Genomic DNA, 288,358 nt, shown 5'->3' with positions numbered 1-288,358 from the left:
CATAAAGAAAGTACGTATATCCCTCGATTTTAAACATTAGAAATAATCAGAAATGCATATATCAATGTGATACCATCACATTATCCGGACTTCCATGTACAAAGATGACGCCGCATGTTGTTTAACTTTTAAAGAGTTGCATCAATAATTACCACAAATATCGTCTGATTGTCCGTCTGTACTCCAGGTTTGTCGATACTCAGTTATATGATCTCTCCTTATCATACATGAGTTTATGAGTTGCCCAGGATTGTTTCACGCGCGGCTTTGCTCCGTGAAGTAGCTGACTAAGCGACCGTTCATAATTTATGGCTAGCGGGGTGATGATGATTCTTAAGGAGTTGCATGTACAATGTGACTGACACCGTCCACCACGCCCTAAAATTGAAGTACAAAGTGCCCCTCCCACTTTTCTAAAACTAGTTTTTTCGTGTTTATGTGTACAAAATTGCTCTCCCCCTCTCCCAGTACATGTGAACAAAATGGGTGCCCACCCCACCCCTTACAATCACCATCAAACCTCCTAGCCATGAATAATGAACGGTTCCTAATTTCACACGTGATGTGTTGATAGGTTATTGAAGCGCCAGTAACATGCTTTGCAAGGTTGATACCCTTCAGAATCTGGCCTGAAGATGACGAATTCTGCAATACTCGAAATGGCGCTGAAATCATTCGCAACGTTGACACGCTGTATGATCAGGCTTGAAGATGACGCTTTTCACTGAATTCATTTACCCTCGCACTCAAAATAGATACACGCTACAATCTGAATCTTTACTGGAGAGTTCCATTCGCGTTCTGTATCGTAAACTCGTGAAGATCCGTGTTAGAATTGGCAACCCATGCTTGTCCTAAGAAGCGACTAAGGGAATCTGGTGGTCAGACTCGCAGACTTGGATGACAAATATCATCACATGCCAGTTGTGTTAATCATTAGGATTGGTTTATGAAGACACGATATTTACAGACCGCCGTAAGTAAGTATGGCGGTGTTAAAGACCAACCAAACGAAACCTGTACAGCGGAGTCACTCGCGCACATCGTTTGCCAATCAGGGGCGCTGGGGTAGCCTGGTGGATAACAAGTCAACTCGTCACGTTGAAGACCTGGGTTCGATTCCCCGCATGGTTACGATGTGTGAAGCCCATTTCTGGTGTCCCCAGCAGTGATATTGTTGAAATATTGATCAGTCAGTCGGTTACTTTGCTAAGCTGATACCCTTCAGAATCTGACATACAGATGATGCATTCTTTTTCTGACGTATTCTGGTGTGTTGTCCTGTAGGTAATACTGGATCTGAAGGCCACCGACCAGGACAACGACATGTTGTTGTTTTCTGTTGTTGGGGAACACTCGTACACATTCAAATGCGCAGGGTCGAGCCTCGTTCTGATGAATCCAGTGGATTACGAAGTGCAGTCAATGTACAACGTGCAAATAAGGCAAGCAACCGATTGTCTTGTTATTGTATCTTTTGTTTGTTGCAAATCTAAATGACTTTTCTTGGTGATTTTGTGTTCCAAAAGTTTATATATTTACTAGATAAAATCTATTTAAATTTTTTCCTTGCTGATGTCTATTTCAGAGTGTCTGATGGGTCGTACGCATCGGTCACTCATCTCACTATAATAGTTACTGATGTCAATGACAATGCCCCGGAAGTTGATAGAATTGACCCTATAGAGATACCGGAGAAACTACCAGAAGGCTCTGTCATTGGTGCTATAACATCGGCACGTGATGTGGATACCAATGACAAGATCACGTTCTCTCTAAAAGGTAAACATTGAAATATATACCTTTACCTTGACATAGCCACAGGCAGTATTGTACATATCCGTATTTCTTACAGAGAGAAACAAATGGGTGAGTGTTTTCACGCCACTTTTATCAATACTCCAGCAATATCAAGGCGGCGGACATCACAAGTGGACTTCATACACTGTTCCCATGTGGGGAATCGAACATGAATTTTCGACGTGACGAGTGAACACTTTGATGATTAACTACCCCATCGCCTAGAAAAAAAAAAGAAATCTTATTTGATTTAGTGTTGTTAACCTACCTTTTAGAAAAGGGGGACACGTGACTCCCAGTCGTGCAGAGTTGCGTCCCTTCCTCATATCAGAAACCCATATGTTCATGTGTCCTACTTAACCCCGATTTTCATATTTCGGTCTGTTCCCACCATGCCTGTAGTTGTCAGTTTAACGAAATTGGAAAACATCCGAGACACGGGTCTGTTTTCACAAACCAGTCTTCGATGGCCATAGACCGATATTAAGGAATGGGACTTAAGATGACCTTAAGGCTGAGAACGCTTTGTGAAACTGGGCCCGGCATCACTTGGGGAGTTCCTTTCACAAGGAGAGTGAAGCAGACGACTTTTGGGCAAATTTTAATCTCTCGGTATTAATTAACAACACGTTTTAATAAATGAATTTGGTGTTTCGCTTAAGACTAACCAAACATCTTTCACGTGTAACGGTTAAGAGTACAAAAGTGTGTGTTTATTCTTTCTAGACAGCCCACCATGACAATGGTGAAGACTGTTCAGAGCGACTTAGACCCAACTAATCCATTCGCATCTAAACATAAATTGCGCACTGGGTGTACAGAACCTGTCAAAGTAAAAAGCGGTGAATAAGCTACAGCATAGATGACAGTTTAACCTCGATAAGGTTTGTATTCTCAATTCATTTTGTCCGCAGAAAGTGATTCGTCATACTTTTCTGTCGACCCAAATACTGGCCTACTGTACGTAAGACAGACAGTGGATCTTGAAGCCATGTCAGTAACGTCATACATTGCCAACATGACGCTGATGCTGACAGATTTGGTGGGTCACTCTACGTCCACGTCTATCATCGTCATCGTCAATGACGTCAACGGCAATTCACCGGCTTTCTCAAAATCAACATCAACCACATCGACGTCAGCGAGACCAGCAGTGGAGGTAGGACTACGTTTTTGTTTCTTATTCGCCATAGTCCTGGAATATTGCTGAGCGCGGCGTAAAACTAAACTCACTCAATCTTGTTTCTTATTCTCCATGATCTTGTAAGATAATGGTCGGGCGTTGGGGTTCGCTCATTACCCCGACAGCCCGGTTCGATTCCCACATGGGTGCAGTGGGTGAAGCCCCTTTCTGGGGTCTCCTGGCGAGGCGTAAAACTAAACTCACTCTCAGTGAACCTTTCCACCGAACCATCTACAAAAAGCATATGTTAAAAAGCATCAGTTATGGTGTTGGAACCACCGATTCGTTGTGTAAATCAGTTATATGATCCGCGAAGAAATCAGTACACTGTGCCAATATCAGTGTTCGAAACAATAAATAATTTAAAACGTATCACCATGGGAACTGAATAGATGCGGACCCTCAGTTCAAACTGATGCCATTTTGATAAGATGCGATACTGAACTAAAATTTACGGTGGGCATTTGGCCTCTGTATGAAAGAGTAAGAAGGTTTTATCTACAGAGGCTGGTTCAAACTGGTTGTGACGATTCTATCCGTTGTGAACCGAAACGCGAACCGATATACATAAACATGAGAGGATGATCCCAAACCGGGGTCAGTTCACATGTTAATGATCGACCTTTCCAAAATGTTTTATGTTCGCTCGTTATGATAACGACGGAGGTTCAGATCTCCTGGAATGCAAGATGACACTATGTACAGGAACCGTTGTCATGGTAAAATGTTTGTAGGAATAATGATTGTAGGTTGTAAAACTGTTATCTGTCAGAGTAGTATGCAGTTGCCCGATTTTGTGGATCAAAGCTCATGATGTCAATCACTGGATTGTTTACGATCACCATTATATAGTTTAAATAAAGCTGACTGAATCCTGGAAAGTCAAAAGCATAAATTGTTCATGATAATATGGGTCTAATGTGCTGGGAGATTGTCAACTATAGAACTGTTGGAGTAGCTTAGTGGTTAAAACGTTCACTCGTCATGCCACAGATCCGAGTTTGAATCCCCACACGGGTACAATGTAAGTGAAGCTTATTTCTGGTGTTCTCCGCCGTGATATTGCTGGAATATTGCTAAAAGCGGCCTAAAAATCCCTGTATTTTCCTGCAAGTAGTTCTCTATCAGTATAAGTTGATTTCCTTTTTCTCAGAACAATGAAGTGAAGAAAAATGGAAGTACAACAGGAAAAGGTCGAGGTCGACTAAAGAAAGTAGGTGCAGTTTATAAGCGTTCACAGACACGTTTCTCCGGAGGCTACGTTTCCATGTGTACGTATTGTCTGCTTAACTGCATCATACGTAGTGCGGATTACGTGTGCGCAGTGTCCAATGTGATTAGTTAAATCAAGTCTTTCCTGTACGTGCAATGAAACCCATGAGACAATAGGAAACCTCTTGGAAATCCCTACTTCTTACCTCCCTGTAGCTGCATGATGCGTATTCGGACACTTTTTGAGCGTCAGCAAATTCACGCATTACGCACTTCGTATCACGCATCACGTTTTACGCTAACCGCTACTACTATTTTAGTATAAAATGTTCTCCCCGCATTATGCACTACGCAACACGCACTACGCGCACATGGAAAACCGACTTCAGTCAGTCAACCAAACTGATTATCATACCTTAGGTATGGCTGGGGTTCATTTGATGTCGTGATGCTGGACATTTTATCTTATATATTCTTTATAAATGTTTTTCATATTCTGTACTTGTCCACATAATTAGTTTTGAATATATTCAAGGTTGCAGTTAGTATCCAGGTTTTGAAAACACTTGTATTTTCTGGAGGTGTTGCCGGTTGTGAAACGTGCTCTCGCCTGGATGACTGGAGACAATGGCAGACTACCTCGTGTGACCATTTCCAGGAGAGTTCCACCTGGATCGGTTGTGACCGTCTTGATCGCTAGTCAGCCGTGCTCGGGAACAGATGGCCACGTATCCTACAGAATTCTGTCGGTCAAAGATGGTAGCTGAGTTTTGCCTCTTAAAAATATTGTTTAAATATATTGGTCTTATAGTAATATAAATTTAGGACACCTTGTTTTTTTAAGTGATCACGTTTAATTCATATTTCACATTCTTCGACTAACGTAGGTTTGTGAGTAGCGGCAGTCGTTGATGCACGCTTCTAAAGCGCTGTGATAGTAGGTTCCCAGCAGAGATTGCGGTCGTTTAGGTTGACTTGCCGGCACAAGAACCAAAGTGGAAAGACATCCGAAACACTCCACAGAAATCCATTACATGTGATCCACCAGTGAAGAACTGTCTTCAGCGACCTGCGTCTGTCGCAGTTAGTCTCACTGACTTGGTCGACACGTCATCGTGTCCCAACTGTGTAGGTCAATGTACTTGCTGTTGATCACTAGATTGTCCGGTTTAGATACGACAAACAAACATCCACATAATGATTCTGTTGACTGATGCATTTACATGTTGGTGTTTAATCCGCGATGACCACCTGCAGGACAGAGGTCTGGACCAGGCAATTCCAGTGATTAACATGGTGATCACCGATCTATGTAACTAGGATCCGATGAAGTCCGCGAGCCTGACCACCCGATCAGGTTAGCCATGTCTAACGACAAGCAGGGGTTGCTGAAGACCAGTTTTAACCCGGATCTTTATCTGGGGAATATACTCATGTGTTCATGTTAAAAGTCGCCAACTTTACATGTTACAGAGAATGAACGTCAAGTTTCCGGAGCTTACACCATTGACGCTGAAACTGGGCAAGTCACGACAACTGAATTATTCAACAAACATGCCGCTGTGTACAATTGCCTCCACGTTCGGGCGCTCGACCTGGATCACCCTGGCCGATACATTGACGGCTGGGTCAGTATCGACGTCAGCACCGTCAGTGATGACCTCCGTGACGGCCTGATAGGAGCGGAGTCGTGCAAAACACAGACCGAGCTCCTTCTTCTCCAGAGCATGGTCGGAATTCTGTCCTTCTGTCTTCTTGTATCTAGTTGCGTCATCGTATGCAAGAGGAAGTCACCAGTCAAAGTGTACCCGATAAAGTAAGTCACCGAATTCTCATTCTTTTGTGAAAGTGACGCTGAAGATGTAGGGGGACCAACTGCCTCTGTTGCAGTAACTGTGTGCGCAGAGTTATCCCCCCTTGGTGTCATGGTACCAGGGCTTCACACTTTGTACTCAGGGGAATGGAACGCGGGTCTGTGGCGTGACGAGCGAACGATTTAATCACGGGGCTTCTCGGCAAATTGACTGTGGCAGTTTAGTATCAACGGGAAGAGGTCGAGGTCGGCCAAAGAAAGTAGATGCATTTCACAAGCGTTCACACACGCGTTTCTTAAAAAGCTAAGTTTCCATGTGCACGTACGTATTATCTGCTTAATTGCGTCATACGTAGTGCGTATTACGTGTGCGTAGGGTCCAATGTGATTCGTTAAATCCAGTCTTTCCTGTGCGTGCAATGAAAACCACGTGAATAATTCAGTTGTCGTGACTTTATATGAAAATATAAAAAAGAAAGAAATATAAAAATAGTAGTTTATAAGGATAACAGTGACAGTGTATCAAAGGAATATTTCACAACAATATTCTGTCATTGCCAGTGTATCAAAGGAATATTTCACAACAATATTCTGTCATTGCCAGTGTATCAAAGGAATATTTCACAACAATATTCTGTCATTGCCAGTGTATCAAAGGAATATTTCACAACAATATTCTGTCATTGCCAGTGTATCAAAGGAATATTTCACAACAATATTCTGTCATTGCCAGTGTATCAAAGGAATATTTCACAACAATATTCTGTCATTGCCAGTGTATCAAAGGAATATTTCACAACAATATTCCGTCATAGCCAGACAGTGACACACTGGAAGTTCTCGGTGTTTTGATTTCACATTTAAATAGGTATATGATTCAGTAACAAACAAAAACTTCTTGTTTCTCGTCACGTATTCACTCTTCTACCCAGAGTTCCATGTAGCTAGCCAGCATAGTACCTCTGCCACAGACCATAAACACGAGATAATGTACAAACAGTATATATATACTCTTTCTTTTTGATGAGACTACACATCTAATCAAACATCATTGTTAGGATGGTTTAGTTTCACTGAGAAAATATCCTAAGACGTTTAACACTACATGTATTTCAGTTTGTGATGTGATCCTTTGTCTACAGGGATTGTACGGCTGTCACCGAAGCCTTATGGACGTCCCAGTTCCTTTGATACATAAATACGTATTGTCATAAACATTACTGTCGCAGTTGTAGAAGATTATTTACTTAACAATGTAAAACATTAGGAAGACCGCACAGAGTCATTTGAGTTGGGGAAATATCTACTTATGTATTGTACACGCTTGTTTACAAACAAGAGAAAAGTCCGGTCACGTGATATGCAAATTAGCCTTTCGCTGGGCACAAGTGCACATGTTTGTGCACAAGTAAAGCATCGATCTTAATTAAGTTTCCCCAATACTCCGACGTAACTGACCTCTGTTCTTAACAGATTGTTTCTCATTTCCTAACACGAGGACTTAACACACTCCTATTCTAAAGTAGTGTTCCAGCAAATTAAGGAAATACAGCAAGCATGTCAGTGAAGAAATCGATTAAGCTTCTGATTCCGAGTTCCATTTGATGATTTAACCGTACGTCCGAGTGATGTGTAGGGTCTGTCGGCTGTGAGATACAGGAGACCGTTCTGTTTCGCATTTGTTTCACGGCTATGGTCAACTTTACTGACGATAGGTACGCTTGTGGTTAAATCATTGGCTCGTCACTCCGAAGGCCTGGGTTTGATTCCCCACTTGGGTACAGTGTGTGATGCCCATTTCTGGTGTCCCCTGCAGTGATGGTGCTGTCCAGAATTTTGTTAAAACGGAGTGAAACTAAACTATACTCTCTCACTCCTTTACGTTTATCGCTATTTTGCCTGTTACGCCGATTCCTGATGAAAGCGAGTCTGGTGAATCTTTTCTTCGATTTGTTCTATATTTATCTATATATTGGTTCTCTTTAATACACAATGTTTACATATCCCAAACTTGTTTTTCAGTTTTGAATGCCGAACTTGCACGCGATTTCAGCAGACACCACCATTAGGAACAATGGCGGGGTGTTAGATTTCACCTGTCAAGCGAGGACCGAGCTAACGTGATTTCTCACCTCTATCAGGGCATACATTGAGAACTATCTACCGATTTACAACTACAGAGAAGGGTCATGTGCCCTTGCTTACTTTCGTTAAAGGACTTGTAGCTATTTCACAGAATACCTCTAAGATACCACAAAGATAACCAATAATTAGTCAAAAACTATTAGTTCATACCATTTCAGAATAGTAAATTCTATTTACCTGGACGCACATACACAATCACTTAGTGTGGTTCATAAACGATTAATAGGTTTAGTAATGTAATCGAATTTTAAAATATGTTTTTTGCGCTATGCTGTACAAACACCTAATGCATACTTTATTACTATATGGGCGGTGGGGGTAACCTAGTGGTTAAAGCGTTCGCGAATAGTGCTAACAGCGGCGTAAAGCAAAACTCACTCACTCACTTTATTACCATGTCTAAGGTATATCACTAGTTGAATATCCAAGTAAAGGCATGCCAAGGACTATGAATAAAACTATAAACAGTAAATAACTTATGAATAACGTGCAAGTTATTCCGTTACATTTAATTTGCTAACAAGGCAATATTTTGCGTTCATGTTAGGGTTGAATGATATAGTGATGTACATGATGTATTTTTTGATTTGTTGATAATAGAATGATTGGTTTGCATAGCTGTCTACTTTTCGTATAGTGCTAATAATTCAACGAGCAGTTTGGTATTGTTACTGATATACCCACTCTACTTAATAAAGTGGGGTTTTGTTTCTGATACAGAGTGACCTAAAGAAGGGAACAGTATATACCTATTGCTGAGATCAATTGCCTCGAGCTGCGGGTAGCTGGTAAGAATACACTGTGGATGTTCACGAATGCATGTATGCATGTGCCGGAAATATTCATGATTCGAAATCATAACTTTCTCTGAATAAACTGTCAATTAAAAATAAAAACATATTTGACGCGTTCTACTGACTCCTGTCATACTGACATACCCATCTGTCCGACAACCCCCCATGAAGTAACGTGTACCTGAGATCACGTGACCATCTGGATTCGGAGAGTGCGTACCTGTTTATGAAGTGTAACCTCACGGTCGTCCATTCACAAAGCTTTAACACTCTTGGCACCATTCAGGTATAATCACTACTTAGAACTAGAGATCAGCATTTCGCTGTATGTGTACGGTGATATAAATTGTCCTGTCAACCGATTGAAGCTTGGTAACATTATTATCATTTGTGTATTAGGATCAGCGGAAATGATATACAGCATTTAGACATTTTTAGAAAAATAAAGTTTGCAATATAATTACATTTTTTCCTTCAGTACCAGTTTTGACTCACAAAAACTTGTGATGCATCTGGAATTGCACATTAGAATTTCGACTGAAATTTCAAACGAATATTTTTGTGGCTGTTAGTTTTCCTTTGTTTTTTTATGAAAAAAACTACATTTGTAACATTTTAACAAAAATCTTCGTACCATGGCTTGTTTTGTCAATGATATATTAAACTGACGCTTACCGTAATAAACTGCTTACCATAAAAATGGTACCTTTTTTAAATTTACCTTAATAAAAGTCTTGACTGACCAGTCTGATTTTCAAGGAGGAAAACTGAACATTGTATTTTATCGAGTCACATACTGTATGACATAGAAAGCAATCATTTGTCAATGTTATTAAATACACCGTCCAACCTTCGTCTCTACAATTGTTCAACACATCAAGTTATTATTAACACAACAATACACAGCCTCTGGGTGATTTTACAACCTTCGCGTGACGACTGAATGGAGGAGGCTTGACGACTGGTTAATTGTGGCGTTACTCATAATATTTAACCCTGGTTTGTCTTGTCCAGTTATTTAGAGTCAATATTAAGTCTGAAATATTCAACAGACACACGAAAGTTTGTTCACAACCTTTCAGTCAAATAGCGATATACTAGCTTCAGTTAACATATGGTACATGATTCTGTTTCATCTCTATAATGGCGCTCTTTGAGCAGATATTGAATGCGTTGAATACACTTTATTGAATAATTTCAATACAGATCCGACGCTTAGATGTCGAACGAAATAAAAGTCTTGGACCTTTCAAATGAACACAAGCGCAACAGGCTCTATGTCAAATCTTAATTCACAGATTAATGTTCGTGGAAGAAGTTGTTATCCACAGTAGGCCAGTGATGTACTTTCCAACTTCTAAACTATCACTAAAAGAAGTAATTCGGAGTGAAAGGACAGTATTCTCTACGAAGAGCACAGTGTTTATTCTACCAACAAATAACCCCGGCGCACACTGAGTGAATTATACTGATGGCAATGAATGAGACTTAATGGTCATTGGCAGCGAGGTGTTAAATACCGCCTCATGTCGTCATCACGACTACATCCGCGTTATATTGGACGGTTTCGTAGTTATTGGGTCAATAACTGAGGCAGTAAAATGTCTCTGTAATTGAGACAAGCCTAGTTGTGTGTTCGTTGTTATACATGGTTCAGTGTTTAAGTGGATTAGAGTATATATATATATATATATATATATATATATATATATATATATATATATATATATATATATATATATATATATATATATATATATATATATATATATTGGAGTAGTCGTTAACATTGTTACTGAATTCGATCGGAATTAATAAATATATTTTGACTGATATGATTGTCAGTTGTTTTATTTACCTTCATTTCCGTAAGTCTTATTCATGTTTGTTGCATTCATTATTAAATAACACAATTTATTTATTCATGCAAAATTAAAACCTGTGTATATCGTATAAGTATAACCCCCTCCCCCTCGATTCGTGTTTGTATACCTGGCTTGTTTGTTTGTAAAGCTGTTACGCTGTTGCGCTCACAGTCCAGTGTTCGCGGTGACGCAGAAATCTGCGTTTTTCACGCGAAATATTAACAATGATATGCGTGTTTTGGACGCATAGATTCTGATGTGCTTAAATTCAGAAGCACCTTAAAACAGCAACAAAAAACAAAACAATTTTGAAATGATTCCGGACTGTAATGAAAATTTCACGCGCAAAAGATTTGGACTACATACATATAATTTCATTTCTGCACGCACTCTTACAGAACCTACACTGCGGCCGTACACTAATGAGACAGGCATATTGTTTATGTGAAGCACCCCCACCCAAGAAAACAACCCCAAAACCCGCCCCAAATTAAACAAGAACAAATCCATCCCTACCATCCCTACAAAAACTAACAACATAATCCCCCCATCCCCCCACCCCAACCCCCAAAAGACGAAAAAAGAAGACAATGGAGTATAATGACACGTTCAACCAATCCGCTGCCCAGTCTCTCTACTCGAGCCATACAGTCACCTCTTACGAAACATATAATATTGGGGAACTACTCTCACCCAAGTCCCTACCTAGGTTACTGCAAATTCCTCCCGCCCCGAGTACAAATAATATTCAGAAGATATTTCGGACATATTGAAAATAGTATGTTAATCGTTTTTTCCTGGGTTCTAAATGAAACGGAATACCCACATGTTTATTCAGTATTTCTGAAACATTTCAATAAGTACTTGAAGATACTGCAGTTGTCAGACAAGTGGTCTACACGTGTTGTACACACATCGCCATGACCATCCTATTTAACAAACGATAAATTACGACTGACACATTAAACCCCCAGCCGTGATAACACATCGTTGTAAAGTTGAGCTACCATCTTTGCTGGTTTGACTGGAAAAAGTATCGCCACTTGTCAGGAAGAAATATGAAATGAGTTGTTATTTATGGCTTAATAAGGAAGACATATACTAAATTCATCTTAGTCTAGCTACGTAATCACATTTGCAAACATTTTTAGACATCACATGTCAACTGTTTGTTATGATGATAATGATAATACTAAATATGAACAATAAACACTGCTTCCTTATATTTGACATAGTGTTAAATATGTTTTAATAACTACCCAAGAATTGACCTGTTGGTCTGTGCGGAATTAATACATGACTGAATGAATGATATAAGATGCTTGACTGGCATTTTAGAAGATGCTATTTGATGAACATAGGGTTAACTCGTCTTTTTATTTTTGAGCTTCATGGTTTGTTCTGTTCTTACCATCATCACGTAAAACTGCACAGTAACTGGTCAATGGATACAGACAACAGGTCTAACAGAATACATACTATTATGAATATATAGAATTTCGTACGCTGCACAATTATCGTAATCCAGGAAAATCTCTATGTTCATGATTTTATGAATCAAAACTGTTTCTTTCCTTCATGTTGCCTGGGAAATACGACAAAATTGTTAACACCTCACAATATACATTACATATATTTTACAAAGTATCCAAAGGTAAAAAATAGTAAATAAATATGTGGGGATTCGAACACGGGTGTTCGGTGTGACGGTTCGATGCTTCAGCCACTAGGCGACCTCAGCCCCTATATCACATGTTGCGTTGAGTTTAGTTTTACGCCGCATTTAGCAATATTCCTGCAATATCACGTCGGGGGGATACCAGAAATGGGCATCACACATTGTACCCATGTGGTGAATCGAAATCAGGTCTTCGGCGTGATGAGCGACCGCTTCAACCACTGGGCTGTCTCACTGCCCAATTGTCTGAAGTATTATATAGGGTAGGAGGTGCTCTAGTCTCGGTAACACCAGGTGTCACCACTACTGCTTGAGTGTACTGTATTATGTGTTAGCCCAATACAGTGATGTACATAAAGAATATATTTTTAACATGTAGGCACGTGTCGCATGACACTGTGACACAGCCAGCTGGGCGGGGACTCCCCGTGGTCTAGCACGTTCATGAAATCATGTGACCATCTGTACACAGAGCATGGCTATTTCATAAACGTACCCTGACATACGAAGGCTTTTTTCATACGACATACAAAAATATATCATGACCTTTGTATAAAATGTACCGTTTTACAAATTTGTGTATTCTTCGTATTTGAAGAAAAACCCACACAAGACTAAAGTGCAGCCAGACTATGATTACTCAATGTAAATAACAATATTATCAGCAGCGCCGTTTAACATTGACCAGGGCCCAGATTTTCGAGGCTGTCTTGGCGCTAAGTTAGTCGTAAGTTAATGTTAATGTATGGCACTTACAGCTATCTTAGCGCTAAGAAAGCTTCGAAAAATGTTTTGCAGTATCTAGTTTAGAGCAGTTGACTGTAGTAAGTGGCTACATTTACAAACACTAGCGAGTTTAAACTTTTGATAGATAGTATATTACTTCTTGATGTTTTATAGCCATGCCGGTTGAAGAGGTTTCAGCGACATCCACACGTACATTTTATGTACTGCTTACAATGAATACTGTAAATTGCATACACTGTTCATGTGTTTGTAAACAATTAAAAGACACAAATCAAATTATAAGTGTGAAAGTGATTTTTTTTTTAAAATCTAAAGATGTAAACAAAATGACTAATACATTTTATCTAGTTGTTATACATGAAACACTCTGTCTTATTTATTTTGTTTATTGAAAGGGTTACGTAAAATGTTTTTCCGTTGGGATTTGAATTTATCTTTACAGGTCTTCACTGTGAATATCGCTTCCGCTCGCACAAACACGTACTGTGTTAAATGTTTATGACAGTGGCGACAGATAGGCAATAACGGCCATTATTACCTAGGTGCTAACTACAGCCTCCTGTGCTAACGTTCGGAATATCCACGTTATATTATAGGGGGTACCTGGGCTGTAATGGGGTAATGTGTACTTTTCAAGCATTCAGATATCTTAAATCCCTCAAAAACCCCGTCTTACAATATTTTGAAGGATATGTAAGACAATATTCATTCTTTTACCTCTCTAAAAATATCCCAACCAGCCAGCCCCCACCCCGATATCTATAAATATGTTTTATTGCGTCAGTCTTCAGCATGTTAAAAACATGAATAAAATATTTTACAGCGGTCCAAGAAGAAATTAAATCTACAACAAACTGGTACAACCTTTATCTTTCTTTGCTCCTTGTTTGCACCTATTTTAGAACTCTACTCACGTCAATAAAAAACACATGCAAAAACTATGCATGACATGACTGCTTATATATTGTCAGAGACAGATTATAAGTGAGATTGTTGTCTCTTGTCGGTGATCCATTCATATATTAGTCATCAGTACTCAGCCTAAAATGATGTGCGGAAACTGTTTCGGGGCTAGTTGCTTGTGTTCAAGTGTTATATCGAGCACATTCTTGCAGATATCAATGCATGTTATTATTTGCCATCAAAGTGTTTTGATATACGCACGGTAGTTAGACAACTAGTTCTGTAAAGTATAACTAGAAACTTCATTCACCATTTTAGCTGATGCGCATGACATTCGATTTAATGAAGACACCTGCGAGGTACCGCTAAATTTGTCATACATTATACAAAGCTCTCTGTAATGATATATATTATTAACTGAGAATTCTATAACAGTAAATGGTGACACATTTACTACTTCTTTTAATCTGCTTGTGTTCAATGGCTCACTTTGTCATCCCAGTTCCCCAGACTGATGTTCATGACAATCACTGGACTGTCTGGTCTACATGTAAATACTTACAGAGCGCAAACATGTAGCTGGAATATTGCTGAGAAACAGAAAATAAACAAACAATTATAATGATATACTTTTTGTGTTTTTTTTCGTCTTTGCTGTTTGTGCATATGGAGACGTGGCTATTTAAAAAATAACTTAACGAGTGTGTGAGTGAGTTTAGTTTTCCACCGCGCTCAGCAATATTCCAGCGATATGGTGGCGGTCTATGATAGAATATGTGCCAGATAATCAAGTGATCAAGAGCATAAGGATTGATCTACGCAACTGGGAACCGATGACATTTGTCAACCAAGTCTGCGAGGCTGACCACCCGATCCCTTTAGTAGCCCGGGTTACTGAAGGTCAGTTCTAACCGGACCTTCACGGATGAAATAACATACTGACAGTATGGTAGCTAATACATATAGACTTAAACAATGTATCACCACTTTCACCCATTCGTCGTATTTTCCTCATCTGCATTTTACAACATAAAACATATTTCCAGCCACACATATGTTTGTATTTTGCTATGAAAGTCTTTTGCGCAATGTAATAATTATTTCTCGATTAACAACATATGTCAAAAACTCAGGTCAATAAAGTTAATAATAATTGATTTGAAAAATCACTTACGACAGTTTACTTAATTACGTAACGCTGACCTAAGATCAAAGGACCAGTGCGACATTGTTCCCGGTTACCTTCATGGGGTCATAAAAACAGGAGAAAGATCGTCATCGGGGTTAAGTGATTAGTCCCATGTGCTTCAGTTGCTGAAAATAACAAAATGCACTTTTAATGCTCTCTATCTATTAAATACGTATAAGTTAAGAAAAGATCACTATTGGATTATCATATTTCGAAGAAAATTCCCAGAATGACAAACAACGTTGAAAGTGCAATTAACTAAAGTACACTAACTAAATACATTAACCAAAATGCATTCTAACTATAAAAAGGAACATAATCCCTGTAGCCTATATCGTTGTGTCTAATATATATCAAAATATGTCACTTCATGTCAGGGATATAAATTTATTAGTGTTGTCAAGTCACCTCGTGATCAGTAAATTATGAAGATTATTTAAGACTGACACAAACTAAATATTAAAAGTCCAATTATAACATTAATGAAAATACATTCTACATCAAAGGAAAGTGAGTGAGTTAAAATTTAAAGTCAGATGGGCAATATTTCCTCCACATCGAGACTAAAACAAGTTTTTAACTAAATAACGTAAGTGTTGTCAAGTCACATGCAACGTGGAGAGTTCTCTAGATACATATCGTCTTGCTTTTCAATATGAACTTCCAAGCTTGATGACGGTGCTAGTAGTTGCACCGAAACGTCGCTCATACCAATAGAAAACAAGTTATCTATCCATAGAAGTCTCCCTGATGTTCATCACTCCAGTTTCTAGACGTTGCCAAGTCACTTTTCGATTATTGTGTTACGTTAACTAAATATAGCTGGAATTCTAAAATAAACTGAAATACATTCTAAATTACAGAAACGAATAATACTTCTACGTGGTTTGTATTACGAAATATAATAATATTAATATGTTACGTCACGACATGTCAGGGATATCAATATTGCTGGTGTTGATACATAACAGTTTCGAAGTTTATCACGAGAATGACAAATAATGTTGAAAGTTAAAGAGCTGCTAAAACATAATTTGTTCCCTATAACAAAACTATATAAACCCCACATTCTACATAGTTTTATTAAAAACCTCAACTCCAAGGGTATGAAAAAGTTAAGTCTCTACATGCCGGTGGTGTAAATGCTGCTAATGGTGATGCATTGCCCCAATGACTGCGATACACGGATCCCGTGTGTAACCCAATACCAGCATTGGCACCATCGGCACATGCTGCTGTTGTTAGCACCTCTCTGTTAATAGACACCGTCCCCGACGTCCTCAGATGGGCACTGATTGGTCAGTTGGGTGACCCTAGCCCTCTATAACTGAGCTGGAATGAAAAAAAATATCATTCTGAAGATTTTACCTGACCTGATCATCTGTACTATAAAAAATGAATTCGACTGTATTTAAGAAACAAATCGAGACTGATAATCTCGAGGTCTCTGAAAGTAGCTCAGTACAAGTATCAGGTTTGGATATAATGGAAGAAAAGACAAAACTTCAGATTGAAAATCTGGGCTCAACATCGCAGGAGACTTTAGATGAAGAGAACGACACCGGCTATTTATCTGACTCTTCTGCAGTGGAGGATTTTCCCCGGAGACGTGGTCGGAAACGAAAGGACATGTGTCCGGACGATGCCGAGAAGAAGCGAGTAACGGCGAACTACCAGGAACGACAGCGCATGCTCACTCTCAACCGTGCTCTTGACAGACTCAGGGAATGTCTGCCAGATCAGTTCAAGGTTGGAAACCGGAGGACCTCCAAAATCAGAACACTAAGACTGGCTGCAAGTTACATCAAAAGTCTGGGGGACCTTTTGAAACAGGATTCGATCATTCGTGAGTCGATGCCACCACAGCCGGGATTCGACCCCAGAGTCCCATGTCTGAATGACGTCACCAGACAGGGGGATGGTGGGGAGATCTATACACCCGAGAAGGACATTTCCTTCCCCCAGCAGCAGCAGGATCCGCTGATCCACACAACACCCGACTACAGGTACCCGTTCTATGGATATCATCAGTTTGGTTCCAGTCCTCATTTCAACTACAGCGGTCACACTACGCCATCGCCGCTGCAGCAACATCCGGCGTTCTCACAACTTCCTCTACAGTATCTTCCCATGTATCCCCCACAGTTCTACCCCCCGGGGGTCCACGCCCTCCCACCCGCAGGCATGGCGGAGCCAGTTATTCAGCCCCTACGTTAAAGAGGTGAGTGTATATTGACTACTGGTTAGTTGACACAAAAACTAGCGGGATCAGGTGATCAGGCTGGCAGACTTGTTTGTCATTGCATCTCAGTTGCTTGGATCGTCTTTTTTTTGCTGAGGTATTGCTGGGCGCAGCGTTAACAGAACAAACAAACAAAACCAGTATTAAGGATATGTTTAACTTGCATCTATGTATCTACTGATTCTAATAGAAGTCTGCTCATAATATATGGCTGGGATGTGGTTGGTGTGGTGGTGTGATGATGTTTGGAAGTACCGAGTGAGTGATTCCTCCCTCCCGGAGTTTTTTTCCAAGCTAGATATTCTATGTTCTTACTGTAATGTGTCAAGGCTGTCAGTGGCTTTTATGATAGATACAGGACGTCTATAGGACGCACCTGTAGAAACATGTAGGTTATAGCGCAACGTGTTCCGTGTATCAGTCATAAAGCCTATTCCTTTCTCATCTTACAGGTGCCACTGAAGACAGTGCAAGTTTTCTACCAAGGTGCATCCCGTCTCCAAGGCATATTGTTACTGGTGGTTGATGGATTGACCCGTTGGACGAACACGTTCAACTCCCCCACGGGTGCAATCGTTGGTGTGCCCTCTGTAATATGGACAAGCCAAGATCATCAGAACTGGCCATAGGCAATCCATGCTTGTCGTAAGAGGCGACTAACGGAATCGGTTGGTCAAACTCGCTGACTTGTAATATAGCTGGAATATTGCTGACAATGCAAAACCACTTTCTCTCTGGGAAGACACAACCGATCTTGTAAACATGTACGGTGTACCATTTTCCCTGATGAATCATATATCATGTGTATATATCTGATTGTTTACCCAATACAACAAAATAAAAATATAGAGAAAAAAACTGTTTGTTTTTTATTCTCTTAAAATGGGCCTTGGGACGTCAGTGACATGATCATTGTTTAAGGGACTACATATTGTTAAACATGACAGCTTAACAAAACGATTACAGCTTGGTCAGCTTGACCTGAGCTACTCTGCTGATGCATGACCCGGGAGGTCAAATAACACAAAAGGAAGGTCAAGTTAACCTCATTAAATGGGGGAGCAGAGAATGTTATTGACGTTGCGTTCGTGCAAAGTATGCATACACCGGAAACATCAAACTATGTGTAGCTTCTGTTTTTTAAAGAAAGTTGGACGATTTCTCGACAATGAGGTGTCAAACGACAACCTTTTCTCGGCTGTTCGGACATGTTGACAATCAACTGACAAAGATGCATCCAATACAACAGTAGACCCAATCAGTGGCAAGGCATTAGTATTCACTTCATCAGACCAAGCTGAACAAACTGTAAGCCATATTGTTATTGTTCTTGATTTGCTAAAAGCACGGCAAGTAGTTGATTTGTATTGTAGTATTAACTTACAACGAAGATTAAGTGTTTGTTGTTTAACACCGCACTTGGCTGTATTCCACCTATATAAAATAATAACGCCTGGACCAGACAATCCAGTGATGAACAGCATGAGCCATGACCTAGGCAGGTGGGACGCGAAGACATGTGTCAACAAAGTCAGCGAGTCTGACCACCCGATCCCGTTAGTCGCCTCTTCGGGGGACGAGTGTTAGGCTAGAATAATTACCAAATCTCAGAATGCAATCTTTCATTGCTTTACCTTGATTTTATCACTAGGTTGACAAGCTGTGATAGAACATGATACTATCAAAGTAGCGTTAAATTACCTCTCTCATTGAGAAGATACTGAGGTTGCTGATAGTTGCATATCATGGTGCAGTAAACTTTAGCATGTTTTACAACATACGTTTCAGAAAGGTTTTGTGAACAAATTTATCACGAAAGCCGTCTACGACGGAACGGTAACAATGAACTGGACAGTGACATCACACGGTACATACTTACAGCGTTGTGGCGTCGGCGTCACTTGTGTAATGTCCTGGCGTTTACGAACATTTTTTATTGCATATAACCGGGTGAGGAGATAACGTGTTTGTTTACACTACAACCATTTCCCCCCGCAATATTTGTCAGTTACTGAGTATGGTTCTACGCTGTTTTGAGCAATATTCCAGCAGTATCACATCAGGGACATCGGGATTGGGCGGTACACGTTGCACCCAAGTGTGGAATCGAACTCGGATCCTTTGCGCGACAAACGAGCGCTTGGACAACCAGGCTACCTCACGATCCCGCAATATGTATCAACATTCACTTGATCGCATACAATAAGCACGCTAAATGAGCAACACAAAATTCATATACTATCCCGAGAAAGGTGGGATTTATACAGCAACTATGTTTCAAATGGTGGTAAATCCAGGCAATAACAATCACGCACAAGTTCAATCAGAATGCATTATGTTCACATGAAATGGTAATGCATTTGGACACATACATACGCTAGATTTCTTCAGGAAAGGTGTTTACTGCCGATTCAGCATATAGCTTGTAAACAAGTAACTTTGTTTATATGTAGACATAAAATACAAAACGTCAATATCAGTCAACCATGATTGTCTGTGGTTTCAACGAAAAAGGAAATTAGTGGTGAAGGTTATATAAATGGATCGGTGGCAATCAGAGATGACACCAGGTGTTCGCATGGTAAGCAATGGTAAGAATGTCTACCACTCACACAAGTTTCGGTGTCCATGTTTTGGTGGTTGTAAATGAATGAAAAAATCTTAAAGCATTTCATCGACTGCTATTGTAAACATGATCATCAAAACACAAGCGTTGGGGCAACAACGGTGTACGGGTCCTCACTGCAGTATTGCTGGAATATTGAAAAAAGCAGCGCAAAACTAATTTATTCGCTTAAATGTGATGTGACTGGAATACAGCCAAGGCGGTGTTAAACTCATACTAAACAAAATGGAACTGACTTTTTCACCTGTGGAGGAATTATTACAAGATTTCTACGTCGGTTAATGGAAACACATGATGAAACACTAATTTACTTAGTATAATTATATTAAAACTTGTACATTTATCAAGGTTTAAATTTTAATCCGATGGTCGAGCAGGTGACTTTGAGAATCTGACAGTTTTTAAATGAAAACTTGTAAATTTATCATGGTTTAAATTTTAATCCGATGGTCGAGCAGTTGACCTTGAGAATCTGACAGTCCGTTTTGAAAATAACCCGTCCCTTGCAGTCGGACAGGCAAGTATTTCCAACGCCGCCAAGAGTTTGAGTATTGAGTATTGAGTATTGAGTTCGGTTTTACGTCACATCGGCTTTATTCCAGTCATATAGTGGCGAGGTCAGGTTTGCATCCATTACCATTTTAAGTGCATGGTCCAAAAGAGTTTGGCTTTAAAAACATATTTTTGTGAACAGGTACGTTTTGTTCATGTGGCCTGGGGTACAAGCATCATAATGAACGTCATGTGCACAGGGGATGGGAAATATTCCCCTTCCGATGAGCCAGGAATATGTTTTTCTAATGAATCACAATTTACATAGAAGTTATGATTCATGACACAGACAAATTTAACTCAACCTACTTTATGGACATTCTGTATGGATACGATGTGCATAAAGCTACCATTACAGATGGCAATTCTATGTTAACAGAGGTGGACCAGGTGTACTTGCTGACGATTACGTGTACGGCACACCAATAGCTCTAATGTATAAGTTTAAATACTATCTAAAACATGAGTACTAGTATTTTGTTTTCATCTTAAGTTAATTATAAGTAATTAACACATGCTCTTAAATATATTCTACAACACGAATCCATAAACCAAGTTGAAGTTAGGCAACTTTGAGAGTGATTGAGTTCAGTTTTAAGCCGCTTTGAGCAATATTTCAGCAATATTACGGGTGAGGAAACCAGAAATTGGCTTAACACATTATACCAATATGGTCACCGTCACACAGTGACCTCTAGCCTACCACAAAGACCTGTTGAGAGTCCTTGGATAGGATGACTGTGTTTGACGGCTTGACTCCCGAGAGTTTCTTGACTTCAGTCCTGTCCCATAACGAATCATATAGATGCATGTGGTGTCACCTTAAGTAAGTGAGTTTGTTCAAAATTGCCTCTGTTCACCAAACAGAAAATTGGTCACTGGTGTGATTAGTCATGCGACAGAGCTAAGTGTTTAGTTTTCATCTTGAACAGTTAATAAAATGAACTAGGAGCACTTACATATATTCGACAAAACGAATGACTAAAACAACTAAGTTACTAAGTAAAGTCCATACTGTAACATGAATTTACGAATGTCACGATCACTTTGGGAATCGAGACCCTGGCCTATAGTGAGCAATTGTGACCATAAGAGGGTCAAATTGATCGGTGTCTGGTTCAGTTACGTGAATGACAGTCTGTCATCTTAGCCTTAGGATTTGTTCTTTCTTGATAGGGTTTGTTTCTATTTCACCCTCAAATGATGTCGATGTAGTATTTCGATTATCTCTCTTTGTAAAACATGGAATGGACGTAAGAAATAACTTTTTAAATGGATTGTCACATTTACCTCACTAAGTTCTCCGGATTACCACCAATTATTAAACGAATGTTATATGTTTTTGTGATTTCCACTGAGGCTACAAACTTCGAACACTGTACTTGTGTAAACCTGTATATGGGCCGATGGCCTTTGATACAATAAAACTCACTTGACTTGACCTGACAGTATCAACATCTTTCCTACCCCGGTCTCGCTTGTGAAGAGAATCGTGTTTTGAAGGATGTCTATCTAAATGTATACTGACTACAGCTTGTTCAGCTTGACCTGGTCAGGTGAATACTCCCTGTCACAACTGGTTGGGTCTGTTATTGTGAAGGAGTGCACCTTTGTCAGGTGATTGTCAACATGTCCGAACAGCCGAGGCAAGGTTGATATTGACATGCCAGTGTCGAGAAATCGTCATCAATATCCTAACTATTTATAAATAGAAGATACCGAAGGTCTAGTGTTTCCGGTGTGTACATGCTCCGTAAGACCGCAACATTAATAACTCTCTCTGTTCCCCTGTTTAATGAAGTTATCCTCCCGGAACATGTATATGTAGAGTAGTTCAGGTCAAACTGAACGTTCTGTACGCAGGTTCGCTATATATTTGGACCTATTGTTATTATGGCAGTACAGAAAGCTTTCAGTTAACCCAAACCCCGTGAAGATCCGGGTTAGAATTGGTCTTCAGCAACCCATGCTTGTCGTAAGAGGCGACTAACAGGATCGGGTGGTCAGGCTTGCTGATGTGGTGGATATGATATCCCAATAATGTAGATGGACGCTCCGTGATGATCACTGGCTTGTCTGGTCCAGACTCGACTATTTACCGTAGATACAGTAACACTGTCGGGTGCGTTGTTTGACAACCAGCCAACTAACTACAACTATCTATATAACGAAGCTGCTAATGGCGAACTGACGGATAAAAAGAACTACTTCTTCTCCACGTCATTTAATGTACATGTAAGTCGAATATGTATAATAATTATAGTTATAATGAACTAGTAAACATTGTTGACTGTATTTATGGTTCCAGATAAATACTGTGATTATGAATTACTGGTCACTGTGGGATTGTTGACATAATCACTAAAACACAAACGTTCGCGGTATTTACGGTTCTATTCTAGAGAAGTCCATTTCTGAGTTTCTCCACTGTCATACTGCTACCATATTTCTAAAAGTGGCGTAAATTATTACTCATTCATTCTTCCACATAACGATGCCACGAATGCACACCTGACGCACCTTTGTGGCTATTCTTGTCCATATATGTTATGTTGTTGCCACTGAACTGTATATTATTAAACAAATATGATAATAATTACCGTAAGTGCTCTATATTTATGTATATATCTCATAGATAGAGATTATTATGTTTTCAAAGCGAATTTACTGTATCTCAGCAACTATGCTATAGCCTATATATGCACATAGTGATGGGAACAGGTGGTACCGGATCTGAGGAGGTTCACTTCGTTGTCCCGAGTTGCGTCCTTGAGCATACCAGACACTTGTTATTATAGGTATTAATCCTTATCCGCTCTCATCACGTTGCTAGGTTTGGCAGTACTCTGTCCTTGTTTGTGTTTCTCACACCTGCATCACTCCAGGCGGTTGGGTAGCCTAGTGGTTAAAGCGTTCGCTCGTCACGTCGAAGACTTGGGTTCGATTCTCCTCCTAGGCACAATGTGTGAGGCCAAATTCTGGTGTCTCCAGTTGGGATATTGCTGGAATATTGCTATTAGCGGCGTAAAACCTAAATCACTCACATTGCAGCTACAGCTGTAGCATTATGATGAACATCACGTGTGTTTCCTTCCAGATGAGCCAGAAATATGATTCTTTCTAATAAATTACAATTACGATAATTGTATATTATCATTAATGATATACGGAAATTACATTAAACCCATATAAGTCAATCAGTACACACATCTAAGTGCCAAGTACACTACACTGTCAATCGGAATGACATTACATACTCATGTCAATAATGGTTGTTAATGAAATAGACTCAAATACCTTCCACCACACAAATGCATTTACCTCCTAGTCACGCTGATGTTCCCTGGCGATCCAAGCTAGTGTTAAAAAATAATGAATATTGTTAAAAGTGATGTGAAACTAAACTCAAATCCATGCACTCACTTTAAAACACTTTAGTTCGTTTTCGTTTTAATTTTCAATCACGTTCCTCTCCAAGTGACGGTAATACGAATAAATTACGGATGGAGATAGTTGTAGAAACTTACTGATGCATTCATAGAATTTACGTCACGTTTATGTGGTGAAGTGTGACAAGGGTTTTGTGACTTGTTAGTAAAGCTGAATCCTCTGTAGAGATAACGAGGTCGACACAGACGGATGCAGAACAGGTATCAGGTAAGTGGTTGTCTTTTGACCCACAGCTGGCAGATTTACCTCCTTCAAGACAGTACTTGTGTATAAAACATGTCCACTTAAGCGGTTGTATTTTGTCCCATGGCCTGCAGATTTACAACTTTTAAGACAGTATTTGTGTATCTGACGTTTCCAGTACCTTACTCACGAGGTAACTGATATCTTGTGCTATGGTACCGTTGTGGGAGTGATCAAGTGGGAGAATTTTTTCGCTAGTCGTGGATCAATTCATCTGCAGAAGTAATAAACACTACTGCATTTTCAAAATGTAGAGATAACGAGGTCGACACAGACGGATGCAGAACAGGTATCAGGTAAGTGGTTGTCTTTTGACCCACAGCTGGCAGATTTACCTCCTTCAAGACAGTACTTGTGTATAAAACATGTCCACTTAAGCGGTTGTATTTTGTCCCATGGCCTGCAGATTTACAACTTTTAAGACAGTATTTGTGTATCTGACGTTTCCAGTACCTTACTCACGAGGTAACTGATATCTTGTGCTATGGTACCGTTGTGGGAGTGATCAAGTGGGAGAATTTTTTCGCTAGTCGTGGATCAATTCATCTGCAGAAGTAATAAACACTACTGCATTTTCAAAATTCAAATCGGGTTTTAACATCTTACAAGTCAGCTCTACTATACATACCCTCTAATAGAAAACTCGACATAGTACCTACGCAAATATATCAGTCTTTATCATACGATAAAGTACGCTATTTTTTCATGACTTCAGACTGTATTGACGCCACAATGTCATTGTCCCCTGCCCTGTTCGTAACCAATAACCATGTCAATAAAATTCAGCCCTGAACGAAGGTTGTTAATTTGGGTCACCGACATCGTCGCTTTTCTGTTTTCTGTTTTCGTCGGGTAAGCATCACATTTGGTATCGCAAGCGTCCTAGTACTTGAACGATAATGGTTCAGGGCATAAGCCCAGGCACGTCGATGGAACAGCACCTTAATGATAGGTCACCATTATTGTTCTATTTGTTTTCTGCCTTAGTTTAATCGTGATTAATCGTAGATTTGGCGTCTAAGCCTAACCCCCATGTAAAACACACACACACACACACACACACACACACACACACACACACACACACACACACACACACACACACACACACACACACACTCACACACTCACACACACACTCACACACACACACACACTCCCTCTCTTTCTCTCTCTCTCTCAGTCTCACACACACATATATTCAGATTCATACATTCATATTTCATTTTTTTCAGAAGTGAAAACACCATGCAGATGCTTACAACAAAGGTAAAATATATCACTAAACGTTGATCACAAATCCAGTAAAAATGATCCCATCATTATCCCATTAATTACTCATTAATGAATGTAAAACATGATCTGACGCAGCGTGGAACTTGGCTAAACATAAACTTTATTCTCAAGTAACTGTTTCTGCAACGGTAGGTTACAAAAGCATATATGTATATTACATATTAATATATGTTTCATTTCCATGCCTTAATGATCCTTAGGCTGGGTTCGACCAGGCCCTCGCATCCAGTGCAGGCTTGGTCGTCGTTTTCTTCACGGCTGACTGGAGCGGTCCATGCAGGATGATGAAACCTGAAGCTGAGGTAACTGTTTTCTTTTATCATTGGTGAATGAGTGAATTTGGTTTTACACCGCTTTTAGCAATATTCAAGCAGTATGAAGGCAAGGGACACCAGAAATGGGCTTCATATATTGTACCTTTGTGGGGAATCAAACTCGAGTCTTCGGGGTGACGAGCGAACGCTTTAACCACTAGGCCACCCAGCCTCCCTCTAGGGACAAGTTTTACCTTCTCATTTTGACATTAATTTATCGTTATTAAATTTCATTGTGTTAATTATCATTTTGGGGCTTAACCCGCTTTTCACAATATTCCTTCCATGATATAGGAGAGAACGCTTTAACCTCTACCCCACTAGGCTACCCCACTGCCCGATGTTCTCATAACACGATACCTTGAACAAAATTGACGATATATAGATGCCATGGCTCAACCATATACGATAAAATCATTCATTAATAAATATTACGGCTGATATTTCAGTTGATGGCGACGAAATACTCCAACGTTGCATTCTTCATGGTCAATGTGGACGAAAATTCGGTAAGAAAAATGATATTTCTTGTCATTGTAGTTCAATATTCACTAATATTCTAGATGACAACGCTTAATAAACGACTGAGGGACAGTCAGTCCCGTTGTCGACATCATGATCACCAGTCTATACCGGGATGGACCAAGTCGTGTGGCCTGATTGTCCAAACCGATCTTGCGTAATGCTTTCGACAGAAATGAATTTTCTTTCTGAAGGAAATGCGCCATTGAACTAATTCTGTTACAAGTGTGAATCATATTTAGTACTAGTGTGTATTATTCATATGATGAGTACTGTTTGTACGGTACTGGCTTTGTCTTTGATCATTCCATTGTGTTTGTACGTCAGGACACTGCCGAAAAGTGCAAAATTGAAGGTTTGCCGACGTTCAAGTTTTACAAGAACGGAACAGAAGTAAGTCCAAATGCAATACTTTAGTACTAAATCCTACGAGGCCAACCAAACCTCATTTACAGTATTACTCCGTAACGTGTCACTGGATGCACAGATTGAACAAAGGACATAGTGTATAGGATGACCTCTGTCATAACAATAGTAGATTCATTTAGTAGATTCTGCAATAGTTGATCAGCTATTTCCAAAATGTTTAGAGTGACTAAGTGTAGTTTTACGCCGCACTCAGCAGTATCCCAATTGTGTTGTGGCGGTCTGTAATTACTGGAATCTGGACAAGACAATCCAGTAATCTGCAGCGTGAGCATCCATCTGCGCAATTGTGAACTGATGACCAACCAGTTCAGCCAGCCTGACCACCCGATCCCGTTCTTCGCCTCTTACGACAAGCATAGTCGCCTTTTACGACAAGCATGGGTTACTGAAAATCAGTTGTAATCCTGATCTTTACACATGTTTCGGATCTGTTTTGCAGTATATAACTGCAAAAAATATTCGAATTTATCCTTCGAATTCAAATATTGGGAAAAAGGTGATACGTTAACAGATTACAAATGGCTATCATTAATAATAACCAATTACAATGCCTGTATATATACTTAGTCATTCTAACTCAACCAGGCCGTAATTGCAACAACCATCGTCCAGCCATGTGTTACCAGGTACCTTATCCCAATAATTGTAAATTGCAATATTTGAGAAGGTAGGTCTCATTCAGCCAGATTTTCATTACAATGTAATTCGTCGCAAATCACAGGGATATAATTGACAGTGTAACAGTAACACGGTGTTAAAAATACGAAATAGTGAAATAGTTCAGAAATAAAGTGTGATCAAGGATTTCTTATACTAGGAAAAGTCAAATGTGTAGTCACGTGTTCTGTCAGTGTGTTATTTGACGTCGCACACATCAATACGCTAGCTAAATAGCGGCGGTCTATTAATTATCGAGTTTGGACCAAACAGTCTATTGCTGACCCGACGGAATAGGAATAAGTTGACATGTGTCAACCAAATCAGCGAGTCCGATGCCATCTCTTGTCTTATGAGATGACCATCTTGTATAGAAGACTACAGGTCCGAAAGTTTGCTATAGATGATTATTTTGTTTGTGTTTGAAAAAAAACTATTGAACTGTTAAAACGCAATACAAAAAGTACTCATCCCCACCACAACGCCCACACATATTCAGCGTTACACATACCTGAGCATCAACATTAAAATGTGTTCCCATCTTCACATCTAAGACAATGCACCCACTGACAAGAATTATCCTACCATGACTTTATTAAATACTGGATTGTAATTGGTTAATCAAAGTCATTCAGAGGTATACAATCTCGTATACCTTTTCAACCTTAATAACACTGTTATGGTAGAATGGAGATAAACGTATTATGTTAGAAAATCACAGGTATTTAACGAAATTATAATAGCTCTAACTTTTTTCATTTCATTTAAAACCTCAGGCTACGCGTTCGGTTTAACATCATATTTACAACTATTATAATTTCGTTATATACGTCTTATTTCAACACATTATGTTTTTATCTCCTAAATAATACTATACATTATATTCGTTTTACGGCATGTATTTATGTATCTGTAGGGCATCCATATGTGATGCAATTTCGTAAGCATTAACACGTGTTTGAAATACAATACTTTATTATATGGTAGTGTGATGCGCATCTACATGACTGTTAGTGGTGTTAGAGTGTGTGACCATAGTGCTGGCGAAAGTTGTCAGTTAGGACGATTTATACAATATATTCATCAAGTGTTTTGGCATTATCTCTTTCAGGTAGACTCACTGGTCGGTGCAAGCGGAGCTGGTTTCGAGGACAAGATAACGCACAACCAGTAACTTGTAATTTCGTACAATAAAGCTGTCTTCTGAAAATGATCCAGTTTAGTTGATACCCCAGCGGGTGAATTATGTCGGAAAGATGATGGTTACAGGATGTAGAAATACATGTCCTACTCGTTTCAATTAGATGACGAATGTCTGATATATTAATTCTCTCAACAAGTCAATCATTCATACACACACCCAACTTTGGATTCGGGTTAAAAGTAGTTTTGCTGTTTTTGTTTTTTTTTCATACTGTAACGTGATTCACCTGTGTCATAGATTATTTAATATTAATAGTCGGCATGAGTGTCGCTCATATCAGGCGCATTGCCCTCTCGCGGCGCTAATATCTCCGATCACAAGGAACTATTGTACTTTTCGATACATTTTCAAAGCGTTGAGGCATACAGCACTGCTGCTAGCACATCTCCACGGGTATCCATTTAATTTTAGAGCTGCATGAACTGAGGTTAAGTGGATCTACATGTAAATATATTGTCTTGTGACAGGGACGTAAGCAGACAGGGAGTGGTTTTCTTCTATGTGTGGATGAGTGAGTATGAGAGTGTGTGTATGAACGTGCAGTGCGTGTGTGCGTGTGTATGTGTGCGTGCGCGTGTGTGTGTGTTAGAGAAACGTAGTGTTTAAAGCGTACTCTCGTCGAAGACCTGGGTACGCTTCCACACATGGGTACAATGTCTGAGCTCCATTTTTGTGTCGCCCGCCGTGATATTGCTGGAATATTTGCTAAACTCGGCAAGTCATACTTGCCCACTCTTTTAACAAATACAAGTAAGGTTGACGTTGTCGGCGAAAGAGGTGGATTAACGTTCACGTCGATGCCACCAGACCACGTCTGTTGAATAACTGCAAAGTGAATAGAGACTCATCTGTAAAACATAACACGTGGCCAGTGTCGACGATCACACTTCAGACGTTATATACACCACTGACATGTACTCAACGGCTAATCGCCACATGCTTTAACAACGACCTCGGACAACCGTAGAGTTACGATCGCTTTGTGAAACAGGCCCCAGGGTGCGGGTATACAAAGCGAACGCAGCGTTAAGTTTACCGTTACACCCACGTCTTTACAAAGTCTTAGGGTAGTCTTAGCGCTAAGACTGGTTTGTGCAATGACACCCAACACACTGACTTGTTACTCACCAACATGTCGTTTGCTCATATAGAAACGCCAGTTCATCCTCAAACAGATAGATTAATCGACTTTACTTGAAAATGTCAGCGTCGGGAACGACCATACCTTTCTTGCGTATCTACCCCTACTGCATGCAAAAACTGTGTCAAGTGTTAAGTCTTTCACACATAAACGTTCAACACATGTTATTTTGCAACATTTATATTTCCAAAATTGTTTCATTACTTCGTATAAATATTTATAGTTAACGAATTTATAGGTATATGTACAACTGACGTAACGATCTTGATAGCACAGTCATAGCAATTATAGAAATTTCATCACAGCGTAACGAATTAAAGCATTAGTCAAAGAGGAAATACCGAACTTTGAATGAGAATAAGATCATAAATCAGTCACTAATGATCATTTGTATTTCGATGAAATCATTCCAACTAAAGTTGCTTCCTTCTGTTAAATACACCTGAAAATCCGGGTTAGAATCGTTCCTCATATATTCATATTTCATTTTTTTCAGAAGTGGAAACACCATGCAGATTTTACCTTCTCATATTGACATTAATTCATCGTCATTAAATTATGCTAATTATCATTTTGGGGCTTAACCCGCTTTTAACAATATTGCTTACTTAATACCACAGGGGAACGCGAGAAGTGCCCTCCACATATTTATACCGATGTGGGAATTTGAACCCAGGCCTGACGAAATATTACTTTCGCCTACTCAAGATATCCCGTAGTATGTAGGATTGTTTCGGTGTCTAATAGCCTGGATTTTATTCTTCAAAAAGTGTTTTTCCCCAGAAAATGAACGTTTGAAAGTGATTTCTTGGGTTCCCGGTCTCTATATTTCATAATAATTGTTAAGCTGTATACACTCACTCAGTCACTCATCTTCTCAGAGTGACTTTAATTTTACGCCGCCTTTAGCAATATTTCAGGAATATCAGGACGAGATACCATCTCACTTATACATATTGCTGGTGGAAATGGTTGCACAATTTTTAGAGCATCTCGTCGTGATATTCCTGGAATATTGCTAAAGGCGGAGTAAAATGAGATTATTGCTTGAATACTGCTAAACGATATCACAAAGGGAGGCACCAGAATTGGTTTCACACACTATACCCATGAACCCTGCACTTTGGCGGTACGAGAGAACGCTTTAACCACTAGGCTACCCCGCTGTCCGATGTTCTCATACCAAGATACCTTGATCAAAACTGACGATATATAGATGCCATGTCTACACCATATACGATAAAATCATTCATTAATATATATTGTGACTGATATTTCAGTTGATGGCGACGAAATACTCGAAAGTTTCATTCTACGCGGTCAACGTGGACGAAACTTCGGTAACAAAAAATGATATTTCCTGTCTTTGTCGTTCAATATTTACCAATATTTTAGTTGAATCTGGGCCAGTCAGTCAGAATACCAGCCTATGTAATTCTTACACACGCATGAACCAAGTCGTGTGGCCTGATTGTCCAAACTGATCTTGCGTAATGCTTTCGACAGAAATGCATTTTCTTTCTGAAGGAAATGCGCCATTGAACTAATTCAGTTACAAGTGTGAATCATATTTAGTACTAGTGTGTTAAGTATTATTCATATGGTACCCATGAAGGTCCCGGGGTAGACTAGGCCTTCAGCAACCCATGCTTGGCATAAATCCGACTGTGCTTGTCGTGAGAGGCTTCTAACGGGATCGGGTGGTGAGGCTTGCTGACTTGGTTGACACATATGTCATCGGTTCCCAATTGCGCAGATCGATGTTCATGTTGCTAATCACTGGATTATTTGGTCTGGTTATTTACAGACCGCCGCCACATAGCTGGAATATTGCTGAGTGATGCGTAACACTAAACTCACTCAATCGCTCATTATTCATATGACGAGTACTGTTTGTACGGTACTGGCTTTGTCTTTGATCATTCCATTGTGTTTGTACGTCAGGAAACTGCCGAAGGTTTGCCGACGTTCAAGTTTTACAAGAACGGAACAAAAGTAAGTCCAAATGCAATACTTTAGTACTAAATCCTACGAGGCCAACCAAACCTCATTTACAGTATTACTCCGTAACGTGTCACTGGATGTACAGATTGAACAAAGGACATAGTGTATAGGATGACCCCTGTTACAACAATTGCAGATTCTTTTAGGAGATTCTGCAATAGTTGAACACCTTTTTCGAAAATGTTTAGAGTGAATGAGTGTAGATTTACGCTGTATGCCAGTTGTGTTGTGGCGGTCTGTAATTACTGGAATCTGGACAATACAAACCAGTATTCAGCAGCTTGAGCATTTTCATTCAGCCAGTTTTTCATTACAAAATAATTCGTCGCAAGTCATATGGATGTAACTGTGAGTAAAAAAGCGTTACAGATACACGAAACAGTGAAATAGTTTACGAGTCAAAAGAGTGATCAAGGATTTCTTATACTATTAGAAGTCAATGTGTAGTCACATGTTCTCTTTGTTTGTCGCTCTCATCAGTATTCTCGCTAAATAGCGGCGGTCTATTAATAATCGAGTTTGGACCAAACAGTCTATTGCTGACCCAGTTCGGACACAAGAGGGATACGGTGACATGTGTCAACCAAATCAGCGAGTCTGCAGATGATTATTAGAAACAGGCCATGTTTGTGTTTGAAATCACAAATCCAACACACATTCAGCGTTACACACACCTAAGCATCAACATTAAAATGTATATATATATACTACTAAAAAAGCGAATATAATCTACCAACAAAAAATAATATAACAAAAAAGTATATATATATATACTCTGCCCTCAAGGTCACAAACAGAGCAGGTAACGTCTGTGGTTGAGGGTCACGTTGTCGCACACGACAAATGTTCAACAGGGTTACGATCTGGTGATCGTAAGGGCTCATCAAGAACCTGAACGTTGTTCAGCGCAAAGAAATCCCTGGTTATTCTTGCTGTATGCGGCCGAGCGTTATCATGTTGAACAATGGCGTTTTATTACAGGAAGGACCTGATGATTTCATCACTGTAACGTCGAGCTGTCAAATTGCCCTGGACTTGAATGAGATCTGTCCTGCCACTGTATGAGATGCCAGTCCAAACAATGACACTTGCAGTACCAAATCTGTCCACTTCCTGTACACAATTTGCAGCGTAGCATTCGTTACGACGTCGATATACAAGTGCTCTTCCGGATGTCGCAGCATGACTCATCACTGACGATAACAGTTTGCAATGGCCATGGGAGATGTTGGCGACACCACTGTCTCCGTTGTTGCCCATGTTGACGTGTAAGAACAGGTCCTTGCTAAGGTCTTCGGGAACGAATACAAGTCTCACGTAAGTAGTTCCTCACAGTCTGATCAGAAATTGTTCTGGCACTACCGATGTTGTGGAGGATGCCGAGTTGAAGCTGTTCAGTAAATGTCGAAGCCGAATAAAACTGTCCTGAGCGGGCGTGGTCACACGGGGTCGACCTGACCTGGGGCGATCACGTGTTGACCCTTGCTGCTGGTAGCGATACCAAAGTCTTGGTATGGTACTCTGTGACACATTCAGTTGCCTTGCAATCGCAGACTGAGACTACCCAGTCTCCAAATGACCAATCGGATTGTTGCGCTGAGCCCCAGTAAGCCTAGGCATGACTTTAACACCATGATTTAAGATTGTCAACTGTCGCAAGAGCATTGAAACACCCCGACTATTATTGGAAATGATGCATGGAATGTGAAAAAGGAATTACGATGGGTTACGATGGCATGTATAAACCAAGTCAGTGAACCTGACGCCCCGATCCCGTTAATCGCGTCTTACGACAAGCACGGGTTACTGATTTTAACAGGGATCTTTATGGGCGCTTCTGGATGCTGGCTACATCCTTCCTCACTATACTCGTCCACGCGAATTTTACAGCAACTGTCAACGTTTGGGCTGCGTTTCACTTATAAATCACAACCCCACACCCCCGAACACCTGTGACGGTAATGTTCGACCAATGCTGACCAACCCTGGAAGTGATTATGCACAGTCTCAATACATTTGACAAATAAGCCTGCACGGATGACTGCACTCACAAACAAGTCTAACAGATCCCTTCTAATGTGTATAGAATAGCTGCATGAGTAAATGCCACAGTTCAAATGTTTCAGTTCGTACTGGTCTTCTGTCATTCACTTATGCCAGTGAACTAAAGCCAGTATATGTCAGAGAAAGCTGACGGGGTACAAGAAACACGTCGAACAGGTTGGCAGTGAACGTATATCGGGTAAGTATTATTATTATTATTTGTTTCCTCGTGTCCTCGTTGTCAAGATATCATAAAACGTTGCATAACTAGCCCTTTATTTATCATATTTTTTACCTGGAAAGTTGGATATCACGGATGTAAGGATGATATGTATTGTTTGGTTATACATGTATATATCGAAAAATAACAATCCCTTAAATCTTGTAATCACCCTTTCGAAACATTTTCAGCTTTAGAAAGAATAACAACCCACCAACATTCCAGTGTTCACACAGAAGGGACTCACTAATTGTTTAAGTTAACATCGTATACCTCTGTCATTATTTGTAATGGAGACTACTTCATTAAGGTTTGGTCAAACTGACACGTTCTATTCTCCAAACTGCACCACCATGTGCATCGGTGTAAATGCTTAGATTGAACAAACATATTGATAAAAAATCCATTTTCTTGGGATATTTCTTTGGATCGGTAAATATTCAACGCCATAAAATAACTATTCTCGATAGTTCGATACAGATTCAAATAACAGATAATGAATAATTTATGTGAATGGGTCACTAGCGACGACTGCTGTGTTTACCACTGTACCCCTTGCAACTACTACTGCGACGACTGCTGTGTTTACCACTGTACCCCTTGCAACAACAACTGCGACGACTGCTGTGTTTACCACTGTACCCCTTGCAACTACTACTGCGACGACTGCTGTGTTTACCACTGTATCCCTTGCAACTACTACTGCGACGACTTCTGTGTTTACCACTGTACCCCTTGCAACTACTACTGCGACGACTGCTGTTTTTATCACTGTACCCCTTGCAACTACTACTGCGACGACTTCTGTGTTTACCACTGTATCCCTTGCAACTATTACTGCGACGGCTGCTGTGTTTACCACTGTACCCCTTGCAACTACTACTGCGACGACTTCTGTGTTTACCACTGTATCCCTTGCAACTATTACTGCGACGACTGCTGTTTTTACCACTGTACCCCTTGCAACTACTACTGCGACGGCTGCTGTGTTTACCACTGTACCCCTTGCAACTACTACTGCGACGACTGCTGTGTTTACCACTGTATCCCTTGCAACTACTACTGCGACGACTTCTGTGTTTACCACTGTACCCCTTGCAACTACTACTGCGACGACTGCTGTTTTTATCACTGTACCCCTTGCAACTACTACTGCGACGACTTCTGTGTTTACCACTGTATCCCTTGCAACTATTACTGCGACGACTGCTGTTTTTACCACTGTACCCCTGGCAACTACTACTGCGACGGCTGCTGTGTTTACCACTGTACCCCTTGCAACTACTACTGCGACGACTGCTGTTTTTACCACTGTACCCCTTGCAACTACTACTGCGACGGCTGCTGTGTTTACCACTGTACCCCTTGCAACTACTACTGCGACGACTTCTGTGTTTACCACTGTACCCCTTGCAACTACTACTGCGACGACTGCTGTTTTTACCACTGTACCCCTTGCAACTACTACTGCGACGACTTCTGTGTTTACCACTGTACCCCTTGCAACAACAACTGCGACGACTGCTGTGTTTACCACTGTACCCCTTGCAACTACTACTGCGACGACTGCTGTGTTTACCACTGTACCCCTTGCAACTACTACTGCGACGACTTCTGTGTTTACCACTGTACCCCTTGCAACAACAACTGCGACGACTGCTGTTTTTACCACTGTACCCCTTGCAACTACTACTGCGACGACTGCTGTGTTTACCACTGTACCCCTTGCAACTACTACTGCGACGACTTCTGTGTTTACCACTGTACCCCTTGCAACAACAACTGCGACGACTGCTGTGTTTACCACTGTACCCCTTGCAACTACTACTGCGACGACTGCTGTGTTTACCACTGTACCCCTTGCAACAACAACTGCGACGACTGCTGTGTTTACCACTGTACCCCTTGCAACTACTACTGCGACGACTGCTGTGTTTACCACTGTACCCCTTGCAACAACAACTGCGACGACTGCTGTGTTTACCACTGTACCCCTTGCAACTACTACTGCGACGACTGCTGTGTTTACCACTGTATCCCTTGCAACTACTACTGCGACGACTTCTGTGTTTACCACTGTACCCCTTGCAACTACTACTGCGACGACTGCTGTTTTTATCACTGTACCCCTTGCAACTACTACTGCGACGACTTCTGTGTTTACCACTGTATCCCTTGCAACTATTACTGCGACGACTGCTGTTTTTACCACTGTACCCCTTGCAACTACTACTGCGACGACTGCTGTTTTTACCACTGTACCCCTTGCAACTACTACTGCGACGACTGCTGTGTTTACCACTGTATCCCTTGCAACAACAACTGCGACGGCTGCTGTTTTTACCACTGTACCCCTTGCAACTACTACTGCGACGACTGCTGTTTTTACCACTGTATCCCTTGCAACTACTACTGCGACGACTTCTGTGTTTATCACTGTACCCCTTGCAACTACTACTGCGACGACTGCTGTGTTTATCACTGTACCCCTTGCAACAACAACTGCGACGACTGCTGTGTTTACCACTGTACCCCTTGCAACAACAACTGCGACGACTGCTGTGTTTACCACTGTATCCCTTGCAACTACTACTGCGACGACTGCTGTGTTTACCACTGTATCCCTTGCAACAACAACTGCGACGACTGCTGTGTTTATCACTGTATCCCTTGCAACTACTACTGCGACGACTGCTGTGTTTATCACTGTATCCCTTGCAACAACAACTGCGACGACTGCTGTGTTTACCACTGTACCCCTTGCAACAACAACTGCGACGACTGCTGTGTTTACCACTGTATCCCTTGCAACTACTACTGCGACGACTGCTGTGTTTACCACTGTACCCCTTGCAACAACAACTGCGACGACTGCTGTGTTTATCACTGTATCCCTTGCAACTACTACTGCGACGACTGCTGTGTTTATCACTGTATCCCTTGCAACAACAACTGCGACGACTGCTGTGTTTACCACTGTACCCCTTGCAACAACAACTGCGACGACTGCTGTGTTTATCACTGTATCCCTTGCAACTACTACTGCGACGACTGCTGTGTTTATCACTGTATCCCTTGCAACAACAACTGCGACGACTGCTGTGTTTACCACTGTATCCCTTGCAACTATTACTGCGACGACTGCTGTGTTTACCACTGTACCCCTTGCAACTACTACTGCGACGACTGCTGTGTTTACCACTGTACCCCTGGCAACTACTACTGCGACGACTGCTGTGTTACCACTGTACCCCTTGCAACTATTACTGCGACGACTGCTGTATTTACCACTGTACCCCTTGCAACTACTACTGCGACGACTTCTGTGTTTACCACTGTACCCCTTGCAACTACTACTGCGACGACTGCTGTGTTTATCACTGTATCCCTTGCAACTACTACTGCGACGACTTCTGTGTTTACCACTGTACCCCTTGCAACTACTACTGCGACGACTGCTGTGTTTACCACTGTACCCCTTGCAACAACAACTGCGACGACTGCTGTGTTTACCACTGTACCCCTTGCAACAACAACTGCGACGACTGCTGTATTTACCACTGTACCCCTTGCAACTACTACTGCGACGACTTCTGTGTTTACCACTGTACCCCTTGCAACTACTACTGCGACGACTGCTGTGTTTACCACTGTACCCCTTGCAACAACAACTGCGACGACTGCTGTGTTACCACTGTACCCCTTGCAACTATTACTGCGACGACTGCTGTGTTTATCACTGTATCCCTTGCAACTACTACTGCGACGACTTCTGTGTTTACCACTGTACCCCTTGCAACAACAACTGCGACGACTGCTGTGTTTACCACTGTACCCCTTGCAACAACAACTGCGACGACTGCTGTGTTACCACTGTACCCCTTGCAACTACTACTGCGACGACTTCTGTGTTTACCACTGTACCCCTTGCAACTACTACTGCGACGACTGCTGTGTTTATCACTGTATCCCTTGCAACTACTACTGCGACGACTGCTGTGTTTATCACTGTATCCCTTGCAACTACTACTGCGACGGCTGCTGTGTTTACCACTGTACCCCTTGCAACTATTACTGCGACGACTGCTGTGTTTACCACTGTACCCCTTGCAACTACTACTGCGACGACTGCTGTGTTTACCACTGTACCCCTTGCAACTATTACTGCGATGGCTGCTGTGTTTACCACTGTACCCCTTGCAACTACTACTGCGACGACTGCTGTGTGTATCACTGTATCCCTTGCAACTACTACTGCGACGGCTGCTGTGTTTACCACTGTACCCCTTGCAACTACTACTGCGACGACTTCTGTGTTTACCACTGTACCCCTTGCAACTACTACTGCGACGACTGCTGTATTTACCACTGTACCCCTTGCAACTACTACTGCGACGACTTCTGTGTTTACCACTGTACCCCTTGCAACTACTACTGCGACGACTGCTGTGTTTACCACTGTATCCCTTGCAACAACAACTGCGACGACTGCTGTGTTTACCACTGTACCCCTTGCAACTACTACTGCGACGACTTCTGTGTTTACCACTGTACCCCTTGCAACTACTACTGCGACGACTGCTGTATTTACCACTGTACCCCTTGCAACTACTACTGCGACGACTTCTGTGTTTACCACTGTACCCCTTGCAACTATTACTGCGACGACTGCTGTTTTTACCACTGTACCCCTTGCAACTACTACTGCGACGGCTGCTGTGTTTACCACTGTACCCCTTGCAACTATTACTGCGACGGCTGCTGTGTTTACCACTGTACCCCTTGCAACTACTACTGCGACGGCTGCTGTATTTACCACTGTACCCCTTGCAACTACTACTGCGACGACTGCTGTTTTTACCACTGTACCCCTTGCAACTACTACTGCGACGACTTCTGTGTTTACCACTGTACCCCTTGCAACTACTACCCCTGGCCATTTCATGATCGTTTTTTCAAGTTACAAGCGCAACATACTATCTGTTATCCTTTGCACCAGCCTCTAAATGTTTTTCTGTTTCAGAAAACAAAGAAAGATGAGGATTCTCGAGACGAAGGTAAAACCATCAGTACTCATTTTGTACACACTCAACCACGATCCGTCAAACATGACATGGTTAGATCAAGGCTGTCAACATTATCAATAATTGGATACCAGCCACGTACGCACATATGTATACACGAACGCAGCCAAGCACGCACGCACGCACGCACGCACGCACGCACGCACGCACGCACACACACACCTTGCACCTTCATTTAGACCCGTGAAGATCCCGTTTAGATACCGCTCGTTTGGAACCCATGACTGACTCATATCATTGTATTCTAGTTGCTCATGCTGCTGATCACTGGATTGTCTGGACTCGAATATTCACAGACCATCGTCACATGGCTGGAATATTGCTGCATGTGGCGTATAAACGTCAAACCAACCAATGATTTACTGTCTTGAAATTTTAAAACTTTTACCCCTGTCGTCATGTTACTTCTGCCATGTTTCCCTTCAGTGTATTAATAATCATATCTGTGATTTACAGGACGACTTTGACCAGATCCTGACAGAGAATCCTGGCAAACTGGTCGTTGTGGATTTTTTCGCGACATGGTGCGGTCCGTGTATACACATTGCACCTTTTGTTCAGGTAACGAAATTAATTTATTCTTAACTATTAACGCAGCCAGTATTGTGGTCATTCAGTACAGTTACAACACTCAACGTCGCGTGTAGTTAGATTTGATGACGTGTTAATAAAGTCTCATTATGACAGGTATAAATGGTATGGAATGTCGTCTCTCTCAGCGCTGTTGGTTATTTTTATCATGCGTTACTGTATTGCAAGTCTTGATCTGATCTGTGTTACGCAAGATTTAGGGTTACTATGGTTACCAAGGCCCCAACATCCGGGTGATATAAGTGTGTCTTTATTTAAATCTGTATTTAGACAGGCGTTTAGTGTCTGAATATACCTTAAATTTCTTGAAATTCAAAGGAGCCCAGAGAGCTGGGGCAAACCTTAAGAAATCTAGACTTACTTAATTAGGACTTTAGTATTAAAGAATGGGTGGCAGGGGAAATAATGCAGTTCAGGGACTGTGAGACAGACGACAGTGGAGACAAATAAATGCAACACTGTAAACGTACTGATATGGTGGGTAGCCAAATGGTTAGCGCATCACGCCGAAGGCCCGAGTTCGATTCCCACATGGATATATTTCCGGTGTCCATAGTCGTCATTTTATTAGAATATTGCTTACAACAAAACTCAATGTATGTGCATTGTTGCTAAACCTGATCAGTTGTTGTGAACATCGGCCTTCTCAAAACATCTAAGTCTTAAAATTGTGAATGTTTTAAGCATTCTACAATATGTAATTTTAAGAAGAATTGTGTATCTACTTCAGTCGCTGTCGGAAAAGTACCCCGAAGTTGTGTTCTGCAAAGTGGACGTGGACAGCAATGAGGTAACAGTTATCTCCCTTGGTCTGTCTGTCTGTCACATCACCAGCTTATTATGACGGGACTAATGAGGAGGAAAAAGCTATTGCGTTACCGATAGTCTATTGCAACATACTATTACGACCAACTATTGCAATACTATTGTTCTCCGTGAGTTGTCTCATTTGAGGTAATTTCCCAAATGAATGTACACTTTATATTATGAAACAAAATAAAGCTGAAGTCGTCTCTTTAAATAACTGATAACACATCTGGTAGCCAGATAAAGTTTGTTCAAGAGGTAATAGGGGCGGATAACTGTAAACCAAAGTGAACCAATCTGGTACGTCCTGTCTTTTGCGCTGCGCATTTATCAACGGAAGTCATATACTGAAACTATCAATAGTCACACATACTATCCTTGCATCCATAGTTATTCGTTTCTACCATCGATTAACTGCTACTGGAGACTCAACAGCTGCAATCCTTCCATAGTTCGATGTATCGTTACAACCCTAATCGATACCTTTGACTGCTTTTACTACAATATATTCAGTCATATTCCATTACGTACACCACTGACGCGTGGTCGTTAATATAATTGTCTCCTCTTTTCCAAACTGACCCCCACTAAATTGTTCTTAATCATAGAGTGAACTATGAGCACCGGCACCAGGAATGGAATTATGAAAATGTATACTGAGTATTCGTAAAACGTAGTATTTACACGTGATGTTTTATAACCATTTGATGAAGATTAAACCTTGTGCATTCACAAAAGTTTCTTATGGTCCTGCCAGGAAACGTCTGAAGCTTGTGCTATTGATTGTATGCCGACGTTCAAGTTCTACAAAGATGGAAAAGAGGTATGTCACAAGAACTGTGCATACAACCAAAAGAATGAATTAAAAAAATCAGGACATACAACCAATCAGTTTTGATTCATCATTGTTTTCACAGAATGATGTGCCTTCAAACAAACGTATAATTCTTCTAAAATCGACCTTATTGTATTCGATTCAATATTCTGTGTAGTACGGCTTTTTGTCAATTTGAAACTGATTAAAATTATGACCTCAAGGATTGGCTGTCTAATATCTTATTTAAAGTTTGAGAACTGGAATGTTGTTTATCATCGGTGTCATTAAATCTGGCTGTCACGTGTGATCTATTTCCCGTGTCCAGAGTTTTCATGATGTTCGGAATAAGCCGATGATATAATAAACAAAGTTAAATCTACAAAAACTGATATTATATTGTGGTTGAACGCAGATATACTTCATGACAAAATTATTCATCGTGGCAATCGACCCATTCTTGACCCATGTACTAATCGACCCAAAGGGCCTTGTAGAAAATGCTGCATTTTGTTATCAGAGCAAATATCAAATCACGTAATATAGGCATTATAAGATCACACACATGAACCTGACCTATGGGTTAGAACTGATCTTAGACAACCCACTCTTGTCGTAAGAGGCGACTAACGGGATCGGGTGGTCCGGCCAGTTGACTTCATTGATACCTGCCATCGCATCTCATTTACCCAGATTAGTTCTCATGCTGTTGATCACTGGATTGTCTGGTCAGTTCATTTACGGACCGCGGCCTTATGGCTGAAATATTGCTGAATCGGGCGTCGGACAGCAAACGTAGCATAAACACGTAATCCAGTGCTAATTATTTACTCTGATCCTTCTTCAGGTGGACTCGCTGGAGGGAGCTGACAAGGAGAAACTGGAGAACATGGTAGTCAGCAATAGCTGAAGAGTGATCACGTGTGTGTACGTCTCCATATTAGGAGAATATAGGCAACGGTGCCTTCAGTGGCTGCGAGTAACATATAGAAGATTCTAGATACTAGATATTAGCCATATCATAAGGCGTTTTATTTATGGTAATAAATAATTAATTGCAACTGGTACAGTGTATGTTCTATTGTGTTTGACCATGATGAATGAGGCTGGGCGAATGACCCACACAGCAAGGTAACGTGTTAGGAGCATTTTGCTGCATGTCAGTGCCTGTACCTCTCCAAGCCACATGTTGCTATGTGCTATGTTTGAAGTGGTGAGGTATTCACAAAAGCAAAACTTGGCTTGTTTACCAAACCAGATTCTTTCACTGAATAAAAATATCTTCACACCAACTAGCTGTACATGCGTACTCAAACACCTTTTACCTTTTAGTGGCAATAGGTATTTTTCAAATGTGACTTTCCCGGACGGACACCCATACACGCACACACTCGTAGTATGTATAAATAGACTCCATTTCAAAGGCCAAGGTGCATTTTTTTCTACCGCTGTAAAACACCACCCCAAAAACGTCGTTCTTGCTGAGCTCTTATTCTCTAATTTCACCTTGTTGATCAATGCTATGAAACAACACTATGCTGAGTTGTCGCTCTGAAACATTACCCTTCTGAGCTCTCGCAATGAAACACCATCTCTCTGAGCTCTCGACATAAAACAGAACCATGTGGGCTCACGCTGTGAAACATCTCAGGTATAACCTGACGGCCTATATACAAGCACCATTTTAGGATATATCTTATAACTACATTGAACTGGGTGACATGCACAAAATGTCCCCATCATACACACCGATATGACATGTCACAACGAGAAAGCAATGCCTCTTTAATATCAGTCTGTGAAGAGAAGTGTCCTCATACACAAACACAGAAAGGAAGAACTAACTCCAGACAAGGCAAAATAAATATCCGTATAATCTACACTGACTGCCGGCAAAATATAGTACACATTTGAGACCTGGGTGAGTCGAATCAATTGCTAGTGTTATCAAAGCGTTGAAGTCGCCGACACTGGACACATAAGATATCCGTATAATGTGTAAGCTGGTCACCTTTAGAGCTATCTGTTTCATTTAGCCACCGTCAGACAAGACTGACACGTAGTCTATGACTTTACTGTTGGATATAAACAAACTATTCCTTTAAATTTATAAAGGAGACCTAGAGACAATTGAGAATCAAATCTAGACTTGCTTCAATAATGTCTTTGCAGAAAGGACAAGGAAATTATGCGTTTCAAGGACTGTGAGAAAGTGTACCATCAACCCAAAGGGTGTACTAACTGTATCCTCAACTACAGATATTTGAGGGCGTTGCAGTGAGAGATTTTCTCTGTAGCTGAAGGAGAATGGTAGCATGCATACCATACACACATTCATGTCCATGGTTGAATGTATCGAAGACATTCACTCTGAATAGTCTTCGCACTTGTGTTAGTGTTGCGTTATTGAAGTCAGCTTGTTCATACATAAAACGGACTACCCTTGTATAAGAGACACAAACCAGTTTAGTGAATGAAAGCTCGGAGATTGTGTGGAACCTGTTGGGTTACATGTTAGTACCTGTGATATTAGAAGGACAGCTGTTCTTTCAGCTGTGTGATATGTTTACCTCGTAAAATCGACTCAGGACAACGTTCGGCAACAATGGGGTTTCAGTCAGCATGGGATTAGCGTCTCATGTAAATGCATTCCGATACACTGTGGTATAAACTCACACCTAAACGACCCAACCCGTCAGAACGCGTAAGTGAGGCTATTCTTTTTAATTATTCGTAAACGTTGCGTAAATGTCTGATGAAATTCCAAATTCACCTGTGTTACACTCATGTTAATGCATTTACTTGACTTGACTATATAATCTAGCCTTGATGTAGAACACAGTGTTACAGGCAGACAAGCAGACATTGTAATCCTGTCTGAAGTACGAACAATGTCCATTTAGACTTCAGCACACGAGTGACCATGTAGTCTTAGGTGTCCCAATTATCTGTGTAGGGTCCGACAGGAGGACAATACTCCCATGAGTTCGAGGTATTGAGCTAGAGAAAACCTGGTTATGTTTTTAGGTTGTGAGCACCATGCTCGTGGATTCCACCGGCACCGATGTGGATGTGAGTGAGTGAGTGAGTGAGTGAGTGGGGACTCACTTTAACCATTGGACTACCCCCGCCGCCCCAGCCCCCCTACTAGTCGTATATTTTAGCAAAATGCTTATAACGAGCAACTTATTTATGAATAATGAAAGGACAGCTTTGGTTCTTTTACAACGGGGGCAGGGGGGTAGCCTAGTGGTTAAGGCGTTCGCTCGACACACCGAAGGTCCGCGTTCGATTCCCCACGTGGACACAATGTGTGAAGTCCTTTTCTGGTGTCCCCCGAAGTGACATTGCTGGAATATTGCTAAGAGCGGCGTGAAACTAAACCCACTCACTATTTACATCTGTCTCAAGAGAAGGTAGATTAACCTATTTTCCATATAAGGAGATACAGCTGTTGATTTGTCTAACATGAAATTATGTTTCAGTATTACAGCATATGGGAAGATGAGACATGTCAGAACACGGGTGAGATGTTTAAACATTTTGTTTTGATAATTTTTTTATTTTACTTTATCACATTATTCAGGGATTCTGCAGTCGGTAGGAAAATCTCTGTTGATATACACCATCGATGTCGTTTCCAAAGTCAAGTCAGTGAACCGAGTGATGGAAAGAATGGATCCTGTGCAATGATTTTAACTAGTCGCAAAACAATCATATTACTTGCCGAATCATCGGATATTCCCTTGTAAACTTGTGGCAGCACATACGGTATCAGTGTGATATGTAATTGCCAGACAGCACCTGTAAGGCCCGCGGGTGTATGTGCAACATGCTTCGAAGAGCATAACGAGAAGTACACCTGTCTGTATTTTTCCAGGTAGATTTTGATGAATCTCTGGCAGTCAACCACGGGAAACTGGTAGTTGTGGACTTCTACAGAGATGGGTGCCCCGCTTGTAAAGAAATGACGCCTTTCCTTGAGGTGAGTATAAGATCATCACATTCCTTTTCTACATTTACGAATAACGTCGCCAATGCTTATTAAATGGCCTTCAGTTAAAAAGACTTGTGGTTGAAAAGTAATGAAAAATAATCGAGTCTGGACCAGACTATCCAGTGATCAAATGCAGGAGCATCGATCTGCGCAGTTGGGACTCTATGACTTGTGTGAACCAAGTCAGCAATTGTAACCACCCGATCCCGTCAACCGCCTCTTACGACAATCATAGTCACCTTTTGAGGCAAGCAATGGTAGCTGAAGATCAATTCTACTCCGGATCTTCATGGGTCTATACGTTTGAGAAAGCTACATGACACGGAAACCTTGTTGGGACCTTGTTGCTGGGCATAAGCGCTGGCTACCAGTTAGAGATTAAGGATGCTAAGCTAGTTTTAATTGTTATTTGGCTTCCAGTTCTTATCAAAGGACTTCATGTATCGTGACATCGTGTTCCTGAAGGTAAACGTGGACGTCAACCAGGTAACAGTTATCTCCCTTTATCTCTTTGCTCACTTGATTGAAATGGATCATAATCCATTTTTCCCAGACAAAACAACATAGATACACAGCCACACTCAGGGATAGCACACAGCCACACATCCACATGTAGGGACACACGGACACAGAGGCAAACACACAGGACACACAAAAACACATGCACACACGAAGACTTTTTATTTCATTATATGTGGACGGTAATGACAAACTATCACCAAATTTGCACACACACGTGCATGCACATACACCGACACTGACATATATACAGACGGACGCAAAGACACACACGAAGACACACATGCGTACACAAGTATGTTCGCATTATCACAATGAACGGCTGTCACTGCCGGAACAGGTTACTGAAAAAACTCACTTGAATGGTATTAAGAAAGTAAAACTTGACAACGGTATAAGAATCAATGCCGACACGTCGCATCATATATAAGAAAGAAGTTGTTGTCAATTAAATATCTGATTTCTTATCACTCACCAAATTCTAAAATGTCAAACAGAACAAAAGAAGGGCGCTGATGTAAAATTTATGAACGCGTCCTACCTTCTAATTCACTCCAGCATTTCAGTTTTGCTTGTTGGTTTATTTGAAACATAGAACGTCGTACCAGCTAATTGCGTTATATCCATAGTATCGTAATGTCAGTATAATATCTCTAGTCAATAACAGTGATATTACACTACTCTGTAACAGGAGACGGCTACAGCGTGTAACGTCACCTTTCTACCCACCTTTAAATTCTACAGGAGCAGGAGAGAGGTAGGTTTAGTTCGTCTTACGATATACTTCGGTTATACCGAACTCGAAGGGGAAAACTAATTGCATTTTGTTATAATCATAGTCCGTTACGTATTTCGGACCATAATGCACATGTAGCAAGTGCAAGAAGTTATTCCCTATATTCCCTACGGTAATTGGTATAACTATACTAAAGAGCAAAAGAAACGCAACTATTAATTTTTTTACATAGAAGAAAAAACATAAACACTTACTTTATGATTTTTTCGAAACTTGCGTTTGTTTAGCTGTTCAGTATTTATGGTTAGTTAGTTTAAAATATGAGTTCTATGTAAGCAAGGTTATTTATACAATAACGCTACATAGTATTCCTTATACAATCCTCAGTGTTGCATAAAAGGGTGGTTGGCCAATGTGATCATACTGTGTTGCGATATCGGCTGCGTGTCGCCGTGTCCGACGGTATGGATAATTGATCATGTTTTCAGTCAATGGGCGGGGACCTTCTGAAGATCCGGGTTAGAACTGGTCTTCAGCAACAAATGCTTGTCGTAAGTGGCGACTAGCGGGACCGGCTGGTCAGACTCACTGACTTGGATGACACATGTCATCGTTACAGAATTGCGGGTAAACAATGCAATTAAACATACAAGCAAAAACAAAAAATAAATAAGAAAAACAATAAAAAAAAGCCAAAGAAAGAAAGGAAGACAAGAACACAAGAACAAACCACCGCCACTACCACCACCCAGAAAGCCCCCTAAAATGGCAAATAGTTTATTCCATTGCATTATTTTTTCAGGTTGATCAGATAGAAGGAGCAGACCAATCACAACTTGTAGCAAAGATACAGAAACATATGTGATGCATTCATGAGAAGTTTCAACGTGAACTCCTTTGGTCACTACTGGAAACATCGTGGGATGTCATAAACACACGTAGACAGGGTCAAATACATGTAACTGAAACTCCGGTGTCAGTAGCACCTCGTTGTTGGACCCTATAGATCATTTTTAGCTTCCAAGGGAATCTTCATGCAGGGACATTCAGTGGAGAGTGGCTTTGTTACATTAAAATAAAACTTTAGCAATGAGCTTTATATTTCTAGTTTTGTTTTATACAATGCATTTTTCACATAGAATGTTCATTCCCGGTAGGGATACGATCATCGAATGATGACCCAATTTACAGTATTTGATTACAGTTTTGAGCTTCCTTTGGGGTAGATTTGCATCCAATTACCAATAATTACAAGTTGTTATTTGCAAGAAAATACTATTCGTCCAGATCTTTACTTTGTGTGACCTATAACAAAATCAGGTGTTTGTTATGATAAATGGATCGTGAACCTCTGATCGGTGCATAGATTTAATTCATATGAAAGGAAATTGCTTTGTGCCACTTATTCGAGAGTCACCAAAGGTTTTCATCAGTAAATAGTTTAGATGATTCGATTGGAAAAATATATCTAACGGGTTTTAAGTGTATTTTGACATAGTATATTTTGTGATTCTTTCCGTATTGCAAACATTCATTCAAGCATGTCAGAGGGAAAGAAGAATGGATATTCGAACTATGACGCCAACTACAGCACAACTAAACGGATTTCATCATTTGGATTGGCTTCATTGCACTTCTCTCAATCTAGTCACCCTAGCCTTGTGGTCAATCTAGACTTTTTTAAGAACACGTCCTTTTTTTGTCACGACTGAATCAAACCCTGGTATACACTGGCCAGAACCAGGGACGGTTGACAAGATAAGGACAGCCCCTACTACTTCCTCTAACAAGTAAACTGAAACAATGCCAGCTATAATTTAACTAATTTTAACAATATTTTAATTGTCAATCAAATGTATTGTGCAAGAAGACATTATTTGAGGCAAGAGATAAATGGTAAATATATTCAGAGGATATTTCATGTAACTAGTGCGAGACTGTGTATCTGTCATCGAATGACAGTGTCATGAATATATACTGGACAAAATGAGTTAGGGATATTGGTATTTTTATGACTGATATTTTATCAGTATGTCACTGAATGAATATATCATTATTCATAATTTCAAAATTTACAAATATCCCTAACCATTTTTGTCTAGTATATTACTTGTTTTGGTCATTATATGGTCGAAATACACTAAGGGCCAAAAGAAACCTTTCCCTCCTTCCTTAATTTAATATAACTTTGCTAGTTTTAAGTGATTCATAAAGGTAGGAGGGTAACGTTTCTTTAGGCGTTTAGTGTACTGCGATGTGACCTTAAATCTGAACTCACTCATTCAGGGAAGAGAAACACGTGCTAATTTCACGAGTGGGGTAAAACGTTTCGTCACATTACAAGATGACAGACACACCATATTTCACTAGATATATGAAATAATTTAATTTATACATCGAAAGGATAAAAAATATTGAAAAGTACGTACATTGTAATTATCTTTGTCATCACTAGCATGTTTTCAAATAACACCATTTTGTGAAAGTTGCTAACACCGATAATGATGTCATACGTACGTCAACACATGGACCGGGGCGTCCATCCCAGGTGGGCGGTGACATGTCATCAGTTTGGTGTTACTGTTCACACTTCTGTCTTATTAGTGTCTGACGTCGCCATCTGCCGCTTGCACTACCGTGTTGACAACTGAGACGTGTGTGGCGCTCACACCCAGAAACTAAATCAGTCGGTACAACTATTCAGTCTATAGTCTCATTCAAATATCATTATCCCGTCTACGCCGTCTGAATGTATATGGTAGCAGATATTCAACAAATGTGTTCCTGTGCAGGGAATGGAAATGTAACTTAAAGGGAATTTAATCATTAAAAGGTCAATGACAAAGAACCATCAGCGAAACTGATTTAATTTGACGTAAAAGGCAATATAGTGTAATAATTATATGAATCGATTACTTAATATCTGAGATGATTTTGTGATATTTTTTATAAGTATGTCCATCCATGCTCTCCCACTCTGACAATTTGCATGAGAAGTTCAAGATTGAACAAGAATCTGTAGAAGAGTATAGAATGTACTTGATGATGTATTTAAACAGCCATGTCGGAAATTCGCAACTTTACATTTTTTACCAGGATTGAACCATGTCCACATAAAAGACAACATTGAACCTAGCAGCCTAGTGATTAAAACGTTGGCTCGTTGACCCGGGTTCACATCCTCACATGGGTATAATGTGTGAAGCCCATTTCTGGTGTTCCCGACGTGATGTTGCTGGAATATTGCTAAAAGCGGGGTAAAACCAAACTCAGTCAATCAGTCTTAATGGGAATGCACAGATTCACATGAACACATCCATGAAATTATAAAGGTTCATTTTACAGTTTTATATATCCATTTTACATACACATGCAGTTTTGTGTTTACTGCTTGCGGGATCATAGGGTCTTTCAAAGCGTATTTGTTCGTCAAAGGCAAAGGGTATAAATTTGGAAGCTTTCATACGTTATCAGTTTCTGATGCTGTCTCCCGTCATGCATTGTAAATACGATTTCCTCTTTAACAGGCCCGCAGTGAATGTAGTTACGTCACGTGGTGTCCCCGTGAGTTGTTTACTGCAGTGAGGTTGGTTTATACCTTCTCAGGCTCATTGTCACCTCCGTGATAATTAAAGCCAAATACCCATTAAAGTGGTATCACAGTTTGCACAATGGCTTTTTTCAGTAAGTTCAAATGATTCTTTTTCTATGACTCTCTTCCTTTTTCCTTTCAAAATTCTTCACCACAACAGGTACAAAATACAGGGATACTGCCTTGTAAATGAGCCCAAGTTCCTGAGCTGTATTAATTCCAGTATCCATTAGGCGTTCGCAAAAAAAACGTGAAGCTCATTTCTGGTGTCCCACGTGATATTGCTGGAATAATCCGAAAAACGGCGTAAAAAATCACTCACTCACTGAATGTTGTCCTGTTTCCACCTGAACTTCAAGTACAAGACGGACTCCGTATACGTGTGTAATCACAGCACGCGCTTCCATAAACAAGACTAAAGAATCTTCACGTGAGATGAAGAATAATATTATCCTGTCAACTTTGACACTCAGTAGCATCGCAGACAGACGACATTGATCTGAATTTCTGGCTGATACGTGTGTGAGTGAATTTAGCTTTACGCCGCTCTTATTCCATCAATATCACAGCGGGGTACACCAGAAACAGGCTGCACACATTTTACCCATGTTGGGCATGAAACCCAGATGTTCGGCGTGACGAGCGAAAGCCTTTGTCACTGGGCCACCCTACCACCACTCCCTGATTAAGATAAGTACCATGAAACAGAACAGGCTTGTGTACTGAACGCGTTTCTTTCGTCACACTGACCTTTCATTCAATATTAATCTGTCGTAATGAGTGGAGTATGTTTCGTTAGAACCATTTTAACGTATTACTTGCCCAATTAATGTGAAGTGTCATATCAAGAGAAACAAAATAACTACATGTATATGATATTCCTTCAATGCACTTAAATACGGAGGGTGGGATAGCCAAGCGGTTAAGGCGTCCGCTCCCCTCGGGCTTTATTCCATACATGGGGTTCGTGTTCGTGATATTGCTGGAATACTGGTGAAAGCGGAGTAAAACTAGACTCACTCGAAACGAACTCTCAGAGAGATGCTTTACCATGTATTGTTCCCTTGTATCAAACTCAGAAGTGAAACCACGGTCAACACGTCTATCATTATGTGGGCAATTTGGCAAATTTGGCACAATCAATGTCAAAACATAATATTTTAAACAAAACTTTATGAAACGTTTAGTAACAAAGACATTGCATCTTGAAATTCACTTTAAGTTGATAATGTAAAACGTATTTCATTAAGCACAGACATACTCCTTAGTTACAATATGATGTTACAAATCATTTACACTTGAAGTCATTCAGTCCACGGGATTCCAGTAATATGACGTAAGTTTCTGCTCAGTCAACACTGAAATAAATACAGATACAAAACTGAACATGGCATAGTCAAGACATATACACTGAATGTATCACCACCAGAATCATAAACGAAATTACATTAAATGAGAAAACTGTCAAAAACTAGAAAAATAACGAAGTTAGAGGATGTAACGCCCATCTATATTCAACAGGTGAAATTACACGGCCCAAGTCTGCGATGCGAGTTCAAATTGCAAACAACGCTTTAAACTTTTGTGACCCATTTGAACATTGATCGATCGATGTGACATCGTAAATGACAAAACACATTCTCAAAAGAGCGTAGATACGCTCTGCTAAACTGCAAGAGAACTAACTCTTTTATGACCAGTTACGCTCATGACTTATGCATGTGCAATAAGGTCTCCCCTCTGTCTCTGTCAGATTCTGAAATGACTTGCCTGTGTTGTTTCTCCCATACCGGCAGCCTCAGTTCCAACACTTACGCCTTTAATGACACGACAGCCTCACTAAACTTACATCATTTCTCTATCAAAATCTTTGAAGTGCGGTGGAAATTTAACATATCTCTCTAAACTGTGACAAAACTGAATAATACATTGTTGTTAGTCGGTCTTAATATAAAAACATGTATCCATTTTCGACTTTTGAAAATAAAGCTCAAGCTACAGATCCGCACCAAATAGTGGAGCGAGTGCCTGATTGGATATTATAGATGCACGTTAAACGAGGTGGCAATAATAAAACATGCAATCCAATTAAAGACTCGCTCTGCTACTCCGTGTTGGTTTGTAACCTGAGATTTGCTTACTTCCGGGCATATGTCCTGACTTAGTCCGAGAATGGACGGTAAAACTATTAAAAAGCTTTAAATGGAAATAAAATTAGCAGGTAAGTGATACGCAGGGTAGTTTACAGAGGAAACCGGGTATAAATTGTGCAGTTTTTTTCAACAATCAAAGCTACAGAAGCGTTTGTCAGACCGAAAACGAGCCGAGGCTAGTCGGGCCGCCATTGTTAGTGTCACACCTTTCTATATCTTAAGATATATTTAGGTCATACTTCCCAATATGTACAAGTGTCGAGCGCCTATGGGGCCGAACCATCCGATATAGTATATACCACAGGCTTCCACAACGCTCGCTTGGCACAACCAACCAACCAATTTAAGCACAAACTACGGGGTCCGGTGGAAATTTGTGCATAGTGACACCATCACCCGACCCGACATGTTGGTTTTATTATCCTTGATCTCTGTTGATTGAGGTCTTGTGTCTCCGGACTTGAACTGCGTCTGCAAGTTTTTTTGTGTGTGAAGTAATGCAGGAGATTAGGGACAAAGTGATGAAAGTGGTTCAGATATTGTTGTAAACTCAGTTTAACGTATTTTCGATACGTCTGTCAGGAACCGCTGCCATGTTGGACGTTAAACTGTGGCGCGAGCTCTTCACGTTTCAGTACCTGGTAGATCACAATCACGATATTGAAAGACAAATAGCGCTGACGATAGATGTCGATCTGGTTGACAATGGATAAAAACTAGCTAACAAGACTGTTTCATCAGTACGGCTGTGCTACAAACAAGAGAATACGGTGCCTCTCAAATTGGAGTTGAGATTCACAGAGCTACACATCTGAGAGTGAGTGCACAGACTCTCCTCTATGGGGTGCTCAGACAGAGGTTGCATGCGCGGTGTCCATGTTGTTACGGTTAAAAATTGCCGTGACAAAAGGTGTAAGAAATCCCCTCAGAACCAGCAAAATATAACACTGAGAAGTTTGATATTTTCAGTAATTTGTATTCAGCAAAAACTAAAGCAAGATACGAAAGCTTCACAAGAGAGGTTTCATGTACAATGCAACTGAGTCAAATCTAAAGTAATGGCTCACAAATATAATATCAACCCACCAAAGTCTTGATGTGAGAGTGAGAAAGAGTTTTACTGACTGCAACACAGCGAGCAGTCAGGCAGCGGTTAAGTAGATCAAGCGTTGACGGAGAGGATGGCAGATATGTGCTCCAGTAAATCTACTTATATCCGCATCGACAACACGGCAAGTTAAAACGTTATATATACAGTCATTGATTCCGGAACCTTAGAGCACATACAGCCATCGCCATCAACGTAGTATTCTCAAGGCCAGCCTCGTGTTTACCTCATAACATTATCAAAGGGAGGTAACTCTATTAACCTAACTGCCTGCCGATAAAATACTGATTGCACTGAACATTTATGATACGAAATGTGACCCATAATAACAATGATTCAAAACTTTAAACATCGTGACCCAAATAATAATTATTAATTAATAATACAATCTACAGAAAATACACCCTCATAACAATGTATAATACCACAAACAAGCAGTCATCACGTTACTGGTCACTTTGGAGCCCACTTTTGGTGCAAATCAGTGTTGAGTGGACATTATGAGCGTTTTCCTACCGTTAACGTTGAAAGACACTTTAACATTATTTTCTTATTCTTGGGGAAGTTGGTGTCCCAGTAATGCTGATTGAAGTGGGATAACTGTGACTGGCATTACCTTTACAAGGAATTTACGGAATTGTCTCTGAGAAGTACTTCCGTGACAAGATCCTCTATGCAAACGTCCCGTGTTCACAAGACAATAAACGGATCCTGCTACTACCGCAGCGACTAAATCTATAACTGTAGCTTGCCGGCTGTTTTTACTTCTTAACTGTGTCTACTGCGTTTTTGAGGAAACGTCAATAGTTGTGTATTTAAGATTTATTACTTCGTCAGTCAATGTTTCCACTTTAACTAACGACATCACTAAAATTTAATCCACTCGTGCGTTTCAAATATGTTTTGCGTATCGATGATTTGGATATGACTAGATGCTTGGTTGATGGATGTTGCTTTTCTTATTTTGCTTTGACAAACATTAAGTGTAGGCTATTGATGTATAGACGTCTAAGCAAGAATTGCCCAACCACACCAACGGACGGTGACAATAACACATTGGCGCAATGAAAGGATATTGATGAAATAAAAACAGTACTTTCTCGTTTTCCACGAGTCCCCAAGAAAATATCAGAACACTATTACTATTGACCAGAAATTTGTATTGTTGGTCAAAATTAATGTTTTTTTAAAAAGATTGCTTCGACGAGCAAGTTACAACGCATTACATCGCATTACATCGCCGACCCATCCAGACAGACAATCCCATTTAATCCCCAGGGATACGTGTTCATTCTCGGCTTCTCGGGGATCTGACAAATTTTATGAATTGATGGATTTTGTTGAAAATATACCTCTTCGACAAACATCTCCTCTGTAATGTATAAATACATATACCTAGTTCTAGCATCACAGACAGTTATTAATGCAGTTTTGCATTTACCTCTCTCAATAACCCCGTGAAGGTCCGCGTAAGAACTGGTCTGCAGGAATGTATGTTTGAGACGACTAACGATATCGGGTGCTCGGTTATTTATTTGATGCATGTCATCGTTTCCCAAATGGTGATCATAATGCTAATCATTGGATTGTCTGGTCCAGTCTTGATTACTTCCAGACCTCGGGAAAATTGCTAAAACCAAAAACATAAGAAAACCAAACAGGTTCTTTCACACTGTCGGAACACCATTGGATAAGCGTGGTTTACTATACTATACTTTACTAATACGATTGCAAATGTTCAAGGAAAAGGTGTGTCTGTGAGCGCGTGCGTGCGTGCGTGCGTGCGTGCGTGTGTTTGTTCAGCTGAGTAGGTATCATAACTCACCTCCCTCACAGAACAAGTAAGAGTATACCCTGCTCCAGCAAAAGCCATTGGGCATCATGTCAGCGGAGGACCGACATTGAGAAGTCTCTGGCAACTTCGTATTCATGCCCCCAGGGCGACGGAATAGCTTTGACACGTTAACGTCGGGACTAAACAATTCTGGCCATAGACAGATTTTCCAAAATCAGAGTGAGGAAACAGAGGTACATTCTAAGAAAGCAAAAGATATTCTGAGAAAGAGAATTCGTACAAGACGAGGGTGAGGTCGTTCGCCCAGCTTTTCCTCCGTACAAGCAACACAAGACTATGCCAAAAGAAGAACTCACCCAAGCAAAGCAATTTCGTTCAATTAACTCTCTGGAACTATCGACCTCTTTAGGGCTCCTAATCGACATGTAAGATTCCGTAAAACTGTGTTTCGTATGTTTCCGTTAAATTGAGATATGTTTAATGATGAAATTGGAAAAATGTACCAGAAACCTTAATGCAATAACTGTATGGAGTGTACATGACATGGATCAGTAGGCAGTTTCTATTGGAATTGTAAGTCGATATGCACTTAACATGTTGCGTGCATTATTTCAAAGACGAATTGACTAATGTTCAAGAACTAATGTTTGAGAAAGTTCCATTGGAAACCATCGACTTTTGCATGTGCGGTTGTTCCAGGGACAGACGTTAACGTATGTGCTAGAGATCCTACTGTTACCTACAGTGTCTCTGTGCAGTGATTGTTAACATGATGTCTGAATTGTTTCTGCAGCAGTTGTTATGCCTAATTGTTATTGTTTCAGCAGAAAATCGTCAAGACTTGTATTCTGTTGTACGAGGATATCATTTAACCAATCCACCTATGTGGACCGTGCGCTTCACTGTTGACAAATGGTCTGCAGCGTGGTGCCTCCAGCAGTGCCTGACATCATCCTGCGCAAGTGCTTCGTTCAGTCAGACTGAGGGTATCTGTGAACTACACAGTCTGAAGTTATACGATGCTGATTCAGCATTTCTGGAAAGCGACAATTGGATTTATATGGAACCCAAATCAGGTACGATTTTTCTGCATGTCTGTATGAAGATCCGGGTTAGATTTGGTCTCCACCAAGCCATCATGCTTGTAGCGCTAGGCAACTAACGGGATCAGGTGGTCAGGTTGATACACTTGGTTGACACATCGTATCATTGCCAAGATCGATGTCCATGCTGTTGATCAGTAGATTGTCCGGATAAGACTCGATATATTGCTGAATGCGGCGTTATATAATATTAAACAAAACATTGTTACATCACTTCCCGTGTAAAGGACTCATCTTTACAACGATTCCCAAAATCAGATGTAAAATGTAGAGCTAAAATACGTAAAAAATAATAAATGGAACATTCCAAATTGAAATCCAAAAAGAAACTTCCAAAAAGAGTTAATGTGGTAAAGCTCCAACCTGAAAACCAACCTGGATCACCAACACGTGTTTCGCGCTAGAGACAACAAACCGTAAAAACGTATTCTTCGTTTGCTGGATCGTGGAACCTTTATGTGATGTGTTGTGGAGACACATTTTAAGTCTTCACCGCCATCACATTCACAACTACGCTCCTGACATACAAACAATTTGGACGAATTACTTTTGCCTCATAAGGAACTCATGGCATGAAAAAGGATTTTGTTTTATCGTTTGCATTTTCATACTTTTAAGAAACTTGCCAGTACATACAAAGACGTTTTGTACATACAAAATGTAATACGTTTCCGAAGAAATACGTTAATACGTTAAGAAGCATAGTGGCCATCCCAGATTTAATGTGCTAAGAACATGGTCCATCAAACCAAATTTGTTTGACCCTTAGTGTATATTTCTCTTATTCAAAAACTTGTCACATACTCCTCCCGTTCCCCTGTGTGATTGTCATGAATGAAGACGTTTGAGGGTCTTAACGTGTGGTGCACATGATATATATGAAAAAGAAACTTAACCCAGAGTGTCTTATTTGGCTGCGAAGCAAACTGTTTGTATAAATGTCAATTCGACGTTTGAGGGTCTTAACGTGTGGTGCACATGATATATATGAAAAAGAAACTTAACCCAGAGTGTCTTATTTGGCTGCGAAGCAAACTGTTTGTTTAAATGTCAATTCGACGTTTGAGGGTCTTAACGTGTGGTGCACATGATATATATGAAAAAGAAACTTAACCCAGAGTGTCTTATTTGGTTGCGAAGCAAACTGTTTGTTTAAATGTCAATTCGACGTTTGAGGGTCTTAACGTGTGGTGCACATGATATATATGAAAAAGAAACTTAACCCAGAGTGTCTTATTTGGCTGCGAAGCAAACTGTTTGTATAAATGTCAATTCGACGTTTAAGGGTCTTAACGTATGGTGCACATGAAATATATGAAAAAGAAACTTAACTCAGAGTGTCTTATTTGGTTGCGAAGCAAACTGTTTGTTTAAATGTCAATTCGACGTTTGAGGGTCTTAACGTGTGGTGCACATGATATATATGAAAAAGAAACTTAACTCAGAGTGTCTTATTTGGCTGCGAAGCAAACTGTTTGTTTAAATGTCAATTCGACGTTTGAGGGTCTTAACGTGTGGTGCACATGATATATATGAAAAAGAAACTTAACCCAGAGTGTCTTATTTGGCTGCGAAGCAAACTGTTTGTATAAATGTCAATTCGACGTTTAAGGGTCTTAACGTATGGTGCACATGAAATATATGAAAAAGAAACTTAACTCAGAGTGTCTTATTTGGTTGCGAAGCAAACTGTTTGTTTAAATGTCAATTCGACGTTTGAGGGTCTTAACGTGTGGTGCACATGATATATATGAAAAAGAAACTTAACCCAGAGTGTCTTATTTGGCTGCGAAGCAAACTGTTTGTTTAAATGTCAATTCGACGTTTGAGGGTCTTAACGTGTGGTGCACATGATATATATGAAAAAGAAACTTAACCCAGAGTGTCTTATTTGGCTGCGAAGCAAACTGTTTGTATAAATGTCAATTCGACGTTTAAGGGTCTTAACGTATGGTGCACATGAAATATATGAAAAAGAAACTTAACTCAGAGTGTCTTATTTGGTTGCGAAGCAAACTGTTTGTTTAAATGTCAATTCGACGTTTAAGGGTCTTAACGTATGGTGCACATGAAATATATGAAAAAGAAACTTAAAGGTCACATGCAACGTAAAACACAACTTTGCAGATTCTGGTACCTTCCGGTGGGCACTAACCGAAACAAATCATAAAAAATGCCAATTCAACCTATAAAGTTGAAAAAAACGCGATGAAAAAAGCCCGCGAAATCGGAGTTTAAACGTTTCACTAAATTCCCCCCAGCGCTGGAGGGAAAACTGGTTTCAGCAGCTGTGCTGCGCTGCGTCCATAACACATGCGCAGTGAATAGGTTCGAGGAGCTTCATTGAAACAGTATGCATGCCCAGCGTCTGAGGTCGTGAGCAGTAGTCTAGTCTTGGTTGTGTACACAAACAAGTAAATAATCTACTCGTTACGTAAAACAACTTGTTGATTGTTGTAAGCAGTCTCTGTCACAGAGAAAGCTCAGTGTCTGGTTTATTCACACCTATATGTCTGTCTGCCTGTCTGCTAAAGACAACATGCAATACACAGCTTCAATCATTGACCACGTGCAATTTGAACTTAACACCTATCAGACTATACGACATAAAGAAAATAAGTTGATGTATGACTCGTGCACCCGAGTCCCGTGTGTGCCACATTATGTAATTAGGCACGTGTGATACACATGACATGTTTTTATGTCTGTGGGTTGCAAACAAACTACATTCATTTTTTTCGGATGACTGGATCTGACGGAAACTAGTGCAAACTCTTGTCAGATTCAAGTCCTGCTTTGTACTTGGACGAAAGACAGATTCCAGCCACGCAGTAGTTTACCATCTCTACTGACATGACTTTTTTATTGGATCGAGCGCAAATTCAGAGAACATATATTTTCCAAACCCAACATCTCTATATACATTCTTCATTGATAACGACTTCTTTTAGTGTATATAATTTTGTTTGACAACAGTATGTGAATCCATACTGAAACGACGCATCAAGTACACAAAAAGAAGTTGTTATCCATAAAGAATCTTACTTTCTTCTGACTGACTATACTTCTGAAATGCCCATCAAACAGATCATCTTTCTGTACACACAATGAACCCTAAGCATGTCAGCAAATGAAACAGCCAATCGGAAGCCGCCGTTACACTTGAGTGCACATCCACACGCTATGACTGGGTTCGGTCTCCCACGGGCTTCGTTTCGGGGGAAGTAAGCCCAAATACAAAATATTGCACATTTGAATCGCGATTGTACGCTTATAGTTTTGTTTATTTGTTTTTTAAAAGCATCAATGTATATTATATGTCATGAATAAGTGATAAATGTGTTTTAATTATGTTTGATTTTTTGGTTGCATGTTACCTTTAACTCAGAGTGTCTAATTTGGTTGCGAAGCAAACTGTTTGTTTAAATGTCAATTCGACGTTTAAGGGTCTTAACGTATGGTGCACATGAAATATATGAAAAAGAAACTTAACTCAGAGTGTCTAATTTGGTTGCGAAGCAAACTGTTTGTTTAAATGTCAATTCGACGTTTAAGGGTCTTAACGTATGGTGCACATGAAATATATGAAAAAGAAACTTAACTCAGAGTGTCTTATTTGGCTGCGAAGCAAACTGTTTGTATAAATGTCAATTCGACGTTTAAGGGTCTTAACGTATGGTGCACATGAAATATATGAAAAAGAAACTTAACTCAGAGTGTCTTATTTGGTTGCGAAGCAAACTGTTTGTTTAAATGTCAATTCGACGTTTAAGGGTCTTAACGTATGGTGCACATGAAATATATGAAAAAGAAACTTAACTCAGAGTGTCTAATTTGGTTGCAAATAAAACTGTTTAAATGTCAATTCGACAGGTGTTGGGTTAAAGACAGATACCGCCAGGCGTTGGGTAGCCTAGTGGTTAAAGTGTTTCACGCCAAAGACCCTGGTTTGATTTCCAACGTATCTACACTGCGTAAAGCCATAGCTGGTATTAAAAGCATCACTGAAATATTACTAAATGCAGCGTAAATCCATAGTCAGTGACTCTCCTCTTCACTCCGGGGATATCTCGTATGGAAACCAGGTTTGGATGATAAATGTTTTCAGGAATACTCAAGTATTACGCACGTTGAATACAAGGCTTTCACTACATGGATATTCCATGATGCTTCATGGTGTTACAGATGTGTTGACCTGGGATGGCTGGACAGTGGTGTTTCGGGCCCAGAAACACACGGGGACATCCATCTATTCAGCATGGCTGAACGACAGCATCTACCACGACCACCCACTTCTGCCACCTCGACTGCAACCTGGGTGTTTCTCGCTCAACACATCACGTACATGTGGGGACCACTTCAGAAGCAAGATTATGTCTACATGGGAGACGGCTGGTATACAACTGGTACGTACACCACTATTACCAAAACGATGGAGTACAGACGAACTGAGTCATCCAACACCATTATGACGATCTTATTCAATTGTTTTAATACATCTGGCATGTTTTCGTGTATCGTTTCATTTTTTTCTGAAAAAAAACGTTTGCAAACACACATTGGGATACGTTTGAACGCAATACACGTTACCGCCATATGGATAACGTCTTAATGACGGTTGTTGTCCACATGTATCGAACTGAACTGCTGAAAACGCCCATGCGTTTTAATTATTGAAGAATGTATTTGTAGTTGATCATGACACACGACTCAATCTTTTTATACGTTTGAAAATATCTCGGAATATTCAACACCCATTCGTTTTTGTAATCTCTTACGTTCACCATATCTCTTTCACATATTACTCACATCTAGACACACACTGTGAGTTTTAATGGTGTTAGCGTTGAGACTACGGTCGTGGAAGAATCAAGAGTGATTGCTTGAAGGCGCGCTTTTGTGTTGTCATCTCAGAACGTTGTCATACATAAGGACTTCTCTTTTAGGTGAAAGTGTTACTGATGAAGAACAGTCAGGTTCGAAATGAAATTATCTTTGATGGAACCGGCACTACCAAGATGTCCTGGTTTACGCCAACTAGGGTGATTAATTCAACATGGACTGATCTTACAACATCAGCCTTCAATGTATTCAGAATCAGCGGGTATGTGTCTAATATTACATACGAACAAGGTTTGGAAAGGAAATGAAGGGAATCGTAAATAAAATTCAAAACTTATTTTGAATAAAGGATTAGATTAATTTTTTTATAATATTCATACTTTGAAATTCAGTTAAAATTTCGATGAATGATACTGCAAAAGCAAACCGTTCATTATACAAAAGGAGCAGAACCAATCTTCCCGGTCCTTAAATGCCCCTACGTTTTTCTTAAAAATATTTCTTGCCCGGAGAGATTTAGGGTTTGAGAATACATTACGACTCCAGGAAAGCGGTTATTGCAATAAATGTAATGTAGTGGTACTGCCAGCAAAGTGCAAATTGAAACTGATCTCCCGCAACCTATGCATACAGTAAGAGGCTACTAACAGGATCGGGTGGCTGACTTGGTTGATATACGCCAACGTATCCCAGTTGCGTACAGCACTTCGGACTCGACAAACATCGAAGGTATATCAACCCATGTCAGTTTCGTGACCTGTGATCAACCTATATTGTATAAACAACTCATTTTCGTCTCATCATCTATTGTCCAAACATCTCATGTATTATATAACCCCAAATTACTTCTAATGTATCATTTGCGTGATGACATTAGAATGTCTGTGGAAACGTGGCCTATACAGAAAAAGAGGTGTAACCATAAGGTCCACATCCTTCATCTACCCAACTCCTAGAATGCCAATCAAAGAATCTCGTGCTATTGACCACTGGATTGGCTGGTCGCGACTCGAATATTTACAGACTGCTGCCATATAGATGGGATATTACTGAGTGTGGCGGTAAACAACATCCACGCAAATAGTACCTGAGGAACATGGTTTCTTTCAGAGAGCCGAACACACGTCGCTTCCAGGTGAGCCACTCATACGCTGGGTGTCATATCGATGTTTTCTGGATGGTTGTCGTCGACGGGAATGATAACACTAACATATGCTTCTGGGATAACCCGCCAGTCACACCCAAGCTGCTCTATACCATTAACAATCAGAAGGCGGCCATAGGGACGTTGACAGGTAAGTCATGAATACAGGTGTCTTGCCAGTACGTATGAGTGTAAGCTTAGTTTTCGCCAAATTATTTAGCAATATGCTATCGGCTTCACACATTGTATCCATGTGGGGAATCGAACCCGGGCCTTTGGCGTGATGAGCGAATGCTTAAACCACTTGACTACCTTTCCGAGCAAACAGTACGAGTGTACACCCATATCACCTGAATACGTACATGGTTGATTCTTTAATAAAGTAGCACATTGTGAATGTCTCACTGCCTGAAATATAGCCAGCACTTGAACCTTTCTAAACTTTGCCCAGTAGTGTTGACAGCAAGACAAATGTTCAGTACCTTTGCAACAATCTTGACGGTATTTTAAAATAAACAATCCCACTATCAATATTAGCCCATTCATTTCATGTGTAACGTTTCTTGTCGAATGATTTGAAGCATGGCTATTGAAGAGGAAACACTTAACAGATTTGCTTCTCAATGGTTCATAGACATTTTCATTGCAATTTTTAGTCAAAGCTAGGTGAATGTGACCTTGTGAAGTTCTGGCTGATGCCTGCAGCAGCTGTGCAAACACCTGGTACGGTGGTGTTTTAAATTATAAAATTATAACAATCCAAACAAACTAATTGAAATTTCACACATCAATATCACCCATGCTATGTGGTGACAATAGAGTTATCATACATGTTTTAGAATCAATGTGCTATGGCAACCTGTATATATCAGGTTTTCCTCTAAATGTTGCTTTCGAATTTTATGGACATCAAGATACCAAATATACAAGAGACTGGTCCGAAGTACGAGATACGTCTAGTAAGAAGCGATATATGTGGGTTGGCTGTCAGGTTCGGGGACTTCGTTGATTGGGCATCGTACTGTGACGGATCTGGTCCCTGAATGTGGCTGTAACCTCCCCGTCACTCGGGTGTTAACATATTGCTGTCATGGAAACAACCGCTAGCTGTCATCACTTTCAGTGATCCGTTCATATAATTTCGTCACGACCCTTTACATCCGATGGAATCTATGTCAACATGTATTCGAGAGTTTAACAGCACGAAGACAAAAATACACGGTTCTGTCTGAGACTGATAGGAATTATTTTGTTTGCATATATGTACGTCAGTTTACATAGAATTAAACTATCACATGTTCAATACAAATTTGTATTGTACAGCCCATGCTGAATTTGATAGCTCCCTGTGTTACACTGCTGTAAAATGTTCCTTTTAAGCATTCAACGTCAGCTGAAGCTCTTAACCATAGCATTTCTTACACTCGCCAGCGGCTGTGTCCAAATAGTGCTATTAGTTTTAACTTTCCAGGCTAGTTGTAATTCTAATTGTGAGATTCTGGTGGTGTTACTGTAGTTTGTCGACAGTTTTTTTGTAATATACATATATTTCTTTTTATGTCAAGAATGTTCTCGTCACGATATGGCTGCAATATTGCCGATGTTAAATATTAACTCACTGACTGTTAACCATGACGTTGGCTTCTTTTCAGATTTCGAGTATGGAGACGTCATGGCGATTGTTGTTAAACTGGGCAACTAAGGTCAAGAAACCATTTCCACCAAATTGCCTTGTTCTAAATCTCCTGCCCCTTACTGTATGAAGAATGGGAAGCCAACTACTGGTTTGGCACAATGCCCTTACGCAGTTTCATTGTAACTAAGAGATGAAGTCAGACATGTTGTTAACTACCGTCGTCGTCATTTTGTGTGGTCATGGCGTCACGATGTCACGGACACAGTGACAGTTTCGCTTGAATTCACTGAATCGTTGTAATGTACCTAATTTTCATTTGTATACTATATGCTACGATACTTTTTCCATGCATATGCCAAACGTATTATGCCTTAGCACGCAACGAATAAACGAATTGATATGTCACAGTTTGCGAAAACTGAGAAAATGGTCCACAGTACAAAACTACTGATTTTTCTTACATACATTTCAAACAAGCAGTGACTCTTTCGTTTGACTTCTTCTACATACTTGTTATATGATAAACGTTTTTCCTCAAACGTAATAATCGCTTAACGTAATAAACAACAAGTTGTAATCCATAAAGTTGCATGCTTCATGTTTTTATTTTGGATTGCTGCATTGCGGGACACGGCCGCCCTTCACAGTGAATACTGCCTTGTTATACTTCGTGGTGTAAACACTTTTGAACAGCCTCAAAATACCGGAAATGCGCGTAGTACTTGCCGCCACCTTTCGACGAAAGGGGGATAACTGACGATTGTTTCCCCATGGATATCCCTGGGCTTGAGATCAGTCTAAATCAGCTCCATTACTTACGGTATAATCAAGGGTGGATCTCTGACCTTTAAAACCCGGAAAAAAATGCACCCATGGCACAACACATCAACGCATAGTTTGAGCGTTCTACCTTCAATGCAAGAAAATAACATCTTCAAACATTGACAATAACTGATTCTAAAATTCACGTTAGTTTTTACACAGGGCAAAATGTTTGACTTTCGTGTACAATTCCCATTTAACGAAATTGCAATTCTGTTTCTGAACAATGTATAGTTGAGCGTGGGTAAGCGTAACAGTCTCTCACAGACGAAATCGCTCAGTGTGTAGCAATGAAACCTGCGCACAATCAGAGCAGTTATCAGACTCTGTTATTTACACACCGGCGCTCTGCAGTCAGAGTATTGATAAGTACTACATTTATATCAATACCTAATAGCTAAATGATGCAGGAAAACATGATCTGACCAACATCGAAGATGATTGGTTCGAGATGAACACTAAATGATGAAGCGTACGTACAATCTTTTTGCGTCTTGGATATGTTCATTTCGAGTAAGAATGATTTTAAGCCGCCTTTAGCAATATTCCATCAATTGTCTTAAAGTTTACAACATATATTTTACTGAATTTCATGAAATTGTAAAAGCAATTAGTAAGTATGTCAAAGCTACAGGGACTAAAAAAGCCTCAAATGTGATGTTAGGTAACCATATAAACATTAATATGAATCATCTTTGTTCTTGTACAAATCGATCAAGAGCTATTACTTTAAAATCACTGAAGGTGCAAAAAAATGAAAATTGTCGAAAAATGGTCGAAAAAAAGATAAAACTTTGATTATTAACTGGAGCGATATCTTCATAAAACCTTCTAAGACTAGCCCTGATCCCCAATCAGATGGATGCAATATAGGGTGCTTCTTAGAATATTTCCGGTAAATACATACTTGATTAAAACGAATATTATTGATTATAACCTCTGGATATTATGTAGGAGTGAGTCTGAATCTATGCGGCACCTTTTCTGGAACCGTAGAACAAGTAAACTTTTTGAGGAAAAGCTGTCTAAATGGATTGAAAATAAACTGCTCAAACACAGGTATTGTTAATTTCCAGATTGATCTGATCCTTTTTGGTTGTACATCCACTTTCCAACAAACTGATGGGATTTTTCATCTGATTTTGCCACTTGCCAAGTATCACATCTGTAACTGCAAGCTGCAAAAGAAATCCCCACCCCCCCCCCATTTCAAGAAAGAATTACTATTTGATAGCAAAGCTCGACATTGTAAATGATATGCGTAATGATTTTAAATGGATATGGGCCATGTATCGAAACTTAATTAATGAAGACAAATGATCTATTTAGTAATTGGTAATATGTTTTGGTGTGAATTTCAGAATGATTGAACTGTTAATATTAATTAAGTTATTTTATGCACTTATTCGTTAAATTCTTTTTTGTCTATATGTTTTATGTTTATTTTCACTTAAGTATTTATTTATTTACTCATTTTACTTGATCATTTTTTCTTGTTCTTTTTAAAAAACAAACGAAAAAATCACGTTACTATGGTTACCTTGCAGTTGTCAGTGAGCATAGCAGGCTTAGTGGGTGGTTATTTACTTTGTCCACTGTGAAGAATGAAGACACATAGTAAAACTGTCCAGTGTACTGCTAATTCATATTGTTCTCTCTGTAAGGGGAACCATTTGGCAGCGCAGTTGGAAGGAATCTCAGTGTCTGTGTTTAAGGCGACTGTTATAAAATTCTTAGGTCACACTTGGAGTGTAACTGACGAAGTGAATACAGGTTGACATCTACTTATTTTCTGTACTTTAAACACCATGCTGTTTCACATAGGTAGTTAGACCGTGTCCACTGAATGCCACGTGAGCATTCCATGTGTTTGTGTTGCAGGATGATCTAATGATTATATACAACATTGTACAGAGGGCAGAGGCTCCTGTGACATTCAACAGGACATAAGAATATTGCCTGAACAAAGTCTCTTCGGTAATGGTGACATGTAGCCGATGATCTAATGATTATATACACCACTGTACAAAGGTCAGAGGCTCCTGTCACATTCACCAGGACACAAGAAGATTGTCTAGACAAAGTCTCTTTAGTAATGGTGACATGTAGCCGATGATCTAATGATTATATACAACATTGTACAAAGGGCAGAGGCTCCTGTCACATTCAACAGGACACAAGAAGATTGTCTAGACAAAGTCTCTTTAGTAATGGTGACATGTAGCCGATGATCTAATGATTATATACACCACTGTACAAAGGTCAGAGGCTCCTGTCACATTCACCAGGACACAAGAAGATTGTCTAGACAAAGTCTCTTTAGTAATGGTGACATGTAGCCGATGATCTAATGATTATATACAACATTGTACAAAAGGCAGAGGCTCCTGTCACATTCAACAGGACACAAGAAGATTGCCTGGACAAAGTCTCTTTAGTAATGGTGACATGTAGCCGATAAATGTCATTTTACTGCAGGACATCTGACCATCCTCGTAGGACCACGACCAATGCCATCGTACACATCTGTGTGATCCTGGGTAATTTGTTTTTGTATTCAATAACAGATAAATAAGAAAATACCCCCCCCTAAAAACCAAAACGCACGCATGCACGTACGCACCGCATTCAAAAACAAAAACCGGCTGGTGACATCAGAGCACCAGAGGTGGTGGGCTTTACGCACCAACCTCGGGTATTTCGTTATTATTATTAATCCCGTGAGCAAAAGGACCACCCCTACTTACAATAAACACACTGCATCAATTAACATATAACAGTTTGATTACAGCATTATAATTCTTCTACTTTTACAGTGTTTTAGTTCCAGACACATATTCCCGAGTGTTAACTTTGTTTTCGGCTTTATCCACACAGGATAGATGATGGTCACGAGCATTACATATTGCTGGGTATCTTGCTCTCTAGGGCCACTTTGTCAGCACCCTCCAGCGAGTCGACCTGCAAGAAGATCAGATGGTGTGTCGTGAGTGAGTGAGTGAGTGAGTGAGTTCAGTTTTACGCCGCACTCAGCAATATTCCAGCTATATGGCGGCGGTCTGTAAATAATCGAGTCTGGACCAGACAATCCAGTGATCAGCAACATGAGCATCGATCTGCGCAATTGGGAACCGATGACATGTGTCAACCAAGTCAGCGAGCCTGACCACCCGATCCCGTTAGTCGCCTCTTACGACAAGCTGAGTCGCCCTTTATGGCAATCATGGGTTGCTGAAGGCCTATTCTACCCCGGGACCTTCACGGGTCGTGTCGTGAGTGAGTGAGTGAGTGAGTGAGTGAGTGAGTGAGTGAGTGAGTGAGTGAGTGAGTGAGTGAGTGAGTGAGTGAGTGAGTGAGTGAGTGAGTGAGTGAGTGAGTGAGTGAGTGAGTGAGTGAGTGTGTTTCACAAACACTCTTAGCAGTCTTATAGCAACACCAGAGCAGGTTACGTCAGACTTCCACAGTGTACTCATGTGGGGAATCGAACCCGTCCAGGGGCGTGTTGAACGAACGCTTTAACCAATGGACTACCCAACCGCACAACGTGTCACGTTCAAAATCCAAATTTGTTGTCTCACCGAAACATCTATTCAGACAATGACCTACTTGTCAGCAGATCCGAATTTTCTCGAGTGAAAGTGAAAATGGACATCACAAACAACTGAATTCCAATTCAATGTTTCATAAGAAAATGGTATTTACAACTGAATTTTAATTTTAAACTTTAATAACATCGTAATTCTATATTATATTGCGAGGTGGAAGCAAAATAACTTCAAGACGTCACAGACTGTCCCTGTTTGATGAGGTCGTAAAATGATTACAATGCACTGGTTCACTGGTTATGTGTTTTTTGCGCTTTTCTCAGTGTAGTTCTGTAACGCACAATAAGATTGATATACTATCAATTCCGTACCAGACCGCCAAGCTTTTCTAAGGTCAGAGCCTTTGAGATTTCCAGGTGTCCGTTTTCAGAGCGCGCTGTACGTTTGCAAGGATGATGAGGAGCGTAGTGTTGCAATGTACAAGCGCTTAGATGTATCAAATCATACTGGACTGGTTATTGCACTAGGTCGCGCAATAGGACGGAACCCAGTCAACAGGAAACGAGACTGTTGTGTAATCCATGTTTTGACTTGAGCGTCCCTTCGTCGTGCCTGGTTTGATTCCCGTCATGGTTACAATGTATAAAGCCCATTTCCCTCGCCCTGACATTGCTGGAAATTGTGGAGTAATGCTAAAAGCAGCACAAACCCCTCTCACTCTAAACTAGAAATACGTTGCTTTAAATGTCACTGAGATTGTCCGGTCGAAACTCGATTATTTGCAGACCGTGGCCATAAGCTGCAATATTGGTGAATGCGGCGTCAAGCAACAAACAAACTACATATCTATCGAGTAGAACAATATTTAACAGAAAGTATTGCTAACATTTTCAACATGTCCATTAGACATTTGATAAATTATAGTTTTTGAGACCAAATAAGTTTATGCACCACTGACAAAATGAATACTAAATTAGGATTCATTAATTTTTGTCTTTTTTGCATGATACCTCAATAATTTCTATTAAGAGACAGGAAAGGAAAGAGAGTCAGAAAAGATGATATGTTGTTTATGTTTGGGATGTTTTTGAATATATTTAAGAGCTGTTAATATAGCGTTTGCTTCCTCTGTACAAATAGAACTGCTATCAGGTAATCTAGAAGAGATTGTTCTGGATCCATTGACCGTGACACAAGGTACTGTGCCACGGTCCTTGGACCCATCTGTAATTAAGGATTTGTAATTGCTATATTTGCTTTTTAATTGGTGATAGTCTTGCTTATATTGTAAGTCATTAGTTTCTGATTTTTTAAATGTAGTTAATGTTAGATCGACCTGTGGTCTAACCAGTTGCCAATGAGGTGAAGAAAGAAAACGGAAAGGAGCTATTTGTTCCAGCACAATGCCTTCAGCAGTAATAAACGGCTTAATGCTGAGTCCAAGAGGCGGAACAAGGGAAGACTTCTTGTTGCAAAAGTCCCCATAGAGGCGATTGAAGACACAGTTATATGCAGGGTTTGACTCATTGGAAAACAGTTTTGTGATGTACTGTAGGGCTAATTTTATACGGCGTTGGTCAAGAGATGGTTCATCGGCCTCGACGAAGAGACTGTCAATAGGTGAAGTTCTAAAGGAACCAAGACAAAGTCTTAAACCTTGGTGGTGGACAGAATCAAGAAGTTTAAGGTTGTTTTTTGCAGACTCCACCATATACGATGGAGACATAATCCAGTTTAGAACGGACTAATGATCGATAAAGGTGTAAGAGGGTAGCCTGATCCCCTCCCCACTTTGAGTTGGAAACAAACTTTCAACAAATCTAGTGCCTTCAGGCATTTGGCTTTAAGAGAGTTAATATGCGGCATAAAAGTTAAATGGGAGTCAAAGATTAGACCCAAGAACTTGCCCTCCTTTACAACTTTGATGGGAGTGCCATTTAAAGATAGTTCTGGGTCCTTATGAGGCTTATTTTTTCTACAAAAATGTATGCAATTAGTTTTGGATTTAGAGAATTTGAAACCGTTTTCAAGACACCATTTATTTATTTTGTTTAAACACAGCTGCAGTTGTCGTTCCATAGCATGCATATTTCTACCACAAGAAATATTAAAATCATCCGCAATTAATGATCCATCAATTGAATCCTTAAAGACCTTGGATAAACTGTTGATGTTAATAGTAAATAAAGTGACAGACAAAGTACTACCTTGAGGGACATCCTGATTCTGATGGTGAGACCGGGTTGAACCCACTCGGACTTGAAATTGCCGGTCTTTTAAAGACTGTGATATAAAAAGAGGCATACGGCCTCTCAAACCAAATCATGTAAATCCTATAGAATACCATGCTTCCAGATAGTATCATAAGCTTTCTCAAGATCAAAGAAAATTGATACAGCATGTTGTTTATTCACTATAGCATTTTTAACAAAGGATTCTAACCGTACCAAATGGTCAAAGGTACTACGATTTTTCCTGAAACCGCATTGAATATTTGTGATAAGGTTATTGGTTTCAAGATACCAAACTAATCTATTATTCACCATGCGTTCTATGGTTTTACAGACGCAGCTAGTTAGAGATATCGGCCTGTAATTTGACGGATCTGTATGATCCCTGCCAGTTTTAGGTACTGGTATTACAATGACATTACGCCATGAAGGAGGAAATTCTCCAGATGTCCATATTTGATCAAAGATATCTAAAAGTGTCATCAAGCAAGGTTCAGGTAAGTGTTTCAGTAGCTGGTAATGTATATTATCATCACCAGTTGCAGTGTCATGAGCGTGCTCAAGAGCAGTATGCAGCTAATGTAATGAAAAAACTTCATTATAAGCTTCACCATTATTTGAGTCGAAATTAAGTTTTGCCTTTTCCTGTTGTTTTTGATATCGCTGAAACTCAGGGACATAATTTGCCGATGAAAACGTTTGGCGAGAGTTTCGCCAATTTTATTGGCAATCTCAGATTGTCTGTAAGTACATTATCACCCTCCTTAAGAAGGTGAACAGCAGATTTGGAATCTTTGCCCTTAATTTTTTGAACCATGTTCCATTCCTTGGACATTGGCGTACGTGACTTAATCTTGAAGACATAGTTCCTCCAAGATTGTCGTTTATTTTGTTTGAAGGTACGACGTGCATTTGCATTGAGCATTTTAAAATTCTTCAAGTTGTGGACAGTCGGGTGATGGCGGAAATATTTCTCTGTCTTTTTCTAGCCTGCCTACAATCCGAGTTAAACCATGGTTTTCTTATATGTGGCTTGCCAGAGGACATTGGAATACATTCATCAGCCATTTCATTCAAAACATCAGCGAATATCTGAATGGGGTCTGCAACACCAATAACAATTCAGGTTTTAGTTTGCTTGTGCATAAATTTTCAAACATCAACCAGTTTGCTTTTGTGAAGTTCCGCCTTGTACATGGCGGAATATCAGATGGATTTATTGCTGAAAGTATAGTTGGGAAATGGTTACTTCCACAAAGATCATTGTGGACAGACCATTCAATGTCGTTTAGAAGGTTCGCATCAGTTAGAGACAAATCAAGAGAAGAGTTGGTGCCAGTAGCAGGATGCAAATAAGTATGGGAATCATCATTAAATGTACACAAGTCGTTATTAGTGATGAACTCCAGAAGTTTACCTTTAGTATTAGTATTTCTACCTCCCCAGAGTGGATTGTGTCCGTTCAAAGCCCCCATGATAATACATGGTTTGGGAAGGTGATCATAAAGATTTTGAATATCAGCTTGCTGGAGACCTGCAGATGGTGGAATATAAAGTGAACAGAGAGTGAAAGCAACGTCAAGTGTAAGTAGCACAGCAACAGCTTGGAGATTAGTCTTAAGCACAACAGGGCTGTGGGTAACATCTTGCTTCACAAGAATTGAAGATCCTCCAGTGACCCTATCACCCGGAGGAGAAAAAGAATGGTATGCTTGGAACTGGCGAAAAGCTGTAGTATCGTTCTGCTTTAAATAAGTCCCTTGCAGGCAGGAAGCTGACGGTTTAAAATCTTGGACCAATAATTGTAATTCATTAAAGTTGGTCCGCAGTCCTCGACTATTCCACTGTATAAGATTATTCAAAAATATTATTATTTGGGTGGATTGATTGGGAATCTACCCCGCACTCTCCTTGAGGGCGAAACACTGTGTGCCCTCGGTTGGATGTTTTCCATAACATCCATTTGTTCAAGTGATCCAAACTTATTGAAAAGTTGGATTTGGTTATTTGACCCCATTTGAAATTCTCGAATTTTGCTGTCCTTTTGATGATTCTGATCTTGGTTTAGGCTTTGATTGTTTAACATTATGCTGAGTTTGAGATTTATGTCCTTTTGAACGATCTTGAGACAGAGATGACGACTTTGAGCTTGAGAGTGATGTTGTGTGACTGAAAGTGATTTAGTAGTTTGTGCTGCCTGTTCACGAGTATAAATCCGAGGGGCTTCTGTGCTGACCCATGTGAGATCTGTTTGGCAGTCTATAGATTCAGTTGTTACTTTAGGTGCTGGTTTCAAAGCTGCACTTACAACGGATGCATAGGAATCTGTACCTTCATTAGACTGGACACGTTTCCTAGCTTCAGAGAAGCTGATGTTTCTGGAAAATTTGATCTTATTGATTTCCATGTGTTGTTTCCAGATGGGACAGTCTTTAGCAAAGGATGAGTGACTTCTAAACATTTCTTGATATCACTATCACAGTCGTCAGTAGTGTGAGACTGCTGACTGCAGTGTGCACATGTAACAGGTCTTGTACAGGAATTGACACCATAGCCATACTTTTGACATATAAAACATCGTAAGGGATTTGGAATGAAAATATCAACACTGATATTACAGTAGCCGGCTTTAATTGATCTGGGGGCAGTTGGTGCTGCAAAGGAAAAGAGATATGTGTTAGTGAGTTGAGTTTGAGATTTTTTCCTGGCTGAGAATCTTTTCACGAATAGCTCACCTTGGTCTCGCATTTCAAAAGCTATTTCACTTTCAGTCATGTCTGCAAACAACTGATCTCTATCTTCTATTCCTTTGCTGGTATTGAGAGTTCTGTCTTCAGTGAATGAATCTGGAACACCGACATGCGATGTGATTGACGGAAGGTTAACAGATTGCTGTTTTTACTGTATTCAATCAACAAAGAGCCTGATCTCAATCTTTTGATGTTTTCAACCTCGCCAGCTATGTCATGAACGCCCTTTGATATTGCAAATAGGTTCAGTTTAAGAGGTGTCTTGTCACTAGCCTCTACAACAAGAAAACGTGGCCAATATTCCGTTTGTTTTGACGTTTGTGGTTCATCATCATTATCAAGTGGACGTTTGGTCTTTTTTGAAGGGGTTTCGTATTCCATGTTCAGAATATATTGGTTCGTCATCCGAACTCCCCACCCGCCACCGAGTATCACAAGGACAATGCTAGAAACAAGCGGATCTCCATTTTGCAGTACCAAGGATACCCGGATGATATACTCAGCAGAAAAAGTAAAAGATAACTATTACACCAGATTGGCCTATGAGCCACCGCCTCCTGGGCATAAGACTCTAAACAAAAATATTTACGAATTAGAGGAGTTGAAATAGAACTAAAAAAACCGCCAAGACTTAAAAATGTTACCATATATTACTCACAATGTTGTGTAAGGGTACATAGTTTTACCACAGGGCTTGGCGTGACCAGCCGATTCTACCAGCCGTCTAGGTGAAGTAAGGGCCAAAGTGACGTGTTAGGCAGATGGAACACGGTTGCTGGTTCCTACTGCCCCCAACCACCAGACTACCGTCCTCCACCGACACGGGACGCAACCCACAGCAAACAGGTTGCCCAATTCGGTCATTCCTCGCGACCAGCAATGTGTTGTTATGGAGCTAGTTGACCCGGGTCCACACAGGGCTTTGAACGGCTCTCAGCGTTACCCAGCACCCGCCACGAAGAGGTGGCCGTTCACGGGTGCCAGAATTCAAAAAGTGACACGATACTGATTTATCATAATGTATACACTTGCAGTTGAACACCCCCCCCCCCCCCCCCCCGCTCCAAATAATTATGAAGATAGGCATGCCTGTATTTATTTTTAATGCAAACGAGATTCCGAAGATTGATAATGGTCCTGACTCCATAAAACAGGTTGTCCAATGATATAACATCGCATTAGTTTGTTTTACACTTGTCACGGGACAAAACCTTCAACAACGGCGTAACTGGACATGCATTCTGCCAGAGGCTGTTCAAATATCTCATTACTGTTGTCTGATTGAATGATGATACGCATGATTATCACTTCCGTAACTGATTTATTATCCTGCTTTTATTGACGATGGATCAATAGAGACTTGATACACGTGGTAATTACACTAGATCAGATAATTACAGACATCAAATACAAACACAAAGCTCATGTAAATTGCATTGAAAGATCACATTTCAAATCAACATTCGACAACACAAACGTTCAACAGCTTGAACAAAATTTGTATGGTTCATGTGTAATTTATATGTTATTAGTCGATGCAAGAGTTATCACTTCATATTCAGTTATGTAGCATTATCAACTTTAGAATTATGAAAAATCAATAGTGAATGCTTTGTATGTCATCGTCATTTCGCATCTTGTTTTATATCTATTAGGTAGTATTTGCATTTAGAAGATGGTTTTGTAACCTTGTCACCGTTAATTCAAACAGTGTGCAAAAAAACCACTATTTTAGTTCTGATGGCGAGTAACTAACACATACCTCCTGCAACAACATGTCATACTCCCCTTTCTCGCAGACATGTGTTCATTTACCTGTATAATCCCATGACATTGCTCGCACTCAGCAATATTCCAGCTATATGGCGGCGGTCTGTGAATAATCGAGTCTGGACTAGACAATCCAGTGATCAACAGCATGAGCATCGATCTGCGCAATTGGGAATCGATGACATGTGTCAACCAAGTCAGCGAGCCTGACCACCTGATCTCGTTAGTCGCCTCTTACGACAAGCATAGTCGCCTTTTCTGGCAAGCATGGGTTGCTGAAGGCCCATTCTACCTGGGACCTTCACGGATCTCATACTTGGTGAAGTGGGAAAAATTCCATATTGGTGACAACAGTTAATGGAGGTTTATAATTCTGTGCCAATGTATCCTTTTACAAAAAGATATGTATTGTGAATAACAGATCGTTTTATCGATAGGTGTGGAAATTAATTGCTGCTTTCTAAGGCTATGCATATTTTCTTTGTTTGTCATCTGAAAATTGGTGCTGGTGAGGGGCGTGCGTTCGAAAAGAACAAAAATAGAAAGAAGTTAAGTGTGCCATCTTCTCTTCAAGATAGTAAGAGAAAATGATCCTACACAGACCATGAAAAAAAGCTTTGGTATTGTTAGAACAACTTTTGTTTTATCAATATTAGTTTACATATCATTTGATCTAGGGACGCTACATGGTTTCCTGAGAGAATGCATGTGTTTACTCTTAATAATTATTATATACGTAGTAGAGTGAGTGAGTTGAGTTTTACGCCGCTGCTGGGATTGGGATTTTATATTCACTTATATATATATCAAGGATTAGATTTAATGATTTCTCCCTTAGATATATTTAGTAATGAGCGCTCCCTTGCTTGGCGCCATATTGTTCCTTTCCCAGAGATACATGCTAGGGGACACACTCCTCAGGTATTTGTTCAGCTGTAGAATCTGAATGTGAAAGTTATTATTGCTGTCACCGAGTAGCGTTTTCATTATTTTGCATTTAAATGTGAGTGCAGAGTATACAAATGGCAAATACAGAGAGTTGTTGTATCATTATGAGAGGTTATTGTTTCACTTTCAGAACTCCACGATCCATGTTTCCTTGTGTTGGTAATAAATGGTGTTGGAAGACCCCCCACAATCTTTGACATGTGAACCAGGAGCTTTCAACAATATTCCAGCTCTATGGCGGCGGTCTGTAAATAATGGAGTCTGGACCAGACAATCCAGTGACCAACCAGATGAGCATCGATCTGCACAACTGGGAAATGATGACGTGTCAACAAAGTCAGTGAGTCTGACCACCTGATCCCGTTAGTGGCTTCTTACGACAAGCATGTTCGCCTTTAATAGCAAGCATGGATTGCTGAAGGCCTATTCTACCCCGGGACCTTCACGGGTGACTTTTAATAGAGCCTCTTTAATATCACAGTGGATCGGAATATAAGAACAAAGACATCCACCTTGTTTATTATTAGAGAGATTTATCGTTAAGTGATTCACTGAGTGAGTGACTTTGTGTTATACCGCACTCAACAATGGTCCAGCTATTTGGCGGCGGCCTCTAAGTAATCGAATCTTGACCAGAATATCCAGTGATCAACAGCATGAGCATGGATCATCACAACTGGGATACCGGACCACCTGATCCCGTTAATCACCTCTTTCGACAAGCATTGATTATTGAAAATCAAGTCTACCCCAGCTGATCAAGGGGAGATTCTTGCAAGATTCTTTAAGGTGACTTTAAAGATGTATTTTCCGATTTGCCTGACATTGTTGCTGTAGGCGAAATTTTGTAAAGTAATAAAACACAATGTATCTTGCGTGGCAAGGAAAATGTCCCGTTGTCGCATTGTGGCAAAGTTGCGTTTGTATAATAATTCAATACGTTATGAAACATATTATATTAAATATTTACCAAAGCGCGACATTTCATAAAAGTGTCCAAGTTTTAGTTCCACATTATTTCGTGAATTGCATTAAGAGGTGTACTTCTGGCGATTTGTGACTTTCAGCGATAAACCTCATACCGTCTCTCGGCTATTCCACAGGATCTATTCCTCTCCATATCACACTGATGTTGAAAAATGCGATCATGCTGTGAAGGTAATGATATATTTTACATGAACGATGGGTGGACTGATTTCACATCGTTGTTGTAGTTACATCAAGGTGTACCAGCTTAATAATGCAAGGTTTTCTGCAGGAAAACACGAACTGGTGGAGACTGAAGATGATCGGTACAACGAGATGAACAAAGATGCACGAAAACATGAACTGGCGGAGATCTAAGATGACTGATACAAGGAGCCTAACAATGATCCAAGAAAACACGAACTGGCGGAGATAGGAGATAATTGATACAACGAGACGTACAATGATACAAGAAAACATGAACTGGAGATCTAAGATGACTGTTACAACGAGACGTACAATGATACAAGAAAACACGAACTGGTGGAGACTCTATATGATTGATAGAAGGAGACGCACAATGATACAGGGAAACACGAACTGGTGGAGACTCTATATGATTGATACGAGACGTACAATGATACAGGGAAACACGAACTGACGGAGATCTATGATGACTGATACAACGAAACGTACAACGATACAGGGAAACACGAACTGGTGGAGACTCTATATGATTGATACAACGAGACGTACAATGATACTGGGAAACACGAACTGGCGGAGATCTAAGATGACTGATACAAGGAGCCTAACAATGATCCAAGAAAACACGAACTGGCGGAGATAGGAGATGATTGATACAACGAGACGTACAATGATACAGGGAAACACGAACTGGTGGAGACTGCACATGATTGATACATCGAGACGTACAATGATACAGGGAAACACGAACTGGTGGAGACTGCACATGATTGATACATCGAGACGTACAATGATACAGGGAAACACGAACTGGTGGAGACTCTATATGATTGATACAAGGAGACGTACAATGATACAGGAAAACACGAACTGGTGGAGACTCTATATGATTGATACATCGAGACGTACAATGATACAGGGAAACACGAACTGGTGGAGACTCTATATGATTGATACATCGAGACGTACAATGATACAGGGAAACACGAACTGGTGGAGACTGCATATGATTGATACATCGAGACGTACAATGATACAGGAAACACGAACTGGTGGAGACTCTATATGATTGATAGATCGAGACGTACAATGATACAGGGAAACACGAACTGGTGGAGACTCTATATGATTGATACAAGGAGACGTACAATGTTACAGGAAAACACGAACTGGTGGCGACTCTATATGACTGATACATCGAGACGCACAATGATACAGGGAAACACGAACTGGTGGAGACTCTATATGATTGATACATCGAGACGTACAATGATACAGGGAAACACGAACTGGTGGAGACTGCATATGATTGATACATCGAGACGTACAATGATACAGGGAAACACGAACTGGTGGAGACTCTATATGATTGATACATCGAGACGTACAATGATACAGGGAAACACGAACTGGTGGAGACTGCACATGATTGATACATCGAGACGTACAATGATACAGGGAAACACAAACTGGTGGAGACTCTATATGATTGATACAAGGAGACGTACAATGATACAGGGAAACACGAACTGGTGGAGACTCTATATGATTGATACAAAGAGACGTACAATGATACTGGGAAACACGAACTGGCGGAGATCTATGATGACTGATACAACGAGACGTACAACGATACAGGGAAACACGAACTGGTGGAGACTCTATATGATTGATACAACGAGACGTACAATGATACTGGGAAACACGAACTGGCGGAGATCTAAGATGATTGATACAACGAGACGTACAATGTAACAAGAAAACATGAACTGGCGGAGATAGGAGATGATTGATACAACGAGACGTACAATGATACAGGGAAACACGAACTGGTGGAGACTGCACATGATTGATACATCGAGACGTACAATGATACAGGGAAACACGAACTGGTGGAGACTGCACATGATTGATACATCGAGACGTACAATGATACAGGGAAACACGAACTGGTGGAGACTCTATATGATTGATACAAGGAGACGTACAATGTTACAGGAAAACACGAGCTGGTGGTGACTCTATATGATTGATGCATCGAGACGTACAATGATACAGGGAAACACGAACTGGTGGAGACTGCATATGATTGATACAAGGAGACGTACAATGATACAGGAAAACACGAACTGGTGGAGACTCTATATGATTGATACATCGAGACGTACAATGATACAGGGAAACACGAACTGGTGGAGACTGCATATGATTGATACATTGAGACGTACAATGATACAGGAAACACGAACTGGTGGAGACTCTATATGATTGATAGATCGAGACGTACAATGATACAGGGAAACACGAACTGGTGGAGACTCTATATGATTGATACAAGGAGACGTACAATGATACAGGGAAACACGAACTGGTGGCGACTGCATATGATTGATACATCGAGACGTACAACGATACAGGGAAACACGAACTGGTGGAGACTCTATATGACTGATACAACGAGACGTACAATGATACAGGGAAACACGAACTGGTGGAGACTCTATATGATTGATACATCGAGACGTACAATGATACAGGGAAACACGAACTGGTGGAGACTCTATATGATTGATACAAGGAGACGTACAATGATACAGGGAAACACGAACTGGTGGAGACTGCATATGATTGATACAACGAGATGTACAATGATGCTAGAAAACATGAACTGACAGATCGAATATGATTGATGCAACGAGGGGAACGGCACATAGCGTCAGGTTCGTTCTGCGTCCCGCTGACGAGGCTCATTGCGAGTTCGTTTTTACTTTTGCGCCGCCTTTACCAATATCGCCGCAGTATCACAATGGCTTCACACATTGTACCCACGTGTGGAATAGAGTCCGAGTTTTCATTCGGCTTGACGGGCGACACCTCTATCCACAAGACAGACCCCGCGCAAGTGATTTTCTTCAGACATGGCACTTGGACAAGTAATTTTGTTTCTTTAGACATAGCACTTGGGCGTCTGAGACGATCGCTATGTCACTTATTATATGAGATAAATGTCGAACGAACGGACAAAGTGACTCCAGACACGCGTTCAGTACTTAAGCCAGTTCTGTTTCATAATACTTATCTTCATCAGGGTAAAGGGCGGTAGGGTAGACCATAGATGAATTTTTCGGTACGTCACGCTCGATTGCACATTTGTTCAATGTCTGAAACCTGTCTCAGGTTTCCCTAAGCTCACTCACTCACTCGTGAGGAACAAGTATCATTGTCGCCTGTGTCTGTGATGCTATAGTCGATGTCAGTATGACAATATCTTTTGTAATCCTCCATGAAGATTGTTTATTCGTGCTTATTGAAGTGTGGATAGTTCGATGGATCCTTACAATAGTAATTTATAAAGGTGGGCCGATTCCTCCTGCGCAGGCAAACCCAGCGGAAAAAAAGCAACATTCAGACCCACCACGGATCTATTTAACAATACTGACATGTCATTACTCATTTCCTCAAGAAATAATAACATGTAGCTAGTGTTAAATCACATTAGGTTTCGTTCATAACGGGCAGCATTACAATGGAACAGTGTTCTGGCCTTGATTTGTTAACAAGACAACACAATATAGCTTCGGAAGCCTGGTCTCCTTCACAAACCGTAGACATATTATTCCTTAATCCTGTTGTGATGAAGAGTTTTGAAAGGAAACGAAAGAAAAATCATCAATAACAATAATCAATTGAACTTAACAAGAAATAAGCTAGCACCAAGAAGACATTATATGTATTACTTGATATTTGCCTTTAATCATCACAGAGTCTGAGAGGGTATAAACCAATTTGCTGCAGTAAATAATTCACGGGGACACATTCTGTGCGGGTGTGTTAAACGAGAATGTGTTTCATATGCATGACTGGAAATAGCAGTATAAAAGGTGTCATGTTTATACTCTTTCCTCACCAAAAACGCTCCTATCAAATTATATGATGTTGCAAGAATAAATACAAGTTAACAGAACTGCATGTGTATATTTGTCGGCTCAGTGGATATGTAACACTATAAAATAAAGGATGTATTCATGAAAGGTTATGTCTAAATTTTGCAGTTTCCTATTAAGAAATATCCAAGTTCAAGTTGAATATATTGGATTGTGTTTACAAAATCACGTTTCGTCAAGGCCGCACATGGCGTTTATTTCTCACTCACTTGCAACAAATACGTCATTGAGTTCTTCATACAAAGAAAAATATATAACAAATAGTGCTTTGGTCACCCAAACCACGTGTCTATATAATATCAAACGAAATATGTGAAAATGAATACGGTGCTCGTAAATATCCGCTTGTTTGAAATGTTAAGTAAGAGACACTCAAAATTTTACAATATGTATGGAAAGAATATTACAACAAGAAATAGCACATTATAGATACAATCCAAGGATTTGAAAAAAAATCATACAAAATGTTGCATGACTTACGTAGAACGGCAACGATATATTTCAATATTTCATGAAATAACAAAACCAAAGCATAGATACAATAGAATGATTTATAAAAATCATACATTTTCCGTGACTGACGCAGAACGGCAACGATAATGATTCAAATTTGATATTTCAGTTAAAACGAAAACAAGAAAACCAAATAAGACTGATTCTGATTACTTACGTCACATTGAAAGGGCAAGAGTACTGATCCTGAGTATCGATGTCAGCGAACCCGTTATTTTGTAACAAGCAAGTCCGACACTGTACGTCAACGCTGATGTAGGTATTTGGTAATATTTTCAAGATGAATGTCAGATGAATAGGAAAGAACACAACAATCCGATTTTGTCGCTTACTGTTTCAATATTATGATGTATATGTTGCGTATCTTTCAAGTTATGTCATGACAAACATTTAACGCATTACTTATGTGCTGTTCTAACATAAGGTTAGTCAGTTTATATATTAAGGAAAGAAATAAGGGATTACTAGAAAGTTTTTCTTTATTTTATCCCAAGATTTCTGCACAAATTTTGTATCGCGTAGCTTGTTAAGAAACCTGGAAAAAAGTAACACTTTTGCTTTCACGTGATCCTCTATTTTTCCCCCATTATATTTACGAAAGTAATATATTGTAATGACAGAATATTAGTCTGTTAACTTTTTCAAAAGTTGTACAAAAACAAACCATAACATATCTTCCTTTGTACAAACTGTACAGATTTATACACAGGTTCATAAAGAAGGATATTTTCACCTTTCATTGTACAATTATGTAAGGAAATAGGCACATACTAATGCACAGGAAAAGGTTCTATCCCGACAAAATAATCACGTGTGTAATAATCCTTGGATGTTTTGACCCTGGAAGATTCCGGGGTGGAATAGGCCCTCAGTAACCCGTGCTTGCCATAAAAGGCTACTGTGCTTGTCGTAAGAGGTCACTAACGGGATCGGGTGGTCAGACTCGCTGACTTGGTTGACACGTCATCGGTTCCCAGTTGCGCAGATCGATGCTCATGCTGTTGATCACTGGATTGTCTGGTCCAGACTTGATTATTTACAGACCGCCGCCATATAGCTCGAATATTGCTGAGTGCGGCGTAAAACTAAATTGACTCACGCACTTTTTATGTTTTAGGTAGGCTGAAGCCAAACAGGTGTGTCCCAATAAGGTAAGAATATTTAATTGTCTTTCAACTGATGTTCTGTCGAAATTCAGACCGGCGAACTAAGATTCTGTATACCTTGAACAAATATTAGAGGAAATATATACCAATCAAAATACCAGTGTTGTTTTCCCCTATGTTGCAAAAGCATGACGTCCACAAAAATCTTGACCTTTTCAGTAATTTCATTACATTTGAATTTATGTATGTTATTCTGTTACTGATGCTGGATAATTAGTAAAAAAAAAACGCATCCACACAGACAGTGTGGATACGTGGAGAACAAATTTACATATGGGATGGAGACATCCACTCCGCTATCACGTGATTTGACATGTATGATTTGAACATTTCTTGTAAATTATGATACTACCAAAACGTTTCCGATTATAATGTATATCTGTACACTGAAATGGTTTCGTTCATCTTGAACGAAACTCTCACATATAAACTGTGCTTATCCACATTCTGTCCAAGTGGTAACAATGTCCCCTCATGTTTATACCAGTGAGTGAGATTTGTTTTACGTCGCACCCAACAATATACCAGCTATATGGCGACGGTCTGTATATAAACCAGCTTGGACCCGAAAATTCAGTGATCAACAGCATGAACATGCTCAGTTGGGAACCGATGACGTGAGCCTGACCACCCGAAACCGTAGTCACCTCTTACGACAGGCATTGGCTACTCAAGGCCAATATTCTAACCTGGACCTTCACGGGTATTACGTTACACCATTGTATGATGTGTTACGTCATAAAGGTACATCAATTTTCGTTATTTAAGACAAGCCATGCTGTATATTGAATGTATAACGTTATACATACGCTCACAAATTCATTGGCAATACTCCCATGTCGTTGAGGTATCAGGCAGAATATTGTTCGTTAACACTTTTCGTAATGATAACAAATAAAAGTATTGTGGCACAAGTGCCTTTATCGCTGCACTATAAAAAGGTTGAGCAATTTACTGATTTTAGGGGTTAACAAAATATGGGAAATCACTTAGCATTGTCCACCTTTCAAATATCCTAAGTAGGTGTTTGAGTGATTTTAATGTCACATCGGCAATATTTCAGCCTTATCATGATCAAAACTAGTTCGAAATTCATAATATATACATGTAATATAGAAAAAACCCTGTCAACGAAATACAGTAAAATTACTAGAATATCACAAAATGAGTTAAAACTAGCAAGCAGATATCTTCAAGAGTGAAAAAACTATTTTCGGGTGATACAATGTGAAAAAGGGCTATTCATCGCCAACAGTTGAAGGTAGATTACCCTAATTACTTGTACTTGAGTTTATACAATCAGACAGAAATTTACCATCCTATATATTTGATTAATTTTATAGCCGTAGCTTTATCCAAGCCGCGCCAGCGCAATTCTCGTTCAACATTCACTTTTCAGATCTTACAGTAAAAGAACTGATCATGCAGGTGGTAAAGGCATCGATTACTTGACGTAGAATAAGGCAACTGATGGAAATGGAGTTTCTTGACCTTAGTTGCCCAGTTTAACAAGAATCGCCATGACGTCTCCATACTCGAAATCTGAAAAGAAAGAAGTGTTATGGATAACCTCTGCAGCTGACGTTGAATAGTTAACAGACCATACACGTGTACTGACCATGTGATAGTTTAATTGCATCAGTCCCAGTTGCAACAGTGTATTTTTATCTTCGTACTGTTAAACTGGAATACATATCAACACAGATGCCATTGGACCTAAATGGTCAAGCCGTGATGAAATTATATGATTATATGAACAGATCCATGGAACTGATGGAAGGTGTGTGGTGGGGGTGGGTTGAAATGGTGAATGGAGGGCAGAGCCTAGTTGTTAAAGTGTTACTAAACTCAATGTCACAGTGCACCTGTAGTCATCAATGTTTACCTGTCAACGTCCCTATGGTCGCCTTCCGACTAAGGATGCTGTACAGAAACTTGGGTGTGACTGGCGGGTTATCAAAGAAACATGGGTGACTGTGATCATTTCCGTCCACGATCAACATCCACATGACGTCAGAGGGACACCCACTGTAAAGGTGGCTGATCTGGAAACGACGTGTTTTTGGATGTCTGTGAAAACATTATGTTCATAATAAGGTACAGTTTGTTGTTGTTTAACGACTCACTATACCAGTTACATGGTGGCAGCTGTGAATAATCGAGTCTGGACCAGACAATACAGTAATCAACAACTAGAACATCGAGTTTCGCAAGTGGGATACGATAAGTTGCGACTCATGACCATTTCTTGTTCATGTGCACACCATTTAAAGTAGGTTCAGTGGCGGATAAAGCGTTGTGAGAAAGGTGTGTGTGTGTGTGTGTGTGTGTGTGTGTGTGTGTGTGTGTGTGTGTGCGTGCGTGCGTGCGTGCGTGCGTGCGTGCGTGCGTGCGTGCGTGCGTGCGTGCGTGCGTGCGTGCGTGCGTGCGTGCGTGCGTGCGTGCGTGCGTGGTGCACACTTAATTTTCACCCGAATTTCTATTGTCATTTAACAAAATTTCAGGACAAAAAGGGTAGGGGTTGCGAACCCCTGCACACACCCCTCTGGATCAGCATATGATGTTCAAGATACCGTTCATCGATAACGTTAAGGGAGCTCTCGCTATATATTTCTAAATGGCCCTTAATCTTTTATGTATGCTTACCCCTTGATACTGAAAAAATTTGAAGATGATGTCTTAAGATCCATCCATGTTGAATAAATCACCCGTGTTGGCGTAAACCAGGACATTTTGGTACTACCGGTTCCATCAAAGATAATTTCATGTCGAACTTGACTGTTCTTCATCAGCAGAACTTTCACCTGAAATATATGTAATTTGTATCTGATAACGTTACAGGATAAAATTTCGTATCACGAACGGATTTGATGATTTGGTCTGTGACAGTGATTATACCATTGGCATGGAAGTACTCATACTAAAGTTTGTCTTGTTTGGTCAAGGATCTTCAATTGTAAAAGTGCCCTCACAAAACTGTTATTTTGCTATGGTGTTGACGTATACCTAATATATACGAAAACATTTCAAGTGGGCTCGCCCACTTACACACCAAAACATGCCAGATGTATTCATAACCACTGAATAAGATGGGTATCATCATGTTGGATGACTAAGTTCGACTGTACTCTATCGTTTTGGTAATAGTGGCGTACGTACCAGCTTTATACCAGCCGTCTCCCATGTAGACATAATTTTGCTTCTGAAGTGATCCCCGCATGGACGCAATGTGTTGGGCGAGAAGCAGCCAGGTTGCAGTCGAGGTGGCAGAAGTGGGTGGTCGTGGTAGAGGCTATCGTTCAACCATGCTGAATAGATGGATGTCCCCGTGTCTCTCTGGGCCCGAAACACCACTGTCCAGCCATCCCATGTCAACACATCTGTTGGATCATTTAAAATTAAACACCGTGAAACAAAACAGGACATGCTGTTTTAAAGGCACCTGGTGGCTTCCATGTCCCTTCTGTATCAGCGAAAATGGCAGTCACACCTATTAATATATAGTCACTGTATCAGTTTCATCGTTAGACCATTTCTCTCACTGAGCATGTCTCGTCACCAAGCATGCGTTCATTATGTCTTTACAGGACTCTCGATGCACCAAACTAAACAAAAAGCATAGTTTACACTAAATGAGTGACTTACATTTTACATGATCGCTTTTAGCATTATTCCAGCAATTTCACGGCGAATACCAGAAATGGACTTCGCACAATGTACCCATGTGGGGAGTCGAACCTGTGTCTTCGGCGTTACCTACGAAGCTATCCCATCTCCCGACATTGTTAAGAACATGAAGGACTATACCAAGTACTTCATACAATAAAAAGGAAAATTATAAAATACATGATGATGTATTGAATGAAACACTGAAGAACAGTATCCAGTCTAAGACCTTGTTTGTTTAGGAAAATAGTTAATCTAATGTTATCTCGGGAAATTAAGTCACGTTAGGTCATACCTGATCTGGGTTCCACATATAGCCAGTCATCACTTTCAACAAACGTTGAATCACGATCGTACAACTTAAGACTGTGGAGTTCGCAAATACCCAGAGTTTGACTGAACGAAGCACTTGAGCAGGATGAAGTCAGGCAGTGCTTGAGACACCATGCTGTGGACCTTTTTGCTGGTTTGTAGTCCACAGTCCACATTGGTGGGTTTGTCAAACGATATCCACGTACAACTGAATAAAACTCTTGTCGATTTTCAGCTGATACTATAACCATAAGGCATAACAACTGCTGCAGAAATGATTCAGTCATAATGTTACCAATGTCAGTACGATATTGTCGGTAACTGTGGGATCACTAGCAGATTAATATCCGTTCCTGAAACCATTAGCACATACAAAAGTCGATGGCTTCCAATGGATCCTTCTCTTACAACATCCTAAAAGTCCCCCTCAACTGGTCTTTGAGAGAATGCATACAACATGTTAAGCGCATGTCGACATGAAATCCCAGTAGAAACTGCATATTGATCCATGTCATGTACGCCCCCAGCACTGCTTAGATTATGGTTTCTCATATTGTTTTGCACTTATACTGTATACGCTATATCGAAAACATCTTTATAATATGTTACATGTCCATTAACTGTCATTTTGAGCGCTTAGAAGTCCTAACGAGATCGACTAATAGACCAACACAGTCCTCGACGATAAGTCCCGACCACTTAGTGTTTGATGTTAGAGGAGACAACCACCGACTTATCACAATAGCGTCACCTCCGGCTAAACTTACGTGATTGCGAATGTCGTTATTGAATTCTACTTGGGGTACTTTGGTAAAATTATGCGTATTGTACGTTAAATATATGTTAGATGACAGATTGTATTGGACAAGTGAAAATGAATTACTGTACATGTCCGATTAAAACTCGTCTCTGCCAGCTGCTTAGAGTGTGAAGCGTATTTTCTTTCCAACGAAATAATCCACAAGTATCTGGCAATTAACGTCCAACTAAGATATTACTAAATAGGGTCAATGAATTAAATTGTTTTGTTTTCTCAAAAAATACTAATGTAAAAATATCAATCACAGCATAACCTATTAGATCCTATTTAGGAATCTGGAAAAGGTGACGGGGCTTGTGTATAATCCACGCATGTATCTTGACATACCCAGAAGTAATAATTCAGCAACTAATATGCAGCAATTCTCGGGTATTCAAGTTGCTTCAACATTTGGTAAAAGTCATAAAAATGTAGGAAAACACACATGAAAATGTCCTGAAGCTATCATTTCCTACAAACCGGTGTGCAGTTGAATATTACAATCATTTTCCAAATAATCATCAACAAACCTTAACAATTTGTCCAAAACATCTTAATAATCTCTTTGGCTCTTCACGCGTTGGTAACCCACTTAGAAGCTGATGATTTCGAGGAAGCATTACACAAAATCTGGGTTAAATATATTTTCAATATTTTCTTCTTTCCAGCTATATGAATACGCAACTGAGAAAGATGTGACGATAAATTTTAACTCACTCACTCAACTAAAAACTTAGTAAACAATTCTGTTCCAAGATTGAATAATGCCTGGCCAGGATGTGGCCAAGACGTAGCCTTTGTTTTTTTCAAATTCTCTGGATGTTAAAGTACCTTTACTAGAGTTGATACTAGTAACTACTTTCACAATAATCCTATTAGTAAATATATTGTTTGAAAAAAAGCTCTAAAGATATCTGAAAGCAGAACTCACCAAGCACTTGAAACAGCCGAACGGGTTTAACCAGTCCGACAAAAACTGCTGTGTGAGTTTGGCGGACTTACAAAATTAGCCAGTCACTGACACTGAGCCCACAAGTAACGAGAGCATACAACACAGATATTTGACCTGCAGTATCTACGCTTAGGACGTTTCTGATGACATGGTTACCATTAGCCAATACTTCCGCAAGCTCATGTCCTTGAAGATTGAGAAAAAACGCTCTTTTCTCTTTACTCGCAGTTGACCGTGTTCTAGCGTGCTCCATGTGCACACCCGGAAGCGATCGAAATCGTTCGGGTTACCCTACAAACCTTTACGAGGTTGAAGTTCAAACCGTTATGCGCGAATGTGCACTTTCGCGATTTGGAAAGCTGTGATCTGATGGGCCAATCTCAAAGGCTGCCTGACGCGACCTCCTACTAGGGTTTGTTAGACACACTAGAGGAGTGTAATGAATAATAATACTGTGACCACGTTTACTTAGACTGGACTTCAGTGAGAATTACAATAATGTCAAGTATGCTCTGGAAATATTTTGATAAATCTGTGGAAGAGAAACTGTAACCAGTGTTTCAGCCTGGCAAGTGCCATTCCCACTCACAAATATGCAGTGGCACTTTTTTCAATGTTAGAGCGTCCACTGACGCAAAATTGAATTTGATCCAAAATTGAAACAAATCCTGACTGAGGCACTGCCTCAGACTGAAACTGTAGAAGTCTAGACTGGCCAGCACTAACACGGGGTGTATTGGATGTATTTATTTCAAAGCATTTTGTTTGTTTGTGAGGGTTGAGAAAACTGATTCTCTTGTGGATAAAGGAACCTTTACCCACTCGAACTGGCCGTCATATTCTGTGTCAAACATCTGAGAGTGGTCAGTTTCAATTTTCTTATGGCACAAGAATTCGCAAGCAAAGGTCGTTGATCATCAGAGGTTGATAGATACAAGGCCATAGAATTCAGGGATTTTGTACAGTAACTTCATATTGGGGCAGTAGCACTCGAGAGGAAATTATCTGATGAGATGTTCTCTCATTTTTTCATGCTTCATTCTGAAGTTTTCTTACTACTTTTAAGTATTATCTTATTTCTTATCTTATCTAGTTCAGAGCGATATTTTCCTTGTGTGGAAGAATTGATCATCATGTTTATGCATCCTTTTGGCTGTCTTACGGAAATACACAAATATGTTCATGCTCTCACCCATTGAATCAGTGATGTCTGGTGATTTGGTCCAATCCAGTGCATTTCAAGCTTTCCTTTTGATCAAAACACCCTCAAAACCATTTGCAGGTTTTCAAGAGGCTGCTTCGAAACCCAGGCTGTCTTCATGAACTGGTATTTCGGAGATCGACAGACAGAAGAAATAGTTTTTCGGTCCAAACCATCTTTCAGAGGATTAAGAAGCATTTAAGGAGTCCTCTGCAAACAAATGTTCCATTCTGTACACAGTTTTAAGAACTTTATTTAAAGGATGCTGTTACTTCTATGAGACTCCTTGTGAAGAATGCTGTCGTCAATAGTACTGTGCAGCAGTTGGCTGCGAAGGAAGCGTTCTCCGACCACCCCATCCTCGATATCTCCAGGGTATACGTTCCGATAAGTCTCCGCTTTACCCTGGACGCATCTACGACTCTGCCCGATAAATTTATTACCTCCCTTTGCTGACTCCGCCTTCTCACAGTAGCCAGTCAGCTAGGCCACCGTTATAACTGAGCTTGCCAGTGTCAACAAAGGTAGCGGTCGCAACTGATAAATTTATCTAGGGAAAATACGGTAGTTAAAGACGATCACCGTGGACGCAGACTTTGCACGAGAAGTTGTGCTTGTTTAGTCACGTGACAGAAGGTTACAAGGTGGGACGAAGACATTGTTTCGTCACTCGAGGTCTACGCGTTGCTCAGGCGAGTAGCTTTGCCTTGGTTTCTGTCCTATTGTCCCTCATGGATCAACAAGACTCCTCTACTCCGGACGTCTCTCAGGAGTCGAGACAGTCCAGTTCCGAACCTTTTGAGTCCTTTCAGCTGTTTAAGGACTATATGGACAACAAACTGAGGACATTGAAGAGAGACATTGTCGACGAGTCCGAGGAAAGGTCACTCAGCGTTTTAAAAAAGGTGAGAAAATTTGATACACCCACCTTCAAATACGAAGGGAATGAAATTCAATTTAAGTTCAACACTGACATTTCAGATAGACTAGATTCGGTCAAAAGACATTGTAACAGGAGAGATTTCTCCGAATGTCTGGAGCTTATAGACAGTATCCAATGTTCGATTAAGAAGAGGAAAAAGTTCATCAGATTAGCAGACCGTTCTCCGTCCGGATGGGGATTGATATCAGAGTTAGAAGGGGATGACATTGCTTCTAATTCAGAGGAGGAGAGAAGGTTTGAAAAGGCAGAAACCAAGGCACTTCGCAAGCGTCAACGACGTGAATTCGGCAGGCCCCGAGCCAGAGGAACTCAAGGATCCGTAAACCCATGTCCTTATCCTCAACCAACTTTGCCACCAACAACTCAGCCTCCCAATCAGCTTTTTCGACAGTACTCCGGGCGTCCTTACCCAGTTTCCAGGCCATGTTTCTTCTGCGGGGAGGTCGGACACTGGAGAGCCACGTGCCCTGCAGCAGCAGCTCTGCGCCGGTCAGCCCAGCAGAACTCAAGGGAGGGAAGTTCCCCAACAGGACACAAGAAGTACAGCGAGAGGCACAGTCTTGGAGAAAACTAATGTTGAGAGTTCATCGAAAACCCTGGCTCCCAGGAATTTACCATATAGTTCACCTATTGAGTTAGAAGGTATAGATCGTGAAGATAATGCCTTGTATCAATCTGATGGTTTCGAGTTTGAGTCTAGTTCTTGCGCTATAGTAAAAGGTAGTCTAAAGAAACACATTCCTTTCTGGAGAAAAATTTCTGCTTCTGATTACATTTTGCAAGTTATAGAACATGGTTATGTTATTCCATTTTTTTAAACTCCCCCTTCCTCGTATAGTCGTAACAATTGCTCTGCTTTTAAACACAGTGTGTTTGTGACTGAAGCAATTCAACAACTCCTGAGTAATAAGTGTATTGTGCAAGTTCAACAAAAACCTCATGTTATAAGTCCACTGTCAGTGTCTGTTAAAAAATCTGGCAAGAAAAGGTTAATTTTAGACCTGAGGTTAGTAAATCGTTACGTTTGGAAGGAGAAAATTGTTCTCGAAGGCCATAGTGTTGCTTTGAACTATGTTCATATTGGAGGATGTATGTTCAAGTTTGACTTAAAGTCAGGCTATCATCACATCGATATTCATGAAGATCAGCATAAGTTTTTAGGTTTTTCGTGGACAGACAGTGGTCGTACCAAGTATTATTGTTTTACTGTTCTCCCTTTTGGTTTAACTTCTGCACCATATATTTTCACCAAATGTCTTAGACCTCTTGTGAAGTATTGGCGACAGAATTCCATTGATATCGTTGTATATCTGGACGATGGGTTTGGTCTGGCGCAGACTCTAGACTTATGCAGAAAACATTCTTCTTTCGTTAGATGTACGTTGGCTGAGGCACGTTTTGTCTGTAATGATCAGAAATCCGTCTGGGAACCTTCAAGACAAACAGAATGGCTTGGCTTTAACTGGGATCTTGACAAGGGTATCATTTCCATTCCTTACAGGAAACTTAAGGATATAAACCAAAGTTTTTCAAAGTTCATGTCCCTCCTACCCAATTTTACACCAAGAGACGTTGCCAGACTGACCGGTAAAGTCATTTCCCTTATGCCAGTATTTGGAGACGTATGTAGGCTATTAACTAGGCAGATGTACCTGCAGATGCAGGGTCATGCTCACTGGGATAAAGTTGTAACGTCTTATGACAATCCTGGCTTTGTTTCAGAGCTAGTATTTTGGAGAGACAATGTTTTGAATTTTAATAGTAGAAGTTTACAGCAAGAGTTTTCTCCCCTTATTAGTGTGTTTTCAGATGCAAGTTCGGTTGGTTGTGCAGCATTTATCCAGGGTACCGATTACATTTTTTACCATACATGGAATAGTTCCGAGAAAACATTCAGCTCAACTTGGAGGGAATTAAAGGCTGTTGAATTGGCATTGTTTTCTTTTAGACACTTTCTACCACACAAGTCGGTCAAGTGGTTTTCAGACAATAAAGCATGTTGTCACATCGCTACTTGTGGTAGTTTTTCCACTGTACTACAGACTTTAGCCCTGTCAATCTTTAGATGTGTAAGGTCAGATAACATCAGTCTACAGTTCTGTTGGATTCCCAGGTCACAGAACGATAAAGCAGACAGTTTGAGTAAATTCCGAGATTATGATGATTGGACCATATCGGATCGTGTTTTTCAATTGTTAAATAACAGGTGGGGCCCTCACTCTGTGGACAGGTTTGCGAGCCATATCAATGCTAAACTAAACAGGTGTAACTCCAGATTTTGGACTCCGGGTTCGGAGGCGGTCGATTCGTTTACTCAGGATTGATCCAGAGATAATAACTGGGTAGTTCCACCAGTATCTTTAGTGACGAAGGCCATAAAGTATGCCTTGAACAATAAGGCTCCAGCTACACTGGTAATTCCCTACTGGCCATCGGCATCGTATTGGTCAACGTTGTTTGAAAATGGTGCATTTCGCTCCTTTGTAAAGGACTTTATTCAGTTAAGCGGCAGTACTTCCTTTCAGGAGGGCAGCAGAAAGTCAATTTTTGATAATTTTCAAGGTTATGCATTAGCCATTAGGATATAGATTGGTGCTTATGTCAATGGACATTTTCAGAGCTGTTTACCGCTGGCGTGTGGAGTGAGAGAAACAATCTACAGGACGAGAGACTACTGACTTTAGCTGACAAGTTACCCGATATAGTGTTGAAATCAAGGGCACCAGCTACTACAAGCAAGTATAGTAGAGCATATAAGAACTGGAGAGAATGGGCCTCTAGTTTTGATATTAGTTTTCTTCCAGCGTCATCTTTTCATGTTTCGTTGTATCTAGTTTCCCTGATTCAAAGCGGTAAGCATAGTTGTAGTATAACAGAAGCAATTTATGGTATTTCATGGGCACATAGAATCTCAGGACTCCCTGATCCTTGCGCAGATAACCTGGTTATTAATGTTAAAGAATCAGCAATGAGAACCTGTGTAAAACCTGTGATTAAGAAAGATCCAACCACACCTGATATGTTGTTAAAGTTGGCAAATACCTTTGGCGGAAGCAACGCTACTTTGCTAGATTTAAGATTCTTATCAATGTCTTTGGTCTCATATGCAGGATTTTTCAGATTTTCTGAAGTAGTGAATATTAAAAGAAATGATATTACCTTTGAAAAAGGCTACATAAGCATTTTTCTCAGAACAAGTAAAACTGAAGTTTACAGAGACGGTAGAACTGTTTTGATTTCTGTTACTAGTTCTCCGACATGTCCAGTTACAATGTTAAAGAGGTACCTTGAGGCAGCAGATCTTGTAGAGTCTTCCGAAGATTACATATTTAGACATATTTAGACAACTGTGTTATTGTAAACGTAAATCAAAATACAAATTGAAAGGAAAATCTCCGCTCTCCTACACTAGAGCTAGAGAAATATTCCTGGAAAAATTAAAGTTCATCGGTGAAGATACTTCCAAACTCGGACTACACAGTTTTTGCTGAGGGGGAGCCAGTGCTGCGGCTAACGCCGGTGTACCAAACAGACTATTTAAAAGACACGGCCGCTGGGCTTCGGAGACAGCTAAAGACGGTTATGTGAAAGACGATATAAATTCATTACTCCTAGTGTCAGCGAATTTGGGAATTTGAATGTTTTTGGTTGCGGCATTTGTTGGAAGTAAAGTTGGTTTGCATCAACAGGCCCGTTCTTTTATATCGAGGCGCGGTAGACAGCACCCTGTATTACGAGTATGTTGTACTTGGTAAATAATTTATGTTCGTTTGAGCGAAGAGAATTAGAACATAAATAAATTTATCTAGGGTTAATACGGTAGTTAAAGCCGATCACCGTGGACGCAGACTTTGCACGAGAAGTTGTGCTTGTTTAGTCACGTGACAGAAGGTTACAAGGTGGGACGAAGACATTGTTTCGTCACTCGAGGTCTACGCGTTGCTCAGGCGAGTAGCTTTGCCTTGGTTTTCGTTTTTATTGAGGGAAAAGGCCACTGGGCTGTGTTGCAAATGTAGGCCACTGGGCTGTGTTAAGCCACTGGGCTGTTGCAAATGTAGGCCAGTGGGCCGTGTTAAGCCACTGGGTCGTATTATACATTTACGACTATGGACAGTGTGTATGAAGTATGGTGCTGTTTCATTGAGGTTGAGGAGCAGAGGTTAAAAGAAGGAAATGCCGTATATACACAGGGACTGCTGACAGACATACAGTCAAGGACCCAATAGCGATGAATCTTATGGAGCGGAACGATCACTGTTATAAGTTAAGTATGCTTCATGTTCAGGCAGGCAATTCTTGTGTAGGCTCGAACGTGTCGTAACGTTTGTCGGTACTTGCAAAAGTTTAAGGTGTTGGTTGTTTATTTTACCGAATACTTAGTAAATCAGAGGTTTATTTTTATTTTTTCACTTGGATATGTCTGTCATCTTTAAAGCTAATGTCGTTATCGATGAAGTTTCAAGTATAATTGGTGCACCTTATTTCAGAAGCAGTTCAGATTTGGGTTGATTCATCTTGGATGTGAAGAAGGCCGTGCTTTAAGCTGATACGTATACCAGATGGATATGATAATGCTTCTTCGCTATTCTCAAGGACTGTATCATAACGTGCGTTCATCTTCAGCAGATTCCAGGATATATATTGTGTGGAGACCTGGCTTTACAGCTGTTGTTTTGTTTACTACTGAAGGCTATCCAGTTGGATCGCATATGGAGGATGCATGCAGACTTTCGCGTTTGTCGTATGCCGTCGTCTCCGATACGGTTTGATGTGCTTTTACATTGTAAATTTTGAAATAAACCTACTCGCTCTCGAGGCGCGGTAGACAGCACCCTGTATTACGAGTATGTTGTACTTGGTAAATAATTTATGTTCGTTTGAGCGAAGCGAATTAGAACTTAACACAGGTTTGCTCGCAGTGCTTCCCAGATTTTAGGGAAATCATACAAACAAATTGACAGGTCCGAAACTTTAAAACAACATATGCAAGAAAGCCTTATAGCTCTTCCAGAGAACCTCTGCATGGTTTCTGTTGACAAGTATAATCGGTTAGATAATTCAAAAAACGAAAGTGAGTTGTGATTGGTTCGCTCAACTTCCCAGCGTAGACACCTGACTGGATCAAAAGACAGTCAAGGTAGGTAATAGATTTATCGGGCAGAGCCGTAGATGCGTCCAGGGTATAGTGGAGACTTATCGGAACGTATACCCTGGAGACATCGAGGATGCGACCACCCGTGCAGTTCTTTACTCTAAATGTTGCTTTCGTAAAGAAACTGATAGCAGGTAGTGTTTCTGCTGGAACCTCTGATATTTTATCCAAAGTAATGCTTTTGCTAAACAGTGACGGCCTCATTACATTTCCGTTACTCCGTACCTCTTAGGAGGTATTCAGAAAACAGATCAGTTGACCTGACTTCTTTTACCTTAAGCTTGCTTTCTGGATATGAATAAATTAGGTTTTTAGTTGTTGTTTTTAATATTTTCAAAACTTGCACTATGTTGCACTGTCAACACATCTGCTGCATCATATCAATTCTCACTGACCATTCTGACAGCAGACAACTCTTATCAGCAGACTAAGAATGTTTGTTGGATTGATGGTGGTTTTATAAAATATATTTTTATTCATTAATATAAATTCTTCCTGCTTGAATGTAGTAGGCAAAACTAAATAGTCCATCAAACCAAGTGGCATATTTCACAAAAAACAAAAAACAAAAAACCCCACATCAATTCCGATTCACTTGTTCATCTGTCCATCCGGCCAAGTTGATAATACATGTGCTGAAAATGATATAACCTACCTATGTACCCCCATAACATCTTGGCTGATCAAATATGTATTGAAGTGGTGCCTTTTGCTTTTTGCATTAATATTTTCCTGATTTCATTGGAAGTGATTTGGAATTAGTTAAACTTAAAGTAACCATCAGATGAATTATTTCATATTAGTTGGGGTGTTTGTCATTTTCTGATGACTTGTTAAACGTGCTTGTTGGAACGGATAGGAGGAATTTTGAACCCTGGGAAAGAACCAAACTAGTTTATGAACTAGTCATACATGTAGTTTGCTACTCCATACATTTAATTTGTGGAAAATGACTTGCTGCTGTTAGTGGCAAGTGTCGGTTTGATTGGGGTGCGTTGGATTTGGAAGAATTAAGAAAACAAATTACCCTACCATTATAAATGACACCACAACGACGCAGCATGCATTGGTTGAGGTCTCGTACAACATGACATTCTACCTACCAACTGGTACTTGGCGGACCAAACGTTCTGTTGGTGGCCGCCAAGTAAAAACGATATTTTGGAGAAGACGGCGGACATATCACATCCGCATTTTGAAAGAAGTTGTAAGTGCAACTTAATTTAAATTGAATGTATGATTGTCATATTAATAAGTTGTTCACTGGTCCCCCGGACCCCACTGATTGATAATCTCACAATGTTTGTTTATGTTCCCCGAGCCCGAGCGGAATATAAACAAACATCGAGGGTGAATCAATCCATGGTTTTATCTGACTGAACACCACAGTGTTAATTTATGTTTGTTTAAGAACGGGACGTCGGGTACAATTCTTGTGTAGCCACTGCTAGATTTTGCAGACAAGACGAAAAGCAGATTTAGAGTAATCTACATTCCATCAGTTTGCATTCGCTAAACATGGGTAATTGATTCAATGTTATTCGAGATAAATATTTAGCACCATGATTAAATTAGTCACTATTTAAAACAGGCATGGTTTATTTTTACTTTGAAAAGGGAACCTGCTGCTTGTTTGAAATGACTGGTGCTCCCCAGAGGGGGAACATGCTGCTTGTTTTAATTGACTGGTGCGGGAGCTCTTCATCGGGTAAGTGCAGTGATGTGGTACACTTTTCAGATTCTTACGAAAAAGCGAGAAAGAAATTAGAAAAATCAATTAGATTAGATCTGGAGACTACCGATGACGTCACTGTGCTGAATTTGTTATTCAGCAATATGAAGGCTTATCTTCCACCCTTGAATCGGATCATGATATGTCATGAACGATTGTGGTGCAGCCATAGCCTGAAATTCATGAGACATGGTCATGCTCTAATCAATACATCCGCGATATATCCACGGTATACGTTCCGATATGTCTCCACTCTACCATGGATCTGCGGGCCAGACCGATAATTTTATTACCTCCCTTAGCTGACTCCGCATTCTCACAGTAGCCAATTAGCTAAGTCGCCGTTACAACCAACCAACCGACGGTTTGGTCGCAGTGCGACTCAGATTTTGAGGAAATCATACAAATTGATAGGCCTGAACCTTTAAAAGATATATGCCAGAACTCCTTCTACCACTTGCAGAGAACCTCTAGATGGTTTCTTTTGCCAGGTTTCATGGGTTAGATGATGTAAACATCGAAAGTGAGTTGTGATTGCTTCGCTCAACTTCCCAGCGTAGGCACCTGATTGGATAAAATCCAACCAAGGGAGGTAATGAATTTATCGGGCTGAACCGTAGATGCATCCAGGGTATAGTGGATACATCAGAACGTATACCCTGGAGATAAGGAGGATGTTATCTATATTACGTATCTAATAATACTGCAATCTGATTTCTGTGTTGCACATCTGCGGGTACGAGTTTTTCCAACGTTCGGCAGTACTCCAGTCCTACTGGAAACATTTTTTTAAACACATTTGAAAATGATCTCTAATGATTGTCCTAAATATACATTTTGAAACACAGTAATTATATGGCAGTTGATTCGTTTACAAAGTTATTTTGTATTTCTTCTTTCGCGATCATATTCTGGAACATGGTTGCTGACGTCAGGCGAAAAAATGCGATCTCAGTGGGGAGGTTGCAACACACGTTTAGGCTTTGACTGAAACGTTATGTGTTTGTGTCTGTGAAAATAATGTGTATCAAATAATGAACGTCATACGTGTATATTGGGATGTCATGGGAGGAGTGATACAACTCGTTCTCCGAACTTTGTTTCTCTCCCACCATCATTACTCGTTCAGCCCTTAAGATCCAAATGGACGAGTGTAATGTTCTTTTGTGTATCATTCCTATTGCTTTCATTCTCAGTTCTTTGAATTGGCAAAATGTTTTCATGCTCATTTGGGTTCCCCAGATGACATTTTACCGTCTTTATGCCCTGATCTTTCAAATAATATTGTACAAGTTACAGCAGAGTCACAGAAATGTCACATCCAGAACCCCTCGTTGGTTGTAGTTTTGCTACACTGCCAGAAAGTGTCAAAAACGTTGATTGGCAATTACATTAATTCCAATTTACAGTCATGTATGGTTTGTTTGCCCTAAGGTATATTTGCTCTCTGCTTTTGTTTCAGACAAACGTGATAAGCAGTCAACGTACAACTACGAACTATATAAACACGTTGTAACAATTAAGCATAAATGTATAAAAGCTTCAGGGTGAGAATAAAAGCACACAACCCATAGAACGTATTTGTTTTTAACGAAAGCAAATAGTTACAGGCGATCATTAAATGGCATATTGTTCGTTAATGAGCGTTTTACATAGTTCATTTGTAGCTCTCTACCTCATTAAGCGGGAGAGTCATCATCGCGTCTTAAAAAAATATATTAAGTAGTTCAATCAGTGTATCGTACTGATTAATGCATCATGAAGGTTCCCTTAAGTCTTTGTCCTTGTCGTGAATAATGTATGAAAGTGCAGACAGGAACTTATAAGGTGTTAGTTATATGTCCGAAACATCAGTTTTATCAATGACAGACATTTTGGCACGTTAGAGGTTTCTCTAAATTTCAGAGCGGCATGTGATGTGTGACACATTTTATAAAATAGAGTGGTAACTTGTTGGCTGCTGTGATCTATTTGCAATATTTCTGCAATATATGAGTGGGCGCAAGAGGGCTTATGAGTAATTGTATTGGGCATTCCGGCAATTATAATCTTGTTTACAACCGTCTGCAAAATTTCTCTTTTGGTATATGTTTTTATACATTAATTATTGTTTTTTCTCCATTCTTTTGGATTGGCAAAAATGTTTACACGCTCGTATGGGTTCCAAAGATGACGTCGTCATTACCATTATGATTACCATTGTGCTCTGACTGTTCACAATAATACTGCACACGAGTTACAGGTGCATAAAAACTCTACGGGTAAAGTCATTTTGCACCCAGTGCCGTGACCAGAATGGTGGCACCCAGAAACACGTGGGTTGTATGTAGACGGTTAAAACCAGTTAGAAACGTTGATGTTAATTATATCATTTTAAATTTATAGTTTTGTATTTTTTCTTTTCCCTAAGAGATATTTGCTCTCTACTTTTGCTTATGGTACACAGGAATTTACGACTGTACACTATATAAAATCTTATTAATTATTATTGATAATTAGACATAAGTACATAAAACTTCAGCTCGTGGTCTATGAACATATTTGTTTCTTACGACAGCAAATAGTTTTTACATAGTTCCCTCTGTGTTCTTCAAGCTGAGACAGCCGGAGAATCACCACTGCGTTTTACAAATATTGGCAGCAGTCAATTAGATGTGGAATTATCAATACATACTTCTCAATCCCATTCAGTCCTCGCCCCTGTCGTGAACAGTATGTGAAAGCTAAGGAACAATTCACCCATCCCAATAGCAGTATAAGATTATACAAGGTCATATGCTGAAGCTAAATTATTAAGGTGTTAGTTATAAGTCTTAACTAAATGGTGGATTAAGAAACGTAACTGTTCACCAATCACTCAACTAGAAAGTATTTAGTTCAAGAACTCACTTATGGTAACATACCCCCAACTGAAATTATGCAACTATCAGGGCACGGGCACTTCGAGTACAACTTGTTTTCATAGGTGATTCTGTCAAAATCGCTTGTTGTCATAATGGTAATCTCATTAATCGTTCTTGTAGTTCTGTTACAAGCAGTGTCATGCAGTGTCTTTTCGTCGTGATTCAAAGACACGAGTAGGAGGTATTTTTGCACTCTTAACTTGATGTATACAAACTGTAATCTGATTGGTTCTCAAACTGACTTTAGACCGACGCGAACATCCGCCAGTCAGAGTATATATATGCTATTTAGGGTTGCTTTCACCGATTTGCAAAATCTTAACCACTTTCTACTGTTAGTAATATGTGTATTTGATCGATGGAACATAACAATTTGCAAAATCCTTCTGGACATTTATCATTTACTACAACTAGTAAATACTTTTGATTTTTTAACCCGATGAAGAGAAATCTAAATAGCATCTTCTTTCTTGGAAACAAGGTAGATGTGGAACCATTCGATTTAATAGCAGGATTCCGCAACGTTCACTTCGCACTTATAGAAACCAAAGCACGAGCTGAGGGGTCTGGTGGAAATATGTGTATGGTGACACCATCAACCGACATCTGGGAGCATTTGATAGCAACATCACTGCTCGGCATGTCTTTTTTGACGTCGGGAAAAAATCAGATTATTGAAGAACTTGCTACACATTTTACATCTAGCTAACTCTGAAAATCCTTCCTCACACGCACTCACTGAAGAGCTCTGCGTACAAGGTCAGGTAACCTGTCTGTGGTTATGATGACGTGCGAGAGGGAAGCAGACGACTCTTTGGCAACTTTTAATTGCTCTTTGATATGTAATGGTTGAAAGAGAAAAAAATGTTGTGAGTTTATTTGTTTTTAACGGGGTGTAATTAATTAATTGTAAATTGCTTCTGATGGTTATCAAGTAAAACGAAGTCCAAAGAAAGTAACTCGTAACCACGTTTCTAATTTAAATTAAAGTAAAAAAACGAGTTCGTTTTAGATTCAGCCCATGCCTATTCGTTGTTGTTTGCGACTAGAGGTGCGGGTCGTATTTGAAAACATTTGGGTTTCTTCTCGCATTAGTTCTTACGAGAGCGTAATATTGTTTAGAAGATGATGTGCTGTCAGTATGAAAGCACGTTTAATGTCAAGCTGTCAGTGATACTAGACCGTGATAATGCCACAGCAATCTGTTTCAAGTTTCTTTGGTGGCGGAAAAATAAAGAAAAAGAATATTAGAAGAGAAAACGGACAAAACCTGACCCTGTAAAACGACAAAGAAAAAATATTTCACTATTACACGGAAAACTCTTTACCCGTGAGTTCATGATTAGGATAAAAAACATCATTAGGTGTGAAAGTTGTTCCGAAATTTCTAGACATTTGTGCCCAAAACAGGAAACGTGCTTTTTGACATTGGGGTACAACAATTTTAGATTAGATTATTTAGATGCACATCTGGAATGTGTTTAATGTGAAAAAGCGGCCGTAAAGTCGCAAAAGAATGCTGGCAGTCCTTCAAGTGAATCCAGTGAAAGTAGTAGTAAATAAGTGAAACTGCTGCAAAAATTAAACTAACTGAACGCTCTTGACACATTCACCTACAGAAGACCTGACAGGTTGTTTGTTACAGCAGAGTGCATGTATGGGGATTCCCTTAAAATCTTCAAATAGTTGGCAAGTATTCGAAACAAATCATAACAAGTTTAAATTGCGGCAAGAAATGATTTCAGTTTTTAACCCGTGTATTTTATGGTCCCAAAACGTATGGAATGATAATTCAGCACCTTAGCCTACAGTACGTAGCTCTTTTGTGGCATGGAAGTACACTTTGATCCAGTGCTAGAGTCAAAGATAGCCATTACCGCACACACGTTTAGGTTTTTTGTCGTAAAAAACAAGTTGAAGTACCCCTATTTAACATTACATATCCATTATTACTATATTCCACAATGCAGAACGAAGTAGTAACCGTCATACTCATTTGACTATTGACCAATATAACACGTGTTCATAAATCTTCATCAGAAGTAAGAGGCGGACAGTTCAAGAAATTAGGGAATGTACTGAAACATACCCCGCCATGGTCTGGGGACACTGACGTCAATGGTCTTGCTAGTATTCCTCAACCACTTCCTGTACCTGTCTAGAAGCCTATTCAGCTCAGAAACACCACAGAGATGTTGTTGAAGCTACTGTCACAGGCATGAAAAAATTAAGTCACAAAGAGATTCATTCTCTTCCCACAGAGGTTACTTGTCATATACTCCTACGAACCTCTGTTCTAATACGGCCATATTTCGCGGTTCTCATAAAATCCCCTAGTGGCAAAAAATGGCAGCAGATTCATCTCCCTTTTTTTCTGTCCAATCAGAACATGTATTACATCGACCTAGATTCAACTTGTCAAATGCAAGCAAAGTGGAGAAACAAATACGACATGACTGAGTTCTGTCTAGATGAAACATTTGAGTATCGCGCTCGGGAAGAGGTTCTAGTTTTCACGATGCATCCGGAAATTACCGAGATCTTGCGAACGATCACTTTTGAAACAAGGTCGTTGATTGCACAACTAAATCTGATTGCCCCCAATAACGAGTCTTGAACACTCGCACCATGAAAGGGTCGTATTAGAACAGAGGTTAGGTAGGAAGATATGACAAGTAACCCGCGTGAGAAGAGAATGCTAGAGATTATCACACGAACGATTTTTTGGGGTAGGTAAATAGCTAGCATTAGGAATAAACACTATTACCCAAAATACACTCGTGCGATAATACATGCCGTTCTTCTTTTCTGTTACCACTAAATGACTTGCAGCATTTTGTAGCTAGTACGTTTAAAACAATTAGTACTTTTGTGTATAAATGTCTCTTGATGCCTTGCTTCGTTCTCTTACCGGGAGAACATCTAATGTGACACAGTTAACTGCAGTTCCGGGTGAAGAACGAATCAACCGCTACGTTGTACCTCAGGTACATTACTCCAAAGCGTAAGGTAGAATATCCTACACCTGACCGCAGTCGGAGCCCTGGTTTTCTTTCTTACGATATGGGAGGACATGTTCGGGTTGGGCACAATGTTATATGATTGTCCATTACTTTTTAGTGTATACTTCCAGGGATTACGTTCCACAATGTCCACACCATGTATACGGTTTCCAGATACCCTTAGCTATTCAAATTGACATAATTCATACTATCAGGTTCAGTTGTTTCAACAGTTATGGGGAGTGACTAAAAGCTAATCTTCTAAGCCTTTAACACCTTGTGTGTGAAAAGCCTTTATCTACAAATATGGCCAGACTGATAGCCTCTGGTGTTCTCTGCTTTGGCCACTGGAAAGCAGTTTACGTGAGTGAGTGAGAGTGAGTTACAGACGAGGACATTTAACATTGAAAAGAAATATATGTCTACTATAAAAACGTGTCGACGAAGGACAGTAAAACAACTAGAATATCACAATTATCATTAAAACTAGTGTGGAAAGTTAAAATCAACATCACTACTTGGACAAAACAATGCAAATACAGGCTATATAAGGTCGCCAACAACCGAAGGTAGATCACCATACTGGGGACCATGGGGACTTACCGTACCTTTGCCACCTGCATGGACCCTAGCTGGATTTACATCATCCCTTCAGCCGCTGGAGAGTATATGGAATGCTAGCCAAAATTAAAATAACGAGAATTCTAGGATTAAATACCTGGTAGTCTTAAATTTACATAAAATGTTTTGTGACTTACGTACCCTCTCAGGAGGACAAATTTTTACAATACTTCAATCCCCTTTGAGGGTACAGCCACTAACAATTCTAGTTACTAATCTAAACTACCAATCATTAACATACATCTGTCTACAGAATCATATTGTTCAATATTCAACCATGAAATCAATTTCATTTTAAAATCAATGATTAAATGAGAACTAACAGTGGTAAAAAGATCCTTGACAGTTTACACATTGAAATATTTATCCCTTGTGAAAAAGAATTCAACAGTCAAGCAGGATATGCTTGACCGTGACTCTCTCATTACAGCGGATACAAGACAGAGGATACTCACCTTTTAAGAGGTATGTACGTGTATATCCTTTGTGGCCAATACGGCATCGTCTCGTGATGACCTCTTTAAATCTGGACTGACAACCCAAATAGGTATAACCAGTGTAGGGTTTTATTTCATGTAGTTTATTTATGCCTATTTTAGGAGTCCCACTTCTGCATCAGACCACGGGTGTAAGCTTTAATGCTAGCTTTGTAGTCAGAGTAAGGAATGAGAAGTGGTGTCACAGATTTGTTGAGAGCTGCCTTTGCAGCAAGATCGGCCATTGTATACCTAGAAATGCAAACGTGGCTGGGTAACCAACAGAGGACAATGTCATATATTAGCCAGTAACAAGATGATTGTACAATTCAAATATAATTTCTATTAAAACTGGATGTTTGCAAGAAAGGTGTTCTTGTCCTGAAGACAAGAGAGACTGAATAGAATATGTACTGGTTATGTTCAGGGTGTCTTTGAATATATTTAAGAGCCGTTTATATAGCGTTTGCTTCCGCTATAAAAATAGAGCTGCTATCCAGTAGTGTAGAAGATAGTATTCTGGATCCAATGAGAGTGGCACAAGCTACTGCGCCACCGTCCTTTTACCCGTCTGTAAATAAGGATTTGTAATTGTTACATTTGTTCTTAATTAATGATATTCTTGTTTATATTGTAAGGATAATTTTATACGGCGTTGGGTAAGAGACAGCCTCAACGTTGATACTGACAATATGCCAAGTTCTGAAGGACCCAAGACAACGTCAGATCTTGGTGATGGACAGAATTTAATAGTTTCAGGTCGCTTTTGCAGGCTCCACCACATACGATGGAACCATGGTCAAGTTTTGAGCGGAGGATTTATCTATACAAGTGGAGGAGGGTAGCTTGATCCCTCCCCACTTTGAATTAGAAACGAATTTTAACAAATCCAACGCCTTCAGACATTTCGTTTTAAGGGATTGATATGGGGGAGAAAAATTAAATGCGACTCGAAAATTAGACCCAAGAACTTTGCCCCTTTAACGACTTTGATGGGAGTGCCATCTAAAAACAATTCTGGGTCTTCATGCGGTTTGTATTTTCTACAAAAATGTATGTTTTCGACTTAGAAAATTTTAAGCCGTTTTCAAGACACCATTTATTTTATTTTGTTTAAGCATAATGGCAGTTGCCGTTCAATAGTATGCATATTTTTACCTCGACAAGAAATGTTAAAATCATCCACAAAAAGTGATCCATTGAGTGAATCATTTAAAACCTTGGATAAACTGTTCATCTTGATACTAAAATGTATTACAGACAAAATACTGCCTTGTGGAACACCACGATCCTGATTATAATGGTCAGACAGGGTTGAACCCACTCGCACGTGAAATTGCCTGTCCTCTAAAAACTGTGATATAAAAAGAGGTAAACGACCCTTTAAACCGAAGTCATGTAAATCCTTCAAAATGCCATGTTTCCAGGTGGTATCGTATGCTTTCTCGAGATCAAAGAAAATCGATATTGCATGTTGTTTATTTACTAGCGCATTTTCAACAAAGGATTCTAGTCGTACCAAGTGATCAATGGTACTGCGGGTTTTTCTGAAACCACATTGAATATTTGTGATAAGGTTATTGGTTTCAAGATACCAAACTAATCTATTATTCATCTTACGTTCCATGGTTTTTCAGACACAGCTAGTGAGAGATATCGGTCTACATGTAATTCGACGGATCTGTATGATCCCTACCAGGCTTTGGTATTTGGACTACAGTGGCATTACGCCATGAAGGAGGAAATTTTCCAGAGGTCCAAATTTTATCGAACACCTAAAATTGTCATCAGACATGGTTCAGGCAAGTGTTTCAGTACCTGATAATGAATATTGTCATCACCAGTTGCATTGTCGTGAGCTGTATATAACTCGTGTAATGAAAAGACTTCGTTATATAATAATCTTCATTACTGGAATCAAAATTAAGTTTTTTCTTTTTCTCTTGTTTCTGATATTTCTGAAAGTCTGGGACATAATTCGCTGATGAAGAATTTTGGACAAGATTTTCGCCAATATTATTTGCAATTTGAGTTTTGTAAGCTAGCAAATTATCTCCATCTTTAAGATGGTGAACAGCCGATTTTGAACCTTTGCCTTTTTTTCTCTGAACCATGTTTCACACCTTGGACATAGGCATGCGTGAGACGTTTGGAGACATAGTTCCTCCAAGAAAGCCGTTTAGTTTGTTTGAAGATACGACGTGCTCTCGGATTTCGTATTTTTAAATTTATTGAAGTTGGAAATAATTTTCTGCTTTTTTCCTCGCTTGTTTGGCTCGTCTACAGTCTGTATTGAACCATGGTTTTCGGACATGTGGAGTCGTAGAGGACTTAGGTATATACTCATCAGCAATTTCATTTCAATTTCAAATGTCAGAAAATGTCTGAATGGAATCAGGTACATCATTGAAACATTCAGGTCGTAGTTACACATAGGTTGATACAAGGACCAATCATATCTTACAAATGTTGGAGAATCAGAGTTGTTTCTGAAAGTATTGTTGGGAAGTGGTCACTTCCGCAAAGGTCACTGTGAACTTTCCATTCAAATTCATTAAATAGGTTAGAATCTGAAACCGACACATCTAAAGAAGAATATGTGCCAGTGGCGGGATGCAGGCGCGTGCTTGAATCGTCATTAAATATGCACAGATCGTTCTTAGAGATAAACTCCTCAAGTATTTTATCTTTACCATTGATGTGTGTATCTCCCCAGAGTGGGTTGTGGCTGTTTAAGTCACCCACGATAACACAGGGCTTCGGTAGTTGATCATAGAGAGACTGAAGATCAGTCTGCTGAAGTGCTGACGAAAGTGGAATACACAGATAGCATAACGCAACACCAAGAGTAAGTCATACTGCTACAGCTTGAAGATTAGTTTTGAGTGTAACAGGGCTGCGTATAATATCCTGTCGCACAACGATAGAAGATCCTCCAGTGACCCGATCACTGAACAGAAGAACAGTGATAACCTTTGAATTGCCCTAATGTAACACTGCTTGAGATACGTTTCCTGCAAACACAATACTGATGGTGTTAAATCCTGGACAAATAGCTGTACCTCATTGAAGGTAGCCCGTAAACCTCTACAGTTGCACTGTGCAGAGTGTTTGGAATAAACTGTCTTTTTGGTCCGTCAATGGGGGATATACCCCTCACCGAGGGCGACAAGCTATGTGAGCTAGGATGGAAGTTTTCTGACACTTCCAAGGCCTCAAGCGATCCGTATTTATTGAATAGTTTTACAGGATTATCTGAACCCTTCGGGGGTCTGCCACTCTGTTTATGAAGATTGTGTGTTCTTGAGTCAGTTTTACTTTGCACAATATTCTTTGAGTTTGTTTTTGATCGTGATTTATGATTAGACTGAGAAAGAGATTGTTCTCCAGATACAGACGAAGTCTGACTACAGGACCGTGATAGCAACTGAGTGTTGCCAGAAGATGTCAAGGTTTGAGTAGACCGATCGGGTGCAACAAACTGAGCATTATTTGTTTTAACCCTCGTCAAATGTGTCTGGCAATGTATCGACGAGGTAGTTACTTTTGAGATATATTCAGGAGTTCTGACAACTGATGCAAATGATTCCGTATGTGCTGCAGATGACACAAGTGTGTCAGAAAAGCTGATGTTGTGGGTGAATTTCATTTTATTGATTTCCATTTGTTTTTTTCCCAGATTGGACACTCTTTGGAGAAAGACGAATGATTTCCCGAACAATTTGTACACTTTCTATGGTCATTGTTACAGTCTTCTGTGACATGTGTATTCTCACTACAGCGGGCACATGTTATGGGCTTGGTACAAGTGTTAGCCTGATGCCCATACTTTGACATCTAACCTCTAAGTCTTAGTTTGTCCCGCGGTGGGCGCCTGTGTTACAGACAACGCTGTGACCTCGCGCTATGACGAGTAACTCGAGAGAAGTTGGCGTCCTTTCTCCCGCTTGCTGGTGGACAGACAGTGTCGCTGCATTGAAAACCAGCAGACGACAGGACATGCTGGCACGAAATTTTTGAAAGGTGAGATGATATTTCATTACGAAATTACTGTTTTGAAACTCTACTGACACGCAATAATTTTCATGATCATCTTGTCAGCTATTACCCCGAAAACACGTTACACCATGGTGTGTATAGCAAACTGAGGTTCAAGTCCTGTATCGTTCACTTTAGCGATTCCTCGATGAGGTCATACCATTGTTGCACTGACGTAATATTGTTCAAGTTGCGTCTTCCTTTATGTGATAATTCACAATGATGAGAAAAGTGACATCTCGCTGTAGTGATGAGCACTATTCATAGCAATGATAAAGAACCACACCACTTCCCTGAATTGTTTCTTCATCCTTGACAAGATGCTCATCAGGAGAAAGTGACATATCTAGGTGACGATGACACTTTAATGATTTCAGGAGACCTCTATCATTCCTCTTTCATTTTGAATAGACAATTTGGGACCAGGGATGATGTCACTGATGACTACTGATGTGCTGTGGAACAACTATCAGCAAACTAGCCCCGACAAGTCTCAAGTCTCCTCTCCTGCTAGCCCCGACGCAACACCCCACAATGAGTTGCCTCCTGATCTTCAAGACTTGTATGAGCTACTACCGATGCTGCCACCAGAGATGCCGCCGACTGTCCCCACTACTGATGCAAAGCAGACAACAGCAGTTCCAGGGGGCACTTCCGACACGCCTGCTCATTCAGAAGAGATGACGACGGATCCCATGATGACATCCATGACGGCTCCCGAGATCAGAGATGACTTCTGAGATGGCTCCAGAGATGATGCCTCTCGAGGACTATCCAGACATTCCCATGTTTAACGATGAAAATCATTTTCATCCCGGGCAAATGGACTTCTACGTTGTTCGACTTGTAATCCCCACGATCATTTGAACTGGTGGTGATCTGTTGTTGTTGTTGTGGTTCACAGATTGTTGTTCAAATAAAATTCAGTGTGAATGGTTTGAATGTGTTGTATATCTTCAAGGTGCATCGATCCTTGAGGTCATTTCTGGTGTCACCTGCAGGGCGATAAGACGTATGTCAGGGACACTGTCAGATACCATGTCTGGGACTATGTCAGGGACCATGTCAGGGACACAGTCAGGGGCCGAGGGCCTGGTGGATGCCATGGTCATCCCACTCACGTTACGTCATCCTTTTGCCATGTTGATTGCAGGCCTAACAGGGTCCGGTAAAACGTCGTTCGTCAAAACGTTGATGAAACACGTGTTTCAACCAGGGATTTTCGATCTGCCCCCTCAGGGGATCGTTTGGGTGTACAGTGAATGGCAACCCATGCATGAGGATTTGGAAGTGTTGACATCGAGGTTAGGCCTTCCCCTGACCTTTGTGCAAACCATGAACGAAGCCAACACGCAGTTACCTGCAGCAGGGTCTGGTGGTGGTGGGGGTGGTGGTGGTTTGCCTGCACCCCACTGGTTGATCATTGACGATTTGCTGGGCGACCATAGCAAAGAGGAAGAGGCAGAAGTGTTGCGATGGTTCACCAAGAGAAGTCACCATCGTAACACGTCCGTGTTGTACCTGACGCAAAACCTTTTTGCCTCGACACCTCATCATCACACCAATAGTTTAAATGCTCACTACCTAGTGCTGTTTAAAAACCCGAGGGATGCCTCTCAAATGGATCACTTGGCTCGACAAATCTTTCCAGGACAGACGGCTTTCCTTCGAGGAACTTACGAGGATGCCACCTTGGCTCCTTATTCCTATCTGTTTCTGGACTTGAAACCGACCACGGCCAAAGAGCATCGTGTGCGTACCCATCTCTTTCGCAACCCCACCACCCTTTACGTTCCCAAGTGATAAATAGCGGTGACCATCTGCTCTTACCTTCAGTCGCCCCTGACGTGCCATGGGAGACAGACGAAAACAGGCCCAGGTCCGCAAACGTGTTGTTGTTGTCCCAGGCTTGTTTAAACCCGCTTGTAAAAAAACTCTCCTGTTATGAAAGTGGTCTACTTTTGGGAAATCGTGTGTAACCCATCACCCGTAAGAGCTATCCCGCATCAGACTGAAGAAATCACCTTGAAAAAGAGCCTTACATGGTTTTCATCAAAAGAGGCGTGTATAAACTCACTTCGTCAAGCTTGGCGAATCGGGGTCAATCTACCTGATTCATACGGTGGACCCACGTGCTATATTTACAAAAAGGTTCGCTACACACCATGAGGGAGTGTATTGAAAACAACACGGATCTTCTCCACATACTGAGTGAGTCTATGTCTTTACAACGTAAAACATTACTGTCTCATCTGACCAAACCCCAGTTTATGGCGATCATCACGTTGTTGCATTACATCATCATCGGTTTTATTCCCGTGACAGATCACGAGAAAAAGATCTTGTTCCTGTACAGGAAGATCATTCGCGTACCGAACAGAAGACGAGGAAGATACAGAGCTAAAAAGCAGTTGCTGGTTACTTTTCACTATATGTTTCCAACTTGTGTACAAGCACTGGATCGATATTTGTATCAATCGGACCAGGACGAAACCCATGAGTCTGTTATCTCACACTGAGGAACCAGCCGTGAAGCTTGGCACGTCCATCCACAATAACATTACCTCGCCGCATGTCGACCATCTGGGAGGAGGGGCAACAAAAAAAAGATGACCCACGCCTACACAGCCATGATGTTTTATATCTACTGTTACGTCACATCCAGTTGAACGAGCTATGGCAATATCTCAATGGACAAAAAAGAGCGTCCCTCTGTGTCCCTCAAGTGCCTCTCAAGTGTCCCCATGTTTCCTTGAAGTGTCCCTCTGTGTATCTCGAGTGTCCCTCTGTGTATCTCGAGTGTCATTCGACTGTCCCTTTGTGTCCCTCAAGTGTCCCTATGTGTATCGTGAGTGTCCTTTAAGGGTCCTTCAAGTGTCCCTCAAGTGCATCTCAAGTGTCCCATGTGTCCATCAAGTGTGTCTCCCTCAAGTGTCCCTCTGTGTATCTTGAGTGTGCCTTGAGTGTCCTTCAAGTGTCCCTCAAGTGCCTCTCAAGTCTCCCATGTGTCCATCAAATGTGGGTCCCGCAAGTGTCCCTCAAGTGTCTCTCTGTGTATCTCAAGTGTCCCTTGAGAGTCCCTCGAACGCCCTCTGTGTCCCTCGACTATAAAAGTGTGCCTCTAAGCAGTGTTGTCAGTTGAGCGAGAACCACTGATGTGTCAAAACATGGGTCACGTCAAGAGAGATTGCCCTGTGCCTGGTTGTACTGCAAAGCAACTTTCAAAACGGTCTAATCATTTATCACAAGTACACAAGATGAATTCTGATGGAAAGAGAAGATGGTTGAAATTGAAGAACAGAATGAGTGAAGTCAAACCTACTATTCTCAAGTCGGGTCTATTACATCTTCTGCCCTCTTCTCCTGACCCTGCTCCTTCAACGTTGAAGCATGCTCGGAAGATGGTGATGGTCCCAGAAGAGGTATGGCACAGTCTGCAAGACGAAAAACGACGTCATTTGCTCAAGTCCAACCTGTTGGAACAGAAACGGTTACACACGCTTCGTGATTAGGGACAGAGAGCAGCAGTATAACACCCTGTTGCAACAAAGCAGCAGCAGCAACAACAGCACGAAGCACCAGCAACACACAACCATTGAACGGAACCCCTGCTGACACCAGCAGGGAGGAAGGAACAACACCCATCGGGAAAGGGACTCCCCTCCTAGCTCCCCATAAGTACGGTTTACTTATGGAGTCACACTCTTGCCTGTGTAGAGGTCGCCTAGAAGTCTTAGGTCTACAAGTCTTAAGACTACGAGAACTGTCATCCTAAGCATGGAGAGCGCGAAGCCGGTTCCAGAGTCACTGACTCATGATGTTCTTTGATTTTTTTCTGTTTCAGAACACTCGTCCTCCTCCTCTGACCTCATTCTGAATGAAGTGGTGCAAACGATTCCTAAAACGCTACAAGGCAAGGCCAAACAGTTGATGGCACGGATACAAGCCCATGCTGACTTGAGTTGGAATGAAAACGGTCAATTCGTGGTGGAAGGGGAACCCATGCCTGGGACTCACATGGTGGATCTCATCAATGATCTGGTGCGACAACGTACCAACGCAGATCCTCCACGGGGTTGGAACGTTCTGGCTCAGTATCTCGCTTCCAGCAACGTCCCTCATGAACTGATTGGCAACCCTCTCCGTTGATCCTGGATGATGAAAACGAAAGGGGTCACGCAGCAACAGCAACAGCACGCGCCTCCCACACCCGTGAAACGCCAGGCAGAAGGGACCTCCTTCTTTTTGACACCACCCCAATCCAACGTGGAATCCAAGAAGAAGAAGAAGAAGAAAGAAGCTGCAACGCCGCTCAAGGCAGACTCCCTCTTCCCCTCTGAACCGAGTTCGTCAATGGATTCACTTTTAATCATAAAAGAGAGCAGAGGGTGACATCAACAACAGTGTTAGCGTGAGAATTCCAAAGAGAAACAACAACAACAGCAGCAAGTCCTCCTCCTCCTCTTTATCGCCTGCCTGGGCAAGATGGCTTCACCATACCTATTACGATCCCATATATCCGGCAGGCTGTGGAGGGTGGCGTGGTTTGTGGCAAGCAGCAACAGGATGTCAAGGGTGGTTCAAGATCCACATGAGGCGTTCAGCACCCTTCATCCTCAAGATAGTGAGAAAATAAGCTCTCATAACAGGTGTCAAGATGCTGCCAGCTTTGGTACATGATATCAGTTCTGGGCATCAGAGTGTGGGGACAGTTCATGGATAACCTTGCAAAAGATAACATCCCAGGATTACCAGTGTGCAAAAGAAAATGAAAACAGACAGGTGGATTCACCTAGAAACTTAAAGTTTTATTTTGAGCCGCAATTTGCCTTCAGGTCGTCAGACAGTGCAGACGTAAATGCATCAACATGAGTGTCTTAGACGTCCCTGATACGGAATGGGTGCCTCAAAAGACCAGGACAAGATATATCCCCATGGACACAACCTTGGGATATTCCCTCTCCACGATGATGACCCTGGATACACTTTGGAGAGTACTACTCATCCTGAGTATGCTCTGTTTCACCAACGGGCGAGGTCGCTTCGAACATGGTCTAAACAGATGGCACAGACGCCTTATGACATGGCTGACTAGTTCTATTGTGGACGATGTGATAGTGTGATCTGGTATCGCTGTGGCCTGAAACTTAGACAATGTGAAGCCATGGACCAGCCCTGACGAGAAGACTTGAAGCATGCCAACGTCCCCTGTGAACACTTGTGTGTATTTTGTCCTGAGGGGACGTACAGAAGTACAGACGACTTGTAGTTGTTGGGGATCCCTATTCATGCAGCAGAAAGGGTCATCCAGATGGAAAAGGGGATTCTCTTTCCTGTCCTCCCTCATGTGGTGACCTCGGTCCAAGAAGGCAAGTGGATTCAATACAGTCCTTTTGCACCACCGTCGGTGGTGGGCCTCCTACAATCTAACATTGCTACCCTGTCAACCCCCACAATGATTTGAATCGGTGTCATCTCCTCTGCATCATTTACAATATTTATGTATTTATCTGTTTATGTATTTTTGTCAAATGAAATAAAACATTAAGAAATGGCAACCTAACGTTGCTGTTTGCATTGGGTCGCATTGGGTATTGGTCCGGAAAAGATTTGTTGAGTTTTTGTGAGGACAGGTGCGCTAAACACTGACAGACGTGCATGGTTATCTTTGTTTTTCACAGGGTACTTGCTACCATGGGTCAACAAATATGGAGATGTGAGCTAGAATTTGTCTTCAGTAACCCATGCATGTCGTAAGAGGCGACTAACGGGACCAGGCACACTGGCGTGATTGACAAATGCCATCTTATGCCAGATGTGTAGATTGAAGCTCATGCTGTTGATCACTGGAATGCCTTGTCCAGATTCATTTATGTACAGGCCACCACCATATGGTTGGTATATAAGTGAGTACGGTGTGAAACCTAACTCACGCACCTCTCTCACACGGCTGGTGTTTGTGCCCTTCAGCATTGCAGAGCCAATAGATACACTGAATGCAATATTATAGCTCCGTTATTTCACCATCGGCGTAGACAGGAAGACCTACGACATCTTAGGTTACGGGTCCCCTCTAATTTAACATTGCTCACCCTGCCAATGGTTACACTGGTTTGAGCTTCACAGATGAAGCTGGAAAAAATGGATGACTTCCATGCTATGACCCACAATGTAAACGCAGAGCTCCTACGTTAAATGCTTGACTGTGCCGTTCCCGGAAAACAGCCAGTTCTAGGAATTCCACATGAAGTGTGAAGTCATCGATGACGTCACAGTTATGCAATGTCTAACGTAAACAAAACAGTGGTAGTCATTTGCAGTGAACCGTCACCTTGTAAGAGGACGGTCTTACGCCTGCTCTTTACAGTTAAATCTCGGGACCACCTTAGCGATAGTTACAATCATGACACAGTATTATGAAAGCCTGTAAACAATTCTCCAGAAACAAATGGGCCAAGGGTATAGTGGCGAGGAAACTCAGTGAATGAAAACAACGTGTGTGAGTACCGTTACTGGGACACTGTGTTGCAAACTTTACATCATTCAGTAGTAGAGACAATGAATTCACAGCGTTGGTAAGATGATTACGTGAAGATCTTGTCACTGATCACTTGAAGGCTCGCATCAAGAGGTTAGAAACGACTGAACCCACACTCACCCTCACCTCCCTCGGGAGCAGACACGCTTGCATCATTGCTAACAGAAACACGCCGATCACGTCACCACCGCCGACGACAACACCACCAACAACAACATCAACAACAACAACAACAGGAGCGACTGAAACGACATCGGATTCCATCCGAAAGTTAGCAGAAAAATGGCGATTCATCATGTGCCCTACCTGTCTGAAAGCCCATCCATCCGACCGATTCGATGTCGTCCCCACAGCCAAGTTTTACGTATGCCTCTATTGTGGTGGGGGTGTCCCCAAAGGAACGCAATCCCTCCACCATGACATTTGTCCCGGCAAATATGTTTTCCGAGGACTCAAACTCGTCTTCCGATGCTGACTTTGAGGCATCCACACCTCACGGCCCTTTTCAGGGCCACCCACATGCTCACTAAAGAATGCTTTCTCGATGCATCACATCACATCGCCGTCGTTCCACTCTTCCCACCTCCCTCTCCCCCTTCCCTTCCCTTCCCTCGTCCCGTCCCGTCCCATCTGCCGCCATCTTGAAACACGCTTCCTCTCGCGAGATCGCACACAAACCACCGTTGCTAAGGACCACGTCACACCTCGTACACACCAACGGATGACGTCACACCCCGTACACACCAACTGATGACGTAATCCTAGAACAATCGAATGACGTCACAATGGGGTCACGTGACCGGAAGTGGCGTAGAACAATCGAAAGACCCCAGGGTGACCCTGTACACTACTCATGTAGTTTCATTCATATTAAAATGTCTGTTGTAATCTACTAGGTCAGTGAATTACTCAGCGCCATGAAGATGGTCCTAGGTACTCATTCTTCGGATCTTCATGCTGCGCTTGTCCTCTTGTCCATGTTATCGTCCTGGCATGTCTTTTGCAGAGCCACGTGTCACTAAATTTCAGTGAATCTCTTTTGATCCCTATTTCATCCATAAGGATTAGCCCCTTCTCTCTAAGTAATTAACCACATGCTTCTCAGCTTGCTGCATTTTGAACCAGATCATGATGGCTTCTTAGAGCTGAGGCTCCTGTGCTTTCTGACTAGGATAGCACATCAGTCGCACTTGCCATCACTATTCACCATCTGCTTTTTTCCTGTCAATGTTCAACTCTCAATTATTAAAAAAAACTACTTTCAATTAGTAAATGAGTTCTGTTCCAGCTGTATGGCGGTGGTGTGTAAATAATGACGTCTGGACCAGATACTCCTGTGATCAACGAGCATCGATCTGTGCAGTTGGAACTGATGACATGTGATAACGTCAGCGAGCCTGAACACATCCCGTTAGTCGCCTCTTACAAGAACCATTGGTGCCTTAAGGGTACGTTGCTGAAGACCTATTCAACCCTGGATCTTCACGGGTCTGTTTCTGATGGAATAAGCAGAAACTGTAAGTTCAAGTAAACGTTCAGTACACCAATAAGTCATCAGCTGTTGCACAACTGCTCTGTCCACAGATCACTTTCCACGTTCACATACAATTGTAACTGAACCTCAAACTCATCATGAAACTGTGAAGATACCTTCGAACAAAGTGGAAATGAAGACAAGGTCCCTCAACAGATCGAGGTGTATTTGCCATTACAAGTCCACCTAGAGGTTCACAACAAATATATACCGCAAGATATTTAAGGTAAAGTCATCATAGGCATCTTCCTCTTGTTCACGCTCTCCATTTGAGCCTCTTAAGTGGCTCACATCATGCTATGCAATCTTCTCCGTGAAAGACACAATTTTTTTTAATGGAGGGTCAGGCTCCTGTGACAACGTGCCGTTCAGAACACGCCATCACTATTTCCCATCACTATCCGTGTGCTGAATATATGAATCTTCTACTGTAAATTGTGGATAAACAAATCAAAAAGTAGCATTCAGGAACCTCTTGTCCATTAGTTTATCTATCAAGTCAGGGTTGTATTGTGCATTTGGTCATCATCTCGTCCCAATTCTGGCAGTGTAACAGACCGTACGGGCCGACTTCATTTGAATTGTACCGGATGAAGGCCGGATGTTCGGATGCCTGGGTAACTCCCAAAATTAAACCAAAGTAACTTGACCATTCAACATCGTAGGCCGAAAAATAGGTCAAGACATCACCAGTCCTCAGACATCATAGGCCGAAAAAAATGGTCAGGCAGTAATCGCACCAAATTATAAGTTTAGTAACCTAACTAACATACGATTCATTTTATTGAATCTCTCACTATTCAGAATGCCTGTCAACACTTATTACATATTTCAAATGGCCATATATTATCATCAGGATTAGAACTATACACTGTTTTCGCAATGTTACTGAAAAAATATATTATCGCACAAATGCTTCTGCAACCGGTTCACATCTGACCTCTCGGTGAGCAAATATTTAGATGATGATGGGTCCAGCATGGCTGCGCAGTTGCTTCTGCCACTTTCATTGTAATCAACACAATAGCATCTCAATTGCCCCAAAATAGTTCTATTTTTACGGCAGATACTAAAGTTACGTTGCTCTTAAATGCATTAATAACCACGATAAATATAAACAACACACAATCTTTTCCGATTCTCTCTCATGCTTTCAGGCCATTTACAAACTTTCTTGTAAACATCCACTTTTAATAGAAGTTACTGAATTGTATAATGATCTTGCTACTGGCCACTGCGACATCGTCATGTTTCGGTTACCAGCCACGTTGGCATTTCTGGGAACACAATGGCCGATTTTGCTGCAATGGCAGTACAAAACAAATCTGTGACACCACTTCTTATTCCATGCTCTGATTACAAAGCTAGCAAGTGAACTTGATCCGTGATCTAATGCAGAAGACGTGGAACATTCAAGTAGGTATCAATAAATTACATGCAACCAAACACTATATCGGTTACACCTACCTGAGTTGTTGGTCCAGATTTGAGGAGGTCATCATGCGACGATGACGATGTCTTATTGGCTCTACTAGATATACTCACGAATCTTTATGGAAAGGTGAAGATCTCCATTTTGTACAGCTTGTTATGAAAGAATCATGGACTGTGTTGAATCAGGGAGACTATCTATATAGAGAAAAGAAATTCCTCGAAAAGCCTCTAAACGTATGCCTCGGGCCGTTACGTAATCAGTGTAGCCAATATGGCGACAGCTTAATATTTAAGATTGGGCCCGGTTTATTGTCAACAGCTGATTAAATTCTCTGAGTGTTGTGACAACTGAAATCCTACATGTAGAAGATAAGTTAACTATTTTGTCACATCAGTTTAAGTAAAGTAATTGGTGTTAGAATTAGTATTTGGACAGTAGATTTGTAGTAATGTTTGAAGTCGGTATGTTACAGCTCACTGGCTTCTATTCTCGAGGGTTATGGTTCCATATTTTCTTCCTTTCTTGTTGATCTTATTATTTGACAAAACTGGAAAGGTGTTTACAACGCTTTGTGACAGTTTTACACTTTCTGGTTTTGAGGGATGTGTGACGGTGTCAGTCCCAAAGTAGATTTTTTTATTACACGTTCTCTCGATACTTTTGCGTTCTTCAACATGTTTTGGCAGGGAAGGCCGCGGTGTATCATTCAATCTTTCATTCATTCACATATGTACCTCTTTCTTTTACCCTTTTTCTTTATTTCATTCATTCACATATAATTCTTGCTCTAAATTCTTACTATAATCCATTCATTCATTGTTAAATTAAGACTGATACAGAGAACTGACTGAAGTTCTGTTAAACACAGAAGTTGCACTGGAAACGAGCCAGGTCACTGTGTGCGTAGATCTTAACGAGGCACACGTTAATTAGTACAAATGGTAAAGAAAGCCAGCGAGTGACCTATCCCTGTTGTAGATTATCACTGTTTGAACATTTCATTACAAGGGATAGATTTTTTATATAGCGAGCTTTGGAGGATCTGACAAGCCGTAACAGTTCTCATTTAATTAGTGCATTTTAAATGAAGTAGATTTGTCAACTGATTTGTAAATAGCTAAAATAGTTTGTGATTGGAAATGTGAACTTGTAACTACGATAATTAGTAATTACTTTAATTAGCTATCAGGTGTAAATCCAACTAGGCTCCATGCGGGTAGCAGATGTACTGTAAGTCCCCATGGCTCCAAGTATGGTGATCTGTCTTCTCTAATTACACTGTTTTAGTTTCACATGATAGTTTTAAGTTCGTATCTGTGATAATCTAGTATTTATACTATCCTTTGATGACAGGATTTGACGTTCTTAATTCATATTTTTTAATACTGATATAAATTAAATTGTTCTCGTCAAGGTATGGTTGCAGTTTTGCAATTTTGGGACGCTAAATATTAACTCCCTCACTCAACAGAACATTGCTGACCATGGCAAGGAGGTCTCCATGCCACTTCTGTATTTGTGGGGAAAGGCAAATATCAATCCTGGCCCTAGTAATACTAAAACGAAAGGCAACAGTGAAACACATTTAACAATCTGAGGATAGACTGTCTGAGAACATGAAGTTCTTAGCAAGTTGTTCTACAAGCTCACTCTGATGCTCTGAATTATTTTGAGGATTTTGTGTATTGCCTACATGCTTTGTGGTCCTACGTTGTAATATAGGTGCCCTTCTCTTCCCCCTTTTCGACCGTAGGTAGCTTACTTTGGCACATTAGCCAGTTTTACATTTTATCCAAACTTTTTCGAAATGGTTCACACACCCCTTTCACTTTGCTTGCTCCCGTATTGCTTCTGGTGTCTCTTTTGTTGTATATCTCGACATCGCCTCCATGTTCTCATGGTTGCTTATTCCGAGCTGTGGTCAGCTCTTGTCCACAGGCGGAGGATGTTATAAAGTCAAAATTGCATCCATGAGAAATAGTGTAGGACAGATCATTGACATTGGATAGTGCTATTTCTAGAGATAAGATTAATATCCAATCGTCGGGAAAGGAGAATATGTCAGTAGTTGAATAAAATAGATTTATCAAGGAAGATTCACTAATGGGAGTTAATGGAATTTTCCCGATCACGAGGCATACGTGAGACCATGGAATGATGTAACTTTTAACAAATCAGAGGGATTGAATAGGGTCATGTGACAAGGTTGGAGCAGGTTCGAGCACCTTAAAAAGATCCCGTCAGCACCAAAAGTAGCGCGGGCGCATATTACAGATTTAACTTGCTCCATCCTGTCCAGGTCACGATACTGTGTAATGAAGAAAAGGATCGAGTAAACCTATGTGAGTATAGAACCTTGTTTTGAGTGATTCCTGGTATGACAGAGAACCAGTACATGAATGCTATGTGTTAGTTGGGAGTTCCGGTCGTCAGACCACTCATTCCTAGATGTAGCAGCCCGGACGGACCAAGCGAGTATGCAACCAGAGCTTACATCACCCCCGACAAGTCAGAACGGCCATCGTAACAAGTAACTGGTAATAGGGTTACTTACACCCAAATCACCAGTTACGACAATACAAACAGAACAACTTTCATGCTGATTAGTCAGTCAGAAGAGATTTGTGAGACGCTTCGCTATATATCAACGAGTATTTCTCTATGACAGTAAGTTCAGTCTAAAGCAAAGCGTGCAGGTACGACACTTACATAGTATTGTTCTCCGTAGGAATCGAAAAAATATATATAGACGGGAAACTTCTCAACGAAAAAACAGCGACTTCCATACACCACATGAAATCTGTCAAACCCACGCGTATTTGTGTTTAAGATCAACAAGGAAAGCACATTGATTTATTACTGGTGCAGTATTATTACATGTAGAGAATCATGTGAATCAGAATAAGTGTAGAAATGTCTTTTAACGCTTAAAATATAGAATTTGCAAAAGTGACGTCCAGGAACTTTGTACACATGCTCATGACGTCATCATCACAATATGGCCGCCTCCATGGATAACATAACCGAAGCAATAGCTCTGACAAAACGGCTGAGATTAATTGTAGATGTATTCTCAAAAGGGGTTAAGAAGTGTCGCTAAAATATTGTCCTTAGAGGTTACACATGTCCCAAAACTTTGAAGTACATTTAAACATAGTAGATGTTTTAACCGTATCATTTCTGTGATATTAAATTTTGTCTTAACTTTGCTATAAGCTGCCAGCGGCTGATGGTATTTTATATATCCTGCTAGGGTCCATGCAGGTGCCAAAGACAATGTAAGTCCCCATGCATGGTCCCTAGTTTGGTGATCTACCATCAGTTTCTTACGATCTACGATCCCGTTCTTATTGTCCTAATTTGAACTCTAATTTTCGAGGTAGATGCTACCATTAATTCTTGATACTGGGATATGCAGCTTTGATTTACTGCGCTTCGTTGAAAGTCTTTTTATGATTTACCTGTAACTACACTGAATTACTTATTTGAGTCATGACATGCATATGGTTGAAGTCCCTTGTGTGGTGATCTACATTCAGTTGTTGGCGATCTATAGCCCGTGTTTTATATTGTATTGTCTTCTTTAATTACAACGTTTTAGTTTTTCATGCTAGTTGTATGTTTACATCTGTGATAATTCTAGTGTTTCTACTGTCCATCGTTGTAGACGATTTGGGGAATAAAACGATTTCTAAAAACGATTAGAAGCGTTTGTCTTCCACCTACTCTTTACTTTCTATTCCATCTCCGTCGCCGACTTCCGTCTCCTGTGACACCTGCTGTGTTACTTCTGGTTATTGCGAGTCAGTAACTAAATCATTCTAAGGCATATTATCAGTTTTGTAAATGTAAATATCTAAATAGGTAAGTATGGTTAACTTCTGTTACCTATGAGCTAAAGAGAATATTGAGGACTTACGTAAATGTGATCGTTATAACCTTAGATGTTTTGTAAAGTTTATCGCTATAAGAAAGTACTTTGTGGCCGAGATCACACGAAACATGATTCTCTACATGGTCTCAGCATGCCGTATTAGGTAGATTTTGCAAATCCTCATACATTGGAAGCTGTCTAAACCAGCCCTCATCGGGACTGAAGAAATAGTCCTGTTTAGATAGCGTGCCGGTAGAGCTGATGACAAATGTACAAGCCACGGATGGGACTGGGATTTAATGTCAGTGTTGACAACTTGCTGATTCCACAAATGCTGGTTTTATGAGCTTCCACTGTATTTTTCACGTGTCTCTTTACAGCGAATAAGGTACAACGCGTTGTGGAGCTTCACTTTGGCTTATCAGACGAACCGCATACCCCGTCTTCTGTCGTGCATTCAAAGATTCAGTCCTTGTATGGTATAAATTTTATCGATATTCTTCATTAGTGTCTTTATTGTCGAGACTATTTACCCATTAATTTTTATCATCATCATCATTTTTTACCGCTTTAGACCATCGGTCCATACCAACAACTTACATAGGATAATATGTGTACATAACAGTGCACAGGCAATAAGAGTCATTTTTACACGACCCGTGAAGATCCGGGGTAGAATAGGTCTTCAGCAACATTCTTGGCACAAAAGGCGACCGTGCTTGTCGTAAGAGGCGACTAACGGGATCGGGTGGTAAGGTTCGCGGACTTGGTTGACACATGTCATCGGGTTCCATTTGTGCAGATCGATGATGATCACTGGATTGTTTGGTCCAGACTCGATTATATACAGACCGCCACCGTAAGGCTGCATATTGATGAGTGCTGCGTAAAACTGAATTTACTCACACATTTTTACACGATGTTCTAAGCATAAGTGCATGATAAATATACCGAGCAGTGCCCTGTATATCATCATTCATTAAAAGAATGAAACTATAAAACAATGTTTTTAAAGAACTTTTGGGAATATAATTAATGCCTTTCAAAAGAACATGAAATTCACCCATTCCTTAAAAAACTTTACAAATTTATTTTGTACAGATATCTAATGCCCTTCCCTTTTCAGTTTCTTAAATAAACGCCAGTATACGCATTAATTTTGGAATTTTCACAGTTTTGAAAGTACGGAAGGTAGAACATTTCAGTCCTGCATACCAGCTGCAGACTGAGTCTGTTATTCCTTTGTGAAAATTGCTAACCCTTATTCAGTTAGAAGCGATTAGAACACAAAACATTTCTTACAGCGTTTAGCCAGTTTGTTTTCACGGATTCATCATAGAGAAGAAGCATATTGAAGTATTTTAAACATAACATCATTCGGGCGTTGTTGTTAATTTTGACAGATATTTAATGAATCTCATTAACGTATAAGTATCTGTAGAGTAACGGCTGATTTCACGAGGAACGACAAGAATATACTCTCTTACTCGCTTGAGTTTCTTACAAGCAAAAATATGGATTCTTTCAGTGTTGTCAAACGCCATATGACCCACGATTTTACACCCATCATTTACTTTAGGCGACATCTTGGTGTATAAAAATTGAAAAAACACATCTGTGTTAATACCATCTTTATCTTTGACAGCTTGTAATATACATTGTACTCGTTAATGATATTTGTCATCCAAAGCCCAAAGTTGAGTAGTTGGTTTCCGTGACAACTGGGACGTAAAAAAATACACAAAAGAATTTTTCATGTTCTACAATTTATAACTGAATACCTTTGTGAAGCCGGTTTTTCTTTCTTTTTTTAAAGAGCAAACTGGTCTATATACAACGAACTTATCAAGAAAGTAGGGCTGGGGCGGGAAACCGTCGATGCACATGTTAAAATTAGGGCCTTCTGCATTGTGATTGTGTTTGTGTGAGTGTTTCGCATGGACGTCAAACTGCATGACATCGTCTCCTCTGGGATCATTAGGTCACTTAACCATGAACGTTCCACACTCATGAGCGCTAACTTTTATGAGATTTCCAGTTTTCGAAACAATGTTTCTTTTGATGTTCAGTCTGCAGTATCTTTTGAGGATTATCCCTTCCTAAAGCCAGCTTGTCATTGTACTACTTTCTCATAGGCATTAACTCACAGAGTGAGTCTTTCACACATACTTCAAGTGAAGAATTTTCCAAGCATACCAATAAGGGATATCCGCGGGTACTTATTCATTATCAGGTACAACTTCACTTGGTAAATGTTTCGTCGAGAGCCGTATTTGAATCTGGGTAGAATGGATTACTTAATTAGGCGAACCTGGATTTGTGTCCACATCTCAAGTTATCGCAAGCAACGTAAATGTCAGTATAGCAGGTGACATATACCACCCCGTGTCCAGTTAAGGAGTGAGTGAGTGAGTGAGTGAGTGAGTTTGGTTTTACGCCGCTTTTAGCAATATTCCAGCGATATCACGGCGGGGGACACAAGAAAATGGGCCTCACACATTGTACCCATGTGGGGAATCGAACCCGGGTCTTCGGCGTGACGAGTGAACGCTTTAACCACTAGGCTACCCCACCGCCCCTGTCCAGTTAAGGAGGTTTCTGTGGGTGTCCCTTCTCACTATGGGAAAACATGTTCCACTTCTCGCTCTTCATGGTTCAATAGATATAGTTATGGCGCTTCCACGGCGATAGACACCCTTATCAACAATAGGGCGTTAGTTTTCATACACAGTTACTCCTCTCTGCTTTCAGTTACACCGTTAAAAAAGAAAGCGATTTTGTGCGATTGAAACCACGTGATCAACCTTTGACCAATCACTTAAGTCCAGGAAATAGTACCTTTGTTCGAGTAAAGAGGAGTGTACAAGAGTCATACAGGGTGTGGATTTCACGCTGGTTTTAGAAATACCCAAGAAATAGGATGGAAGAACTCGTGAATATCCGGGTTAGAATTGATCTTCAGTAACTCATGAATGCTTGCCGTAAGAGGCAACTACCGGGATCGAGTTAGTGACTTGGTTAACACACGTCATCGTGACCCAAATGCCTAGATCGATGCTTATGATGTTGATCACCGGATTGTCTGGTCCGGACTCCATGCTGCAGTATTGGTATGTGCGGCGTAAAACTGAACTCACTATAACGGTAGAGGACACCAGCATTGGGTTTCGCACCCTGTATCAATGGTATCGAACCCGGGTCTTCTGCGTGACTTGCAAATGCTTTAACCACAAGGCTACCCCATTGCCCCCACAAAAGACACATACAGAAGTAAGTCAGTTGGTCACTTGCACAAGCAAAGAAATATACGATACAAGTCGAAACAAGAAGCAGTTCTGGTCACTGATGGTTCTAATTTTTGCGAAGCAGTGGCGGTAGCCTAGTGGTTGAGGTGTTGCCTGTCACACCAAAGATTCCCCACATGGGTACATTATGTGAAGCCCATTTCTAGTGTCACTCGACGTGATATTGCTGGAATACTGCTCCATGCAAGGTGCAACTAAACTCATTCACTCTAATTTTGGAAAAGGGGATCTCCATGGGTTGATGCGGTTCATTGGCGTTGTGACCGACCCTGTCGCGGACTTGTAGTTCTTCATTCAGTAATAAGCAAGAAGTAACTGAAAAGGACTTTTTGTGGTCTTAGTTGCCCGTTTTTACAAGGATCACCATGGCATGTCCGTACTCGAAATCTGAAAAGAAGCAAGGGGGGATGTTAACGGTTTACGTTTAGGGAAAAAAACGGTGATCTGTGATCTAACTAAATGACCAAGACACATGTGACATTGCGTGTTTAGGAGCGCTGGATGGTTTAAGGATAGATATTCTTTGATCATATTTCAATGGAAGTCATGAGTAAGGGGTTTTGTCACAAGGAAAAAGAATAGGAACTCCATGGGTGTCAATGCAGCTCAAATCAAATGTTTTGTACAGGACGACATTGCCATAGTTACGGTACCAATGAACACCTTTAGAATTGTAAACCAATAGTGAGTGTTTTCTGCAATTTGATTGGTTACTTACCCTTGTCGAATAGTATGCGACATCCCTGAAGATGATGGCCTAATAACCGCACATGAATACACTGCCACTAGCACTAATATGGTACTACTTTCGCTGCATGAATTTGCATAATGGAAGCTAATTTGTGTGGTCCTGATTTTTTCATTGGTTCCTTTGATGACATTTTTGGAGATGATGAATGTTTGGAGGAGTTGATGAATGATGAAAGTAAGTACTTCATTTGTTTACCTAACAGAAACCTTATGTGTTTTTTTCAAAGTAATGATTGAAGTGACATAAAATCTCAGTCGAGCAAACACATGTATTCGAAAAATTACATTGAAGGACAGTGTTGATATGATAAATTCTAGTAATTGACTAATAAATAAAGCTCGAAAGTTCTTACAATTTCTAGAGACAATATATTTCACTTGCGAATAGGTTTCGACTTTCTGCAAGAACCTGAATCCAATCAGGTTTAGAACTCAGCTGACGCTGTCAGAATATCTCATCCGGCTTCGAAAAGGGAGCGTCCATCAGTATCGGCTGTCCAGAGTGGCACCAGCTGTTGCTTTGCAACGGTCAGCAAATCATTGATGGGTCTTTATCAAAAGCAACAAGCAGAAAGACAGTCCGGGGAGTTAACCTTCTTCGTGGTGCGTTCTTTCCACACTTTATGAACAAACAGGAAGAAATTGACAGGAGTTATCTCCCCTGAGTAGACTTGCGAAACGTCATTCACAAGATCTTTGCACCGATCATAAACAAATGAAGCATACACATGAACATTTTGCAAAGACGGAAACACATGCGAATTGACATACATTTTTAACGATACTGTACAAAACTCTACTGTAGCATGGATAAAAATCTACAGTATCTATTATTTTCCAACAAATTTATTACCTCGTATTCTTACCTTCTCTTTATTCACAGTGGCTCCAAGAGAACGTGTGTCCTTCCGATTTTGAGAATTTTGATGCTCAAGCACTGAACACCTAGCTTTGTTCATTCTACACTGAAGTGAGGAATGGTCATGGCGAACTCTATTCGAAGTCTGCCTTCGTCAGCTTGCGAGCGGCCATCAATCGCCATCTGCGGTCTCCACCATTTCAACGTGATATCAATATTATGAATGACAGAGAATCCCACGGTCAGAACAATGAAAAAAGAGGGCCTAGATAAAACGAAACATCACGCCTCAATCCCCGCGACCGAGCTGGCGATGATTCAAGAAAATTTTGAATTGTCTTCACCTGTCGGCCTATTAAACAAAGTATGGTTTGACATAGCTCTTGGATTCAGTGAAAACCAGCCATCACTTTGTTCATCATCTTTTAAGGTCTCCATTGATGAAGATGGTTGTGAATATATTGAAATGTCACACTCGGAACTCACAAAAAATCACCGTGGCAATTTGACCGATTCCACTGAGCCAAATAAAATGATGTATGCCACTGGTGACGCACACTGTCCGGTTTCATCCTTTAAATTGTACAAATCCCACATGAATCCAAAAAATGAATCATTCTCTCAGCATCCTATATCAGTCATTGATGTCCGCGATTCTCTTTGGTACACATCACGGTGCGTTGGCACTCATTCGCTATCACAAATGATGAAATACATATCCAAAAATGCTAAGCTGCCACACACATACACGAACCACTGCCTTCGCGCAACAGCCGTCACTCTGCTGTCCCATGCCGGAATTGAAAACACAGAATTTGCAAAACACTGAACATAACAATGATCAAAGTTTAAAGTCACATTGCAGCGAATCAAGTAGTGTACAGAAGAGGTCTTTACTCAGCCATTTTGCAGGGGTATGATCGCGAAAACAAGCAAACAAATGCCTCTGCGTCGATTCTCGTGCCGTTGCCACTGTTTTAATATCTAGGCCCTCTACACACTTGCAAAGTTCTTCAATCGTGTCCGTAATGGGAATGTTTCAGAGCATACACAATTCCACCATAAATGTCAATTTCGTTAATCAAAATTAGGCGTAACACGATGACACCCATGCGGTGATTCGTGATTGGACCAGTCCACGCCGAGTTACACGGGGTGGACAGGGTAGCAAAAATGGATTTCTATCACCGTTATTGTACTTCCAGGGTATATTGGCAGTAATTGAGATTGGCATAAATACATGTAATATGTAATTCTTGAAGTTCAATTAAAAATTTGACTGAAAAATTTTGTTTCGTGTATTTTTTTAAAAAAGTTATTTATTTCGAGCATGACGTAACCTATCTGCCCCATTGGACAATAACATAACCCTTCTTGTGTCGTTTGTTGTCGCTGGCAGCAAAGATCACGAGACGTTAACCGCATTGCGACACACGATCACGCTATATTCAAAGAGTTACAATAAATTGGTTTATAATATCGATACACTGTGGTGTGTTCAGTTTCCGGGATTCCTTGGAATTCAACATAGGCAAATTTCAACGTTTAAAACCGACGGCGTTCACTATTTATCTACTAATTCAGTGCCACAATTTCCCGTGAGGACGTTCTCCGCCGTAGGACACGTCGGTGAAACAGGCAACCAGTTTGTGAGAACCCGTCGGGCGCGAACCCACGACCTTTGGATTGCCCGACAGCTAACCGACTGAGCTACTTCCACCTTATTGGACAACGTGGAAATTAAGCTAGTCATTCCTGTGACGTCACGGAAATTAACGGAAAGAGTCGAATTGGTTGCGGACAATTACGAAAGTTACGGGTTGACTTTGTACCTCGTGCTTTCAATCTACTGACGGTTGCCGAATGCTACCGATATCATTTGGCACGATCGTCCTATTCCGTAATCTACAAGATACGATGTTGTGTTGAATGAGCCCATATGCTTCGAACTGAAGACTGTTGTTGACGTCAGGCGTCAGACGTTGATTTCACGGTGCATGCATGATTGACGTGCTTGTATAAAAATCATTGTGTGCTTTCGTGACAGAAAAGTGTTGTAGGGAACACTGTAGGGATAATGTGAATCGCGCTAAGGAATGAGTGAGACATGGGCACGACGTCACGAGGGTGAGATAGGCTTCGAAGCATAACTGAAAATATGTAGATCTAGAGGTGAAAGTTGCTGGAGGCCGATTTCCATCAGCCCAAAATTTCTGCATTAAACATATTTAACATTTGACGATTTCGGTCTCCCGTGTTTGTGAACACAGAATTAAAAATGGAAAGGGAAAACAATTGGTACTCATACATCTACCTACTATATTGGTTTGGGTCCTTACCCAAACCCGAAACCTAACCCTTGGAATAATTCTAATAAATAGAATACGTTCACCGAACCGTCACGAAAATGGCTGACATATCTAGTGTAATGCATTCTTTCCGCTTCGAACAATAACTACAAATAAACTCCATTTCCTTGTAATAGTGCAAATTACTGAATGAGAAAGATATTATTAGTTTACAGTTATAATTCATTCAATAATAAAATATGGCAAAATGTGACCAATGTAAGTCATTCTTACTAAAATTAAAAAATACAAAATATGTAAATACACAACATATAACACCTCTTAATACAAAGAAATATGATCATATTAGTCATACAAAAAAGAAAAAATAGAAAAAAAATATATTTAAAACTGGTGCTTGCGAAATATTGTGTATCCGCCGGTGAACTACTGCTGGAAACTCGCAACATCGTTGGGTTTCTGTAATGACATGGCTGGTAGAGCTGAAACATCAGTGAGCGGAGCTTATACGCACTCGCTGAGCTTGACGACCTTGTTGCTATGTCCGTGTCATAGGGCATTGTTTCAAGAACTTGTTTTTGAACAAAATCACCTGCAATTACGTAAAATAGTATTTTGACGTGTCTTTAAAGTTTGTGGTGCGGTATTCTAAAGGAGGGCCCAAGATGTTTCAGGAAAACATACAACATATGGGATCAAGTATTGTTCTGTATTGTCTGTCTTATACCAGGTCATTGGTCTAAACGATTCATTTGGACACACTTACAGTCAAATACAAATCCAAGAGTAACAACTGTTCATACACAGGATTACATTTCCCCAGTAAAGAACGGGTTCTTGCACTTGTTGGGGTGGTCTTGAATACTCGCACCACGAAAGGGTCGTATTAGAACAGAGGTTACGTAGGAAGATGTGACAAGTAACCACTGTGGGAAGAGAATGACGTCTCGTATAATTCGTGTGTAATGAGACCTCTTGTAGTATTCTCAACTTATTATCAAATATCACTTAGGAGATAAACATCATGTGTTGGCCAATTTCCGGGTGTTATTGAGTATTTGAAGCACGGGAATGCATTTGGAACCGACGGCGTCAGCACATGATGTTTATCGACATTATAAACACAAAAGTAAACCAAAGGGGTTTTAGTGTCTGCACTCGTTTACATCGAATACGTACACAGCAGTGAAGTGTCATCAGCTGGCCGTTTCAGCTGGTTCTCATGGTAGCATCTGGAGTTGCTCATTTGTGACGTCATTCTAACTTTACGTCACAATATGATTTGAATGACGTCACCACTGTTGATGACACAACAAAACAATTGTTTACGTGTCAATACGCAGTGAATAGTCTTTCAGTTTCCGGGAATCTAATACCATTTAATCATGTTTTTCAACCAATCAGATTACAGAACACAGTAACTTTTGGTTTACAATGTTTAATAAATCTGTTTCTGTGATTCCGAACTTATGAGGTCATAGTGGGTCTTGACGTCATAAACGGAATACTAAACTCGCTTCCATGAAATAAGATCTCTGTAAAACTCGCTAAAGATGTAGTAAACTGATTTACACGTTTAATAAAAATGGTATGACAACTGCATTGTAGCATGTGTAGTCATTTTCAGAACAGAAGTGAAGTAAGAGATAGCTTCTGATTGATCAGTAAAACTATGATATTCCTGTTGACTACCAAAGCAAGGCTAGTGCAGTGTTCTGCTTCAGGAACCGGTAATGAAGCATACGACCTTATGAATAACAACTTCTTGTTTTTTGCATAGAACGGCATTTACTATAAGAATCTACACGAAAACGTCGCTCTGCGCAATAAACACCAAGCTGTTATCCATGAAGTCGTATGCTTTGTTACTGGCCCTCCAAGTTGTAGAAAGCCTGCCCAACAATCAAAGAGCCCGTTCATGAAAACGCTGTCCATTCAGGTGACTTGTGTGTCTGTGCATATCATTTTGACACAAATATGTTACAAAAGTTCAAACATAGAACATGAAAATTCGTCCTACAAGTGAATAGTTCAGCCAGTGATTGCATCAAGCAGTGTATGACTTCTTTATTCCGCACATGTACTACAAGCAGGGTACCACTACACAGAAATTACAAAAACGAGTGGGTGTTGACTGTAAAACAAGATATTTTTAAATGTTTTGATAATTGTTTTGTTATCAAAATCTTTAAAGATATCACGGTAAAATATATTCAACAGTCATCATCCATCTTGTGATGAATATAGTACACACTGGAAGGGAAACAGTGTGGTCCATGAGGAGACGGAAGGGAGATAACTCTATCATGACGACTATAGATGTCCATAACTAATTATTATTATTATTATTATTAAAAAAAACCAAACAAACCAAAAAAAAAAACTGCTTGCAAGTGGAGTCGTAAGGTCAAGTATTGAGCTGGAAAGTTCGGCATCATGACGTCACTGTCGTACCAAATTTGGTAACAGAACAATCGTCGAATTACACCATATCTGTTGCCAGGAACCAGAATAATAATAAAGGATAATCAGAACACGTGTTAAATAAATATGATAAACACAATGCATTAAAAATATACAATACAGCTATGAAATACCTGCAAGATTTCCTGTGGCTGTCTTCGTATTTTTCAGGGTGTAGAAGAATTTTGGTGCGATTGCTGGGTGGTCCCAGTCACATGGATGACTGACGTCATCCTCATCTATGACTACCATCCACAGAATATCGTCACAGTAACGGTAAGCGTTGCAGATCATGAAGCGACGATTATTTGGGTGTCTGTAAAGAACCGATTGTTCTGAGTGAGTGAGTGAGTGAGTGAGTGAGTGAGTGAGTAAGGGTTTACGCCGCTTTTACCAGTATTCCAACAATCGGGGAGCCAGCGCTTCAACTACTAGGCTACACACCACCCCCGATTCTTCTAACAATATAGTACTTTTCAGTAATGACGAACAATGACAAAGGAGTCATTTCTACAATCATTTAGGGAATTAACTGTGGGGAAGTAGCAAAGATTGTTTCATTCAGATATCCAACGGTCTACAATTGCTCGAAATTCTTACAAAACCATGAATTGTTTACGTGACAACTTTATGGATTTTGTTTAACGTAGTTGAAATGACCTGCACCCAATCCATTCTCTTGAATATATATGTTTAAATCAAATGGATCTGTGTGTGTTCAAGTGGTTGGGTAGCATAGTGGTTACAACGTTTACTCGTCACGCGAAAAGACCACGGTTCGATTACTCCGTGATATTGCTGGAATTGCTTCACTCATATTAGCACGCCTTGTGGATCCGTGATAACTGAAAACAACTGAAAGCGACAAATATTAGTTTTCATGCCTATGAGGAATCTACGCGGGAAGTCGCCTAGGCACATCTGACAAAGTCATGGGCATGTGTCTTGGATTCACTGTAAAGTAGAGACGATACCAGGTGTTGAAGAGAAAGCTGATTTTCCCCTGTCCCAACAGTGGCACTAATGCGTCGAAATGTGGGTTTTAATCATATATACTTCCCATCAAAAGTTTAGACGCTCTAGTCCAAATGTAGCCACTTGCTTGAGGCAAATGGTCTAAACTGAATTTTGCATATTATTCCACACTATTTACAAGTGACTGTTTAAACATGAACTCGTGTATTGTAAAACAAATTCGTAACGTTGAACAGATTGTTGTCATGAGATCAATAACTGATAAAATCAGTGAAAAGTGGTCCATTATTACCAAAACTTTACACCCAAACGACACTATTCACATTGACTATATTTGCACGTGCACAATAGTTGCACCCATTCTTTTCATCAAAGTTATGCATGACCCTCGTGCAATTCATCTGCAGACGTTTTGCAGTTACACCCCACAAAATGACTGTATTACCCAAATTTATTAACGTGAGTAAATATACGTGTCATCCGGCGGCCATATTAACGTTTGAAATTTACGTATCACCTGTCAGATTTACACACATTTAAAGCGGTGTTAAAATAAACGAACACTCTGCTCTGCATTTGCATGTATTTCACAGATACATGTATGTAAATCTGACGATAGGTTTATGTGTTTTCCAGCATGTGTAACATATGTAAATGCCGTGGTTGTAGGACATACCTTTGAAATCTCGTATGGTTAGGTTTGTCATGCGTTTAGTACACTCGTAAATAGTTGTTAATGGGTAGATATAGTGTTACAAGAATGACACTACTTTAACATGTATTTCAATCGTTCTGTAATATAACTGTCGCACCCGCTTCTTTAGCGCGTCCGACCATACCATAATGCACTGAGATCATGAGAAACACATGGCGAAATGACACCTATGAGTGAACACCACTAGCAACTTGCGTGTCTTTCTTGACAAACACATGATGGGTGTTTGGGCCAAAGAGATATGTATGGTAGAGAGTGTGTGCTGGTACGTTAGAGAGAGAGGAGAGTGTGTGTGGGGGTGAGTGGGGCATGCCTAGGGTGGGGTGGTGTTTGGGTACTGATAAGCCTTTCTCATCAGTAGGTAATATCGTTTATATTTTTTTTATTTCAATAAAACACAGACAGATGTGTACACACAGACATAAACCGGAAGGTGCCTAATTTTAGTGCACACTTGTATGAGTTATACGACTAATGATATTCATGATCTATACTTTCAAAAAGGATGATGAGAATGTATTAATGCTTCGCGGCGTAAATTACTGTTGTAAATGTGTAAACCTGCACATACTTGGTATGATTTCTTTTTGTTTCGGAATGCAGGCATCATCTCACCCACACGGACGTTTTCTCGAATTTTAGTTACCCGACAAAACAAACTATGCACACACCTATTTTGATTCCACCTCTTATTGAAAGCTAACTACCTGACAGCAAATCGGTTGCTCAAGCGTTTTAATTTTTGCTTTTTGCTGTCTGATTTGTTATAAATTTTATGATTATGTTACTCATTTTGGCATTCCGATATGATGGAATATAATGTGTACTTATTAATCTATCAGAGTACCGAAAGTTATTATCTAGGTGCATTACTGTTAAATGTACCTCCGTTCAGAATTTCATGGAAAGAGAAACTGCAAATTGCTAATTAAATGGAAAACTAAACTGGGTAAAGATTGGAAACAATTATAACTTATAGAACTGTTTCAAAGCATCACTGTGCAGAACATGTCCCTATCAATACAATGAAGGATAAATGGTGACAAAACTGGGTTCAGTCCTAAATGTGTAATAAATGTACCAATGTATATTTCTTTCAGAGTATCAAAGAATGATGGGGTGTGCTCGTGGTTAAAGAGTTCGGTTGCAGGCTAAATGCCGATGTTTTATTCTCGACATGGACACAATAACACTGACCCTCAGTGTCTTTACAATATGTTATTTTCATAAAGGGTCAAGAACTTAATTTCATTTGAGAAAAGACCAAGTAATATGGAAGAATCACAGACTAACAACATCAATATCGAGACTACAGGTGCAGGAATCATCTTTAATCACATTCCACAAATTTCAAATAAAAGGTTTATATATGGCAAGCATGTTTATTGGTATCTTTCCAAGCTGTCCTCTCTCAGCGCCGTGTAACCAGAATGCTGAGGTCACGAAAGAGGGTAGCCAAATTCAGCCGTTCCATTTCTGTACAGTATTTCCTTCTAGACATATATAGAAATTGATTTTACGGGTGTTGAAAGAGTCGGGGGAAACACGTGCAAAGTATCTGAGTCAGTTGTGCTTCAAAACATCATGAGTACATTTAACAATCACTTATCATTAAGTGCAGTATTGGTTGCCATGGTTGCAGTATGAAGTATTGGTTGCCATGTGTCTTGAAATAAATCAGTGAAATACAAATATTGACCAAATAGAATTTTTAAGGAGCACAGTATTTTCTCTACTGCCTAACCCTGTATCCAATGCTCAAGCCTTAACTGAAGCAATCCTAGATGTCCTCATTTTTAGCATCTCTCTGGTCTGACTGGGGTTCCTTTTCGATTTACATGTACATGGGTTAGTTTGCTACTTACGAAATAATATATATATTGACAGACTAAGCATTAGTCTGGGGCGTCTAGTGCAATTCTCGTGCATCTGCAGGAGATTGTCCTCGTTGTTCATGAAGAGACATGGACGCCAGGTATCATCACTATTTGATCATGATTCACAAACGCATGTTCATGATAGCGTTGGAATCGTGCCACGGATTAGCAGATATTCATTATGAAAACAGGTTTTCATGCAGGTGGCTAGTAACTCGGTTTTACAAAGGCCTTTCGGTTCGATCACGATACGTTTCGTTTTACAGCTTCTATTAACATGCGTGCTCAGGTCAACACAGATTTAAACTCTAATCGCAGATTTAAGAATGAGACTATACCCATTATGCCAAATTGCCGTTACCATGACAACCCTATTTTACCTTATGCCAGAGAGTAATAAATACGATGCTAGGTATGGCAGTACTACCGCAGATGATAGTGTATGTCGTAAATTTAATAAGTTGCTTCAACGCTATCACTAATCACTGGGGTCTGTTTGCACAGAGTTACAATCAGTCTTAGGCCCCTACAATCAACTTTACAATCACCATACAATTGCCCTTGCACAAAGAGGATCTTAAGACAGCATGGATTTAAGATCGCGATCATAACTAAGATCGAACTCTTCAATGTTGGAGGTTTAAATTTCTCCTGTCTACAGTTGTTTGCAAGTGCGCATAGCATGCTGAGCAAATAAAAGTGGAACTAGTTACTGCACGCAACACATCTCCCTCAATCGCACCTTGCATGAAAAAAACCCCCAAAGAATACAAAACCCACAAATCTTTGAAGGCAGTGATAACGTTGAAGAAGGAAATGATAACATGGAAGGCAACATATATAATCACTTGTACCTCGTGGATTATTCTCTATTTGTTTTACATTCTAATTTGATTTATGAACTAAGAATGTGATACTGCAACCACAGACACATCTGTTACGGTTAATAATGTACTGTGACAACAATGTAAGAAATCCCCTTGTGAACCAGCAAAACAAAACAAAGACAAGAGGAAAATATTCAGATATTATTATTATGCAACGAGAGCAAGGTCAATATAACAATGCAGATTTCAGGTACAGTTCAAGAGAGACAAAATCTAAGTCAATGGGTCACAAAATACAATATAGCAAACTCACCAAAATCTTGGTGTGAGAGAGAATCAACTATGGCAGAATGTCAACACAGCGATCGGTGCGACAGCAGATAATGTAGGTCAGGCGTTGACGGGTTTTGAGGATTAAGCGTGGCAGTGATGTAACTATGAATGAGCGTGAGTGTCGCCCTCAACACGGCAACCAGCCTTTATATATATTTACTAAGTCATTTCCCGAAAGTTCGGGCACAAACCAACATCGTCAACACTGTAAAATGCCCTCGAATAAGTCTCCCGGAAGTAGACACATAGAAAACTAGGAGCAGATAAATTCCGGAAAATCAGAATGCTAAAAGTGTTGACCAGCTATTAAAACGAAATGTGATCCATTAGATTTAATATTCAAAACACTAAATGTTGTGACCCAATAAGAATTATTACTTAATTAATATAAAAAAATATACAGAAACTACATACAATCATAGCAATAATAACATAATAACATGACATGTAATAATAAACGTCTTGTAAATTACAATGACAAAATGCAGTTATATACATACAGCATCATCAAGTCATCATACATTTATACCTTGGAAAGTGCGTCAGCACAGACATTGTCTTTGCCTTTAATGTGTTTGATCACAAGATTGAACCCTTGCAAGGTCAAACTCCACCTCATAAGTCTTTGATTCTTCTTCTTCATTTTGTGAAGAAAAGTCAAGGGATTGTGATCAGTAAAAACTTCAATTGGCAAAAGGGTGGTACCAAGTTACATTTAAAAATGATTAAAGCTAACAAAAGACCTAAAGTCGCTTTCTCAGTGGTAGAATAATTTCTTTGGTGCTTGTCAAATTTCTTTGAAAAACAACAATCATCCTTTTGAATCAGGATAGCACCTGCACCAACATCACTTGCATCAATTTGCAACTTAATTGCTTTCTCAAAATTTGGTGCCTGCAATACTGGAGAATTCATGAGTATGGCTTTGACTTTTTCAAGTGCAGTCTGACAACTGCTATCCCACTGAAATTTTACCGTTTTCCCCAAAAGGTTGGTAAGTGGAGATACAACATCTGAGAAGCTTTCACAAAACTTTCTGTAATAGCCAGTCATGCCCAAGAATCTCATGAGTTCTCTTTTAGATTGAGGTACTGGAAAATGTACAATTGCTTCATGAACTGGTTGTACCTGGCCGTGCCCTACAACATGCCATAAAAATTCCACTTGTGTCTTCCCAAATGCACACTTGGCGAGATTCACAATTAACTTCGCCTCAGACAGTCTTTCGAAGAAAGCACGAGTCCTTTTAAGATGGTCATCCCACTCCACGTCGTAATTGATGACATCATCCATGCAAGCCTCGACACGATCAAGGCCTGATGTGACATTGTTGACAGTCTCTGGAAAGTCGCTGGAGCGTTCTTCAGACCAAACGGCATCACCTTGTACTGATACACTCCATCTGGCATAGCGAATGCTGATACTTTCTTTGCACGGTCTGTAAGTGGAATCTGCCAGAAGCCCTCCAGTAAGTCAAACATACTTATGTACTTAGCTTGACCAATGCGATCAATGCAATCGTCCACTCTCGGAATAGGATACAAATCAGTTCGTGAGAGTGCATTGATAGCTTCCATGTCAGCACAACCACCTCCACTCTTTGGCACAAGAACACATGGTGAACTCTATGGACTGTCACTGGTTTCAATAATGTCATTGTCCACCACGTATTTCACCTCCTTCCATAGAATTTCACGTTTCACTGGATTCATCCGATAAGGGTGTTGTTTTACAGGCACAGCATCACCTACATCTATATCATGGCTAATAACATTTCGACCAGGCACATCAGGAAATATAGTCTGGTTCATAATTATTGAGAATTTTTCTTCTTACTTTGAGCTATCCTAACACCTCAACTGATTCACTGATACTTAAAACTAAGTAATGGTATAAGGGAGGTAACTCATCTTGGCCTACTGAGTATGGTATAATTAGAGTTACCTCCCCTGAATTTGTAGCAGACGTCATTTTCCTCAGCACTGTCAACAATGTCTGCTGAAGATAAAAGAAGGTTGATTTTTGAGTTGTGTAATCAAGGAATTGATGATGTAAATACATTGGCAGAGAGAACAGGAACTCCTCTTTCTACTGTGTATAGGATTAGGAGGAATTTTAAAGAGGGAAAGGATTTTGGGCACCAGAAAGGAGCAGGGAGTCCCAGAAAATTGGACTTCTCAGATCGCGTCCGGCTGGGAATTTTAGCGTCTAAAAAGCAAAGGACAAGCATCTCCAACATCAGGTATGAATTGATAGAAAGGGGATCAACCGTTGTATCAAAATCTACAGTTAGAAGAAATTTGATTGATCTTGGATGGGAGAAAGAGACTGGAATTCCTTCTCCTCTCATGAAACAAGAACATAAAGACAGGCGTGTTGAGTGGTGTTTGGCACATGAAAACTTTGACTGGGAAAATGTGATTTTTACTGATGAAAGCTCAATATAGGTATATCCCAATAATGTGAAAATATGGACAAAGTCTGCGTCAGCACCGTTGTATCGACGACCTAAATACAGCCCAAAGTTTCATGTATTGGGAGGGATATCCTTATTAGGAGCGACCCCTCTGTGTGTGTTTGAGGGAAATCTGACAAGTCAACGCTACACTAACATATTAGATAATTTTCTCCTTCCAAGTGCACATGTGTTTTATGGAAATGACTGGATTTTGCAGATCCTAAACACACCGCAAAACATGCCAAGCAGTGGTTTCAGGAGAAAAATGTGACTGCATTACCATTTCCTGCATATAGTCCTGACTTAAATCCCATTGAGAACATTTGGGGGATGATGAAGGAATGTGCGAATCAAAAGGGGTTGACAAAAATTGAAGACATGAAGAGAGAAGTGGTCCGATACTGGGACAGCATAACTCACGAGACACTAACCTCTCTGATAGGAAGTATGCCTACCCGTCTTAGACTGTGCCGTGAAGCTCAAGGAGACTTGATAAAATATTAAATTGTTACCTACACAACATGAAAAGGTCAGTTCACTTTCACAATACATTCAATTTTATCTGATTTGTTCTCGTTTAATAATATGAAATGCTTTAGCTATTCTCAATAATTTTGAACCATACTGTAAGTGAGAGAACTCTCATAAATCATAAGACATAAAATTGGACCCCTGATCAGACTGAACAACATCTGGGAAACCAACTAAGGTGAAAACTTGATCAAAGCACAGGAGACAATCACAGGAGCAACAATCCTACGAAGCAGAATTGCTTCAGGAAATCTGGTAGAGGCACACATGATTGTGGGCAAATACTGATTACCAGACTTAGTCTTAGGTAGTGGACCAACACAATCAATAATAACTCTACTGAAAGGTTCCTCAAAAGCCAGCATAGGTTTCAAGGGAGTGGAAGGAATTTTCTGATTTGGTTTCCCAACAATTTGGCATGCATGACAGCTCGTACAAAATTCAGCCACATCTTGTCTCAGACTGGGCCAAAAGAAATGTGCCAAAATTTTCTCACAAGCTTTGTTTACACCCAAATGACCTGCCATGGGACTTCCATGTGCCAATGAAAGTACACATTTTCGAAATAATTTCGGTACCACAATTTGATGGTGCAATTTCCATTCATCCTCCGGAGGAACATCCGGCGACCTATATTTCCTCATCCTTGTAGTAATAAACTGGAACCTTGCTAGCCTCCTCAAAAGAAACAGCCTTACTAGCCAACTTCTGCACTTCAACATCCTCACCCTGTGCACTAATAAGCTGCTCTCTGGAAAGAAATGTTCACCACCTGAAAAACTATCTGACTTATGAAGAAGTCCTGAAGAGATACTACTCTCTGAAGACAAGTCTTCTGTCTCCATTTCACATAAAGAATGATCCATAAAAGTACCTGACAAATCATAAATGGTATCATTCTGCAAAGAAGCCATGGAAGAAATGCCTTTCGACATTGAACGAGTCACTGCACAAGAGGGAAAACTACCCGGAAATTCAGTACTAACTGAACTCTCCGGCAAAACAGTGACAATTGGATCAGCACCAACTTGACCCCCAATAAGATCATTACCGATCAACAAATCGACACCCGGAACTGGGAGAGAGTCAAGAACACCAACTTTCACCTCACCTGAAATCAGATCTGAGGTCCAATTCACAAAATGGAGAGGAGCAGAAGAATTGCCACCTATACCCTGAAGCAAAACATCTGTGTTTGCTGAGGACTCATCAGAAAAAGGCAAAATATCCTTCAAAATCAGAAATTGAAGAGCTCCAGTATCCCCAAAGATAATATCGGGCCGTGGGGTAGAATTATCTCCCATAAGTGACACAGAACCCTTAAACACAAAGGGCAAAAACTCCTTCTGAACTACAGAATCTGGAGACTTACTCTCACAGACAGACTTACACACTTACAGTGGTTCACAAAATAGAATATGGCAAACTCACCAAAATCTTGCAGTGAGAGAGAATCAACTATAGCAGAACGATATTTCTGACGTTAAATCGGTGTTGCATTCTCCGTGTTATTGAAGTGTCGAGGCGAATCATACAGTTTTATGCAATATATAAACAATCCCCAAACGTAAAGCTAATTATCTGAGGGAAACTGACACCAGCTTGAACGTCATTTTGCTACTGACAACAAGGATCATAGATCATTACAACTGGTTCCGACCAATTGTAAGTTTTGATTGTGATTTAAAATGATCTTAGCCTACAATCGCTTGGTGCAAGTGCATGGTGATTGTAGCCGAAGCCTAAATCGCGGTATTAAGTATTTACAATAATTGTAGCTCTAAGATCGTTTCATGTAAGTGGGCGTGGGTATCTGTACAATTATATGTGTGATGGTGGAGAACTTGCGTCGCTACTATTGTCATTAATCTGTGACCAGTTGTTCAAAACTCGTTTATCTTTAAACCAGCCGTTAAGTACATGCAACTGACTGTTAACTAATATAAGATGGTTACCTTGTTCAAATCTGTGTTAACTTCTAACAGGTTGTTAACGTGACGTTAATTTAACAAACCTAAGGACTGCCGCTAACCTTTCAACAGTGAGTTTAATTTGTAAATGGCGTTCATGGCAAATGCTGCTTTCATGATGCCAGCCTGCAAAGAAAGGATTGGATGTATCGTGGATTGGACTTCCATATTGGGAATTGTTCTGACGAAACTGTACCTGCGCACATCATAGGAACTAAAATACAAATCGTGCTCAAGTACATGATGCCTACGTTTCATCTTTTAAACATGCGTAAAGGTTTATATATCGCTTACTTCATTAAATGTGTCAATTTCAGAAAACATTATTCAAACAAACGCAAGGAAAAAAACGTACACCCTATACTCATGTTTGATGTGATAGTCAATAAGGCCAAATGTAGAAAATAAAATTAGTGTCATGAAACAATACGTATACATTATGATACTGAAAGTGTAACCGGGGGATATGGGGATTATTCTACCAACCTTCACCAAGAAGTTACCAAATATGTACAAAAATATTAACGTATGACATCCCCACCGTTGACCGATTTCTTAAAAAAAATGGCGACTTACATGGTTTGTGCAAGGACCCAGTCCAAACAAACTTACTCTCAGTACTATTCGTTACACTCATCTAGACTACAGTACTAAGAGAAGTGTAACAAATAGTACTGAGACCAAGTTTACTTAGACTATCGAGAACCTTCTCTTGATTCAGGGAACGTTTGTACAAAAATATAAGATGTAAGTAATCAGACTCATTCTGATTATCTGTGTATTTTAATATGTTGTTTTTTATCTTTTTCATGGTAAGAAATAGAAGAAGCCAGGAATGGCTATCATTACTGTTGATTTTGCGCCAGTCATGGCGTCACGTTGCACAGAAACTTGAGTTTCGTGTAGACGAAATCTCATTCCCGTATTGTGTCTATTTTGAACTTCCTTTTTCTTGCTACGTTGCTCTTTCCGTGCAAATGGGTGTCTGATAATTTGAGAAAATGCTACACAGTGTAAAGTCTGAACTTTTGTCTACATTTCAAACAAGTGATGTCTTTCGAGCTCAGCATTCGTAACCACCCTACTATTTTTCGTTTAAGTTTATCTAGACACTTGTTGCCAAGACCAGTTGTATTTAGATTCTAAATTGCATGAGGAACTCAGTACTGTATTTGTAGCCGCGGTATATAGTTAATAATAGATGTAACAAACGTCTCAATACCGGCGTTCGCGAAGCGTGATTTTGTAATCACTATCCAATATGGCGGACAATGCACTTGGGCGTTCGTGTCAGTGTGCATTTATGAAAACACCTTAACATGATTCTAAGTTACGGGCAACGGTTCAGAATGAATAGTGATTTTATGAAAAACTGATATCAGTGATAATTCTTTGAAAGTCAGTACTTTGAGTAGTTATCAGATTTTGGTTTCATATGTCCGTCTGACTTCCCTTCCCATAGGGGGATTTTAATATTATTATAGTTTTACTAATCATTTCAGCAATAGGCCTTGATTTCTTTATCATCCTCCGAATTTCTTTTATTGAAGCAAATCATCTTTTAGAAAATGCTATATAAAGTGACGAAAACTTTATTAGCATAAACATTATTCTCGCGTCTGATGTGTAGGAAAATAAACAAAATATCATGTATTATGTATCTTTTCCTGATGTGAGTAATATGCAGTCCTACGTCGTAGTCAGTTTGAATGAATATTATATTTGAATATTGAAACCTTTTTGTCACAACGTATATTACACTATAACGTCATATTACACTATAATGTCATATTACACTGTAATGTTTGGAGTTTTTTAACTTATTTTATAACACTGTCTGAATGATACTGTTATCCACTGATAGCATCATATAAAGAACACAATGGTTCAATAGAATTTCTCTACCGAATCGTTGCACCGTTCCATAATACACATATGAAATAAAATAATAAGAACTATCTATACATTTTCAGTGTGTACTGAACTAAACGGAGGTTTCATCTCATCACAGCCAATCTGTAGCGCAAACGGGGTTGCGCAGCGTGGAGAATTTATGGCCAGTCTTCTTATATGTGAGCGTAGCTTGGTAAGGTACTTCCCTCGCTTCGGTTAAAAAAATAGCTTTCATGTCAAAACAAAATATCGCCACCATCAACGGTACACTCCCATTTCCTCATTTGGTTGTGCTCTTAGATTTCCAACCCCATGTTTAATAATTACTCACGTGAATATATTTTATTCATAATTTTAAGCACCACTCGTGGTGTATCAGACCGTTCTTCGAGTCCATTACCCCTGCCAGCTTCCGGTTCGATGCAGTGAAGGAAGAGAAGGGTATTATACCATATGGAATACCTACAACGTCAACTCCCCTGCTTCATTCGCGCACTACGCCAGCAGTGGTTTTATTGTAGTATAAAAGTTACGAAAATTCTAACAATAACAACGACAGTTAAGACAAAAACTCCAACAGTCAAACTCCAACATGTTCATTATAAAATGAGGCAATGTGGTATTTCTCTTTAATTTCTGCTTTTTCCTTCACTCCGTTGAACCGGCAGGGGTAATGGAGACGAAGAACGATCTGAATACCACGAGTGGCGCTTACAATGTTGAATAAAACATATTTCACGTAAATAATTACTAAATATGGGCTTGGAAATCTGGGAGCACAACGAAGTGAGGAAGTGGGAGTGTACCTTTGATGGTGGCGATATTTTATTTTGACATGTGTAGTATCTTCATGGGATCTCTTGTCCGCACTGAAGGGACACACACGATGACATGCGAGCAGTTCACCCGCTTTATTCTGACGTAGGGCACAAGTTACGTTATACACATAACGTGATCTCAGATGCTAGATACTACCATCCTCCCACAGTTAGTACAGAAAATACCTATTATTTTCAAATATTATAGTTGAAAATATTAAAATCTAGCACCAGGCAAATATGTGATGAATGTGATACAACAAATAAATAACCCATTAAACATACCTCACATTCTTAATTACATAAGGCACTATAATGATAAAATATCATAACGATTCAATATAAAATATTCAGATGTTCATTTCTTTACACAGTCTTTCAAATATGCAGGAGCACGACGTGTCCTTTGAGATCTTAAAGAAGCAGTATCTGACTTTGTAGCAGATCTGCTCAGTTAATTTTCCTCTTAAGGTTCGGTCACATTAGTACCGAGGATCTACAGCTAAATCAGCACACAAGTTACCTTGCTGAACAGTAATTTTCTCTGTAGGTACTAAAGTTACTTGTACTTCTTACTCAGTTCTGTTAAATACCAAGTTTCTCGGAATCATATCTTCAAGAATCACTTTATCAAAGGTCACTGAATCCTCACATGGAGCATGTCTAAGTGATTAAGCATTTCTTACACTGAAAACACCCGTATCACAGTTCACAACCTGGAACGTATAACGTTGTTTGTTGTTGACGATCACATGTTTTACAGGTTTGTACGTTGGAGCTAACTTACCACGTACACTTCATCATACTACAACACTAAACATATGGTGTTTCACACCGTTCTTCACATCTGCGTATGTCTTGATCTTCTCGGCATAACAGAGTTTTCTTGATAACAATGGATCAGGTTTTTTTATGAGTACAGCACTGAATATTTAGTTTTAATGCTTATATGAACCAATGACATGGCTGGAGTTTCACCAGTAGCTCGATGAGGAGAAGCTCTATCAGTTGATAGAGACCGGAATGCTTTAGTCATGAATCTATGGAAGCTTTCAATCTTTCCGTTGCTCTTGGGAAAATATGGCGAGGAAGGGATAAGTTCAATCCCTGCCATTGTGTGAAACAACACTATTTGGGAAACCATGTTCAGAACATATTATTTCCAGAACTTCAATGGTAGCACTTGATGTGATGTCTTTAATTACCACAGCAAAAGGATATGGAGAAAAGTAGCCTATTAACGTGAACATGTAGGTCCGATTCAATAGGTCCAGGGATGTCTATACCGATTATTGACCAAGGTCTCGGCGCTGGATATACAGGTTATAATGGAGTGTCTTTTCTTGAAGGTTGATTAAGAACACAGGATGCACATTTGTTAACAAGTTGTTCGACATCAAAATCCATATTTGGCCAATAGGATCTTGTATGAAGGAATTGTTAGTGCGTACTATGCCTTGATGTGACTCATGAGCTATACTCAAAACTCTCGACCTTAGTTATCGAGGAATCACTATTCGCTCTCCTCTCAAAAGAATCGAGTTATATATTGAGAGTTCGTTCTTAAACTTCAGATACACCACCGACACATGCCCCCGGTCATCTGTCTTTACAGCACTTAATACTTTCACAATTTCTCCATCGTTTGATGCGTCAACCACGGACCTGATATTTTAACCAGCTCATTGTCACATTCGATGATAAAGATTTTCTTGAGAAAATGTCTACAATATTAGATTTGCCAGATATGTATCCCTGTAAGTTACAAGTGAATATTTGAATTCTAGGTGGTAACTGAACTCTTTTCTCCTGAGTAAGCATGTGAACTAACGGGAGGCGGTCTGTCAAAGGACGCCTAGCAAACTACCATCATCTTGCTCTTAAAGGAAAACTGAACCCAAATCAAGACCTAGCATCATAAACCAGAATCATTGGAACATCAACATCATAGAAAGCTAAACATGTGGCTTTACTAATGGCCTTCTTCTGTATCAAAATCTCTCCCATTGACGTTCACAGAAGTACTCAGATCTGAATCAAAATAATGGACAAATTCTGCATCTTCTGAAAAAGAATCAGACTCAGAAGATATCTCATCAATCAACACTGCATGCAATTTCTGATTATCATTTTATTGCTGGATGTTCATAAGTCGCTCAAAGGTCACCTGACGCGACCTCCCATAATGTTTTGTTAGACTCAGTAGTGGAGTATAACGAAAAGTACTGAGACTGAGCTTACTTAGAATATAAAATGTGTAAAATGAAATTACATGAAACAAGTAATTAACAAGATGGAAACATATGATCCTCTTGCTTGAGGACAGGTAACATGAACATGTATGAACCGTTTATATACATCTCCCTGAAATCCAGCATTATACATAAATATCTACGGTATGTAAACCTTTGCAAATTTAAAACTTTACATGTGTTTCTACACATAAATAAATTCACGTTTCCATCCCGAGTACTCTTTGAACAAAATCGGAAATTTCAGCACTCATTGAAATTCTAAGGAATGTATTGGAAATATTGTATGATCATGTATTGACCGCGGTATCTGTTTTGCAATTCAAGTTTGGAAATACTTGACAATCCAGTCAGGGTATACATGAACGAGGTGATTGTGCATGTGAAAATGTAGGATGAGCATATGTTTCAAATGTTAGATTTGTATGAAGTATATGCCCAAAGTTAGAAGATATCTGCAAACGTAACCCCGTTATACGTAAACACGCCATATTATATTTCCTGCTGTATTTACGTTTATTCCAATGGTGTACTATCCAGCTTTTGGTCCCGGGTTAGTGGAGAAATCAATCTTCAATGTAACCATATAGATATATATATAACATAGAGTGAGTATTTGAAGTGAGTCTAAACTTTTGATGGTTTTAATGAGCTGTATATTTCATGGTTTGCGATCAGATCATAAAACATAAGAAACTACATTCCCAGATCTAGGAGGTTTTGACTTGGCTAAACGGAACATGTTTTGGTATGAAATGGTTACCACATTTGTGATACATGTCCATGGACTTGAGGTCATGTGATGTACACCGTTCATGTTCCAAAAAAACATTGTACTTCCGAGTTAGCAAAACGCCAAGCAGATTCCAAGTCTTTGATAACCCACATTTCATACACTCCAGTTGTTCAACAACAGATGCAACACCAGATGTGTTTTTAGGATATCACTATGCTTAAATACGAAAATAGACACACCGTGGAGCAATGTATTGTTGTGGCAGAAGTCTGAAGTGTACACACAAAACTTAGTATTACCTCAAATAGCGATTTAAATTCATAGAACAACTATGTTTTCTTTGTATGATTATCTTGATATGTCGGGTGCCATTTCATTGCCATTGATATTAGTTATTTATTTACTACGATCAAATTCAAGCTTCGTGTCTAAAGTGTGCACCCGCCTGTAAGCAAATATCTAGTTAGATTCAATAAACCGTATTTGCAGATCTATAATTTGGAAAATCAATTGGTTTCATTTTGAGAAGCAAATATGGGACCACCTCAATTGACAAAAGCTGAATTTGAAGGTGATGGTATGTGGATAGCTGGCATGTTATTGAATGCTACTGAAAGAGGTGTTGGTTGTCATCTATTGACCATCAGCCAACTGGCCATGACCGTCAATGTTCAGGTCGACCACAAGAGACAAATTTCTTCTTAGAATGCAGCCCTGTTCAGAATCATAAGATTTCACCTGTCCATCTTAAGTGGCGAGATGAAAATAAAATGGCTTCCACATAGAGAAGTGTGCAACAAAACGGTCCTTAAAACGTCAGCTATAACGCGTGTTTTGACATCGCCAGAGCACAAAGCAAAACGACTATATTGGTGTCAAGTTCGACTTCACTTGAAATTGACGTCATGGAGAAGGCCCACCGCCCGGTTATATTGATACTCACGGGATTCCTTGAGACCATAGTCAATAGCACTGCAAAATGAATAATTTCTCTGCCATGTTTCCCTCTCTATCGACTATGCTTGTAATGCTTGCCACAAAATCGACTATGCTTGTCGTAAGAGGCGACTAACGGGATCGGGTGGTCAGGCTGGTTGACTTGGTTGACACATGTCATCGGTTCCCAATTGTGCAGGTCGATGCTCGTGTTGTTGATCACTGGATTGTCTGGTCCAGACTCGATTATTTACGGACCGCCGCCATATAGCTGGAATATTGTTGAGTGCGGCGTAAAACTAAACTCACTTACACTTAATGAATAAAATGAATACTTACCCTTTGATACTGAAACGATTGAATGTTGACGTGTTCAGGTCCGTCCATGTTGAATTAACCACTCTTGTTTCCGTAAGCCAGGACATTTTTGTAGTACCAGTCCCATCAAAAATAATTTCCTTCCGAACGCGACTGTTCTTCATTAGTAGAACTTTCACCTGACAAAAGTTATTGTTTCTCACAATATCGTAGATTAAAATGTGAATACATATGCACGAATTCATGCACGGACACACGCTAAGGATTCGCCGACCCTAGATGTGAAGAGAGTGAAACAAATCGTCTTTACATTTCTGCAATTTTATGCTGCCGACCTGATAAAAAAAAGTAATTTCGAAAAGCAAATTGTACCTTTCACATATTCCCTTAAACCAATTGATATTTTACCAAAGAAAATCGCACATATCGCCAGAACTCCACGACATACTCATTTGTGTAAATAACATCTCTGTATTTCCACCTTCCGACCTGATTTTTTTCAGCTGAAGAAGAGACTAACAGATTAAGTTATTTGGTCTGTGACTGTACCATTGGCAAAGGTGTTTCTCAGACTAATGCTTGTCCCGTTTGATCTAGAATCAATTTCAATTCAATTTTAAAACTGCCTTGACCAAACTGATATTTTGCTATGGCACGTATACCTAATGCATATAATAAGATGGATAACATTAACATGTGAATGACCAGCTATGAAATATCGATATCGGTTTTCGTTATTGATCTCCACACACGAATAGATACCAGATGTATTTCTAACATCTGAGTAAGACCGTCATTATGATGTTGGATGACTAAGTTCGCCTGTACTTTGGTAATAGTGGCGTACATACCAGCTTTATACCGGCCGTCTCCCATGTAGACATAATCTTGCTTCTGAAGTGATCCCAGCATGGACGCAATGTGTTGGGCGAGAAACAGCCAGGTTGCAGTCGAAGTGGCAGAAGTGGGTGGTCGTGGTAGAGTCTGTCGTTCTTCCATGCTGAGTAGCTGGATGTCCCTGTGTGTCTCTGGGCCCGAAACACCACTGTCCAGCCGTCCCAGGTCAACACATCTGTGAAGTCGTAAGAAAATAATCTTGTGTAAGGTGAAATCTTTAAATGCCTTATATTCAGGGCTGTATTGGTTCCAGGGAAGAACGTGTCCCGGATCTACCATGTATGTCGAAAGAAAAAGATACCATGGGGGAGGTTGTGTTACATATCTTTGCTCAAAACGTCAAGTCCGATCGAAAAGCAATGCTCCTTCATATGCCGTTGTTGAGAGGAAGGAAGCGGAGTTAAAGATGGAGATGGGAAGAAGGCACTAGGAAAATTATCAAGGCCCTCACGGGTGACTGTTAAGTCATAAGTTGGGAATTTCGGAACTACACTGCGCATGGCAAAGTTTTCAGGCCCTCGATAAACATATTGCTGAAATTAGGCCGATGTGTCAATAAACCTTAACTCATTCGCCCACACATCAAGACTTTCCGTTCATTTGGTCTTGTGAGAACACCCTTGTCTTGGAAACAAACAGTTTGTAATATGCGAAAACAGTTATCAGCAGCAGCAATGGGCAACGATGCATATAACAGAGCAATCACATTTCTGTTGAAAAGATTCCTATCCGCTGAGAAGCAGAAGCCTAAAGAGCCATTTTTTTTCACCTTGGCATATATGTTCTGGCATTTTAAGTAATTTGACAGTAATATAAACTTGCGGAAGTAATACAAACCAACAAGAGACTTTCATGGTACAAAGTGAAGTGGCTAAACATTTTAGTCTCCATAGAAGCACGATCTCATCAATATGGAGACGTTTCCATCATAATGGTAGCACGAGACAGTTGACTCAGACCGGTCGACTACATTCGGCTGACCGATCTAAGGAATTCCGGACTGCCAATTTGACTCCTCGGAACATTCCAAGTCTACTAACTAAAACCAAATCTAGCCACACACATTCTGGTTAACTTATGGAATATGGTTAATGTGATTAAAAGAAACAGAAATCAGTGGGGAACCTAATTTAATTAAGTTACTGAAACCCACTGAAAGTAGAGGATAGCGGAAACCCATTGGAACCTCTTTGGAATCTGGTTAACAGAAACCCAACGGAAACTTATTGGAACCTGGGTAATGGAAACCAACTGGAGCCTTACAGGAATCTGGGCAACGGAAACTCACTGGAGCCCCTACTATAATCTGGGTAACGAAACCTCACTGGAGCCTTTCCGGATTGTGGGTTTCATTTTCTGGAAACTTTATGGAAATGTAACTGAAACATAAGTTTTCATTTTGTTTCAGTTAGGTTTCTGGTGTACGAAAACGAAGTTATTTTTGCTGTGGTCCAATCAGTTCCAGGACTGTACAGAACCGAATGAGAGAGCACATCATCCGGCCCCGACTGCTAGTTGTGCCCAAACTTCACCGACAAGTACGTCTTGTTTGCTGCAGACAGCCATCTAAGGAACAGGCGACAAGATTGGGATGGTCTTTTCTTAACCCCCAAGTCGAAATTTGATTAAGACAGCCGAGATGGCATGACAAGTGTATGCTGACCCGTGCATTGACCCGAAACGTTGATAGCTTGGTGCCGACGGCGTTATAGTATGGGTATCCATCACATTTCATGGTTGGACACTTGTAATTGACAATGGCAGTCTGACAGGTCTTCGAAACAGAGCCCCGTTTCACAAAGCTCTCGTAACTTTTCTCGTAGCATTCGTACCTCCAGTAACCGTTCATTCGAAAACAACGTAACCTCAGGCGCCAGCGAGATAATGCCCATCCACACGAAGTGACATTTCTTGAAAAAGGAGAACATGCCAGTACTTCTCTGGTCAGCTCTTTCTTCGGATCTGCTCCCTATATTATTTAGCACACTTGGGATGAAATAGAGACGTAAGATGAATTGGAAGAAAACTCTCCAAGATTTCTTCAATCGAGTTGTCTGTGCGTTGTCGTTGTCAAGAACAAATGGTGACGTAATACTGAGCAGAAATAAAAGAGCCGGAAGGACGGACTGAAATCAAATTGCGAATGACTTCAAAAAAAACGTTTTGAGTGTTCAGTCATAGATGAGACTAATTCAACAATGAATGCCAATATGCTATCGTAATTAAATTCTCTCAAAGACGGAGGACCCTAAATGACACAAACACAAAGTGGTGTGTCCTGTCGGTTGCCATGTTTTTCCATGCTGCCATATACCGGATCCTACTGGCTAAATCGGTTTTCAGAAATCGGGAGAAATAAAATTTGTCATGAAATGAATTTATTTAGCGTCTTGTATTTCAGAAATACCTTTTCATTGTGATATGTATCTGGAATACTGCCGTGAGTGGCTTAAAACTCAACTCACTCACTCATATTACGTCTTGTACCTAAAAAGGGAGTATGGTTTTATGCCGCTTTTTACAAATGTCCCGACGAGGAACCACAAATGGGTTTCACTCATTGTACACATGTGCGAAATCGGAATCACATGGAACCACACAATCAGACATAATTAAGACACATTTATCACTTATTCATGACACATGATATATTGCTGCTTGTGAAAAAAACCAAATAAACAAAATTATAAGCGTACAATCGCGATTTAAAATTGCAATATTTTGTACTTGGGCTTACTTAATTGCCTGGAAACGAAGCCCTCGGGAGATCGAACCCAGTCATAGCAGTAGCTTCTGCACTCAAGTGTAACGACGGCTTCCGATTGGCTTGTTCATTTGCTGATACGCTGAGGGCTCATTGTGTGTACAGAAAGATGATCTGTTTGATGGGCACAAGAAAGTAAGATTCTTTATGAATAATAACTTCTTTTTTGTACTTGATGCGTCATTTCAGTATGAATCCATACACCAAAATCATATACACTAAAAGAAGTTGTTATTCATGAAGAATGTATATAGCGGTGTTGGGTTTTTGTAAACAGATGTTCTCTGAATGTGCGCTCGATCCAATTAAAAATCATTTCAGTAGAGATGGCAAACTACTGCGTGGTTGGAAACCGTCATTCGTCCAAATACAAAGCAGGACTTGAAACTGACAAGAGTTTACACCAGTTTCCGTCAGATCCAGTCATCCGAGAAAAATAGATGTAGTTTGTTTGCAACCGACAGACATAAAAACATGTCATGTGTACAAGTATCACACCTGTCTAATTACATAATGTGACAAAGACAGTACACGGGTGCAAGAGTCATAAATCAATTTATTTTCTTTATGTCGCATAGATTGATAGGTGTTAAGTTCAAATTGCATGTGGTCAATGATTGAAGCTGTGTACAGCATGTTGTCTTCAGCTTACAGGCAGGCAGACATTGAGCTTTCTCTGTGACAGAGACTGCTTACCACAATCAGCAAGTTTTTGTTACGTAACGAGTAGATTATTTACTTGTTTGTGTACACGACCAAGATTAGACTACTGCTCACGACCTCATACTCCGGGCACGCATACTGTTCTGAATCTCCGCGAACCTATCCACTGCGCATGCGTTATGTACATTCATCCCACCATGAAATCACAGTTGCCGCTCGGGGAAACCTCGATTTCGACATGCATCTGCCATAGTTTTGGGCTTAGGGTAACATAATAACAGACGTTTGATGTATTTCGGGGCTAGCAGGCCTAGAGTATAGTGTAAGATGTAATTTAAGAGCGCTATAATGTTACACAATACACAATACCATTGGAAATGTGGTTAAAGCAACACGTTCTATTTGGGACCATACCCTCCCAGCAAAGTACAGACTCCCGAACACCTTGAGTAACTGGACCCGCGGGATAGTGGTCTGGTGCGTTCATTTAGCAGTGAAATAATAATAATCATGTTTTGAATTTGTAAATGTTTACTTTGTACTCTATTTAGTATGACCCCTTAAGGTCCCGGGGTAGAATAGGATCGTCAGCAACCTGGCCTATGCTTGCCATAAAAGGCGAATATGCTCGTCGTAAGATCGCGATCGTCGGGATCGGGTGGTCAGGCTGACTGACTTGGTTGACTTGTGATCGATGCTCATGTTATTGATCACTGAATTGTCTGGTCCACACTCGGTTATTTACAGACCGTCGCCATATAGCTGGGATATGTGCTGAGTGCGGTGTAAAACTCAACTCACTCTCTCGCTCTGTTTAGTATACCTCCTTTAAGCATTGAAGGTGTTTGTGCTCTTTGAATCAGTGTGAAGTCACATTGCGAAAGATACCTTCTCGATGCAATATTGATGAAAATCGATGACATATCGGAGACAATTCAATCATTAGCTTACTTTGCTTGCTTCCAACACAGTAACTCTGTCACAAATTAACATACAGTGAAGTGTTGTCAGGTTCCTTCAAATGACTTTCTTCCGATGTTACTCACAGACAAACATACTACACAATTCTACCAATGATTATGATGAAATACATGGCATCACACAATGTCAAAAACGATGTTGTACTATAGAATGGTTGTATGGCGTCTCGTACATACTCTGAATCGCCATGGATAGCCAGCTATGCTGTCCTTTTGGTGTGTAAGATTCCTTCCTCACTGTCGAGAGTGGTGGTAAAAGTGTTCGATTTTCCACAATGTGTGAATCTCATGTCTTGTGACCCATGCTCAGTTATTGCTGAAATATTGCTTAAACAGGTAAACCAATACTCACGAATAGAAACGACAAACCCCTTTCCACAGTCAGATGACATCGGTGCCAAAAGCAGAAAGTACTGCAAAATGTAATATGGTGACTATTGTGCAGGTATGTGTTTCAACAGCATTACAGCTGCATGATGTTTTAACAATGACCCTGAACCAGACAATCCAGTGGTTGTCACAATGCGATGCGATGACATAGCGTCTGTTTATGAATAACTAACAGTGAATCACTAACTGGAATGGTGATTCGTAAAGGCGAGCCTATTCTGCCTCACCTCATGACACCCGTCATAAACAAATGGTAAGTCTAGTAATTAGTTCGCGTGACATATTTGGGGATCATATGCTACTAGTATAAGTCAAAATAGCGAATTGGCATTTTTTTTTTGTCGCTGATACGTCAGATTTGGAAATTTCTCCACATGTCTACCATAATCCTTCTTGAAGGTTTTACCGAGGCCATGCATGGTATAGACGTGATCAAACAACATCTGAACAAAGGTTACCGTGGCATCTCATTTTGAAACCCTGATAAAAAGATGACGCTTGATTGTACCTCAAAAGTTGTGAAATATGAACACATAAGGAATATTGCTCAAAGGGAACTTGACCATTGGAAAGTTAAAATCATCCCTTTTGAAAAACAGTCTAGTGGAGAGTTTGACTTATCTTACTGTCGCTGTCGTGGTTAGATATAATATCATTTTATACAGCTGTAAATCAAAGTAAAACAAATCTGAATCTGATTTCATTATTTGCACAGTTGTATGTGAACAAGAGCAACGCCTTACCACGTGAAATGCAAAACCGCTTTTGGTTGGGTGCGATGTAATCTGAACGTACGGTGATAGTTATCACGAACCAACCAATTATCAGGAAGCAAGATATTATTATTATTCATAAAAATGGGTTGGGCAGCAAGCTTTAAGGCTGATATTAACACCGCTCCCATACATTTAATACAAAACCAAATAAGGTAAATCATTTGGACTGTTATTGCTTTCCGTATCAGTAACTGCACATAATATTTGGAATGTATTATTGAAAATCTTGCGGATGGGCTGGCTATTATCCTCCTGGCATATTCATTCCAAGATAATAATTTTAAATTATTCATCACGTATAAAGAGACTCCTTCATCTGTAAGCAACGGTACTGTAGAAGCAAATGGGTTAGATAACGGAGAGCCGTGACATCAACCCATTATGACGTAACACTAAAATTGAAGAAAGAGAAGTAGCCCAGTAAGCAGAATACAAATTAGAGATACATCTGATATAATCATCATCATCATCATCATCATCATCATCATCCTGCAGGACAATTTTCTCAGCCCACACACCACCATAAGAACGCCCGATCACAACGGTGACTTAACACAGTATATTGCCAGCACAAACAGAGGTACGGCACCGTATTCCACCTTAAATCATTCTCGCATCGACCAGGAGTGAGAGCTTGTATTCATGCCCCTGTTTTGCATGCACGATATTGATAAGATTTGTAACAATCATGCCCCATATACTCTTTATTTTATCAAATACTGTTGTGGGCATACGGTAGCCTAGTGGTAAAAGCGTTCATTCTTCACGCCGAAAACCCGGGATCGATTCCATACGTGGGTACAATGTGTGACGCCCATTGTATTATCGCAAAAGGCGGCGTAAACAAAGGTCAAGCTGGTTTTGGCAACTACGTACAACCATCCTTTGTCAAGTCTGTTCTCCCAGTGATTGTTTTATCTTTAAGTTTTGGATTTTGTCTTATGAAATATAATAACCGCTTGATTTCACCCTAGTTGTCGCCCACGTTGTGGTCATTTTAGATCTGAGAGCGACATGTATCGCTTTATACTGATTAATACTATTCACTATGTCAGAGTCTTAACCGTAAGTGAAAGTGATAATGAAATAAATGATGTTGAATGATCGAGTTGAAAGAGTACTCTTATGGCGGAAGATAAAAAGGGAAGTTCTACTAACTGAGCTTTCAATGTTCATGTATGCAATTCAAGAAAAATGACATTCGATCTCAGCTACATTAATGTCATCGTGCCTGCAAACAAGAGACCGGCTATTCCAGCTCTATTGTGTTGGAAGCTGACGTATTTCCCCCAACGATCCTTTGTACTTGTGCCAGTGATCCGTCATCTCTTTTATATCAATATTCTACTCGCTCTCTAACTAAAGTAAAATGAAAGTGAACACTTATTTTGAGAGAGAGAGGTATGAGGCAGATGAGCGTAAACAACAGCCACAATGCATGAGCCCTGACACCTAATGGACACGGAGAATCCATTGTCAACTAATCCTAGATGTTCACGTCATTCAAAACGAAACCAGATGAAGTTCGTTTGCGTAGACAAGCTGATGTTCAACAGGACGCCTCATTAGATATCTGATGTCAGGGCGTCTGCTATTGCCCATGATGATATTGCCTTCGTATATTTCCAGAGGAACTCACTTGATGTTATGTTAAGGATTTTAGTAGAAAGTGGTCAAGTACCACAAATCTTCTAACTGTCGCTGTGGTTCGATGTTTTCTTTTAAAGTGTTCAGCTGTTAAGGAGTTTATGTTCATCTTAAACTGTTCCTATTTGATATTTCTGCTTTCAAAGAAAGAAAACAGTTACAATGAAATGTTGAACTTATCTGCCGTGTTGACCTTCATCTTTCCATTTTTTTACCTACATCAAATGGACATATTTTCTTCCCGTCAAATGTTTCATTTGAATTTAATTTTGCATTAATATTTGAATAAATGAAAACAAAACTGTTCTTCAGAGTTTGGTTTTTGTGTGCGTATGATTCAAACACAATAAGTCATGAAATTGGAGGTGATAAAAGTATTCCCTAACTAAGGTTATTTTGCCTTGTAATTTTTATGTGACTTAGGTGATTTTGCTTTGTACCACGCATAGAAATTATCATTTTCTTCACTTGCTGTTACATTTTGGGGATAAACAGATGGTCAGATACCAAAACTGCCTTTGCTTCAAGCATGGCTTAGGTTTAATAATGAATTTTGTAGAAAAACTGCAAGAGATTAGAAAACCCTACAACTGTACACGTGGTACCATGATCAGGCTGTTCCAGCGTTACAGGCAGACTGGTAGCACCCACGACAGGCCACAGACAGACCACATGTGACGACGCCACAGGAAGACCGCCATCTGCGTATTCTTCATCTGCGGAAACATGGGGTTAGGTCATGTCATTAGTCGACATACCATGCTACGACGTCCAAGTGCAGCAGGTATTAGAGTTCGACGTCCTGGATTGGCATTGACGTACGAAATCGTACATCGACATCGTACGAAACTGGCAGCGAGTGGTTTTTATTCGATTCGCCGTGTTCCTTAATGATAGGCGGGTGCGAGTATACCATCGCAGAGAAGAAACACAAACGCCGAACTGCGTCCAAGAAGTGCATCGTTTTGGAGGAGGCGGTGTGATGGTGTTGGATGTGATGGTGTGGGGTGGAGTGGAGTGGGGTGGGGAGGGGAGGAATGTGTGGGAATCAACGTACACAATTGGTCGTAATACGTGGAAACGTGAACGCTAAGAGATACAGAGATGACATTCTGCAGACCAGAGACTGAGACATTCCATGTTTGACCATTGCTGTATCTCTGAACAATGCTATTCCTACTCGTCTGTCCATTACATGACACGTTCTCTTAATGGGTTTCTCATAGACCCTGTTGGTGCATTGTCTCAAATGCTGGCTTCAATAAATATACTATAACTTTAAAACATATCATATGTTTTGCTTTGATTTTATCAATCTGTATTAACAATGTTCACTTTCTTTTGCCCGTCAGTTTAGCTGTAAATATATTTGTAATGTACTTCTTGTACTGCTTTTCGACTAGATGTTATGAGTGAGTGCGTATGCCAACAATATGGCGGCGTTTTGTAAATATATGAGTCAGGACCAGGCATTCCAATGGTCAATAACATGAGCATCGATCACCGCAATTGGGATACGATCACGTGTGTCAACCAAGTCAACAAGCCTGAGCACACGATCCCGTTTGTCGCCCCTTACGACAAGCATGGGTTACCAAAGATCAGTTCTAACTGTGATCTTCACTTACTGTCTCGTATAGATTGTGAAGAAACCGGCAAGAAAATATGGGAACACTTGTGCTTTCATGTGATCCCTTATTTTGTTTTCCCTCGGTATATCAAACACATTCCGAAGTGGTGATCATGAAGTCTGGTACGTACAGATATTTGTCGATGTTAATTTACTCCATTTCCATGGAAACAATTTGAACTTATTAAGGTATCTTTATAGAAGAACTGTGAGACACACGTATGTGTATTGACCAAGGGCTGCAGTGGTGTTGTTTGTTGTTTAGGAATGTTAGGAAGGTGACTTTGTTTCCTGTTTCCATAGAAACTAGTTCGACTTTGCTCTGTTCATAAAAGAGCACTTTAACATGTCAACTACTAAAACTAACAGGTATTCTTTCATGAAATTGTTCGCCCACAAATACCAGGTTGTCAAATGATGCCTTTTGCGACACGAGTTGTCAAAAAATCTTCAGATCTCTGAAGAATGTTGAGATGTCTTCCACTGCTATTAAATGAAGTATTAACTTATTCATCACATTAGATGGAATAATTGTTCTTGAATTCTTTTGCTCATAACAAATATTACTTCAGTCGTTTTAAGGATGAAACTTAATTCATAGAGTACTACAATGCATCTGATTGATTGCTCCCTAGAATTCCACCTTCATTATTAAATTTTGAAAATGTTAGCTGAACGCTGTTTTGAGTTGTACAATAACTATGGTGTGTCCTACACCATGTAGGTCTTGGAGAACACACTGAATGAAATGGAAGACTAGTACATAATTAAAATAAACAGCAATTTGGTTTGCCTTTTCCCTTGTAGTACTGAGAAATACTCTTCCCTGACATTCAATAGTCGGCACATTGCTGCTTTGAAACTCTGAGTGAGTGAATGAGTTTTACGCCGCACTCATTCATATTCCAGCACTCTGTAAATAATCGAGCCTGGACCAGGCAATCCAGTGATTAACAGCATGAGCATCGATCAGTGCAGTAATCAACATAAAGAAACATTGGATTGTTGCAACACCATTCAGAACTGATGTTGCAAGACGATCGTTGCAACGTTAGTCGTAAGTGAAATTGCAAGACGAATCTTGCTCTTGCTGAGCGAGGCCTTACTTTATCATGATGGAATATGGCACCCTGACCCTGAGTTTGCAAGAAAGGCGAGACAACTGGCTGCAACACGTGCTAAATGTAGCGGTGTGCCCTCAGGTGGCCATTTATCAGCACCAATGGAGTTTGTACTTCACTACAGATCCCATCCCCCATCGCACCCTACCACCACCGTAAGGTTGAACTTCCAGGACGTCGGTAGACATGCATTCTGCACTCATTACAGTATAGGCTGGAGCGACTTCATCGTCTGTGAGTAGAACTCGTTGCCAATTTCGTACTTGTCACCTGTAAACGTGCCGTGCCTACTGCAGACAGTCGACTTCGCCGATGTTGAGGGGTCGAGGCCATGCAACAGAAGGACTGGCAGGCCCGAAAGGCCCGAAATCCTGCTGCACGCAATCATCTCAACACTGCAGTCGACTGATACCATGACCCGGTGCCGTTTCCGCTGTCGACGTTGCTGTTACCAGACAGTTGCGCAGCTGAATCGTAGCGGTCTTCATCCGGTGTTGTGACACGTGGTCTTCAACTCCTGGTTCTGTCTTGGGTACAACCAGTCTGCCTGTAAAGCCTGGACACTGTCAGTAGTGTGCACCAGAACGTTCGGGCAATATGAGACTTGGTATTCTAATGGCTCTCTCTTTCTTCCTAGGTCAAATGTGGCATACTTGTTTTGTTTTTTCACTGCAGCATTCGACTACCCCTTTTAAAACCACATTTCTGCACGTGCATTCCATGGAAGATACGTTTTGAACGTATCCAGCCATGTCTATTATCGCTCAGATTTGGTTATCTCAAAAACGTTCAATTCATAACAATTTGAAAATGTTCTTTCTTTTGCCCGCTAGCTTACATTATTTCAATCACTGTAATCTGCTGTGTCCGTCCGTATAATCTTTGTTGGGTGATATTTCTAAAAAAAACTATAAAGGCAAACTTTTGGAATCATGAAGACGGGTTACATCCATAAAATATGCGTTTGTCCATAGACGCAAGAATATACTACTGAGACAATTCCCGAACCACCTTTGCGGGAAATGATATTTAGAATCGCATTTATAGCTGGCTTTATTTGAAATATTCCTAAGGGGCACCAGAGAGAGTCGTCGCTTTCCACAAATGTTGAATCACCATCGTATAACTTCAGACTGTGGAGTTCACAAATACCGTCGGTTTGTCTGAACGAAGCACTTGCGCAGGATAAAGAAAGACAGTGCTGGAGACACCATGCTTTGGACCGTTTTGTTGGTTTGTAACCCACAGTCAACATTAGTGTTTGTCAACCAATATCCACGTACAACTGTATACGACTCTTGACTAATTTCTGCTGATGCCATAGTCATTAGGTATAACAACTGCTGCAAAATAGATTCAGATATCATTTTAACAATTCCCGTGTCCCGTCGGATACTTGTGGTAACAGCAGGATTTCAGTCAGACAGGCAAATAGCAAGTGGGGTTCCTGAAATATGCAAAAGCATCATTGCCCCGTTAGCTCAAGTGTCCGTCGTAAGACTGAATACACTGTGTTGGTTACAGAAAGTGCATGTGGGTGTATTGATTCGTGAAATGCACACATCTAGGTTCAGGTTTTACTGGGGCCTCTAGAGTTCCAACATTGTACACACTTGTCACTTAATACGCTGAACACCGCTCATTGTAGAATCAATAGACATTGGTTAATAGAGTATGTGAAGCTAATCCAGTTGTCCAAACTATTCACTATGGAGTGTCCAACAATATCGGTGACTTCCTGAAATTCATATGACGTTACCAATCGCTGTTCTATGACATCTTTCTTCAGCCACAATTATGTGATTCTCAGTTTCAATCATACGTGCAGGAGTTTCCTATTCATCTGAAAGTGATTATAATATTTTGTTCAAAAGAATATTGACATCAGTGGCAAATGGTGGAGAAAGTAACGCCCATAGGAAACTTGGCAACTAAAATGGTATTTTTGAAAGACAGGTGTTTTTACCTTAACATAACCAATCCAAATCTAGTTCTCCAATCCCTGCTGAATACGAATCTTCTTAATGGCTCCAGTTGCTTTTATATGACACATGGTTCATGGTGCTAGGAGACACTGGATCTGTCACTATCTGAGCACGTGCCTCATTGTCAATATCTGGAATCTGTCACTTGCCAGTATGTCGTACAATGGCAATGGCTACTGAAACAGAATCGGATCCCTGTATTTACAATTTCAGATCCTTCACATTTAAGTTGCTTTGAATATACACTAATATGATCATTGTAGGAGTGATCACTCTCCAACGATATTGCACGCAATGAAGAAATCATGGTTCCCAGATGGAAGTTCAAGAAGTTCAGTGGACTATACTCCATGTTCAAAGGATCTTATTCACTTTGCCATAAGCACCATTCTTTAATCGTCTACAGTTCCCCATGTTGGTAAACCATGCTTATTGACAATCTTAAAATGTTAAAATGATGTTATTGGTTTTAACTTTGCATGCTAGTTTTAATTTTAACTGTGACAGTCTAGTTGTTTTAGTGTGCTTTGACGATAGGTTTATTACATTTACATAGTCTTTATAAACGTCAAATTTGTTCCCGTCAGGATGTGTGTGAAACATTGCCGATGTGACGTTAAATGTTCACGCACTCACTCACTCATTGCACAATAGGACATAGTGTGTGAATTACTTTCATAGGGACGTCGTTCTGGCATGCCGATAGCTTCTACTCACACGTTTCGTCATTCATTTGTTTACTTATTTTAACAATATTTAATCTTCACATCCATTCATTTAGCATCTCCCCGTGAAGGTCCGGGGTAAAATAGGCCGTCAGCAACCCACATAAAGCGACTATGCTTGTTTAAAGCGACTTACGGGATCGGGTGGTCAGGCTCGCTGACTTGACCGACACATGTCATCGGTTCCTAGTTTCGCAGATCGATGCTCATGCTGTTGATCACTGGATTGTCTTGTCCAGACTCTATTATTTACAGACCGCCGTTATATAGCTGGAATACTGCTGAGTGCAGCGTAAAACTAAACACACTCACTCGCTCTAAAACAAAACAGTAAAAAACCCAAACCCCATTGCCTGTGGAATGTTATTTTGTATCATGACTGTTTTGATTTTTGTTGGATGTTTAGCCCTGCACTAAATAATCAAGGAAGAAAGTGGTGGCTGTTTGTAAACAACATCTCCACACTAGGGATCATCATCATCGTCATCATCATCATCATCATCATCATCATCATCATCATCATCATCATGTATCATCATCATTTTTACCGCTTTAGACCATCGGTCGATAACTTACATAGGGATAATACGTGTACATAACAGTGCACAGGCAATACGAGTAATTTTTACACGACCCGTGAAGATCCGGGGTAGAATAGGTCTTCAGCAACCCATGCTTGGCACAAAAGGCGACCGTGCTTTTCGTAAGAAGCGACTAACGGGATCGGGTAGTCAGGTTCGCTGACTTGGTTGACACATGTCATCGGGTTCCATTTGTGCAGATCAATGCTCATGCTGATCACTGTGTTGTCTGGTCCAGACTCGATTATATACAGACCGCCGCCATAAAGCTGCATATTGTTGAGTGCGGCGTAAAACTAAATTCACCTACTCAGTTTTACACGATGTTCTAAGCATAAATGCATGATAAATATACCGAGCAGTGCTCTCTATATATCATCGTTCTAAACGGTCATTAACAGAATGAAACTATAAAATAATGTTTTTAAAGAACTTTTGGGGATATGATTAATGGGATGCCTCACGAAAGAGCATGAAATTCATCCATTTCTTTACAAAACTTTACATATTTATTCTGTACAGATATATAATGCCCTTCCCTTTTCAATTTCTTAAATATACGCCAGTATACGCATTAATTTTGGAATTTTCACAGCTGTTAAAGATCTTTCTGTTTCAAAAATTGTTTTGAAAGTATGAAAGGTAGAACATCCCAAAACTGCATACCAGACTGAGTCTGTTATTCCTTTGTGAAAATTGCGGCACCCTTATTCAGTTAGAAGCGATTAGAACATAAAACATTTCTTACAGCGTTTAGCCAGTTTGTTTTCACGGATTCATCATAGAGAAGAAGCATATTGAAGTTTAAAGATCACATGCAACCAAGAAATCAAACATAATTGAAATACAATTATCAGTTATTCATGAGATATAATATAAATTCCTGCTTGTAGAGAAATAAATAAACAAAATTATATGGGTACAATCGCGATTCAAAAGTGCAATATTTTGTACTTGGGCTTACTTCCCTCGAAACAAGCCTTCGGGAGACCGAACCCAGTCATAGCGGGTGGGGGTGCACTCAAGTGTAACGACGGCTTCCGATTGGCGTACAGAAAAATGATCTGTTTGATGAGCATTTTAGAAGTATGGCGAGTCACAAGAAAGTAGCATTCTTTATGGATAACAACTTCTTCTATTGTACTTGCTGCGTCGTTCTGCATGGATTCATATATTGTTGTCAGACAAACTCATATGCACTAGAAGAAGTTGTTATCCATAAAGAATGTATATAGAGATGTTGGGTTTTGTAGAATCTGATACAGAATTTCCGTTCGATTCAATCAAAAATCATTTCTGTAAAGATGGTGAAGTATTGCGCGACTGGAAACTGTCGTTCGTCCAAGTACAAAGCAGGACTTGAAACTGACAAGAGTTTGTACCAGTTTCCGTCAGATCCAGTCATCCGAGAATAATAGATGTACACGTAGTTTGTTTGCAACCCACAAACATTAAAAAACATGTCATGTGTACAAGTATCACACCTGCCTAATTACATAATGTCGCAGAGACAGGACTCGTGTGCACAAGTCATAAATCAATTTATTTTGTTTATAGCGTATAGCCTGATAGGTGTTAAGTTCAAATTGCGTGTGGTCAATGATTGAAGCTGTGTATTGCTTAATGTCGTTAGCAGAAAGGCAGGCAGACATATAGGTGTCAATAAACCTGACTTTCTCTGTGGCAGAGGCTGCTTACCACAATCAACAAGTTTTCTTTGTGTAACGAGTAGATTATTTACTTGTTTGTGTACACGACCTCATACTCCGGGCAGGCATACTGTTTCAATCTCCGCGAACCCATTCACTGCGCATGCGTTATAGGCGCAGCGCAGCACTGCTGTTGAAACCAGTTTTTCCCCCAGCGCTTGGGGAAATTTAGTGAATCGTTTGAACTCCGATTTCGCGGGGGTTTTTTTCATCGTGTTTTTTTCAACTTTGTAGGTTGAATTGGCATTTTTGATGATTTGTTTCTGCAAGTGCATACCGAAAGGTATCAGAATCTGCAAAGTTGTATTTTACGTTGCATGTGACCTTTAACGTATGAAAATGTGTAGAGTAACGGCTACTTCCAGGAAGAACGACAGGAATTAACTGTCTTGCTCTCTTGAGTTTCTTGTAAGCCAAAATATGGATTCTTTCAGTGTTGTCAAACTTAATATGACCCAAGATTTTACACTCATTACATAATGTAGGCGACATCTTGGTGTATAAAATTTGAAAAATACATCTGTGTTAAAACCATCTTTATATTTGACAGCTTGTAATATACACTGCACTCGTTAATGCTTTTTGTCATCCAAAGCTCGAAGTTGAGTAGTTGGTTTCCGTGACAACTGGGACGTAAGAATGACGCCAATGAATTTATATTGTTTTACAATTTATAACTGAATATCTTTATTGTTATCTTTGTAGCCTGTTGATCTCTTTTTTTAAACTGGTTTATATACAACGAACTTATAAACAAATTGGGCTGGGACGGGATACGCGGGACGGTTGGGTAATTAGTCTCAATACCCGGACCTGTCACCATTTCGTGACTAATAGTTTAAATAATTGAATATGTTATTCCTTCATGATTTAAAGGTTTACTGTTCTTGAACACTTATATAATTAGACATGATTACAGTCATCTGTTTTGAATATAATACATGGTTAAGATATTGAAAAACTCGGAATCTTAGCAGCCGAGCTGAAGAATTGACATTGAATTGCAATGAGTTCAAATTGATCACTGTCCTTCAAATGGAGATACCCCTAAACGCCAAAAGTAGCGCAGATACCTTGAGCTTCCACATAAGTCGTGTAACGCCATCTCATTGATTCCATTAGAGCCTGAAAGAATACATGTGGCTAGTGGTTCCACTCAAAGACCAATCTTTGTTTTACTGTGCAAGTGGGTGTCTACCTGCAGCAATCGGTTCCTACGTTCGATGTCGTCCCAGAATAAGTTCATTGTGAGCCATATCCCGGGAAAGAGACGGCCATGGAAGAACGTTAATGTTGTTCTTACCCAGATAGTCCATCGACACCCTTGCTTTGTGAGCGCTGTAAACATCGCTTGGCGTTGTTAACGTGTCAAGACTGGCCCCACATATGGCCATTGGCAGCGAATTCCAGCAGCACGAAGACGAAGCATATTCGCATCACTGCACACAGCTCCACTTTTCCCATGAACTAAGGTTGCTGTTACTGTTCCTGCTTGAGTTTGAGTTGGGTTCCTTAGGTGAGTGACTCGGATAAACCGCTCGTGTCCGACCATCAGCAAGGTCATGTACTGGTGGTGAAATGACAACCCAATTGTCAAGCTACAGCGGTTGCACAGATTGCTATATACGTGAAACGTTCCAGCGGTCATTCCCGCCTGCTTAGTCATCGCGTATGTGCCGTGTACACCTGCAGGTGCAAGTGGGCTGTTTTTTGTTACAAACCTTTGTAAAGGATACCTTAGAGTTAAATGGATGCTGTGCACCCAGAACCGTCGATGCACATGTTAAAATTAGGGCCTTCTGCACTGTGATTGTGTTTGTGTGAGTGTTTTGCATGGGCGTCAAACTGCATGACATCGTCTCCTCTGGGATCATTAGGTCACTTAACCATGAACGTTCCACACTCATGAGCCCTTACGTTTATGAGATTTCCAGTTTTCGAAACTATGTTTCTTTTGCTGTTCAATCTGCAGTATCTTTTGAGTATTATCCGTCCCTAAAGCCAGCTTGTCATTGTACTACTTTCTCATAGGCATTAACTCACAGAGTGAGTCTTTCACACATACTTCAGGTGACGAATTTTCCAAGCATACCAATAAGGGATATCCGCGGGTACTTATTCATTATCAGGTAGCACTTCACTTGGTGTATTTTTCATCGAGAGCCGTATTTGAATCTGGGTAGAATGTATTAATTTTTTAGGCGGACCTGGATTTGTGTCCACATCTCCAGTTATCGCAAGCAACGTAAACGTCAGTATAGCGAGTGACATATACCACCCAGTGTCCAGTTAACGAGGTTTCTGTGGGTGTTCCTTCTCACTATAGGAGAACATGTTCCACTTCTCGCGTTCCATGGTTCAGTATATCTAGTTATGGCGCTTCCATGGCGATAGACACCCTTATCAACAATAGGGAGTTAGTTTTCATACAAAGTTACTTTTCTCTCATTTCAGTTTCACCGTTAAAAACGAAAACGATTTCGTACGTGCCGCCATTGTTGAAACCACGTTACCAATCAGGAAATAGTACCTTCGTTCGAGGAAAGAGGAGTGTACAAGAGCCATAGAGCATGTTGATTTTACGCTGGTTTTAGAAATACCCTAGCAATATGATGGCAGAACCCGTGAATTAGAATTCCGGGTTAGAATTGATCTTCAGTAACTCATGAATGACGTAAGAGGCAACTACCGGGATCGAGTTGGTGACTTGGTTAACACACGTTCTCGTGTCCCAAATGCTTAGATCGATGCTCATGATGTTAATCACTGGATTGTCTGGTCCGGACTCCATGCTGCAGTATTGGTATGTGCGGTGTAAAACTGCACTCACTCACTATAGCTGTAGATGACACCAGCATTGGGTTTCGCACCTTGTATCAATGGTATCGAACCCAGGTCTTCTGCGTGACTTGCAAATGCTTCAACCACAAGGCTACCCCATCGCCCCTACAAAACACATACAGAAGTCAGTCAGTTGTTCACTTGCACAAGAAAAGAAATATACGATACAAGTCGAAACAAGAAGCAGTTTTGGTCACCGATGGTTCTAATTTTGGCGAAGCAGTGGTGGTAGCCTAGTGGCTGAGGTGTTGCCTGCCACATCAAAGATCCTGGTTGATTCCCCACATGGGTACATTATGTGAAGCCCATTTCTAGTGTCACTCGACGTGATATTGGAATACTGCTCCATGCAGAGTACAACTAAAGTCATTCACTCTAATTTTGGAAAAGGGGATCTCCATGGGTTGATGCGGTTCATTGTTACGTTTTTTAAGGCGCTGTGATAGACCCAATCGCGGACATGTAGTTCTTCATTCAGTAGAAGGAAAGGAGTAATTGAAAAGGACTTTTCATGGTCTTAGTTGCCCGTTTCTACTAGAATCGCCATGGCATCTCCGTACTCGAAATCTGAAAAGAAGCAAGGGTGGATGTTAACGGTTTACGTTTTGGGAAAAAACGTGATCTGTGCTCTAACTACATGTCCAAGACACGTGTGACATTGCGTGTTTACGGGCGTTGGATGGTTTAAGGGATATTCTTCGATCATATTTCAATGGAAGTCATATGATTAACGGGTTTTGTCACAAGTAAAAAGAATAGGAACTCCATGGGTGTCAATGCAGCTCAAACCAAATGTTTGTACAGGACTACATTGCCATAGGGACGGTACTTATGAACGCCTTTAGAATTGTAAACCAATAGTGAGTGTGTCCTGCAGTCTGATTGGTTATTTACCCTTGTCGAATAGTATTCGACATCCCTGAAGATGATGGCCTAATAACCGCACATGAATACACTGGCACTAATATGGCACTACTTTCGCTGCATGCATTTGCATAATGGAAGCTAATTTGTGTGGTCCTGATTTTTTTTTGGTTCCTTTGATGACATTTGTGGAGATGATGAATGTTTGGAGGAGTTCATGAATGATGAAAGTAAGCATTTCATTTGTTTACCTAACAGAAAGCTTATATGCTTTTTTAAAGTAATGACTGAAGTGACATAAAATCTAAGTCGAGCAAACACATTTATTCCAAAAATTACATACAAAGGACAGTTTTGATATGATAAATTCGACTAATTCACCAATAAATAAAGCTCAAAAGTTCTTACAATTTTTAGAGACAATATATTTCACTTGCGAATAGGTTTCGACGTTCTCTAAGAACCTGAATCCAATCAGGTTGGCAACTCGGCTAACGCTGTCAGAATATCTCATCCGTCTTCGACAAGGGAGCGTCCATCAGTACCGGCTGTCCAGAGTGACACCAGCTGTTGCTTTGCAGCGGTCAACAAATCATGATGGGTCTTTATCAAAAGCAACAAGCAGAGAGACAGTCTGGGGAGTTAAACTTCTTCGTGGTGCGTCCTTTTCACACTGTATAAACAAACAGGAAGAAATTGACAGGAGTTATCTCCCTGAGTACACTTGCGAAATGTCATTCACAAAATCTTTTTACCCATCATAAATAAATGAAGCATACACATAAACATTTTGCAAAGATCGAAAAACATGCGAATTGACATACATTTTAACGATACTGTACAAAACTCTACGGTAACATGGATAATAATCTACAGTATCTATTTTCCAACATATTTATTACCTCGTATTCTTACCTTCTCGTTATTCACAGTGGCTCGAAGAGAGAGGGTGTCCTTCCGACTTTGAGAATTTTAATGCTCAAGCACTGAATGCCTAGCTTCGTTCATTGTACGAGTGAGGAATGGTCATGGCGAACTCTATTCGAAGTCTACCTTCGTCTTGCGTCTTCACTTGCGAGCGACCATCAATCGCCATCTGCGTTCTTTTCCATTTGAACGTGATATCAATATTGTGAATGACAGAGAACTCCACAGTGCAAACAATGTCTGTGGTCAGAACAATGAAGAAAGAGGGCCTAGATAAAACGAACCATCACGCTTCAATCCCCGCGACCGAGCTGGCGATGATTCGAGAAAGTTTTGACTTGAGTTCACCTGCGGTCTATTACAGAAAGTATGGTTTGACATAACTCTTGTATTCGCCCGTCGGTGCCATGGAAACCAGACATCACTCTATTCATCATCTTATCAGGTCACCATTGATAAAGATGGTTGTGAATATATTGACATGTCACACTCCGAACTCACAAAAATTCACCTTGGCAATTTGACCGATTCCATTGAGCCAAAGAAAAGGATTTATGCCACTGGTGACGCACACTGTCCGGCTTCATCTTTTAATTTGTACAAATCCCACATGAATCCAAAAAGTGAATCGTTCTTTCAGCATCCTCTATTAGTCCAGTTATCCTGGTAAGATTCTGACCCAACCCACCACAAATTGCAACAGAAATGATTTCAACTGTTTTAAGAACCGGAACCTATCCTTATAACATATAAAAAGTCTAGGAAAATCTCAGTAGTGGAACAAGGTCAAATTCGATCCTCAAGGTCATAGGGGTCATCTTCGCTTTGGAAATCTTTGACGGCAATGCAAACGATTTTGGATTCTACTCAATTGTGTCGTGTTATATATCAAATGAAAGCTCTCATTACACGCTTTTACAAAATATGGTTTAATAGGGATTAGATTTGTCACTTTTGCTTTGTTTTCCTCCGAAACAATTCCGAAAATATGAAGTCGTTTGCCGGCATCCACTTGGACATAACTGCTATGATTATGAAAACAAAATTATCATTGTTCCCTTATTTGACAAGTTTTACATGATGAAATATTGTGATAAATCTGTATCTATTAATAGACATTCCAAATAACGATGAAATATAATAAAGAATGAGAATGTTATGTCAACACCTTTCAATCAGATACAATGATGAAAAACAAGTAATTCTGTCAATTATAAAAAATAATTGTCTACTACTCAACTCCATAAATGGTATTTCATTATGAATTCCTTAGCTAATCTTCTTAGACTGACATATATATATTCTTTATTACAGAAGTGTAGGCCATCGGCCCATAACTACAAAAGTTGCATGGTGTATGACAAAACATGGTGTATACAGTATAGATCGATAGTTTTAACATCTTAGATGCATTGCGTGATAAATAAAGCTAGCTAAATTATTTATAAGATTACAGTCTAATGATGACATAAGGAGTTTGAATTTTGCTTTACATGGATTGATGCAAAAGGCTTTAGGTAAATGGTTCAAGCTGATACTATTGGTGGACTACAGAAACGCATCAATGTTTTAGAAACGTTTTGTATAGAATACGGTCTTGAAGTCAATTTGGATAAGACAAAAGTTGTCGTGTTTCAGAAAGGTGGTATTTTATCAAGACGAGAAAGTTGGTTTTATAATGGTAGGAAGTTGGAAGCTGTAATTTCATATAAGTATCTTGGTATAACCTTCACAAGGGGCTTGTCTTGGTCTAGTCATTGTTCCAATGCAGCCTTGCAAGGCAAAAAGGCCTTATTTGGTGTCCTTAAAACAATAAGTAAACTAAGCAATATATCTCTTGAGTTATACTTTAAGATATTTGATAGGAAAATAGCTCCTATTCTGTTGTATGGTGCCGAGGTTTGGGGATTCTATCAGAATGACTGTATAGAATCTGTACACACATTGGCTTGCAAACGATTTTTAGGCGTTAAGATCTCTACAACTAATAATATAGCTCGTGGTGAATGTGGGCGGTTTCCCCTATATATTTTAGCATATAAACGGGTTATAAAGTATTGGCTAAAACTATTAGGCATGTCTGAATCTCGTCATCCCAAAAAATGTTATCATATGATGCTAATGGCTTTAGATCATAATAGAGTTAATTGGGCGTCGAAGTGTAGAGATCTGCTTTACAGCTTGGGTTTTGGCTTTGTTTGGGAGCAGCAAACTGTTACTTCCCCTACCTCATTCTTAACTGAATTTGAGAATCGTCTTAAATGTATTCATGAACAGAACTGGTTCAGCTCACTTCAAAATGGCAGTAAATCTACGTTTTATTCTTATTTTAAAACATCACTGTCTAGAGAGCCATATTTAAATGTGATTAGCATTAAAAAGTTTAGAGTAGCACTCGCGCAGTTTAGGTGCTTTTCACACCAGTTACGTATTGAAACTGGAAGATATTATAAAATAGATAGAAATGACAGGCTATGTTTACAATGCGAGGAAGGTTATATAGACTGACATGGCAATGTCCTTTTCAGGTTTACTTTACAACAGCTTTCTGCATTATTCATCGCTGAGGTCGAGCCTTTGAGCATTCAGACATGCACAGTCACAACACACACTCACAAGTGAGTGCATCTCAACCCATGCTTCTTACATGTGCATTGAGAATTGCACATATTTGTTTTACAGCTACATCTGATCACTGGCAACAGTTCCTTTGGAGCTGGGTGCAGATATGTTTGCAAGGGTAGGATCATCTTGCCATCTCTCTTCCACCCCCAATCTGTCAATTTCAGTGGATGGGGGTTTCCTTTCCACTCTTGAATCTGAAAGTAAACCCGGAGGCTGTGATACTTGACTACTGCTGAGGCTGGAGGAAGATTCTGGGGATGAACATGCATCTGGCTTGAGGCCACCTTCTCACAAAAACGTCTGTGTCTGAGTAAGTCCAGACTTTCACCTGATCGCCATTCAGGCGACAAACCATGGCCTTCTCTCCAGCTTCAATGATCTGTTCTGTTATGGATTCAATGGGCTGGTTGAATATTTTCCCACAATCTCTGAAACATACATCTTCCTGAAACTGATGGTAACTGCGTGTCCAATTCCATGGATTCTTGATGTTGTATCACAGCCTGAGACAGCATGTATGAACAACAAGTTCTGACAAGCGTCTTCTCCTAGCTTCTTCTTGTTTTTGTTGATTTTCCAAAATGGAATTCTTTTCAAAGAACTTTTCTTGGGGGTTGACTGCAAGAAAATATCACACGATTCCAGATTTGCATGATAGCACAGGAGGACTAGTAGATCCGTGTTGTCCCCTATGACAGCTGTTGGTGACTAGCATGCGAGTGAAACTGCTGTTCGAACTATTACAACATCAGCATCACCAGCTGCTTGAACTGTGTCACATCCTTCAGCTTGTAAATAGGAACACAGCATCGTGATGAACTGTTCTTTGTTTCTTTGAATATTAGCGAGGACTGATAGTTTCTTTGAGTGTAAGATCATACTATCATCAAAGTAGTGGTAACTGTTGATCCAATAACATTGTAGACGTGAGAGTAATAGTTTTTCAAATAGTTTTCCCATACAGGAGGTAAGGGTGATACCTCTGTAGTTTTTGGGGTCGCATTTTGAACCTTTTTCTTTATAAAGTGGAACAATCATACCCAATCTAAGGATACTGGGAAAGTAGACAGCTTTCATAATTGCGTTACATAAGACGCAAAGCTTTTCGACCAGCGCGTCACCTCCATAGATAAGGTGTTCATTGTTTACATGATCTGATCCGGGGGATTTGTTACGATTTAGGTTTTAGATTGACCAGATGTTGTTTCAACTCTGAAGACTGGATATCGGCATATAGTACAGCGTCAGCATGAGTAGAATCATTAGGATGTGAAATTATATCTGCTAGTTTGTTATCTACAGATGCTTTAAATTCATCATCAAACGTTTCGGCATGGTGCGCTAAGGCAAGGTTAGCATAGTAAGCACCCCACAGGTTACAAATGGCCTCTGGTGTGTCCGCTTGGGTATTGTTAAACACTAATTGGTCAACCGTTGACGGCGGGCGTCTAAGTTTACGCACAGATTTAAAGAAGGTATTAATATCAGTTTCCGATGTAATTTTGAGTTCACGAGATACTTCTTTGCGTTGTTTTCGCTTTGCCTGTCGATGCAAACGACGGAAATCGCGCTTTGCACGTTTGTATTCTCGATATGAATATGAATTGTCTCCCTTTGGTTTGTCATCTGCTAGCCAGGTCCGACGTGAGGCTCGCATTTTATAGTGAGCATCACCTAGGCCATTACTCGTCCAATATGGCTTTAGATAGGGTCTAAATGTTCCAGAGGGAATACACTTAGAGCTAGCACTAGTAAGGGCACTACTGATCTGTTCATTATAGAGCTCAATGTCAGCAGGTTGAGCTTCATTGCATGACATGCATATGTCAGAGAGAAGTCTCCCTGTTTCTTCTGTGTAAGCATTTAATTCAGTGGCTTTGTGCCATTTCGGAATACATGTTTTGGACGTAGGAATTACAGATTTAGGTTGAACTGTAACATTTACGAAACAAGGAAGGTGGTCAGAGATCGTGTAGTCACACTAATCGAGCACACAACACTGAAGTATGTTGCTTACCGCATGAGAGGGCATAAGGATATAGTCAATTAGAGACTTGTGCAAGTTGTCCTTACTTCTCCATGTATAGTCCGGGCCATACGTGCGAGAGGCATGTAACACGTGTACAAGATTTCTACAGGTAATAAGCTTTTCGAGTGCCTTTTCACGTGGGAAGAAAACAGTTTTACACAGATCTGAGTTCAGATCTCCTAATACATAAGTATCTCCTTCTTGACAAAGCATATCATAGGCATCCATTACCTCATCTAAAGCATCAAGATATGTCGAATGTAACACATTAGTAGATGGAAGCCTACAACAGATTGCATACACATTTGCATATCCGTTGCACATAAGCTTAGCACTTACCAGGTACTCAGACGTTTGTAGTGGATAAGCTTTCCATCGCGATTGGGAATGACATAATAGGGCTAGACACCCGGATCCCCTGCAGGAGATACTCGTATTACACACACACGTTACAACGTTGTAATCATGAATGTCGGTCAGTTTGTGAACATTATTTGGATTTAACCAATGTTCCTGGATGCATAGTACATCTACATTAACAGGAACGGTATTAGATATTACATCAGGCGTGCTGCTAGACACACCACGTACATTCCAGGTAAGTAAAATTAGAGTCATGAGTAATAATGTTGCACACATGGAGAGATTTGGAATTTTGCCGTTATTCATGGACATTTAGTACTGTTCATCTTGTCGGTATCCAGTACCGTTGAAATGTTCATTTTGATTTTCGTTCGTATTCCTTTGGCGATGCTGAGGTACATAATCCCTGCAACGAATGTCACGTGGCCAAAAGTTACTGTCATTTGCAATGTTGTCGTAGTCATCTGCAGACAAGTTAACCTGTACTGTGCAAGTTTTTGTGCCAACATAATACAGTTTCTCGCGCAGAAGACGTACATAGGTAGTGCGCACACGTCGTTGATGGGTGTAGTCAAAGATTGGTGGGCATGGTGGGCGAGCTGGCTAAGGCGCCAGGCTAGTGATCCAGCGAGGTTGAGGTTTCGGGATCGAGCCCACCTGTGACCGGGTGTAAAAACCTTGGAGTCAACTTTGTGTGCAGACTCTTTCAGTGTTGTCACAACCCCTAGTGTACAGTACGCAACCCTGTGCACTTAAAAGAACCCACGAATCCGTTGGCATATGACCAGATGGTGGCCACATGAACACGTGCATACACCTAGTTGCGGGTACAGCAACGTGCAGTAAACTTGGACAAAGTGTTGTGACTATGTGTCCCAGTCCACCCGGCTGTCAAATGGGTACCTCGTTAGGATGAGAGAGCCACAATAAACTCGGTGCGCCTAGTGGCAGCAAGAGTTGTATACTCCCCAGGGAGTTGAGATTGAAATACGATGTGCTGTTGAGATTGACATCCGGTGATCGAGGGAAAATACCTAATGTAGCGCCTTGAGCATGCTTTATGTGTGGAATTCAGCGCATTATAAATACACATATTATTATTATTTATTATTAGCTGCTTGACCTGGTCAAACGGTTTATCTGTGTTGATACTGTATAACACAATTCGCTTTGTCTTCACTCCGGACACTCCCTCCAGTGCTGGATACGATTTTGCAAGTGATTGAATATTGTGGATCTCAGGATGTGTTTTTTCCTTTATTGCTGCTGTAGCTGGAGCAGTACAAAGCTTTTTACGTAATGGTTTCTGTGGCTGTGACTCACTGCTATCCGTTCCACAGAAGACTAGGTCATGGGAGTTTTTCGTATAAATGTCCCACAACATATCTGTATTTGTCAGATCTATTACACGCTTTGTGCTTGCTTTATGTCCTGAATTATCACATCTGGGTGAGGAACTGCATGCGTCAGGTGGAGACTGTGAGTTCTGTTTATCTGCAGATAGACCCATCTTTGTCTTATTTGCCTGGATGCTGAGTTCCTTAAGAGCTGGAGAATGTTCATTATGAATACATGCGTCTGTCTGTGTGTGAGGCGACTTCATAGGAGCTTTTGTGTGGGCAGTTTTCACCTTGTTCGCTTCAGCAATTATAGTTTTTAGTCTATTGTCTATTTGATAGTTCAGCCGCAGTAATTGGTCCTCTAGTTCATTAACCCTGTCTGTGAGTGTTTTATTCTCTTGGTTGCCCAGTTTTAATTCTGCTCCCAGTTGTGTACGTCTGCCTTCTGAATCCTCTAGCCTTTGTGTTAGGTCTTGTATTTGCTTGTTTTTCTCTTCTATGATTTTACTTTTACGCGAGAGTTCATTATTTAACTTCTTTTCAATATCAGCAAATCTCTGAGACATGACGTCATTATTTTGTGATGTACATTGCTTAAGTTGGAGCACATGGTTCAATAGTAGGCTGAGTTTATCATTCTCACCTATGTGTTTGTCGATGTTGGTTCCGATGTCCTTCTGTCTGCTCTGTGTGTCTTCTTCTTGTTCCACTTCATTGCTTGTAATGGAGAGGTATCTGGTGTTAGCACGACTGAACACCTTTGTTTGTAGAACATTCGCAGTTAATCCTCCTTCAGTAAAGTGGAATAAATGTAACACGTCATGGGCATATTTATCCAACTGTCCGACAGTAGCTCCGTCTGTCTGTCTTCTTTTGATAAGATGACCATCTGGAAAGTTAGCACAAGTGTCCTTTCCATAGTTGCACAGACTTTCTCTGATGTTGTTAATTTGTGTGGGCTTGTCATAGATATCAAGAAGGCTGTCAACAAACGACAGTTTGCCTTTGTGCCCAAGCTTGTTTTTTAATTCCAGGTATATATCCCGGTCTTGTAAGTCACTTGGTTGAGTTGCATACACCTCGTCGTCGTCTATTGTTGACTGGTTTAGGGGTAAGCACTCCTGGCTTGGCTCTGAATTTGAGCTCATTGTTCAATATATGTGTGGGCTTGCTTACTGACCAGCAGGCCAACTTCTTGTGTATGTATTCTTGTGAATATATTGTGCAATTTACACAAATATGTCCACAAATATCACATTTTCACAGTATCACATTTGGCAGAGACAGGACTCGTGTGCACAAGTCATAAATCAATTTATTTTGTTTATGGCGTATAGCCTGATAGGTGTTAAGTTCAAATTGCGTGTGGTCAATGATTGAAGCTGTGTATTGCTTATTTTCGTTAGCAGAAAAGCAGGCAGACATATAGGTGTCAATAAACCAGACTTTCTCTGTGGAAGAGGCTGCTTACCACAATCAACAAGTTTTTTATGTAACGAGTAGATTATTTACTTGTTTGTGTACACAACTAAGACTAGACTACTGCTCACGACCTCATACTCCGGGCAGGCATACCGTTTCAAGCTCCGCGAAACAGTTATGGGCGCAGCGCAGCACAGCTGTTGAAACCAGTTTTTTCCCCAGCGCTTGGGGAAATTTAGTGAATCGTTTGAACTCCGATTTCGCGGGGGTTTTTTCATCGCGTTTTTTCAACTTTGTAGGTTGAATTGGCATTTTAGATGATTTGTTTCGGCAAGTGCATAGCAAAAGGTTATCAGAATCTGCAAAGTTGTATTTTACGTTGCATGTGACCTTTAACGTATGAGAATGTGTAGAGTAACGGCTACTTTCAGGAAGAACGACAGCAATTAACTGTCTTGCTCTCTTGAGTTTCTTGTAAGCCAAAATATGGATTCTTTCAGTGTTGTCAAACTTAATATGACCCAAGATTTTACACCCATTACATAATGTAGGCGACATCTTGGTGTATAAAATTTGAAAAATACATTTGTGTTAAAACCATCTTTATATTTGACAGCTTGTGATATACATTGCACTCGTTAATGCTTTTGTCATCCAAAGCCCGAAGTTGAGTAGTTGGTTTCCTTGACAACTGGGACGCCAAAGAATTTATATTGTTTTACAATTTATAACTGAATATCTTTGTTGTTCTCTTTGTAGTCTGTTGATCTCTTTTTTTAAACTGGTTTATATACAACGAACATATAAACAAAATGGGCTGGGGCGGGATACGCATGACGGTTGGGTAATGAGTCTCAATACCCGGACCCGTCACCATTTTGTGACTAATAGTTTAAATAATTGAATATGTTATTCCTTCATGATTTAAAGGTTTATTGTTTTTGAACACTTAGACATGATTACAGTCATCTGTTTTGAATATAATACATGGTTAAGATATTGAAAAACTCGGAATCTTAGCAGCCGAGCTGAAGAATTGACATTGAATTGCAATGAGTTCAAACTGATCACTGTCCTTCAAATGGAGATACTCCCAAACGCCAAAAGTAGCGCAGATACCTTGAGCTTCCACATAAGTCGTGTAACGCTATCTCATTGATTCCATTAGAGCCTGAAAGAATACATGTGGCTAGTGGTTTCACTCAAAGACCAATCTTTGTTTTACTGTGCAAGTGAGTGTCTACCTGCAGCAATCGGTTCCTACGTCCGATGTCGTCCCAGAATAAGTTCATTGTGAGCTATATCCCGGGAGATAAAGAATTTATGTTGTTTTACAATTTATAACTGAATATCTTTGTTGTTCTCTTTGTAGTCTGTTGTTCTCTTTTTTAAACTGGTTTATATACAACGAACATATAAAGAAAATGGGCTGGGGCGGGATACGCGGGACGGTTGGGTAATGAGTCTCAATACCCGGACCCGTCACCATTTTGTGACTAATTGTTTAAATAATTGAATATGTTATTCCTTCATGATTTCAAGGTTTATTGTTCCTGAGCACTTATATAATTAGACATGATTACAATCATCTGTTTTGAATATAATACATGGTTAAAGTATTTAGCATCCGAGCTGAAGAATTGACATTGAATTGCAATGAGTTTGATCACTGTCCTTCAAATGGAGATATCCCCAAACGCTAGAAGTAGCGCAGATACCTTGAGCTTCCACACAAGTCGTGTAACGCCATCTCATTGATTCCATTAGAGCCTGAAAGAATGCATGTGGCTAGTGGTTCGACTCAAAGACCAATCTTTTTTTAACTGTGCACGTGACCTGCAGCAATCGGTTCCTACGTCCGATTTCGCCCCAGAATAAGTTCATTGTGAGCTATATCCCGGGAAAGAGACGGCCATGGATGAACGTTAATGTTGTTCTTACCCAGATTGTCCATCGACACGCTTGCTTTGTGAACGCTGTAACCATCGCTTGGTGTTGTTAACGTGTCAAGATTGGCGCCACATATGGCCATTGGCAGCGAATTCCAGCAGCACGAAGATGAAGCATATTTGCATCACTGGACACAGCTCCACTTTTCCCATGAACTAAGGTTGCTGTTACTGTTCCTGCTTGAGTTGGGTTCCTTAGGTGAGTGACCCGGATAAACCGCTCGTGTCCAACCATCAACAACTCTGATGACGTTGACAAAGTCATGTACTGGTGGTGAAATGACAACCCAATTGCCAGGCTACAGCGGTTGCACAGATTGCTATATACGTGAAACGTTCCAGCGGTCATTCCCGCCTGCTTAGTCATTAGTCTAAACATCGCGTATGTGCCGTGTACACCTGCAGGTGCAAGTGGGCTGTTTTTGTCACAAACCTTTGTAAAGGATACCTTAGAGTTAAATGGATGCTGTGCACGCAGAACCGTCGATGCACATGTTAAAATTAGGGCCTTCTGCACTGTGATTGTGTTTGTGTGAGTGTTTCGCATGGGCGTCAAACTGCATGACATGGGATCATTAGGTCACTTAACCACGAACGTTCCATACTCATGAGCCCTTACGTTTATGAGATTTCCAGTTTTCGAAACTATGTTTCTTTTGCTGTTCAGTCTGCAGTATCTTTTGAGTATTATCCGTCCCTAAAGCCAGCTTGTCATTGTACTACTTTCTCATAGGCATTAACTCACAGAGTGAGTCTTTCACACATACTTCAAGTGAAGAATTTTCCAGACATACCAATAAAGGATATCCGCGGGTACTTATTCATTATCAGGTACAACTTCACTTGGTAAATTTTTTGTCGAGAGCCGTATTTGAATCTGGGAAGAATGTATTAATTTTTTAGGCGGACCTGGATTTGTGTCCACATCTCCAGTTATCGCAAGCAACGTAAACGTCAGTATAGCGAGTGACATACCACCCAGTGTCCAGTTAACGAGGTTTCTGTGGGTGTCCCTTCTCACTATAGGAGAACATGTTCCACTTTTCGCGTTCCGTGGTTCAGTATATCTAGTTATGGCGCTTCCATGGCGATAGACACCCTTATCAACAATAGGGAGTTAGTTTTCGTACAAGGTACTTTTCTCTCAGTTTCACCGTTAAAAAAGAAAACGATTTCGTACGTGCCGCCATTGTTGAAACCACGTTACCAATCAGGAAATAGTACCTTTGTTCGAGGAAAGAGGAGTGTACAAGAGCCTTAGAGCGTGTGGGTTTTACGCTGGTTTTAGAAATACTCCAGCAATATGATGACAGAACCCGTGAATTAGAATTCCGGGTTAGAATTGATCTTCAGTAACTCATGAATGCCGTAAGAGGCAACTACCGGGATCGAGTTGGTGACTTGGTTAACACACGTCCTCGTGTCCCTTAGATCGATGCTCATGATGTTAATCACTGGATTGTGTGGTCCGGACTCCATGCTGCAGTATTGGTATGTGCGGTGTAAAACTGCACTCACTCACTATAGCTGTAGATGACACCAGCATTGGGTTTCGCACCTTGTATCAATGGTATCGAACCCAGGTCTTCTGCGTGACTTGCAAATGCTTTAACCACAAGGCTACCCCATCGCCCCTACAAAACACATACAGAAGTCAGTCAGTTGTTCACTTGCACAAGAAAAGAAATATACGATACAAATCGAAACAAATTGAAACAAACAGATTTGGTCACTGATGGTTCTAATTTTGGCGACGCAGTGGTGGTATCCTAGTGGTTGAGGTGTTGCCTGTCACACCAAAGATCCTGGTTTGATTCCCCACATGGGTACATTATGTGAAGCCCATTTCTAGTGTCACTCGACGTGATATTGCTGGAATACTGCTCCATGCAGGGTACAAGTAAACTCGTTCATTTTAACTTTGAAAAAGAGGATCTCTATGGGTTGATGCGGTTCATTGTTAAGTTTTTTAAGGCGCTGTAGTTCTTCATTCAGTAGTAGGAAAAGAGTAACTGAAAAGGACTTTTTTGATGGTCTTAGTTGCCCGTTTTTACAAGAATCGCCATGGCATCTCCGTACTCGAAATCTGAAAAGAAGCAAGGGTGGATGTTAACGGTTTACGTTTTGGGAAAAAAACGTGATCTGTGATCTAACTAAATGTCCAAGACACGTGTGACAGTGCGTGTTTAGGGGCGTTGGGTGGTTAAAGGATATTCTTCGATCATATATCAATGGAAGTCATATGATTAACGGGTTTTGTCACAAGTAAAAAGAATAGGAACTCCATAGATGTCAGTGCAGCTCAAACCAACTGTTTTGTACACAGCTACTTTGCCACAGTGACGGTACTTATGAACGCCTTTAGAATTGTAAACCAATAGTGAGTGTTTCCTGCAATCTGATTGGTTATTTACCCTTGTCGAATAGTATTCGACATCCCGAATATGATGGCCTAATAACCCCACATGAATACACTGGCACTAGTATGGCACTACTTTCGCTGCATGAATGTGCATAATGGGAGCTAATTTGTGTGATCCTGATTTTTTGTTGGTTCCTGTGATGACATTTTTGGAGATGATGAATGTTTGGAGGAGTTCATGAATGATGAAAGTAAGCATTTCATTTGTTTACCTAACAGAAAGCTTATATGCTTTTTTAAAGTAATGACTGAAGTGACATAAAATCTAAGTCGAGCAAACACATTTATTCCAAAAATTACATACAAAGGACAGTGTTGATATGATAAATTCAAGTAACTGACCAATAAGTAAAGTTAAAAAGTTCTTACAATTTTTAGAGACAATATATTTCACTTGCGAATAGGTTTCGACTTTCTGCAAGAACCTGAATCCAGGTCTGACGCTGTCAGAATATCTCATCCGTCTTCGACAAGGGAGCGTCCATCAGTATCGGCTGTCCAGAGTGGCACCAGCTGTCGCTTTGCAACGGTCAACAAATCATTGATGGGTCTTTATCAAAAGCAACAAACAGATAGACTTGTGGGTGTTAAACTTCTTCGTGGTGCGTCCTTTCCACACTTTACAAACAAACAGGAAGAAATTGACAGGAGTTATCTCCCCTAAATAGCCTTGCGAAATGTCATTCACAAAATCTTTTTACCCATCATAAATAAATGAAGCATACACATAAGCATTTTGCAAAGATCGAAAAACATGCGAATTGACATACATTTTAACGATACTGTACAAAACTCTACTGTAGCATGGATAAAAATATACCGTATCTATTTTCCAACATATTTATTACCTCGTATTCGTACCTTCTCGTTATTCGGGGCGGTGGGGTAGCCTAGTGGTTAAAGCGTTCGCTCGTCACGCCGATGACCCGGGTTCGATTCCCCACATGGGTACAATGTGTGAAGCCCATTTTCTGGTGTCCCCCGCCGTGATATTGCTGGAATATTGCTAAAAGCGGCGTAAAACTAAACTCACTCACTCACCTTCTCTTTATTCACAGTGGATCGAAGAGAGAAGGTGTCCTTCCGATTTTAAGAATTTTGATGCTCAAGCACTGAATACCTAGCTTCGTTCATTCTACGCTGAAGTGAGGAATGGTCATGGCGAACTCTATCCGAAGTCTACCTTTGTCAGCTTGCGAGTGGCTATCAATCGCCATCTGCAGTCTTCTCAATTTGAACATGATATCAATATTATGAACGACAGAGAACTCCACAGTGCAAACAATGTCTATGGTCAGAACAATGAAAAAAGAGGGCCTAGATAAAACGAAACATCACGCCTCAATCCCCGCGACAGAGCTGGCGATGATTCGAGAAAGTTTTGACTTGTGTTCACCTGTCGGCCTATTACACAAAGTATGTTCTGATATACCTCTTGGATTCGCCCGTCGGGGCAATCAAAACCAGACATCACTTCGTTCATCATCTTATCAGGTCACCATTGATGAAGATGGTTGTGAATATATTGAAATGTCACACTCCGAACTCACAAAAATTCACCTTGGCAATTTGACCGATTCCAATGAGCCAAAGAAAAGGATCTATGCCACTGGTGACGCACACTGTCCGGTTTCATCCTTTAAATTGTACAAATCCCACATGAATCCAAAAAATGAATCGTTCTTTCAGCATACTCTATTAGTCCAGTCATCTTGGTAAGATTCTGACCCAACCCATCACAAATTGCAACAGAAATGATTTCAACCGTTTTGAGACTCGGATAAATATCAGTAGTGGAACAAGGTCAAATTCGATCCTCAAGGTCATAGGGGTCATCTTCGCTTTGGAAATCTTTGATGGCAATGCAAACGTTTTTGGATTCTACTCAATATTAATTGTGTCATGTTATATATCAAATGAAATCTCTCATTACACGCTTTTACAAAATATGGTGTAATAGGGATTAGATTTGTCACTTTTGCTTTGTTTTCCTCCGAAACAATTCCGAAAACATGAAGGTCGTTTGCCGGCATCCACTTGGACATAACTGCTATGATTATGAAAACAAAATTATCATTGTTCCCTTATTTGACAAGTTTTACATGATGAAATATTGTGGTAAATCTGTATCTATCAATAGACATTCCAAATAACGATGAAATAGAATAAAGAATGAGAATGTTATGTCAACACCTTTCAATCAGATACAATGATGAAAACCAAGTAATTCTGTCAATTATAATAGAATTGTCTACTACTCAACTCCATAAATGGTATTTCATTATGAATTCCTTAGCTAATCTTCTTTGACTGACATGGCAATGTCCTTTTCAGGGTTACTTTACAACAGCTTTCTGCATCATTCATCGCTGAGGTCGAGCCTTTGAGCATTCAGACATGCACAGTCACAACACACACTACACAAGTGAGTGCATCTCAATCCATGCTTCTTACATGTGCATCGAGAATTGCACATATTTGTTTTACACCTACATCTGATCACTGTTCCTTTGGAGCTGGGTGCAGATCTGCTTGCAAGGGAAGGATCCTCTTGCCATCTCTCTTCCACCCCCAATCTGTCAAATTCAATGGATGAGCCTTTCCTTCCCACTCTTGAATCTGAAAGGTTGTGATACTTGACTGCTGCTGAGGTTGGAGGAAGATTCTGGGGATGAAAATGCATCTGGCTTGAGGCCACCTTCTCACAAAAACGTCAGTGTCTGAGTAAGTCCAGACTTTCACCTGATCGCCATTCAGGCGACAAACCATGGCCTTCTCTCCAGCTTCAATGATCTGTTCTGTTATGGATTCAATGGGCTGGTTGAATATTTTCCCACAATCTCTGAAACATACATCTTCCTGAAACTGATGGCAACTGCTTTTCCAATTCCATGGATTCTTGATGTTGTATCACAGCCTAAGACAGCATGTACTTCAACAAGTTCTGACAAGCGTCTTCTCCTAGCTTCTTCGTTTTTGTTGATTTTCCAAAATGGAATTCTTTTCAAAGAACTTTTCTTGGGGGTTGACTGCAAGAAAATATCACACGATTCCAGATTTGCATGATAGCACAGGAGGACTAGTAGATCCATGTTGTCCCCTATGACAGCTGTTGGTGACTAGCATGCGAGAGAAACTGCTGTTCGAACTATTACAACATCAGCATCACCAGCTGCTTGAACTGTGTCACATCCTTCAGCTTGTAAATAGGAACACAGCATCGTGATGAACTGTTCTTTGTTTCTTTGAATATTAGCGAGGAATGATTCTTTCTTTGACTGTAAGATCATATCACCAAATTTAACTGTTGGTCCAATAAGTCCACCAGTCCGTCTCATATGTGTCGTATACTTTGTCGATGAAGTTGAGTATCCATCGAACACAACGGTAGCTCCACCATAGTGTCTTTTGACATATGTGCAGTACATGGTGCACAAGTCAGCATAAAATACTCCACGTGGCCAAGGTAGCGTATGAAGCGAAGCGCTTCCATCTAGAACATACACAGCATCAGAAGCAGGATCAGAGGAAACACCATTATCCCCATTAACGATCGGATCTGCGTATAACATGATGACCTGAGTTGAAGAGTTCAAAGGTTTTGGGATGTGTTTCTTGCAGGGAAGTCATCATTTGAAAGTGCAATCGAACTGATTTTGTGTACAAGTTCTGACCAGTTGCTGCAAAGAATGGCAACATGTCAGAAATAGACTTTAGGTGCATCTTCCAGTTTCCTAATCTTTCAGCTTTAATTAAATTCCTCAAGATATCCACCATGCTCATGTACTGTATCCAAAGTTTTACTGTCCTGATTTTGCTTAATTCATCTCTTTCTTGGTTTACCCGATGGTGAATGCTTTCTAATGTGTTTGAAGAAGATACCTCACCAACAGTCAAGGATTCACTCATCAGCTCATCGTACAGCTCATATTGAGATCCTCATTATCAGTATCAGGAAGGGGAATGGAAAGATCAGCTTCATCACAAGGCTTACAAAAGCTAGGAAGGCTCATGTTAAACGTTCTTGGTACCAACAGTCCTTTGAGAGCTGTATCTACAAGACAGTGAGCTCGAATAGCTCTGGCAACAGCTTTCCCCGAGAGAATTTGACTAACTGTGTTACTGGCATATATCACTTCCAAAAGTTCAAACAGACCCGACCCAGACATGATGTTTCCAATGCATTTCCCAAAAATTATATGTGTGTGAAGTCCTCCAAGCCTCAGGATGATGCTCTTCAAATCACTTGATGAAGGTTCATTGGAATTGAATTGAAGCTTTCCAACATAGTGGTTGATCAAAAGTGACGATTGGTGTGACATTGTTTTTCATGGCTTGTGTCTTGATGAACACTAGTGTAGTGTATATACAGGACAAGTCACTTGGGTTCATGTCAATCATTGGTAGATACACAACTGATGATTATCCTGGATGATGTCCATGGCGGATTGCCTGCATCATGCCTGACCAATTTGGCCGAGTAGGATGGAGCAGTCAAACACTCTTCCAAAGAATGCCAATCCTTGAAGTTGGATCATTCCCATCTATTAGTCTCATCGGAAGGTACCTGAGGCTCTGAAATCCAGTAGACGGAGATTGGTAGAAGTGCATGTTAATTCTCCCTATTGCTACAATATCATCTGCTGTGACATCTCTTCTTGGCAAAGGCCTGGGTTTTCTGTTTTCTGTGGCGATGGTACCCATTCCATGAAAAGTGTTGAATCCATCTAAAGTCCTTACATTGTGATCCACATTGTCAGCCATGTATTGCAGTGAAGACTCAGATGTAAGTTGTGGAATATGCGACCCTTGTTCAAAGGCAGCACTGTATTTATACTTCTTGACTTCAGTGAAAGAGCAGCAGAAACCCAAGTCATGCAGTTCGTCAATGAGGGATCTTGAGGCAAATCTGTGATAGCGATATATTCCAAGCCCAAGCTGAAGTGGTGCCCTAACGAGTTTTGGTGTGGTAGCTTGACCAATGAATGCAATTTTGAGATCTGAATTCTTCTCAGAGAAAAATGGTTGTACACATACCTTGAGGGACTCAAATGTTCATCCACATTGGCAAGTTCACCAGATGATGGGTAGAAATGTTGAGGGAGAGTCATTGATTTGATATCACTTGCGATTAGTTTTGATGCTGTTTCAATAAGTCCCAGCTTTGCTTTTTCTGGATCTTGGATCTTTGGCATGCTATAATACTCATGCAATATACTGGATGCAGTCTTTCCGAAGGTAAAAGGCCGGGCAGGACACCTTAGGAATGGCCAGTGAGTCCTAACTTGATACACAGAAGGGAGCAAGCTACGAAGACATATTTTATATTATTGGAAAGATCTTGAGGAGATGAACACGAAAAGTTCATGTGCCAGTGTGTTTACGTGTTAATAAGCTCACAAAGTGGCTCTGAAAATGCATTTCTGCAGATATTTCTGGTAGAATTTTTTTTCTTGCAGAAATTTCTGGCGAAATATTTTTTCCTGCAGAAACTTCTGGCAGAAGTTTTTTTTATTTCACTACCAGAACTATCTTAATTTAACAAAATTAGAGAGTATAAGTAATGATACTGCTGCGTGAGTGGTAGTTTCATGTTTAGTCCTAGCAATAAGCACTTAGCGTGATCAACTGAGCTGATATTTTTGTTTCGCTACCAGAATGATCTTAGTTGAATAAGATTAATCACCATCGTTACATAATTTAATATAGACTTTTTTTGAATGATGTCGTTTTCCCCTGTTTAAAGCCTGTTAGTACCAGACAACCAAGTATTTTACAGTGTGAATTCGATCGTATTTCATTATAGCTTTTAAAAGGCTTATGCATTATTCCCATCCGTTTCATTATAACACAGTTGTAACGTCTTGGTGGATTCACGTCGTGAAAGATTAATTTAACAGTATTGGGGCGCATTTTCTAATCCCAATAAGCCTACATTGTTTTTGTACGCGATATAAGTTGAAGGCGAATAGAGACACGAAATCGGACATAACTTGAATTCATCAACATGCCCGCAAAGACCAGCGTACCAGATGAGATGATAAACAATACCTATGCGACAATGCATGAGTGTTCAAAGTGACAATACCCGCGAAAATGTAATTGCCTCGTTGGAACAATCGAGAGATCTATCTTTCCAATGATATAAAATATGTCTTTGAAGCTTGCTCCTTTCTGTGTGTCAGGTTAAGACTCGCTGGCCATTCCTAAGTTGTCCCGCACGGCCTTGTAACAATGTTGGGTTTGCCATTAACTTCTGATATCAACTGTATCACCAAATTGCGCCTGTAATTGCTGTTTCATGAATGCAAAACCATACGCATCACAATCACTTCCGGCAAGTCTGCCTTCCATCATAGATATGAGATCTGCTCATTGTCTTCAAGATATTTTATGACATAATGGAAAGCATCTGCTTTCCTTGAATCAGTGTGTCTGCCCAGTTTTGACTTATTCGGAAACTCATCGTCATGAGGATGACATGATTGTGGAATATTCTTGTTTGTTCTGAAGTCGACACTGCAGGTTTGATGGTAGACGCCATCAGCAGCATTCAAGTCCTGTACATACTCCAGTCTTGCTTTTACCTTGGTGGACCAACTGTCATTTCCGATGTCGCTTATTTTTTGATGTTACTCTGGAAAGTTTGTGTCCGAACTTGGAATACATCATGCCCCCTCTTTTTATCTGAGTTTTTTTCTGATTTGCCACAAAATATACAGTCAGTTCTAAATGAAAAAGATTTTTCCTGTGACCTCAACTCTTGGTTTTCGGTAGGAATTGTCTCTGTATTTCGGCTCGCAATGATATCATTTGGATTTATATATTTTCTTCTGCACTTGACATGGACAGATTGTCCTGGTTTCACAACTACAGTATCAGCACGTTGGGAACTTGCTCTGTTAATGCCATCAGTCCCCTTTTTCCTCAACACCACTGACGCCTCGCCATTATCCAGATGATGTCCACAAAAAACACATTCCATTAAACCTGACTCATAGACACTGAAATACATGAAAAAATGTCTTTTGGATGATTATTTTTAAACAAGTACGAAATCAATTCCCGGAACTTTGATATTTTTCACCAGCAAAATTGAAAACATTTTAAAGATTGATAAACATTCAGTACAACTTTTGTTTGGGGGCTAATCATTTTGGTCCATAATTCAAAAACAATATTGTATCGTCATTGTAATGGGTTATGTTTGGGAAATTAATTCAGCTTCTAAATCAGGTTTAAAAGGTTTTCAATGAAATTATGACTTCATAAAAAGATATATAAATCGTTTGAGTTATTGTTAAATGCTGTTCAGTAAGAGTAGTCGTTGGGAAAGTATTATATCAATCAAGAAGTTTGCAAGGAGGGACTTTCAAACACTATATGCTTCAAAGTACAATTACTTATAGAAGAGAGCTTCCAGACCATTTCTATGACACCATGATGATACCTGAACATTATATCAAGAATGATGTGAGGAAAACATACCTTATTTCCATGAGAATGTTGACTTCACAAAAATTACGTCATAGCAGTGACCTTGTTTCGATGCCATGAGTGCACTTCCTGTACTACTAGGAGGACAGCAAATGTTAGACAATTAAAAATTGAAGGACATCAGCTGATATTTTAAAATATTTCTCTTTATTTTGGAAGACATTAAAGAACATTTTTTTTAAAAAAAATAAAACATTGTTTTGGCAGATATTTTACACATAATCATAACAATTATATTTAAATTGTTGCCGGCAAACGATCTTCATATTTTTCGGAATTGTTTCGGAGGAAAACAAAGCACAAATGACAAATCTAATCCCTATTAAACCATATATTTTTTAAAAGCGTGTAATTAGAGCTTTCATTTGATATGTAACATGACACAATTGAGTAGAATCCAAAAACGTTTGCATTGCCATCAAAGATTTCCAAAGCGAAGATGACCCCGATGACCTTGAGGATCGAATTTGACCTTTTTCCACCACTGAGATTTTCTTAAACCTTTTATATGTTTTAAAGGATAGGTTCTGGGTCTTAAAACTGTTGAAGTCATTTCTGTTGCAATTTGTGGTGGGTATTCTCAAAACTGACTGGACTATATCAGTCACTGATGTCCGCGATTCTGTTTGGTACACATCACGGTGCGTGGGCAAAATTTCGCTATCACAAATGATGAAAAACATCCAAAATGCTAAGCTGCCACACACATACACGAACCACTGCCTTCGCGCAACAGCCGTCACTCTGCTGTCCCATGCCGGAATTGAAATAACAGAATTTGCAAAATCACTGGACATAAGTTGAAACAATGATCAAAGTTTTCAAGTCACATTGCAGCGAATCAAGTAGTGTACAGAAGAGGTCATACTCAGCCATTTTGCAGGGGTATGATCGCGAAAACAAGCAAACAAATGCCTCTGCGTCGATTCTCGTGTCGTTGCCACTCTTTCAATATCTAGGCCCTCTACAAACTTGCAAAGTTTTCAATCGTGTCCGTAATAGGAATGTTTCAGAGCATGCACAATTCCACCTTAAATGTCAGTTTCGTTAATCAGAATTATTCGTAACTTGACATGATGACACCCATGCGGGGATTCGTGTCCACGCAGATTTACACGGGGTGGACAGGGTAGCCAAAAATGGATTTCTTTCATTGTTATTGTACTTCCAGGGGATATTGGCAGTAATTGAGATTGACATAAATACATGTAATATGTTAATCATCAAATTCAATGAAAAATAGGACTGAAAACTTTGTTTTGTGTATTTTTTAAAGTTATTTATTTCGAGCATGACGTAACCTATTTGCCCCATTGGATAATAACATAACCCCTCTTGTGTCGTTTATTGTCGCTGGGGTGACAGCGAAGATCACGAGACGTTAACCTCATTGCGACACACGATCACGCTATATTCAAAGAGTTACAATAAATTGGTTTATAATATCGATAAATATTGTGGTTTGTTCAGTTTCCGGGATTCATTGGAATTCAACGTAGGCAAATTTCAACGTTTAAATGCGACGGCGTTCACTATTTATCTACTGATTCAGTACCAGGACGTTCTCAGCCGTACGTCAAGTGTCAGTGAGACAGGCAACCAGTTTGTGAGAACCCGTCGGACCTTTGGGCCGCGACTTTTGGATTGTTAGCACGACAGCTAACCGACTGAGCTACTTCCACCTTGTTAACGTTGGACAATGTGCAAATTCAGCTAGTCGTTCCTGTGGCGTCACGGAAATCAACGGAAAGAGTCGAATTGGTTGCGGACAATTACGAAGGTTACGGGTAGACTTTGTACCTCGTGCTTTCAATCTACCGACGGTTGCCGAATGGTCCCGATATCATTTGGCACGATCGTCCTATTCCGAAATCTACAAGATATCATGTTGTGTGGAATGAGCCGATACGGTTTGAATAAACTCCATTTCCTTGTAATGGTGCAAATTACTGAATGACAAAGATAATATTAGTTTACAGTTATAATTCATTTGATCCAAATAGTTATGTTCCAAATAGTTATGTTTGAAACCGAACTATAAAACATATTTAGATCATTTAAGTTGACCAAAACTGCGAATAATAAAATATGGAAAATGTGACCAGTGTAAGTCATTCTTACTAAATTTATAAAATACAAAATATGTAAATACACAAAATATAACACCTCTTAATACAAAGAAATAAGAACATATTAGTAAAAAAATAAAAATAAAAATTAAAAAATATTTAAAACTGGTGCTTGCGAAAAATTGCGTATCCGCCGGTGAACTACTATTGGAAACTCGCAGCATCGTTGGGTTTCTGTAATGACATGACTGGTAGAGATGAAACATCAGTGAGCGGAGCTTATACACACTCGCTGAGCTTGACGACCTTGTTGCTATGTCCGCGTCATAGGGCATTGTTTCAAGAACGTGTTTTTGAACAAAATCACCTGCAATTACGTAAAATAGTATTTTGACGTGTCTTTAAAGTTTGTGGTGCTGTATTCTAAAGGAAGGCCCAAGATGTTTCAGGAAAACATACAACGTATGGGATCAAGTATTGCCGATAAAATCATGTATTGTTCTCTATTGTCTGTCTTATACCAGTCATTGGTCGAAACGATTCTTTTGGACAGTTACGGCCAAATACAAATCCAATAGTAACAACTGTCTATATACAGGATCACAATTCCCCAGTAAAGAACGGGTTCTTGCACTTCTTGGGATGGCTTACATCTGTCATCGCCAATTCACACTTTTTAGAGGGGTATTCAAGGTGAGCTGATCGTGCTAAAAGACAGTGAGTGAACGCGTAGAGGATGAGTAAGTGAGTGAAGAGGCATTATAATAGTAAATTCTGAATTTGCGACAAAAGGACAAGAGGGAAAAGTTTGACCACTATGCCAGAGAGCGTAGGGTAACAGGTAAATATGTTCTTATGTTCTTTTAACGAATAAGTTGTTCGAGCTGTCGTTGATGTTACGTTCTTGTCGACAGTTGAAGAAGTTTTGCCAGTTGGAAACAAACACAACAAATTCACCAAAACGTCCATTTGTTTGTTGGTAGCCGCTCATGATGCAGGGTGTGAAACATCCTTTTCCTGGACCCGTGAAGAGCCGGGTTAGAACTGATCTTCAGTCTTTGGCGTAAGAGGTGACTAACGAGATCGGGTGGTCAGGCTCGCTGGCTTGGTTGACACATATCATCAGTTCCCAGATGTAGTGAACGGATTTACACGTTTAGTAAAAATGGTATGACAACTGCATTGTAGCATGTGTAGTCATTTTCAGAACCGAAGTGAAGTAAGAGATAGCTTCTGATTGATCAGTAAAACTATGACATTTCTGTTGACTACAAAAGCAAGGCTAGTGCAGTGTTCTGCTTCAGGAACCGGTAATGAAGCATACGACCTTATGAATAACAACTTCTTGTTTTTTGCATAGAACGGCATTTACTATAAGAATCTACACGAAAACGTCGCTCTGCGCAATAAACACCAAGCTGTTATCCATGAAGTCGTATGCTTTGTTACTGGCCCACCAAGTTGTAGAAAGCCTGCCCAACAATCAAAGAGTCCGTTCATGAAAACGCCGTTCATTCAAGTGACTTGTGTGTTTGTGCATATCATTTTGACACAAATATGTTACAAAAGTTCAAACATAGAACATGAAAGTTAGTCCTACAAGTGAACAGTACAGCCAGTGATTGCATCAAAAAGTTAGTCCTACAAGTGAACAGTACAGCCAGTGATTGCATCAAGCAGTGTATGACTTCTTTATTCCACACATGTACTACAAGCAGGGTACCACAGTGACTACATTACAAAACGGTGTCACAAAGGACAAGATCAGGTTTGTTGACTGGAATTCGTCTCAGGCTGTATATTGGCCTATTCCAGAGAAGCTTAAAAGCATCATTTTCCAGGACGCCCTGGACATGTTCAGGGTCGTACCATGGATGGACCACGGAGTCAAAGCCACAGGCATGGCGGGGACGATAATGAAAGCAGCGAGCCATGCCATTATGTCTTTTAAGATATGCTGTTTGTGCCAAGGAAGGGCATCCACTGACAAGGTGTTGGACAGTCTCTGTAAAGTCATTGCAAAGACGACAATTCATATTGATATTTTCTTTAAGAATAACATTCTGGCGATTGCGAGTGGGAAGTGACTGGTCCTGAGCAGCAAAATGGAATCCCTCAGTTTCACATTTGAGACCAGCCGACTTCATCCAGGCGAAGGAGTCGGTTGGATAGCTGTTCTGTTCCACACACTGCATGTACACACGATGCAATGGCTTCTCAGACAGCTTCTCCACAAAGGACCGACTCTGGGCAGACTCGGTGAAGGACTTCACTTGGTTTACTCTCATCGCTGTACCGTCCAGCAACAGATCACCATGAGCAAGATCAACTTCTAATTTCAGATTGTGTCCAAGAACCTTGGCACGCTTAAAATAGCTGTGGAATTCCTTGCTTTCATCGTGAGTCTTGACGCGTATCACCAGAGGATCATCCGAGGATCATCCGATAAATAAATATGTGCAAAAGTGCACAATAGAATTCTGTCATGAAGAGCTTTCACATTAATCAAACCCCGACCTCCAGAATTGATTGGCATGTATAAACGATTAAGGTGGTGGTGTGGTAACGAGGGTGGTGTGCTCTGTTATCAGACATGATCCCTCTGGTCAGGCGGTCAAGACCCTGGATGTCTTCTTTTGTCCAATCAACTATTCCAAAGGAATAGGAGAGGACTGGTACAGCAAAAGTATTGGTGGCTTTGACCTTGTTTCGAGCATTTAGCTCTGATCTCCAGATTTTCTTTAAACGAGATTTATACTCGGCCCGAAGTTGATCTTGAATCTGGGCATTCTGGAGCTTGTCTCGAACTTGCATTCCAAGATAGGTGTAGGCCTGATCTTCCACAAGATGCTCAATAACTCCTCCCCCTTGTAACTTGACCGATCCATAATTAGTTACCTTGCCACGTTTCAAATGAAAAGTATTACATTTGTCGAGTCCAAATGTCATGCCAATATCATTAGAGAAGGCCTCGACAAGGAGAACCTGTTCTTTCAAATTGGTCTCTCCTTTGGCAATGAGCTCGATGTCATCCATGTAGAAGAGATAAGTAAGAGGTGTTGGGGATCTGTGCTGAGGAGGTCCGGGATGGTACCCTTCCGCCCTGTTGAGCAGAAAACTCAAAGGATTTAGAGACAGACAAAAAAGCAAAGGACTAAAGGAGTCCCCCTGGAAAATTCCCCTTACTATTATTATTATTTTTTTTAAAAACAAAACAAAAACAAACCGCTTGCAAGTGGAGTGGAAAGGTCAAGTATTGAGCTGGAAAGTTCGGCATCATGACGTCACTGCCGTTGATTGCCCATATCTGTTGCCAGGAACCACAATTATTTGATAATCAGATCACGTGTTAAGTAAATATGATAAATACAATGCATTAAAATATACAATGCAGCTATGAAATACCTGTGAGATCTCCTGCGGCTCTCTTCGTATTTTTCCGGGTGTAGAGGAATTTTGGTGCGTTTGCTGGGTGGTCCCAGTCACATGGATGACTGACGTCATCCTCATCTATGACTATCATCCACAGAACATCGTTGGGGCAGCCATAGTAACTGTTGCTGATCATGAAGCGACGATTATTTGGGTGTCTGTAAAGAACCGATTGTTCTGAGTGAGTGAGTGAGTGAGTGAGTGAGTGAGTGAGTAAGGTTTTACGCCGCTTTTACCAATATTCCAACAATAGGGGACACCTGAAAATGGGCATCACATGTATTACCCATGTTGGGATTTGAACACAGGGCTTCGACATGACGAGCCAGTGCTTTAACCACAAGGCTACACACCACCTCCGATTCTTCTGACAATATAGTTCTTTTCAGTAATGACGTACAATAAGGAATCATTTCTACAATCGTTTAGGGGATTTACCATGGGGAAGTAGCAAAAGGTTGTTTCGTTGAGGTATCCAACGGTCTACAATCGCTCCAAATTCTTACAAAACCATGAATAGTTTACGTGATAACTTTATGGGTTTGTTTCACTTAGTTGAAATGACCTGCACCCAATCCATTCTCTTGAATATATATGCTTAAATCAAATGGATCGGTGTGTGTTCAAGTGGTTGGGTAGCCCAGAGGTTAAAACGTTTACTCGTCACGCGAAAAGACCACGGTTCGATTACGCCGGGATATTGCTGGAATTGCTTAAATCGGTGTAAATCATATTAGCTCTCTCATATCAGCACGTTCCCCTGTCCCAACAGTGGCACTAATGCGTCGAAAACTAAATTGGGTGGTAAGGATTGGAAACAATTATAATTTATAGAACTGTTTTAACGCATCACTGTGCAGAGCATGTCACTATCAATAAAATGAAGGATAAAAGGTACGAAACTGGGTTCAGTCCTGAACGTGTAATAAATGTACCAATGTATATTTCTTTCAGAGTATCAAAGAATGATGGGGTGTGCTCGTGGTTAAAGAGTTCGGTTGGCAGATGAAATGCCGATGTTTGATTCACAACATGGGCACAATAACACTGACCCTCAGTGTCTTGATAATATGTTATTTTCATAAAAGGCCAAGAACTTAATTTCATTTGAGAAAAGACCAAGTAATGTGGAAGAATCACAGACTAACAACATCAATATCGAGACTACAGGTGCAGGAATCATCTTTAATCACATTCCACAAATATCAGATAAAGGTTTATATGGCAAGCATATTTATTGGTATCTTGCCAAGCTCTGTCCTCTCTCAACGCCGTGTAACAAGAATGCTGCGTTCACGACCACGGGTAGCCAAATTCAGCCATTCCATTTCTGTACAGTATTTTCTTATAGACATATATAGAAATTGATTTTACGGGTGTTGAAAGAGTCGGGGGAAACACGTGCAAATTATCTGAGTCAGTTGTGCTTCAAAACATCATGTGTTCATTTAACAATCACTTATCACTAAGTGCAATCAAAACGTCACAAAAAGGCCATAATTTCCAGACAGTATAACATCACCTTTGGTCGGAGTTCCAAATGTTTGACACCAAAAGCCTGTCAGCTTAAATCCTCGTGTTTTACCATGATGCCTTAATCATAGTCACAATGAAGTATAGGTTGCCATGTGTCTTGAAGTATGATTAAGTCAGTGAAATACAAATATTTACCGAATAGAATTTTTATGGAGCCTTTCTTCAATCAGTGACTAAACGCAGAGACCATGTGGCCAGACGTGCTTTGATTACAGACTTCATGTAGGCCATCAAAGATATTTCTTGGTAGAGGACCGTTAGTCTCATTAGCTTATTGCCTCACCACTTGCGTTGTTACTGGAGATTTGGTAACATCACTATTTGATCATAATTCACAAAAGCATGTTCACGATAGGGTTGGAATCGTGCCACGGATTAACAGATATTCATCATGGAAACAGGTTTTCATGCAGCTGACTAGTAACTCGGGTTTACAAAGGCCTTTAGGTTCGGTCACAATACTTTTCTTTTACAGCTTCTTTTAACATGCATACTCAGGTCAACGCAGATTTAAACTCTAATCGCAGATTTAAGAATAAGACAATACCCATTATGCCAAATTGTCGTTACCATGACAACCCTATTTCACCTTATGGCAGAGAGTAATAAATATGATGCTAGGTATGGCAGATGATAGTGTATGTCCTAAATATTAATAAGTTGCTTCAAAGCTATCACTAATCACGGGGCCTGCCTGCACAGAGCAATCTTAGCTCCAATCAGTCTTAGGCCCCTACTATCAACTTTACAATGACCATGCAATTGCCTAATCCACTTGCACGTAGACGATCTTAAGACAGCATGGATTTAAGATCGCGATCGCAACTAAGATCGAACTCTTCAACGCTGGAAGTTTAAATTTCTTAACCTCGACTCCTGCCTACAGTTGTTTGCAAGTGCGCATAGCATGCTGCGCAAATAAAACATGGAACTAGTTACTGCACGCAACACACCTCCCTCAATCGCATCTTTCATGAGAAAATCCGCAAAGATTACAAAACCCGCAAAGATTACAAAACCCGCAAATCTTTGAAGGCAATGATAACGCTGAAGAAGGAAATAATAACCTGGAAGGTAACATATATAATCACTCGTACCTCGAGGGTTATTCTTTAATTTTTCCTGATTCTGTAACCACAGAAACATCATGTTTTAAGAAAATATTGAAATACAAGCAAATACATTAGCAAATCTTGGTCTTGAGTTATTGACCTAATGATCATGAAAATTAGAAGATAACATATAAACAAAATTTCCTATGATGAAACACCTCAATGTACCATGATTTGTTAATGGCTGTCAATGGAACATAGTTTGGCATCTGGTCGGTATTATTTAGAGTACAATCCCAAATATATCCCACAAGCATTAGATTTGTAAAGATATGAAAAGGTGACATGACTGTGGGAGTGTTGTGAAAAAGGCATGGCAGGAAAATATGAAAACAATATTATTCAGTGTGTGTGGTATGTGTTGTTAAATACTTATCCACAGTGTGTTTATTTCTTTACGCTATTTTGTCTATATTTTTTTCTTATTGTGAAGAACACTTTTTATGCAAATTTCACATGCTTCAGCAAGTGCATTTTCCTGTTTGAAGAATACTTGTTTTATATTTAAATGCATAGATTAAAACTCTTGTCTTTCGTCAGATTTAGTTTTGGATTTTAGAATAAGAGAGAAACATAACTTTGTACTTCATCCAACTGTAGATTATTTTAATGATAAACTAAGAGAAAATGATAAACTAAGACACGACACGAACATGACCGAAAAGAAATATATGTGGAAATCTGCGATGTCACAACATAAAATACACTGCATTTGGGCATGGCAGATTTTACGGCAACGGCATAACATGCAAAGGGAAAACCCTCACATCTTGCGTAAAACCTAAGATTAGCTGCCTTTGAGTTATTGAAAAGCTCATGGCCATTGATAATCGCATGCAGACACCTTTTGTTACTATCGTTTCCTTGATTATCAAAAAGGTATGGTGTTCATACTTTTTCCAACACTGAATGGGGTGACAATTGTACTTTATGATATCGACTCGATAATGATTTTGTTCACTATCGCAGATAACTATATTTCTGACGTTAAATCGATGTTGCATTCTCCATGTTGTTGAAGTGTCGAGGCGAATCATACAGTTTTATGCAAGATAAAAGCAATCCCCAAACATAAAGCTAATTATTTGCGTGAAACTGACAGCAACTTGAACGTCATTTTGCTACTGACAACAATGATCTTACAATGGTTCCGACCAATTGTAAGTTTTGATTGTAACTTACAATGATCTTAGCCTACAATCGCATGGTGCATGTACATGGCGATTGTAGCCGAAGCCTAAAATCGCGATCTTAAGGATTTACAATATTTGTAGCTCTAAGATCGTTTTGTGCAAGTGGACGTTGGTATCTATACAATTATATGTGTGATGGTGGAGAACTTGCGTCGCTACCTTTGTCATTAATCTGTGACCGGTTGTTCAAAACTCGTTTATCTTTAAACCAGCAGTTAAATACATGCAACTGACTGTTAACTAATATAAGATGGTTACCTTGTTCAAATCTGTGTTAACTTCTAACAGGTTGTTAACGTGACGTTAATTTAACAAACCTAAGGACTGCCGCTAACCTTTCAACAGTGACGTTAATTTGTAAATGGCGTGCATGGCAAACGCTGCTTTCATGATGCCAGCCTGCAAAGAAAGGATTGGGTGTATCGTGGGTTGGACTTCCATACTGGGAATTGTACTGACGAAACTGTATCTGCGCACATCATAGGAACTAAAATACAAATCGTGCTCAAGTACATGATGCCTACGTTTCATCTTTTAAACATGCGTAAAGGTTTATATATCGCTTACTTCATCAAATGTTTCAGTTTCGTCAGAAAACATTAGTCAAACAAACACAAAGAAAAACAACGTACACCCTATACCCTATGATGTGATAGTCAATAAGGCCAAATGTAGAAAATATAATTAGTGTCATGAAAAAATACGAATACATTATGAGTTTACTGAGACTATAGAAAACCTTATCTTGATTCAGGGAACGTGTGTACATAAATGCGAGATGTAAGTAACCGGACTCATTCTAACTGTGTATTTTAATGTGTTTTTATCTTTTTCATTGTAAGAAATAGAAGAAGCCAGGATGCCGATCATTACAGTTGATTTTGCAGAATTAATAGTGATTTTATGAAAAATTGATATCAGTGATAATTCTTTGAAAGTCAGTACTTTGAGTAGTTATCAAATTTTGGTTTCATATGTCCGTCTGGCTTCCTTTCCCATAGGGGGATTTTAATTATAGTTTTACTAATCATTTCAGCAATCGGCCTTAATTTCTTTATCATCCTCCGAATTTCTTTTATTGAAGCAAATAAAATTTTAGAAAATGCTATATAAATTGACGAAAACTTTATTAGCATAAACATTATTCTCGCATCTGATGTGTAGGAAAATAAACAAAATATCATGTATGTACATCTTTTCCTGATGTGAGTAATATGCAGTCCTACGTCGTAGTCGGTTTGAATAAATGTTATATTTGAATATCGAAACCTTTTTGTCACAACGAATATTACACTATAATGTCACTTTACACTATAATGTTTTGAGTTCTTAATTTATTTTATAACACTGTCTGACTGATAATGTTATCCGCTGAGAGCATCATATAAAGAACACAATGGTACAATAGAAGTTCTCTGCCGAATCGCTGCACCGTTCCACAATACACTTATGAAATATAATAATAATAACTATCTATGCATTTTCAGTAACCACTTGTGAACTTAACTAAACGGAGATTCATCTCATCACAGTCAACCTGTAGCGCAAACGGTGTTGCGCAGCGTAGAGAATATGGCCAGTCTTCTTATATGTGAGCGAAGGTTGGTAACGTACTTCCCTCGCTTCGGTTAAGAAAACAGCTTTCATGTCAAAACAAAATATCGCCACCATCAACGGTGTACCCCAGTTTCCTCAATTGGTTGTGCTCTTAGATTTCCAACCCCATGTTTAATAATTACTCACGTGAAATATGTTTTATTCATACTTTTAAGCGCCACTCGTGTTATATCAGACCGTTCTTCGAGTCCATTACCGCTGCCAGCTTCCGGTTTGATGCAGTGAAGGAAGAAAAGGGTATTATTCCATATGGAATACCTACAAAGTCAACTCCCCTGCTTCATTCGCGCACTACGCCAGAAGTGGTTTTATTGTAGTATAAGTTACGAAAATTCTAACAATAACAACGACAGTTAAGATAAAAACTCCAACAGTCAAACTCCAACATGTTCATTATAAAATGAGGCAATGTGGTATTTCTTTTTAATTTCTGCTTTTTCCTTCGCTCCGTTGAACCGGAAGCCGGCAGGGGTAATGGAGACGAAGAACGATCTGAATACGACGAGTGGCGCTTACAATGTTGAATAAAACATATTTCACGTAAATAATAACTAAATATGGGTTTGAAAATCTGGGAGCACAACGAAGTGAGGAAGTGGGAGTGTACCTTTGATGGTGGTGATATTTTATTTTGACATGTGTAGTATCTTCATGGGATCTGTTGTCCGCACTGAAGGGACACACACAATGACATGGGTGTAGTTCCTATCACCCGCTTTATTCTGACGTAGGGCACAAGTTACTTTATACACATAACGTGATCTCAGATGCTAGGTACTACCATCCTCCCACAGTTAGTACAGAAAATACCTATTATTTTCAAATATTATATTTGAAAACATTAAAATCTACCACCATTCAAACATGTGATGAATGTGATACAACAAATAAATAACCCATCAAACATATCCCACATTCATAATCACATAAGGCACTATAATGATAAAATATCAGAACGACTAAATATAAAATATTCAGATGTTCATTTCTTTACACAGTCTTTCAATTATGCAGGAGCACGACGTGTCCTTTGAGATTTGAGATCTTCTTAAAGAAGCAGTATGTGACGGTGTAGCAGACCTACTCAGTTAATTTTCCTCTTAAGGTTCGGTCACATTAGTACTGAAGATATACAGCTAAATCAGCACACAAGTTACCTTGCTGAACAGTAATTTTCTCTGTAGGTACTGAAGTTACTTGTACTTGTTACTCAGTTCTGTTAAATACCAAGTTTCATGGAATCATATCTTCAAGAATCTCACTAGCAAAGGTCACTGAATCCTCACATGGAGGATGTCTAAGTGATTTAGCATTTCTTACACTGAAAACACCTGTATCATAGTTCACAACCTGGAACGTATAACGTTGTTTGTTGTTGACGATAACATGTTTCACAGGTTTGTACGTTGGAGCTAACTTACCACGTACACTACATCACACTACAACACTAAACATATGTTTCACACCGTTCTTCACATCTGCGTATGCCATGATCTTTTCTGCACAACAGAGTTTTCTTTTATGAGTACAGCATTGAATATTTAGTTTTAATGTTCCTATGAAACAATGACATGGCTGGAGTTTCACCAGAAGCTCGATGAGGAGAAGCTCTATCAGTTGATAGAGAACGGAATGCTTTCTGCAGGAATCTATGGAAGCTTTCAATCTTTCCGTTGCTTTTGGGAAAATATGGCGAGGAAGGGATACGTTCAATCCCTGCCATTGTCAAATATTTCACAAACAGTGAACTCACAAATTGGCGATCATTGTCTGAAACTACACTTTTGGGAAACCATGTTCAGAACATATTATTTCCAGAACTTCAATTGTAGCGCTAGATGTGATGTCTTTAATTACCACAGCAAAAGGATATGGAGAAAAGTAGCCTATTAACGTGAACATGTAGGCCGATTCAATAGGTCCACGGATGTCTATACCGATTATTGACCAAGGTCTCGGCGCTGGATATACAGGTTATTATGGAGTATCATTTCTTAAAGTTTGATTAAGAACGCAGGTTGCACATTTGTTAACAAATTGTTCTACATCAAAATCCATATTTGGCCAATAGAATTGTTTAGTGCGCACTATGCCTTGATGTCACTCATGAGCTATACTCAAAATTCTCGATCTTACTAATAATGATCGAGGAATCACTATTCTCTCTCTTCTCAAAAGAATCGAGTCATATATTAAGAGTTCGTTCTTGAACTTCAGATACACCACCGACACATGCCCCCGGTCATCTGTCTTTACAGCACTTAATACTTTCACAATTTCTCCATCGTTTGATGTGTTAACCACGGACCTGATATAATAATCAGGCCCATTGTCACATTAGATGATAAAGATTTTCTGGAGAAAATGTCTGCAATATAAGATTTGGTAGCTATGTCTTTACTTTGGAAATATATCCCTGTAAGTTCCAAGTGAATCTTTGAATTCTAGGAGGTAACTGGACTCTTTTCTCCTGAGTAAACATGTGAACTAACAGGCGGCGGTTTGTCGAAGAACGCCTAGCAAACTACCATCATCTTGCTCTTAAAGGAACACTGAATACAAACCAATACGTAGCATCATGAACAAGAATCACTGGAACATCAACATCATAGAAAGCTAAACATGAGGCTTTACTAATGGCCTTCTTCAAAGATCCAAATGCCCACTGAAAAACTTTCCATTTCACTCCAGTTCTCATTAGAAGGCGTATTGGTTCACACAGATCTGCAAAACCAGGAATACACTTCATCAAGTAATTGCACACTCCTAAAAATAAACGTAACGAAACATTTTCTGAAGGATTACCAGTTAACAGCTGATACCTTCTTAGGATTAGGTCTAACGCCGTTAGCAGAGACTACATGTCCCAGTAGCTCCATCTTAGTCACACCAAGTTTACACGTGTCCTTGTTGAGCTTTAAATTGTTCTCTCTACATCTCTTAATTAAAAATCTTCCTAAGCAAAATTTGAAGTTCTTTAAGAGAATCAGCATACTTTTTCCAGACCTGAAATATCATGGAAAACGTAGTTCATAACCTTTTGATATACATATACTTCAGAACTTGAATTCAACCCAAAAGGAAGTATTTTGAGTCTAAAGATACCTCTGTGTGTAAGAAATCTCTAGAATCCTCTGTCTATAAAATTTGCCCTGTTTACAATCAGGTTTGGCAAAACAGCTTGCTGACCTCATAGCATAGAGTGAATCATCTACAGAAGGAACAGAAAACCTCTCACGAACAACACCTCGTTGACCTTAATCACAACAAACTCTAATCTCAGAAGTATTTGTTTTCGGAACACAATGTATGTTTGAAACTCAAGGTGTAGCATGATGTCCTTCTTCAATGATATCATCGTCAATCATCCTATCTTATTCAGAATTGACTGCTTTCACCAAAGAATAGTGTAACCGGTGGCACTGATTCATTAACCTAGATCGTATGACTAAAATCTTTAATTTGACCCAAGCCATCAAATACATCTGAAAATTCATCAAAAAGATAATCTAGATTTGTTGAAGAACTGACCGTGTTTATGTTGATCTGAAGCAAAGAGAACTCCAGACTAGACTATAATTATGAACCTGAATCTAAATCTCTCCCATTAACATTCACAGAAGTACTCAGATCTGAATCAAAATAATAGACAAACTCTGCATCTTATGAAAAAGAATCTGACTCAAAAGATATCTCATCAAACAACACTGCATGCAATTTCTGATTATCATTTTGTTGCTGGACGTTCATGGGTCGCTCAAAGGTCACCTGACGCGACCTCCCACAAGGTTTTGTTAGACTCAGTATTGGAGTATAACGAAACGTTCTAAGACAGAATCTACTTAGACTGTAAAATGTGTAAAAATGAAATTACATGAACCAAGTAATATGGTGGAAACATATGATCATCTTGCTTGAGCACAGGTAACATGAACATATATGAACCGTTCATATACACCCCCGTGAAATCAAGCAATATACATAAACATCTAAGGTATGCAAAACTTTGCACATTTGAAACTTTACATGTGTTTCTACACATAAGTAGATTCACGTTTCCATCCCGAGTACACTTTGAACGAAATCGGAAAATTCAGCACCCATTGAAATTCAAAGGACTGCATTGGAAATATTGTATGATCATGTATTGACAGGGGTATCTGTTTTGCAGTTCAAGTTTGGAAATACTCGACAATCCAGTCAGGGTATACATGAACGAGGTGATTGTGCATGTGAAAATGTACGGTGAGCATATGTTTCAAATCTTAGATTTGTATGAAGTATATGCCCAAAACTGGGAAATACCTGCAAAGGTAACCCCGCTATAAGTAAACACGTGATAGCGTGTATTTCCTGCTGTATTTACGTTTATTTCAATGGTGTGCTATCCGGCTTTTGGTGCCGTGTTAGTGGAGAAATCAATCTTCAATGTAACCATATAGATGTACATAACATAGAGTGAGTGTTTGAAGTGAGTCTAAACTTTTGAAAGTTTTAATGAGCTGTATATTTCATGGTTTTCGATCAGATCATAAAACATAAGAAACTACATTACCAGATCTAGGAGGTTTTGACTTGGCCAAACGGAACAGGTTTTGGTATGAAATGGTTACCCCATTTGTGATACATGTCCATGGACTTGAAGTCATGTGATGTACACCGTTCATGTTCCAACAAAACATTGTACTTCCGTGTTAGCAAGAAGCCAAGCAGATTCCAAGTCTTTGATAACCCACATTTCATACACTCCTGTTGTTCAACAACAGATGCAACACCAGATATGTTTTTAGGATATCACTAAGCTTAAAAACGAAAATAGACGCACCGTGGAGCAATGTATTGTTGTGGCAGCAGTCTGAAGTGTACACACAAAACTTAGTATTACCTCAAATAGCGATTTAGATTCATAGGACAGATATGTTTCTTTGTATGGTTGTTTTGATATTTCGGGTGCCATTTCATTGCCATTGATATTAGTAATGTATTTACTACGATCAAAGGCAAGCTTCGTGTCTCAAGTGTGCACCCGCCTGTAAGCAAATATCTAGTTAGATTTAATAAACTGTATTTGCAGATCTATAACTTGGAAAATCAATTCGTTTCATTTTGAGAAGTAAATATGGGACCACCTCAATTGACAAAGCTGAATTTCACGGTGCTGGTATGTGGATAGCTGGTATGTTATTGAGTGCTACTGAAAGAGGTGTTGGTTGTCATCTATCGACCGTCAGCCGACTGACCATGACCGTCAATGTTCAGGTCGACCACAAGAGACAAATCTTAGAATGCAGCCCTGCTCAGAATCACAAGACTTCACCTGTCCATGTTAAGTGGCGAGATGAAAAATATGACTTCCACATAGATCGGCTGTCAGCTATAACGCGTGTTTTGTTATCGCCAGAGCACAAAGCAAAACGGCTATGTTGGTGTCAAGTTCGACTTCACTTGAAGTTGACGTCATGAAGAAGGCCCACCGTCCGGTTATATTGATACTCACGGGATTCCTTGAGACCATAGTCAATAGCACTGCAAAATGAATAATTTCTCTGCCATGTTCCCTCTCTGAACAATCTACAGTTTTCTGTGCCTGTTGCCTTCAGAGTTGCCCGTTAATTATTCCTTGAAGGTAATGTTATCAAATTCTGGGATATCTCCTTAGAGGATCTCAAATGGTTCTTAATGAATAAGACCCGTGAAGGTCCCGGGGTGGAACAGGCCTTCAGCAACCAATGCTTGCCATGAAATCGACTATGCTTGTAATGCTTGCCATGAAATCGACTATGCTTGTCGTAAGATTCGACTAACGGGATCGGGTGGTCAGGCTGGTTGACTTGGTTGACACATGTCATCGGTTCCCAATTGTGCAGGTCGATGCTCGTGTTGTTGATCACTGGATTGTCTGGTCCAGACTCGATTATTTACGGACCGCCGCCATATATAGCTGGAATATTGTTGAGTGCGGCGTAAAACTAAACTCACTTACACTTAATGAATAAAATGAATACTTACCCTTTGATACTGAAACGATTGAATGTTGACGTGTTCAGGTCCGTCCATGTTGAATTAACCACTCTTGTTTCCGTAAACCAGGACATTTTTGTAGTACCAGTCCCATCAAAAATAATTTCCTTCCGAACGCGACTGTTCTTCATAAGTAGAACTTTCACCTGACAAAAGTTATTGTTTCTCACTATATCGTAGATTAAAATTTGCATGCATATGCACGCATTCATGCACTGACACACGCTAAGGATTCGCCGACCCTAAATGTAAAGAGAGTGAAAAAAATCGTTTTCACATTTCTGCAATTACATGCTGCCGACCTGATTAAAACAAAGAACATAAAAAAGTAATTTCGAAAAGCAAATTGTACCTTTCACATATTCCCTTAAACCAATTAATATTTTACCAAAGAAAATCGCACATATCGCCAGAACTCCACGACATACTCATTTGTGTAAATAATATCTCTGTATTTCCACCTTCCGACCTGATTTTTTTCAACTGAAGAAGAGACTAACAGATTAAGTTATTTGGTCTGTGACTGTACCATTGGCAAAGGTGTTTCTCAGACTAATGCTTGTCTTGTTTGATCTAGAATCTTCAATTTTAAAAGTGCCTTGACCAAACTGATATTTTGCTATGGCATATATACCTAATGCATATAATAAGATGGATAACATTAACATGTGAATGACAAGCTATGAAATATCGATATCGGTTTTCGTTATTGATCTCCACCACCTCCACACACGAAAACATGCCAGATGTATTTCTAACAACTTAGTAAGACCGTCATTATGATGTTGGATGACTAAGTTCGCCTGTACTTTGGTAATAGTGGCGTACATACCAGCTTTATACCGGCCGCCTCCCATGTAGACATAATCTTGCTTCTGAAGTGATCCCCGCATGGACGCAATGTGTTGGGCGAGAAACAGGCAGGTTGCAGTCGTGGTGGCAGAAGTGGGTGGTCGTGGTAGATGCTGTCGTTCTTCCATGCTAAGTAGCTGGGTGTCCATGTGTGTTTCTGGGCCCGAAACACCACTGTCCATTCGTCCCAGGTCAACACATCTGTGAAGTCGTAAGCAAAATAATCTTGTGTAAGATTAAATCGCTAAATGCCTCATATTCAGGGCAATTGGTTCCAGGGAAGAACATGTCCCGGGTACACCATATGTGTTGAAAGAGGAAGATACTACTGAGGATGGGGGAGGTTTATTACATATCTTTGCTCAAAACGTCAAGTCCGGTCGAAAAGCAATGCTCCTTCATTAACCGTTGTTGAGAGGAAGGAAGCGGAGTTAAAGATGGAGATGAGAAGAAGGCACTGTGAAAATTATCAAGGTCGGGAAGACCCTCACGGGTGACTGTTAAGTCATAAGTTGGGAATTTCGGAACTACACTGCTCATGGCAAAGTTTTCAGGCCCTCGATAAACATATTGCTGAAATTTGGCCGATGTGACCATAAACCTTAACTCATTCGCCCATACGTCAAGACTTTCCGTTCATTTAGTCTTGTGAGAACGCACTTAGTTATCAGCAGCAGCAATGGGCAACGATGCATATAACAGAGCAATCACATTTCTGTTGAAAAGATTCTTATCCGCTGAGAAGCAGAAGCCTAAACAGCCATCTTTATCGACCTTGGCATATATGTGCTGGCATTTTAAGTAATTTGACAGTATTATAAACTAGCGGAAGTAGTACAAACCAACAAGAGACGTTTATGGTACAAAGGGAAGTGGATAAACATTTTAGTCTCCATAGAAGCACGATCTCATCTCTATGGAGATGTTTCCATCATAATGGAAGCACGAGACAGTTGACTCAGACCGGTCGACTACATTCGGCTGACCGATCTAAGGAATTCCGGACCGCCAATTTGACTCCTCGGAACATTCCAGGTCTACTAACTAAAACCAAATATAGCCACACAGATTCTGATTAACTTATGGAATATGGTTAATGTGATTAAAAGAAAAAGAAATCAGTGGGAACCTCATTTAATTAAGTAACTGAAACTCACTGAAAGTAGAGGATAGCGGAAACCCATTGAAACCTGTTTGGAATCTGGGTAACAGAAACCCAACGGAAACTTATTGGAACTTGGGTTATGGAAACCAACTGGAGCCTTAAAGGAATCTGGGCAACGGAAACTCACTGGAGCTCCTACTGGAATCTGGGTAACGGAAACTCACTGGGGCCCCTACGGAAACTCATTGGAGCCTTTCCGGATTGTGGGCAAGTTGTGAGTTTTCATTTTCTGGAAACTTGAAGGAAATGTACAGAAACGATCCGGAAACCAAACTGAAACATAAGTTTTCAGTTTGTTTCAGTTAGGTTTCCAGTGTCCGAAAACGAAGTTATTTGTGCTGTGGTCCAACCAGTTCCAGGACTGTACAGAACCGAATGAGAGAGCACATCATCCGACCCCGACGGCCAATGTGCCCAAACTTCACCGACAAGTACGTCTTGTTTGCTGCAGACAGCCATCTAAGGAACAGGCGACAAGATTGGGATGGTCTTTTGTTAACTCCCGAGTCGAAATTTGATTTAGACAACCGAGATGGCCTGACAAGTGTATGCTGACCCGTGCTTTGTTCAACGTCGATAGTTTGATGCCGACGGCGTTATGGTATGGGTATCCATCACATTTCATGGTTTGGACACTTGTAATTGACAACGGCAGTCTGACACGTCTTCGAAACAGGGCCCCGTTTCACAAAGCTTTTCTCGTAGCATTCGTACGTCCAGTAACCGTTCATTCAAAAACCGAGACGTAACCTCAGGCGCCAGCGAGATAATGCCCGTCCACACGAGGTGACATTTCTTGAAAAAGCTGAACATGCGAGCACTTCTCTAATCAGATCTTTCTTCGGACCTACTCCCTATATTATTTAGCACACTTGGAATGAAATAGAGACGAAAGATTAATTGGAACAAAATTCTCCAAGATTTCTTCAATCGTGTTGTCTGTGCGTCGTCGTTGTCAAGAGCAAATGGTGACGTAATACTGAGCAGAAATAAAAGACCCGGAAGGACGGACTGAAATGAAATTGCGAATGGCTTCAAAAAAAAAAAAAAAACAGTGTTCAGTCATAGATGAGACTAATTCAAGAATGAATGCCAATATGTTATCGTAATTAAATTCTCTCAAAGACAGAGGAACAAATGTCACGAACACAAAATGGTGTGTCCTGTCGGTTGCCATGTTTTTCCATGTTGACATATTCCGGTTCCTACTGGCTAAATCGTTTTTTTTCAAAAATCGGGAGAAATGAAATTTGTCATGAGATGAATTCATTTCTCGTCTTGTGTATTAAAAATATTTTTCTTTTCATTGTGATATATAACTGGAATACCGCCGAGTGTGGCTTAAAACTGAACTCACTCACTCATATTACGTCTTGTACCTAAAAAGTGAGTATGGTTTTATGCCACTTTTTACAAATGTCCCGACGATGAACCACAAATGGGTTTCACTCATTGTACCCATGTGCGGAATCGAAATCACATGCAGCCAAAAATCAAACATTGTTTAGACACATTTATCACTTCAAGTCTTTGAATGTCATTTAGAAGTGAAAATACATAAGAATGAAGATTTTTATGGATATCTTCTTTAAGAAAGAAGAAGTTGATATCCATAAAAATCTTCATTCTTACATTTATCACTTATTCATGACATATAACATTCATTGCTGCTTGTAAAAAAACCAAACAAACAAAATTATAGCGTACAATCGCGATTTAAAATTGCAATATTTTGTACTTGGGCTCACATAATTGTCCTGAAACGTAGCCCTCGGGAGACCGAACCCAGTCATAGCAGGTGGGTCTGCACTGAAGTGTAACGACGGCTTCCGATTGGCTGGTTCATTTGCTGATACGCTAGGGGCTCACTGTGTGTGCAGGAAGATGATCTGTTTGATGGGCATTTTAGAAGTATGGCGAGTCACAAGAAAGTAAGATTCGTTTTTCGTACTTGATGCGTCGTTTCAGTATGAATCCATGTACTGTTGTCAAACAAAATCATATACACCAAAAGAAGTTGTTATCCATGAAGAATGTACATAGCGGTGTTGGGTTTTGTAAATATATGTTCACTGAATTTGCGTTCGATCCAATCAAAAATCATCTCAGTAGACATGGTAAACAACTGCGTTGCTGGAAACTTCATTCGTCCAAGTACAAAGCAGGACTTGAAACTGACAGGAGTTTGCACCAGTTTCCAGTCAGATCCAGTCATCCGAGAAAAAGAGATGTAGTTTGTTAGCAACCCACAGACATAAAGACATGTCATGTGCAGGTATTTGTTTCAACAGCATTACAGCTGTATGGTTGTTTTTTTAAACACGTGTACAATGCGGTTGTCAAAATGCGATGCGATGACACAGCATCTGTTTATGAATAACTAACAGTGAATCACTAACTGGAATGGTGATTCGAAAAGGCGAGCGTATTCTGCCTCACCACATGACACCCGTCATAAACAAATGGTAAGTCTAGTAATTTGTTCGCGTGACATAATTGGGGATCATATGGTACTAGTATAAGTCAAAATAGCGAATTGCATTTTTTTTGTCGCTGATACGTCAAATTTGGAAATTTCTCCACATGTCTACCATAATCCTTCTTGAAGGTTTTACCGAGGCCATGCATAGTATAGACTTGCTCAAACAACATCTGAACAAAAGTAGCATAACGCTCGTTTTGAAACCTTTCTAAAAAGATAACGCTCGATTGTACCTCAAAAGTTGTGAAATATGAACACATAAGGAATATTGCTCAAAGGGAACTTGACAATTGGAAAGTTAAAATTGTGAAATGTGAACACGAAAGGAATATTGCTCAAAGGGAGCATGACCACTGGAAAGTTAAAATAATCCCATTTGAAAAACAGTCTAGTGGAGAGTTTGACTCATCTTACTGTCTCTGTTTAGATATAATATCTTTTTATACAACTGTAAATCTAACTTATACACGCTCAACGTTATCTGCGAATCTGATTTCATTATTTGCACAGTTGTATGTTAACAACAGCAACGCCTTACCACGTGAAATGCCAAACTGCTTTTGTTTGGGTGCGATGTAATCTTAGCATACGGTGATAGTTATCACGAACCAACCAATCATCGGGAAGCAAACATTATAATGTGACAAGTAAATGATTTGGTTTGAAGATATTATTATTCATAAAAAATGGGTTGGGCAACAAGCTTTACAGCCTAGATTAACACCGCTCCCATACATTTAATACAAAATTAAACAAAGTAAATCATTTCTTCTGTTATTGCTTTCCGTATCAGTAACTGCAGATAATATTTTGAATGTATTATTGAAAATCTTGCAGAATGAGCTTGCTATTATCATCCTGGCATATTCCTTCCAAGGTAATAATTTTTAATTATTCATCACGTATAAAGAAACCCCTTCATCTATAAGCAATGGTACTGTAGAAACGAATGGGTTAGATATCATCATCATCCTGCAGCACAATTTTCATAACACCACCATAAGAACGCCCGATTACAACGGTGACTTAACACAGTATATTGCCCGCACAAGTACAGGTATGGCACCGTATTCCACCCATTCTCGGATCGTCCAGGAGTGAGAGCTTGTATTCATGCCCCTGTTTCGCAAGCACGATATTGATAAAATTTGTAACAATCATGCCCCCTGTACTCTTTATTTTATCAAATACTGTTGGGGGCATATGGTAGCCAGTGGCAAAAGCGTTCATTCTTCACGCCGAAAACCAGGGATCGATTCCATACGTGGGTACAATGTGTGACGCCCATTGTATTATCACAGAAAGGTAACACTCGATTTGGCAACTACAACTATTCTTTGTCAAGTCTGTTCTCCCAGTGATTGGTTTATCTTTAAGTTTTGGATTTTGTCTCGTGAAATGTAATAACCGCTTGATTTCATCCTAGTTGTCGCCCACGTTGTGATCATTTTAGATCTGAGAGCGACATGTATCACTTTATACTGATAATACCTCAATTCACTATGTCAGGGTCTTATCCGTTAGTGAAAGTGATAATGAAATAAAAGATGTTGAATGATCGAGTTGAAACAGTAATCGTATGGCAGAAGATAAAATGGGAAGTTCTACTAACTGAGCTTTCAATGCTCATGTATGCAATTCAAGAAAAATGACATTCGATCTCAGCTTAATGGACACATAGAATCCATTGTGCAACTAATCGTACAAGGGGATGTCAATAAGTTTTGAGCCTTGGGCATTTTTCATACCCAGGTGTCACAGTCTATGGTACGATATTGAACCTTGGGGTGCTAATGTGATATATAAGTTTTGGTATCCTACTCTCCGAAGTTATTGAACAGCTCACATTGACAGAAAGAGACCCCTCTCACGGCATTGAAAATGAATAAAATTGAGTATAGAGCAGTAATTAAGATTTTAGTTCTTGAAAGAAAGGCTCTCAGCAGTTTATGGGAAGTCTTCCCCTTCATCTGCTACCATCAAACGATGGGTCAATGAATTTAAGCATGGTAGAGAGAGAGTCTTGCAGATGACCCCCGTCCAGGTCGTCGAATCACACTCCACGAGTTAGAGGAGACCACAGGCATTTCACACGGATCCATCGAGACCATTCTTCATGAACGTCTCGTCATCTCTAAGGTGTGCGCAAGATGGGTGCCAAGAATGCTTATAGATGAAATGAAGCAAACAAGGGTCACCATAAGCAACTCCATGCTAACCAGATACAACAAGAATCCAGAAGATTTTCACTTTAGGCTAGTAACCTGTGATGAAACCTGGATCCACCACTATGATCCTGAGAGCAAACAAGAATCCATGGAATGGAAACATGTCACTTCTCCCAGGACAAAAAGTTCAAAGCCTCCAGCTCAGTGCAGAAGGCAATGGCGACAGTCTTGTGGGATAGCAAAGGCGTCATCCACATAGATTACTTACCAAAAGGAAGAGCAATGAATGGGGAATATTACGCTAACTTGTTGAGGCAAGTGCGACAAGGAGACGCGCCGGGGCAAGATCAGACGTGGTATTTTTCTACATCAAGTCAATGCTCCAGTACACACCTCTCGCGTTGCAGCCGCTGCTGTCCAGGAATGCGGGTACGAAATCTTGCCGCATCCCCAGGTCTGCAGACCTGGCACCAAGTGATTACCATCTGTTCCCAAATCTCAAGAAACACTTGCGTGGTCGTAGATTTCAGGATGATAATGAGCTTATTGCTGCTACTGAGGCTTGGTTTGAGGACCAAAATGGCGCCTTCTACAGAGCTGGCATCACAAAGGGACTATGTGGAAAAATAAATGTGGTTCATAGCAACATTTTGTGTTTTTCTATCAAGGCTCAAACCTTATTGACATCCTCTCGTAGATGTTCACGTATTTCAAAACGAAACAAGATGAAGTTCGTTTGTGTAGACAAGCTGATGTTCAACAGGACATCTCATTACATATCTGATGTCAGGGCGTCTGCTATTGCCCATGATGATATTGCCTTCGTATATTTTCAAAGGAACTGAAATGATGTTATGTTAAGGACTTTAGCAGAAAGTGGTTAAGAACCACAAATCTTCTAACTGTTGCTGTGGTTTGATATTTTCCTTTAAAACCTTCAACCGTTGAAGAGTTAATGTTCATGTTAAGCTGTTCACATTTGATATTTCTGCTTTCAATAAAGAAAACTGTTACGGTTATGTGAAATGTTGAACTTATCTGCCGTGTTGACCTTCTTCTTTCCATTCTGTATCTACATCAAATGGACATATTTTCTTCCCGTTGAAAGATGTTTCATTTGAATTTCATTTTAATATTTGAATACATGGGAACAAAACTGTTTTTAAGAGTCTGGGTCTTTATTGTGTGTGTGCGAGCTGAGCATAATGATTCAAACACAATAAGTCATGTAATTTGAGGTGATAAAAGTATTCCTTAACTAAGGTTATTTTGCCTTGTAATATTTATGTGACTTAGGTGATTTTGCTTTGTACAGCGCATAGAAAATAATCATTTTCTTCGTTTGCTGTTACATTTTGGGGATAGGCAGATGGTCAGATACCAAAACTGCCTTTGCTTCAAGCATGGCTTAGGTTTAATAATGAATTTTTTAGAAAAAACAGCAAGAGATTAAAAAACCCTGCAACTGTACACGTGGTACCATCATCAGGCTGTTCCGGCGTTACAGGCAGTCTGGCAGAACCCAAGACAGGAAAAAGACAGACCACATGTGACGACGCCACAGGAAGACCGCCATCTGCGTATTTTTCATCTGCACAGCCGGGTCATCACGACAACGGAAACGGCGGCAATGGCTCTTGGTCATGTCATTAGTCGACGTACCATGCTACGACGTCTATGTGCAGTAGGTATTAGAGTTCGACGTCCTGGATTGGCATTGACTCAGGAATATCGTCGTCGTGGGTTACAGTGGGCAAGGACTGTACGTCGGTGGCTGGTACGAAAGTGGCAGCGATTTTTTTTACAGACGAAAGTTGATTGATTCACCATGTTCTATAGTGATGGCCGGATGCGAGCATACCGTCACAGAGGACAAAGACAATCGCCAAACTGCGTCCAAGAATTGCATCCTTTTGGAGGAGGCAATGATCCTGACGGTTTGCGTTTTTCGTTTCAACTCCTCACTGCGGAGGTTTTCCCATTTCGCTTTTCCTTTCTCTGGACGACATGATCAGACTTCCGTTGTAACAAATGTTGACATGATGTTTGAGAGAGAGAGAGAGAGAGAGAGAGAGAGAGAGAGAGAGAGAGAGAGAGAGAGAGAGAGAGAGAGAGAGAGAGAGAGAGAGAGAGAGAGAGAGAGAGAGAGAGAGAGAGAGTCTTTACTTGAATTTCAATTTGCATTAATATTTGAATAAATGGGATCAAAGCTGTTCTTAAGGTGTGTGTGTGTTTGTGTGTGAGTGAGAGAGAGAGAGAGAGAGAGAGAGTTGGACATTCTGATTCAAACACAATAAGTCCTGAAATTTGAGGTGGTGAAAGTATCAAAACCTGTCAATGGTAATGAACGTTACAGTCAGGCTGACTACGTGCGACGACCCCACAAGAAGACGGAAACGGCGGCAACGACTCTAGGACATGTCATTAGTCTACGACCTCTAAGCGCAGCAGGTATCACAGCTCGACGTCCTGTGCGTGGAATGACATTGAATATCGTCGTCATACTTTACAGTGGGCAAGGACTGAACGTCGCTGGCTGGTACCAAATTGGCAGCGAGTGGTTTTTATTCGATTCACCATGTTCCATAATGATAGCCGGGTGCGAGTATACCGTCGCAGAGGAGAAACACTAGCGCCGAACTGCGTCCAAGAGGGGCATCCTTTAAGGGGAGGCGGTGTGATGGTGTGGGGTGGGTTGGGGTGGGGTGGAATGTGTGGGAATCAACGTACACGATTGGTCGTAATACGTGGAAACGTGAACGCTAAGAGATACACAGATGACATTCTGCAGACCAGAGACTGATACATTCCATGTTTGACCATTGCTGTATCTCTGAACAATGCTATTCCTACCCGTCTGTCCATTACAGGACACGTGCTCTTCATCTGTAATGTGTTTCTCATAGACACTAGTACTGTTGGTGCATTGTCTCAAATGCTGGCTTCATTAAATATAAATTATATAACTTAAAAACAAATTATATGTTTTGCTTTGATTTTATATATCATTATTAACGACGTTCACTTTCTTTTGCCCATCAGTTTAGCTGTAAATAAATTTGTAATGTACTTCTTGTACTGCTTTTCGACTAGATTTTATGAGTGAGTAAATATGCCAACAATATGGCGACGTTCTGTAAATATATGAGTCAGGACCAGGCAATCCAATGGTCAACAACATGAACACTGATCAACGCAATTGGGATACGATGACGTGTGTCAACCAAGTCAGCAAGCCTGACCACCCGATCCCGTTTGTCGCCTCTTACGACAAGCATGGGTTACCAAAGATCAATTCTAACCCTGATCTTCACGGGTCTAGATTTTACACCAGTTATGCAGACAATTTATTAAATTTTCTCTTTTCACGATACGGCGGAAATACTGATAATGTGACGTTAAATTATAGCTCACTCACACTACGAAGCCGACCCTAAATCACGAGTCCACTCAAAAGCGGCCATGTTCGGTTCCTTTGAAATCCTGAAGGCTCTATGTCGATTTAACAGTATATATCGGGACAGTCTCTCGATTCGGGAGAGACTGTGTCCCTTTACTTTTTTCCAGGTTTCTTCACAAGTTTTGTCTCGTACAGATTGTGATGAAACCGGCAAGAGAAAAAGGGAACACTTATGCTTTCATGTGATCCCTTATTTTGTTTTCCCTCGGTATATCAAACAGATTCCAAAGTGGTGATCATGAAGTTTGCTACGTAGAGATATTTGTCGATCTTAATTTACTCCATTTCCATGGAAACAATTTGAACTTATGAAGGTATCTTTATAGAAGAACTATGACACACGTGTATGTGTATTGACCAAGGGCTGCAGTGGTGTTGTTTGTTGTTTAGGAATGTTAGGAAGATGAATTTGTTTCCTGTTTCCATGGAAACTAGTTCGACTTTGCTCTGTACATAGAAGAGCGCTTTAACATGCCAACTATCTAAAACTAACCGGTATTCTTTCATGAAATTGTGCGCGCACAAATACCGGGTTGTCAAATGATGCCTTTTGCGACAGGGGTTGTCAAAAAATCTTCAGAGCTCTGAAGAATGTTGAGATGTCTTCCACTGGTATTAAATGAAGTATTAACTTATTCATCACATTAACTGGAATTGAATTATTTTGCTCATAACAAATATTAATTACCTAAGTCGTTTTAAGGATGAAACTTAATTCAGAGGAATGCTCAAAATAATGATTTTCAAGATGCACATAATCGGTCCATAGAGTACTACAATGCATCTGATTGATTACTTCCTAGAATCCCACCTTCATTATTAAATTTTGAAAATGTAAGATGAACGCTGTTTTGAGTTGTAGAATAACTATGGCAAGTCCTACACCGTGTAGGCCTTGGAGAACACCCTGAGTGAAATGGAAGACTAGTACATCAATAATATAAACAGCAATTTGGTTTGCCTTTTCCCCTGTATCACTGAGAAATACTCATCCCTGATATTCAATAGTCGGCCCATTGCTGCTTTGAAAATTGAAGACGGGCTCTATTTAAAGGGGAACTGATTTGTTAATTCGGTTCGTCAGTAGTCACTGCCTTGACATGTGAATGTATCGGATACTGACGTATCGTCACTCATTCACACTACCAGTCAGTGACTTGCAGGTTTAGTGATACAATAATACCATTAAAATGTTGGTTATATTCCATTTTGCGAGCATACTACTAGCCTGTGCCAATGCATGTGAGAAAAAGTAATATATATCCATACAGATGAAACGTTTCGATCAAAAGTCAGCTAGAGATAGATATACGAGGGGATGAGCCTTGAGCATTTTTCATACCCAGGTGTCACAGTCTATGGTACAACATTGAACCTTGGGGTGTCGCTGATGTGATATATAAATTTTGGTATCCTACTCTCCGAAGTTCACATTGACAGAAAGAGACCCCCCTCCCCCCATCACGGCATTGAAAATGAATAAAACTGAGTATAGAGAAGTAATTAAGTGTTTAGTTCTTGAAGGAAACTCGGCAAAGAACATTGAAGAAAGGCTCTCAGCAGTTTGTGGGAAGTCTTCCCCTTCATCTGCTACCATCAAACGATGGGTCAATGAATTTAAGCATGGTAGAGAGAGTCTTGAAGATGACCCCCGTCCAGGTCGCCCAACAACAAGCACTAGTCAGGAAAACATTGACAGAGTGCATAGACTTGTGCTGGAAAATAGTTGAATCACACTCCACGAGTTAGAGGGGACCACAGGCATTTCACACGGATCCATCGAGACAATTCTTCACGAACATCTCGTCATGTCTAAGGTGTGCGCAAGATGGGTGCCAAGAATGCTTATAGATGAAATGAAGCAAACAAGGGTCACCATAAGCAACTCCATGCTAACCAGATACAACAAGAATCCAGAAGATTTTCACTTTAGGCTAGTAACCTGTGATGAAACCTGGATCCACCACTATGATCCTGAGAGCAAACAAGAATCCATGGAATGGAAACATGTCACTTCTCCCAAGACAAAAAGTTCAAAGCCTCCAGCTCAGTGCAGAAGGCAATGGCGACAGTCTTGTGGGATAGCAAAGGCGTCATCCACATAGATTACTTACCAAAAGGAAGAGCAATGAATGGGGACTATTACGCTAACTTGTTGAGGCAAGTGCGACCGTGAGTGAGTGAGTGAGTTTAGTTTTACGTCGCACTTAGCAATATTCCAGCTATATGGCGACGGTCTGTAAATAATCGAGTCTGGACCAGACAATCCAGTGATCAACAACATGAGCATCGATCTGCGCAATTGGGAACCGATGACATGTGTCAACCAAGTCAGCTAGTCTGACCACCAGATCCCGTTAGTCGCCTCTTACGACAAGCTTAGTCACCTTTTATGGCAAGCATGGGTTGCTGAAGGCCGATTCTACCCCGGGACCTTCACGGGTCAAGTGCGACCGTCAATCAAGAAGAATGCGGGTACGAAGTCTTGCCGCATCCCCCCTACTCTCCAGACCTGGCACCAAGTGATTACCATCTGTTCCCAAATCTCAAGAAACACTTGCGTGGTCGTAGATTTCAGGATGATAATGAGCTTATTGCTGCTACTGAGGCTTGGTTTGAGGACCAAAATGGCGCCTTCTACGGAGATGCCGTCAGCGTCTGGCAGAAAAGATGGAACAAGTGTCTTGACTCACAAGGGGACTATGTGGAAAAATAAATGTGGTTCATACCAACATTTTGTGTTTTTCTATGCAAGGCTCAAAACTTATTGACATCCCCTCGTATTTAGACCTTGAAGTCATAAACTGCTCTTGTTAAGGACCATGACTCCAAATTATTTGTTGAAACTGCCAAAGACGTTATTGCCTGCAGGCCTGTTAAATGAACAAAAAAAAGTTGTCCAGTGCCATCTCTGCAAACCATCAGCGTGAGTCCAGCAAAACGTCGAAAAGAGTATATCTGACCAATACTGTTAAGTCAAAGTCGCACAAACCCGTCTCCTCTGCACCCAATCACCTGTGTGTCGGTGGTAGGCTAAGCTATGCCTTGCTCATGTCAACGACGTTGGGAACGTGACGTTGTGTCCACCCAGTTTCAAGCGTGCCCATATGCCTTCGTTCTCCTTCCCCGAACGTCTGTGAGGACATTCATTCAGTTGCCAGTTCATTCGGTCCTGACTAGCACATGATATGGACTCTGATAGTAGTAGGCACCGAAGCCACATGGCAATTCGGTGACAGAGCATGTGTTTATGAATCCCTATGAAATTGTGGTGACTCCAGGTGTTCGGGAAAAGGTGAGCGGAACCTGCACCAACCGTGGCACCTGCCATAATCAAATGCAAAGCCTGGTCAACTATCCACCTGACAATTCGGGAACATATGATACAAGTCAAAATAGAGTACCGCATAGGACATTATGTCACTGTTTTATCAATATGGAAACATCCTCCACATGGCTAGCACATCCCTTTTGAAAACATCACTGAGACTTTGAATGTTAGAATTAATTGTTATGCCAGTCATCCACGAGTACATGAAGTGGTGACGTCTCGTTACAATCAGGAACACCTGAGGAACGCCAATGAGACGCTACGCGGCCGGGGAAACTGATTCAGGCGTCTGGTGTCAGTTCTGTGTGGTCTCCTGTTCACCCCTTGGTCGACATCAAAGACATTTACAACAGGACTTTATGTTAACCATTCAAACTCTTCTATGCATCTGCATCGTCAAACAAACGCTTGAAGTGCTAAGGGGAGAAGTGGTTTCAGTGGTTCTGGTCTAAGTCAGTGAATGAGTTTAGTTTTACGCCGCACTCAGTCATATTCCAGCACCCAGTCTGTAAATAATCGAGTCTGGACCAGGCACTCCAGTGATCAACAGCATGAGCATCGATCTGTGCAACATAAAGAAACATTGGATTGTTGCAACACCATTCAGAACTGATGTTGCAAGACGATCTTTGCAACATTAGTCGTAACTAATATTGCAAGACGAATCTTGCTCTTGCTGAGCGAGGCCTTACTTTATCATGCTGGAATATGACACCCTGATCCTGAGTTTGCAAAACGTGTTAAATGTAGCGGTGTGCCCTCAGATGGCCATTTATCAGCACCAGTGGAGTTTGTACTTCACTACAGATCCCATCCCCCATCGCACCCTACCACCACCGTAAGGTTGAACTTCCAGGACGTCGGTACACATGCATTCTGCACTCATTCTACAGTATAGGCTGGAGCGACTTCATCGTCTGTGAGTAGAACTCGTTGCCAATTCCGTACTTGCCACCTGTAAACGTGCCGTGCCCACTGCAGGCAGTCGACTTCGCCGATGCTGAGGGGTCAAGGCCATGCAACAGAAGGGCCGGCAGCCCCGAAAGGCCCGAAATCCTGCTGCACGTAATCATCTCAACACTGCAGTCGACTGATACCATGACCTGGTGCCGTTCCCGCTGTCACTAGACGGTTGCGTAGGTGAGTCGTAGCTGTCTTCTTCCGGCGTTGTGACAAGTGGTCTTCAACTCCTGGTTCTGTCTTGGGTCCAACTAGTCTGCCTGTAAAGCCTGGACACTGTCAGTAGTGTGCAGCAGAACGTTCGGGCAAAATGAGACTGGGTATTCCAATGGCTGTCTCTTTCTTCCGTGGTCAAATGTGGCATACTTATGTGTTTTTACTTGTTGTGATACTGCAGCATTCGGCTACCCACTTTAAACCACATTTCTGCACGTGCATTCCATGGAAGATATGTGTGGAACGTATCCAGCCATGTCTATTATCACTCACATTTGGTTATCTCAAAAACGTTCAATTCATAACAATTTGAAAAAGTTCTGCTTTCTTTTGCCCGCTAGCTTACATTTTTTCAATCACTGCAATCCGATGTGTCCGTCCGTATAATCTTTGTTGGGTGATATTTCTATAAAAAAAAAATATAAGGGCAAACTTTTGGAAACATGAAGACGGGTTACATCCATGAAATATGCGTTTGTCCATAGACGCAAGAATATACTGAGGGGGAAATGATATTTAGAATCGCATTTATAGCTGGCTTTATTTGAAATATTCCTCAGGGGATATTTGCTCATATAGTATACTGACGAAAACTCAACAAGCCGTACCTGACCTGGGCTCCATATAAATCCAGTCGTCGCTTTCCACAAATCTTGAATCACCATCGTATAACTTCAGACTGTGGAGTTCACAAATACCGTCGGTTTGTCTGAACGAAGCACTTGCGCAGGATAAAGCCAGACAGTGCTGGAGACACCATGCTTTGAACCTTCTTGTTGGTTTGTAATCCACAGTGCACATTGGTGTGTTTGTCAAACGATATCCATGTACAACTGTATACAATTCTTGACTAATTTCTGCTGATGCCATAGCCATTAGGCATAACAAGTGCTGCAAAATAGATTCAGATGTCATTTTAACACTTCCTGAACAATGTCCCGTGGGATACTTGTGGTAACAGCAGGATTTCAGTCAGACAGGCAAATAGCAAGTGGGGTTCCTGAAATATGCAAAAGCATCATTGCCCCGTTAGCTCAAGTGTCCGTCGTAAGACTGAATACATCGTCTTGGTTACACAAAGAGCATGTGAGTGTATTGATTCGTGACATGCACACATCTAGGTTCAGGTTTTACTGGGGTCTCTAGATTTCCAACATTGTACACACTTGTCACTTAATACACTGAACACCGCTCATTGTAGAATCAATAGACATTTGTTGATAGAAAATATGTGGCTAAACCTGTTGTCCAAACTATTCACTACGGAGTGACAAGCAATTTCGGTGAGTTCCTGAAATTCATATGACGTTACCAATCGCTGTTCTATGACATCTTTCTTCAGCCACAATTATGTGATTCTGAGTTTCAATCATATGTGCAGGAGTTTCATATTCATCTCAATGTGATTATAATATTTTGTTCCAAAGAATATTGACAACAGTGGCAAATGGCGGAGATATAAACTAGCGCCTATAGGAAACTTGGCAACTAAAATGGTATTTTTGAAAGACATCATTTTTTTTACCTTAACGTAACCAAACCAGATCTACTTCCCAATCCCTGCAGAATATGAATCTTCTTAATGGCGCCAGTTGTTGTTTTTTTATGTGACACATGGTTCATGGTGCTGGGAGACACTGGGTCTGCCACTATCTGAGCACGTGCCACGTTGTCCCTTTGCTCAGTGAGACATGGTATTGTCATTATCTGGAATCTGTCACTTGCAAATATGTCGTACAATGGCATCGATCTTATACTGTGTGCAATCTGATTGATATGGCTCCCCTGGCAAAACATCAAGCGGGATGTCCAAAATCTTTCGACAAAACACACTTCATAGTCCAGTGGAACTCAAAACTGATATCTGCAGAGCGACTACCTTTACATACGTTACAGTTATAACATGACCATTATGTATATAACATGACCATTATGTATACACCATCAAGTCTCCGCAACTTGTGACGTTACGGAACGCATTGTATCGGCTTCTAAGGCTCTTGATAATTATATCCGATTTGAATGGACAAAGGCCACTTTGGGGCAGCTCAGATTTGAACGAAAGAGGTAAAATAAAGGAATAGTGTTTCGTCAACAACAATTTCTACGTTTTATTGATGATTGTAGTATATATCTGCATCCGGCTACTGAGACATATTCGAATCCTTGTATTTACAGTTGCAGATCCTTCACTTTAAGTTGCTTTGAATATACACTAATATGATCATTGTAGGAGTGATCACTCTCCAACGATATTGCACGTAATGAAGAAATCATGGTTCCTAGATGGAAGTTCAAGAAGTTCAATGGACTAGACTCCAGAGCATAACCACTGAATACGATCAGAATGTAGATGAGCCCTTGCAATAATGTTCAAAGGATCTTATTCACATAGCCATAAGTACCATTCTTTAATCGTCTACAGTTCCCCATGTTGGTAAACCATGCTTATTGACAATCTTCAAATGTTAAAATGATGTTATTGGAACTTTGCATGCTAGTTTTAATTTTAACTCTGACAGTCTAGTTGTTTTAGTGTGCTTTGACGATAGGTTTATTACATTTACATAGTCTTTATAAACAACAACAACAAAAACAAAAAACAACAAAAACCAAACAAACAAAAACCCAAACAAAACAAACAAACAAAAAGACAAAACAAAAAGCAAACAAAAACACACCAAAAAACCCCAAAACAACAAAAACAAAACAAACAAACAAACAAACCGAAAACAACCAAAACAAAACTGTGAAAAAAAACAAACCCCATAGCCTTTGGGATGTTATTTTGTATCATGACTGTTTTGGTTTTTGTTGTATGTTTAGCCCTGCACTAAATCAAGGAAATCATTTTTGCCGCTTTAGACCATCGGCCCATAAAAACAACTTACATATGGATAGTACGTGTACATAACAGTGCACAGGCAATAGGAATACATTTTTACACGACCCGTGAAGATCCGGGTAGAATAGGTTTTCAGCAACCCATGCTTGGCACAAAAGACGACCGTGCTTGTCGTAAGAGGCGACTACCGGGATCGGGTGGTCAGGTTCGCTGACTTGGTTGACACATGTCATCGGTTCCCATTTGCGCAGATCGATGCTCATGTTGTTGATCACTGGATTGTCTGGTCCAGACTCGACTATTTACAGATCGCCGCCATATAGCTGGAATATTGCTGAGTGCGGCGTAAAACTAAACTCACTCACTCACCCAGGCTCGATTATATACAGACCGCCGCCATAAAGCTGCATATTGTTGAGTGCTGCGTAAACCTAAATTCACCTACTCAGTTTTACACGATGTTCTAAGCATAAATGCATGATAAATACACCGAGCAGTGCTCTGTATATCATCCTTCTTAGCGGTCATTAACAGAATGGAACTATAAAACAATGTTTTAAAGAACTTTTGGGGATATATTTAATGCCTTTCGAAAGAGCATGAAATTCATCCACTTGTTTTAACAAAACTTTACATATTTATTCTGTACAGATATCTAATGCCCTTCCCTTTTCAATTTCTTAAATATACGCCAGTATACGCATTAATTTGAACAGCTGTTAAAGATCTTTCTGTTTCAAAAATTGTTTTGAAAGTGCGAAAGGTAGAACATTCCAGTCCTGCATACCAGACTGAATCTCTTATTCCTTTGTGAAAATTGCCACACCCATATTCAGTTAGAAGCGATTAGAACATAAAACATTTCTTACAGCGTTTAGCCAGTTTGTTTTCACGGATTCATCATAGAGAAGAAGCATATTGAAGTATTTTAAACATAATTTCATTCGGGCATTGTTGTTAATTTTGACCGATATTTAATAAATCTCATTAATGTATGAGTATGTGTAGAGTAACGGCTGCTTTCACGAGGAACGAGAGGAATTAACTGTCTTGCTCACTTGCGTCTCTTGCAAGCCAAAATATGGATGCTTTCAGTGTTGCCAAATTTAATATGACCCAAGATTTTACACCCATCACTTAATATAGGCTACATCTTAGTATATAAAGATTGAAAAATACATATGTATTAAAACCATCTTTATATGTGACAGCTTGTAATAAACATTGCACTCGTTAATGGTTTTTGTCAACCAAAGCCCGAAGTTGAGTATTTGGAAGTGACGCATGTGGCTAGTGGTTCCACTCAAAGACCAATCTTTGTTTTACTGTGCAAGTGACTGTCTACCTGCAGCAATCGGTTCCTACGTTCGATGTCGTCCCAGAAAAGTTCATTGTGAGCTATATCCCGGGAAAGAGACGGCCATGGAAGAACGTTAATGTTGTTCTTACCCAGATAGTCCATCGACACCCTTGCTTTGTGAGCGCTGTAAACATCGCTTGGCGTTGTTAACGTGTCAACACTGGCCCCACATATGGCAGCGAATTCCGGCAGCTCGAAAACGAAGTCTATTCGCATCACTGGACACAGCTCCACTTTTCCCATGAACTAAGGTTGTTGTTACTGTTCCTGCTTGAGTTGGATTCCTTAAGTGAGTGACCCGGATAAACCACTCGTGTCCGACCATCAGCAACTCTGATGACGTTGACAAAGTCATTTACTGGTGGTGAAATGACAACCCAATTGCCAAGCTACAGCGGTTGCACAGCTTGCTATATACGTGAAACGTTCCATCGGTCATTCACGTCTGCTTAGTCATTAGTCTAAACATCGCGTGTGTGCCGTGTACACCTCCTTGTGCATCTGGGCTGGTTTTTGTCACAGACGTTTGTAAAGGATACCTTAGAGTTAAATGGATGCTGTGCACCCAGAACCATCGATGCACGTGTTAAAATTAGGGTCTTCTGCACTGTGATTGTGTTTCTGTGTGTTTCGCATGGACGTCAAACTGCATGACATCATCTCCTCTTGGATCATTAGGTCACTTTACCATGAACGTTCCATATTCATAAGCGCTAACTTTTATGAGATTTCCAGTTTTAGAAACTATGTTTCTTTTACTTTTCAGTCTGCAGTATCTTTTGATGATTATCCCTTCCTAAAGCCAGCTTGTGATTGTACTACTTTCTCATAGGCATTAACTCACAGAGTGAGTCTTTCACACATACTTCAAGTGAAGAATTTTCCAAGCATACCAATAAGGGATATCCGCGGGTACTTATTCATTATCAGGTACAACTTTACTTGGTATATTTTTCGTCGAGAGCCGTATTTGAATCTGGGTAGAATCTATTACCTTTTTAGGCGGGCCTGGATTTGTGTTCACATCTCAAGTTATCGCAAGCAACGTAAACGTCAGTATAGCGAGTGACATATACCACCCAGTGTGGGAGTCCCTTCTCATTATAGGAGAACATGTTCCACTTCTCGCTCTCCATGGTTCAATATATTTAGTTATGGCGCTTACATGGCGATAGACACCCTTATCAACAAATGGAAGTTAGTTTTCGTACAAAGCTACTTTTCTCTCATTTCAGTATCACCGTTAAAAAAGAAAGAGATTTCGTACGTGCCGCCATCGTTGAAACCACGTGATGAACAGTTGACCAATCAGGAAATAGTACCTTTGTTCGAGGAAAGAGGAGTGTACAAGAGCCATGCAGCGTGTGGATTTTACTCTGGTTTTAGAAACACCCCAGTAATGTGATGACAGAACCCGAGAACATCCGGGTTAGAATTGCTCTTCAGTAACTCGTGAATGCTTGCCGTAAGAGACGACCAACGGGATCGAGTTGTCACGCTCGCTGACTTGGTTAATATATGTCATCGTCTCCCAAATGCCTAGATCGATGCTCATGATGTTAATCACTGGATTGTCTGGTCTGGACTCCATGCTGCAGTATTGGTATGTGCGGTGTAAAACTGCACTCACTCACTATATCGGTAGATGACAACAGCATTGGGTTTCGCACCTTGTATCGATGGTATCGAACCCAGGTCTTCTGCGTGACTTGCAAATGCTTTAACCACAAGTCTACCCCATCGCCCCTACAAAACACATAGAGAAGTAAGTCATTTGTTCACTTGCACAAGCAAAGGAACATACGATACAAGTCGAAAGAAGAAGCAGTTCTGGTCACTGGTGGTTCAAATTTGGGCGGAACTGTGGTGGTAGCCTAGTGGTTGACTGAGGTGTTGCCTGTGACACCAAAGATCCTGGTTCGATTCCCCACATAGGTACAATATGTGAAGCCCGTTTCTAGTGTCACTCGACATGATATTGTTGGAATACTGCTCCATGCAGGGTACAACTAAACTCGTTCACTCTAACTTTGACCATACAGGATCTCTATGGGTTAATGCGGTTTTAAAGCGTTGTGACAGACCCAGTCGCGGACTTGTAGTTCTTTATTCTTTAAACAAGAATTAACTGAAAAGGACTTTTCGTGGTCTTAGTTGCCCGTTTTTACAAGAATCGCCATGACATCTCCGTACTCGAAATCTGAAAAAAGCAAGGGCGGATGTTAACGATTTACGTTTTGGGAAAAAACGTTAAAGGATAGTTAAAAGATATTCTTCGATCATATTTCAGTGGAAGTCATGTGATTAACGGGTTTTGTCACAGGTAAAAAGAATAGGAACTCCATGGGTGTCAATGTAGCTCAACCCAAATGTTTTGTACACGGATACATTGCCATAGCGACGGTACCTTTTAATCGTTCTAACAAGATGATTCAGGAAAAATACAAATGTATGGGATCAAGTATTGTCAATACAATCAAGTATTCCTAGGTATTGTCTGTGTTATACCAGGTTATTGGTCTAAACGATTCTTTTGGACACAGTAACGGTCAAATACAAATCCAAGAGTAAAACTGTCCCAGTAAAGAACAGGTTCTTGTACGTTCTTGTCGACATTTGAAGAAGTTTTCCCAGTTGGAAAAAAAATCACCAACAAATTCACCAAAACGTCCATTTGTTTGTTGATAGCCGCTCGTGATAAAGGGTGTGAAACATCCTTTTCCTGGACCCTTGAAGATCCGGGTTAGAACTGATCTTCAGTGCTTGTCGTAAGAGGTGACCAACTGGATCGGGTGGTCAGGCTCGCTGGCTTGGTTGACACATGTCATCGGTTCCCAAATGCGCAGATCGATACTCATGCTGTTGATTGTCTCAGTTTGGATCTACCCAATCGGGACATGAAACCATATCGCTTGGTCAGATATCATACGGAGGAGATTCGTTTCGTATAATTCGGGTGTAATGAGACAGCGTGTAATATTACTATTATCACTGTTTAATAAATCTATTCGAACTTATGAGGTCATAGTGGTTCATGACGTCATAAACAGAATATTAAGCTCGTTTCCATGAAAAACGATCTCTGTAAAACTCGCGAAAGATGTAGTAAACTGACTTAAACGTTCAATAAAAATGGTATGACAACTGCATTGCAGCATGTGTGCAGTCATTTTCAGAACCGACGTGAAGTAAGAGATAGCTTCTGATTGATCAGTATGATATTCTTGTTGACTACCAAAGCAAGGCTAGTGCAGTGTTCTGCTTCGGGAACAGGTAATGAAGAATACGACTTTTTTTTTTTGTGCATAGAACTGCATTTAGTATTGGCCTGATAACGGTGCAAGAATGTACACCAATAGTCGCTCTGCGCAATAAACACCAAGATGTTAATATCCATGAAGTCGATTGAAGTCGTATGCTATATTACTGGCCCACCAAGTTGTAAAATGCCTGTCAAACAATCATGAAGCCCGTTCATGAAAACGCTGTTCATTCAGATGACTTGTGTGTGACTGTGATTTTGACACAAATATGTTACAAAAGTTCAAACATAAAGAAATGGAGATTTGTCCTCTAACTGAATAGTTCAGCCCATGATTGCATCAAACAATGTATGACTTCATTCCGCACATGTACTGCAAGCAGGGTACCACTACATATAAATTTCAAAACGAATTTGTGTTGACTGTGAAAAAATATTCCAAAGATATAATTTTAAACGTTTTGATATATATGATTTATATTTTGTTATCAAAACCTTTAAACATATCACGTTAAAATATAGTCAATAGTCATCATCCATCTTGTGATGTGTTTCGTACACACTGGAAGGAAAACAGTGTGGTCCATGCGAAGACGGAAGGGAGATAACTCTATCATAACGACTACAGATTAACGTAACAAATTAAACCAATTAAAGGTATGCAACTGAAAAATTATACTAATTACTAGGGCGATGAAATTTTATAATCCACAAACCTAATATTTTGAGGCTGTTTTTAAAACATTTTTGGTCAAAAACTGCTTGCAAGTGGAGTCATAATGTCAAGCATTGAGCTTGAAAGTTCGGCATCATGACGTCACTATCGTTGAATAACCAAGTTTGGTAACATAATAATCGTCGAATTACACCATATCTGTTGCCAATAACCAGCATTATTTCACATTCAGAACACGTGTGTAATAAATATGTTAAATACAATGCATTAAAATATACAATACAGCTATGAAATACCTGCGAGATTTCCTGTGACTGTCTTCGTATTTTTCAGAGTGTAGAGGAATTTTGGTGCGGTTGCTGGGTGGTCCCATTTACATGCATGATTGACGTCATCCCCATCTATGACCATCATCCACATTATATCGTTGGGGCAGCCATTGTAACTGTTGCTGATCATGAAGCGACGATTATATGGGTGTCTGTAAAGAACCGATTGTTCTGAGTGAGTGAGTGAGTAAGAAAGGTTTTACGCCGCTTTTACCAATGTTCCAACAATCGGGGACACCAGAAATAGGCATCACGTATAATATCCATGCTGGGATTCGAACACGGGGCTTCGGCGTGACGAGTCATCGCTTTAACCCCTATGCCACCCACCGCCCCTATTCTTCTGTCGATATAGCACTTTTCAGTAATGTCGAGCAATGATGAAGGAGTCATCTCTACAATCATTTAGGGAATTAACCGTTGGAAAGTAGCAATGATTGTTTCATTGAGGTATCCAATGGTCTGTATACAACTGCTCCAAATTCTTAAATCAACAACAAAAAACATGAATATTTTGCGTAACAACTTTGCGGATATGTTTCGCTTAGTTGGAATGTTTAAATCAAATGGATCGGTGTGTGTTCAAGTGGCTGGGTAGCCTAGTGGTTAAAACGTTTACTCGTCACGCGAAAAGACCACGGTTCGATTACGCCGGTATATTGCTGGAATTGCTTACAGCAGCGTAAAAACATATTCGCTTACTCATATTTAGTACGTCTTGTGGATCCGTGATAACTGAAAACAACTGAAACCTGAAAGCGGCAAATGTTTGTTTTCATATCCATGAGAAATCTGCACGGGACGTGTGCACTTCTCACAATGTCGTGGGCATGTGTCCTGGATTCACTGTAAAGTAGAGACGATACTAGGCGTTGAAGAGAAAGATGATTTCCCCTGTCCCAACAGTGGCACTAATGCGTCGAAATGTGGGTTTTAATCATACATACTTCCCATCAAAAGTTTAGACGGTCTAGTGCAAATGTAGCCACTTACTTGAGGCAAATGGTCTAAACTGAATTTTGCAAAATATTCCACACTATTTAAAGGTATTGTTTAGACATGAACTGATGTATTGTAAAACAAATTCGTAACGTTGAACAGATTATTTTCCTGAGTTCAGTAAATGACAAAAGCAGTGAAAATTGGCGAATTCCTACCAAAACTTTACACCAAGAAGCCACTGTACACACTGACAATGTTTGCACATGCACAATATTTGCACATGCTTTTCATCAATGTAATGCATGATCCTCGTGCAATTCATCTGCATGAGTTTTGCAGTTACACCACACAAAATGACTGTATTACCCAAATTTATTAACGTGAGTAAATATACGTGTCATCCGGCGGCCATATGAACGTTTGAAATTTACTTATTATTTGACTGTCAGATTTACACACATTTAAAGCGGTGTTAAAATAAACGAGCACTCTGCTCTGCATTTACATATAATTCTCACATACATGTATGTAAATCTGGCCATAATTTTTATGTGTTTTCCATCATGTGTAACATAAGTAAAAGCAGTGATTGTAGGACATACATTTAATACCTTTGAAATCTCGAATGACCAGGGTTAGGTTTATCATGTGTTTAGTGAGTGAGTGAGTGAGTTTAGTTTTACGCTCCACTCAGGAGTATTCCAGCTATATGGCGGCGGTCTGTAAATAATCGAGTCTGCACCAGACACATATGTTTAGTTCAGTCGTAAATGGTTGGTAATGGCTAAATAGGGTGTTACAGGTTTGACACTAGTTTAAGATGTATTTCAATGGTCCTGTAAAATGACTGTCACATCGGGTTCGTTAGTGCGTCCGACCATACCATAATGTACTGAGATCATGAGAAACACATGGCGAAGTGACACCCATGAGTGAGCACCACTATCAACGTGCGTGCCTTTTTTGACATATGCTTCTTCTACACATGCTGTCTGTTTAAGAGGTTCACATAATGGGTGTATGAGCAAAGCGATATGTGTTGTAGAGAGTGTGTGCTGGCGCGTTAGAGGGAGAGGGTGTGGGATGGGGCAGGCCTAGGATGATGTGGTGGCGGTGTGTTGGTGTACAGGGATTTGTATTGCTGAAAATAATACGTCCTGGGGCCAACAAGTGTACACTGATATCCATACACATGTAACGCGCACAAAGTTGTCCAGCACCCCTCACTCGATTATGGGCGAATTCTGGGTGGGAAATTGCGGAATATACAGCCGTAATTCTTACTGAAATAAAGCCAGATAAATTCCCATTCGAATAAATCCAAAATTATCAAAATCTGCCAAAACCTGTCTACGAAAATCATCACCTCTCGGAGAAGAAATACTACGCATTTCAATTAAAACGACGAAAAAAGATAACCTTCACGTAATCACTTGATATTCCGCTTTCGTTCTACAACCTCTCAAATGAAATAGGTTATTCTTTTACCTGCATTACACGACTTTATTGGGAAATTAGCGGTATCGAGTGATCGAGTCCATCATGTTTGTCCTTCGCCCTCAATAGTCTCACACCAACGACGAGCTGCTCTCCGATTGGTCAAAAATAAAACACTAGTATTATTTTCATTTCGTGGCGTGATATATGGTGTTCATGCGAGCCTTATGAGGGTGAAGAACAAACATGGTGGACCAACGACGAGCTGCTATCTGATTGGTCAAAAATAAAACACCAGTATCATTTCTATTTCGTGGCGTGACACATCGTGTTGTTGTTATCGTAGGGCTAATTATTTGCGTGAAACCAGGCAGACTATATAGAGAGGGAGAAGAAACTCCCCGAAAAGTCCTTGAACGTATATCTCGGGTCGTTACGTAACCAGTGCAGCCAATATGGAGGCAGCGTAGTATTTAAGATTGAGCCCGGTTTATTTTCAGCAGCTGATTATATTCGCTGAGTGTAGTGACAACTGAGAACCTACATGTAGAAGATAGGTTAACTATTTTGTTTCTTCAGTTTAAGTCAAGTACTTCGTATTAGTGTCCGCGTGAGGACAGTAGATTTGCAGTAAAGTTTCAAGTCGGTATGTTATAGCTCACTGGCTTCTATTCTCGATTCACCGCGAAGACAGACTAAATTGTGCCGATAAAAACTTCTTTTAACATTCGTTTAATTTTTGAAAGGGAAACATACCTTTAGTTGAAAGGTATTTCCAAGTAATAGTAATAGTTTTATGACTTTTAAAAAATGTTAGGGTGTAATTGAGGTGTGTGAAAAATACGACATATCGCTGATCTGTTCTGATCCGTCATTGAAATGCTACTTGTCTGATTATTTTTCGTTATTTCCTCAAGAACATCTTTCACATACACCTTTAATTCATATGAGGGGACTATGCTATCAGGTGAAATGTGTTTGCAAGTAATAGTGATAGTTTCATAATCTGAAAAAGAATGTTAGGTTGTGTTTCGGGTGAGTATAAAATGTGATAAATCGCTGATCTGATCCGTCATTGAACATGTTGAAATACTACTCGCCGTTGTTTGAGAGTTTCTAGTTATTACTTCAAAACATCTTTCACATACACCTTTAATTCTTATGAGGGGGATGTATTTTCAGATGAAATGTGTTTGCAAGTAATAGTGATAGTTTCATAATCTAACACAAAATGTTAGGGTGTATTTGAGGAGTGTGAAAAATATGACATATCGCCGATCTGATTTGATCTGATCCGCCATTGATGCTTGTGATGCTTGACGGTTATAGTTCCGTAACTTCTTTCAACGGTACACTCCCATTCCATGTGGAATACCTACAGAGTTACCTCCCCTACTTCATTCGCCCACTACGCCATAAATTGACGAAAACTTTATTAGCATAAACATTGCTCTCGCATCTGATGTGTAGGAAAATAAACAAAATATGATGTATTATGTATCTTTTTCTGTTGTGAGTGATGTGCAGGCCTACTTCGTAGTCACCTTGATTAAATGTCATATCTGAATATCAAAACCTTTTTGTCACAATGAATATTACACTATAATGTCATATTACACTATAATGAGTTTTTAACTTATTTTACAACAATATCTGAATGATAATGTTATCCACTGATAGCTTTGTATGAAGAATACAATGGTAGCATGGCATTTCTCTGCCGAATCGCAGCACCGTTCCATAATACACTTCTGAAATATATTACGACATTGAGGGAAAGGAACTACCTATGCATTTTCAGTAAGCACTTGTGAACTGAACTAAATGCAGGTTCATCTCATCACAGGCGATCTGTAGCGCTAGTGGGGTTGCGCAGCTTAGAGAATATGATCAGTCTTCTTATATGCGAGTGAAGGTTGGCAACGTACTTCCCTCGCTTCGGTTCGAAAAATAGTTTTCATGTCAAAATATACTCTCGCCACCATCAACGGTACACTCCCATTCCATATGGAATACCTACAGAGTTACCCGCCCCCCCCCCCCCCCCTACTTCATTGCCCACTACGCCATAAGTGTTTTCTTGTAGAATAAAAGTTCCGAAAATCCTAACAATAACGACGACAGTTAAGACAAATAAACACCAACAGGTTCATGATAAAATGAGGCAATATGGTATTTCTGTTTAAAGGGGCACTGATGCGGAGCAAATAATGTTTCTCGCCAACGGTCTAATTACGAAACCAAACTGCAAATTGGTCAGCGCCCGCTCCCTCGACCGTGACGGACAATGGGACTGGGCTCCTGTCCATATTAGCAGAATTTCTTCACCTAAACAGTCAGGATGCCGGATGTCCATCATATGCCATTATTTAAATATATCCATGGTATAATTCCTTGTGTGATCGTACCAAAATATCCCAGCAGTGTAGTTTTTTTCGGATGCTTGGATGGTACAGTGACTGATCCAATTTGATCCTATTTCTGTGTTTTGAACATCTGTATTTAATAATGTTATGTGAAAATATGATGTCCACAGACACGTAGCAAGCCATTTGTTTCAGTCCGAAAGATTGCAAAGCTTTACATTTTGATAGTTTTGAGTGTTGGTTCAGCTGTGATAACAAATACCATACGTAAATTTTGGTAGCTATGGCAGCTACCCTGGTTTATTATTTATGATAATAAAAACACACAGTTGATTTATTTGAATTCGTACACTAAAAACGATGACTTTGCATTTGATAGAGAAATCTGAAAATTTTCTTATGTAAAAAAAAAACGTATTACACCTATTTACCCAAGTACACAGCAAATACCTGTATGTATTCCTTATGTAACGAAGTTCCGTTGGTATCCTCAAAACAGTTTCGGCCTATAAGTGTTTTCAGGCTGCATGCGACACAGAGATTACATCTCCCTTGCTGTAACTCGCGTTTGGTGGTGTAAACCTACATGTGTTATAGTCATCATTCTCTGGATGATCAGTTAATGAATTCATAACAGGTATAATTAGTAGTGACACCATTTAGGTTACTCAACAAAGGTTCCCATTTAGCATTTCTCCTGTCTGGAGTAAATAATCAACATTCTAAATTAAGATCTGTAATGGCAAATGTATTGTGTGGTATGTAATATGTGCATGTAAGTGATGCAAGAGGGTTTATCAGCAGCTGAGTAACAAAAACATCGATCAAAGGTTTAACTGATAACACATTGATTGATTAATTACTTTTATCTTCTAGCGGATTTGTCAAAAGGCAGTGTGTGTTGTTGTACTAATCTATACTGACTACACCCTGTCGTAAAGTGTGAGTGTAAAATCAACATCCTCGCTTCAAAGAATTAACCACCCTTGAGTTGATTGATTCATCGCTCATTATTGGTTAACTAAATTACTTAGAATGGCGGACATCATACAATTAGTTGCCAGGTGTGCTATCTTGGGTGGCCAATACGAGGTTTATCAGGTTTTCACCAATGTGAAAGACGTGAGACAATGTGTTAGTTTTTCGCAAATTAGACTGTTGTAAGAAACACGATACAGAGCAGGATTATTTACCAGCTGCAGATGAATTATAGAATATCGTTCTTTTATGTGGATATTGATGGATACATTCCTGAACAAGGTATTAGCCTGACGTTGTTGCTATAAAATTAGTCTGTTTTACATTCATTATTTGCATTTGTTTTAATTTATTTGTTGTAACATACAGCAGAATCTATATGACAGAAAACACATACTAGATCACGTATGTGTGTGACATAGGATCCACATTGGCAATCTATACAATGTATAAATGTTGCTGAAATTTACTGTAAGTACAAGCAGACCGTGTGTTCTTTTATTAATTTTCAAAATCATAAAAATAACAATAAACTAATTAGGGTTATGAGACAAAATATAGAGACGTACAGTGGCTTTGTTATTTTTCCATCCTAATAGTTTTTTTACCATTTCTACCACTGGCAGATGATTAACCTTCAAAGGGTTTAATTTGTTTTCATACTACATTTGTAATGAAGTAAAAATGACTTCACCTTAGTTGATCTGTCTATAATGAAACTCTCAATTGCGCAACAGAGGTCACGAACCAGTCACGAATTCTGGGATATCATCCGGGTACTCACGGGAGAAAAACAATAACAAAAGTTTACACCAGTCCACGGATATTGCTCCGCATCAGTGCCCCTTTAATTTCTTCTTCTTCTTGATCCTTCGCTCCGTTGAGAAGGAAGCTGGAAAGGGTAATGGAGGCGAACAACGATCGACATTGGCGCTTGCAATGTTGAATAAAACATATTTCACGCAGAAAATTATTAAATATGGGGATAGAAATCCGAGGGCACAGCTAAGTGAAGACATGGGAGTGTGCCTTTCACGGTGGCGATATTTTATTGTGACATGGGCAGTGTCTTCATGGGATCTCTTGACTGCACTCTTAGGACACACCCGACCACATGCGAGTAGTTCCAATCACCCACTTTATTCTGAGGTAGTACACAAGATATGTTATACACATAAAGTGATCTCAGATGCTATAGGCTGTACAACTATTTCAGAATACTACAGTCCTCCCACAGTTCCTGAAAAAACTGCCTATTATTTTCAAATATTATATTTGAAAATGCTTTAATTTACCACCAGTCAAACATGTAGCGAATGTGATACAACAAATAAATATCCCACCAAACATATCCCACTTCTATAATTACGTACGTCTATAATGATAAAATATCATAATAACTTAATAACTTAAAATATTCAAATTTTCATTTCTTTACACAATCTTTCAAATATGCAGGAGCATGACGTTTCCTTTCAGATCTTCTTAAACAAGCAGTATCTGCGGACTGTGTAGCAGACCTACTCAGTTGATTTTCTTCTTCAGGTTAGGTCATATTAGTACGAACATCTACAGCTTAATCAGCACACAAGTTATCTTGTTAAACATTAATGTTCCCTGTAGGTACTGAAGTTGCATGTACTTGTGACTTCTGTCAAATATCACGTTTCTCTGAATCACATGTTCTAGAATCTCATTATCAAAGGTCACTGAATCCTTACATGGAACGTGTAAGTAATTTAACATTTCTTACACTGAAAACACCTGGAACGTATCACGTTGTTTCTTCTTGATGATCACATGTTTTACAGGTTTGTATGTTGGAGCTAACGTACCAGGTACAAAATTAGCAATGTACACTACATCACCAACACTAAACATATAATGTTTCACAATGTTCTGTACTTCACATCTGTGTATGCCTTGATCTTCTCTGCATAACAGAGGTTTTTTTATAATAATGGATCTGGCTTTGATGAGTACTGCATTGGATATTTAGTTCTAATGTTCCTATGAAGTAATGACATGGCTGGAGTTTCACCAATAGCTCGATGAGGAGTACCTCTATACATTTGTAGAATTCTAGGGTAGTTGTCCTTTCCACTCATTCCCATCAGTTGATGCAGAACGGAATGCTTTCTCCAAGAATCTATGGAAGCGTTCGATCTTTCCGTTGCTCTTGGGAAAATATGGCGAGGAAGGGATAAGTTCAATCCCTGCCACTGTCAAATATTTCACAAACAGTGAAGTCACAAATTGGCGACTATTTTCTGAAACTATACTGTCTGGGTAACCATGTTCAGAGAATATTCTTTCCAGAACGTCAAACTCTTCCAAAAAAGAAAGTGTGCATGCTAAAAAAATAACACTTAAAATATATGTATCATTTCATTTCATGGAAATATCATTAAATCACGGATCAGTCAATTTGTGATCAACACGAGAAAGTTCATTACGCTACGAGGAATACTCTTGGTGCCATTGAGAGTCAAAGACACTAGGGGTCAAACACAAAAGTCACACACTCAATATCTGATATGGCCTCCGTCTGCATAGACTACTGCTGTGCATCTACGCCTCATGGAGGCGAACAGGTTAGCATGGAAGTGTTGTGGGATGTTGTTCCATATTCGGATAGACTGTCTTTGGAGTTCCATAAGCGTTGACGGTGCATAGGGCAGCCGATGTTTCATTTCGTCCCATACGTGCTCAATAGGCGATATATCGGGCGAATTTGCGGGTCAGGGAAGAACATCCACTTGTTGCTGCAGATACTGTTGAGCAACACGAGCTGCGTGGGGTTGGGCGTTGTCCTGCTGTAGAATGACGGCGGGGCCGTGACGTTGCAAAAACGGGACAACAACAGATGCATCACGATATCTGGCTGCAAATAGGTTGCCATCAATAATGACCAGCTCAGTTCTGTTACGGGCAGTGATGCCAAACCACACAATGAGAGATCCTCCCCATAACGGTTTCGCTCCACGACACATGGATCTGCGTAGCGTTCGTTTCGACGTCTGTACGCTCTCTGTCGGCCATCTGATGATGAGAGATGGAAACGACATTCATCTGCGAATAAAACACGTTGCCACCAGTGTAAGGGATGCCTGAGATGTTGTCTACACCACTGCAGACGAGCACGACGATGACGTAACGTCAACATCGGACGTATTGCAGGTCTCCGAGGACGTAAGCCGTATTCTCTCAGCCGGTTGATTACTGTTTGAGGATGTATCCGTCTCAGGTTAGGGATGTTCCTGGCTGTGGTCGTTGCCGGAGATGGGTGACGCGGATATACCGGTCTTGTGCAGGGGTGGTAACTCGGGGTCTCCCGGAGCGGGGTCGGTCTCGAACGTCAGCATGATGTGCATGTCGATGGACCAGTCTGTCTACAGTGTTACGGTGGCAGCTGTGATGCTGGGCAACCTCTCTGTGTGTTCTGCCAGCTCTAATCATACCCAGCCCAAAGAGACGTTGATCTATTGTCAATCTTGGCATGCTAAAGTGGAGTCGTTTTAACAGCAACGCAAGTTTCAATGTGAACGATAGGAAGACCTTACTTTTGTGTTTAAATACTCAAGGTTTGGCACTGCTGCATATATTTTCACAGTCTCCACGTGCAAACATGCCTTTTCACAAACGTGCAGCACGTCATTTAACGTTAGCGCAATTTTAACGGGGAAAACCGTTTTTGTGTTCAATATAACTTATTCATGAACAGGTTAACATTTTTCACACATAGGAAATTGGGTTGTTTTGAGTTTGGTCAATTTCTTCAATGCACAGTTTCTTTTTTGGGTGAGTATATATTGAGAGTTCGTTCCTGAACTTCAGATACGCCACCGACACATGACCCCAGTCATCTGTCTTTACAGCACTTAATACTTTCACAATTTCTCCATTTTTATGAACATTTTCTGATTGCAAATCTAGTGTAATAGAATTAATATCTAGCACACATGCGCCAACCGCAAACCTGATATAATATTCAAAAACACGGTCACATTAGATGATAAAGATTGTCTGCAGAAAAAGTCTGCAATATTAGATTCGCCAGCCATGTGTCTAATTTGGAAATGCTATCTCCTTAACGTCGAATCGAATCTTTGAATTCTAGGAGGTTACTGAACTGTTTTCTCTTGAGTATGCATTTGAATTAACGGACGGAGGTCAATTTGTAAAACAAACTCTCTTCCCCAAAGATACTTGTGGAAATGTTCCACAGACCAGATACATCCTAAAGATTCTCGTTCAACTTGTGAATACCTACGCTCATTTTCGTAAAAGAACGACTAGCGAACGCAATGGGTTGGAAACTGCCCTCATGTTGCTTTTGAAGTAAGACTGAACCCAAACCAACTGGACTAGCATCACAAACCAGAATAGTTGGAGCATCAACATCATAGAAAGCTAAACATGTGGCTTTACTAACAGCCTTCTTCAAAGATACAAACATCATTCCATCTCTATTTCACTCCAGTTCTAGTGAGAAGAAGTAATCGTTCACACAGATCTGCAAAACCAGGAATAAACTTCATGTGGTAATTGCACACTCCTCAAAATGAATGAAAGTCTGAAACATTTTCTGAAGGATTAGCTAGTTCAACAGCTGATACCTTCTTAGGATTAGGTCTAACACCATCAGCAGAGACCACATGTCTTAGTACCTCTATCTCTGCCATACCACGTTTACACTTGTCCTTGTTGAGCATTAACTTGTACTCTCTACATCTTTTAAACACTTTCCTGAGCAGAATTTCAAGTTCTCGAAGAGAATCTTCATACAAATCAAGTCATCAATATATTTTCCAGACCTGAAATATGGAAAACAACATGGCAGTTGTTCGTGAGAGGTTTCCTATCCTTAAGCTTACTGTAGACCATACACTCTATGCACAAATGAACATGTATGAACAGAATACATACACATGCCCCTGAACTCCAGCATATAACTAAGCTTAAAAACAAAAATGCCCACACGGTGGAGTAATATATTGTTGTGGCAGAGTCTGAAGTATAGAGACAAAACATTGTAATACCGCCAAAAGCCATAATATTCAGAGCACAACCATGTTTCTTTGTATGACTGTTTCGATACTTCGGTTATACATTTACTACTATCAACGGCAAGCTTCGTGTGCAGTGTGTGCACCAGCCTTTAAGCAAATACCCATTTGGATTCAATAAACTGTATTTATAGATCTATAACTTGAAAAATCAATTGATTTCATTGTTGAGAAGCAAATATGGGACCACCTCAATTGACAAAAGCTGAATTTCAAGTTGCTGGTATGTGGATAGCTGGTATGTTATTGAGTGCTACTGAAAGAGGTGTTGGTTGTCATCTATCGACCGTCAGCCGACTGACCATGATATTCAATGTTCAAGTCGACCAAAGGGTCAAATCTTAGAATGCAGCCCTGCTCAGAATCACAAGACTTCACCTGTCCATGTTAAGTGGCAGATCTGAAATAGTTCTTAATGAATGAACTGAATACTTACCCTTCGATACTGAAATAATTGTATGTAGACGTCTTTAGGTCCGTCCATGTTGAATATACCACTCTTGTTTCCGTAAACCAGGACATTTTTGTAGTACCGGTCCCATCAAAAACACTTTCCCTCCGAACGCGACTGTTCTTCATTAGTAGAACTTTCACCTGACAAAAGTTATTGTTTCTGATAACATTATAGATTAACATTTGTATGTATATTCAAGCACGAACACAGACTAAGGATCCGCCGACTTTATTGTGAAGAGAGTGAAAAAAAATCGTTTTTACATTTTTGCAGTTATATGCTGCCGACCTGATAAAAAATAAAGAGCATGAAAAGAGTAATTAAGAAAAACAAATTTTACCCTTCACGTGTTCCCCTAAACTAGTTAATATTTTACCAAAGAAAATAACACATATCGCCTGGACTCGTAACACCACGATATACTCATGTGTCCAAATAACATCTCTATATTTCCACCTTCCATCCTGATTTTTTTCAACTGAAGAAGAGACTCTATATTTCCGCGTTCCATCCTAATGTTTTTGTTTCAACTGAAAAAACGGACTAATAGATTTAATTCTTTGGTCTATGAGTGTACCGTTGGCAAGGGCGTTACTCAAACTAATGCTTGTGTTGTTTGATCTAGAATCTTCAATTTTATAACTGCCTTGACCAAACTGATATTTTGCTATGGCACGTATAGCTAATGCATATAATAAGATGGATAGCATTAACATTTGAATGAAATGAAATATCGATATCGTTTTTAGTATGTTGGTCTCGCCCACTTACACACGAAAACATGTCAGATGTATTCATAACCACTGAATAAGATCGGTGTCATCATGTTGGATGACTAAGTTCGACTGTACTTTATCGTTCTTTGTAACTGTAGTGTACGTACCAGTTGTATACCAGCCGTCTCCCATGTAGACATAATCTTGCTTCTGAAGTGATCACCACATGGACGTGATGTGTTTGGCGAGAAACAGCCAGGTTGCAGTCGAGGTGGCAGAAGTGGGTGGTCGTGGTAGATGCTGTCGTTCATCCATGCTAAGTAACTGGATGTCCCTGTGTGTTTCTGGGCTCGAAACACCACTGTCCAGCCGTCCCAGGTCAACACATCTGTGAAGTCGTTAGCAAAATAATCTTGTGTAAGATCAAATCTCTAAATGCCTCATATTCAGGGCAGTTGGTTCCAGGGAAGAACATGTCCCGGGTATACCATGCATGTTGAAAGAGGAAGATACTACTGAGGATGGGGGAGGTTTATTACATATCTTTGCTCAAAACGTCAAGTCCGATCGGTATGTAACGAATGTGAAAATTAACAAAACGTGCTGATTACAGTTGATTAAAAAACGAAACCAGGCCACACATTTCAGAAGGCAGCAAAGTGACAATGCAGTCTTTGCGGGTGACATGAACAAAACTTGCCACAAGGCAGCCATCAAGTAACTCTAGGCTAATATTTACAGTCATGCAAGCAGACGAAGCGTCTACTGGACTATGCTCCTTCATGTGCTGATGGTGAGAGGAAGGAAGCAGAGTTAAAGAAGGATAGAAGGCACCAGAAAAAAATGTTCAAGGTCGGGAAGATCCTCACGGGTGACTGTTAAGTCAAAAGTTGGGAATTTCGGAACTACACTGCACATGGCAAAGTTTTCAGGCCCTCGATAAACATATTGCTGAAATTTGGCCGATGTGAGTATTCACCTTAATTCATTCGCTCATACGTTAAGCCTTTCCGTTCATTATGTCTTGTGAGAACGCACTTGTCTTGGAAGCAAACCCTAAGAAAACTTTTGCAACTACAGTTGCCAGCAGCACCAATGGACAACGATGCATATAATACAGCAATCACATTTCTGTTGAAAAGATTCCTATCCGCTAAGAAGCAGAAGGCTAAAGAGCCACCTTGTAATGATGATTGTCAAAACCCCTTAGGCTAAGACTTATCGACCTCGTCATATATATGTTCTGGCATTTTAAGTCATTTGCCAGTAATATAAACTAGCGGAAGTAATATAAACCAGCAAGAGACTTTCATGGTACAAAATGAAGTGGCCAAACATTTTAGTCTCCATAGAAATACGATCTCATCTCTATGGAGATGTTTCCGTCATAATGGAAGCACGAGACAGTTGACTCAGCCCGGTCCACTACATTCGGTTCACCGATCTAAGGAATCGATTCTTCACTGCCAATTTGACTGCTCGAAACATTCCTGATCTACTAACTAAAACCAAATATAGCCCCACAGATTCTGATTTACTGAAACTTATGGAATATGATTAATGTGAATGAAATAAACGGAAATCAGTGGGGAATCTAATTTAATAAAGTAACTGAAACCCACTGAAAGTAGATGATAGCGGAAACCCAATGGAACCTCTTTGGAATCTGGGTAACTGAAACTCGACGGAAATTTATTTGAATCTGGGTAATGGAACTGGAGCCTTACAGGAATCCTGGTAACGGGAACCCACTCGAGCCTTACAGGAATCTGGGTAACGGAAATGCACTGGAGCCTTACGTGAATCTGGGTAACGGAAACTCACTGGAGCCTTACAGGAATCTGGGTGACGGAAACCCACTGGAGCCCCTACTGGAATCTGGGAAACAGAAACCCACTGGAGCTCTTACTGGAATCAGGATAACTGAAACTCACTGGAGCCCCTACTATAATCTAGGTAACGGAAACTCACTTGAGCCTTACCGGATTGTGGGTAACTTGTGAGGTTCCATTTTCCGGAAACTTGAAGGAAATGTACAGAAACTATCCGGAAACCTAACTGAAACATAGGTTTTCATTTTGTTTCAGTTAGGTTTCCAGTGTCCGGAAACAAAGTTATTTTTGCTGTGGTCCAATCAGTTCCAGGACTGTACAGAACCGAATGAGAGAGCACATCATCCGGCCCCGACGGCCAATTGTGCCCAAACGTCACCTACGAGTATGTCTTGTTTGCTGCAGACAGCCATCTAAGGAACAGGCGACAAGATTGGGATGGTCTTTTGTTAACATCCGAGTCGAAATTTGATTTAGACAGCCGAGATGGCATGACAAGTGTATGCTGACCCGTGCATCGTTCAACGTCGAACACTTGTAATTGACAATGGCAGTCTGACAGGTCTTCGAAACAGTGGTCCGTTTCACAGAGCTCTCGTAACATTCGTACCTCCAGTAACCGTTCACAGCAAAAATAACCTGGTTTCCGCAGTGCGGAAACCTGATGGAAAGTGGACTGAAACTTAAGTTTCCACCAAGAATCCAGTGAGTTTCCGTTCTTTTACACTGAGTTTCCGCAATGACGGAAACTGTCAATTACCCACTTTCTAAGGGTTTCCGCACGGTATCCGTTACCCATGCTCCAACAAGTTTCCGTTGAGTTTCAGTTAAGTTAGAGATCCATCAGGTTTCCGCAGGGTTTCAGTCACCAGGACTCCATCAGGTTTCCGCAGAGTTTCAGTTACCAAGACTCCATCAGGTTTCCGCAGAGTTTCTGTTGCCAGAATACTTTCCACAGCATTTCATTTACTCGGGTTCACAGGAGTCATTCAATGTGTGTCATTGCATATAACATTCTTGTTACTCCTGGTTGGGAAAGACAATATAAGGAGTTTGTGTACAATCATCACGTATACATAAAGAAAAACAAAAGATACAATAAGATTCACTGTTTTATTTTCAGACAAATATGGATCAAACACATATCTAATAAATAATAAAAAGATATAGCACTAGATAACAGATCAATATTTGTCACTTATGACAAAAATATTTCTAAAAACATGCTATAACAGTTGCATCCCTTGACTCCCCCTGCACCTCCTCACGCTGACACAGAAAAACACACCCCAGTCAGTCAATGCTAAACATATAATAACACACACCATGCAATACAATACAACAATGAAATAAAATGCAATAAAGAACTTAGGTTACATTGAAAGTACAAAAAATGTATTTAAAGTAAATAAAGGTCTCTTGGAAAATAGATAAAAATTAAGATTGAATAAAATTGTATTAATTGAAATACAATCAGAATATCAAAACTATTAAAGTTTTACATTGAGAATAATTCAAATTTAATTGATCACAGATAAAATTACGTTCATGTGATCGATTAGCTATTTACTAGCCCACTTGGGCATCCTTGAGCGGATATCTCTGTCATTGTGGTTGGATGCCGCATCCTGGTCTTCATGTTGGCCTTAGCTTTGGTGGTGGCGTTGAAAATCGTGGCTGAGTCCAGTGCAGACATCTTGAGTTTAGATTCCCAGGTAAAGGGGTAAGAGAGCAATGAATTGGCATCTTCTTCATCACTCACAACTGGTGAAGTCATTTCCAAGGTAAGTATAGTTGAAACCCTTTCCTTTCGTCGATCTGGCCAGTCAATAGTTTTCAGGCTTTTCATGCGCAGTGCAATTTTCTGAAAAATAAACAAAAATCAATCAACAGATAAACCATAATGCCAAGATGGATTGCAAATTATTAAAAAGGAAGTGTCATGAAAAATTATTTACTTCATTAATCACCCCAACACAAGTTAAGCAGTTCATCACATTTAATGACCTAACCTATTTTCTTATGGACACACAATCTGTTGCTCTGAAGTGACATGAAGTCACTGAAGTGTAATAACATGTTTATATATCACCATTAACTGACTTGATTCTTATGTTATGATTTATGAAATTATGATCTGAATCATGTGTTACATATCTTAAGAATGTAAAAAGCAATAATCCATAAACATTTTAAATGTATATTTCCGGAACTTAGAATCTGTCACACATTGTAATGAGAAGAATTGTTACATGTTATTATTCGAATAGATATACTTACGGATTTCATTCTTTTTGTTTTTTTTGCTGCTGTTCTGTGTGACACTTTCTTTCCGGTTTCTTGTCTACTGAGATCATCACGCCTGTTCCGCCACACTCTACAAAGCGCTTCTGAAAATAAATGTTTAAAGTACTATACAGCATGTTTCACACGTTTTAGTTCATCTGTTAGGCAAAGGTATTTATATATGCCATGCTGGCTTGGTTACTGAAGTTAACATCCATAAATCTGTCTTTACACTATTATTTAAATCATTAACTATTTATAATGACAGGCAGGTGAGTGAAAATTACCTTCACAAGATCCTATTGACCATCCTTGGTCGTGATATAGTCACTTGTTTCTTTGACTACTATATTCATAGAGTCCTCGTCATCGGCTTTACTGAAATAAAAACAAAATGTCATTTTTCTTGCACTTCATTCAATCATGCATTCAACACAATGTCTATTAAAATTAACGATCGTCAGTGAAAATTATACAACCAAGTAAACTGCAGATTTATATCTTTGAATACATATATTGTTCTGAAAGTTTACCATTTTGTAGTTAAATGATTTAAAATAACTTCCAAAAGGCTAACCATCCTTTGTGTTATTTCGTGCAAATTCTATGTACATCCTGTTTGCCAAAGTTATGCAACCGGTAAGTGAACAACTGACATAAAGATCATGATAAAAGAAGTTTAGTTATATCACATGACATAACCTTGCAGCAATTAAGCATTGTAAAATCAAGGGGTCAGTTTGATGGCAATTTCACACAGGTGTAATGTTAAACTGATTTAGTTTACCGGCTATTCAAATCCATTTGCAAATGATACTTTCATGTATTTTTCATTTTGAGAAAACGTACGTAGGGAAGTGAATTAATGAAATATTCAAAGTGAAATTACCTAGTAACATGAGCACATACCTTCGATAGACAAGGGTGATCCTCCAGGAGCAGTCGTGTCCAGATTTTTCTCACAACAGCCTAAAAGATTAAATCAAATACGTTAAATATAACAGGTATATATATATATGATTATGCTCAACACGTATGTATTAAATTATTGAAAAATTACATGAAATTTTAAATGTATCCTACGCAGAGCTAACAGTTTCTTATATGAATTTAGTGTTTGCCTCAAATAGTTCAGAAACACATCTGACCCCTCTGAGCGAATTTGGGGGTAAACAATTTCATTTCACTAATGATCCAGGATTCCATTTAATAAATTACACCGAAATGTTGCCATTGTAAAAGCCCATCATTTTTATCATTCTTTAAAATATATCTGAATTGGTGAAATACATCTTGCAATACCCAGTAAACCCATGAGTGAACCACTACATATGGCGGATCTTTTTGATGTAGATCGTAATTCATTCCCCCCCCCCACACACACACACCTTTTGTACAAGTGTTAACCGAGTTGCAACGCTAAAATTTGCAAACTATTAACAGGAGCACTAAAATCAAAAGTCTGCCCCTTTAAACTTAAATAAATCTTGTGGTTAGTACTAAGATAGTTACTTACAAATACAAGCTTGGTGTATTCTATACCATGTCGATCTATTGAAATGGAATATAAACAAACTTATTTTTCAGGCCTATTTTACTTAGATTTAACGATAACATTTAAAAATAATACGAGCGAAAATATACATTCGCGGGATAAACTTTATAATCTATCCGGATTTCTGTCATTAACGCAATATTTCTTTAAACGTTATTTACAATAAAATACCCTCGGTCTTACCTGACACATCCGAGGTACTCCGAGTTGCTCGCATCCGTTCTCTGCTTTCTTCTCCAAGTCGCGAATTCTTTCGTCGAGTGCTTTTGGGGAAAGTGAGGTGGCCATGGCAAAGTTTACACGACGCAGCCATCTTATGCTTAAAGTTTTGAAAAATAATTGCTAGGAAAACAAATTTGTTCCTACCCGCCAAACAAGATGGCGTCTCGCTAACACTCACGGGAAATAGACAGTTTTGTCATTGTGTTTTTTTAAAATAAATCTAATGTGACCATTTGACAGTAGATTTCCTCGTTCTACAACAAAAGAGGAAGGTACACCCTGTTGTGAGTTGTTTTGTTAACAATTAGATAGTCTCGCGTGGACGTGATCCTGTCCCATTCGTTTATTTGTTTACATTGCCGACATCAAAGGGGCGTGTGAAAAGTGGAATTCAGCGGATTGAATGTAAGTACTCAAAGTGACAACAGTGAGCAGTTATGGTTTTAGCAGTCTTTTCATCGCATTAGCGTCACTGATTGCTTTTTCTCAGTGTCAAGCATCAATATGTAGACCTTGTGATTATTAACAGTGATTAATTGTGAAAACATGTTCACCTTACTTTAACATGCCCGAGCGTCATGAGTCCTACTGATTTAGCACTCATGGGAAACTTTATTGTGGCAAATAAGTTATTTTCTAAAATCCTGTCAGGAGAAGGTAGTATCCGGATATATTTCTGCTGGATGGACGACCCCCCCCCCCCCCCTCCACGTACCATGTAAGTAATTTACGCAACATGCACGGGGGTTAGAAATATTAACATTGTTTGTTCTTTAATACACCCAGATCTACTATCCCTATCTACCCTTTAAGTTATCTTAACTACTATTACTAATATAATTTGGTGATGTGTCACAATTTCTTTGAAACCTTAATTCATTTGTCAATGTGAATGAAGAATGAAGCACAATCCCACTGACCCTTTGGCTATGATTTGTACATGCATAATTTCTATAGACTATTCGTGGCACTTTCTGCTGCAGGGACACAGTTCTTTGTGGACATTGCGACAAGTAATTGTCAAGAAAAACAGCCTAAAATCACGAGAAATACGTTTCTGAAATATGGTTGGTTTCTACAATATTTGTTTTAACATGGGTACCCAGAGATATTCCGCATATATGTCTTCGTTATATCTATTCATATAATCTGTACTCCAGAAATATTTCAACCAAGTCACATCATACATTTATTAGTTCATCAAATTATCTAGTATCTTATGTTCTGTGTCACTTCTGTGTATCCAGTTGTACCAGTTAATCAGTTTCATGGTTTGATATTTGTTTTATAACCATTAAAACCTTGTCCATCAGTACATGTTGCATGTGTTAGCCCTACAATGCATTATCATCACACCTCGAGTTTCATATTTCTGAAAGAATCGTTGTGTCAGTTATTTGATTTACAGATATGGATTGTGGACCAACAAACTCGGAGAATGATGCCCGGTAAGGGAATCTCTTTTATAACAATATTATTCATATAGCTTTATAATGAAGCTGACACTATGTTAATACATACAACAAACCTTTTTGACCTCACTCAAAGTGTAACTGTACATGGATTCAAGCATAATATATACATATATTTGAAATTCCAGGAGAAATACGGCTTTTCTGTCCTCACTGCCAGACGTCTGTTTCAAGGAAAACACGTTATCTCCATCTCCGTAACAAGATGTTTGTTAGTTTGTAAAGATTTTTCGGGTGCGTGACAAATGTTTCATCAGGTTAGTCATCAAAGAATTTTTAGATTTCACTAAAAATCGAGTTTGCACTGTCACTTTGCTACCCATGTTTAATATATTTAATGTATGTATCATACATGTAACTGTAATAACTGAAAGTGAGCAAATGGTAATACGTATTTAATATTTGTAATACATGTTATCTGCATTATCATATATATTGCTGTGTTTCATTCATTGAATTGTCTCTCAGTTGAATTGATCATTCAAACTGAATGTCCTTTTCCTTTCCAGACACTGACAGTGACCAAGATATTAACAGCACATTCAAGGTTTGCGAGCTATTACCACCACAATGTGAGAGCCTGATTGATTCGGATTCAGATGTTTCGCCAGATATTAACCAGGACTCGCATACACCAACAAACATCTGCAGAAGAACAAAGCACTTTGTGTACTGACTAGCTCGTCTTCATTCAGTGTGCCTACTTCCTGAGCAATGCTTGTGTGCAGAGAATTCTGTTACTCTTCTGAGCGCCCCAGTTTCTTAATACAGCGAATTGTGTACTACTGCAACTGCCCTGTTGCATTAAAATGTGAGCTTTTCTAAGAAATGAAACAGTTGGATCATAATATTTCCAGCGTTTGTTTTTTTGTTGAAATAAATATGTAATAAATATAACAAGATAATACAACATATTTCAGCTTTCTAAACTAAGCGAACTCTCATTGTCATCTTCCTTGTACAGAAACCTAGCGGAAACCTACATTACCCAAGATCCACAAGGTTTCCGCAAGACCAGCTATGAAGGTTTCAGTAAACTGAAACTAAATGGAAACTTCCAACTACAGTTTCAGTTGACGGAAACATGACGGAAACTAAGACTTGTTAGTTTCAGTTGTGGAAACTATGCGGAAACTCTCATTGCGCGTTTCCTGAAACTGAAACCTAGCGGAAACCTACATTACCCAGTATCCATCAGGTTTCCGCAAGAATGGAAACCAAGTTATTTTTGCTGTGGTTCATTCAAAAACCGAGACGTAACCTCAGGCGCCAGCGAGATAATGCCCGTCCACACGAGGTGACATTTCTTGAAAAAGCAGAACATGACAGTACTTCTCTGGTCTTCTGTTTCTTCGGACCTGCTCCCTATATTATTTAGCGCACTTAGGATGAAATAGATACGTAAGATGCCGAGATGTGACAGCCCAGTTGGCATGACAAGTGTATGCTGACCCGTGCTTTGTTCAACGTCGATAGTTTGATGTCGACGGCGTAATGGTATGGGTATCCATCACATTTCATGGTTTGGACACTTGTAATTGAAAATAGCAGTCTGACACGTCTTCGAAACAGGACCCCGTTTCACAAAACTCTCGTAAGCCTAAGGTCTCGTAACTTTTCTCGTAACATTCGTACCTCCTGTAACCATTCATTAAAAGGTAGAGACGTAACCTCAGGCGTCAGCGAGATAATGCCCGTTCACACGTGGTGACATTTCTTCAAAAAGCAGAACATGCCAGTACTCCTCTGGTCAGCTCTTTCTTCGGACCTGCTCCCTATATTATTTAGCACACTTGGGATGAAATGGAGAGGTGTTTGTTTACGTCATTGACGTAAGATGAATTGGACCAAAGGTTGGTTCAGACATGGAACAAAATTCTCCAAGATTTCTTCAGTCGTGTTGTATGGGCGTCGTCGTTGTCAAGAACGAATGGTGACGTAACAGACAACGTCTTGGAACATAGGTAACGGTAAGTGACAGATGTAAAGAGCCGGAAGGCCGGACTGAAACGAAATTGCGAACGGCTTCAAAAAACGTTTCAGTGTTCAGTCATAGATGAGACTAATTCAACAATGAATGCCAATATGTTAATTAAATTCTCTCAAAGACAGAGGACCCTAAATGACCCGAACACAAAATGGTGTGTCCTGTCGGTTGCCATGTTTTTCCATGCTTGCATATACCGGTTCCTACTGGCTAAATCGGTTAATCGGCGTCATGTGTGTTAAATATCTTTTCATTGTGATATATAACTGGAATACTGCGGCTTAAAACTAAACTCACTCACTCATATTACGTCTTAGAGTATGGTTTTATGCCGCCTTTCAGCAATGTCCCGACGAGGAACTACAAATGGGTTTCACTCATTGTGCGGAATCGAAGGCGGGTCTTCAGCGTGACGAGTGACGCTTTAACCATTAGGCTACCCCTCGAGCCCCTCTATATAACAAAAATCGCTATAGTGTCATGCCATAACGTTCTGTTAGGAAGCAGAAATTTTGTACATTCACCCCACCATGAAATCACAGTTACCACTCGGTGAAACCCCGATTTCGACATGCATCTGTCATAGTTTTGGGCTTATTGTAGTTGTTTGAATAACATTATAACAGAAATTTGATGTATTTCGGGGCTAGGAGGCCTAGATTATAGTGTAAGATGTAATTTAAGAGCGCTGTAATATTACATAATACAAAATGCCATTGAGAATGTGGTCAAAAGCAACACGTTCTATTTGGAACCATACCCTCCCAGCAAAGCACAGACTCCCGAACACCCTGAGGACCCGGACCCTCAGGATGGTGGTCTGGTGCGTTCATTTAACACTGAAATAATAATGATGTTTTGAATTTGTAATTGTTTACTTTGTACTCTCTGTTTAGTATGACCCGTGAAGGCCTGGGGTAGAATAAGCTCTCAACAACCCATGCTTGCCATAAAAGGAGACTATGCTTGTCGAAAGAGGCCACTAACGGGATCGGGCTGGCTGACTTGGTTGGCATAAGTGATCGATGCACATGTTATTGATCACTGGATTGTCTGGTCCACACTCGATTATTTACAGACCGCCGTCATATAGCTGAAATATTGGTAAAACTCAACTCACTATCTCGCTCTGTTTAGTATGCCTCTTTAAGTATTGAAGATGTTTTCGTTCTTTTAATCAATGTGAAGTCACATTGCGAAAGATGCCTTCTCGATGAAATATTGATGAAAATCGATGGCATATCGGAGACAATTCAGTCACTGGCTTAAGTTGCTTGTTTCCAAAACAGTAACTTTGTCACAAATTAACACACAGTGAAGTGTTGTCAGGTTCCTTCAGCTGTCTTTCTTCCGATGTTAGTCATAGGCAAACATATATAACTAGACACAATTCTACCAATGATTATGATGAAATACATGGTACCACACAATGTCAAAAACATGCTTTACTTATGTATATATCCATTCCATACAATGGTTGTCTGGCGTCTCGTGCATACTCTGAATCTCCATGGATAGCCAGCTATGGTGTCCTTTTGGTGTGTACTAAGATTCCTTCGTCACTGTCGAGGGTGGTAGTTGTTCGATTTTTCAAAATGTATGAAGCTCATGTCTTGTGTCCCTTGCTCAATCATTGCTGAACTGTTGGCGAATCTGATTTCATTATTTGCACATGTGAACAAGAGACACGTCTTACTACTTGAAATGCAAAACCGCTTTTGGTTGGGTGCGATGTAATCTTAGCGTACGGTGATAGTTATCACGAACCAACCAATGATCAGGAAGCAGACACTATAACGTTCAGTGACAAGAAAATGATTTGGCTTGAAAAGATTATTATTCATAAAGGATATTCATCACATATAAAGAAATTCCTTCATCTATAAGCAATGGTACTACAGAAACGAATGGGTTAGATAACGGGCAGCCGTGTCATCAACCCATTATGACGTAACACTAAAATTGAAGAAAGAGAAGTTGCCCAGTAAGTCCCTTGGTAAGTTATTACATCATATATATATAACATTATTTTTATACAACTGTAAAACTAACACGCTCAACGTCATCGGCAAATCTAATTTCATTATTTGCTCAATTAATATATCAGATAGATATAATATCATTTTATACAACTGTAAAACTAACACGCTCAACGTCATTGGCTAATCTGATTTCATTATTTGCACATTTGTATGTGAACAAGAGGAACGTCTTACCACGTGAAATGCAAAACTGCTTTTTGCTTTTGGTAATCTCCTTAGCGTACGGTGATATTTATCACCCCATTTTGACGTAACACTAAAACTGAAGAAAGAGATGTTGCCCAGTAAGCAGAATACAAATTAGAGATACACCTGACTACGAGTCACGATATATATCTGGGCCCACTTGCACAAAGCGATCTTAGCGCTACGACTATCTTAAGCTTATGTTGGAGAATGGGCGTTACAATCATTGTAGCGCTAAGATCGCTTTGTGCAAGTGGGCCCTGCACGTCAATCAGAAGCTTGATGACACACCTCTGACAGGTTAAGTCGCACTTGGCACGAAGCGTCAGGCAATGGTTGAACAGAAACTGATATGGGTGCTTGTTCTTTTTGGGAGAAAATCGATTCCTGTTTTTCTTGCCTCATATCAGAGTTAGCAATTTCGGTCGACGAACGTTAGTTTTACGCAGCCTTTAGCAATGCCAATATCTGGGTGAAGGGCACCAGCAATGGAGCGTGCCCATGTGCGGAATCGCACTCGGGCCTTCAGCGTCACGAGCGACCGCTTTAAACCCGTGGCTACACCTTCGGGTCGACGGTGAGAGACCGACCTGTGCGTTTTTGCAACTAGGGTACCGTACAGCTCACACGACACAAGCGGATGATGTATTTCATCATCATCATCATCATCATCATCATCATCATCATCATCATCTATCATTTTCCTGCAGCACAATTTTCTCATCCTTATACCACCACAAGAACTCCCGATCACAAAGGCATAATATCTCAAAGCAGTTTTTCAGAGGCTAGGATTATTCAAAGCCTGCAGTCATAGCAACTAAATTTGTTTTGGTGATTTAACATAGTATACTGCCAGCACAAGCAGAGGTATGGCACCACATTCCACCTTAAGTCATTCTCGGATGGGCCAGGAGTGACAGCTTGTATTCATGTCCCTGTTTTGCACGTACGATATTGATAAAATCCGTAACAATCATGTCACCTATACAGTTTATTTTATCAAATACCATTGAGGGCGTATGGTAGCCTAGTGGTAAAAGCGTTCATTCTTCACGCCGAAAACCCGGGATCGATTCCATACGCGGGTACAATGTGTGACGCCCATTGTATTATAACAAAAAGGTCACACTGATTTTGGCAACTAAATCATCCTTTGTCACGTCTTTCCCCCCAGTGATTGTTACATCGTTCTACTTAAACTTTCTTTTGCCCTTAAGTGTATGTTGCGATATTGTAATATTTATGAAACCTACCCTTCAATATTATTTAAAAATATGATTGAAATACCTCTTAGTTTGCATCATTTGCTCAAGCTTTAAGTTTTGGATTTTTGTCCTATGAAATGTAATAACCCCTTGATTTCATCCAAGTTGTCGCCCACGTTGTGGTCATTTTAGATCTGAGAGCGACATGTATCGCTTTATACTGATAATACCTCAATTCACTATATAGTCGGGGTCTTATCAGAAAGTCGTTAGTGAAAGTGACAATGAAATAAAAGACGTTGAATGATCGAGTAGAAACAGTAATTTTCTGACCGTAGATAAAATGGGACATTCTACCCACCGAACTTTCAGTTTTCATGTATGCAAGTCAATAAGAATGAAATTCTATCTCTACGTCATTAATAAAGTATTTCCCCGAAACGATCCGTTGCATCTTTGCCAGTGATCCCTCACCTCTTTTATATTAATATTTTATTTGCTCTTAAAGTAAAAACGAAAGATAGTGAACACTTTCTATTTTGAATTCTTGGCAAAGTTGTTAAAGTTAGTAACATCCTCTTAGGCCGAAACGGTTCGACCACACACTGACGCCCAAACGCAGCATGTTGGTTGTGCACAAGCACGCAAATTTGTGTAAAATGGCAAAACATGCATGTCGGAGATTTTGCAAAATGCTTGTCGAGAACCGAAAGGCAGCGAACTGGTATAGAAAGGCTGAACAACAGCCATAACGCAAGAGCGCCGACACTCAATCCACAGAATCCACTGTCAACTAATCCTAGATGTTCACGTCATTCAAAACAAAGCAAAGTTCGTTTGTGTAGACAAGCTAATGTTTAACAGGACATCTCATTACATATCTGATGTCAGGGCGTCTGATATTGCCCATGATTATGTTGTCTTCGTATATTTCCAAAGGAATTGACTTGATGTTTTGTTAAGGATTTTAGTAGAACGTGGTTAAGAACCACAAATCTTCTAACTGTTGCTGTGGTTTGATATTTTCCTTTAAAACCTTCAACCGTTGAAGAGTTAATGTTCATGTTAAGCTGTTCACATTTGATATTTCTGCTTTCAATAAAGAAAACTGTTACAGTTATGTGAAATGTTGAACTTATCTGCCGTGTTGACCTTCCTCTTTCCACTTTTCATCTACATCAAATTGACATATTTTCATCCTGTCAAATATTTTACTTGAATTTCAGTTTGCATTAACATTTGAATAAATGGGAAGAAAGCCGTTCTTAAAAGTTTGGGATTTGTGTGGGTGTGTGAGTTGAACATTGTGATTCTAACACAATAAGTCCTGATGTTTGAGGTGGTAAAAGTATTAAAACCGGTCAATAGTAATGGATATTACAGTCACAAGAAATATTTAAGTCAGATTTTGACAAGACAGAGGGCATTTTTAAGCATTATAGATCAAACTTAACCTTGACTATTTTGGCATGAAACTTCACTGACTAAGCTAATTTTGCTTTGTAATTTTTATGTGACTAAGGCGATTTTGCTTTGTACCGCATATGCAAAATAATCATTTTCTCCATCTGCTGATACATTTTGGGGATAAGCAGATGGTCAGATACGAAACTGCCTTTGCTTCAAGCAAGGCTAAAGTTTAATAATAAATTGTGTAGAAAAACTACAAGAGATTTCAAAACTCAGTTTTTTCGTTCTCCTGGAAAGTTTGAACTTATGACTAAGGTTGTTTTGCTTTGCAACCCTTCAAATGTGCACGAGACAGCATCATCAGGTTGTTCCAGCTTTAGAGCTTTAGAGGCTGACTACGTGCAACGACCCCGCATTTAGACCACCATCTGCGTACTCATGTGCGCAACCGGGTCCTCGCTGCAACGGAAACGGCGGCAACGGCTCTAGGACATGTCATTAGTCCACATACCGTGCTACGACGTCTACGTACAGCGGGTATCACAGCTCGACGTCCTGTGCGTGGAACGGCATTTAATATCGTCGTCGTAGGTGACAATGGGCAAGGACTGAACGTCGCTGGCTGGTACGAAATTGGCAGCGAGTGTTGTTTATTCGATTCACCACGTTCCATAATGATGGCCGGGTGCGAGTATACCGTCGCAGAGGAGAAACACAAGCACCGAACTGCGTCCAAGAGGAGCATCCTTTTGGGGGAGGCGGTTTGATGGTGTGGGGTGGGGAGGAATGTTTGGGAATCAACGTACACGAGATACAGAGATGACATTCTGCAGAACAGAAGGTTTCTTCTCAAGTTTTGTCTCGCATAGACAAGAAAATATGGGAACACTTGTGCTTTCATGCAATCTCTTTTTTTCCCCTCAGTATATCAAGGAACATCGTAAAGTTTGCTACGTACAGATATTTGTTGATTTTAATTTACTCCATTTCCATGAAAACAATTGGAACTTATGAAGGTATCTTTATAGAAGAACTATGAGACACGTGTATGTGTATTAACCAAGGGCTGCAGTGGTGTTGTTTGTTGTTTAGGAATGTTAGGAAGATGAATTTGTTTCCTGCTTCCATGGAAACTAGTTCGACTTTGCTCTTTTCATAGATGTACGCTTTAACACGCTAAATATCTAAAACGAACCGGTATCCTTTCATGAAATTGTTCGCGCACAAATACCAGGTTGTCAAATGATGCCTTTTGGGACATGAGTTATCAAAACATCTTCAGAATGTTGAGATGTCTGGTATTAAACGAAGTATTAACTTATTCATCACATTAGCTGGAACAATCGTTCTTGAATTCTGTTGCTCTTAACAAGTATTACTTCAGTGGTTTTTAGCATAAAACTTACTTCAGAGGAATGCTGAAAATAATGCTTTTCAAGATGTATATTATCGGTCCTATATTACCACCAAAATAGACCTGTGAAGGTCCCAGGGTAGAAGAGGCCGTCAGCAACTGATGCTTGCCACAAAAGGCGACTATGCCGGTCGAAAGAGGCGACTGACGGGATCGGATGGTCAGGCTCGCTGACTTGTCATCAGTTCCCAATTGCGCAGATCGATGGTCATGTCGTTGATCACTGGATTGTCTGCTCCACACTCAATTATTTGCAGACCGCCGCCATAAAGCTGGAATATTGCTGAGTGCGGCGTAAAACTAAACTTACTCACTCACTCATCAAAATAAATAGAATACTACACTACATCTGATTGATTGCCCCCAAGAATTCCACCTTCATTATTAAGTTTTGAAAATGTAAGATGAAAGCTATTTTGAGTTGTAGAATAGCTATGGCATATCTTACAGGATGTAGGCCTTCGAGAACACCCTGACTGAAATGGAAGACTAGTACATAATTCAAATAAACAGCAAATTGGTTTGCCTTTTCCCCTGTACCACTGAGAAATACTCTTCCCTGGCATTGTATAGTTGGCTCATTGCTGTTTTGAAAATGGAAGAGAGGCTCTATTTAATTGTTAATTCAGCTCGTCAGTAGTCACTGCCTTGACACATTAAGAGGTGAAAATATCGGATATCGGCTTATCGTCACTCTTTCACATTATCACTCAGCGACTTGCACGTTTAGTGCAGAAAAACACGAAATCGGCGACCATCGGCTGATACCACATATACCACCAAGGAAGTTGGTTATATTCCATTTTATGAGCATACCACTAGCTTCTCTCTTTCTTCCTATTTCAACTATGGCATTCCTGGTGTGTGTTTTCTCTTGCTGTGATACTGCAACATTCGGCTACCCCATTTAAACCACAATTCTGCACGTGCATTTCATGAAATTGAATTTAGCCACTATTCACGCTTTTCACAAGATGCTTTTCTGCGACGTACACAATACTTTTGGAACGTATCCAGCCATGTCTATAATCACTCACATTTGGTTATCGCAAAAACGTTCAATTCATAACGATTTGGAAAACCCATACTTTCTTTTGTCCACTAGTTTACATCATTTTAATTACTGCAATCAATCCGCTGTGTCCATCTGTATAATTCTTGTTGGATGATATTTCTAACGCAATTATTGGGAAATATGAAGACGGGGTACGCCAATAACATGCGCGCTTGTCCATTGACGAAACTGTATGCTACTCTGTCAATTCTCGAACCACCTTTGGAGAAAATGATATTTAAAATAGCATTTACAGCTGGTTTCATTAGAAAGATTCCTCAGTGGATATTTGCTCATATAGTATACTGACGAAAACTCAACAAGCCGTACCTGACCTGGGCTCCATATAAATCCAATCGTCGCTTTCCACAAATGTTGAATCACCATCGTATAACTTCAGACTGTGGAGTTCACAAATACCGTCGGTTTCTCTGAACGAAGCACTTGCGCAGGATAAAGCCAGACAGTGCTGGAGACACCATGCTTTGGACTTTTTTGCTGGTTTGTAATCCACGGTCCCCATTGGTGTGTTTGTCAAACGATATCCATGTACAACTGTATACGACTCTTGACTAATTTCTGCTGATGCCATAGCCATTAGGCATAACAACTGCTGCAAAATAGATTCAGACATCATTTTAACAATTCCTGAACAATGTCCCGTGGGATACTTGTGGTAACAGCAGGATTTCAGTCAGACAGGCAAATAGTTAGTGGGTTTCCTGAAAAATGCAAAAGAATAATTTCCTCGTAAGCTCAAGTGCCCGTCGTAAGACTGAATGCATCGTGTTGGTTACAGAGAGAGAATGTTAGTGTATTGATTCGTGAAATGCACACATCTAGCCTTCAGGTTTTACTGGGGCCTCTAGATTTCCAACATTGTACACACTTGTCACTAAATACACTGAACACCGCTCATTGTAGAATCAATAGACATTGGTTAATAGAATATGTGAAGCTAATCCCGTTGTCCAAACTATTCACTACGGAGTGACAAACAATATCGGTGACTTCCTGAAATTCATATGATGTTACCAATACCGCTGTTCTATGACATCTTTCTTCAGCCACAATTATGTGATTCTCAGTTTCAATCATATGTGCAGGAGTTTCATATTTATCTCAAAGTGATTGCTATATTTTGTTCAAAAGAATATTGACAACAGTGCTAAATGGTGGAGATATAAAGTAACTCCCAAAAGAAACTTGGCAACTAAAATAGTATTTTTGAAAGACAGGTGTTTTTACCTTAACGTAACCAAGCTAAATCTAGATCCCAAACCCTGCAGAATACGAATTTGTGTAATGGCTGCAGTTGTTTTTTATGTGTCACATGGCTCTTGGTGCTGGGGCTATCCTCATCTGAGCATAAGCCACGTTGTCCTTTTGCTCAAAGAGACATGGCAATTGTCATTATATGGATCTGTCACTTGACAATATGTCATACAATGACATCGATGTTATACCGCTTGAAATCTGATTTACATGGCTCGCCTGGCAAAACATCAAGCGGTATGTCTTTCGACGAAACACACTTCATAGTCCAGTGGAACTCAAAACTGATCTCTGCAGTTTGACTATCTTTATATGTTACAGTTATACCGTGACCAGTATACATACCCCACCTACAACACAGTCTCCGCAGCTTGTGACGTTACAGAACGGATTGTACCAGTTTCAATGACTCTTTATAACTTTTTATGCGATTTGAATGGACAAAGGCCACTTTGGGGCAGCTCAGATTTGAACGAAAGAGGTAAAATAATGGAATAACGCTTCGTTAACAATGCATCCGGCTACTGAGATATATTCGGATCTCAGTATTTACAATTGCAGATCCTTCACTTTTAAATTGCTTTGAATATACACTAATATGATCATTGTAGAAGTGATCAGTCTCCAACGATATTGCATGCAATGAAGAAATCACGGTTCCTGGATAGAAGTTCAAGAATTTCAATGGACTATACTCCAGAGCATAACCACGGAATACGATCAGCATGTAGATGACCCCTTGCAGTCATGTTCAAAGGATCTTATTCACATTGCCATTAGCACCATTCTTTAATCGTCAACATTTTCTCATGCGGTTAATGACAATCTTAAAATGTTAGACCCGTGGAGATACGAGCTAGAATTGATTTTCAGAAACCGATGCTTGTCGTAAGAGGTGACTAACGGGTTCGGGTGGTCAGACTCGCCGACTTGGTTGACACATGTCATTGTATCCCATTTGCGTAGATCGTTGCACATGCTGTTAGTCACTGGATTGTCTCGATTATTTACAGACTTCCACTGAAAGCGCTCCAACCTCGAGGAAATATATCAAAGTGCGGTCTCTTAGGTATTCGTTATAACTTCTGAAATATTGCGTGTGCGTCTTTACGAGTGACCAGCACAGTTATAGACCTGAACGACTGAGTAAATGTGAAGCGGTGTGTACATTTTGCCAATGTTCTTTTGTTCTTCCTGGTTTCCCTGACAATGACAGTAGATCAAACAGACATAAAAGCAGGCGACCTTACGGCGAGTTTAATCAACAGCAGCACACCTTGCAATGGATATCCAGTTTACGCTGGAACAATTGATGAGAATACATTTAACGTGACATCTGTGAGGGTAACAATGAGACATTGTAATATTTGCAGTGATTGTACTTTGTATTGATTTTACAATGCTTTTATTTAATCCATTTCCTTTATTGTGAGTATCATTTATTTGTAAGCCCAGTACAGAGATTCTTCTGTGTTATTCGTTAATTGATTACTCACATTAATTCTTAAATCCATTCGAAACATTGCCTAGTTAAACACTTGGAAGTACGAATAATTCATATGTCTTTATGGACATGATGTAAGGCTTCACTTGAAGGAATAGAAGAAAGACCGTTTCACGGAAACATGGCATGAAAACTGTTTCATATTAAAAAGTAAGCTCTATTGTCAACGGTCATGTAAATTGCTTCTTGAGGTTGGAAACTGGGCGGTGGGGTAAGCCATATTGTCAACGGTCATGTAAATTGCTTCTTGATGTTGGAAACTGGGCGGTGGGGTAGCCTAGTCGTACAAGGGTCTGCTTGTCATGTTGTAGACCCGGGTTCGATCCCCGCAGGTGTAAAATGGCTGAAGCCCGTTTATTGCTGGGATAATGCTAGAACCGGCGAAAAACCATACTCACAGAGATGTGACACCAGTCAGAGCTGGTACCCTTTCACATGCTTTCACTCACCTGTAAGTGCATTCGAGTACCTTGTGAAATGCATTTAGACTTGATGTTGGATTCATTACATGAAAATTCTTCATTTGCTAGTTATTTGTTAGTTACTACGCAGTAACACACCTTAACGGATCACATGAAATACTGGAACATACTGTTCGCCATTCCCTGCACATTTACCTTGGACCCGAGTGTAGTGATCTGCCTTCTAGATCTGTTGTTGGCTATCTATAGTCTGTTTGTATTTTTTGTATTGCCAAAATGATGTTATTGGTTTTATCTTTGCATGCTACTTTTAATTCTAACTGTGACAGTGTAGTTGTTTTAATGTCCTTTGACGATAGGTTTATTACATACACATGTTCTTTATGAACGTCAAATTTGTTCCTGTCACGATGTGTGTGTAACATTGCCGATGTGACGTTAAATGTTCATTCACTCACTCATTGCACAGTTGGACATAGTGGGTGAATTACTTCCATCGGGACGTCGTTCTGGCATGCCGACAGCTTCTACTCACACGTTCCGTCATTCAGTTGTTTACTTATTTTAACAATATTCAATATTCACATTCATTCATTTATCATCTCACCTTCAAGGTCCGGGGTAAATTAGGCCGACAGCAACCCATTCTTTCCCACAATAGGCGACTATGCTTGGATGAAGCGACTTACGTGATTGGATGGTCAGGCTCGCTGACTTGGTTGACACCTGTCATCGGCTCCCAGTTTCGCAGATCGATGTACATGCTGTTGATCACTGGACTGTCTGGTCCAGACTCGATTATTTACAGACCGCCGTTATATAGTTGGAATACTGCTGAGTGCGGTGTAAAACTAAATTCACTCACTCGCCGTCATGTAAACAGTTTTACACCACTGCTATTATTGTATCAACAGCAAAATAAATATAATGGCATTACACACTAGAGTGTGTGAGTTTAGTTTTACGCCGCACTCAGCAATATTCCAGCTATGTGGCGGCTGTTTGTAAACAATCGAGTCTCGACCAGACAGTCCAGTGATCAACATCATCTCCACACTCGTGACCATTGTCGACCAAGTCATCGAAACCACGACTGTAGTTCACACAACGTTCAGGTGTTGACGTTGTCGTGACGTGGATCTTCGCATCAACGCATCCAGCGACCCCTGTGCTTGTGTAGCGTTAGACAAAATGCAAAGGTGATAAAGGATACTCAAGAATACTTTTTATGTCATGTAAGCAAATATCGATTGCCATGCCATAGATCAGCAATGAGCCATATCACAATAATGCACGTCACCCGAGAAACAAAACAAAGAGCCTTTCAAAGAAGACAGCAATGCAAGAAAAGAACAAAACGAACCAACGAAAGAAGAGACGTCCTGCATGCATCGATTATATTTTGTGTCTGGCAACTGCATTATCTGCATGTGTTGAATGGAACGTCACCACACAAGAAGTACATCTTGCACAAAACTCATTTGAAGGATCACGTGAGTATCTACGGATTTCGTCTGTGTTTGAAAGGCATAAACACGTCACCATGTAATTCTGGACTCACAAAAGTTTATTAATGAGTGTCATGACATAAATTCAGCTCATTGTGACTTAATTCTGCTAATTTAATGCGGTTTTTAAAAATTGCGGCCATGGGCGAAAAACATGTTCTCCCATGGGCGAGAATATTTCCTTTTACTCAAAATGCATGTTTTTTTGTTGCATGTTTGGGAGGCTGAAAATGGATGAAAGTATGTTCAAAAGTATCATGACTGGATATTCAACTCATATTACTTAATTTCGCTAACTGAGAGTGGTTTTAAAAATCTCGGCCATGGGTGAGAAACATTTTGCCCCATGGGCGAAAATATTTCCTTTCACTCCAAATACATCTTTTCACGTGTTTTGGAGGATATAAATGAATGAAAGTACATTTATGAGTATCATGACTTAATTCAGATAATTCAGAGTGCGATGTGCAGTTTGTAAATGAAGGAAAGCATATTAATGAGTGTCATGACATGAAATGAAGAGCATTTTGACTTAATTCTGCTAATTTAAAGCGGTTTTTAAAAATATCGCCCATGGGCGAAAAACAGTTTGGCCCATGGACGAGAATATTTACTTTCACTCAAAATACATCTTTTCCCATGTTTCGCAGGCTGTAAATGAATGCAAATATATTAATGATATGAAGTTCAGCTCATTCTAACTTCACTATGTTAATTTAAAGCGATTTTGAAAAATCCGCTAAATGAGAGTGATATTAAAAATCTCGCCCATGGGTGAAAAACATTTTGGCCAATGGAGGAGAATATATACTTTTACTCACCCTGCATCTTTTCCAGTATATTGGAGGATGTAATTATAACTGAATGAAGGTACCTTTATGAGTATCTTGCGGCAAAATTCAACTCATTTTGACTTAATTCCGATATATTTTACAAGTACAAGAATATGTACTTGCACTCAAAATATAGGGTTGTTTTTATTGTTTTGGAGGTTGTAAATTAATGAAAGTGTGTCTATGTGTATAAGTGTCATGACGAAAAAAAGGAAATCTGGTCTTAATTCGACTAATCTTGTTCTTTGATGAAAATATTTTCACTTGATTGTTTTCTTTATTTTGCAAACATACGGTCAAAAATAGATGAAAGCATAATGACACACAATTCGGTTTAATTTAGTGAGTGAGTTCATTTTTATGCCGCACTCAGCAACATTCCAGCTATATGCCATCGGTATGTAAATAATCGAGTCTGCACCAGACAGTGATCAACAACATGAACATCAATCTGCGCAATTGGGAACCGATGACATGTGTCAACCAAGTCAGCGAGCCTGAACACCCGATCCCGTTAGTCGCCTCATACGACAGCCATAGCCGCCTTTTATGGCAAGCATGGGTTGTTAAAGGTCTATTCAAATCCAGATCTTCACGGGTCCTGTACGCAGAGCTTTACTTCCAGCAACATGCACACTTAGAATACTATGCCTTGAAACTCTTTTGAATTAAGGTATACTATAAATACTAACAAAATTCAATATATACCTATGAAATTGAAAATATTTGTGAAAAACCTGCTCAAGAGTGACCGAACTCCAGTACCGTAAAGACTGTTGGGACAGGTTAATAAACAATGTCGTGAGAGCAGTAGGGAGTAGTCACACACTTATACACACACAATAGCATTCCTTGTCACAACAAAGGCATTCCATATCAGAACAAATACATTCCTCAACAAAAACATTCCTTGGCTGAACAAAGAAATTCCTTAAGGTGCGTAGGTGCAACCTTAAGGATCAAAAGAAATTACTATAGGTGCTCCCAGGTGCATACAGGTTCGCTATAACTCACATTCCATAGGTGTGACATTTAGACAATACACATTTCTTCTATGTGCGACCAAAGAAAGTTCGTACTGATGCGGGGTCTGAGTTTCGTGGAGAATTCGAATCATTTTTGAAAAAGGAAAACATCACCCACATCATCACACGTAATGAAAACATTAAAAGCAATTATGTGGAAAGATTCAACCGCACTTTAAAGTCGCTGATCACGCGTTATATGACTCACAATACCAAAGAATACCTTTCTGTATTACCTCTACTGGTACAGAATTACAATCATACTTTACCTTCATCACTGCCTGATTTATCGCCAGCACAAGTGAATAAAAGCAATGAATTGAAAGTATGGCAACACCTATATGTCAGACCTTTGAGGAAACAACTCAAGAGTAAATCCAAGTATGTAGTGAAGAAATTCAAATATAAGGTTGGTGATATTGTTCGCATTCCATATCTGAGAAAACCATTCAGTAAAGAACTTGATTTACGCTGGACTCAAGAATTGTTCAAAATAGCCCATCGCTACAAAAGGCAAGAAATACCCTTGTACAGAATTAGATACTTTCATGATCAACCAATTAAAGGAACATTTTACACTCAAGAACTCCAAAAAGTAAACAAAGGTGAGGACATTGAGTGGCAGGTGGAAAAAATCCTGAAACGTCAACGTAGAGGAGGTAAAACTTATGTTCTTGTGCGATGGTTAGGATGGCAAAGTACGTTTGATTCTTATGTGGAGGAAAGTCAGTTGAAAGATTTGTGATGGAGAAATATATTTTCCTTAAGTCTTCAGATTCAAAAGGAAACTATTTTGAGGATAACACTCCCTATCAGTTTCGTGTGAAACTGAATCAAAGACTGTTTGATGGATTTTGGGTTGTTTCATTAACAGAGTTAAAATTGGGAGTTGCATTTTGGGAAACTGACTGATGGGGCAAAATCCAAGATCCGTATGTAAACATACTGTGCAACTTGTGTGATAGTTCACTAGTAGGAGATGCTCAGTTACCATTGTTGAGACGCATCGACTTGAGGTTAGGTCCTAACTTTGCAAACGAATGTAATATTCATGTGGTATTGAAAGAATCACCTGTCATAGAAATTGTTATAAAACCCAGTGATGAAGTGGCCTTGTCATTCCTGAGCGAGGAGACCAGTGCAACACTTCACTTACAGCGATATCCATTTGCAAGTTAAGATGGAAGACTATCCTCTCTATGTACCTCACTATGAAAATTGGAAACATTACTTCAAGAAACTGAGCACAAGTCACCAGCAATAAAACAATGGAAAATTATCAGCTAAAGTAATACCATCTCATACAGTGAAAAGAAAAGAAGAAGGACCTTCAGTTGAATTGCAAATGACATCAGGGACTCAGAGCACAGTAGAGAAAGCAAAGAGAGACGTCGCAAGTCTTTAACAAGAGCTGCAGGAGAACAGATCATCACTTCCAAGAGGATACGTCAGACAGACAACACTACTCCTTCTAAGACGGCTAAAGTTTTGAAGTGCACACCTGTTGCAGGAAACGATATTTTCAGTTAACACAATGGCACTCTTATCCAGCAGTAACTTTTCGGAAAATCTCCCAGATTCTTACTCCATTTTTTCGCTTCTAAGTTACACAACAACCACATAGATGTTCTATTTCAATGATGTAGGTCCATTAAGCCAAATCAATGACTCATCACCTTTGGAATTTGCTATCCCTAATCAGGGTAGTGAGTACATTGATTTGAGGAGAACAAGACTACATATGAAACTTAAAGTGGTACATGATGATGCTACATCATCTTCACTGGCTGAGAATGAGAAAGTTGGACCTATCAACTTGTTCTTACAATCGCTGTCCGCCCAAGTTTCGGGTTCCTTGGGAAATCAATTGGTATCGAGTGCAAAAATCACTATCCCTATAAAAGCATGTTCAAGGCATTGTTGAATTATGGAGCAAATGCCAAGAGTTCTCTTTTAAAGGTCACATGCAACCAAAAAATCAAATATAATTAAAACACATTTATCACTTATTCATGACAAATAATATACATTGCTGCTTTAAAAAACCCAAATATACACAATTATAAGCGCACAATCGCAATTCAAAAGTGCAATATTTTGTACTTGGGCTTACTTCCCCCGAAACGAAGCCATCGGGAGACCGAATCCAGTCATATGCACTCAAGTGTAACGACGGCTTCCGATTGGCTGTTTCATTTGCTGATATGCTGAGGGCTCATTGTGTGTACAGAAAGATGATCCGTTTGATGGGCATTTTAGAAGTATAGACAGTCACAAGAAAGTAAGATTCTTTATGGATAACAACTTCCTTTTATGTACTTGATGCGTCGTTTCAGTATGGATTCATATACTGTTGTCAAACAAAATCATATACACGAAAAGAAGTCGTTATCCATGAAGAATGTATTTAGAGATGTTGGGTTTGGAAAATACATGTTCTCTGAATTTGCTCTCGACCCAATGAAAAATCATGTCAGTAGAGATGGTAAACTACTGCGTGGCTGGAATCTGTCATTCGTCCAAGTACAAAACAGGACTTGAAACTGACAAGAGTTTGCACCAGTTTCTGTCAGATCCGGTCATCCGAAAAAAAATAATGTATTTTGTATGTAACCCACAGACATAAAAACATGTCATGTGTATCACACGTGCCTAATTACATAATGTGGCAGACACGGGACTCGGGTGCACGAGTCATAAATCAACTTATTTTCTGTATGTCGTATAGTCTGATAGGTGTTACGTTCAAATTGCACGTGGTCAATGATTGAAGCTGTGTTTTGCATGTTGTCTTTAGCAGACAGGCAGGCAGACATATAGGTGTGAATAAACCAGACACTGAGCTTTCTCTGTGACAGAGACTGCTTACCACAATCAACAAGTTGTTTCAAAGGCATTTAGAAGTTGGAGGAATCAAACTAAAAGTGCTCTATGGTTCACCTCACCTGAAGAAGAGACTAGAATTTGTCTCGAAACGTTGTGACCTTGTATAATAAAGAAGTTGAACCATAAAGCACTTTTAGTTTAATCAACGAGTTGTTTTACGTAACGAGTAGATTATTTACTTGTTTGTGTACACAACCAAGATTAGACTACTGCTCACGACCTCAGACGCTGGGTATGCATACTGTTTCAATGAAGCTCCTCGAACCTATTCACTGCGCATGCATTATGGACGCAGCGCAGCACAGCTGTTGAAACCAGTTTTCCCCCCAGAGCTGGGGGGAATTTAGTGAAACGTTTGAACTCCGATTTCGCGGGCTTTTTTTCATCGCGTTTTTTCAACTTTATAGGTTGAATTGGCATTTTTTATGATTTGTTTCAGTAAGTGCATACCGAAAGGTACCAGAATCTGCAAAGTTGTGTTTTACGTTGCATGTGACCTTTAAGATTACAGTTGTTCTATAAAGATACTGGTAATGACAATGACCACATTGAATCAACTGATGCTGTTGCTGGTGGTAATGACGGATTGTTGAAACGTGGAGACTTCATTGCTGAAAGTCAAGAGTTGACAATGGTTGGCAATTTGTTTGAAGATGTTTTTAATATTTGATTAACGGAGTAAAATTGAATGTAACCTTGTATAGAAGAGATCCTCAGTTTTGTCTCATGAGTGGGGTTGCTAATACTAAATACAAAATAAGCATTTTAGATGCGACACTTAAAGTGTGTTATTTGAAAGAGAATCCAGCTTAAATCTGGCTCATAACACATTGTTTGAAGAAAAGACAAACGGGAAACCAAACAATGCACTATATCCCTATGTGGTGACAGAAGTCAAATCTACCACTATTCCTGTGTCTACTGAATCTTTTACTATTGAGAATATCTCATATCCTGTTGCCCATCGATACACGGTTGCATTTGTTGAGAGTCGTAGTATGTCAGGTTCTTTGGTGAAGAATCCATACAACTTTCAATCGTGTATGATCAGAAAGGTTACTCTGAATGTAAATGGTGTCAGTCGTCCAGGGAGAGCATCCAATGCAGATGATGTAGATACCTATCTGAATCTATTTGATGGTATGAATATAAAGAGAGAAAGGAAAGGGAACTTCATCAGCAGAAAAGAATTTTTACTTGGAAGCGCCCTTTTTGTGTTTGAACTGAATGAAACTGGGACTGAACATCTCAGTCTAGTAAGACGGGGAAATGTATCACTAGAAATTCAGTTCAATGCTGACTTAACCAAAACACTGAGTTGTATTGTCATGACTGAAAGGACCTCACTCATAGAAATTGACCAAGCCAGGAATGTGTATGTCAAGAGAGAGAATATAAAATGAAAGCTACAGAATTGTTACGTGCTATTCAATGTGATCCTGTGCTTAAGAACCATGTCTTAGGAGTATATGCTAAGACACTTTACCTGTGCTTACATCTTCAATGTTGATGAGATGTGTTGGGCTTATTGTTAATTCTGATGTGAGAAGTAAAGATAGAACAGAACTGTTTGACAGTCTAGCTGAACCTGTCAGCAAAGAATTTGATGACTATTTATAGTCACATGTTCAATTCTACACCTACAGTAGCAAACGTTTACAATCAGTAGATTCAAATGTGTGTGGATCGTATTGTCTGTATTATCTGTGGTGCACATTTAAATCTAACTGGACTTTTCACCGCTTTTATCATCAGTTTGATGTAAAAAACATCAATCGGAATGATATGTTTGTATCTCAATACATTTGTCACTATTGTAAATATTGTACTCCTTCCTTTTTGGTTGTCAATGAAATTATGTATCATATTTGCATGATGGAAAGAAAACATTCAATAAAATGTACTTTAGCTTAAATCCTGAGGTTGTTATTTGTATAAATGAGACGTCATGTGAGGTTGTAACTCACTAGTACAATACACTGGTGAAGTGGGCAAGTTACCATGGAAGAATGTCTGTTACCCTTTCATACACCTACTACAATTTCTGTAGCTGGAGGATCCTCTAGTGGTAAAAGTGTTTGGACTGCTCGGCTTATAAAACAAGCGAATACCATGTTTGATCCTCCACCTCACTTGATTACTTACTGTTATGTTGTGTGGCAAGACATTTATTCAGAGCTTGAGAAAAGTGTAAGAATGAAGATTTTTATGGATATCAACTTCTTTTTGTGAGAACACAACGTTTCGGAGTTAATGCTTACTCCTTCATCAGGTGATTGAGAAAGGGGATACAGAGGTGTATTTATATGTACAGGTAAAACAATAACAAAGTAACAAGTGGAATGAGTTAACGAGAGCTGGAAGCCAGTATAAACAAGCACTGATAGGAAGCCGATAGTTATGATACCAATGATGGAAGCCAATGGTAATGCATTACAGTTGATTGGATATGTTTACATAACACAGATACGAGGTAAGGACGATGTACATGATTGGGGATAAGGATGGAAGCCAATGGTGATACATTACGCATGATAGGATGATGTACATAACACACGATAGGGGGTGAGCATGTTTACATGAGGGTTGATGATGTACAAACACAAGTAGGTAAGGATGTACTCGGGTAGACTGGCTATACATGAATTACATAGATAGAATGTACACAGATAGATGAGATTAATTTATCAATAAGTCCCAGGCACTTGGTAGGTACACTCCTTGGTCGCGGTTGATGGCTGGTTTCTGTCTCCGGATCTCGATGGACTCTTGCAGTTTCCTTTGGCGCCAGTTGTTGTTGTTGGTAGATAGTATCCTAGTGTCCTCCCATCGAATTGAGTGTCCAGGGTTCTTGAGAATGTGTTCAGAGATGGCCGATTTCTGGTCGAGTTTGCTGACTGAGGTCTGATGTTCCTTCATTCTGGTGTTGATTGGTCTCAGCGTTTCTCCAATGTATAGGTCGCCACAGTTGCAAGGGATCTGGTAGATGCATCCTCTTGGGTTAGGGTGTTCACAGCTGGGTCCTTGACCGTTGGCTTTTAGGTAGGTCTTGATGGTCTTGCCACTGGAGAAGGTGACATCGATGCTGGCTTTGGTCTTGATGAGGCGTGATATTTGATGACTGATGGGGCCAAGGTAGGGTATGGTTACTCTGATGGGTGATGGAGAAGGTTTGGGGCGGGGTTCTCGGTCCTTGAGGGTCTTGTTGATGGTGGCTGTGACGAGCTGGGGAGGGTAACCGTTGAGTGTGGTGAATGTCTTTCTGAGGTGGTCCAGTTCATTGTTTAGGGCATCGGGGTGGCAGAGGACTTTGGCACGTCTGGTAAGGGTGGCGATGATAGCTTGCTTGATCTGAGGATGGTGGCAGGAGTTGTAGTGGATGTACTGGTCGGTGTGCGTCGGCTTGCGGTATACTGAGGTTCTAAGTCCATCGTCTGTGGTGTGGAGGGATACATCGAGGAAGGGCAGGTGTTGGTTGGTCTCAGTCTCCATGGTGAACTTTATTCTTGGATGTTGGTCGTTGAGGTGGTTGAGGAGCTCATTGGGGTCGTTGTCATTGGCGATGGTGGTGAAGGTGTCGTCGACTTTGCGGTACCAACAGAGGGGCTGGAACGGAGCTGTGGAGAGGGCTGCTTCCTCGAAGGAGGTCATGAAGATTTCTGTAATGAGAGGAGAAAGAGGTGAGCCCATGGGGAGGCCGTGGATCTGCTTGTATATCTTACCATTGAATGTGAAGTAGGAGGTGTCAAAGCAGCTGCGGGCGAGGTTGATGATGCTGTCTATGGTGAGCTGGGTGTCCAAGTCTTCTATCCGGTTGGCTAACTTGCTGCGAAGGATGTCCAGGGCTTCTTCTAATGGGATGTTGGTGAAGAGGTCCACGACGTCGTAGCTGACCATGGTGCCTGTGGGGTTGGATTCACTTTCCACTTCTAAATGACATTCAAAGAATTGAGAAAAGTGTTTCCAATATTAGATTTCAAGATCACTTGCCTACTGAAGAGGAACTGAAAGCTTATTCTCACGAATCGGACAAACAATGTTTACTTGTTCTGGATGATTACATGCAACAGTTTTGTAAAATTCCTTTGTTTTTAGATCTGTATACCACACTATCACATCATTTAGGAATTACTGTTATCGACATTATGCAAAGTGTGTACCCTAAGATGGAGTTTTATTAATGTTGTCGATTGTTATGTCATATCTTAATATATTTGTTGTTATTCTAAATACTGTTAGCCTTTGTGTATGGGTTGAGTATAATACATAGTGTGTAACAAGTATTTATGTGTTTATGTATGTATCAATTATCGTATACATATACAGAAAAAAACTTTTTAAAAAAAGAAATGAAAGATTAGTTTGGTTGAAGTCAAGCGTTTGTTTTATGTTCCTCTATACATTAGTTGCTTAGGGAGTGATTCAATTCATTATTGATAAAAAGAATGAGTTGGGCACACACCCTCTGACACAAGATAAACAAACAAACAAGGAGAGCTTTCATTCAAACTTTATTGAACCCTTGACATGAAGCACATTTAAAGATTTCCAAAGACACAAAATCATTGATTACATGAACATGCACAAGTAGCAATTGTGTCATAAAATCTTTCTCTGCTACAAATAAAATGAAAATGTCCAATTTTAAACAACATGTCTGAGTGACAAGAACACATCATTTTCTTGTGCAAAGTGTGTTATTTGCTATCAGAGATTGTTCTTAATGATGTCACTCCAGGAGGTCCCAGCTTTACAAGTCCTCTCACATAGAGTGAAATCTTCTTTTCCCTTTGTCTAACATGACCCCGTTTCTGGCCATGAATGTTTTTCAAATTGTGAATCAAGCTGGATCTAGGTTTAGGTTACATCTTCCTCCTCCAATGTCATGAATTCAAATGACAAAGAAAATAGCCTGAACACGTATACATATACATTCATTCTTGCTCACTCTGATCATCATCGACATCCTCCTGTTCTTCCTGTGTAACCATGTCAGATTCAGCATCACTCTCCATGTCTGGCATATCTATACGAGTCATTATCTTTTTCATTTTCGGTTTAAGAAAGAGTTTGATCTTACTTTGGATGGTGGTCTGATCTGTAGAGGGATTCATTTCTTCCAGGCTGTCTAGAAGCGTTTGAAACAGAGGTGCCCGTTTAAAGTATTGGGTGTATTCTATAACGCTGTTTAGACTGCTGATTTTCCCGCAGTTGTTTCATCTTTCTGTCAATTCATTCCTCGGTTCGACCATTCTGTTTGTACCTTTTTCTTTTGAGATGAATATTCTCATGATACAAGTCATACACCCGCTTCCAGATGTGTTGTAAGCCCACATTTTGCCACTCCTCAGCTTCCATGTTGGTGAGCAGTATCTGACCTCGACGACGCTTGGGAACAGGTCCTCCACCCTTTTGAGAGGAAGAGACATTGGCATCTTCATCGTCATCATCATCACTGACATTCTTGATTTCAGACCATTTGGTTCGTTTCCTAATTGCTTTATGGTTATTGACAGGACACCAGGTCTTGGTGTGGTTTTGCAGATCTGTTACATTATCCATCAACACTCCACAGTCAGCACAAGCAATAGCCATAATGAAAGGACCTGTCTCGCTATCCGTGTCTGAATCTGTTTCTGTATAGGGGTAATGATCAGCTCTGCTATGTTCTTCATTTTTGCTGCTTGTCTGGACAGGTTTATCAAGTTGCTCGTGTTTTGCTGGGACTGACAATGATCTGCTTACTAGGCTGTTCACGTTCACACTGAGCATTTGCTCCCTCATCTGTTTCTTTAATGATGTTCTCATGCAGTCGGTCCTTGTCTTTTGTGGTATGTTTTAAATCAATGACAAGCTGACCATATGGCTTTTCTGTAATTTTTTCATACAGACAAAAAGTAATCCATATTTTCAGGAAAGATTCTACGAGCATAAAGTTTAATTTGTTGTTTGTCAATTGGTGAATGAAACAGGGTGACATAATGAGCGTTCAGTGCAATGTCTCAGGATTCTCGTCCTCTTGGAAAAGAGACTTTGTACAAGAAGAAGAGTCAGTACATTTTTGTGATGAGAAGTTTGAGTGAACAGTTTAGATATTTTCTTGTCAACTTTCGACTGAGCCAAAAAATCGTCCAATACCAAAATATTACTCAAATTTGCATCAAAGTAGTTATCATCAGTGATATCATAGGGTAGGTCTTTGACAAAAGTAACTTTTGGGGGTAGTTGTTCACTGATAGTTTGATATAAGTGTTGCCATTGCATATAACACAAAACAATACGATCTGGAGGAGGTTCAATCAAGCCATCTCGTAGGAGATGATATGTGAACATTGATTTCCCACAAGAGCTTGGTCCAACAACAAGAACATTTGAAGGAATTACAAATTTGAATTCTTTCTCCTGGTCTGAGCATACATTCTTATTGGGAAGAGGAGGTTGAGTGTTCTGATCAGGAGGAGGAATGCTTATGTTGCCATTAGGTGTAGGCGAGGGGTAGAGAATTGTGTTGACCTATGAAATTGCCTCAGATATCTCTGTAGGTTATCACTTCTTGTAAATGTCTTACCACATTCAGGACAGGTGGTCATTTCCATGGTGTTTCAACTACAAATGAGCAGGCTAAGGAGTCTGAAGCAGTCCTTTATACCCACCAACCATCTGGTTATGTGTCAATTTTGGTTGAGCTCGTTTCAATTTACTTTAGGCTCGTTGAAACACAGCTTGTGTTGTGGAAACATATTTTATCTTCACAGGCTGTATTTTCTGTGGAGGCTTTGTTCCTATCTTGTCTCTCATGTTCCTCTTGTTTTTCTTGTAGATTAAAGTATCTTTTCTTTTCTTCCATGATGCCTTTTTACATGATTTTGCTCTTCTGTTGAATTTGTCCTCATGGTTCAACAATATATCCTTTCCCTAAGCAGGAAAGCATAAAACTGTCTCTTTGCTAGATACCAGTGAGGTTTTATTATTCCTTTTGACATGTACAGGACTGTTAAAGACCTAGGTTTACTTCAATCTTCAGAGTATGCATATGTAAGTGTGTAGATGGTGGATGTTCCCATCAAGAGAGGAAGGGAGTTGGTGTGTCTGTTAGGAGGAGGAGGAGGAGGAGGAGGAGGAGGAGGAGGAGAAGAAGAAGAAGGAGGGGCGTGGATGTTCCCATGAGGGGGAGGGAATGGAATGTTCTCATCAGGAGGAGGAGATGGATGTTTCCCATCAGGAGGACGATTTTTCTGTTAAAGATAGGAAGAACAAAAGGGTTTCTACTTTTTACATTTTGTTATATCATCTCTCAGTTATGGTTGTTTCATTATAATAGTCATGTGAACATTACGTTAACAGGATAAGGTATCATAAGCTCGTATACTTTATGGGAACATTTCAATACCAAGTTGACATTGTCTGCTGGTTCACACGAGCTGATGAATCTCTCTTTCTCTTGTCATTGTGGTTTTTAGTTGAGTAAGACAACATAACTGCTATTACCTTTTATCTGATTGTTTTTCTACAAGTATATGCTTGTTCTTCCATGAAAAGGGATTTGATCTGCAGTGACTGGATTGATTGGATAAAGAGAATGAGAGTTTTGGTATTGATGCTGGATTTGTCATGCCTATGTATGCATTCAATGTGGGTAAAATTATAATATGTTCATCAAGCAGCAATTATTTGTTTTCTTTTCTATGAAAGCAGTATTTTAAACTGAAAGTGATGAACTTTTTATCAATGTTAAGGACTTTGCAAGTCTAGTTTTCGGTTCAGTAAGTGTTGGATATTTACACTTCTTTCAATTCACTCCCTGTATCGCATAGACCCTATTTACTTTGCAGTCTACTTTTGAAAAATATATATACATAGTCAGCTGACCCAGTTTATCAGTTCTAAAAATGCATGTTTGAACTGCTAGCAAGCAAACATTATATGACGATACTCTATATGAGTGACAAAGCGACCTACATTATATACGTTATGAAAGCATGTGATGACAGCATGAGGTGTGACTGCACTTGGTTGTGTTAAATAAGCACGAGTAGGAGTATAAAACAAAGTCACTGTTCTAGTATACTTTGTGTTTGAATTTTATGCACTACTAGAGAAGTAGATTATAACTATACTGTGTATTAAACGCGAAGCGAGATGAGGCGACCTACATTTTATCGTTATGTTTGCATGGTGTTCAAGGGTACACGGGAGAGTTTGTCGCATGTGGTGAATAAGTGCGATTAACCCTTTCACCGCATAGTTACATGTCTCTTATCTTCATGTAAAACTGTTTTGAAGTGAACATGATTAAATGGAGTGTAAAACAACTTGAATAGTTTATTTTGACATGAAACAAAGAAAACTGTAAGAATGTGATATTGTATAGAAGGAATGTGTATTGTCTAAATGTCACACCTATGGAATGTGAGTTAGCGAACCTGTATGCACCTGGGAGCACCTGTAGGAATGTCTTTTGTCCTCCTAAGGTTGCTCCTACGCTCTTACAGGAATTTCTTTTGATCCTTAAGGAATTTCATTTGTGCTCCTAAGGCTGCTCCTGCGCTCCTTAAGGAATTTCTTTGTCCAGCTAAGGAATGCTTTTGTTGAGGAATGTATTTGTTCTGATATGGAATGCCTTTGTTGTGACAAGGAATGCTATTTTCTGTGCATAAGTGTGTAACTACTCCCTACTGAGAGCTTTGAACTGTGTTGAAATACGTCTTGTCAATCCCACTGTCATTCGCCAGTAAACGCTTAAATATGAAATAGTCTGTGCCTCTTCAGAACAAATAAGGGTTAATTAAATAGCTCAAACTGGGAAATTAAGGAAAGAACGCAAAATACTGTCACCTTTTGTCCAGGACGTTACACGTCACCAATTGCTTTCCTTACCATTTGTACTAATTAACATGTGCTTCGCCATGCTCCAACGCACACATCGACTTGGTTCGTTTCCAGCGCAACTTTGGCTGCGTTTAACAGTACTTCAGCCAGTTTACTGTATCAGTCGGAATTGTACAATGAATGAATTAATGAATTAATGAATTAATTAATGAATTATAGTAATAATTAAAAACAAGAATTAATTTTGAATGAATGAAAGAAATAAAGAAAAAGAATAAAAGAAAGAAGTACATATGTAAGGATAAATGATATACCACGGCCATCCCTTCGAAAACATGTTAAGAACGAAAACCTATATATATATATATATAAAGAGGTGAGAATACCGGGCGTACAGTTGTAGATATATAACAAGTAGTTTCCGAAACACAACACAGATCTTCTCCTACATGTTTCAATCGTGTCTCTTCAGGGAGTAAATGATTTCACTTAAACAGATTGTTATGACGTCACTTTTGTTTTGACATGTTAGAACATGTTAGAAAAGGTTAATCTTTGGAATCCTAAACGGGACTTTGTTCATCATAGTTTTTACAACAAAGATACAAATGGCTTATCAAGTAAAATCACAGAATGACACCACAACAATGTGATATGTGACAAGTCTTCCGTGGTCGCACAGTTTCGCTTTAAGTAATCGTTTCGATTTCCACAAGTTGGTAAAGTAAATCTCCATTTGACCTAGGCCATACCATGGATCCTAGCTCTGTGGATCTATGTAGGGTCATAATTAAAGAATGAGTGAATTTGTGAGTTTAGTTTAGCCACTTTCAGCAATATTTCAGCAATATCATGACGGGGTACACGAAATAAAGACTTCACATATTGCATCCATGTGGGAATCGAACCCGGTCACCAGCATGTCAAGCGAACGCTCATTGACCGAAGGACTGACTGAATTTTATTTGACGCCGCTTTCAGCAATATTCCAGGAAAATCACGACTGGGGACACCAGATATGGTCTTCAGACATTTTACCCATGCAAGAATCGAACCCGGGTCTTTGGGGTGACGGACGAACGCTCTATTCAACAACCCTCTGTGACACCCGTCCTAGGTTTGATTTTGAGACGACCCCTCCAAGTTGTTTTGTATAGTGAGACTCCACGGTAGCTGCATCCTTAAGAGTTTCAGAGTTAAAAATATCGTTTTCACGTCATTTTTTTTATAAGGAAGCTAAGTTCGATTTCAAAATGGGCATTTGTATAATTGTCCTGCGTAATACAATATCACCGCACATTAATTTGCATAAAGCCATTGTCTGTTCTAAAATATCCAATTTGGACTCATTTCTACATTACCATTTCCCTACTGTTACGGTTAATGATTTGCCATGACAAAAGGTGTAAGAAATTCCTTTAGAACCAGCAAAATATAACAAAGACATGTTCAAAATATTCATTAAAATGTATTGAGCAGATAAGAGCATGATACAATGATTTACAAGAGAGGTTTCTAATACAACGCAACTGAGTCAAATCTAAAGTAATGGGTCACAAACATAATATCAACTCACCCAAGTTTTCAGTGAATCTTTCACAGCAAGCGATCTTGAATGTAGGTCGATGATGATTATCAGACGAAGATGCAGACACATGTAGATAGGCCGAACGATAATACAACTACTGTATTACTCTGAGTGTAAATCCGTGTGTGTGTGTCAACACAACAACCAGCCTTATATATACACAATCACTGATTCTTGAACATCACAACGAAGTATCGAAGCTTCGCGATTGGGCTCGTGTTTACAGCAGCAAAACACACCAAAGGGAGGCAACTCTAACACTATTACCGATGATACAAAATGTGACCCAGTAATAACTATCCCTAAATCAATAACACAACAAATTACAGAAAATACACTCTCGTAACACTACCACTGAGACTGCAAAAAGGCCGGTTGACACATGTTATCGGTTTCAAGTTCAGCGGATCGATGCTCATGCTGTTGATTACTGGATTGTCTGGTCCAGGCTCAATTTTTTTCACACTGCCGCCACATAGCTGGAATATTGTGCGGCGTAAACCTAAACGCACCCCCTCTATTGTGTAATGCCATTTTATTTATTTTGTTTTCATTTGTGGCCAGCTGTAAACCTAATTGATTTAACATGCATTTGAAAATGGTATACAATTTTTTTTATTTTTATGTTTCACAATTTCTACATTAGATTTCTTGGTGAAGTTGTTTTGTTAATATATAGTATGGGCAAAGTGCAAAGAACCCTTCCTTGAGTGAGTGAGTGAGTTCAGTTTTACGCCGCACTCAGCAGTATTCCAGCTATATGGCGGCGGTCTGTAAATAATCGAGTCTGGACCAGACGATCCAGTGATCAACAACATGACCATCGATCTCCGCAATTGGGAACCGATGACATATGTCAACCGAGTCAACAAGCCTGACCACCCGATCCCGTTAGTCGCCTCTCACGACAAGCATGATAGTCGCCTTTTATATCAAGTATGGGTTGCTGAAGGCCTATTCTACCCCGGGACCTTCACGGGTTCCTTAATGTTAATTTTACATGAAGCGGTAACGGTAAAGTATGGTAGTAAGGGCCAGGAATAACTAATCTAAAGTTTAAGCGAACGTCAGAACATTAATAATAGGAACCCTTAGCAGGTTGCCCGAGCTAATCAGGATTCGACTGTGTAAATGTTGATTAAATGACATAATAGGGAATATCGATACTCTATTGTCAATGACGTCCATGTGTGCTTTAGAATACGTTCCTTTAGGCACAATGGAGTGATATTGCAGGAGAGATAACGTCCCAGGTATCACTGTTTTGCAATGAATAGAGTCTGATAAAAGAACCGCTGGGTCACAATTGCTGTACATGTTCGAGTGCTTTGTGGAGGACTGAGACAACAGTGGGCGATCTCAAGATATAATGCCACAATCAATGCTCTCGGCACGAGCAACCATTTTTCCGATGCAGCAGTCAATGTCATAGCAAAATATCTGGTTTTTATGTAGTTGTCATATTGAATACCGTTACTGAAGCTACTTCATGATCTGCTTACATCGACAGTTTGAATCGATGCACTCAATTGGTTTGTGTTTGTCAGAACTGTACGCCCGTGACATCGAGACGTAAAATTCAGGAAGGCATATTGATGGAGCTGAAACACTGTTAATCAAGGCGATACTGAATACAAACAACACGTAAGTTGCGTATCGATTTTTAACAAAATTGCACGTGCGTGCGTGCGTGCATGTGTGCATGTGTGCATGTGTAAATCCTGACTAGTCCATTAAGATAAGAAGCCGCAGTTATAAATCATTAATTAGATAATCAGTTATAATCCAGTCAGTGGGTACATCAGCTCTAATCCATTCAGAAGGTGCATCGATTAAAAACCTGTCAGTAGGCATGTTAGTTATAACCCAATCAGTAGATACACCAGTTTCAACTCATTCAGCAGGTACATCAGTTATAACCTATTCAGTAAGTAAGTACATCAGTTATAATGCATTCAACAAATAATCAGTAAAACCCATCCATAATATCCATTAGTTATAACGCATTCAGTACATACAGAAATTAAAAACAATTAAAAATGCATCAGTTATAACCCATTAAGTAGATATATTACAAACAACCCATTTAAAAGATAATCATGTATAACCCATATAGCAGATACATCTACTATAATGCATTCAACAAATAATCAGTAAAACCAGTTCATAATACACATCGGTTATAACCCATTCTGTAGGTACATCAAGTATAACCCATTCGTCAGATATAACAGTTATAACCCATTTTGTAGGTACATCAGTTATATCAGTTGTAATCCATTCAGCAAAGTCATCAACAATAACCCATTCAGTTGGTACATCAATAAAACCATTCATCAGATATATCAGTTATAGACCATTCAGCAAATATATCAGTTATAACAAACCATTCAATAAAAATATCGGTTGTAACCCGTTCAACAGACACATTAAACTTACTCCGGGCCGACCAGTCCTTGCTATCTTTCCAGTGCAGAGGCCGACTAGAAACAAGTATTTGTTCACGCTTGTTTGTATGGCAGGAACGGTGGATGAACTGTCCAGGCTACATCCACTGCACCTTTGAGATGGTTGAGATGAAGTTGGTATAACGGTCCAGCAAACACCGACCACCGGGTGTCTGAGTAAGAGTTAAACAAGTTCGTAGAGTTGTAGCAAACTCGCAATCTTTAACTTGTTGTATTTCCCGTTTAAGACTGGTGTTACCGGTGGGACAGGATACCCTTTGCAAGCACATGATACAGTCACTATTTGATAGTGATCTATAACCGCATGGTCTGCTATCACTGCTCACGGTGCCAGTCACTTGACTGTCTGGTCCAGGTTCGATTGTTTGCGGACCGCGTCGACAAAGCTGTAATACTGCTGTATGCGGTGTCAAACAAGCACATGCACATGACACAGAACTGTACTCTACGAAAAGGAGAGGTTTCCTATGGATGAGGAGAGGATTGTGTCGTATTATGTACATGCCATCGGCGATCTTTCGCTTACTGGTATCCTCCACGGATTTCATTTCGGAATCGCTGCGATGTGGGAAGATTGAAAAACGAATAGTGATCAGTGTCAGAAAGGCATCCATTTGTTTTGAATAAGTCGTCTGCTGTGGGTATTTTGTTCTCAAAGGGACTTGAACGAAATACGCTTTAAAGGGACGATGCTCATCCTGTTGATCACTGGATTGTCTGGTACAGACTCGATTATTTACAGACCGTGGTCATATGGCTTGAATATTGTTGAGTGCCGAGTTAAGCAACAAACAATCAGTCAAAAACGAAACAGATGGCCTCAACGAGGCAAAGGTACCAGGCTGTCATTACTGTGCTATGATAACTCTTGCATTTGAGTATATTTGTGCATCAGAAGGATACAGGACAAACGCACACACACGCTCACGCACACACACACGCATACATACATACATACATACATACATACATACATACATACATACATACATACATACATACATACATACATATATACATACATACATACATACATACATACATACATACATAATTCTTGAAATTCAGCTGAGAAGTACTACCTATGGGACCACTCAAATTCATGTCGTTAAATCACAAAGTAAATTGGACAGATCTAAGAAAATCGATAAACGTATGTTAGTCCTTGCGTGCGTGCGTGCATGCGTGAGCAATTTTCCAGTAAAATCAAGAGACACACTAATATTTTAGACATGGCTTCACACAGTGTACTCATTTGGAGACTCGAACCCGGGTCGTCGGCCAACGCTTCAGTCACTAGGCCACCCTTTCGTCCCACCATGGTTCCCAAGTCGACTGATGTTTATGAGCACGCCATCAAGACGTAAAAATGTAACAGCAAGCAAACCGATTGATAAATACATTTTATTTCACTCTCATAATTTCATAAACATATATATCCCAATGGTGACACCGATGTATGTATGCGCTGTACCAAGTCTGAATCATTTTGAAAAGGGCACAAAAATTATCATTTTTTCTATACATTCTTGCACATAGCTTTCTGTTTTTTTGTTTAATTTTTGAATGATTCTCTCTTCAAGGATTTTCTCTCCTAATGAACATTCTATCCCTCCATTTTGTACAACATGTCGCCTTTCTGACTGATCAGCGTTTGTCCAACAATTAATTAACTGATTTCATACTCTCGACTTTCGTAGTGTTGGGGGCCGCTGCAGAGGGGTCAAGGCCGACGTTTGTGTTTGAGGCAGGCACAGCACTGGGTGATGGCGATCACGATGAGTTCCACAAACTCCATGAGAGACACGAGACTGAAGCCCATAAACAACCCAATCATTCCACCGATAGATCCTGAAACAAGACCAGTCTTTATGTAACATATGTTATATTTGGGATTACACTTTCTTTACAAAGAACAGAGTCAGGCACACAAAGTCAGCCGCGTAACCCGCTCAACTACCGCTTAGGAGTACTAGAACATGTAAAGTATAATCCAAATATAGCATATACGCTACACCAAACGTTGAAACTCACTGTTGTAAATGTGGCCAGGGTCGAAAATGTTTGAAGCGCTAATAAAATATCGAATGTCGTTCCAGCCACATTGTGGCGGCAGACAGTGATGAGAGCCTCACACGTTGTACTTATGTGAGGAATCGACCCGGGTCATAGGCGGGATGAGCGAACGTTTTTTAACCTCTTGGCTAACTCACCGCCCCAACTGACAGTGAGAATGTTTGAGGTTCCCCCCAATGTTGCTTACATACATGGCAGAATTGATTAGTTTCTCGTGTATGTTCGGTCCATATGTGAAAGATGGGTTGTCGTCATTTACTGATTTCACACTTTATGTTTCATTCATTTGTTCCTTGGAGCCATACTGAGGACACAGAAGGGATTAAGAAACCTAATTCGTGTCATGTTAAGGTGATTCGTGTTATAGTTCTGATTATTACAGTACATGTAGTGGATGTATACCTTTATTGTTGTATGTAAAAGTCGTTTAAAATGACAGGCCGAAAACGAAATATAGCACATGCCTTCATGTATGTTATACAGTATTGTAAACATCCACCGCATTTCTACCGGCCTCCATATGATTTGGCACATGCTTTCTTTCTCTCCCTGTCTCTATCTCTCCCCCTTCTCTCTCTCTCTCTCTCACACACACACGCACACTATGATTATCGACTGGCTTGTCCTTGCAGAAGCTGGACAATGGGGATTTTATGACTGCTCCAGCTCCTATTAGTCCAGTTAGTCGTCCGTTGTACAACGGCAACAAATTGAAAGGAAGAAATATAACTGACTCCATATTTTCCCCATCACCAAATAAGGATTTACCATGAAAGAGCTACCGACTTTCTGTCTGAAATGACACTTATTCATCATGAAATAACATCGTGAGAGTTGGACAAACTGACATAAAGTACAAACCCAGTATTGTCTCCAGGGTATATACCGGTACTTGGAGGATTTCAGTTTTGACTGCAGCGGCGCTCATCAACTCCAAGTGGATCATGTGATACTCAGGTCTGGAAAATAAAGTTTATTATAAGCTATTAATTTAACATTCATTCACAAGTTACTTACACCAACAGTCATCGTTAAAATATCTGTCGACGTAAATGAACGTTGATGGCGGGGAATAGTTGCATATCTGACCAAGTCAGACAAACTTGACTCCTTGAGGTGAGTGAGTATGGCTTTACGTCGTCTATAGCAATGTTCCAGCAATGTCACGACACCAGAAATGGACTAGACAATCCAGTGCTTCAGCATTTGGGATACGACGACATTTGTCAACCATATGAGCGAGTCTGACCGCCCGATCCCGCTGCTCGCCTCTTACGACATGCATGGGTTACTGAACACCAGTTCTAACCCGGACAGTCAGGGTTTGTTGGAAACATGAACATGTAAATAAAAATACACGGTCAAAGTGAGGGCGACGGAAGACTATTTATTGTGTTGCAGCGATACCATTCTGTAACAAATGTTATGTCTGGTATTACAGTTTCTCAGCAAAGTACAGATTCTAGTACGTTTGGTGGGATGAGTCCCTGGTGGGACTCTAACCAACACTCTCAGAGTCTGGAACCTTGTCGCTAGTCTGCCGTTTAACCTACTCACTCACCGCGGCTTCCAAACTTTTTCTGCTCTGAGAGTTTGGGTTCGAATCTCTGATGGGACTCACTCCAACAAAAGTTCTAAAATCTACACTTTACTGAGAAAATGTGACATACAATTCACTGCCACACACTTGGTCACATCTGACCACTTTATAAATGACACAATGTTTCACAGATATAATTCTGTTTCGTGTCTTCATACACATACACATCTGACACGTTGGGACCAAATGAAGTCTCTCTAAACTGCATACTCAGTTAAACCCACAAATGTGACAAATATGTAACAGTTACATAAATGCTTATCTCCATAATTACTACCGTTTCACTAGATGTACTAACTTGACTATCTCACTGCTAGAGAGATAGGAATCAAACTCGGTCTCCACACACGGCGCAGTACAGTTACACATCTTGTTGTGCTGACCAAACAGTCCTGAAATAAATAAGTTTTCAAGTTTCATGTACTTTGTTTTTATGGCATCATTCTGGAATGATTTAAACACCAAAACTCAGAATTAGGTTTTGCATATTGTGGAGGTCTACAGAATGCGTGCCACTCACTCACTTTACTCACTCACTCCGTGACCAGATGTTTTCCAAAGTGTGTGGACAACACTGTTTTGGGCATTTTCTGCTCCTACTCACCACTTGATTCCTCCATACACCGGGGCGTGACCATCGATGAACACATGTTCTCGTCCCCTGTTGTGTAAACATGACACATGAGCACCGTCTACCACACAGTGATGCGTTTTGTTCGATGAAAAATCAGCACAATACACAATCGTCTTGAAACAAATGTCCTGGACTAGCACGATATTATGAACACACACAATTCAGGACGAAATATCATTCACTATGTTACCCACACTGGGTCCCGTTTCACAAAAAACTCTCGTAACGATCTCGTAAGGATCTCGTAACTTTTCTCGTAGCATTCCTAACTTCCAATGTTACAGTACAGGAGCTACGAATGCTACGAAAAAAGTTACGAGATCCTAGGCTTACGAGAGTTTTGTGAACGGGCCCCAGGCAGCCAATGCTCTCCACTGTGAACATTATTTTCACTCGAATTTTCAAATTTACCTGAATAATAATACTTACCTGGATGAAGATAATACCGACATCCACAATGAGCGATGGTAAAGTTGACAAAGCACTCGGCCAGACACGCTTCCTTTGTGTATGTGCTGTATCTAGTCAGTGGGTTCACGAAACTGGGAGCTTCCGTGTCTATGCACTGTTCTCCCGTGAACGACTTATACGGCGTTGTGAGAGCCCTTCTCTGACAGATCAATAAAACATTATTCAGCCTGAACAGAAACTGTATGTAATTTACATTTGGGTCATATTTGATCTTTGATTCTGCTTGTAGATGGAGTACTTCATACTTCAGTTGTATTATAAGCAAGAATAATTATCATGTACACATAAAATAGAACACAACTGCTGTACATTCTAGCCGCACTAGGTGCCTTGGGATAGCCTAGTGGTTAAAACTTTCGCTCATCACACCGAAGACCCAGGTTCGATTCCCCACATGGGTACAAAATGTGAAGCCCTATTTCTGGTGTCCCCAGCCGTGATATTGCTGGAATATTGTTAAAAGCGGCGTACATCTAATATCACACACTCACTCACTTACTGACTATCACGGTATACGAACAGTCGTATGACTAATAACTGTTATGTTATGAGCCATGTTTCAGCTCAAACTGAACATAAGCATTCCACATTACATGTTAAATCGGCGACTATGCTTGTAGTAAGAGACGACTAACGGGATCGGTGGTCAGGTTCACTGACCTGGTTGACACATGTCATCGGTTCCTGATTGCGCAGATCGACGCTCATGCTGTTGTTCAATGGATTGTCTGGTCCAGACTCGATGATTTACAGACCGCCGCCATATTTCTGAGTGCGGCGTAAAACTAAACTCACTCACTCACCATGTGTATGTCACGTGATAATCATTGATATTTGTCTCCCGACACATCCACCGCGAAACCATCATAGAATAACCATTCTGTATATAGACATCGTCATTCATGGGGGAATTCTTTCTTTTGATTCTCTGTTTAAGAAGTGCATTATAACCATAATGAGTGAGTGAACATCTATGTTGGGAAGCTTTTAGCAATATTTCAGCAATCTTTCGGCAAGGAATATACGAAATAAACTTTGGAGCAGATGCTGTACCCATATTGGTAATCGAACTTCGGCGATACTAGAAAACGCCTTCATCACTAAGCCATCCCATAGCACCATTGGTAATGATGTCACATTGTCTTTGGTGTAAGTGATGGAAAAGCAAGCATTTGAAGAACGTCAGTATCAAAATATTCCAACTTACAATGGTTTTCTTGTACTTGATGCGACAGCTGGTGTTGACGGGAACGAAAACTTTTTTCTGTCTTGGAAACGGTGTTTCATCCTTGGTATGAAGAGTGACCTGGAAAACATACAAACATTCATAAACTATCTGTTTCCAATATACGAAAAAATCCAGATGGTTATAATTAATGTTTTTCAACGGGAGTTTGGAATTTGTATAGTAAATGCAGATAATTTATGAATGACTTGTTATCCCTCCTGTTCGTCAACAGTATGAGAATGTATGCCGAATCATTGAAAATCAAGTCACGTTCCTGTGGACACGGTTTCGATGAATACAATGGAGAAAACGGAATGGAAAAAAAACCCGGCCAGTCAATTCTATTTGGTTTGGTTTGGTTGTTGTTTAAAGCAGCACTGACCAATATCTCAAGTATATGGCGGCAGCCTGCAAATATTCGAGTCTAGATCAGACAATGCAGTGACTGTCAACAGCATGACTATCGATTTACGTAACATGCGATGATATGTGTCAGTCAAATCAGTGAACCTGACTACCCGATCCTGTTTCCTGTTACTTCAAGCATGGGTTCCTGAAGACCAAATCAACCCGGATCTTCAGTCAGCAGGAAGTGAAATGATAATACTCATTGGGAATGCTGAAAGAACGGTTGACCTAAAGTCGTGTCATTGTGGGTAATATTGAGTAAATGTAACAAATACACTTGAGGAATTACGAGCTAATGCCACACAACTGACACCTAGCTTATTTCCGTTTTACAAAGGATACTATTAGTATAGCTTCTGTGACATGCGGTAAAAATGTATCAGAATGAAAATGAGCATTGAAAGACAAGTTTCTTGACAGAACATAATGTACCAGCAGATGATAAAACTGTTTCAGAGTCCGTAATATTGTGCTGAAATCTCATCGATGATACAGCAAATATTGGTAGATGTCCTGCTACCTGTAAACCCACTCTGTGTCCCGGGAACATCCAGGTGAAACTAGGTTTCACTGCTAACACGATATCCAACGGCACTTCAGCTGAATCCAAGCTGACATTCTTTGCCTCAAGAACCTTCAGAAGCTCTGATGTCTTGAACGTGTTGCAGACGCCCATGTCCGTCACCACCTTCTTGTAAAGCTCAGGACTAGGGAAGTTCCACCCGCCTCTGTCCAGAGACGACGTAAGAAGTCGGGTTCGCTCTGTGCTGTTAGCCTTGTCAAGCAAACACTGACCAGATTGGTCAGTGGCATTACAGCCTGGGGCATTGGACAGCACCAGTGTCTCTGTGTGGACCCCAAGGTTCATCATGCTGAAATCTTGAACTTTATCCTTCCACACATTACTGTAAAAGGTGAATGCCATTGGTTCCTGGCCACATATCGTCACTTCCGGAATGTCAAAGGCAGTCATTGGGGTTTCCTGTATATTGATGACTGTCGGCCACTCGTAATAGCTCTTCAACTGCATACCTATCACGACGCTCAGAGACGCCGCCATTGAGAACACCATGAGAAACCAAAAACACCTGAAAGAATAATATCAATTTTTACAGGTTATATTTTTCAAGTATTTGCATTATCCGTGTTATATGAAAAAAAGATATGTAAATGTACATAGTATTAAGATACCGGAGAAGCATATCTGATTTTGGGCATGTGCTACAACTGGCCCAGTGAAAGTAGTGAGTTCCATTCCATGGGATCGTGTTGCTATACAGCATATTTTCTCGAAGATATGCAGTTTTGTGCCCTTAAAACGGGCACTTGGTAATATTCGATGGTATTGCTCTCATCGGAAATTACGACTGCATAGTGTACAGCACCGTTTGTAGACATACATTATTGTATCCTTCGATGGTTTCCATTCCAAGTCATGACCGACCCAGTATTTGTTCATTGGGGCATCGATAGAAACATCGTTACAAGAAATATGCACTAAAGCTATGACACATTTCAGCCAGTCTTACGTAATTCCTTCCTGACAAACCTAAGGGTGCACTGACTTTTAAAGATGTATTTTCGTCTGTGAGCAAGGATGTACATAAACTATTACAATGGGGGGTAATGTTTCATATGCGTTAGGTGCTCGACACATCATACAAATAAAACGACTGTGATGAGAATTTTATCTGAATCAGATCATATGACGGTGAGTAATATCAGCTGAAGTAGAATTTTGTGGTAGTGGTTGGGTGTTAGTATTACTCACATTTGAAGTAATAGAATGATTTTGAAAGTACCGGTGATAGAAGTTGAAGTGTTGGGAAGCGTTATCTACGTTTATTGTAATAGTAGTTGGTGGTGGTGGTGTTGCAGTAGTAGTGGTAGTAGTAGTAGTAGTAGTAGTAGTAGTAGTAGTAGTAGTAGTAGTAGTAGTAGTAGTAGCATCATGGGGAGTAGAAGAGGTCTTAGCAGTCGTAGCTAGCCTTTGAAGCGGCAGTAACAACAACAGCTGTAGTCGTACTCACCTTTGACCAGTGTATATGGAATTGGCCACTGTAGATGGGAGACCGTGTACGGTGGATTTGGCTGCATACTTGATGGCCAGGTCCCTGATGCTGGTCGCGTCTTCCATGTTGCACTCCGGCTTGTTGTACGTCACCGACTTCATGCTGGTAAC

General features: G+C 40.1%; 9 protein-coding genes and 2 pseudogenes across 9 annotated transcripts in view; 6 read left to right on the top strand and 5 right to left on the bottom strand.

The window, feature by feature from the left end:
- The first annotated feature begins 16,814 nt into the window (after window positions 1-16,814).
- On the top strand, window positions 16,815-17,546 carry LOC137296304 (neurogenic differentiation factor 2-like). Its single transcript, XM_067828071.1, has one exon. It carries the CDS (start codon window positions 16,815-16,817, stop codon window positions 17,544-17,546), a length of 732 nt encoding a protein of 243 aa, XP_067684172.1.
- Window positions 17,547-25,679: 8,133 nt separating this feature from the next.
- On the top strand, window positions 25,680-28,857 carry LOC137295676 (thioredoxin-like). Its single transcript, XM_067827152.1, has 5 exons — window positions 25,680-25,711; window positions 25,939-26,040; window positions 26,502-26,561; window positions 26,902-26,967; window positions 28,772-28,857. Exons 1-5 carry the CDS (start codon window positions 25,691-25,693, stop codon window positions 28,832-28,834), a joined length of 312 nt encoding a protein of 103 aa, XP_067683253.1. The 5' UTR covers window positions 25,680-25,690; the 3' UTR covers window positions 28,835-28,857.
- Window positions 28,858-39,308: 10,451 nt separating this feature from the next.
- On the top strand, window positions 39,309-42,478 carry LOC137297311 (thioredoxin-like). The gene is made up of 5 exons (XM_067829322.1): window positions 39,309-39,329; window positions 39,813-39,917; window positions 40,678-40,737; window positions 41,512-41,577; window positions 42,416-42,478. The coding sequence occupies exons 1-5, from the start codon at window positions 39,309-39,311 to the stop codon at window positions 42,476-42,478; spliced, it is 315 nt and encodes a 104-aa protein (XP_067685423.1).
- Window positions 42,479-45,072: 2,594 nt separating this feature from the next.
- Window positions 45,073-47,685, top strand: LOC137296800 (thioredoxin-like). The gene is made up of 5 exons (XM_067828656.1): window positions 45,073-45,093; window positions 45,449-45,553; window positions 45,986-46,051; window positions 46,776-46,841; window positions 47,623-47,685. The coding sequence occupies exons 1-5, from the start codon at window positions 45,073-45,075 to the stop codon at window positions 47,683-47,685; spliced, it is 321 nt and encodes a 106-aa protein (XP_067684757.1).
- Window positions 47,686-56,236: 8,551 nt separating this feature from the next.
- LOC137296732 (uncharacterized) lies at window positions 56,237-64,778 on the top strand. The gene is made up of 5 exons (XM_067828567.1): window positions 56,237-56,544; window positions 60,757-60,977; window positions 61,518-61,675; window positions 62,524-62,708; window positions 64,210-64,778. The coding sequence occupies exons 1-5, from the start codon at window positions 56,238-56,240 to the stop codon at window positions 64,257-64,259; spliced, it is 921 nt and encodes a 306-aa protein (XP_067684668.1). The 5' UTR covers window position 56,237; the 3' UTR covers window positions 64,260-64,778.
- A 19,769-nt stretch (window positions 64,779-84,547) lies between these two features.
- LOC137297410 (uncharacterized) lies at window positions 84,548-87,320 on the bottom strand. The gene is made up of 5 exons (XM_067829416.1): window positions 87,017-87,320; window positions 86,215-86,435; window positions 85,702-85,859; window positions 84,941-85,125; window positions 84,548-84,597 (listed from the first exon to the last, which is right to left on the bottom strand). Exons 1-5 carry the CDS (start codon window positions 87,318-87,320, stop codon window positions 84,548-84,550), a joined length of 918 nt encoding a protein of 305 aa, XP_067685517.1.
- Window positions 87,321-90,716: 3,396 nt separating this feature from the next.
- On the top strand, window positions 90,717-94,566 carry LOC137297310 (uncharacterized; annotated as a pseudogene).
- Window positions 94,567-125,875: 31,309 nt separating this feature from the next.
- Window positions 125,876-162,678, bottom strand: LOC137297309 (uncharacterized; annotated as a pseudogene).
- Window positions 162,679-180,822: 18,144 nt separating this feature from the next.
- LOC137297308 (uncharacterized) lies at window positions 180,823-221,234 on the bottom strand. Its single transcript, XM_067829320.1, has 9 exons — window positions 220,928-221,234; window positions 206,518-206,738; window positions 205,674-205,831; window positions 194,180-194,364; window positions 192,965-193,064; window positions 186,246-186,467; window positions 183,975-184,050; window positions 183,702-183,873; window positions 180,823-180,872 (listed from the first exon to the last, which is right to left on the bottom strand). Exons 1-9 carry the CDS (start codon window positions 221,232-221,234, stop codon window positions 180,823-180,825), a joined length of 1,491 nt encoding a protein of 496 aa, XP_067685421.1.
- A 5,440-nt stretch (window positions 221,235-226,674) lies between these two features.
- LOC137295595 (uncharacterized) lies at window positions 226,675-258,055 on the bottom strand. Its single transcript, XM_067827019.1, has 5 exons — window positions 257,752-258,055; window positions 240,921-241,141; window positions 240,020-240,177; window positions 228,759-228,943; window positions 226,675-226,724 (listed from the first exon to the last, which is right to left on the bottom strand). The coding sequence occupies exons 1-5, from the start codon at window positions 258,053-258,055 to the stop codon at window positions 226,675-226,677; spliced, it is 918 nt and encodes a 305-aa protein (XP_067683120.1).
- A 23,092-nt stretch (window positions 258,056-281,147) lies between these two features.
- Window positions 281,148-288,358, bottom strand: part of LOC137296343 (acid-sensing ion channel 1-like) — a 15,007-nt gene continuing 7,796 nt past the window's right edge. Inside the window, exons 2-9 of the mRNA XM_067828118.1 lie at window positions 288,207-288,350; window positions 286,697-287,264; window positions 285,748-285,846; window positions 284,499-284,679; window positions 284,040-284,096; window positions 283,734-283,827; window positions 282,697-282,794; window positions 281,148-281,610 (exon numbers count right to left, since the gene is read on the bottom strand). Coding sequence (XP_067684219.1) covers window positions 281,483-281,610; window positions 282,697-282,794; window positions 283,734-283,827; window positions 284,040-284,096; window positions 284,499-284,679; window positions 285,748-285,846; window positions 286,697-287,264; window positions 288,207-288,350 — 1,369 coding nt within the window. The 3' untranslated portion in view covers window positions 281,148-281,482. The remainder of the gene's footprint in view (window positions 281,611-282,696; window positions 282,795-283,733; window positions 283,828-284,039; window positions 284,097-284,498; window positions 284,680-285,747; window positions 285,847-286,696; window positions 287,265-288,206; window positions 288,351-288,358) is intronic.

Source organism: Haliotis asinina, chromosome 9 (genome assembly GCF_037392515.1).
Source record: "Haliotis asinina isolate JCU_RB_2024 chromosome 9, JCU_Hal_asi_v2, whole genome shotgun sequence".
NCBI lineage: Eukaryota > Metazoa > Mollusca > Gastropoda > Lepetellida > Haliotidae > Haliotis > Haliotis asinina.
This window is presented reverse-complemented; position numbering and strand designations above follow the sequence as displayed.

Excerpts from the sequence above, each read along its gene's own strand:
- LOC137297410 (XM_067829416.1), bottom strand. The coding sequence starts at position 87,320 with ATGACTGAATCATTTCTGCAGCAGTTGTTATGCCTTATGGTTATAGTA. Across the intron at positions 86,436-87,016 it reads ATATGTGGAACCCAGATCAG|ATGTGTTGACATGGGATGGC; the intron begins GTATGACCTAAC and ends ATGATCCAACAG. Across the intron at positions 85,860-86,214 it reads AGACGGCTGGTATAAAGCTG|GTGAAAGTTCTGCTGATGAA; the intron begins GTACGTACGCCA and ends CATATATTTCAG.
- LOC137295676 (XM_067827152.1), top strand. The coding sequence starts at position 25,691 with ATGCAGATGCTTACAACAAAG. Across the intron at positions 25,712-25,938 it reads TGCAGATGCTTACAACAAAG|GCTGGGTTCGACCAGGCCCT; the intron begins GTAAAATATATC and ends AATGATCCTTAG. Across the intron at positions 26,562-26,901 it reads TCAATGTGGACGAAAATTCG|GACACTGCCGAAAAGTGCAA; the intron begins GTAAGAAAAATG and ends TTTGTACGTCAG.
- LOC137296800 (XM_067828656.1), top strand. The coding sequence starts at position 45,073 with ATGAGACATGTCAGAACACGG. Across the intron at positions 45,094-45,448 it reads TGAGACATGTCAGAACACGG|GTAGATTTTGATGAATCTCT; the intron begins GTGAGATGTTTA and ends GTATTTTTCCAG. Across the intron at positions 45,554-45,985 it reads AAATGACGCCTTTCCTTGAG|TTCTTATCAAAGGACTTCAT; the intron begins GTGAGTATAAGA and ends TTTGGCTTCCAG.
- LOC137297311 (XM_067829322.1), top strand. The coding sequence starts at position 39,309 with ATGAGGATTCTCGAGACGAAG. Across the intron at positions 39,330-39,812 it reads TGAGGATTCTCGAGACGAAG|GACGACTTTGACCAGATCCT; the intron begins GTAAAACCATCA and ends TGTGATTTACAG. Across the intron at positions 39,918-40,677 it reads ACATTGCACCTTTTGTTCAG|TCGCTGTCGGAAAAGTACCC; the intron begins GTAACGAAATTA and ends TATCTACTTCAG.
- LOC137296732 (XM_067828567.1), top strand. The coding sequence starts at position 56,238 with ATGATGTCTGAATTGTTTCTGCAGCAGTTGTTATGCCTAATTGTTATT. Across the intron at positions 60,978-61,517 it reads AGACGGCTGGTATACAACTG|GTGAAAGTGTTACTGATGAA; the intron begins GTACGTACACCA and ends CTTCTCTTTTAG. Across the intron at positions 61,676-62,523 it reads AATGTATTCAGAATCAGCGG|AGAGCCGAACACACGTCGCT; the intron begins GTATGTGTCTAA and ends GGTTTCTTTCAG.
- LOC137296304 (XM_067828071.1), top strand. The coding sequence starts at position 16,815 with ATGGAAGAAAAGACAAAACTTCAGATTGAAAATCTGGGCTCAACATCG.
- LOC137297308 (XM_067829320.1), bottom strand. The coding sequence starts at position 221,234 with ATGACATCTGAATCTATTTTGCAGCACTTGTTATGCCTAATGGCTATG. Across the intron at positions 194,365-205,673 it reads AATCGTTTCAGTATCAAAGG|ACACCCAAATAATCGTCGCT; the intron begins GTAAGTATTCAT and ends GGTTCTTTACAG. Across the intron at positions 180,873-183,701 it reads CAAAGGAACAGTGATCAGAT|ATTTCGAGTACGGAGATGCC; the intron begins GTAGGTGTAAAA and ends GCTTCTTTTCAG.
- LOC137295595 (XM_067827019.1), bottom strand. The coding sequence starts at position 258,055 with ATGTCTGAATCTATTTTGCAGCAGTTGTTATGCCTAATGGCTATGGCA. Across the intron at positions 241,142-257,751 it reads TTATATGGAGCCCAGGTCAG|ATGTGTTGACCTGGGACGGC; the intron begins GTACGGCTTGTT and ends ACGACTTCACAG. Across the intron at positions 228,944-240,019 it reads AATTATTTCAGTATCGAAGG|ACACCCATATAATCGTCGCT; the intron begins GTAAGTATTCAG and ends GGTTCTTTACAG.